Raw genomic sequence first — 288,358 nt, forward strand, 5'->3', positions numbered from 1 at the left:
TTCGATAAGATCATGGCTGATCCGTCTGTAAACTCAGCTTCATCTACCTGCCTTTTCCCCATAACCATTACCGTAATTCCCTTACTATGTAAAAGCCTATCTAACTTGTTGTGTATGTGGCATGGTTACACAACTACATTACTAATAAAAACGCTGGAGACGGGAATGAAGTTTCATGGTTCTTTGCTGGTAGAGTCTTAACTTGACACACCCATACAGATCAATGCGTGCCTAATAGTGCATGCAACGACGTGTTATTAAAACATAAAGTAGTCCCTTATTATAATGAAGGCTAATGGTGCATAACTGTTTCTTAGATATATTTAGTGAAGAAGCCTCAACTGCTTCCCTGGGCAGAGAATTCCACAGAATCACCACTCTCTGGGAAAAATAGTTTCTCCTCATCTCTGTCCTAAATCTTCTCCCCTGAATCTTGAGGCAATGTCCCCTAGTTCTAGTCTCACCTACCAATGGAAACAACTTTCCTACTTCTATCTTATCTATTCCTTTCAAATTTTTGTATGTTTCTATAAGATCCCCTCTCATTCTTCCGAACTCGAGAGAGTATAGTCCCAGGCGACTCAATCGCTCCTCATAGGTTAACCCCTTCATCCCTGGAATCAACCTGGTGAACCTTCTCTGCTCTGCCTCCAAAGCCAGTATATCCTTCCTCAAGTATGGAGACCAGAACTGCACACAGTACTCCAGGTGCGGCCTTTCTAAATGTTTCACTATTTCTTCCTTAATGACAGCTTCAAGCATTTTCCTGACTACAGATGTTAAGCTAACTGGCCTATAGTTGCCCATTTTTTGTCTACATCCTTTTTTAAAATGTGGCATGACATTTGCTGTCTTCAAATCTGCTGGGACCTGCTTAGAGTCTAGAGAGTTTTGATAAATGATTACCAACACATCTACTATAACCACTGCCAATTCCTTCAGCACCCTGGAATGCATCCCATCAGGACCAGGGGACTTATCTACCTTCAGGTCCTCTAGTTTGCTCATCACTATCTCTTTAGTAACAATGATTTTATCGAGGTCCTCACCTCCCATTTTGTCCATAACATCCTTCTTTAGCATATTAGATGTGTCCTGCACCGTCTGACCTGGGTGATGGGGACCGTAAAGATGGACATCGCCTTTCTGAGGCACCGGTCCTTGAAAATGTCCTGGATACTATGGAGGCCAGTGCCCATGATGGAGCTGACTAAGCTTACAACTCTCTGCATCTTACTTTGATCCTGTGCAGTAGTCCCCCATCCCACACACTGGACGATGATACAGCCAGTTAGAATGCTCACCATGGTTCATCTGTAGAATTCCAAGAAATTCAATAGAATCAATAAAGTCTGCATTCAAAAGATGGACACACTGCCAATATGCAAAAAAACAAACTGTGCAGATACGAAAGAAAATAATAATAAACAAACGATCAAATAGAGAGGACAAGAGATGAAGAGACTTTGGAATGTACAGGTTGTGGGAACAGTTCAGAGATGGGGTGAGGGACGTTATCCCCTCTGGTCCAAGAACTGGATGGTTGGGCGGTAATAATTGCTCCTGAGCCTGGTGGAATCCTGTCCCTTTTTTCCTAATGGCAGCAGTGAAAAGAGAGCATGGCCTTTGTGGTGGGGCCTCGATGATGGATGCTGCTTTTCTGTGAGAGTGCTCTGTGTAGATGTGCTTCGTGGCGGGGAGGGCCTTACCCATGATGGACTGGGCTGCATCCATTACAACTTTGCTTTATCTGCCAAAAGCGGAACTTCTCAGTGGCCAAACATTTTAATTCCAATTCACATTTCCACTCTGACATTTTGGACCATAGCCTCCTCTTGTGCCAAGATGCAGGGGCAACACCTTATATTCTGTCTCCAACCTGATAGTATGAATATCGATTTCTCCTTCTGATAAAATAAAATTTCCCCTACCCTCCCTCTATTCCCTACTCTGGCCCTCTACCTCTTCTCACCTGCATATTATTTACCCCAGGTCCCCTTGTACTTCCTTTTCTCCTATGATCCACTCTCTTCTCCTATCAGATTCCTTCCTCTCCAGCCCTTTACCTTTTCTCCTCATTTGGCTTCAGCTATCAGCTTCCAGCTAGTCTTCCCCCTTCCTTTTCAGAACTTAAGGATGGTCTCAGCCCGAAACGTAGATGCTGCCTGACATGAATTCCTCTAGCATTTTATGTGTGTTGCTTTGGACTTTCAGCATCTGCAGACTTTCTCGATCCCGTACATTTTGTAATTTTTTTATAGTTGGATACAAAAACCTGAAAGTATGTGTGACCAGGATCAAGGACTGCTCCCACCCTGCTGTCATAAGATTATTGGATGCCTCAATGGGTCGATAAGATGGACTCCTGACCTTACAATCTCTGTCATTATGATGTTGCACCTTACCGTTTACCTGAAATGCACTTTCTCCGTAGCTTTTACACTTTATTGACAGACATACTTTATTGATCCTGAGGGAAATTGATTGATTGATTGATTCTGCATTCTGTTATTGTTTTACCTTGACTACTTCAATGCATGATGTAATGGATTGATCAGTATGAACGGTTTGCAAACCTCGGTACATGTGACAACAAAAAAATCAATACCCATGTTCTTGCTTTTCAATGGCGGTTGGCAGACCAACAATAAGTGAACGACCACCGCCAAGTGAGTGTGGAGGAAAAAGACAGGAGGTCTACCTTATAAATTACTCCCCTCCCAAAAAAAATCAAAAAACCTAATGCTTTTCAGAAGGTCGAATACATATTCAAGCATATTACGATGGCAGTGATATCCTAATAAACTTTTCATGTTAAATCCTGTCTGCCCCAAGCTGGACTTTTCAAATTTGCTGGTGCAGTACCATTGACTGGCACTTGGCAGAGCCGCTGAGCCAATGATCGCAGCGTGTTTGAGGAGGCGGGGCGCAACAGACGGGGTGAAAGGTCAGCCCAGGTCAACATGACGTCAGTAGATCATGGCTGATGTGGGCAGTAAGTCTTTGAGCGGCCTGCTGTTTGGCCTGTCTCAGATCACCTTTTACCGTAACCCTGCCGTTACCGAGCAGATGCTCAAGGATGAACTCTACCCCGAGCTTTCAGAGCAAGATTTCCAAGTTCTGGTGGAGAAAATGAACGGTATCCTACGGGTAGGTGAAGAAGGGACCGCGACCCCATCAACCACCAACTGCTCTCCAGCGAACAGCAGTCTCCTTTACATCAGCTTTCTCTAATCCGAGAAATGTGATTGCTGACATGTCGTTTGATGTAGTAATGCATTGTGTAATGCATTTGCTGTACAGCTTTACTGATGTAGTTTGATTGGTGTACATTAATTGAATCCTCCAAGACCAGTCGTTACCACCGAGACAGTAACGTCTTTCAGGAGATGTGTTCCAATACCAGTGTCCCAATCTTTCAGCGCCCTCTGCAGTCAGTTCATTCAAGAATACCTCTATGTATCTACTAATAATTAAAGCAAGAGACTTCATATGCCGGAAATCTAAAAGAAGGAAATTACTGGAAGCAGTCGGCAGGTTAGGTCGTGTGTGACAAGAAAGAAATAGATCTAGTATTGCAGGTCAATGACCTTTGACTAGAGTGGGAAAATAGTAAAACACATGCATTTATGTGTTGGAGTGGACAGAGTGAACAAAATGACTTTGGTGTGGTGTGGAGGGGTGGAATTAAGGTGTTCTATGCTGTCTGTTTAATAAATGTGTGCAGTTAGGTATTGAAATACAACAAAATATACTTAATGGAAGTGTTGAAAGTGTTATACATTCAGTAGTTTAATATTTTGTTCTGATCAGGCAGTTTCTGTTGGGTTGGGTGGGGGGGGGAAGTAATCAATACCTCATGTTGATGACTGGAACAATGCTACTTAAAATTGCTACTGAGCTGCTGTATGCCCAGTAGGAAGATGAGTGCCTTGTTTTAAATATATATTGGACTTTGTTTTGACAATATGGGGGCAGAGATAGAGGTTAGAGTTGGATGCAGAATTATATTGACAGGAGAGTGGATTTGCAGAGTCACCTTTGCAGACTGAACAGAGGTGTTTCGCAAGGTGGTCATCCAACCTGCGTTGGTTTCCTCGGTGTTACGGAGAGCACATCCTGAATACAGGATGTGATGCATTAAATCTGTGGAGTGCAGGTGGAAGAACTATTCAAGTCTCGGGAGACTGGGAAGAGTACTAGAAAAGGTTGTGCTTGCTGCTCTGTCATTGTGTTAGCAACTACCTCCAGGAAGGGATGGTTGGTAGAGGTGGAAGTATAAGCCAGGAAATTGCTAAAATAGTCCACTCTCTTCAGAGTGTTAAATGTAAAAAGGTGATGATTCTGGCTGTGGAATCCCATTGAAGATTACAGCAATAACTGAGAATGATCCTTGGAATGTGAAAGCTAGCAGGATGGAAGATGAGAGCAACAAGAACCCTATTCTGGTTCTCGCTGGGCAGAAAGGACGTGGAGATAGATGGTTTGTATACTCTAGTAGATGGGGAAGCCATAGTTGAGATATTTTGGAGAGACTGCTGTGGTAATCAGAACAAATAACAGATGGAGAAGCTATTCTCAAGATTTTCTCATCGACATCATTGTCTGAGGTGTCTTCTCAATGTCTAACTGTGACTTCTCATTGATCAGAAGGCGCCTATTTCCCATGTTTCCTCCCTTACCACCTCTAATCCAAATCAGAACAACTGTTTATTTCTTCTCCTCACCTTCCATCCCATCAGTGTTCATTCAATGCATTATTCGACATAATTATTGCACCCACAACATGATATATCCACAAGATACATCTTCTCCCTTCTCTTTCAAAACTCCGAGAAACTATTACGCACAGTTTCTTCGTTTGCACTGCTAAATGCATCAATCACTCCCTTCTTGTCAATTGCTATGCAGCTGCAAGTGATGTTATCAATTGCCCATTTATTTATGTCCTGGGGGCAAAACAGTGTTTCTGTGGTGAAGCAGTTTCACTGCAGTGCAATCACATCTGAATGTTAGAGTAGTGAAAAATAATTGATACTGCAGCTCTGATCCAATTAATACAGTTGCAAGAAAAAGTTCGCAAGCCCTTTGCAATTACTTGGTTTTCTTCCTTGATTACTCATAAAATGTGATCCGATCTTCATCTAAGCCACAATAATAGACAAACACTATGCTTAAACTAATAACACTCTGACAATTGCACTTTTCCTTTCTTTATTGAACACATTATTTAATCATTCACAGTCCAAGCTGGAAAACACATGTCAACCCTTGTATTTAATAACTGCTAGAACCTCCTTTAGCAGCAGTAACCTCCACCAAACATCTCCTGTAGCTGCTGATGATACTTGCACAATGGTGAGGAGGAATTTTAGACCATTCCTCCATACAAAACTGTTTCAGTTCATCAATATTATTGAGGGACCTTGCATGGACAGCCCTCTTCAGGTAATGCCACAGCATCTCAATCGGGTTAAGGTTTGGACTCTGACTTGGCCATTCCAAAACACAAATTTTTGTAATTTTAAACCATTATGTTGTTGATTTACCCTTGTGTTTCAGATCATTGTCTTCTTGTTTCATCCAACTTCTATTAAGCTTCAGGTGACGGACCGCTACCCTGACATTCCCCTGTAAAATGTCTTGATACAATTTGGAATTCATTGTTTCCCTCCACGGTTGCAAGCTGTCCAGGCCCTGAGGCAGCAAAGCAGCCCCAAGCCATGATGCTCCTTCCACCATGCTTCATAGTTGGGATGGGGTTTTGGTGTTGGTGTGCAGTTCCTTTTTCCTTCCAAATATAGCAGTGTGCATTTCTGCCAATAAGTTCAACTTTTGTCTCCTCTGTCCTCAGAACATTTTCCCAGAGGTGTTGTGGAACATCCAGGTGGTCTTTTACAAACTTGAAAGGTGCAGATTTTTTTTTTGGTTATCAGTTGTTTCCTCAGTGGAGTCCTTCCATGAACTCTGTTGCTATTCAGTGTTTTTTTTTGTAGTGAACACATGAACAGAGACTTTAGCAAGTTTGAGAGATTTCTGCAGTTCTTTTGCTGTTACCCTTGGGTTCTTTTTCATCTCTTTTCAGCATTGAACATTTTGCTCTTTGTGTGATCTTCGCAGGATGCCCACTTTTCAGGAGAGTAGCAATTATTGTATTTCCTCCATTTGTAGATAGTTTCTCATGAACTGATGATCACTCAGATCTTTAGAAATGCTTTTGTAGCCTTTCCCAGCTTCATGCATCTTTACAATTCTTCTAAGGTCACCTGAAGGTTGTTTTGATCACATTGTGCACATAAACAGATCTTTCTTGAGAAGAGCAGACTGTCAGTTACCTGATTTTGTGTGTCTTTTTATAGGGTAGGGCATGTCTACAACCCACCCCTCCAATCTCATCTCATTGATTAGAACACCTGACTCCAGATAGCTTTTGTAGAAGGCATTACCCCAGAGGTTCACATACTTTTTTGAACCTAGACTGTGAATGTTTAAATAGTTTACTCAGTATTGATGAGAAGAAGTACAATTGTTTGTATGTTATTAGTTTTGTCAGATTGTGCTTGCCTATTATTGTGACTTAGATGAAGATCAGACTACATTTTATGAGTAATTAATGCAGAAAACCAGGTTATTTAAAAGGGTTCACAAACTGTTTCTTGCAACTATATTTGATATAATTGGTATAACTCCATAACATACAGGTGGAAGAAAAAGTTTGTGTACCCTTTGCAGAATTTTCTACTCCCTACGGAATTTTCTATTTCCTTCTTTGACTGTACACCAAGGTTCCTGTGTTCCTCAATATTTCTTTGGTCCTGAACATTCATTTTGTATTAGTTCTTCTAAAGTGCAATATTCAGGGAGTTTTGTATTTGGATAAACATCAAAAAAGAACTATTGAGGATAATTTGCATGTCAGGATGGTGAATTGTCTGCAGGGGAGTACTGCCATTGCCAGCTGCTCTTATCATTGATTCTAGAGGTTGCAGTTTTAGAATGAATGAATGCACTGTTTGTATAGACAAGGTACACCAGCAGAGATAAATCTGTATGTGTAAATGATTAGATTGGATACATGACAACAAGACTACTTTATCTTGTAGGGATTGAGCCCCTTAAGAACCTATGGGGCTGCACTCAATCAGGTAAGTGGGCAGTATATTGGCTGGAAAATCAGCTCATCCTTTGTTTGAAAGATTGGATTTGTGGAAACGTGCCCCAGATTTTTCATTGCAAATTTCCAGCCTCTGGCTTGACCTCGTCTTGCTATAGTATTCATGTGCCTGTACTGATTGAGTAGGTCAGTGATGTTCCAAGTATGCTCATGGTGGGGCTGTGGGCAGCAGTTCAGATGATAATAGTGATGAATGTCAAATTTGAATGGCTAGATTACACCTGTTGGCACTTTTTTTTTTGCAAATGTTATTTGCTAGTTATCACTTTGTGCCTGTTACATGCAATAATACTGTATGTGTTTTGGCTGAGAGGTTTGAACTTAGTGTGGTCATCAGCTGGCAATTGACTTATGACACAATGGAAGGGGGCTCACTGAAGAAACTGACGTGAATGGGCCTTGGGTACAGGTGAACGAATTGTTCAGCACATTGTCTTGGGGCTGAGGTGGCTGATTTCCAAAGAGCACAACCATTTTATTTTGTGTAGGGCAGAGGTTCCCCACCTGGTGTCCACCAATCCCTTGACTTTTAGTATTGGTCCATGGCAAAATAAAAGTTTGGGAACCCCTGGTGAAGGGAATGGTTCACCCTTCATTCTTACTGAGCAGTTTTACCAGACTTGTTGATGCCAAGGGGAAAAATTCATACCTCCTTTGGAATTGAGCTATTTTATTCATATTTTAACCAAGTTTGGAATGTGTGGCTGCCAGAACCACAAATGCCTTTTCATAAATATCACTTATGACATTATTGCTGATACTTTTATGTCATTGAGCTAAAGACTCCAACTTGTGGTCCCCACTTGGTTCACTGCTTTGATTTTTTTTTCTTGGACACCTTGGTTATCATGCCTGGTCAAATGCTTATTTGATATAGGGCAGACATTCCCTCCTTTCCTATGGATTTCAGCTCTTCTCCTTCTCCAGTTTGAGCAAGTCTGTAATGAGAGTGAGTGTGAGTCATTGAGTAATACAGCAGCAAGACAGGCCCTTTGGCCTAATCGGTCCATGCCAATTCTGCTTGTCCCAGTTGTCCACGTTTATCCCAAAACCTCTCAGCCCCTCCCCTCCAGGTACTTATTCAAATGCCTTTTAGATGTTGCAGTTGTCCGTCTTAACCATTTTCTTGGGCAGTTCATTCCAAGAACTCGCTGTTCCCTGTGCAAACAATTTACTTGTCAGGTAACACCCACACATTGCAGGAGGAACTCGGCAGGTCAGGCAGTATTCATGGAAAAGAGTAAACAGTTGACATTTTAGGATACTGTCAGGGGTTTATTTAAAGTAATTCTTATATATGGCAAATACTTTAACATGATCATTGCAATTTACTTAAAAATAACATTCATGAACACATTTTCAAGCATTCAAATTCTGTACGTCTGTGCATTTTCCATCTTGAATGTGGAAATTTTCATTTTATTTCCAATATTAAATATTACCCTCCTTCCCTTTCTTCTATGAAGAAACTGAGAGGGTTCATTGACTTGTCATTTCTATCTGTAGATCTCAGATGATTCAGACTTGATTTTGGCACATAGCCTCACTTTGCCAATATTATAAGGACATTATAATGACCTCTAGTTAGCTATTTAATTGTCCAACACAACTGTCATTGTTAGATCTCAATGCACAGAGTATAAAAAATAAGGTGGACGATCTTGTTGCACTATTACAGATTGTCAGGTATGGTGTTGTGGCCATTGCTGAATCATGGCTGAAGGATAGTAGTAGTTGGGAGCTGAATGTCCAAGGTTACACATTGTGACAGAGGAATAGGAAGGTAGGCAGAGTGAGTGGTGTGGCTTTGCTGGTAAGGAATGGCATCAAATTAGCAGAAAGATGTGATGCAGGATTAGAAGATGTTGAATCCTTGTGGGTTGAGTTAAGGAACTGTGAGGGTAAAGTAGCAGTTACATACAGGCCTCCCAAAAGTAGCTGGAATGTGGACCACAGATTACAATGGGAAGTAGAAAAGGAATTCAAAAGGGAATGTTATGATAGTCATGGGAGATTTCAAAATGCAGGTCGGTGGGGGAAAATCACCGGATCTTGAAAGTGAGTTGTTGAATACCTACAACATGGCTTTTTAGAGCAGTTTGTTGTGAGCTTCTAGGGGATCAGCTACACTGGATTGGGTGTTGTGAAATGAACTGGAGGTGATTAGGGAGCTTAAGGCAAAAGAACATTTAGGAGACAGTGATTACAATATGACTGAGTTCAACTTGAAATTTGATACAGAGAAGGTAAAGTCTGACATAGCAGTATTTCAGTGGAGAGAAGAGAAAGTTGTGGTATGAAAGAGGAGTTGGCCAAAGTAATTGAAAAGAGATGCTGCCAAGGATGAGGGCAGAGCAGCAATAGTGTGAGTTTTGAGGAAAAATGAGGAAGGTACAGGATAAGTGTATTCCAAAATGAAGAAATACTCAAATGGCAAAATATTACAACCATGGGAAGTCAAAGCTAATGTAAAAGCCAAAGAGAGGGCATACAAAAACGCAAAAATTAGCGGGAAGATAGAGGATTGGGAAGCTTTTAAACACCGACAGAGAGCAACTAGAAGAACCATTGGGAGGGAAAAGATGAAATGTGAAAGCAAGCTGACAAATAATATCAAAGTGGATAGTGAAAGCTTTTTTTAAGTACGTTTAAAAAAAAAAGAGAGAGATGAGAGTGGATATAGGACCACTAGAAAACGAGGCCAGAGAAATAATAACGGGGAGCAAGGAGACGTCAGATGAGCATTTTGGATCAGTCTTCTCTGTGGAAAACGCTAGAAGTGTGCCAGATGTTGAAGGGCGCGAGGGAAGAGAAGTGAGTGCAGTTACTATTACAAGAGAGAAGGTGCTCAAAAAGCTGAAAGACCTCAGGGTACATAAGTCACCTGGACCTGATGAGCTGCAACTTAGGCTTTTGAAAGAGGTAGCAGTTGAGATTGTGGAGGCATGAGTAATGATCTTTCAAAAATCATTGGACTCTGGCATAGTGCCAGAGGACTGGAATATTTCAAATGTCATTCCACACTTTAAGAAAGGAGGGAGGCAGCAGAAAGGAAATTATAGACCAGTTAGTCTGACCTCAGTGGTTGGGAAAATGATGGAGTTAATTGTTAAGGATGAGGTGATGGAGTACTTGTTGACACAGGACAAGATAGGATAAAGTCAGCATGGTTTCCTTAAAGGGAAAATCTTGCCTGATGAACCTGTTGGAATTCTTTGAGGAGATTACAAGTAGGATAGATAAAGGGGATGCAGTGGATGTTGTATATTTGGACTTTCAGAAGGTGTCTGAAAAGGTACATGAGGCTGCATACCAAATTAAGAGGCAATGGTATAATAGGAAAGTTACTGACATGTTTAGAGCATTGGCTGATTGGTAGGAGGCAGCGAGTGGGAATAAAAGGATTGTTTTCTGATTGGCTGCCAGTGACTAGTGGTGTTCAGTAGGAGTTGGTATTGGGACTACTTATTTTTATGCTGTATATCAGTGATTTAGATGATGGAAGTAGATGGCTTTGTTGCCAATTGTGCAGATAATACAAAGATTGGGTGGAGGGGCAGGTAATGTTGAGGAAGCAGGCTACAGAAGGACTTGGACAATTTAGGAGAATGGGCAAGAAAGTGGCAATTGAAATACAATGTTGGAAAATGCATGGTCATGCACTTTGGTAGTAGAAATAAATGTGCAGACTATTTTCTAAGTGGAGAAAATCCAAAAATCTGAGATGCAAACAGAGCACCCTAAAAGTTAACTTGTAGGTAGAGTCAGTGGTGAGGAAGGCAAATGCAATGTTAACATGCATTTCAAGAGGTCTAGAATACAGGAGCAAGGATGTGATGCTGAGGCTTAATAAAGCACTAGTGAGGCCTCACCTTGAGTATTGTGAACATTTTTGGGCTCATCATCTGAGAAAAGATGTGCTAACACTGGAGAAGTTTCAGAGAAGGTTCACAAGGATGATTCCAGGAATGAAAGGGTTATCATACGAGGGACGTTTGTTAGCTCTGGGTTTGTACTTGTTAAAATTTAGAATGATGAGTGGGGATGTCAATGAAAGCTAACAAATGACTTAGAGTAGAAGTGGAAAGGATGTTTCCCATGGTGGGAGAGTCTAGGACAAAAGGGCACAATGTTAGGATAGAGGGGTGTCCATTTAAAACAGATGCAGATAAATTTCTTTAGCCTGGAGGTGGTGAATTTGTGGAATTCATTACCACAGGCAGCTGTGGAGGCCAGATTGTTGGGTGTATTTAAGACAGAGCTTGATAGGTTCTTGATTGGACACAACATCAAAGGTTATGGAGAGAAGGCCGGGGAGTGAGGCTGAGGAGGGGAAAAGGGATCAGCCTTGACTGAATGGTGGAGCAGACTTGATGGGCCAAATGGCCTAATTCTGCTTCTATGTTTTACGGTCTTATGATCTTGATAGTTGGGCAGGACAGGTGTTTTGCAGAGTATCTAATCTTACTTTCAGGAAAATTAATTGCTACAAAACTTAATTGTAAGAATTCTTTTGTTTATATTTCAGACTTTTATTTTGCATATTCTTCTAAATAGGAACTACTATCAGGAGAAATAAAACAAGCAGCTGATTGTTATGACTTGCCATAATGATCAGCACCTTGTGGTCAGCTGACTTTCACTGATTCCTCGTTGTTCCAGTCAAGAAATCAGTTCTGGAGTAAAGTATTTAATTGGTCATACTGGGAAGTGTCAGTTTGGGTTGAGTTTTGAGACTGGTGTAGTTTTACAAAATTAGGGGTTATTTCAATCTCCAGCTTGTTCTATTGCCTGGCTTCAGGTCTCATCAGTAGGTATAGGCGAGTGAACACACCAAATTGGCAATGAGGTGCTGTATTATATCAACATGGCAATTCCAGCAAAAGACTTGTGCACAATCCTGCAAGCTCACCTGAGGCTGCTAAGCTGAGGTTAATCAAAATATTAACCAGCGGGTTGTCAGTGAGTTCAACTACATCAATGTCAATCACTGAACAGGACTCACGAGTCGATTGTGTACATTTCCAATTTACAGTTCGATGCTGTTTCGGAAGTTGTGTTTGAGTTATAGTTTTAGCACTACGAAGATGTATTCTGGGTCATGTTTGCCAGTAAAGTGGACTCCTGGAAAACATGCCCTTTGCTCTGAAGTATTGGGTACTGCTGAACATGAATGCCATTTCAACTTCATTCTGTTTAAGAACCTGTGCGACTTATCATTTGATGAAACTGACCAACAGTTAACAAACGTTTTTGGAGAGCAGTCATCTCTCTTCAGTATAGGCTACCATTATCTAAAACTTGTTAAACAAGATGCCATTGACTTTATCAGATGCACCAGTATTGTCAATCATGAATGTGAAAAGTTCAAGCTGGGTAACATGACTGAATTACTGTTCAAGTGTCTGATTTTTAAAAAAAAAAATTATTTGTGCACTTCAAACACCTGCTGAGGCAGATATACATAAACTGCTCCTGGCCACACTAGAGCACAGCACTGATAATATTCTATGAGCTGTTACTCAAGAATGTCAGCATTTGATCAACCTGAAACTATATTCCAACCCAGTTGAACAGACCAAGGTCAATGCAGTGTCTAGTTGCCCAGACATCATCACTCACTAGATCTGCACGTGGCCAAACACAGCCGTTAGAACTGTGGTGCTTGGTATTTTGCAAGAAAATGCAAATACAAGAAACACATTTGCAGTAAATGCCATTGCCATGGTCACAAAAAAGGCTTTTGCCATCCTTTATTGTGTTCAAGGCCAGTGCAGCAGAGAAGTCTATGGATAAATCGAGATGGAAACCTTGGAAGTCATCTTTGATGTGAAGAAGTTCCACAAGATGCTTAATGACAGACACTTCACCCTCACTGATGTTCATCTTCAGGTCTAAGAAAGCCACACCAGTGAATACACCCAACTGTCTGCAAAGGTGAACAATGATATTATTTGCCTATGATTTTTAAATCAAATACACAGCAACCCAGAAACTTGGTCAGGCAGATGACCTCTCCAGACTTGGGAACCAACAGGTCAGTGAAATTGAAGATGTAGTTGTTGCTGTGATTTCATTTGATTGTGAGGTCCTCCAGGTTGTATTAAATGCTGCTGAAGGTCTTCCAGTCCCAGGCAGCAAAATCAGAGCAGAAACAACTGCACACCCTCTTCTTCAAAGTATCTCTGGATGCCTCACTAATGGATGGGCAGGCAAGGTTGAGGAAGATGTTGTACCCTTCTATCGTCATCATGCATTGCTCTCTACTGTGGACTCTTGCTTAATATTCCACCATGGTCAGCCAGGCATCAAGAAGCTTTGTGTATAAGCCGGGTATAGAGGAAGATATCACACCCATATGCAAATAGTGTACTCAGTGCTCTGTGGCAGCAAAGAATCCAAGTACTGTAGATCCAATCCACAACCATGGCCTAAGGGTACCAGACCTTGGAGTTGAGTACATAATGACCTTGCTGGCCCAATCAACAGGTGTACCTACCCTGTCCTGTTTGAAACCTATTCCAAATAGCCAGAAGTACTATCTTATCAAGTCAACAAGTGACGGGCTACCATTCAACACCTGCTGCAGATCTTCAGCCACTTTGGGGTGCTAGAAACACTTGTTTCTAGCACTGGCACTCAATTTAGTTCACAGCAGTTTGCTGCAATCTACCAGAACACTGAAATTATCCACATCTGCCCCCCCCCCCCGCCCCATATCATCCACAGTCTAACGGAGAGGTTTTGTGGTTACCTTCAATCTATTGCTTTTAAGTTGAAGGGAAGGAGCATTGTCCGAGGCTCTCAACACATTCCTATTGACAAATCGAAGGACACCGCATCTAGGCCTTGAGGGGAAGTCTCCAGCTGAAGTGCTTTTGGGAAGAAGACTGCACAGTGTTGATGTGATACTGTTCTTTGAAGTTACCATAGACGAATGTCACTGGTGACACCACATCAACCTGTTGTGGCCATGTGCTCCCAAAAGCACAAGAAGTTTGTTGGGCAGATCTTCAAACACAGAGCTGGACCTTCAACTCCTCCTGGAGGGGGTCAAATAACCTATCACCAGCAGCAAGCAGTATCACAAGAAAGTGAGAACCTGTAACTGCTAAGAAGGACTAATTTTCAGCATAAACCGGTCATTCCATTCCAAGTCAACCCTTGGCTCAAATCCTACAACTAATCATCTTCAAGAGGGAGGTGTTATGATGAGCCAAAACAATCATACCTAGCAGTCAGTGGAAACCAATTCCAGGCTGACTTTCATTGATGGTCGTTCCAATCAAGGACTCAATTGTTCTAGGATAAACCATCTAAGTAGTCATTCTGCTGAATGTGATATTGGGTTGAGTTTTGAGACTAGTGTAGTTTTACCGAGCGAAGGGTCATTACGAATTCTATCCATTTCTATTGTCTGTCTTTGGGTCTCATGAGTTGTTTAAGGCAAACACATCAACGATGTAACAGTTTGGTGTTTTAATAGATGTATCATGTCCTGTTGAATTGGTTCTGCTCAAATATGGCGTTTTATTTCATTGTGTCTAGTTTACAACATGCATTTGACTGTTTCAGTTGCACTTGAAGGGATATGAAATCAGAGCTAGTTCTTGTGTTAATGACAACTATTTGCAGAAACAAGTACCAGTTCTTTCAGTAATTTCAGTACTTATTTGCTGTAACACTAAATTGCCACCAGAGGTTCCCCATGTGCTTTGTAACAATGGCTGGAGTATTAAGGCATTATCTCTCATTGTAATTTACAACCACCCAAATACAGGCATTTTAGCATTAGAATACTTCTTATAACCATATAATAATTACAGCACGGAAACAGGCCATCTCGGCCTTTCTAGTCCATGCCGAACGTTTACTCTCACCTAGTCCCACCGACCTGCACTCAGCCCATAACCCTCCATTCCTTTCCTGTCCATATACCTATCCAATTTTTTTTTAAATGACAAATCGAACCTGCCTCTACCACTTCTACTGGAAGTTTGTTCCACACAACTACCACTCTCTGAGTAATGAAATTCCCCCTCGTGTTACCCTTACACTTTTGCCCCTTAACTCTCAACTTATGTCCTCTTGTTGAATCTCCCCTACTCTCAATGGAAAAAGCCTATCCACGTCAACTCTATCTATCCCCCTCATAATTTTAAGTACTTCTATCAAGTCCCCCCTCAACCTTCTACGCTAAAGAATAAAGACCTAATTTCTGATTCATATCCTTTCATGTGCAACTGAATCAGTCAAGTGCATGTTGTAAACTAGATACAATGAAATAAAATGCCATATTTGAGCAGAACCAATTCAACAGGACATGATACATTCATTAAAACACCAAACTGTTACATCGTTGATATGTTTGTTTGCCTTAAACAACTCATGAGACCCAAAGACAGACAACAGAAATGGATAGAATTCATGTGAATTCGTGTGTGAAAAATTCTTGTGATTACTTTCCACTTAATTTCAATTTGTACTACTTTGTATCAGTGACAACTTGTAAACCAAAATTTTTGAAACATCTGTTACTCTGCGTCATGGTAGTTGCCAACTTCCATGGTAGTTTAAAACTTTTAAAATGGTGCACAGGATTGGGTTAGGTGTGTGCTCATCCTCAAGTCAAGTCCCTTTTTATTGTCATTTCAACCATAAACTGCTGGTACAGTACACAGTAAAAACGAAACAACGTTCCACCAGGACCATGGTGCTACATGAAACAACACAAAACTACACCAGACTACAGACCTACACAGGACTACATAAAGTGCACAAAACAGTGCAGGGCAGCACAATAATTAATTAATTAATAATCAACAAGACAATAGGCACAGTAAAGGACAAATTTCAATATACAGGTAGTCCCCGAGTTATGAACGTCCGACTTATGGACAACTCGTACTTATGAACCGAGGAAGGAGAACGCCGTCTGCCATTTTAAGTCATTGCCGTTGACACTGTATTGAGTGTTTAACTGTGTATTTGGCTTAAATTTTTCTTAGTAAGATTCATCCTGCCCCCCCCCCCCCCCCCGTTCTGGTCAGCTGGTGGTGCAGTGAAACGGAGGTTCCTGAGTTCGATCCAGTGACAGACCACTCCCGTGCCGGGTTGATAGCGATCCAGTGACTCCTGTACCGTCTCTGCCGGGTTGATGTCGAGCTCCCAACTCGACCTCGTTTTAAAAAAACACTGCCACCTGCAGTTTAAATTCCCACGTGGAATATTGTGGAGGATCAAATAGCCAAACCCAGCACAGCCCCCACTTGTCCCATTTAACCTGTCTTAGTGTAGTGGAGTTTAAGACCTGGGGAATTCAGTGTGGTGGTCCTTAGGACCCAGCGGACCTCGGGAGGTGGTGGAGCTCGCGACCCACCGCCTGCAGTGTTTCTGTTCCGTTGACGGGAAGCGATTGTGATCGAAAATAAAGTGGAAATAATAAAGCATTTGGAAAGAGGGGAAACGCCATCGGTCATTACTTTAAATTTACTTTACATTGGAAAAGTGTTAGGCTGCAGTCAGTCAACGATCGAAACAATTTTAAAGGATAACTGATAAAGTGAGAATAATGGAAGTGATTAAATAATTAATCACAATTAATAAGTAAATAATTAAAGTGAAAGGCCCTGCTCCGATGAAAGCTACAATTATTACTAAGCAACGCAGTGGTTTAATTATTGGAATGCATACGTTTCTTAAGTGTTTTATATGCATAGAAAGGTAAAATATATACTATATACTAAGACAAACGTTTGACTAACTGACGCTAAATAATACCGGATGTACTTGTTCCGACTTACGTACAAATCCGACTTAAATACGGACTCAGGAATGGAACTTGTACGTAACCCGGGGACTGCCTGTAATAATAAATGATGTAGATGTCAGACTAGACTCTGGGTGTTGAGGAGTCTGATGGCTTGGGGGAACAAACTGTTTCACAGTCTGGTCGTTAGAGCCTGAATGCTTCGGTGCCTTTTGCCAGATGGCAGGAGGGAGAAGAGTTTGTATGAGGGGTGTGTGGGGTCCTTCACAATGCTGTTAACTTTGCGGATGCAGCGTGTGGTGTAAATGTCTGTAATGGCAGAAAGAGAGATCCTGATGATCTTCTCAGCTGACCTCACTGTCCGCTGCTGAGTCTTATGATCTGAGACGGTGCAATTCCCGAACCAGGCAGTGATGCAGTTGCTCAGGATGCTCTCAATACATCCCCTGTAGAATGTGATGAGGATGGGGGGGGGGGGGGGGGTGGGAGATGGACTTTCCTCCGCCTTCGCAGAAAGTAGAGACGCTGCTGGGCTTTCTTTGCAATGGAGCTGGTGTTGAGGGAACAGGTGAGATTCTCTGCCAGGTGAACAGTAAGAAACATGAAAACAGTTGTTGGGTAGTGCACAATTTGTTTTGGGCCTTTTAAAAAAATTGTGATTTGTACTTTTTGAGTTTGATATCACAAGCTCAAGTGAGTTTGCTCTTTGAGCCACATTTATTTGCTTATTGATGTTCCTTCTGATATTCCTTTGACCTTCAGTTTTCAAATTTGTATGTTTCATAACCTAGCATTTACTTTGGTGAAGCATAGAAGAGTTTATTAATTACAGAATTGAGAGAACTGAGAGTGGTTTCCTGAGGGAAATATTTTCCCTCAGCCCTTAACACGTAAACAAAAGAAAATGCTCAAAGCTCAGAGGGTCAGGCAGCACAAGTGTGGGAGCAGAGTTAGTCTTTCCAGCCAATAATCCTTTGTCAGAACAAAGGAAGTGAACATTTCTGAATTGGAGAAACCTTTTGTGTAATATTTGAATGTTATGCTGGAAACCTCTGTTTGGTCTGCAAGGGTAGGTTCAATTTGCAGTTGCCAGTCTCTGCCCCACTCTCACTCTGACCTCTGTTTTTACCCTCTCATGATGCCCAGTGTAAGCTTCCAGAACAGCATCTCATCATCTATAGATATTTTAAACCTTCAAGACTTCATAGTGCATTTATCGATTTCTGATATGTGCAATAGGATGCATTTGAGTTTTTAATGGGAGTGACTTCTCACTCGTCTCATGTTTTAGTCGTGGAATTGGCAATTAATTGCTCATTTCGGTGACAAAATGTTATTTTTTTGAAATCTAATAGCATTCTATTTGAAATCCTTTGCACTTGACTTTCAGATTTAAATTATAAGGTGATTTATTTCAAAAGTGCTTGCAAAGTTAAATTATACTTGATGGCAGCAATAGCATTACAATTGGAATCAAATGATAGTACATTCCTAATAGTTTTGCTGAATTAAAAATAGAAAATGCAATATCTATTCAGTAGGTCACTTAGCATTTAGTAAAATAACCAGGCACATCACCGATACAATTTGAAGCAGGAGTAGAACGAAAAGAGGCAACACAAGATTAAAATTTAAGATCAAGATTCAAAACTTATTTATCACATGTACATCAAAATATACAGTGAAAATATAATGCATGGTTTGCATTAACAGCAAGAAAATATCAATTTGAGGTAGAATAAATGTTAGAGAAATGTTTTGGATTGATGATAAAATGACACAAAATTCTTACTTAGCCCTGCTTCTCTGTCCAATGTGCTGAGTATGTCAAGAAATTTCTACATTGATTAATTTCAAATTGAAAACATTATCAATATTTAACTTGGGATTTATTCGTGTAGCAAAAAATAGCCACAGTACTTTCTCTTGTCATTATTATGAAATGTCTTTAAGGATAAGAGCAGTTAATTTCATGATGGTACAAATCCTTAAAATGGCTGTGTTGTATTTGAGCCAACAAAATGGCTCATAATCTGCCTTTCTTGTATTTACTAACTGATAAAATAAAATGCTGACTAACTCCTTCCTTTTCTGGCCTAAAATATGCTGAAAACTAATGTTAATTATGTATCACATGAATATGGTCTGAATAATTGTCACACCCAAGTTGTTCAGTCATCTTGGGGCAGGAAAAATTAAGGGCCAGTGACTTTTTTTTTCAAGCAGGGGACTCTACTGGTCATGTTCCACTGCACTAGCTGCCCTTTTCCTCCTCGGTCAGTGTTAACAACTGGCATTAGGCATGGAATATTAATGAACATTAATTTTTATGTCAACATTTATCATTAAGACTGCCAAGTTAAATATGGGACAAATGTGTTTATAGACAACACACCTTGTAATCTGCAACAAATGATATGAATTGAAATCCTATTTGTGTGCTGTAAACTTGTTAACCTCCTCACTGTCTTCATGTCCTCAACCCATGATACAGTATTTAATATTTGGGCCGGGGTGGGGGGGGGGGGGTTCAAGACCATGATATTGGGCTCGCTTATGCTCTCCAAATATATTCATCTGTTGTTTTATGGATTAATTCCTGCATTTCTGGTCCTCAGTTAATTTATTATTAGTTTTCTGAATTGTTAATTTTCTGTTGGTCTCCTCTGTTTAATACATACTTAGTTATGAAAGATACTCTGTGTATGTTTCATTAATTCACTGCTGACTAAACTGGATTATTCTGTTGATCTCTATTGTTTTGCACTTTGAATTATGTAGACTTGATTGTCTGTGGCTTCTTACCTTAAAAAAAGTTCTGTTTTGATGTTTAATTTCTATCTTGATACTATTGCAAATGATTGTACTGTTATTACTTCATTCATAGGGAATTTTGCTTTTGGTTTATCAGTTCTGAACTCTGCAATGCCATGGGATGATGATGAGTACTCTTAAAAGGTACAGGCAACAGAAAAGTTTCTTACAGGAATGGCATTTGGAGTCATACAGCATGGAAATAGACCTTTGACCCAACTACTGCATAACAATCAAGGTTCCCATCAAAACTAGTCACATTTGCATGTGCTTGGCCCATGTACCCCATCCAAGTATCTTTTTAAATGTTATTAATGCACCTGCTTCAACAGTTTCCTTTGGCAGCTCATATTCTGTGCATGGACTTCCTTCGGGGTGAAGAAGTTGCCTCTTGGGTTCTGTAAAATGTTTTCCCCTGATATTAAATCTGTGCTCACTACCTCTTGGTTCTTCAACCCAGGGGAAAAAAGTGTGCATATCTATGTCCTTCATGATTTTATCCACCTTGATAAGACTCCTACACTGCAATGAAGTCCCATCCTGTTTCCATAACTCAGTCCCTTGAATCCTCTGAACTCACTAAAGCAAAATAGATTCTCTGCATTCTTTTCAGCTTAATAGATACTCTACCAGGCTGACTAAAACTGAACACTATATTCCAGATGAGGCCTCACCAATATCTTATGCAAATGCAGTGTAACATCACATGTACTCTGAGCCCAGATTGATAAAGACCAACACATCAAAGGCCTCCATGTTTATCTAATACTCCACTTTCAGGTAACCACGGACTTGTATTCTTAGGTTGCTCTGTTCAGCAACACTCCCTGGAGCCTGACCACTTGTTGTGAAAGTGTACCCTCATTTTGTCTTTCCAAAATGCAGAATCTCACACTATCTAAATTGAACTGGTTTTGTTATTCCTCAGCCTGTTTATCCAGCTGATAACAATCTTCTCTGTCAGTGACACCACCCATTTTAATATCATCTGCAAGCTTACTAACCAACATTAGTGAGTATGTTTTCGATCTCACTTAATAGTTACATTGTTCAAACTAAATATATAATTTTGTGTATTTTTTTTCCCCACTTGCTTACTTGGCTCCTGCCCCAAAACATCCAAAAACTAATTTATTACAAAGGATGGGAAACTAAAATTTTGGTACAATTTCACTTTTTTGAGCTAAGTATGTGGAAATGACACTTTAAAACAGTGCTTTGAGTCAAAGCTGTGTTAGAATACCTATTTTGATTTAGTATGTTAATGACTTTTCTGTTTGTCTTCATGATCACTTCCATTTCACATTGGGTGGATTTGCATTTCACTGGGCTGTCAGTTTTAAAGATTGCTGCTTCTGTTGATAATAAAAATGAGTGATCAAGTACATAGAAACAGAAAACCTACAGCGCAATACAGGCCCTTTGGCCCATAAAGTTGTGCCGAACATGTCCCTACCTTAGAAATTACTAGGCTTACCCATAGCCCTCTATTTTTCTAAGCTCCATGTACCTATCCACGAGTTTCTTAAAAAACCCTATCGTATCCACCTCCATCACCATTGCCGGCAGCCCATTCCATGCACTCACCACTCTCTGAGTAAAAAAACTTGTCTCTGACATCTCCTCTGTACCTACTCTCCAGCACCTTAAACCTGTGTCCTCTTGTGGCAACCAAATGCCTCTCATCATTTTATACACCTCTATCAGGTCACCTCTCATCCTCCGTCGCTCCAAGGAGTAAAGGACGAGTTCACTCAACCTGTTTTCATAAGGCATGCTGCCCAATTCAGGCAACATCCTTGTAAGTCTCCTCTGCACCCTTTCTATGGCTTCCACATCCTTCCTGTAGTGAGGCGACCAGAATTGAGCACAGTACTCCAAGTGGGGTCTGACTAGGATCCTATATAGTTGCAACTTTACCTCTCGGCTCCTAAATACAATTCCACAATTGATGAAAGCCAATACACCATACGCTGCCTTAACCACAGAGTCAACCTGCACAGCTGCTTTGAGTGTCCTTTGGACTCGGACCCCAAGATCCCTCTGATCCTCCACACTGCCAAGAGTCTTATCACTAATACTATATTCTGCCATCATATTTAACCTACCAAAATGAACCACTTCACACTTATCTGGGTTGAACTCCATCTGCCACTCTCAGCCCAGTTTTGCATCCTATCAATGTCCCGCTGTAACCCCTGACAGCCCTCCACACTATCCACAACACCTCCAACCTTAGTGTCATCAGCAAACTTACTAACCCAACCCTCCACTTCCTCATCCAGGTCATTTATAAAAATCACGAAGAGTAAGGATCCCAGAACAGATCTCTGAGGCACACCACTGGTCACTGACCTCCATGCAGAATATGACCTGTCTACAATCACTCTTTGCCTTCTGTGGGCAAGCCAGCTCTGGATCCACAAAGCAATGTCCCCTTGGATCCCGTGCTTCCTTACTTTCTCAATAAGACTTGCATGGGGTACCTTATCAAATGCCTTACTGAAATCCATACACACAACATCTACTGCTCTTCCTTCATCAATGTGTTTAGTCACAGAAAGTTCATTTTTATGCAATATATTTGCTTATGAATTAATGACATCGAGTTTTGCTGAGTTGCATTACCTTTTAATTTTCCCATTTGTGATTAGCCATTTGTTGAACCACTTCAGCATGTGTGGTCAAGGTTGTAGCATTTTGGTATAATTTGTTTGTTAATCAAATCAAGTTTGCATTTAGTTGTCATTAAACCATACATATATACCCATGAATACAGTCAAATGAACCAACAGCCATATAGCACATATTTTGAGGCTCTCTGTTGGATGAGGTTGACTATGGATGTTGTAAGCCAGCTGTCTACTGATACACATGCTAGGGCAGAACGATACAGAGAGCAAGCTGTTGCGCATGTAGCAGGCTTCCCCTTTCCACCTAGCTGATGATCCAAAGGAACGGCCAAGACCAATACAGTTTGACACTGGCATTGCAGGAATTGCCAATCAGTGTTGAACTCAATGAAGGACTGCCTAAGGAATTCCAGCTCTGGATTTTTCCTTGGGGTTTACTCCTAAAGCCTTCCCCATGAGTGTTGTAGATGCAAGGCAGTGGAGGCTTGAGATCAGAGATTTCCTTCTGGATAAGCTCCATCTGCCCAAAGAAGCTGGTTTTTCAGGTGCTTGTCCCCCACCTTTGCCTGTTCTCCTGTCTGTAGAAACAGCCCTGCTGGGCTTAGTAGCCAAACCACATGTGAAGACCAGGAGCCGAACTTGGTTGTCAGAGGTTATTTGAGATGCATGCCATTGGGAGCTTTTAATTGATAGTAGGAGCTTATCCTGACTACCACCCCTGTCTATAACAACTTTAAGGAACCATAGTACATATAAGGTATCAATAAACGTATACACTCAGACCCCGCTTAACACTGGGAATGCACTCCTTGAAGGTGGAGCGTATGTAAATCAGTGTTATGCATCATTATAACATTTATGTGAATAGACATGTGCCTGATTTTTAAAACCAAATCAAACCTGAGATAGTTTTTACACACACACACCCCTAACCTGTACATCGGTGCAGCAGCAACAGATCACAGCAGCAGCGGAGGGAAGTGGATAGTGGTTACATCCTAGAGGAGGGAGCAGGCTGTGGGTCCTCTAAATTTGACTGCTTCTTCGAGTAGGCGTCGATATTTGACTGCCTTTTCTTAAATTTCCTCTCATGAAGCAGTTCTTGGCAGCAGGAAATCATGTCAAGAACACCTCTCTTTGCCTTATTGCTTTGCTCCCAGTCAGGGTCATTCTGATCATCAATGTAGCCAATTTCAAAGAGGTGCTAACATCAACCTGATGCTCACCAGCTTCCAAATGCTGTATCACTTGCAGTTTCACATCCATTCTAATGCTTTTTCTACACATCTCAGATGTACTACACTCACTGGAAGTTGCAGGCAATTTTCTAGACTTCATGGGTGGAAAAAAAATGGAATAAATTGGCAAGAGAGCAAGAACATTTACACAAGTGGGGAGGCAGTGTGTGAACTAATATGTGAATGGCTGTGAGTAGCTCAGAGCATGTGTAAAACATTCTCATTGGCTGATTGAATGTTAACTGTAGTGGCGACTGCTTTTGAGAAGTTTTTAAGTGTTTGCAATGAATTTCTGTCATTTAAAAAAATGTCAGTAAAGAATTGAATAACTGCGTCGTAACGAATCAGTACAATGCGGGGTAGCATTATGCAGGGTCTGTGTGTCGTCAGACAAAATATATAATTTAACCCAAGTCTCTGAGTGTTATGTCCTGTAGATTGATGGTGCTTTAATATTGTCGGTAAGAACAAACCCACAGCACTCCGCAGAATGCAATGCAGCTTGTCTTCCACTGAGTGAACACTGGGGGCAGCACTGATGGGCAGGGCTAGTGCCTAACCCAACATTGTTGTGGGCAGGCTGTAAGCTAATCTTACGGGGATGGGAACCGGTATGATAGAGCTGAGTCTGAGCCAGCAGGTTTACAAGTAGATGATGGGTGTAACATGAATGTAAGGAAGGACAAGCCAATGACTGGGTACAAATGCAGACAAAGCAAACAGTTAAAATCTACCACAGAGGCACAATTCAAAAGTGCAAAGAATGCAGGACTAAGGGTGCTGTATTTAAATGCATGTCATAATCAGAATAAGGTGGATGAACTTGTGGTGCAATTAGAGATTGGTTGGTATGACGCTGTAGGCATCACTGAGTTATGGCTGAAAGAAGGTCACAGTTGGGAGCTCAATATCAATGGATCTGCTTTGTGTCGAGGAATGGGAGGTGGGGTGGCTGTGTTGGTAAGAGATGGAATTAAATCTTTAGGAAGAGGTGACATGGGGGTCAGAGAATGTCAAGTCTTTGTAGGTGGAGTTAAGAAACTACAAGGGTTAAAAAAACATTATGGAAGTTGTACATATACATCTCCAAGTAGTAGCCAAGTTATAGGGTAGAGGTTGCAAAGGGAGCTGGAAAGGGCATGTAATAGGGATTGGGAAAATCAGGTTGGTGTTGGATTGCGAGAGTGGGAATTTGTTGAATGCCTATGAGGTGGCTTTTTAGAGCAGCTTGTGCGTGAGCCTACTCAGGGAAAAGCTATCTTAGATCGGGTGTTCTGTAATAACCCAGATCTTATTAGGGAGCTTAATGTAAAGGAACCCTTAGGAGGCAGTGATCATAATATGATTGAATTCATACTGCAATTTGAGAGAGTGGGAGAAAGAAAGTACAGGTCACATGTATCAGTATCACAATGGAATAAGGAAATACAGAGGCAGGAGAGAGGAGCTTGCCCAGGTGGATTAGAGGAGGATACTGGTGAGGATGATAGCAGAGTAAAGGTGGCTGAAGTTTCTGGGAATAGTTCACAAGGCACAGGATGGATATGTCCAACAGAAGTAGTAGTTCTCAAATGGCAGGGGTAGGCAACCGTGGATGACAAAAGGAAATTAAGGACTGCATAAAAGCCAAAGAAAGGGCATATAACGTAACAAGAGTGAGTGGGAATTTGGATAATTAGGAAGGTTTTAAAATCCAACAAAAGGCAACTAAAAAAGCCGTAAGAAGGCAAAAGATGGAATATAAGGGCAAACTAGTCAATAATATGAAGTGAGATACTAAAAGTTTTTTCAGTTATATAAAGAGTAAAAGGGAGGTGAGAGTAGATATTGGACCACTGGGAAATGTTGCTGCTGAGGTAATAATGGGTGACAAAGAAATGGCAGATGAATTAAATGGGTACTTCACATCAGTCTTCACAGTGGAAAACACTAGCAGTGCCAGAGATCCATGAGTGTCAGGGAGCAGGAGTGGGTGCCATTGTTGTTACAAAGCAGAAAAAATGCTAAGTCTTAAGGTGAGTAAATCACCTCGACCAGATGGACTACATCCCAAAGTTCTGAAAGGTTGCCAAAGAGACAGCAGATGCAATAGTTATGATCTTTCAAAACTCACTTGATTTTGGCATCGTACCTGAGGACCTGAAAATTGCAAATGTCACTCCACTCTTTTTAAAATGGGAGGAAGGCAAAAGTAAAGGAAAATCTTGGCCAGTTAGCCAAACCTTAGTGGTTGGAAAAGTGGAGTCTATTATTAAGGACAAGATTTCGGAGTACTTGGAGACTAATGATAACATAAGTCAAAGTCAGCATGGTTTCTTTAAAGGGATTCTGTTGGAGTTCTGCAAGGAAGTAACAAGCAGGATGGACAAAGGAGAGACAGTAGATGTCAGCTTTTCAGAAGGCACTTGATGAGGTGCCACACATGAGGCTGCTTAAAAGGATAAAAATCCCATGGCATAATAGAAAAGATACTGGAATGGATAGAGGAATAGTTGACAGGCAGGAGGTGGTGAGGGGGAACAAAAAGAGCCTTTTCTGGCTACTGGTTTCTTTTCATCTACTGGCTGCTGGTGACTAGTGGTATTCCTCGGGTCAGTATTGGGACCGTTACTTTTCACATTGTTTGTCAATGATTTAGTTAACAGAATTGATGGCTTTGTGGTAAAGTTTGTAGATGGTGCAAAAATAGGTGGAGGGGTAGGTAGTGCTGAGGAAGCAATGCAATTGCAGCAGGATTTAGACAAATTGGAAGAATGAGCAAAAAAGTGGTAGTTGGAATACAGTCACAAACGACAGAAAATCCGCAAATGCCGAAAATCTGAGCAATAGGGTTTTGGCCTGAAATGTTGACTGTACTTTTTCCATAGATGCTGCCTGGCCTGCTGAGTTCCTCCAGTATTTTGTGTGTGTTGTTAGATGAAATACAGTGTTGGGAAATGTATGATAATGCATTTTGGTAAAAGGAACAATAGTGCAGACTGTTATCTAAATGGGGAGAAAATTCAAACATCAGAGGTGCAGAGGGACTTGGGAGTCCTCATGCAAGATTCCCAGAAGGTTAATATACAGGTTGAGTGTCCAGTAAAGAAGGCAACTGCAATGTTGGCACTCATTTCAAGGGGAATTGAATATAAAAACGAGGATAAAATGCTGAGGCTTTGTAAGACGTGAGTCAGGCCGCACGTGGAGTATTGTCAACAGTTTTGGGCCCCATATCTTAGAAAGAATGCGTTGTTATTGGAGAGAGTCTAGAGGTGGTTCACGAGAATGGTTCTGGGAATGAAGGGGTTAACACATGAGGAGCATTTGGCAGCTTTAGGCCTGTACTCACTCGAATATAGAAGAATACAGGGGGGGATCTCATTGAAACCTACCAAATGTTGAAAGGACTAGATGGGGTGTATGTGGAGAGGATCTCTCCTAAGGTGGGGTATTCAGAACTAGAGGGCACAGCCTCAAAATTGAGGGGTGACTCTTTAGAACAGAGATAAGGAGTAATTTTATTAGCCAGAGAGTTGTGAATCTGTGGAATGCTCTCCCACAGACAGCTGAAGGGGCCATGACTGTGGGTATATTTAAAGTGAAAATTGATAGTTTCCTGATTGATTAGGGCATCAAAGGTTATTCCAAGAAGCCAGGTGTATGGGGTTAAGTGGGATCTGAGATCAGCCATGATGAAATGGTGGAGCACACTTGATGGGCTGAATGGCCTAATTCTGCTCCTATGTCTGAAGGTCAACTTCTTGATAATTGACCTAACTGCACTCCAAGGAATATTCAGTGACTTGTATCAATTTCCTGACTCATGCTTTTCAACAACCCTTTCATGGAGTTGCTTGGAATGTTCTTCTGTCTTCATGGTGTAGTTTTTGCCAGGATACTGACTCTCCAGCAGGTGGACCTTCCAGATACAGGTGTATTTTTACTACAATCAATCAAAACACCTTGACTGCGCACAGGTGATCTCTATTTTTTTTACTAGTTATGTGACTTCTAAAATCAATTGGCTGCACCAGTGATGATTTGGTATGCAATTTAAAGGGCAGGGGCAATACTTGTGGAATTAATTATTTTGTTCTTTTTATATGTAATTAATATGGGTCACTTTGTAGAGATCGGTTTTGACTTTGACACAAAAGAATCATCTTCTGTTGATTGGTGTCAAAAAAAAGCGCCAAACTAGTGTTGTAAAATAATAAAACATGAAAACTTCCAAGGGGAGTAAATATTTTTTATAGGCACTGTAAATCACCGTGCTAATGCAAGTTTTTAAAAAAATACACTTTAGTTAACGAACTGAATTTACCATCTTCAGCTAGGTTTGCTGTTTGCCTTTGAATCTTAAATCCACTTCTCTGGATTATGTGTCTGATAACCTTGACAATTTCCCATCAAAGTATATGACATAAAAATACAAGGCATATTTTGAAGTATTGAAAATGCAGGTTGAGTTTCAGATCAACATTGAGTTATTTTTCCAAAATAACCATTCTTTCCTAAATATGAGAACTTAATTTTTGCAAAATTGGTTACAGTCTAGAATGTATGACCTGGCAAAGCCTCAATATATGAAGGAAAGTGTACCAAATACCTTGGTTAGGACCCGATGCAGCTGCATTGTTACATTCAGGAAGCTATGGATATGCACTTCTATGTGTGTCTCTATCAATATAGAGAGGTAATTATTTTATATGTCCAACCAGAATTCGATCTCCAAAAGTGACTTACCTTTAAGTAGTCTGGATTAAACTCAATCTGTCACTGTTGTACCCAACTTTTCAGCTGATCTTATTATGTACTGCCTGTTACACCAATGCCGTTTAGGGCAGCAGTGGTTCTCCATCTCTGTTTATGCTTGGCTATCTTCTCTATTGTACTCCGGGTGTGGTTCAGGGTCATCATTTCTGCCTCTAAGGTGTGGCACCAAGTTGCCTTTGGTCTCCCATGTTTCCTTTGCTTCAGGGGGTCCAGTGAAGTCCTGTCCTGATAGTGGAGTTGACTTTATTCTTGGTCTTCGCAGTGTTCAGGGCTTCTTTTCTCGTGCCAGTGATTTCCTCGTTTTCACTACTGTTAGCCATGGAAGTCCCAGGTAGAGACTCATGAATACTGTTGCACACAGATATAGAAGGATTCTTCATTGCTTATTCCTTAACAATTTTGTTTGACCAGTCACGGTTGTTAGCCTTGAGCTGAACTCTGAAACTGGAGGACTGGTAGACCACTCTTAGTTTGGCCTCTACCCTTTGAATTGTTTGGCATGGGTGACCCTACCAAGAGCCAAAGCACAAGACCCTAACTGCAGCCGACATACCTCTCTGGGTCACTGAGCAACGTTAGCCTCCAAGCCCTATGACAAGATTGTGGTCCTCTTAGAGGTGTCACTTGATCTGTGTCATGCTTTATTCACAAACAGTTATATCACTTTGTTTTCATCTGCAAGCTTACTACTCAGACAGCTTTCATTCTGTCAGTTACATACGTTACAAACAACAAACATTCCAACACTGATGCCTGTGGTACTTCAGATTTACAGTCAGAAAACATTTATCCAGCATGCCCGTAGCTGTGCATTGTTTTCAGGCATGTGTCTCCAAGGTGTGGGATAGCCCAGTGGTCTTGGATATTGTCTGAGGTTTCCCTCTTGTCTCCCCGAGCTGATGTGCGATCAGTACTGCAGAGCTCTCAGTCTCCTGTAGTTGGGTATGATAGGGTGACTGCACCCCCTCTCAATTATATGATGCTTCCCTTGCTTGCGTCATCAACTAGCTATTTGGGCTTCATTCTTGGATGAAGAGAGATTGTAGATATGAGGTCAGTCTTTTCATATCAGTCTCCTCGTTATTGGAGGCCCATTGCCTCAAGTCTGGTGTTATTGGTGTCCTTTCTTCTTTACCATCTGTCATTTTTCTTTTTCCTTCCCTGCTTGCCTTCCATTGACACAGCCACTTGGAGCAGAAACCATGGTTGATAGTTGGGAGTTAGATGAGGTGGGGCTTCTCCTTGCTTTCATTCTCCACATGAGTCATGGTAGGAGGCCGTTATTTGCATTCCTTGAATGAGGGTGGAATTGGTTGCCAAATCCCCATTTTGTTCTCTGTGCATGAGTACACGTACTGTTGAGTCAGATTCTGCAGAATTAGCCTGCTTCCCAGTTTGCAGCACTGGTCTCTTTCCCCTTGGTTTGGAGGCCTTCCAGCTTATGCAGTCGTTCTTAAAGGTGACTGCATTGCTCTGGGCTGGCACATGCCCGGGATTTTCTAGTTACAGCATACCTTGGTTATCCTTCCTGTACCACGGACCCACTATTTCCTTCAAATGCAAACACCAGGGGAGTCTGGATGCTGGCTCCCCTTTTGTCAACCCTCAAAATGGCTTATTCAGATCTCAAAGGAATCTTTCTGGTTAATTTAGTTCCCTGCTCCCTTGACCAATCAGAACAGGGTAGTTAGCACATGTACAGCAGGAGCCTGCAAGTTGACCGTATGATGTTCCTTCTGCGTAGCCGTATGAAGGGTGTTAAGAGCTGAATTCCATTCCCCTAGAAGACTTACAGCTTCTGTCATCCTACAGCATAATTGAAGATAACATTAAAATATCTGTTACTGAGGAAATCCTGGCAATAGTAGATGTTTTTGGTCTCAAGTTTGTAGCATTCTATTTATACCTTTCTTGCAAAGAACTTCCCATCACTGAGGCCCTTAATGGGTTATAGCAGGCTGTTGTTGGGAAAGAGGTGTTAGATTGGTCTTCAATTAGCATATATATATCCATTTGTGTCAGCAGGTTAAGCTCATATTCCACAGTCACTCAATGGAAAGAAGGTCTCAAAGAATCTTTGTCTTCCTTGCCTTCATTGTTTTCCTTTAGCCTGTACTGGGAGTACACACACGCATCAGGTTCCATCTCTTCTCACTCTTGGTCCATGGCCTTGTAAATTATCGCACAGGGAGCACTTGTTGAAATATGTTTTAAATGTGATTGAGTGTTTTTGTTTTCAAAAAACGATTAGCTTTATTTGTCACTTGTACTTGGAAACATACAGTGAAATGCGTTGTTTGCATTAAATCAAGAGTATTTTATTAAGCAGCCTGCAAGTGTCACCAGGCTTCTGGCACTAACATATCATGCCCACACCTTATTAATCCTAACTCGTGATGTGGGAGGAAACCTATGTGGTCATGGGGAGAAAACACCAACTCCTTACAGACAGCAGCAGGAATCGAACTCCCATCTGTAAAGTGATTGCACCAATCGCTACACCACCCTGTTGCCCAAAATTCTCATGCACTCAATATTGAAAACATTGAGAAATCTTTCCCTACTCATACCATTTACATTTAAATCTATGCCCACTTATCACTGATCTCTATCGAGAGTCTTCTCTTCAGCTTTCTTGTTCCAAAGAAAACACTCTCAGCCTAGCCAATCATATCTTGTAACATAAATTCTCTGTTGGCATTTGCCTAGATCAACATTCTAGACAAACTTGTACCTTCACATTCTTTTTATGCATTAGAAATCTGAACTGTATGAGGTATTCTAGCTGCTGAACTTTATTTTGTTCTTGCTGTTTTTATATACTGTGGCTTGATCTTTTGATAAATGATTTATTTTATTTTAATGCCTTTGAACCCATATTATCTCCCTATCCAAAGACATTTACAGATGTGGATGCATACTTAAAGGTATTTGTTTGCTCTCCCAAAATGCACTTGAATTAAGTTCCATTTGCTACTTTACTAACTCAATCCATTAATGTATACTTTTTCTACTAAATATTTTTGTAGAGTTAACTGATTGTTTTAATGTACAATTTGCAAATGCCTTTTAGATCGGACATCAGTAGTTGTAATTTATCAGTCACTAATGTATTTATTTTAAAATTTAATTAGTGTTAGGAATATAGTGACTTTATGTTGCTACTTATCATTTATATCTGCAAAAGATTCTAGTTCTTTTTGCTTGGAGTTTTATATGACCTGAAACAGGCCTACCAAATTATAACTCCACAGTAATTGTTCATTCTTTCAACTTAGGTCTGGATCTTGAATATTATTTCAGTTCTAATTTCTGTTTTGTTTATATTCCTCCTTTAAAAATAGGGCAGGACTTCATTTTAAATGATGCAATTATTTTTGCCTTGTATTGATGCAGATTAGTTTTCTAATTAATTCTGCTTGTCTTCCTACTAAAGACTCAGCAATGAGTGGAAATAACATTTATTCTGAAGTGGTTTTTGGGACTGATGATTGCACACTGAGCCAAGCGATATCTGATTGAATGGGTGGGTAGTTAGATAATTTGTGAGACTGTGCACCCAATGCATTGACTCTGGATTCTCACAATGAGTCCATGCATTGTGTACACGATACCAAAAATTAAATGGGTCATGGTTGGTGGGGATGTTGCTTTTTTTGGAAGAGATCTTTGAATTATTACCTCTCTCTTAATCTGGTAACTCTTACTCCTGAAATGTTCAGGATTGAGTTTGTCTTAAGAAACTGGTGTCAGATATATAAATAATGTGGCCTGGCAAACAGTCAATTGCCTGACCTGGGGGAGGGCACTGATCTTGCATTATTCTTTAAGTGTTAGGAGATAATCTTTGTGGGATCTCTGCCCTTGAGTTATATAATTCAGTCTTCAAAAGTATTGCGGTAGACTGGAATCAGTGCTGTTAAGTTCGACATGCTGATTTTCAAACACTATCTCCTTTAGTCAGCTTAAGGCCTTGCTGGCACAGTGAAGGTTATGGCAAATTTCATTCCACTGTTTCCAGTAAGTGATCTGATCTTTTGTGATCTAAAGTTTGGAAAAGTGTAAACTACACCCATGGGTCACTGAGCAAAACATTATGTTATTTGGTTTAAAAAAATTATATTAATAAGCAATATTGCAGTCAGTTGAATCAAAAGAGACTATGACTGCAATGAATGGTGGAGAAGACTCACAAAGCTAAATTGCCAACTATTTTTCTTTGTTTCTGTAGATTAGTTTATCTGACTACTTGACCATCGTCCAGTTCTTGCATTTAGAAGAGATTGTGTGTAATCAGCTAAACTGTATGATAGTGAAATTCATTTTTCAGTTAAACTGAAGACAATGTTTTGCAACTGTTGTAGTAACGAAAACAGTACTACTTCTGGAAACTGGCACATGAAGAACATTTCAAATGACTTTGAGTACTGTGAGTACATTCTCAGGAACACTCAGAAGTGGAGCAGAATTGGTAGAAGTAGTGTTCCATTTCTCAAACTACCTAACTGCCTGCTTGTCAGAGACTTTCTGCACCTATGGCAACCTGTATAGATTCTAAAATCATCTTGGGACCCACAAAACTCGAGAAGAAGCAAGCCAACTGTGATGCTAAGTAGAGGTGTAAAACAATTGAGAAAGATAGCATGTGTAATTTTGTTGTCTTGGTGTTCTGCATGCAAATTGGTATTGGGCCGTTAATCGGTAAACCAACTATGTAATAAATATCCTTTTTTTAAATGAAGAAAAAGACCAATGGAGACAAGGTACCAATCCATATGTTCAAACCTTTTCGTTCAAAGATCATTCAAGGAATCAAGATAGCAATGAATCTAATAGACATTTTCCCCACTCTGCAATGAAAGATGCTCAAGTGTTTGTAGTTCTGCAGTCAAGATCAAGCATTTCATTCAGTGGGAAGAATTAAATTGGAGTTCTTTATTGTGTCCTATTGTTCCTTCCAGAAACCATTGTGAAACAATTTAGATTAGTAAAAGTTGATCACTTATCCAGCTGTTATGCCATTAAGCGTAAAGTCCCATTAATTACAATGAGGGGTGACCTAAATGAAACTGATCGAATTTTCAAAGGCCTCAAGAGAGTAGATGTGGAGAAGATGTTTCCTATGGTGCAGGAGTCTAAGACCAGGGGACTTGACTTCAGAATAGAGGGGCAACACACAAAATGCTGGAGGAACTCAGCAAGCCAAGCAGCATCTATGGAAAAGAGTACAGTTGATATTTTGGGCTGAGACCCTTCAGCAGGTCTGGAGAAAAAAAGATGAGGGGTAGAGTTAAAAGATGGTGGTAGGAGAGGGAGAAACACAAGGTGATAGGTGAAACCAGGATGGGTGAAGTAAAGAGCTGGGAAGTTGATTGGTGAAAGAGATACAGGGCTGGAGGAGGGGAGTCTGATAAGAGAGGACAAAAGGCCATGGAAGAAAGAAAATAAAGGAAAATGGGAAGGGAGCACCAAAGTGAAGCGATGGGCAGGCAAGGAGATAAGGTTAGAGAGGGAAAAGAAGATGGGGAATGGCGAAAGAGGGAGCTGCCATTAATGGAAGTTCAAGAAATCGATGTTCATGCCATCAGGTTGGAGGCTATCGAGACAGAATATAAGGTGCTGTTCCTCCATCCTGAGTTTGGACTCATCACGACAGCGGAGGAGGTCATGGATAGACACATGGGAATGGGAAATGGAATTAAAATGGGTGGCCACTGGGAAATCCCACTTATTTGGCAGACAGAACATAAGTGCTTGGCAAAACAGTCTCCCAATCTACGAAACTCACCGATATACAGAAGGCCACATTGAGAGCACCAGGCACAGGATATGACCCCACCAACTCACAGGTGAAGTGTTGCCTCACCTAGGAGGACTGTTTGGGGCACTGAATGGTAGTGAGGAAGGAGGTGCATGGGCAGGTGTAGCACTTGTTCTGCTTGCAAGGATAAGTAAGAGCAATGGGGAGGGACGAATGGACAATGGAGTTGTGTAGGGAGCAATCCCTGCGGAAAGCAGAAAGTGGGGGGAGGGAAAGATATGTTTATTGGTGGGATTCCATTGGAGATGGCGGAAGTTGCGGAGAATTATGTGCTGGACACGGAGGCGGTGGGGGACACACAGAAGTGCAGCAAAAGTGAACCGCAGACTTCGGTTCTTTGCAGGAATGGGACCAGTTCTCGGGCTTTCAGACCGGCCGTTGCTGTTTGTCACACCAAGGGTTCAGCATGAGAATCTGACTCAAATTCAAAATCTAAGATCTTGGGGCTCTGGAGACTGGCAGATCGAGGGTTGGTGTGATGGCAAGAGATTTTTGTGTCATCGGGGAGGCTGGAAAATCTTTTGCTGTGGGCCTGAAGACACAAGATCTTTGCAATCTTCAGGCACAGAGCTAGAAAAAAGCGATGAAATGGACTTTTTAACATTGTAAACCAGCGGGTTGTTTTCATGTCTCCCGCTCGCTGTGAAAATGGGGGACACCTACCTCTCCCTTATTAGGTAGAGAGAGAACCTGTGGTTTGTCGAATGCCGGATGAAATGCAATAGTCTTTGGGATAACTGCAAGGTCTGTGTCTTTGGTATTGCCTAGCTCACGCTTGTGCCCGGCAATGGGTGCGTTTTTTTTTTGCTGGGGGGGAGGGGGGATCGTTGCTTGCTGCCACTTATGCGCGGGAGGGGGGGAGCTTGGGGGACTTTGGGGCTCTCATTCTATCTGGGCAGCTTCCAATCTGATGGCATAAACATCGATTTCTTGAACTTCTGATAATGGAGGCCCCCCCCCCCCCGACCAAAATCCATTCCTTTTTCCCACTCTCACCTTATCTCCTTGCCTCCCCAACACCTCCCTCTGGTGTTCCTCTCCCCTTTTCTTTCTTCCATTGACTTCTGTCCTCTCCAATTAGATTCCCTCTTCTCCAGCCCTATATCTCTCTCACCAATCAATTTTCCAGCTCTTTACTTCACCCATCCCCCCTCCAGGTTTCACCTATCACAAACAAGAGAAAGTCTATAGGTGCTGCAAAATGCTGGAGGAACTCAGCAGGCCAGGCAGCATCTATGGAAAAAAAGTACAGTCGATGTTTTGGGCCGAAACCCTTTGGCAGGACTGAAGGAAAAAAGTTAAGGAATAGATTTGAAAGGTGGGGGGAGGAGAGAGAGAAACACCAGGTGCCTCCTCTCCCTTCACCATTTCCCATCCCCTTGTCCTTCGCTCATGTTATCTCCTGCCCATTCCCTTCCACCCCGCCCCGCTTTCTTCTTTCTTCCTTCTTCCATGGCCTTCTGTCTTTTTCACCAATCAACTTCCTAGCTCTTTGCTTCATCCCTGCCCTTTCAAGTTTCACCTATCATCTTGTGTTTCTCCCTCCCCCCCCCCCCCCCATCTTTTAAATCCACTCATTATCTTTTTTTTTCAGTCTTGCTGAACAGTCTTGGCTCGAAGCATTGACGGTACTCTTTTTTCCATAGATGCTGCCTGGCCTGCTGAGATCCCCCAGCATTTTGTGTGTGTTGCTTGGATTTCCAGCATCTGCAGATTTTCTCTTGTTCGTGCTCAAAATAGAAGGACACTCTTTTAGAATGGTGATGAGTAGGAATTGCTTTAGCCAGAGAGTGGTGAATCTGTGAAATTTGTTGTCACTGGTGGCTGTGGAGGCCAAGTCATTGAGTATATTTAAGGCAGAGGTTTATAGATTCTTGATTATTCAGGGTGTGAAGGGATACGGGGAGAAGGCAATTGATTGGAGCTGAGAGGGAAAATGGATCGGCCATGATAAAATGGCAGAGCAGACTCGATGGGCCATATGGACGAATTCTGCTCCTGTATCTTATGGTCTTATTACATTATTGTGAAAATTGAAACATTAAAAACTTATGTAAATATACTGGAAATGTTCCAACGTATATAGTTGTGTTTACATTGGTGGTTTGCTGAAAATTTTCAAGTAACACTTGCAGTCGTTTTGTTTTTCTACTTTCACAGCTATTTAAAACTTGCTTTTCCTTTGTAGGAACTCCCCTCACAGCTCTGCTAGCTCATTGAGCCAAATTTTGAGCTGGAGGCTAATTAAATGTCTGAATTCCAAGTTAGTGCAACATTTACATGTAAGCCTGCCATAATCAAGCCTTGGACATAAGAAAATTGTCACCATTTTAACTATTGATTCTAATTCTAACCAGCTAATGCTTTTTGCCACCATTTAAACCCTCTCCCAACAATACTGGGTGGTATTGTAACATAGCCAGGTTCAATAACTGCTGCTGTCTGTAAGGATTTTGTACATTCTCTTCAAGGCCATGTGGGTTCCCTCTGGATGCTCAAGTTTCGTCCCGTGTTCCAGAGATGTGCAGTTAGTTTGTTCATTGGTCACTTCGCTGTCATTGAGTGGCATGGGCTTGTTACAATCCTGTATCTATGAATAAATGCTCATTCATTGCGTGTTCAGTCATCACTAAATCATAAATACTTGGAAAAGTACATTAACTCTTTTATATAAAGTATATGAATTGAAGGAATTGTTAAATGCTACATCAAAGGTAATTTTTACTGAGAATCTCAATATTAATTTTAATATTGATTTGTAGAAGCTTTGGCAGTTTGCAGAGTTACTTGCTCTTTTCATGGGAAGGAAATGCTGATGAAACACTGTGAAAGATGACTTGTTGATGCCCAATTTATTTGTTTGCTACCTCATCAATTGATTTCCTGCTATTCAATAGTCTAACATGCTTCTTAGTAAATGCTTTAGTATGCCTCCCAGAAACCACATCTGAGAACCATCTTAAAATGGAAACAAAGTGTTTTTATACCTTGAAGTGCTGTGCTACAGGCTGCAGTTAAGATTATGATCTTCTGATGAATGGTAGGCTTGGCTTTCTTGTTTAATCAAATTTGCATTTCTTCCTGTATTTGTCGTGGTTCAACTCTATTGACGTATAGAAAATAGATGTGGAAAGTTATCTGCTGATTTATACCCTACAAAATGTATTTTGGTATATTTATTAGCTGCAATGGTGAAATAGTTTATGCTCTGAGAGCAGTACAAAAACAAGACCTTAATTTTGTGTATTCTGGCTTCAATGCAAGGTTGGAAAGGGAAGGGTGAGAGAAGGTTATTTCAGTACACTTCTGATGATGCTTGGAGCATGCTCTTGCCATAATCAATATCCTTTTGCATCAGACAATTACAATGATTCATGACAACACAATGGATCCAAGTATTGCCATATATTAGGCCGTGCCGTTATCTAAGTGAGAGACTGCAAGGGTGTCAAATGATGGTGGCTGATAACTGTGGTATTGGCTGGTACATAATCTATTCAGTTATCTCTCAACAACAAAGTGGCAGAAAAAAATAATATGAAGAGACTCTGAGCACTCCTTTGGAAACTCTACTCAGGAATCTAAAATCCAGTGATTTCAGTTAATTGAGCAATTGGTTAATCGGGCCAGTCACCTGCTCATCGAGAAAATAGCTGAGATTCCCTTCATTTATTTGGGACACAATGCCATTTAAATGGGCAGGAGACTGTTGGCAAACATTTTCTCACAAGTGTCACTTGTGTGGTTGCACAACACTGCTTACAGCGAACAGTTTTAAATGGTGTTTGTTTAAAAAGCAGTGTTTTTTGTCGCTGATAGTTGGCTAGAAATAAGCAGAAAGAAAATTTAGAACTGTTTTGTTCATTGCATTCAGGCTTAGAGATGCCAGAAACGGCCTAGAGTTGAAAATAAAATGATTTCACTACTTCAAGTTAGGAACTATTGAATTGACTTTATTTCTTACCTCTTTCACATACATGAGGTTGGAGCTTAAAAGAGTTCAGAAGGAACTCAGAGTACAGATAAGGGGGGCAAAGGAGCAGTATAGGAGGAAGCTAGAACAAAAGCTGCAGAAAAAAAGCATGTAGGAGGTGTGGGATGGGATGAAGATCATCACCGGATGCGGTGCAAAGCGGGGGGCGAACATAAGTGGAGATGTGGAGAAAGCGAACCAGCTGAACAACTTCTTCAACAGGTTCGACAGCTCAATCTCATCCTCACCGCAGGAATCCACACCAGGCTTACTTCCCTCACAGGAAAATAGCCACTCACAGGAGACCTTGCCCATGCCCAGGATTACGGCTGCACAGGTGGAAGGTCAACTGAGGAAGATCTGTACCAGCAAGGCGGCTGGACCGGATGGAGTTTCCCCACGATTACTGAGGGCCTGTGCGTCTGAGCTGGGAGAACCACTACAGCGCATCTTCAACATGAGCCTGGAGCAGAGAAGAGTACCGAGACAGTGGAAAACATCCTGCATTGTCCCGGTACCGAAGAAACCACAACCAAAGGAGTTGAATGACTTCAGACCTGTTGCCTTGACGTCGCACGTGATGAAGACCATGGAGCGGCTGATAATACAGAATCTGAGGCCACAAACCAGGCATGCCCAGGATCCTCTTCAGTTTGCATATAAGGAGAAGGTGGGAGTGGAGGATGCTATCACGTATTTGCTGCACAAATCACTCTCTCACCTAGAGGGGGTCAGTTGTGCTGTGAGGATTACATTCCTTGACTTCTCTAGTGCCTTTAACACCATCCAGCCCAAGATCTTAAGGCACAAACTAACGGAGATGGGAGTAGACTCTCACATGGTGGATTGGATAGTGGACTACTTGACAGGTAGACCTCAGTATGTGCGGTTGGGAGACTGTAGGTCTGACACGGTGGTCAGCAGCACAGGGGCGCCGCAGGGAACCGTACTCTCTCTGGTCCTGTTCACCCTGTACACATCAGACTTCCAATATAACTCGGAGTCCTGCCATGTGCAGAAGTTCGCTGATGACACGGCCATAGTGGGGTGTGTCAGGAATGGACAGGAGGAGGAGTATAGGAAACTGATACAGGACTTTGTGATATGGTGCAACTCAAACTACCTGCGTCTCAATATCACCAAGATCAAGGAGATGGTGGTGGACTTTAGGAGATCTAGGCCTCATATGAAGCCAGTGATCATTAATGGAGAATGTGTGGAGCAGGTTAAGACCTACAAGTATCTGGGAGTACAGTTAGACGAGAAGCTAGACTGGACTGCCAACACAGATGCCTTGTGCAGGAAGGCACAGAGGCGACTGTACTTCCTAAGAAGGTTGGCGTCATTCAATGTCTGTGGTGAGATGCTGAAGATGTTCTATAGGTCAGTTGTGGAGAGCGCCCTCTTCTTTGTGGTGGCGTGTTGGGGAGGAAGCATTAAGAAGAGGGACGCCTCACGTCTTAATAAGCTGGTAAGGAAGGCGGGCTCTGTCGTGGGCAAAGTACTGGAGAGTTTAACATCGGTAGCTGAGCGAAGGGCGCTGAGTAGGCTACGGTCAATTATGGATAACCCTGAACATCCTCTACATAGCACCATCCAGAGACAGAGAAGCAGTTTCAGCGACAGGTTACTATCGATGCAATGCTCCTCAGACAGGATGAAGAGGTCAATACTCCCCAATGCCATTAGGCTTTACAATTCTACCGCCAGGACTTAAGAACTTTTTAAAAGCTATTATTAATGCTTTTGAGATAGTGATTTAGATGCATATCATATTTTTTACTGAGTTAAGTATTGTATGTAATTAGTTTTGCTACAACAAGTGTATGGGACATTGGAAAAAAGTTGGAATTTCCCCATGGGGATGAATAAAGTATCTATCTATCTATCTATCTATCTATGAGGAGTAAAAATCTTTACATTATGTCTCTGTCTGAATGTGCAAATTATAGTAATTTGTAATAAATAGTATGTTTAGTAAGATATACAACAGAATAGAAATATGATTATCAGCATGAATTAATCAGTCTGATGGCCTGGTGGAAGAAGCTGTCCCAAAGCCTGTTGATCCTGGTTTCTCTGTAGACTGCCTCATTATTATTTGTGATAAGGCCAATCAATGCAGTATCATCTGCAAATTTAATTAAGAGATTGGAGCTGTGGGTGGTGACACAGTCATGGGTGTACAGTGAGTAAAGGAGGGGGCTGAGGACACAGCCCTGGTGGGCTCCTGTGTTGAGGGTCAGAGGGGAAGAGGTGAGGGAGCCCACTCTTATCACTTGCCAGTGATCTGACAGGAAATCCAAGATCCAGTTGTACAAGGCCGAGTGAAGGCCAAGGTCTCTGAGCTTCCTGTTGAGCCTGGATGGAATTATGGTGTTGAATGCTGAACTGTAGTCCAAGAACAGCAATCTCACATAAGCATCCTTCTCCAGATGTGTAAGGACAGTGTGTAGAGCAGTGGCTATTGCATCATCTGTTGATCAGTTCTATCGGTAGGTGAATTGTAGGGGATCCAGTTTGGGTGGTAGCAAGCTGCAGATGTAATCCTTGACCTCAATCTCAAAGCATTTGCTTATTATTGAGGTGAGTGCGACAGGATGCCAGTCGTTCAGACATGTTCACTTGGTTCTTTTTAGGTACAAGGACAATGGTGGATGTTTTGAAGCAGGAGGACACTCTGCACTGGGAAAGGGAGAGATTAAAAATGTCTGCAAACACACCAGTTAGTTGTGCCGTGCACATCCTGAGTACCCGCCCTGGGATGCCGCTCGGTCCCGCAGCCTTGCAATTGTCCACTCGTTGAAAACACCTGAGTACTTCAGCTCAGATGACCAAGGTGCAGGTCACATCAGTGGCTCTCCTTGGGTGATCAGTGTTGGCAACATCGAACAGTGTAAAAAAGATTTAGCACATCTGGGAGCGAGGCAGTGACGTTGGCAGCTCCAAGTCTGCGAAGTCTGTGATGGTGTGCGGACCTTGCCATAAGCTGCGTGTGTTGTTGGTGGAGAGATGTGTCTGGATCTTGTCATTTCTCTGCCTTGATGACTTCACATAGATCATAGCTGCATTTCTTGAGTTCCTGGTGGTTACCAGTGGCGAGAGCTGTGTCTAGTGCGGTGAATGCAGTGTGTATGGAACGGTTGACCCAGGGTTTCTGGTTTGGATAGACCCTGACTGATTTTTGGGGGACAATGTCCTCCGGATAAAGCTTGTGGCCCCTTCAGCGAACTTGGAGACATCCTCATCACGAAAGACATTCCGGTTGACGTCATCAAAGCAGTCCTGAAGCATGTTGATTGGTTGGGCCAACAGTGGACAGTTTTAACTCTGGCCACCTCTTGTTTCAGCTTTTGCCTGTACGTGGACAGAAGCAGGATGGAGGAGCGATCAGATTTCCCAAGTGGCAGGCGGAGGAGTGCTTTGTAAGCATTGTGGAAGGGAGAGTAGCAGTGGTCAAGTATGCTGTCTCCCTATGTGCTCAGCTGGATGTGTTTGACCAAACTTCAGAGAAACTTCAGTCAGTGATGCTCAATTAAAGTCTCCAGAGACAATAAAAACAGCCTCCAGGTGTGCAGTCTCCAGGGTGCTGATGGTCTCGTACGGTTCCTTGAGAGCCAAGTCAGTATCAGCCTACGGCGAAATATACACAGCTGTGAACTCTCTAGGCAGCCAGAAAGATCTACACAGCAGCACAAGTTACTCCAGATCCAGGAAACTAAAGGATTTGAGGACATGCATATTCCGGGGGTCACACCAAGCATTAGTGACCATGAAGCATACCTCACCTCCTTTACTCTTCCCAGAGAGGTTTTCAGACCTGTCTGCCCAGAACAGGGAGAACCCAGAGGGCTCGATGCCGAGACCTGCTATCTCCTCCATTAACCAGGTGTCCATGAAGCACAAAACGTTACATTGCTTTGTTTCCCACTGATGGGAAATTCTTGCTCTCAGTTTACACAACTTGTCCAGTAACTGAATGTTAGCCAGGAGTATGCTCGGGAGTGGCGGCCAGTTAGCACACTGTTTCAACCTCACTAGGATACTCTTCTCCCTCGCCTCTGACGCTGTCTCTGAGGTAGCGGTGGTGTAATAAATGAGCCTCCCATGGGCCGTGTAAGCAGTGGTCCCCAGAGTAGAAAAGGCAGCACGTTGTGGGTAAATGCCATCTTCCTGATGTTCAGAAGCGTCAGTCGATCAATGAAGAATGTGAAGGTATTGACAATCATCTTGAATGTTACAATAAAAGTGAAGATTTGGAGGATGCAATAACATTGTATGAAGGCAGAATATTGTCTGCACTAGATGCCTATGCTGATTTTATTCATTTACAGTTAATCAAAAGAACACAGTAGTGTACATTGAATGAAATACTCTCCTAATAAGTATTAGTAACAAATTTCACTATATATACACCAGTGATATTAAACCCAATTCTAATACAGTTTTATAATGCTGTAGTACTATTCTGATTGGTTCTGTATTTAATGTACATATATAATTTGTTACTCAATTAAAAGGAAGCTTGTCTTTTTAAAAAATCTTTTTTAACTATTGGCTTATTGGGCCAAAATGTGCTGGTCCCGATGTATCCCAAGTAACTGGAATCTACTGTAATCTGAACCCATGGGAAAGGCAGTGTCTGTAGCTTTTGGCTTGCCCTTAAGACCATCTTAATTAATGCTCTGAAGCACCTCTTTATTCTTTTTATCAGCAGAAAACAGATTGGTTTGAGAGCAGTTCAAAACTCCAGGAGTGAAAAATCATAAATACTTGGTGTACCTGGTCTGGAATCACCAAATGCTTTTTAAAAATTGCAATTCTACAGACATTTGAAGGCTGAAATGCAAAAATGCACTTCAGATGTGAAGAGCAAATCTGGCTTACAGGCATGGCATTAATGGATTAATATAAGACTCAAAATGCATTAACTGCTGTAATTCTGGCACTAACTCAATTTGCAAAATATTTTAAATTAAAAAAACCTTTGGAAAAACAAGATGGTCTCCATTGCAGAGAAAATTTCTGCAGAAGTACTAAATGTCAAGTTGAATTTGCCTTCTGCATAAGTATGTGGTGTACCGATCAATAGGAAATGTGTGGAGCAACATCACAGGTAGGTAGGTACAGACAAAACTATATAAATTAGAATTATATGATGGAAAAGAAAGACTGGCAGAAGTAAGATTTCAGTGCAAAATAGAACAATGACACAATCGAAGACAAGTATGTGGTAGTGCAAGAATATTCCATAGTATTCCATTGCTAAGGTAGGGTTAGTGTTGTGTAAGTAAGTTTAATGATCTGATGGTTGTGGGAAAATCGCTTTTTTTCTGAACCTGGCAGTGTGGAACTTCAGGTGACTTTACTTCTTGCCTGATGGTGGCAGCAAGAAGAGGGCATGTCCAAGGTAGTATGGATCCCTGATGATAGATGTCATTTTCTTGAGGCAGTGCCTCCTGTTGATGCTGTTAGTGGTAGGATGGGACAAGCTGTGTCCACAATTCTGCAGCTGTTGCTTTTCTGTGTGCTAGAATTGCTGCACCAGACCATGATGCAATTGGTCAGAATATGTTCCAATAGTGCATTTGTGGAAGTCTGTTGGGAGTAATTAGTGATATGCCAAATCTCCTTCAGCTTTTAAGAAAGTAGAGGCACTGATGTACTTTCTGAGAGGTTAACAGGCAGTAATTTGTAATCGCTTACTATCTCCATCGCTACCTCACCAATGAGAATTGACATGCAGTTGCCTGAAGTCAGTGATCAGGTTCTTGGTTTTTTTTAATGTTAAGAGTGTTGTTATTGTGACACTGCTAAACTAGAAATTCTCTCACTCCTGTAGACTGACTCGTATCACCTATGATTTGACCAGGAATGGTGGTATCATTGGTGAATTTATAGATGGTATTGGAGTTGAGATTAGCCATGAAGTTGTGACTGTAAGTACGTAACTTGAGGTGCACTTGTATTCATAAGTGAGGAGGAGGTATTACTATTGACCACTCTGATAATGGCTTTCTGATGAAAAGTCAAAGATCCAAGTGCAAAGGGGGGTATGGAGGCCCAGGTCTTGAAGCTTGATGATAAGCTTTGATGGGATATCTTTGTTGAAATCTGAGCTGCAGTCGATGAACAGCTGCTTGCAGTCTGCATTATCTTTGTCCCAGTGATGCAGAACTGAGTGCAGAGCCAGTGAAATAGCATCTGTTGTTGACCTGTTGTAATGCCAGGCAAATAGAGGGGGATCCAGGTCATTTGAGGCCATAGCCAACTTCTCAAAGCACTTTATTATGGTGGCTATTAGTGCAACTAAACACAGGTCATCATGCTTTTCTATAGATGCCATTCTGAAGTGGGTAGAAACCTTGCACCACGGAAGCATGTGAGCATGTGGTTGAAAATGTCTTTGAATACGCCAGCCAGTTGGTCTGCGCAGAACTTCAGAATTTGGACAGTTAAATCGTCTGAGCTGGACACTTTTTGTGGATTCGCCCTCTTGAAGGGTGCCCTGATGTCAGCCTTAAAGACGTAGATTGCAGGTTGTCCGGAACTGTGGGGGCTTATGTTGGAATCTAATTATTCTCCCATTTAAAATGTGCATCAAATGCATTGAGCTCATCCAGAAGTGAGTGCTGTGGCCTCTAATGCTGTGCATTTTCGGTTTGGAGGAAGTGATGGTCTACAAGCGTTGCTGCAACTGTCATGCATCCATTTATGACTCTGGTTTAGTCCAGAATCTCTTTGTGCTCATGATAGCCTTCAGGGATCTTAACTACACTACTTGTGCAACTCGAGATCACTCATCCCAACCATCACACATCTAACCTTCAGCAGATTACAAATCTCTTGGTTCATCCATGGCTTTGGGTTGGGGAAGACACTGAATGTTTTTGTGGGCAGTTATTTGCCCACACAGTTCTCTATGAAGTCAGTGATGAATGTCAGATACTCATTCAGGTACAAAGACAAATTGAATCTGCCACAGCTCATCAACTAAAAGTAGCCCTGCATTTACTTCTCTGCTTCTGTTGGCCAGCTTTTCATAGAGCTCTGTTGTAGTGTTACACTCTTCAATCTCTGCCTGTACACAGAAAGAAGAAATAAAGCTAGGTGGTTGGATTTACCATAGGTGTGGGCAAAGGATGGAGTGATAGGTTTTCCTAATGGTAGTATAGCAGCAATGAAGTGGTTTTCTTAAAATTTAACAGAATGTGCACCTTGAGTTGGAGAGAGAGGAAAATACAGAAAGAATGATATGCTAAGCCCTACTTGATAAGCTGCTTTTGCCTTTGGTCTGGTGTTTCAGAGGAATGCCTCACCAGGCTGCTTTGTTTTCAATTCTTCTAACATTGTCGCTATAATCAAATTCACATAAGTAGAAGATTCACTGAAAGTGTAATGCGGTTCATTAGAGCCAAAAAGTCTAATAACTACAAAAGATATTAGAATCTTCATGATAATTTAATTGAGACTGATTAACAACGTGAAGAAAATCTCAAGAGCATTTGAAGAACTTCTGATCTATATCAAGGCTAATGACAGATCATTTTATAATTGAAGTCCATCATCAAGAGGGGAACCTTACTACATTATTATAGTGTGAGAAATTTCAGAGCTAAAGCTGAAAGTAATTGGTATTTATCCTGTGCTAAATGGGCACTTTCTCACTTCTCAAAGAAAGCCAGTGCTGTAATCAGATATTTTATCTCCTGGAATTACATTTTTAAAAGATAAGTTAGAATTTTATTTCCTTCCAAACCATGCTATCTTCAATTCTGCTATTATGCATGTATTTCACTGTGCAATAATGCTGCAGTCTGAGATTACTTTTAGAAGCAGGTTGGCTCCGTGCAAAATGAGCCTGGCATATTAAAGGACCTGATGGGAAAAGTACTAAGTATTATATCATTGCTCAATTTTAGTTGATGTAAGTATGTCAAAACAAGAATACCCATGATTATCTATTACCCTTTCCCAAATATTCTCAAGTTTCAATTTAAAGGTAGAAGATAAGGATAAAAGGTAGAATTCACTGAATTTCTTCCATGAAGAACACTGAATAACTAAATTCAAATGTTAATACAGGCAGTCCCTGAGTTACAAGCGTCCGACTTACGGACAACTCGTACTTATGAACTGAGGAAGGAGAACGCTGTCCACCATTTTAAGTCATTGCCGTTAACACTGTGTTGAGTGTTTAACTTTGTATTTGGCTTAAATTTTTCTTAGTAAGATTCACCCTGACCCCTCCGCCCCCCCCCCCCCCCCGTACTGGTCGGCTGGTGGCACAGTGAGATCAGCGCCGGGCTGGAGAAAGAAGGTTCGTGAGTTTGCTCCCGTGCTGGGTTGATGTCGATCCAGTGACTCCCGTACCATCCGTGCCAGGTTGCTTTCAAGCTTGCAACTCGACTTCATAAAAAAAATTTAAATTCCAACGAGGAATATTGTGGAGGATCAAATACCCAAACCTAGCACAGTTGCCACTTGTCCCATTTAGCCTGTCTCAGTGAGGTGGTCCTTAGGGCCCAGCGGACCTTGGGACCTGCCGCCCGCATTGTTTCTGTTCCATTGACGGGAAGTGATTGCGATTGGAAAATAAAGTGGAAATAATAAAGCGTTTGGAGAGAGGTGAAACACCATCGGTCATTGGAAAAAAGTGTTACGCTACAGTCGGTCAACGATCAGAACAATTTTAAAGGATAAAGTGAGAATAGTGGAGCATTTGAAAGGCCCTGTCCCGATGAAAGCTACAATTATTACTAAGCAACGTAGTGGTTTAATTATTGGAATACATATGTTTCTTAAGTGTTTTATATGCATAGAAAGGTAAAGTATATATTATATACTAAGACAAATGTTTGACTGACGCTAAATACAGTAATAGCAGATGTACTTGTTCCCACTTACGTACAAATCTGACTTAAAGATGGACTCAGGAATGGAACTCGTACATAACCCAGGGACTGCCTATATGTAACTTTTATTTCTTTACTACTATAGGGATTGTTGTCAACATCAGCATTTCACTTTTTTCCCCTGCTTTGGAGATGGTGTAGATCAGTGGTTCCTAATTTTTTTTGGGTTACCACTCCCTTAGCACCCAGCTGGAACACCACTGCAGCCCCCCCCCCTGACCCCTCCCCACGTTTATTTCCACCCATTGCCTAAAGAAATTTTATTTACGATGCACAATGAAAGAAAATTGGAACTGCATATTTTTAAAGCAGTGACTAATAATTATTAAAATTATTGGTCTATTTAAAAAGGCAAATTAAATTTAAGGTAAAACAATTTTCATCAATAGTTTCAGAGATACATTAATAGTCCAACTATTCACTACTTCATTGCTTTTCACCTTTCAATGAGATGGATGAGCTTGGTGCAGTGATATCAGCTTTTCAACATCAGGCTGAATGTCACTCAGGTATCTTAGATCACATGTTTAGGAATTTACAGTTTGTTTACTTTGAAAGAAGTAGGTGACTGCACTGAAACTTGGCTTCATTAAATAGTATGTTGGAAAGGCAATAAAGAGCATTTTGACCTTTTTCCATCGTGCAGATATTGCTTTCTGCAACCAAAAGCTTTGATGTAATTTTTTTTTAACCTTGGCTTCAGCTCAGTCATTTTATAGCAAGATCAATTCTTCCTCCATCTTTCCTGTTAATTCCTTATTACAGGTGTTCAGGAATGGATTTATTACCCAATATGGAATTGGCATCAAGAAAAGATGATGGAGTCTCTCTGACATACCTTTATGTAGTTCACCCAGATAGGCACACTATACTTGAAGATCATCATCTGGTATTCCTTCTTTCTCTTCCAAATCAGAGAGGTTTTGAAATTGGAAAAGGTCGTGACATCAATGTTGCACTTAAGTAAGATTAACTTGTGGAGATAGCTGATTTGACTTGGATACGATTCACATAATTTCCTTGCAATTGAAGATGGATTTCATGCGACTGTGAATAATTCTGCCAAATAAGCAATGTCATGCCTAGTATTCATGAATTGATTACTGAATGAAGCATTCAAGCCTTTGAAGAATTGTATCACTTTCAAAAAGGCATAAAAGTGTCTCTGGCAGTTTCCCTTTAAGATCCATGCTTGAATAGTTGAGAATTGAGAGCATGGGACTTAATTTTATTTACTACTGTGGTAATAGTATTTAATGATTTGTGTAGCCCTTCACTTAAGATTTGGTGTCAAGATGTAGTCTGTGAATTGCACTGTTAATGGTAAATACGTTAAGTACAGATTTATTTTTCAAGAAAGTAATGACCCCATGATAGATGGTGCACCATCTATCGCATAAGCAAAAATATTGGTGAGCGGAATGTCCTTCTCTTTGAAAAATTGCTCAACAACTAGAAATGTTGATTTCCCCTTTCGTATCTGTTTCCAGTCCCCTTGCAAACAGCAATTATTGAACCATGCTTTTACCTTTTATGAAGTGAACCAAGAAACAAAGATTCATTGTCTGGCAAAGTTAACTCATCCAAATGCAGAGCAAATTCTGTTGTCTTAATTTAAGCATGTTATACCATATATCTTCCACATTGTCAGACTCATCCGTCTTTGAACCAAGCCATCCCTGAGTGGAATCACTTTAATTATTTGGTCTGGTGACTTATCCAAAACCTCCCTTTCTTCTGACAGAATCAGTTCTTCTCCAATTGTATGGGGCTTCCCAGATTTAGCAATGAAATGTGATATGAAGCAGGCTGTCTTTTTGTGAAATGCTGGCAAGCATGTTTTGAAATGTTTTCCATCTCTGAAACTTTTCATGAAAGGACTAAAAATAAGCCAAGTTCTTGTTTGCTTTATCAAGGTGTTTCTCTTCAAATGTTCAAGGAGCCTAGACAGTTTCATTGCCTCATTTGAGGAAAAAAAACTTTTTCACACAACAGATACATGGGCTGCTGTTGGTTACTTGGTCCTGGTGTAAATCCATATTTCAGATACTCACTATACTGTCTATATTTATTTTGTTTATCTATTTCTGCCATTTTTTTTGTGGATTAAATCGCCTGTTGTTGAAGTCCATCCTCGAGTGCTGTGATCAATAAATGGGAAAGTTATGACATTATCATAGCTCAGTTAAAACCTGACTCTGCCTGAAGGTACATAAAGTGGGGCAGCAATATCTCAGTTGGGCCGTGGGCTAGGAAAATGCAGTCAAGACCATTCAAAAGGGTAGACTTTGAAATTTGCCTCATTGAACGCCTTGTGCTCATTGACAGGAAATGTATCACTGCAGTATGGGACTCATACTAGCTAACACTGTACCACAGTAGTGAATGGCAATAATGCATAGAGCAGGTCCAGAAATATCGTGATTTTTTGTTGATATTTCTCATGATATGCCAAATACAGAAGTGCCGCATTGCTTTTCAACAACTCTTAACGCACTTCAAGCAAAGTCTCAGAGAATGGTGGGTTAGGAAAACTTGAGGGGATTACATAATCATTGTGAAGCACTGAGGATCAACTGCTTATAATGAGTAATTAATTTCTTAATTTAAGCCTGTAATCCCTCAACTGCTTGTTAATGAGTGACGGCATATCCCCCTTTATCTTTATCGCCCCTTTAGAAACAGTTTCCACTTGAACTGAAGGGGCACCAATATCCTTGCAGGAAATTTTGATAGTATTGCTCCAGGGTGTTAGATTAGCTGTAGTAGTTGATGAAGGGTTTCAGCCCGAAACATCAACTGTACTCTTTTCCATAGATGCTGCCTGGCCTGCTGAGTTCCTCCAGCATTTTGTGTGTATTACTCTTGTTCAGATTTGATTAGCTTTATTTGTCATATATACTTCAAAACATATAGTGAAGTGCATCATTTGCATTAAATCGATCAGTAAAGATTGTGCCAGGCAGCCTGTAAGTGCTGCTACACTTCCAAAACCAATATAGCATGCTCACAACTCAAGTCTTTTAAATGTGGGCGGAAACTGGAGTAACCAGTCAAAACCCAAGTGGTCATGGAGGAAACACACAAACTCCTTAAAGACAATCAGTGATCATCGTACTGTAAAGCAATGTGCTGGCCGTTATGCCACCATGTTTAAACTGGAGTTGTAGGGGGATGGAACCAGAGCGTTTGTGTGAAAAGTAATAGTTAAGGCAAAGTACAAAGACAGGAACCAAAAGGTTGAACATGGTGCAACTAATGTTCTGAATTATCCTGTTTCAATGCAAGGAGTTTTGTAGGTAAGGCAGATGAGCTTAAAGCATGGATCAACATGTGGAATTATGATTTTGTAGCCCTCAGTGAGTCTTGGTTGCAGGAGGGCAGGATAAGCAGCTCAGGGTTCGGGGGTTCCATTATTTTAGACACAATAAATGGGGAAGGATAGCATTACTCTTAAGAGAAAATGTCACGGCAGTGCTCAGGCAAGACATACCAGAGGACCTGTCCACTGAAGCTATATGGGTGGAACGAAGGAATAAGAAAGGGATGACCACATTAATGAGTTTATAATATAGACCATCCAATAGTCAGCGGGATTTAAAGGAGCAAATTTGTAGAGAAGTAGCAGACAGTTTGAAGAAAAATAAAGTGATAGCAGGTAATTTTAAACTTTCCCCCTATTTACTGGGGCTCCCATAGTGTAAAAGGACTGCATGGGATAGAATTTGTCAAACGTGTTCAGCTAAGTTTCCTTGATCAATACGTAGAGATCCAGAGAGTGCATACTGAATCTCCTATTAGGGAACAAGACAGGGCAGGTCCTTGAGTTGGGATTCTGAGTTGAGTTTCTAAGTTTGAGAAAGGATAATTTGAGGACATAAATAAGGATCTGGTAGGTGTGGATTAGGGTTGGTTGTTTGCAGGCAATGGGATGCTTGGTAACTGGCAGGCAATGGGATGCTTGGTAACTGGCAGGCCTGCAAAAGTAAAATGCTGGGAGTATAGAGTTTGTATGTTCCTGTTGAATAAAAGACAACGGTAGTAGGTTTAGGGAATCCTGATTTTTGAGAGCGATTCAGGTCCTGTTTAAGAAAAAAAGGAGATACATTTAAGGTACAGGCAACAAGGAGCAAATGGGGTGCCTGAGGAGTATAAGAAATGCAAACTTTAGAGGGAAGTCAGGAAGGCTAGAAGAAGGCAAGAGGTTGCTCTGGTGGATAAGGTGAAGGAGAATCCCAAGGGCTTCTGCAGAAAGATTAAGAGCAAAAGGATAGCAAGGGGAAAAATTGGTCCACTTGAAGATCAGCATGGTCATTCATACAGACAGCTTAAAGAGATGGAGGAGATTTAAATAAATATTTTGGCATCTGTATTTAGTCCAAAGACAGACAGTCTGTAGAACTGAGGCAAAGCAGTAGTGAGGTAATGGACTGTATTAGGATTACAGAAGAACTACTTGCTGTCCTGGGGCAAATTAAGGTGGATAAGTTCCCAGGGCCTGATAAGGTGTGTCCTCAGACCTTGTGGGAGACAGTTCAGTCACTTAGCATTCAAAATAAAGTAGCAAAAATGCATTCAATGTTAACTTAGTGGGAGAAGCCGAAGAGTCATGGTAGATTGTTGTTTCTGTGACTGGAGGCCTGTGACTAGTGCTGTGGCTCTGGGGTCTGTTGTTGTTTGTCATCTATATTAATGGTAATGTGGTAAAATGGATCAGCAGATTTGCAAATGACACCAGGATTTGGAAGGAGGGGGGGGGAGTGGTGAAGTGTGTAGTGGACAATGAGTAAGGCTTATCAAAGCTTGCAATGTGATCTTCACCATCTGGAAAAATGGGCCATAACGTTGGAGGATAAATGAGGGGAGGACATGCATTGAGCAGTAGACCACTGAGGAGTGGGGTAGAACAAAGAGATCTGGGGACGCAGATCCAATATTCCTTGAAAGTGGCATCACAGGTAGATAAGGTCATAAAGAGAGTTTTTGGTACATTGACCCTCATAAATCAGAATATCGAGTACACCCTATCCTCGTTATATGCCGGGTATACGTTCCTCATAGTCGGCGCATAATGTGAAAATGCATAATGTGAATAATTATTTAAATGGAGAAAATAGGGATGCATTCCAGAGGGCTTCCTAAATATGTTTTATCTGTAATTTATTCACATTTTCATACCAATACGACACAAAAGAAGTACCACAAGGCAATATTCATATTATATTTCATCAATTTAAGGTAATATTCAATGTAATAAGTCATAGAAAGTTAACATAGTAGGGTGTACAGTACTCAGTAACAGTAGCAGGTGTGTTCGCTCCAGGAGATGAGTGGGTGTTGTGGTGTCGGGATCATACCAAGCACAGCAAGGGGTGAAGGAAGACTCACAGAACTCTTAGAACTGCCGGCAGCAGGAGATGACACCGGTTTGAAGAAAGTGGTGAGGGTTGTTTGCTTGGCAGCGTTTTGTTTTTCAGCATAAATTTGCTTGTAGGGAAGAAGGGTTGACTGCAGGGAACGACTGAAATGCTGACTCCGTTCTAAACTTGGGTCCACATCCATTGCCATTTGTGCCAAGAGTTCCAACTTCCACCATTCCCTCACTGTTGGTAAACTCCTGGGATTTTCAGAATCGTCTGTTGCTTGCAGTATCTGGGAGATAATTTGCCATAAAAGAAAAACACCTTGAATGTGGATCACACCTTGGTCGAGTGGTTGAATCAGCGATGTTGTGTTAGGTGGCAGAAAACATAGGGATGGGGTGTACAGTTGTATAAAATGTTGGTGAGGCCAAATTTGGAGTATTGTGTACAACTCTGGTTGCCTACTGATAGAATAAAAAATAGATATCAATGCAATTGAATGAGTGCAGAGAAAATTTACAACGATATTGCTGTGACTTAAGAACCTGAGTTGGAGGGAAAGGTTTGCAAAATGGTGTCAGCAAACAATGCGACCAATGGCAACATCCTGCTGGCAGTTCATGAAACTAATTTCATTAAAAAAAAATGATTCTACTCATAAACTGCATACGACTGGAACCAGTGATTTACATTTCGATGGTGTGTTTTGGGGCATATTGAGTGATCAGGTGCTTTGCTGTCTCTGAGGGAGTTTGATGAGGTTTGGAACAGAATGTGCAGCTTGGTAGCCTGGAGCCTATGATTGACTGCATTGCTTCTCTCTAATTGAGGTGTTGAACAAGGTTGAAGTCAATGTGTATGGGTGGGTGTTTGGTGCTGTCTGTCAGTGTTTGACCAGTCTTCCTCCCTCTCTCACCATCTGCTGTCAGAAGTTCCAGGTTGCCAGGGTTGATGGGCAAGGGTGTTGATTTGTGTCCGGGGACTTTGAGGTTCATGTTGCACATGTTTATGGATTCTGATTGCTCTTTTTTTTCTGTTTTGAGCGGTTTGACTGGGGCAATTGGTGTAGACTGGAGTGCTTTAGACAAGAATGGTCCTTGGCTAGCAGGGCAGTGCTGAACTGAACAAATTGGTTGGTTTGATGTTTCATATTCTATGTGCTGTTCGCTAGCTTTTTGCAGTTTGCACAATTTGTTCTTTTCCTTGTGCATTGGGTGATTGATGTTTTCTTGAACAGGTTCCATGGTGTTCCTTTGTTACGTGGCTGCCTGTGGGAGGGCGAATCTCAGAGTTGCATTCTGTATGCATGTGTTGATACTGTGACTTTTTTTTCCCCTGGAGACTAGGAAACTGAGGGGAGATTGCATAGATGCATACAAAGTTATGAGGGGTATAGATAAGGTAAATGCAAGAAGGCTTTTACCCCTGAGGTTGGGTGAGACTAGAACTAGAGGTGATGCGTTAAGGCTGAAAGGTGAAATGTTTAAGGGAGAACCCCACTCAGATGGTGGTGTAAGTGTACAACACACTGTTAACTCAATTACTGGATATGGGGTTGATTTCTACATTTAAAAGAAATCTGGATAATCTGGTGGGAGGAGTATGAAGGACTATGGTTCAGTTGTGGGTTGATTAGACTAGGCAGAATAACAGTTTGGCATGGACTAAGTGGGCTGAAGGGCCTTTTTCTGTTGTAGTGCTCGGGCTCCATAACAATGGAACAAAATTGTTATTTTGCTTCAAGGCAGTTCCAAGTTATGAAAGGGTGGTCAGGAGCTATTTAGATGCCATCAAATATATGCTGTAATATTGAGTGTGGTTTAAATCAGTAAGTTAGAGGTGCATGCTGCAGGAATAATAATTATCTAATATTTTATTCATTGATTGCATTCAAGATGCTTCTTGATATTGACTAAGCAATTTTGTATCTCACTTTGCATTATGGAAATGGGTTGATTGTTTATTGTGCCATCAAGGAGGTAGAATTTGAGTTTGAAGTGACATGTTTCTAAACATGAAACTAGGCAAGGGAAGCTGTGGAGGTACAAGAGGAGAATTGCCGTTGGTTAGCTGCAAAACATGTTGGAGCCATAGCTTTGCATTTAAAGAAAACGTGCAAGTTACTACAAAAGGTTTTTTATGGCACAAAAACCCAAAGGAGAAATGAGTCAGCCATAGTCGACCAGAGAAATCAAAAATCATATTACATCAAAAAGCTTTCAAGGAATGAGAACAATTTAGAACTCAGCAAGAAGGTGAAAAAATTGGGAAGGGGAAAAATAAACAAGATAGATCAGTGAAAATGAAAAGACTTGCAAGTTTGAATGTGGCTTCTTACTTATACAGAGAACATTTTATAACAGGATACAAAGAAATGGGACACTTAGAAAAGAATAATAGAATTGTGCAGAATCAGCTTGGATATAGAATGGGCAAATAATTTGTCTAACCTACCGGAGTCCTTATGAAGATGTAAGTGGTGCAACGGATATATATTAATTCCAGAAAGGCTTTTGGAAATCTCTTAAATGTCAGTGACATTAAACCTGATTCTAATTCTGTTCTGAAGAGGTGGATTAACAAGATTGGAGTACACAGAATTAAGGGTAATGTACCAACGGGTATTTAAAATGGTTCATTGGATAGAATCAGGTTTATTATCAGTGACATGTCATGAAATTTGTTGATTTGCAGCTGCAGTACAATCAAGACATAAAAACTACTACTAGTTAAAAGGTAACTCGTGCAAAAGATGAATAAAGTTGGTAGTGTTAATGTGTTTAAGAACCATTCTGAAATCTGATGGCAAGAGGGAGTAAAACTATTGTTAAAACCAAGTGTGGGTCAACCTCGTCCCTGATGGTAATAACACGAAAAGGGTGTGTCCTGGATGGTCAGAGTCCTGAATAATGGATGTTGCCTTCTTAACGTACTGCCTCTTGAAGGTGTTCTTTATGTCATTGTAGAATCCTTGTAGGTAGAGTTGAGAAACTGCAAAGGTTAAAAAGACCCCGATGGGAGTTGCATACAGGCCTCCGAATAGTAGCTAGGATGTAGGATAAAAATTGCAACAAGAGATAGAAAAAGCAATTAAAAAGGGCAATGTTACAATAGTTATGGGCTATTTCAATATGCAGGTAGATTGGGGAAAATCAGGTTGGTACTGGATCTGAAGAGAGGGAATTCGGAGAATGCTTATGAGGTGGCTTTCTAGAGTAGCTCGTGGTTGAGCCCACTAGGGGAAAGGCAATTCTGGAGTCAGAGTTTGTTTAATGAACCAGATTTGATTAGAAACATAAAAACATAGAAAATAGGTGCAGGAGTAGGCCATTTGGCTCTTCGAGCCTGCACCGCCATTCAGTATGATCATGGCTGATCATCCAACTCAGAACCCTGTACCTGCTTTCTCTCCATACCCCCTGATCCCTTTAGCCACAAGGGCCATATCTAACTCCCTCTTAAATATAGCCAATGAACCGGCCTCAACTGTTTCCTGTGGCAGAGAATTCCACAGATTCACCACTCTCTGTGTGAAGAAGTTTTTCCACATCTCGGTCCTAAAAGGCTTCCCCTTTATCCTTAAACTGTGACCCCTCGTTCTGGACTTCCCCAACATCGGAAACAATCTTCCTGCATCTAGCCTGTCCAATCCCTTTAGAATTTTATACGTTTCAATAAGATCCCCCCTCAATCTTCTAAATTCCAGTGAGTATAAGCCTAGTCGATCCAGTCTTTCTTCATATGAAAGTCCTGCCATCCCAGGAATCAATCTGGTGAACCTTCTCTGTACTCCCTCTATGGCAAGAATGTCTTTCCTCAGATTAGGGGACCAAAACTGCACACAATATTCTAGGTGCGGTCTCACCAAGGCCTTGTACAACTGCAGTGGAACCTCCCTGCTGCTGTACTCAAATCCTTTTGCTATGAATGCCATCATACCATTTGCCTTTTTCACCACCTGCTGTACCTGCATGCCCACCTTCAATGACTGGTGTACAATGACACCCAGGTCTCGTTGCATCTCCCCTTTTCCTAATCAGCCACCGTTCAGATAATAATCTGTTTTCCTGTTCTTGCAACCAAAGTGGATAACCTCACAGTTATCCACATTAAATTGCATCTGCCATGAATATGCCCACTCACCAAACCTATCCAAGTCACCCCGCATCCTCTTAGCATCCTCCTCACAGATAACACCGCCGCCCAGCTTCCTGTCATCCGCAAACTTGGAGATGCTGCATTTAATTCCCTCGTCTAAATCATTAATATATATTGTAAACAACTGGGGTCCCAGCACTGAGCCTTGCGGTACCCCACTAGTCACTGCCTGCCATTCTGAAAAGGTCCCATTTACTCCCACTCTTTGCTTCCTGTCTGCCAACCAATTCTCTATCCACATCAATACCATGCCCCCAATACCGTGTGCTTTAAGTTTGCACACTAATCTCCTGTGTGGGACCTTGTCAAAAGCCTTTTGAAAATCCAAATATACCACATCCACTGGTTCTCCCCTATCCACTCCACTAGTTACATCCTCAAAAAATTCTATAAGATTCATCAGACATGATTTTCCTTTCACAAATCCATGCTGACTTTGTCCGATGATTTCACCTCTTTCCAAATGTGCTGTTATCACATCTTTGATAACCGACTCTAGCATTTTCCCTACCACCGATGTCAGACTAACCGGTCTATAATTCCCCGGTTTCTCTCTCCCTCCTTTTTTAAAAAGTGGGGTTACATTAGCCACCCTCCAATCCTCAGGAACTAATTCAGAATCTGAGGAGTTTTAAAAAATTATCACTAATGCATCCACTATTTCTTGGGCTACTTCCTTAAGCACTCTGGGATGCAGACCATCTGGCCCTGGGGATTTATCTGCCTTTAATCCCTTCAATTTACCTAACACCACTTCCCTACTAACATGTATTTCCCTCAGTTCCTCCATCTCACTCCACCCTCGGTCCCTTACTATTTCCGGAAGATTATTTATGTCCTCCTTAGTGAAGACAGAACCAAAGTAGTTATTCAATTGGTCTGCCATGTCTTTGTTCCCTATGATCAATTCACCTGTTTCTGACTGTAAAGGACCTACATTTGTCTTGACCAATCTTTTTCTTTTCACGTATCTATAAAAGCTTTTACAGTCATTTTTTTATGTTCCCTGCCAGCTTTCTCTCATAATCTTTTTTCCCTTTCCTAATTAAGTCCTTTGTCCTCCTCTGCTGGACTCTGAATTTCTCCCAGTCCTCAGGTGTGCCGCTTTTTTTTGCTAATTTATATGTTTCTTCTTTGGACTTGATACTATCCCTAATTTCCCTTGTCAGCCACGGGTGCACTACCTTCCCTGGTTTATTCTTTTGCCAAACTGGGATGAACAATTGTTGTAGTTCATCCATGCGATCTTTAAATGCTTGCCATTGCATATCCACCGTCAGCCCTTTAAGTATCATTTGTCAGTCTATCTTAGCTAATTCACGTCTCACACCTTCAAAGTTACCCTTCTTTAAGTTCAGAACCTTTGTTTCTGAATTAACTATGTCACTCTCCATCTTAATGAAGAATTCCACCATATTATGGTCACTCTTACCCAAGGGACCTCGCACGACAAGACTGCTAACTAACCCTTCCTCATTGCTCAATACCCAATCTAGAATGGCCTGCTCTCTAGTTGGTTCCTCGACATGTTGGTTCAGAAAACCATCCCGCATACATTCCAAGAAATCCTCTTCCTCAGCACCCTTACCAATTTGGTTCGCCCAATCTATATGTAAATTGAAGTCACCCATTATAACTACTGTTTCTTTATTGCACGCATTTCTAATTTCCTGTTTAATTCCATCCCCAACCTCACTACTACTGTTAGGTGGCCTGTACACAACTCCCACCAGTGTTTTCTGCCCCTTAGTGTTATGCAGCTCTACCCATATCGGTTCCACATCCTCCAGGCTAATGTCCTTCCTTTCTATTGCGTTAATCTCCTCTCTAACCAGCAATGCTACCCCACCTCCTTTTCTTTCCTGTCTATCCCTCCTGAATATTGAATATCCCTGGATGTTGAGCTCCCATCCTTGGTCACCCTGGAGCCATGTCTCTGTGATCCCAACTATATCATATTCATTAATAACTATCTGCACATTCATCCACATTCATCCACCTTGTTACTAATGCTCCTCGCATTGACACACAAAGCTTAATGTGGAACCCTTAGGATGCAGTGATTCGACCTGCAGTTTTGAGAGGGAGATGCTAAAGTCAGATGTATCAGTATTGCAGGGGAGTAAAGGGAATTACAGAGGCGTGAGAAAGTTGCTGGCTGGTTGATTGGAAGGGGACATTCACAGGAATGATGGCAGAACAACAATGCTGATGTTTCTGTGGGAAATTCAGAAGGTACAGAATAGATGCATCTCAAAGACACACTATTCAAGTATTCTAAAAAATAGATGAGGCAACTTAGGCTGACAAGAGAAGTCAAAGACAGCATAAAAGGAAAAGAGAGGGCATATAATACAAAAATTAGTGGAAGATTGGGAAGCTTTTTAAAACCAGCAGAAGGCTTTAAAAAAAAAAGCCGTAAGAAGAGAAGAAACGTGAAAAGCTAGCTAATAATACCAAAGAGGATGCCAAAAGTTTTTTTTCCAGATAGATAAAGCGTAAAAGAGAGGTGAGAGTGGATGTCAGACTGCGGGAAAATAATGCTGGAGAGATAGTAATGGGGAAAAAAGAAATGGCAGAGGAACTTGATAAGTATTTTGTGTCAGCCTTCACTGTAGATGTAAAAAAAAGTGTACCAGAAATTCGAGAGTGCCAGGGGGCAGAAGTAGGTGTAGTTGCTATTACTAAAGAGAAGGTGCTTGGGAAGCTGAAAGATCTGAAGTCACCTGGATCAGATGCACCCCAGGGTGCTGAAAAGGGCAGCTGAAGTGATTGCAGAGGTATTAGTAATCTTTTAAGAATCACTAGATTCTGGAGTGGTTCTGGAGGACTGGAAAATTACAAATGTAATCTACTCAAGAAAAGAGGGAGGCAGAAGAAATTATAGACCAGTTAGCCTGACTTCAGTGGTTGGGAAGGTGTTGGAGTTCATTATTAAGGACAATAGTTTGGGATATTTGGAGGCACGTGATGAAGTAGGGCAAAGTCAGCATGATTCTCTTGAGGGTAAATCTTGCCTGACAAATCTGTTGAAATAATAAGCAGGATAGACAATAACTGTGATCTGCTTGTCAGCAATCTTAAAGTTGTCAGAGTTGAATATCTCAAATAAAAGCTTTTGCTCTAGGAAGATTGAGGCAATTGGTCTAACTTGAGTCTTTATTTCAACAGTCAATAACGTCTGCTGACATGGAATTCAATCAACTGGAAGCCTTCTTAACAGCACAGACCAAGAAACAAAAGGGAATTACACTGGACCAGGCAGCAGTTTTAACCAAATTCTGGAAAAGTCATAAAGCTAAAATTCGTGAATGTCTTATTAATCAGAACAAGTGGGAAAACTCTTTGAGAAATTTCAGTTGGAGAGTTGACTTGAAGACTCAGTCTGAACACTTGGATCAGATTAACACACCAGTTGCTCTTGTGGAGTTGGAACTTGGAAAAGATGATCGGGTAAGGATAGAGTTTCTGTTGTAGATGATGCCACAGAGTAAAAAATATCCACACTGCATTGGGAGTATTTGTGGCAGAAATTGCTATCTGGATCTTTGTACTTACATTGCTATTTAGAGACTCAAAGAACTCTTGAGAAATATGACCCCACAATCCTTCTGCAGAATATGTTTGATAATGCTTATCGATTCAAAGTATAAAATTAGTGCTTTTTCCCTTTGCTGTTCCCTCATTCACCCTTGCCTAAAGGGAATTATTCAATACTAACTTTAGTTGTAAGGTTATTGCATTTGTATTTACTTTCTGACTTAAGTGACTATGTATCTCATAAATGTACGATAATGTCTAATTACCAAATTTGAGAGACTTTGGGAAGTAGTGGACACAAGTGGATTTTAGCTAATATGGTTTTGTCTTAACTGGTCATTTTCATACATGGAGATCTACAGAATTTGTCACATGTAAACAAGAGCCATGAGTTAATTCTCCATATTCAGAAAATATTGATGACTCGTGTTTCCATAGCTAATGTTTAGGCTGAACTCGTGATTCGGGTTTCTACCAAAATTGTTCATCTCTACAGAGTCGATGGGGCAGATGTCCTGATCAGTGCTTTGCCATTCTACAATCAAGTAGATAATTCCTAACTCTAGTTCAAAATTAACAAGGAATATTTGATACATTAATTTTATATCAAGTGAATAAATACACTTTCAGAATAATTTTTTTTTACACCTGTTTGAGTGAAAATCCATTTGAGAGAAATTTGAACATGTATGGTAAGTAATTTTCCTCAAACTTGTGTGTTTTCCATGTATTTTTTTAAATCATATTTTTATGTAAGATAGTGACTTAGTTGGGTGGCAGGATGGAGATGTATCTTTACAAGGAGGTGTAAGGTGCTCCTTTCCTCCACTAGCCTTCAGATCACCCTTGGGCAAGGTGTAGCACCTGCTTAGCATATCCCCCCCCCCCCCCCCAAATAAGGGTGACATGAAGCCGTGGGAGCAGGTCGTATGGGAGTTGGTTGTAAGAGCAGCTGATACAGATCACAAGTCAGTGGTTGTACAACCAGAACTCCCGGCAGACAATCTCTGAAGAGCATTAATAATGGTTAGAGTCACCTGTCGTATAAAGACATTGTGCACAAGAAAGCAGTGGTAAACCACTTCTGGAGAAAAAGTTGCTAAAAACAATCATGGTCAAGACCATGGTCACCCACCTCATATAACACAGCGCATAATGATCATGATAACTTATCGACTATTTCCCAGTTTCTTTTTTTATTATCAGTTGCCTCACTGTGTATGAACCTTGATGTTGAGTATAGGTATGTTGTTTATATGTGTGTCTTACCATTATCAAAATTTTGGTCAAGAGGGTCCAAGCTGCAGTCTCCATCAAGATCGTGTCTCAGACTTAGTTCTTTTTTTAGATTCAGAGTGATGGCTTTTGGACAGAGAGAAAGAGAGGAGAGTTACAGTTTAGGGTCAAGGATGTCAGGGAGTTAGAGTTAGGTTAGAGTGTAGGCTTCTGCTTCATATTTGAAGCCCAGCGAGGTGAACATATGACGAACAACATCCGTGGATGGAGCTAGACAAGTGAGGATGAAGGCTGCTGTCCCCCTCCCCCTGGACGAGTACCCCCAGGTTGGTGGATTCAGGGATCAGAGGCATGTGTGCCAGTGACCCCCCCCCCCCCCCCCCAGGTATTCTGCCTGGAGCTTGGGATCCTGTCATCAGTGAGTCTGGAGTACAGGGTCCTGTCATTGGTGAGTCCTGGGGTCAATAACTGCTCAGGAAGTTGGACCCGATGATGAAAAAGTCCTTGGTCTGCCTGACTACAAGTCCATTGGAGGCCAGTGGCCCAGAAGAGGCCTGTCCTTGGGTTGTGTGAGTGGGTGGGTTGGTGGGACAGAGAAAAAGGGCTTCGTTTGCTGATGGTCAGTTGCCGTTGTAACCTGTGTTGTTCTGCTGAATGTTGTGGGCATGTGATATCGGTGTATGAATGTGTGGCAACTCTTGCGAGCAGCCCCAGCACACCCTTAGATTTTGTTGGTTGTTAATGCAGTCACATCTCACTGTATAAATCAATATGCATGTGATAAATCTGAATCAACACTTTCTCAATTTACCCACTCCCACAGTATCTCTGAGTTGCAGTCTCAAATATTTTCTTCCTTAAGCCTTTCTTACTTTTTTTTTTCCGTCCCTTCCAATCACAGCCTTTTTCATGTGTTCTTGGATAGTATACTCCTGGCCAAAATTACTTTTGGTTACCTGACCTTTCTTTTGGACTTGTATCATCCTTTGCATAACCCTAGTGCTGTTTCTCGCCTGACTTGGTGTTCTCCAAAAGACTATCTTATTTACAATAATTTGGTCTCTTTCAATTCAGAAGAACATCCCAAACAGTGGATTTTGTCCAGCTAGTTTATTTGTGCCATGTCAGATAATACAAGTTTGGTCATTTGGATGATGTCTCTATTCATCTAATCAGAGAAAAGAGATGGCAGTAAGGAGATGTTAAAGAAATTAAAGACAATAATGATGGTGTGACAAAATCCTGTGTGCCAGAATTGGAGGAGTACAGAAATTAGTTGGTGAGCTGCAGAGCTGGGAAATATTCTGAAGATAGGAAGAGATCAAGCCTCATTGTTAGTCATTCCTGACTCAACAAGTCATCAATTCGTTTACCCCTTTTCCCCCTTCTCGACCCGCTTAGTTCCTCCAGTAGTTTATTTTTTGTTTAAACCATTGATAAATTTGGAAACAGGTATTTCTTGGAATGTATGCGGGATGGTTTTCTGAACCAACATGTTGAGGAACCAACTAGAGAGCAGGCCATTCTAGATTGGGTATTGAGCAATGAGGAAGGGTTAGTTAGCAGTCTTGTCGTGCGAGGTCCCTTGGGTAAGAGTGACCATAATATGGTGGAATTCTTCATTAAGATGGAGAGTGACATAGTTAATTCAGAAACAAAGGTTCTGAACTTAAAGAAGGGTAACTATGAAGGTATGAGACGTGAATTAGCTAAGATAGACTGACAAATGATACTTAAAGGGTTGACGGTAGATATGCAATGGCAAGCATTTAAAGATCGCATGGATGAACTACAACAATTGTTCATCCCAGTTTGGCAAAAGAATAAACCAGGGAAGGTAGTGCACCCGTGGCTGACAAGGGAAATTAGGGATAGTATCAATTCCAAGGAAGAAACATACAAATTAGCCAGAAAAAGTGGCACACCTGAGGACTGGGAGAAATTCAGAGTCCAGCAGAGGAGGACAAAGGACTTAATTAGGAAAGGGAAAAAAGATTATGAGAGAAAGCTGGCAGGGAACATAAAAAATGACTATAAAAGCTTTTATAGATACGTGAAAAGAAAAAGATTGGTTAAGACAAATATATTCCCTTACAGTCAGAAACAGGTGAATTGATCATGGGGAACAAAGACATGGCAGACCAATTGAATAACTACTTTGGTTCTGTCTTCACTAAGGAGGACATAAATAATCTTCCGGAAATAGTAGGGGACCAAGGGTCTAGTGAGATGGAGGAACTGAGGGAAATACATGTTAGTAAGGAAGTGGTGTTAGGTAAATTGAAGGGATTAAAGGCAGATAAATCCCCAGGGCCAGATGGTCTGCATCCCAGAGTGCTTAAGGAAATAGCCCAAGAAATAGTGGATGCATTAGTGATAATTTTTTAAAACTCCTTAGATTCTGGATTAGTTCCTGAGGATTGGAGGGTGGCTAATATAACCCCAATTTTTTAAAAAAGGAGGGAGAGAGAAACCGGGGAATTATAGACCGGTTAGTCTGACATCGGTGGTGGGGAAAATGCTAGAGTCGGTTATCAAAGATGTGATAACAGCACATTTGGAAAGAGGTGAAATCATCGGACAAAGTCAGCATGGATTTGTGAAAGGAAAATCATGTCTGACGAATCTTATAGAATTTTTTGAGGATGTAACTAGTGGAGTGGATAGGGGAGAACCAGTGGATGTGGTATATTTGGATTTTCAAAAGGCTTTTGACAAGGTCCCACACAGGAGATTAGTGTGCAAACTTAAAGCACACGGTATTGGGGATATGGTACTGATGTGGTTAGAGAATTGGTTGGCAAACAGGAAGCAAAGAGTGGGAATAAACGGGACCTTTTCAGATTGGCAGGCAGTGACTAGTGGGGTACCGCAAGGCTCAGTGCTGGGACCCCAGTTGTTTACAATATATATTAATGATTTAGACAGGGGAATTAAATGCAGCATCTCCAAGTTTGTGGATGACAGGAAGCTGGGCGGCGGTGTTATCTGTGAGGAGGATGCTAAGAGGATGCGGGGTGACTTGGATAGGTTTGGTGAGTGGGCAAATTCATGGCAGATGCAATTTAATGTGGATAACTGTGAGGTTATCCACTTTGGTTGCAAGAACAGGAAAACAGATTATTATCTGAACGGTGGCCGATTAGGAAAAGGGGAGATGCAACGAGACCTGGGTGTCATTGTACACCAGTCATTGAAGGTGGGCATGCAGGTACAGCAGGTGGTGAAAAAGGCAAATGGTATGTTGGCATTCATAGCAAGAGGATTCGAGTACAGGAGCAGGGAGGTTCTACTGCAGTTGTACAAGGCCTTGGTGAGACCACAGCTGGAGTATTGTGTGCGGTTTTGGTCCCCTAATCTGAAGAAAAACATTTTTGGCATAGAGGGAGTACAAAGAAGGTTCACCAGATTGATTCCTGGGATGGCAGGACTTTCATATGAAGAAAGACTGGATCGACTAGGCTTATACTCGCTGGAATTTAGAAGATTGAGGGGGGATCTTATTGAAACGTATAAAATTCTAAAGGGATTGGACAGGCTAGATGCAGGAAGATTGTTTCCAATGTTTGGGGGAGTCCAGAACGAGGGGTCACAGTTTAAGGATAAAGGAGAAGCCTTTTAGCTCTGAGATGAGGAAAAACTTCTTCACACAGAGAGTGGTGAATCTATGGAATTCTCTGCCACAGGAAAGAGTTGAGGCTGGTTCATTGGCTATATTTAAGAGGGAGTTAGATATGGCCCTTGTGGCTAAAGGGATCAGGGGGTATGGAGAGAAAGCAGGTACCGGGTTCTGAGTGATGATCAACCATGATCATACTGAATGGCGGTGCAGGCTCGAAGGGCCGAATGGCCTTCTCCTGCACCTATTTTCTATGTTTCTATGAAAATTTTAAAATTCAGGCTATGGCATAACAGGGAGTCATTAAAGATAAGTAAACATTGATGGTAGGTAGACAGGATTTGGTAAAATTTAATGGGGGATCTGACCTCAGTTGTAAGGAGTTAGAACAAGGAGTTGGAAATTTTGCTGAAGTAGTCAGGTTAAAGGGTAACAAAGGCATGGATAGATTTTCGCAGTAGTTGAGCTGAACCACAGCTCTGTTATAGAATGGAAGTTAATTGACTTCCTTGTAATCCAGCTATGTAGCTGAAGATTTATTTTCATGTCAAATGTGATATCATACCCAGTGCTCTTGAGCAAGATGGCATGTGACCTGGTTTAGATCAAGATGATCACATGGAGGAGAGGAGAATTCTAGAGAATGAGAACATTGGCTTAGTCATCACAGTGTACAATGTCCGGTGTATGTTACTAAAAAGGGCTTCTTTGGTTTGTTACAAGTAGGAATGTTTCTTTGTCTGTTAAATGTTTCTCTCGCCGTTGTTTCGCTTTAGAATGGCTGATATGTTAAGTGTATTCATTTGTTAATCAATGGGGAATGTTATTGTGTTTTGTGAGGCTGGGAACTTGGGGGAGGGGTTGCGCGGGCTTGGGGGTGAAGAGAGTCGGGAGGAGAGACGGACGAGGAAGGTGGACGGGCGCTGGACGGCTCGTAGGACCACCGCGACTGGCGCTAGACGGCTCGTAAGACCACCGGGGTGGTCCCAGGGGTGACGACGTGGCTGTCGGATGATTCGTTGATTGAGCTCCTACGATGTGCACTGCACTGACTGAACTTTGATAAGTTGGCGCCTTTTGTTTTTTTCTTTCCTTGTGTATATATATTGTATTGCCTAATACTTCTTTAGTTATGTTAGTAAATTCTATAAAGTGTATTTCATAACGGTATTTGGTGTGGAGTTGATACGGTGAGCGGCGCGAGGCATAAACTCGATTCTCACAGCACCTACGTGTACGGGAGGTGGGTTGGTGTGTGGCTGGATCTCCATTTCCCCTAGACATATACCAGCCTTTGTGGGTAAGTGTTACAGCAGTTTAAGAGAAATTTCTTTTTATCGAGTGTAATAATTTAAAGAGTGGAGCGATCAGAAAAGGCGGCCCCAATTCACCACATGTGGAGCCAACTGCTTTCGGATGATATTTGCAAGGGTTGCTAGCACACAGATAACAAATAGAAATGCAGTACTTAAGCAAAATCATAATTACGGCAGGGAGCTGGAAGCAAAACCAGTGCATGTGACATTTTGCCTATGACTGGATGGATTGGAATGGAATCAGGCCACTTGAATTCTGCAGAACTTAGCTATTTTGGAGAATTAATATTAGTAGATGGCATTGCCAACTGTGTCATAGGGTACAGATGGGAAGGAAAGGATGGGTGGAAATTATTCATGTCCTTGGATTGAGCCATGTCCTTGACCCATTTTTCATTGTCCTTTATTGACTGTGCTTGTAAATGAAAAGGTAATGTCCCTTTAAGTTCTTCACTGAAGTGGTCAGTGAAGAAACATATTTTTGACACCAATTAATACACTGGAAATGGTAAATACTTTAAACCATGTGGCTTTGGATTTCATTTTGTTGAATCAAATCTAACTTCTTTCTACTGTCTTGCATTCATCCGCTGAATCCTGTTGTGTTCATGAAATATAGAGCGTTTTCTCTTTGAAGCACTGTAGTGCTGGAAACTCCACCCTATGTTCATAACACAAAGCATTTATAAATAGTTGTATCATCTGAGACACTCCTTGTGTTTTTCATGATCTGTCTTGGGCAGCACTTGGTGCTGTAAATAGCAAATTATAGCTTTGTTTCTTTTAGCCAGTTCCTGATGACCCACATTACACAAGAAACATCTTGTACTCTTTTGAAAGTCCTTAAATGAACAAACAATATTTGTTTAACTTTGTATAGTACAAACTGGTTAAGATGTTTTTAAGATCCAAAAAGTATATCTGGGTTCCTTTGCCTTACATACACATGAATCATTTCTGTCTTTTGGGGAAAAATTGGTACTGCAGTCAGTGAAAAGAAAAATTCATCCTATGGTGGACGTTGAAGTAGTACCACTGCCAAAGCATTTTTAGTTGGTTTATTGTGAAAAGGGACTAATTTTTTCTTTGTATTTTGAAGACATTTAGTCTCAAAATGACTGCTGATGCAAGTTAAATTACTCGAGCATTTCTGTATGTTCTCTTACCAGTGCTTGACATTTAACATATGTTCTTTCCTAGAACTTGTCCTGAGCATTTTGTTCATTTATATCATACCTCCTTTTTGATGTTATAAATTTATCATTCTCTAATTACACTTAAAATAATTCTATCAAATCAATTTTTCCTTTACATTGCTGTTAATCATGGCATTCTGAGTATGAAAATAGGTTTGAAGGTTAAATAGTTTTGTTCACACAATGGAAGTAAAATGTCAATAAGAATACCAATACCAATACCAGTACCAATAAATAAGTAAGAGAAGCTGGAATTTTGAAAGTTGTGTGATTCTCAAAACTGACAATATAGAATCAAGGTCTCATGTATTGTGACTGGCAGTATTTCATAGAACATAGAATGGTACAGCACAGTATGAGCCCTCTGGCCCATGCTGTTCTACCAGTTTTTTTTAACTTACTCCATGTTCATCTTTAACCCTTCCCTCCTACATAGCCCATCACCCTCAATTTTTCTTTCATCCACGTGCCTATCTAAGAGACTCTTAAATGCCCCTAATGTATCAGCCTCTACTAGCAGCAATGCATTCTGGGCATTTGTCCTTCTTTGTGTTTCTATATTTTAAAAAATCTCTGAAATCCTCCCTAAGCTTCCCTTTACCCACTTTGAAAGGACAGTCTCTGTCCTAGCTGAACAGATATAAAGAAGGGAAGGGGAATAAACTTTACCTGCAGCTTTTTCCTGTCTCTGACTGAAGCTTCTAACTCCTTCCATTCTAAGCCTCAGGATCAGCACTCTAACCTGTGCACTCTAACAATGGATAATTTTTACAAGGATATTTAGATGATAAAGATGAAATGCAATCTCTAATTCTGGTCTCCATTTGTGATGAAGGATGGAGGGATTAAAAATTAGTTAATGGAGAGCAGGAATTAATGGAATTTTCTCAAGGGTGGGAGGTAGTGACTTGTGGGGAACCAAGTCATCACCATTATATGCTTGGGTGCCAAATATTCAAAATATATTGATAACCTAAATGAAGAAACCAAATACATTTCAGACAGTGAAACGGTTTTGGGTTGTGAGGAGAGCACAACGAGCCTCCGAGGTAATTTTGGGCAGTTGAATGAGTGGATAGTTTTATGGCAGTAGAATTTAAGGTAGACAAATGTGAAGTTATCAAGTTCGGTTGAGGGGATTGTCCAATATACCACACTGCTACCAATACACTTATTTCGATACATTGACATGGCCTGAACAGTATACATTGCCTATTGACCTGCATTATTGGCCAGCTAAACTGAATCTAAAACCACAGAGATCAACCATTGCCAGAATATTGTCTTGGATTGAAGTAGACTTATTATAACTTTAACAACCTTGTGATGAATGCCTTGGTCAAATACCCTCCATTAAAAAGAACAGCTTCTAATTCTGCTAATTAGAATTTAATTTAATTAAAATTAAAGATCTGTTGTGCTGATGTCAATGTAACAAAACATCCCAAGATGTATTGCATGATATAGTCAAATAAAAGCTGATGTTGAGTTGTGTAACAATGTAAGTGGCCAAAGGAGTAGATCATTGAAGACCATATTAATGGAGTTGACAATTTCAAAGGCAGATGTTTCAAAGGGGAATTTCATTGTTTAAACTTGGATATCCAAGGTAACAATTACATTCAGAAATACTTGAGGTCAGAGTTGGGCAAATGCAAATCTTTTGGAAGATTGCTAGAGCAGATTTGATGGGGATTCTGAAGGAGGTATTTGAAAACAGTGAAAGAATTTTAAAATCAAGGCATTGCTTCACCAGAGCAACGCACATAAAATGCTGGAGAAACTCAGAGGTCAGGCAGCATCTATGGAAATGAATAAACTGTTGATGTTTTGGGCCAAGATACTTTATCAGGACGAGAAAGATAGGGGGAATTAGCCATAATAAGAAGGTGGGGGAGAGGGGAAGGAGTACAGGCTAGTGATAGGTGAAGCCAGGAGGGTGGGCGAAAGGGATATGATACAAAAGCTTAGAGGTGCTAGGTGTTAAAGGTAAAGGGCTAGAGAAGAAGGAATCTGATAGAGGAGACTGGTTCATGGGAGAAAGGGCAAGGGGAGGTGATAGGCAGGTGAGGAGAAGAGGTAAGGAGGGGAAATTAAAGAAGGGAGGAGGAAAACTACAGGAAGTTAGACAAATCGATATTCATGCCTTCAGGTTGACAGCTCCCTAGATGGAATGAGGTTTTGTTCCTCCAACCTGAGAATGGCATGATTGCGGTGGTAGATGAGGTCATGAACTGGCATATCAGAATGGGAGTTGGAATTGAAATGGTTGGCCACCAGGAAATCCTGCTTTTTTCAGTGGAAGCGAAGGTCCAGAACAAAGTAGTCCCCCAATCTACATAATGTTTCACCAATATAGAGGAGACCATATCAAGAGCATCACTTAACCAGGTCAGCTGGTAAACTTGGCTAGTGCAAATTACTCAGGGAGTGGGTACGCCAGCTCACCAATATCTTCACAAACATCTTCAACACTTCACTCATCCAGGCTGCCATCCCTATCTTCTTCAAATCAGCCACCATCATCCCTGTACCAAAGAACTCTATATCTTCAGAACTAAATGACTCCCATCCAGTAGCACTGATGCCTAACATCATGAAGTGCTCTGAACAGCTGGTAATGGCACAGATCAAAAACTTAATTCCTGCTACAATGAACACTTACCAATATGCTAACCGACAGAACTACTCTATAACAGATGCTATAGCATCTATCATGCACCTGGCCTTGACACACTGAGAAAGCAAGAACACTTGTGTCAGAATGTTTTCTGGATTTCAGTTCTATATTTAACACTATTGTCTCACAGACTTGGTGAACAAACCCCTGCTTCTTGGTCTAAGTACACCTCTGTGCAACTGAGTATTGGACTTCCTTGTCAACAGATCTTAGATAGTCAGGACACACAGCCACTCCTTCCTCCCCATCATCCTCAGCATAGTTACATTACAGAGCTGTATGCTGAGTTCACTGCTGTACACTCTGCTCACACACGACTGCACAGCCAAACACCCAAGTAATCACATTGTCAAGTCCACTGAAGACAGGACAAGGGTGGGACTCATCACCAACAACAAAGACATAGCCTGTAGAGCTCAAAGAACATTTATTATCAAAGTATGTACACAATACAACCTTGAGAGAGGAGTTGGAAGAGCATGAGGCCCGGTGCCAGAGCAATAACCACAACCTCAATATCAACAAGGCAAAAGAGATAGTTATCAACTTCTGGAGAATTCATAACCTTCTCACCCCTTTTTATATTGGCCACAGAACAGTGGAAACTAGGAACAGTTTTAAGCTCCTTGGAGTGTACATCTCGCACAACCTGTCACGGTCCCAGAACACAATAAAGAAAGCTCACCAACATCTCTACTTTCTACTAAAGAGAGCTGGGCTATGCACCTCAATCTGTCCTTCTACAGATGCACAGTAGAGAGCATCCCAACATGCTGCTTCGCTACGTGATGCAGAAACTGCTTTGTGATAGACAAAGCTCTACAACAGGTTAATACTGCCCAATGTATCACTGGCACCAGCCTACCCAGCATCAAGCACATATATACATTAAGCTATCACCAGAAGGGATGTCCACTTACAATGGAGATGAGGATTTTCTTCAGCCATACAGTGGTGAATCTGAGAAATTCATCATCACAGATTGCTGTGGAGGCTAAGTCATTGGGAATTTTAAATTGGAGTTTGAAAGATTCTTGATGAACAAGTGCATCAAAGATTATGGGTCAATTAGCCTAATTGTATTCTTATGTTAAGACCATAACACATCTCATAGACTCTAGGCCCAAACATACTGATGCAATCACAGCGAAAGCACACCAGCAACTCTATCAGGTGTGTGAGATTTGTTATGTCACCAAAGACTCCAGCAAATTTCTACAAATGCAGAAATCCTGACTGGTGTGTGGGGCCTTGATGTACAGCATTGCAAAATCCTGCAGAGGGATGTTGACTCAGCTATCTCCATCACAGGCACAAACCACCCCCCCCCACCCCACCATTGAAAGTAATCCTTCAAGAGCATAGCATCAACCATTAAGAACCCTCACCACCTACAGTGGTGCTAGAAAGTCTGTGAACCCTGTAGAATTGTCTCTATTTCTGCATAAATATGACTATGAATAAATATGGCATAAATATTTCTGCCATGTGCAGAAGTTCGCTGATGACACGGCCATAGTGGGGTGTGTCAGGAATGGACAGGAGGAGGAGTATAGGAAACTGATACAGGACTTTGTGATATGGTGCAACTCAAACTACCTGCGTCTCAATATCACCAAGACCAAGGAGATGGTGGTGGACTTTAGGAGGTCTAGGCCTCATATGGAGCCAGTGATCATTAATGGAGAACGTGTGGAGCAGGTTAAGACCTACAAGTATCTGGGAGTACAGTTAGACGAGAAGCTTGACTGGACTGCCAACACAGATGCCTTGTGCAGGAAGGCACAGAGTCGAATGTACTTCCTAAGAAGGTTGGCGTCATTCAATGTCTGCAGTGAGATGCTGAAGATGTTCTATAGGTCAGTTGTGGAGAGCGCCCTCTTCTTTGTGGTGGCGTGTTGGGGAGGAAGCATTAAGAAGAGGGACGCCTCACGTCTTAATAAGCTGGTAAGGAAGGCGGGCTCTGTCGTGGGCAAAGGACTGGAGAGTTTAACATCGGTAGCTGAGCGAAGGGCGCTGAGTAGGCTACGGTCAATTATGGATAACTCTGAACATCCTCTACATAGCACCATCCAGAGACAGAGAAGCAGTTTCAGTGACAGGTTACTATCAATGCAATGCTCCTCAGACAGGATGAAGAGGTCAATACTCCCCAATGCCATTAGGCTTTACAATTCTACCTCCAGGACTTAAGAACTTTTTAAAAGCTATTAATGCTTTTTGAGATGGTGATTTAGATGCATATCATATTTTTTTTTTACTGAGTTAAGTATTGTATGTAATTAGTTTTGCTACAGCAAGTGTATGGGACATTGGAAAAAAAGTTGAATTTCCCCATGGGGATGAATAAAGTATCTATCTATCTATCTATCTTAAAATGTGATTACATCTTCATGCAAGGCCTAAAACTAGATAAAGGGCACCCAATTAAATAACACAAAAACACTACACTTGTTCATTTATTTATTGAAAAATTATTCAATATTACATGTTGGAATAAGTATGTGAACCTTTGCTTTCAGTAACTGGTGTGGACCCCCCCCCCACCCCCCGCACAGCAATAAGTTCAATCAAATGTTTTGGTAACTGCTGATCAGTCCTGCACATCGGCTTGGAGGAATGTTAGGCCATTGTTCCTTATAAAGCTGCTGCATCTCAGGGACATTTGTGGGCTTCCTTGCACAAGCTGCTTGGTTCCGGTCCTTCCACAACATTTCTATAGGATTAAGATCAGGACTTCGACTCAGCCATTCCAGAACACCAGTTTTATTCTTTTCAAACCATTCTGTTATTGATTTACTCGTCTTTCATATCCTTGTCTTGTTGCAATATCCAACTTCTATTAAGCTTCAGGTGATGGACTGCTACCCTGACATTCTCCTGTAAAATGTCTTAATTCGATTGTTGAGGGAACAATTAATTCAGAATTGAAAATTTCCAGGCCCTGAGGTAGCAAAGCAAACCTTGATGTTCCTTCCACCATGTGTCACGGTTAGAATGAGGTTTTGGTGTTGGTGTGCAAGTATAAAGAACAAGTATAATGTTTTTCACGTCATTTGTTTAATTGGGTTTTCTTTATTTAGTCTTAGGACTTGCGTGAGGAAGACCTGATCACATTTTAGGTCATATTTATGCAGAAGTAGAGAAAATTCTACAGGGTTCACAAACTTAATAGCACCACTGTTTTATATGCCCTCTTCTCTTCACTGCCACCAGGAAGGCAGTACAGGAGTCTGAAGACCCACACCCAACGTTCTTCCCCTCTGCATTCACATATCTGAATGGTCCATAAACCAATTAATGGTTCCTTGCTTTTCTTTTGCAATATTTTTTTAAACATTTCTAACGTGTAGTAATTTGTCTTACTACTGTCACAAAGCTACAAATTTCACTACTTATGTCTGTGACAATAAATCTCATTTTGTTTTAGAAGGCGACTGCCCCTTTTTCCAGATAAATTAGAAGTAGGCAATTATTTCACAAAAAAGGGAGTTTTGCTTATGGTGCTGATGCTGAAAGGACTAGAGTTTGAGCAATAAATCTTTATCTTGTGTTTATAGACTTCCACCTGTGGTTATTTATATAATCAGAAACTTGGCAAAACAGAAGAAATAAATTTGTGTCTAAAGCACTGGTCAAGAAGTCTTTAATTTTGGTAAAGATGTGGGAATTAGAAAAGTTCCTTCTGCTACAATTGCTTTTATAATACAGTTGCATTCTTGCTAGTGGCTCCGTGCAAGCACTCCTTGCGGTATACCATATGCAGCAGGTAATTTGGGTCATGACATTGCCAGGTGAATGTCAAATTCCATTGTTCATATTCTGGAAACAGCTCTTCCAGATACACCAACTAGAATTAATGCTTGGCTGAAGTGCCGGGAGCTAAATATTATGAATTATATTTGTTCATATTAGAGCCAAGGGCAAAAGAAGGCCATTATTTTCACCTGTGCAGTTAAACCAATTTCAAAATTGAAATTTCAGTTTGCTTGAAGATTAAACGTTTAAATCAAAATGCATTCTTTGGTGCAGCGCATTGAAAGCTATTGACAAATTGGAGGTTAATAGTTGGCTTATGTTGATCTTGTAATCCATGGAATGCATGGCCATGAAAGAGCCTTAATTTAATTTATGTTAAAAGCCAGAGAAAGGATAATTGTCTTTGCCAAATGGATACATTATCATGAGATAATTTTGTTATTGAGAATAAAATCTCACAATTTCGGAATAAAATGCAAATGACAATGTGTTTGAAAATAGATGTCTGCTTTGACTAAATAATTGCTCTCAATGATACTAATTCTGAAATTAAAAACTGCAGGTATGGCAGTTATTCATCAGGCATGATGTTCCGTGGAGACAAACAATTGATGTTTCAGATCAATAACCCTTCGTCAAAACTGGTGAAGAAGAAAGGTTGATCTGTTTTTTCTGATGAGTTCACTCCATTCTTCTTCTTTGGATGAAGCTTGGGCTATTGTATTCAAAGTAGTTTCAGTTTTCATATCTGAACTGTTTAAAGTTATTCCACGGGTTGTTTTACAGCACAATTGCTATTTCATATTTCCTCTGTTGCCTAACACATAAGTGATTAGTCATTGTGGAGGTCATTTTGAAAATACCATGCCAAACGGATCACCTGATACTGGAAAATGTGTTGGTAGGTAATTAAAGTTCAGCATTACTCTATCCAGCTTGCAAAGTTCCTCCTGTTTGGCTTGCTGGTTGTAGAAAGTACAATTGAAATACGTGAATTAATTTTAGGTGGTATTTGGGGCTGTAATTCACTTTTTACTGGAACATTCTCTTTTTTTTTAAAAAGAGAAAATCAAATCTTCCAGTAGCTTATTTAGCAACAAACAAGAAATCAAGCAGTTATTTTAGACTCTTGCGGGGCTTATGATTTGACAACCAGCTTCATATCGTTAGTAAATTTTATTAAATTGTCACACAAAATCTTGCTGAAAGAAATTTTACACCAACTGCAAAAATATATTTCTCCATGAAAATGCTCATCTGCTGGATGTTCAAGTTCTGTTGAGTTAGTTCTGCTTAGCTTCCAATGATTTTTTAAAAGTTGATTTTAAGCTTTGTGAAGGTGGCAGGGTTTTCTTGGTTTGTATTAGAATGACCATGTAAAGTCAGTAATTCCATTGATGAAATCACAACTCTTTTAGTTTCTTAGAGGTGCATAGGGTTGAAAAAAATATTTCATGGTAATGTGAACTATTATTGCGCAGTTTGTGTCATGGGGTCATGCGGTTGGTATAAGGGAAAAGTGGATTAGAGGGGAACAGAATTAGAGTTTATTCACCCTGAGTGTATTGGAATGCAGAATGCACTACCTGAGTGGAAGGTGGAGACAGGTGCATTTGCAAACTATCTAAATAAGCACTTGAATTGTCAAAGCATGGTGAGCTGCAGACTAAATGTAGATTGGTATTTGGTGGTTGACCTTGGAATGCGGTGTCAAAGGGCATATCTGTCCGATAGCTCATTCACATTTTCATGAAACATGCTGGGGTCCTTCAACTGCCTGACTGAAATTTCGTGCTCAGTTTGAGTTGGTCCGTAATTTCAGCTGTTGTAGACTAAGTTTTAAGTTGGTATTTTAATTAGAACTCAGCAGAAGATTGAACATCAAAGCTTTGGATAAGAGTAATTGTTTTTTTGATTGGAGTGGACAATGGAAATTCAAAGGAAAATTCATGCATGAGTATTTTCAGTGATAATACTTCTGTCTCGGGAACTTGGTTAATATTGTGATTCTACAAATGCTAAAACTAGTCTCTGGGCACACATGGGTAAACAAAAACAAAGCCATGGGATGCCTATTTCTTTTAACCTGTTTTTCAAGTGCTGCACATAGAACACATTAAGGAACTCATGGACCTTAGTGAACCCATCCAGTAATTTTTGAAACACTTCAGTAGCTTTTGTAAAATTATTAACCAAATTTACATGCCACAGTTTACATAGTGGGACTTGAACCTGGGGTCTTGGGATTATTAATTCTGCTCTTTGGGTAACCAGTTGCATTACGTACTTGAACTCCTGTGTCTGAATATTGTACAACATTGCCAGTTTAAATTTTGATGTGAAGGGGAGAGAAAATTTTTGAGTCAGTTAGACAAAAAAAATTATAATACCTTGGTTATTGCACCTACAACAGTCCACTTGAATTATTCATTCCTCTAGATTTTTGTATGAGCTGTTCACTTGATTTCACAATAGATAATAGACAATAGACAGTAGTTGCAGGAGTAGGCCATTCAGCCCTTCTAACCAGCACCACCATTCACTGTGATCATGGCTGATCATACACAATCAGTACTCCGTTCCTGCCCTCTCCCCATATCCCTTGACCCCGCTATCTATAAGAACTTTTATCTAACTCTCTCTTGAATGCATCCAGAGACTTGGCCTCCACTACCTTCTGGGGCAGAGCATTCCACATATTCACCACTCTCTGGGTGAAAAAGTTTTTCCGCATCTCTGTTCTAAATGGCCTACCCCTTATTCTTAAACTGTGGCCTCTAGTTCTGGACTCACCCATCAGCGAGAACATGCTTCCTGCCTCCAACGTGTCCAATCCCTTAATAATCTTATATGTTTCATCCTTCTAAATTCCAGTGTATACAAGCCCAGTCGCTCCAATCTTTCAACATATGACAGTCCCGCCATTCCGGGAATTAACCTTGTGAACCTACGCTGCACTCCCTCAATAGCAAGAATGTCCTTCCTCAAATTTGGAGACCAAAACTGCACACAGTACTCCAGGTGGCGTCTCACCAGGGCCCTGTACAGCTGCAGAAGGACTTCTTTACTCCTATACTCAATTCCTCTTGTTATAAAGGCCAGCATGCCATTAGCTTTCTTCACTGCCTGCTGTACCTGCATGCTTGCTTTCATTGACTGATGTACAAGAACACCTAGATCTCGTTGTACTTCCCCTTTTCCTAACTTGACTCCATTTAGATAGTAATCTGCCTTCCTGTTCTTGCCACCAAAGTGGATAACCTCACATTTATCCACATTAAACTGCATCTGCCATACACTTGCCCACTCACCCAACCTGTCCAAGTCACCCTGCATTCTCATACCATCCTCCTGACATTTCACACTGCCACCCAGCTTTGTGTCATTGGCAAATTTGCTGATGTTACTTTTAATCCCTTCATCTAAATCATTAATGTATATTGTAAACAGCTGCGGTCCCAGCACTGAACCTTGCGGTACCCCACTGGTCACAGCCTGCCATTCCAAAAGGGACCCGTTAATCGCTACTCTTTGTTTCCTGTCAGCCAGCCAATTTTCAATCCATGTCAGTACTCTGCCCCCAATACCATGTGCCCTAATTTTGCCCACTAATCTCCTATGTGGGACTTTATCAAAAGCTTTCTGGAAGTCCAGGTACACTACATCCACTGGCTCTCCCTTGTCCATTTTCATAGTTACATCCTCAAAAAACTCCAGAAGATTAGTCAAGCATGATTTTCCCTTCATAAATCCATGCTGACTCGGACTGATCCTTCTACTGCTATCCAAATGTGTCGTAATTTCCTCTTTTATAATTGGCTCCAGCATCTTTCCCACCACTGACGTCAGGCTAACCGGTCTATAATTCCCTGTTTTCTCTCTCCCTCCTTTCTTGAAAAGTGGGACATTAGCCACCCTCCAATCAGCAGGAACTGTTCCTGAATCTATAGAACATAGGAAAATGATTACCAATGCGTCCACAATTTCTAGAGCCACCTCTTTAAGTACCCTGGGATGCAGACCATCAGGTCCCGGGGACTTATCAGCCTTCAGACTTAACAGTCTATCCAACACCGTTTCTTGCCTAATATAAATTTCCTTCAGTTTATTCTTTACCCTAGTTCCTTTGGCCACTATTACATCTGGGAGTTTGTTTGTGTCTTCCCTAGTGAAGACAGATCCAAAGTACCTGTTCAACTTGTCTGCCATTTCCTTGTTCCCCATAATAAATTCACCCGTTTCTGTCTTCAATGGCCCAATTTTGGTCTTAACTATTTTTTTGCTATTCATATACCAAAAGAAGCTTTTACTATCCTCCTTTTATATTCTTGGCTAGTTTATCTTTGTACCTCATTTTTTCTCAGCGTATTGCCTTTTTTGTTATCTTCTGTTGCTCTTTAAAAGCTTCCCAGTCCTCTGGTTTCCTGCTCATCTTTGCTATGTTATACTTCTTCTCTTTTATTTTTTACTGCCCTTTACTTCCCTTGTCAGCCATGGCCGCCCCTTACTCCCCTTAGGATCTTTCTTCCTCTTTGGAATGAACCGATCCTGCAGTTTCTGCATTATTCCCAGAAATACCTGCCATTGTTGTTCCACTGTCTTCCCTGCTAGGGTATTGTTCCATTGAACTTTGGCCAGCTCCTCCCTCATAGCTCCATAGTTCCCTTTGTTCAACTGTAATACTGGCACATCCGATTTTCTCCTTCTCAAATTGTAGGTTAAAACATATCATATTATGGTCACTACCACCTAATGGTTCCTTTACCTCGAGGTCCCTGATCAAATCCGGTTCATTGCACAACACTAAATCTAGAATTGCCTTCTCCCTGGTAGGCTCCAGTACAAGCTGTTCTAAGAATCCATCTCGGAGGCAATCCACAAACTCCTTTTCTTGGAGTCCAGTACCATTCTGATTCTCCCAGTCTACCTGCATGTTGAAATCCCCCATGACAACTGTATCATTACCTTTGCGACATGCCAATTTTAACTCTTCATTCAACTTACACCGTACATCCAGACTGCTGTTACACCCCACATCTCCGAACTCTTCTATTTTTGTCTGGATCTTAATGGTTTTTAATATTGCTGCAACTGGGTGGGTGCCTGAGGAGAATTCAGAGGAAATGCTGAAGCCTGTTTATACAGACATTTTGGCTGTTCACATAACTCCATATAACCTTATGCTGTAATGTTACCTCATGCCCAATAGCTAAATTGCAGCAAGGGTCAGTTGAGATTGATTGATTCTAAGATGCCTATTGTGACAATAAACCGTATTTGGTCAACAATTATCAGGATGAACCTTTATTTGGCATGTGTAAAATTCTATCCATGAATCAAGCTGCTTTTCCACTCCATTGGTCAAGTACTGTCTTTAAAGGAGAAACATTAGATAAACAAAGTGGTAGTGCAAACAGAGTCTCACCATGTACTGTTTAACAAGAAATGGAAATGTAATTGGATAGATGCACTGTTGTATTATTTACTTCACTGCAGCAGATTTCAATGAATGCTGTGTTAGTACTTGGTTTCCATGTTTCCCTTTATTTATTGTATTCAGTAGCATGGGAATAGACAATCTACAATGTATGAAAAATTGTAAGTGGCACAGAGAGAAAATGGTTTTAGAAACAGTAACATGTTTGTTTTGGCACCACCAGCTAAAGGCAAAAAGGTCATTTATGTTATAAATAGAACACTGCACTCATTGAGCAGGGGGTCTCACTTTTCTCCTTACAATTTTTAATTAAACAAATATTTTTTCCATTTCCATTTTTAAATCCCAAAATAAATCTCACTTTTCCAGTTTCCACGAAGGATCCATATAACCAGCTCTAAATGTGAGTTTTTGTGTGCCTTCTGCCTATTGTGGTAACCAGTAGTGATAGTCTTAGCACAATTGCACAGAAAGACCCTTCGTCCATTTAGCCTGTGCTGAGCTGTTACGCTGCCTAGTCCCATTGACCTGCACTTGGAAAATTGCATTCCATATCGCTCCCATCCATGTACTTATGCCCTCCTGATTTCTCTCAAGTGTTCTCTTGCATTTCCTAAACTCTTTAAGTGCCTCACTTGTTCCTTGCTGATTAATCCTGCTCTGCACCTCCTCCTCCTCACTAACCAGGGCTTCAAAATCCCTTCAAAACCAGAGTTCCCTAAACCTGTTGGCTTTGCCTTTGTTTCTAACAGAAGCGTACAAACTCTCTACTCTCAACATTTCAACCCGAGGACCAATCCTGTCTTTCTCCATAATTATCTTGAAACATTGGGCTTTTGCTCAACAGGCTTATGCAGTAACGGGACGAGGCAAAGTAGGTTTATCCATATTAATTGCGGAAAGGACGTAAATGTGTGAGGCTGGTGTTCTGTGCTCGGTGTCAGATGTGGGAAGTCCTAGAATCTCGCAGCCTCCTGGACAGCCATATCTGCACCCAGTGTGTCAAGCTGCAGCTCCTAAGGGACCGCATTAGGGAACGAGTTGCAGCCCAATGACATTCGTCTGGTCAGGGAAAGTGAGGAGGTGATAGAAAGGAGTTATAGGCAGGTGGTCACACCAGGGGCCACAGGAGTCAGACAAGTGGGTAATAGTCAGGAGAGGGAAGGGGAAGAGTCGGGTGCTGGAGAGTACCCCTGTGGCTGTCCCCCTGAACAATAAGTACTCCTGTTTGAGTACTGTTGGGGGGGACAGCCTACCTGGGGGAAGCAACAGTGGTCGTGCCTTTGGCACAGAGTCTGGCCCTGTGGCTCAGAAGGGTAGGGAAGGGAAGAGGAAGGCAGTAGTGATAGGGGACTCTATAGCTAGGGGGTCAGACAGGCGATTCTGTGGATGCTGGAAAGAAACTTGGATGTTAGTTTGCCCCCCAGGTGTCAGGGTCTGGGATGTTTCAGATCGCATCCATGATATCCTGCAGTGGTAGGGAAACAGCCAGAAGTCGTGATACATATTGGTACCAATGACATAGGTAGGAAAAGGGGAAGAGGTCCTGAAAACAGACCACAGTGAGTTGGGAAGGAAGTTGAGAAGCAGGACCGCAAAGAGTAATCTCAGATTTACTGTCTGTGCTACGTAACAGTGAGTATAGGAATAGAATGAGGTGGAGGATAAATGCGTGGCTGAGGGATTGGAGCAGGGGGCAGGGATTCAGATTTCTGGATCATTGGGACCTCTTTTGGGGCAGGTGTGACCTGTACGAAAAGGATGGGTTGCACTGGAATCCCAGGGGGACCAATATCCTGGCGGGGAGGTTTGCTGAGGCTACTGGGGAGAGTTTCATGTAGAATTGTTTGGGGGGGTGGGAACCGAAATGAAGAGACTGGGGAAGAGGAGGTTGCTTCACAAATAGAGAAAGCTTGGAGACAGTGTGTGAGGGAGGATAGGCAGGTGACAAAGAAGGGACATGCTCAGACCAGCGGTTTGAGATGTGTCTATTTTAATGCAAGTAGTGTTGTGAACAAAGTGGATGAGCTTAGAGCACTGATCAGTACTTGGAGATATGATGTGGTGGCCATTACAGAGACTTGGATGGCTCAGGGACAGGAATGGTTACTTCAAGTGTCGGGTTTTAGATGTTTCAGAAAGGACAGGGAGGGAGGTAAAAGAGGTGGGGGCATGGCACTGTTGATCAGAGATAGTGTCACAGCTGCAGAAAAGGTGGACGCCATGGAGGGATTGTCTACAGAGTCTCTGTGGGTAGAGGTTAGGAACAGGAAGGGTCAATAACTTTACTGGGTGTTTTTTATAGGCCGCCCAATAGTAACAGGGATATTGAGGAGCAGATAGGGAAACAGATCCTGGAAAGGTGTAATAATAACAGAGCTGTCGTGGTGGGAGATTTTAGTTTCCTAAATATCGATTGGCATCTCCCTAGAGCAAGGGGTTTAGATGGGGTGGAGTTTGTTAGGTGTGTTCAGGAAGGTATCTTGACACAATATGTAGATAAGACTACAAGAGGAGAGACTGTACTTGATTTGGTATTGGGAAATGAACCTGGTCAGGTGTCAGATCTCTCAGTGGGAGAGCATTTTGGAGATAGTGATCACAATTCTATCTGCTTTACCATAGTATTGGAGAGGGATAAAGACAGACAAGTTAGGAAAGCATTTTATTGGAGTAGGGGGAATTATGAGGCTGTCAGGCAGGAACTTGAAAGCTTAAATTGGGAACAGATGTTCTCAGGGAAAGGCACTGAAGAAATGTAGCAAACGTTCAGGGATATTTGTGTGGAGTTCTGCATAGGTATGTTCCAATGAGACAGGGAAGTTATGGTAGGGTGCAGGAACCGTGGTGTATAAAGGCTGTTGTAAATCTAGTCAAGAAGGAAAGAAAAGCTTACAAAAGGTTCAAAAAAACTCAGTAATGATAGAGATCTAGAAGAAAATAAGGCTAACAGAAAGGAGCTTAAGGAGGAAATTAGGAGAGCTAGAAGGGGCCATGAGAAGGCCTTGGCAGGCAGGATTAAGGAAAACCCCAAGACATTCTACAGGCATGTGAAGAGCAAGAGGAATAGGACCTATCAAGTGTGACAGTGAAAAAGTGTATATGGAACCGGAGGAAATAGCAGAGGTACTTAATGAATACTTTACTTTAGTATTCACTATGGAAAAGGATCTTGTTGATTGTAGTGATGACTTGCAGCGGACTGAAAAGCTTGAGCATGTAGATATTAAGAAAGAGGATGTGCTGGAGCTTTTGGAAAGCATCAAGTTGGATAAGTCGCCGAGACCACATGAGATGTACCCCAGGCTACTGTGGGAGGTGAGGGAAGAGATTGATGAGCCTCTGGTGATGATCTTTGCATCATCAATAGGGACGGGAGAGGTTCCGGAGGATTGGAGGATTGTGGATGTTGTTCCTTTATTCAAGAAAGGAAGTAGAGATAGCCCAGGAAATTATAGACCAGTGAGTCTTACTTCAGTTGTTGGTAAGTTGATGGAGAAGATCCTGAGAGGCAGGATTTATGAACATTTGGAGAGGTGTAATATGATTTGGAATAGTCAGTATGGCTTTGTCAAGGGCAGGTCATGCCTTACAAGCCTGATTGAATTTTTTGAAGATGTGACAAAACACATTGATGAAGGAAGAGCAGTAGATGTAGTGTATATGGATTTCAGCAAGGCATTTGATAAGGTACCCCATGCAAGGCTTATTGAGAAAGTAAGGAGGCATGGGATCCAAGGGGACCTTGCTTTGTGGATCCAGAACTGGCTTGCCCACAGAAGGCAAAGAGTGGTTATAGATGGGTCATATTCTGCATGGAGGTTGTTGATCAGTGGGGTGCCTCAGGGATCTGTTCTGGGAGCCTGACTCTTCATGATTTTTATAAATGACCTGGATGAGGAAGTGGAGGGATGAGTTAGTAAGTTTGCTGATGACACAAAGATTGTGGGTGTTATGGATAGTGTAGAGGGCTGTCAAAAGTTACAGCGGGACATTGATAGGATGCAAAACTAGGCTGAGAAGTGGCAGACGGAGTTCAACCCAGATAAGTGTGAAGTAGTTCATTTTGGTAGGTCAAATGTGATGGCAGAATATAGTATTAATGCTAAGACCCTTTGGCAGTGTGGAGGATCAGAGGGATCCTGGGGTCGGAGTCCATAAACTCAGATAAACACATGCTGTTAAAGCAAGAGAAAGAGACAAAACAAATAGCTCACTGTGATACTAGGATTTTTCAGGTTGGTTTGAGAACCTGGCGGCAGTGGGGAAGAAGCTGTTGTTGAGCGCCAAGGTGTGGGTCTTCAGGCTCCTGTATTTCCAGCTTGATGCTATCATCGAGAAGAGAACGTGGCTTCAGTGGTGGCGGTTCTGAGCAAAGGATCCCAGTTTCCTGAGACAATTGCCTTTTGTAGATTCCCTCAATGGTAAGGAGAACTGTACCCATGATGATGCTGAGTAAGTTGAGCTCTCTCTGCACCTCTGTAACCTGAAAGGATAAAATGACAGTTGAGTTCTTACTGTGCACCCCTTCTTTGCTCAGAAATACATGAGGTGAGCATTTGGGCTCAGTGCCTATTCATAATGAAAGATTGAAGCAGTGTAGATCGTGAAAATCTGAAATAAATACAGGAAATGATAGAAATGCTTGCTCTGTAAGATAGCATTTGTAATAAGAGAAACGGTTGGTATAGGGCAGACAGAGAATGAATGGATCAGGCAAGGGTGCATCTCTAAGATGAAGTTAGTTACTCACATGCATCCTGTGTTTATGGAACCTTCTATTTAATAGATTAATGAAGAGAATTATAGAGAACTTCTCAGTGAGTCCGCCTTGGATACTTGTCCTGGTGCACTGAGTGAATTGACTGCAGGACTGGCAGCACACAATATAGCGGTATTACCTCTATTAGAAAGGCCTAACAGACAGATTGAATGAAAAAGCAGAACAAGAAAAGTCAGCAAAGACTATTTTTCTTTGTGCCTGCACTGACTCAACATTGAGAGCAGGGTTAATTGCAGTGGTTAATTCTCCATACTGAACAATCATTACAGTATTTGTTATATCTTTGGTTGAATGCAAGCTAAATGTGGCTCTGTCAAAATGTTATGGGATTTGAGCTTTCTGAGCTGGCTGCTGTTGAATAATCAAGATTCTATTTAGCGCTAGCATAACATGGAGCCACAGTTAACTCCTTGCCTTCTCTTTTTTTCCATTTGAGTCAGCTGAATCTCATGGGAAAATGGAGACCACTCCAAGTAAAAGTTGTTTTCACACAATCATGAAAAAGTTTTTCACTCCCTGTGACAATAAACAAAAGTACGTCTTTGAATACTGTAATCAAGGGTTCTGATTAGTAATTGGGTTCAGAGTCAGCAAGATGGTATTTTAAAGGGAGTCGATAACTCTTACAGAGGTATAATTGTTTATTTACACAGCTCTGACTTTGTGGTTGTAGTGGAAGTAAGGAACTGTGTGGCATTATGCCATCCTGAGAAGTGGGTCAGAACTTGCAGTTGCAACTACGCCTTTACATTCTGGGCTTGTCTGTTCATTTGAAACACTTAAGTATGAGTTTGTTTTCTGTTCCTTGCATGTAAGACCATAAAAATATTTTGTTTTCTTAACTGTCTTTAAAGTTTTAATTGTGGTTGTGAAGTTGCTTTTTCCAGAAGAGGTGAATTAACTAGGTGACATTTGGTCATTTTCTATCTCATTTTTTTTAGAATTACCATTTTTATTTAACCAGTTTTTTCAACTTGCCCTACTGGGATTTGAATTTGTAATCTCTGCTGACGTGTACCATAAACTTAAGTCAGCTGTATCCATTTCCCACTCTCAGTAATTAGAAGCTTAATTTGTGAAAATATAGCATGCTTGAGAAGAATCCAAAGATTTGGCTCTATTTTTGACGGTTTGATAGAGATTGATTGTTGAAACTAAATCAATAACTCCTTTATCCTTGTATGAAGTGAATCCCAGCATGGTGGAAGACAAATTGGGTAGATAATAGTTTCTTCCTCATCCATGAATTATGTTTCCAAGTTTCCTTTGAGTGCTGTTTCGATTAGTACAGTATATTGCATATACCACTTGTCCTTTACTTGGTGACTTAGAACTATCTAGAATGACTACACTTTATCCTTTAGCATCCAATTTTGTTTCCCTTTTATTTAACAATTTTGATTTGCATGACTATTGATCATCAGTAACCTTTTGGAATGTCTCACCAACACAGTCTGACCATGTAGCATTTAGAAAATGATGAAAGAGGCTCTTGCTTCAAAAGTGATTCAGTGCTGAATGAATTACTACCTCACGGGCATCATGTTCCAGCGGTCTGATGTCCACTCTCACATTTCTATTATTCTTTATATATTTATAAAAATTTGGTATCCTCTTGGTATTGACCAGCTTATCTTTTATTTCATCTTGTCTCTTCTTGCTATTTTTAAGTTAGACGTACACAACACTGGAAGAACTCAGCAGGTCAGGCAGCATCTGTGAGAAAAGAGTAGCCAACGTTTTGGGCCGAGACCCTTCATCAGGAATGGGTATCAGGAATCAGGAATTTTTAAGTTGCCTTCTGTTGGTTTTTAAAAGCTTCCCAATCCTCTAGCTTCCTATGCTACATCAATGACTGCACTGGTGTTGCTTCCTGCATCCATGTGGAACTTGTCAACTTCATCCACTTTGCCTCCAACTTCCACTCTGCCCTCAAATTTACTTGATCCATTTCCGACTTCTCCCTCCCCTTTCTTGATCTCTATGTCTCTGGAGATAACTTATCTACAGATGTCTGTTATAAACCCACAGACTATCACAGCTACCTGCACTATACTTCTTCCCACCCTGTTACTTGTAAAAATGCCATCCCCTTCTCTCAATTCCTCCAGCTCTGCCACATCTTCTCTCAGGATGAGGCTTTTCATTCCAGAATGAAAGAGATGTCCTCCTCCTTAAAAGAAAGGGGCTTCCCTTCCTCCACAATCAAAGATGCCGTCAACCACATCACTTGCTTTTTATGCTCATCTGCTCTCACCCCATCCACCCACCACCCTACCTAGGATAGGGTTCCTCTTGTCCACACCTGCCACCCCACCTGCCTCCACGTTCAGCACATAATTCTGCGGAACTTCTGCCATCTCCAACGGGATCCCACCGCCAAGTACATCTTTCCCTCCACACCCCACTTTCTTCTTTCTGCAGGGATCACTCCCTATGCGACTCCCTTGTCCATTCATCCCTCCCCACTGATCTCCCTTCTGGCACTTATTCTTGCAAGCGGAGCAAGTGCGACACCTGCCCCTACATCTCCTCCCTCACTACTATTCAGGGTCCCAAACAGTCCTTCCAGGTGAGGCAATGCTTCATCTTTGAGTCTGTTGGGGTCATATCCTGTGCCTGCTGCTCCCAGTGTGGCCTCTTGTGAGACCCGTTGTAGATTGGGAGACTGCTTCGCTGAGCACCAATGTTCCGCCTGCCAGAAAAAATGGGATCTCCCAGTGGCCACCCATTTTAATTTCACTTCCAATTCCTATTCTGATAAGTCTATCCAAGGCTTCCTCTACTGTAGCGATGCGGCCACACTCAGGTTGGAGTAACAAAACCTTATATTCCATCTTGGCGGCCTCCAATCTGATGGCATGAATATCATTTACTTGAACTTCTGATAATGCCCCACCCCCCTCCAGTCCATTCCTTTTTCCCTCTCTCACCTTCTCCCTTGCCTGCCCATCACCTCCCACTGGTGCTCCTCCTCCCTTTCTTTCATGGTCTTCTGTCCTCTCCTATTAGATTCCACCTTCTCCAGCCTTGTATCTCTTTCAACAATCAGCTTCCCAGCTCTTTATTTCACCACTCACCCCTAGTCCTGAAGAAGGGTCTCAGCTCGAAATGTCAACTGTACTCTTTTCCAGAGATGCTGCCTGGCCCGCTGAGTTCCTCCAGCATTTTGTCTGTTTGGATTTCCAGCATCTGCAGATTTTCTCTTGTTTGCCTCTCATTTCCTACAAATCTTTGCTATATTGTATGACTTTTCTTTTGTTTTTATACTGTCTTTGACTTCCCTTGTCATCCACAGTTGGTTCTTCTTCCTTTCGTCCAAAACCTCCAGCCATTGCTGTTCTGGTGACATCCCTGTTAGTGTTACTTATCAACTTTGGCCAAATGGTCTCTCATGCCTCTGTAGTTCCCTTTACTCTACAGTAATACTAATTCATCTGATTTTAGCTTCTTCCTTGCGATCTGCAGGGTATATTCTAACATATTGTGATCACTGCCTCCGAAAGTTTCACTTACCTTAAGCACCCTAATCAAATTTGGTTCATTATACCACACTCAATTCAGAATTGCTTTTCCCCTAGTGGGATCGACTACAAGCTGCTCTAAGTCTCTTGAGATCCAGCACCACCTGATTTTTCCCAATCCACCTGCATATTGAAATCCCCCATGACATTGTAACATTGCTCTTTTTATATACTTTTCTATCTTCTGTTGTAATTTTTACCCCATATCCTGGCGACTGTTTGGAGACTTCTATATAAATCCCATTAGGTTCGTTTTACCCTTGCAGTTTCTTAACTCTACCCACAAGAATTATACATTTTCAGATCCTATGTCATCTCTTTCTAAGGATTTGACTTCATTTTTTTATTACCAACAGAGCCATCTCATCCCCTATGCCTACTTGCTTATCCTTCCAATACAATATGTATCCTTGGGTGTTAAACTCTCAGCTATGATCTTCTTTTAGCCATGACTCAGTGATGCCCACAACCTCATACCTGCTGATCTTTAACTGGATCATCTATCTTATTCCCTATATTACTTGTATTGTAATATAATACAGTCAGTCCTCTGTCACCCTTTTCAGTTTTGACGCATGTTACGATTTGTTTAGATTCCTATCCTGTTCTAAACTTTGTCTTTTTATTTATTCTGGAGACTCTCATAATCTGTCCTGCACTCTCCTCTTTTAATTTATCCGCACTTTTCCAAACTATTGAACTGTTGAACTACTATTTAGTTTAAAGATGCATTTCAACCCATCGCACTGATTTTGCCCTATCTTCTTTTTATCCTTCCATATAGTCTCACTACTCACTGCAACCACTTGTATGCCAGCTGCCCAAACCTATCACTCTGGTTCCCATCCCCCTGCCAAATTTGTTTAAACCCACCCCAGCAGCTTTAGCAAACCTGCCCACAAGGATACTAGTTCAGGTGAAACCAGTCCTTTTTATACAGGTTATACCTTTCCCAAAAGAGATCCCAATGATCCAGAAATATGAATTAGGAGGCTATAACTCGTATCCAAGACATCTTCAAGGAGTGGTGTCTCAGTAAGGTAGCGTCCATCATTAAGGACTCCCACCACCCAGGACATGCCCTCTTAACATTGTTACCATCAGGAAGGAGATACAGAAGTCTGAAGGCACACACTTAGTGATTCAGGACCAGCTTCTTCCCCTCTGCCAGCTGATTCCAAAATGGACATTGAACCCATGAACATCACCTCGCTTTTAATATTTCTGATTTTGCACTATTTTTATTTTAACTATTTTACAGGCATATATATGTATACTTGCTGTAATTGATTTATTTTTTCCCTATATTATCATGTATTTCATTGTACTGCTGCTGCTAAGTTAACAAATTTAAGACATCTGATGGTGATATTAAACCTGATTCTGATTTACAATATCTAATGACACTGGGTCAACTGAAATTTTTAGATTCAGCACATCCTCACATTGGACTTCAAGCGGTAGTTTGTGGGGAAGAAGCAGCTGCAGCTATTATTAAGAAATGGATGTCAGCATTGTAAATGACAGGTACAGCTTCTCATGACAATGCAGGCAGTCCTGGTGTACTTGAGAGCTATTTAACCTAAACTGTTTGTAAGCTGGAAATGAACAGAAATGGTTTGCTGAAGAGGATAATAGAAACAGTAATGACTAGAGGGTGAGTAGGCACGGGAAGAGTGGCCCTCAGCCAGCCTCATTGACTCGGTGAGTAAACCCTTAAGTCTGCTCAGTGCTGTTAGCTTGGGTCTGCCTGACCCAGCCTCGGGTTGTTAAGGGTGGACTGGTAGGGAAAGAAAACACGTAGAAATCGCCATTGCCACCTGGCAGAAGCTGCCAGCAAATCTTTCCCTCCAGTCTCCCAAATACTTGTATGTATACTGTGTTCAAATGTCAGACATTGGTAACCTTTGGAGAGCTGATACCTACAACAAGAAAATAAATAAAAGAAAAATTGTTGGTACATTCTTAAACTTTTAAAACTTATTCCATGGGTCAGAATCAGAATCAAGTTTAATATTACTGGCATATGTTATGAAATTTACTTTAATGTGGGAGCAGTGCATTGGAATACAGAATAAAAAACCTATAAATTACAGTAAGTAGCATATATTTTTTGAAAAGTTAAATAAGTACAGTCGGCCCTCCCTATCCGCGAGGGATTGATCTATCTGCGAGGGACTCCTCGCGGATACCAAATTTGCGGCTGCTCAAGTCCCTTATTCAACCTGTCTCAATCCGGTGGATCTTAGGACCCAGCGGAACCCTAGACCTTATTTAACCTCTCTCAGAGTGGTGGACATTAGGACCCAGCAACAGAGATTTGATTCCGCAGTGTTTCTGTTCACAACTGCGATTGAAAATAAAGTGGAAATAATAAAGTGATCGGAAAGAGGTGAAATGCCATCGGTCATTGGAAAAGCATTAGGCTACAGTCAGTCAACGATCGGAATAATTTTAAAAGGATAAGGTGAGAAAGGCTCTGCCCCAATGAAAGCTACAATTATTACTAAGCAACACAGTGGTTTAATTATTGGGTTTTGGGTTTTTGATCCTCCACATCAACCCAGCACGGTGGAGAGTGCACTCAATAGCGATCCGTCACTGGATCAAACTTGGGAAGAAGTTCCCGAGCCCGGCGCTGAAACATATGTTCTTAAGTGTTTTATATGCAAAGAAAGGTAAAATATATGCTATATACTAAGACAAATGTTTGATTGATGCTAAATAATACCGGATGTACCTGTTCCAACTTACTGAGTAAGAGAACTTCTGATTTTTTTTTTATCTTGATCCACGATAACCCACGCACGTCCTCCCGTATACTTTAAGTCATCTCTAGATTACTTATAATACCTAATACAATGTAAATGCTATGTAAAATAGTTGTTATACTGCATTGTTTAGGGAATAATGACAAGAAAAAAAGTCTGTACGTGCTCGAGCATCAAGTGCTGGAAGAGCACTTCTGGGTTTTCGCAGTTCGCGTTTGGTTGAATTCGCGCATGCGGAATTCGCAGATAAGGAGGGCCGACCGCAGTGCAAAAATAGAAAAAAAGTAGTGAGCTAATGTTCATGGGTTCAATGTCCATGCAGAAATCTGCTGGCGGAGGGGTAAAGATGTTCCCAAATTGTTGAGTTTGTATCTTCAGGCTTTATCCTCCATCCTGATGAATGGATGATCCTTCCTTCCAGAAATAATCTATGTTAGAGAACTGTTTCACAGCATGTCATTTTTCAATGATGGAAAATTAAGCTGTTGTTTCTCAGTTATTAATGAGCAAATATAAAAGACCAGGGGGAATCTTGATCCATGCCTGAATTGAACTACCAAACAAATTGACTGTTCCCTTCATCCAACAGACACAATGACAGGGTAGCTTTTTGTTCTATTTTAAAAAGGCTTTGGCATGTGACATCTTTGTTAATTAGATATGCAGGAAAGCTGAAAGTTAGATGTTGCTCCCATCTGATATGTCTTTGTGTATTTGTCAGGCTGTGAGGAGAAAGATTTATATGCAATGACAGATGAAGATGTGTATAGTTGTCACTTTATATTGTGTATTTTAACTTGGATCCTTTTTTATTATTAATTTTACTGGATGTGGCTATCACTATCAAGCCCTGTATTTGTTACTCACTGACCCCTAATTGTCCTTGGAAAGGTTGCATTGAACAGTTTGGTTAAGTAGAAAACTCCTGTATTTAGACCCAGGGTGATTATAACTTGGATTGGGAACAGGAAATGTTGTCAGTCCCATGCATAGTTTAATTATTTACGATACAGAGTTCTTACTTTCTGTGACATCATTAAAATGTGCACTATTTTGTCCTGGAGAATAAAATAACTATTGGAAGCCATACCCTATCCTTTCAAGTCCTGACAAAGGGTCTCAGCCCAAAACGTCGACAGTGCTTCTTATAGATGCTGCCTGACTGGCTGTGTTCCACCAGCATTTTGTGTGTGTTGTTTCCCTATCCTTTCAAATTTGTTTGAACTTGGAAATTAAAGACTAGTCTTCTTATTGATAAACAAACTTAAATATGAATGTTTAAGTTTTAGTTTCTATTTTCAATAAATATTACAGAACAATCAGACTTGTACCAAAGTAAAACCAAATCCTTATTTGGATTAATCATTTGCAGCCTCTTGAACTAAGCCAACATGGGTGATTTATTTTCAAATTCCAAAATAAAGCACATCATCAGGAATTACACATATCACTTCACAAATCTGCAAACATCTTCAGATAGATCATTCACGGCTACCGTATCTTTTTTTGTAACAACATAGTGCTGTGAGTACAGGCAGTCCCCGGGTTACGAACGAGTTCCGTTCCTGAGACCATCTTTAAGTTGGATTTGTACGCAAGTCAGAACAAGTACATCCGATATTATTTAGCGTCAGTTAGTCAAACGTTTGTCTTAGTATATAGTATATATTTTACCTTTCTCTGCATATAAAACACTTAAGAACCATATGTATTCCAATAATTAAACCACTGCGTTGCTTAGTAATAATTGTAGCTTTCATCAGGGCAGGGCCTTCCAAGTGCTCCATTATTCTCACTTTATCCTTTAAAATTGTTCCGATCGTTGACCGACTGTAGCCTAATGCTTTTCCAATGACCAATGACGTTTCACCTCTTTCCAAACACTTTATTATTTCCACTTTATTTTCAATCGCAATCGCTTCCCGTCAATGGAACAGAAACACTGCAGGCGGCAGGTCCCGAGTTGCGCTGGCTCCCGAGGTCCACTGGGTCCTAAGACCACCGTACTGAGACATGCTAAATGGGACAAGTGGGGGCTGTGCTGGGTTTGGGTATTTGATCCTCCGCAATATTCTGCGTGGGAATTTAAACTGGAGGTGGCAGTGTTTTTTTTATGAGGTCGAGTTGCGAGCTCGACATCAACCCGGCACAGATGGTACGGGAGTCACTGGATCGACATCAACCCAGCACAGGAGCGGTCTATCACTGGATCAAACTCGGAAATTCCGTTCTCGAGCCCGGTGCTGATCTCACTGCGCCACCAGCTGACCGGAACGGGAGGGGATGCGGGGTCAGGGTGAATCTTGCTAAGAAAAATTTAAGCCAAATACAAAGTTACACACTCAACACAGTGTCAACAGCAATGACTTAAAATGGCGGATGGCATTGCGATCTGACTTTAAATGGCGGACGGCGTTCTCCTTCCTCAGTTCATAAGTAGGAGTTGTTCGTAAGTCAGACGTTCGTAACTCAGGGACTACCTGTATTTTAATTAAATTAGGTGTTAAAAGAATACAAGCATGAGAATTTAGAAGAATGGGAAAGCAGTTTGCCTGAAGTTGAAAAATGTCAGTATTCATTCAAGAAGGTTGCACAATGCCCAAACCTAAACTGAGATATTCTAGTTTATATTAGGCCTCACTGTGGCTGTGGAGGAGGTTGCAGTCAGCCAACGGGAATGGGAGAGATTGGAAATTAAAATGGTATGCACTGAGAAGCTCATGATCACTCCTGTGAACTGAACATTCACCCAACATGCATTTCATTTCTTGATTCTGGAGGAAGCTATATTGTGAGTATTGAATGCCAAATATTTGATGGAAGAAGTGTAGATGAATCACTGCTTCACATGAGATGATTACTTTGGGCCCTCGATGGTGGGAAGGGAAGGGGTGAACTGATGGGTATTATATCATAAGTTCCGTGGGAAGGCAAGTGGTGGGTGGGAACATGAGAGTGAATCAGCCCATGACGGAGAGTGCTTCTTGTGGAAATACAGAAGGGGAAAATGTGATAGGATGATGTGGGAGCTTATGGAAATTGCAAAGGAATTGAATGTAAAAGGTGATGGTGAAAAGAGAGTACCCCATTGTTCTGTTCCAGGGGAGAGGTAGAGACAACAGACAGAGGAAACAGGAAATGTGGTTGAGAGCTCTTGATGATGCTGGAAATCTAAAATAGAAAACAAAAGTATTGGCAGTGCTCAGCAGATCATGCATCATCTGCTAAAACAAAACAGTTAATGTTTCAGGCCTAAGCACTTTTTTTTCCAGTAGTCCTTTAAGGTATTAAAGAAATGAGATATGAGAAATAAAGGCAAATGTATTCTGCATAGCAGTCACCCACTCTACATTTGCTATCCGTGTTGAAGATTTTACATTGACGAAACCCCATGCAGATTGAGTGTTCTGTGGGGCATTTTTCCATAGTTGAATTCTCCATCTTATTAGCACACTGACCTGCAATGCCAAAGCTATTTTGTTTGTTGTTTCATTGACAATAACAAAAATCAATAAACCACCAAAAGAATCCTGAATTTCTTTTAAATGAAGATTTTCATCAAATACTCTTTGTACAACTTTCTGATAATGAAACTTATATGAAATACTTAATGAACTGTGTGTTGATGGCACCTCATGTTGGATAGTATTTATTAATCACAAACTTATTATGCTAATTTTGTTATTTTGCAGTAGCAGTACAGAGCAAAGCCATTTTTTAAATAAATTACAAAAAGAATTCACCTATTTTTAAAAAAAGAATAACTAGGGAATGTTCAAAATTCTGGTGAAGAGGAAGAAACTTTTTCTGAATTATAAGTGTGGTTCTTCAGTACCACCTCGTCAGAAGAGGGCATGTCTCAGATGGAATGCTATCTCATCACTTTTCAAATTCCACAATTTTTAACAAGAGGCTTTTTCACACAAGCAGGCAAGTACATAGGATAGATAAAAGGACTTTAAGATACACAAGTCATGCAACTTTTCCCCCTCCATACTATTCTACTAGCAGTGGAGGTTGTAGAGAAGGTTTTATTTTAAGGACCTCATATTAAGTATTTAGAGTGAAGAGGCTATTCATCTTAACAGTTGTGGTTCTGTTATGTAAGAGTTTCTGCCTGACCCACTTAGTGTAGTTTCTCATTTTTATTCATCTATTTCTGTTACTAACTCCACTGATAGTTTCCTGTTCCCAGTTCTTCCAGCCTTCCAGAAATGCATCATTGTAGAAATTGAAGGTCATGTTTTGGTTAAAGTTACCTTTAAGCTTACAAAGCAGGGCACTGTTTTGCTTTCCTTCTGTCACTGGACAGGCTTGCCTGGTATAACCTTTTAATACTTGTGCCACAAAGCAGTATGAGTTGTACTATATATTGATACTATGGGCATGAGTTAACAAAGCTAAACTATTCAAAACCTTTCAACTTACAGGCTGTGGGCAGGCCATCATTTATTGGTCATCATATAACTAATCCCCTAGACTAAACAAGTGACTGGTGAGTGGGTTTCTTGTCATGTACATGTCAAATCTGTTTAAGGTGGCAGATTTCCTTCCCTGAAGGACATCCCTGAACTTTCTAGGTTTTTAACAGCTATAGTTTTGCAGTCATTTTTTTCCTCTAGTTTTTTTTCTTTCAGATTTAATAACTTGAATTTTTATTCCTCAGCTGCCATGGTGAGACTCGTGTCTCTGAATCAGATGACTAGCCCAATGAATGCTAATCCAGTATTTAATTAGAAATGCTCCATAAATTATTGCATGAGTGAGGGTTGTCCAACCAACATTACTGTAATGCTGACTGAAGAAATGACAACATTAAAATTACTTCAGTGGTTCTCTGATTTTTGCTTTAGATTCTGGATAAAAATAAAGTAGTTTTGCCCTTCCCAGTGACTAATCATGTTTTAGCGTCTTTCTTGGAATCAATTGTGCATAACATCACTGTGTGCAGACTAAATTTATGTTCATAGGCCTGATCTCAGTTCAGCCATACGCTCTCTATCAGCCTATTGAGGCCTGGATAAATTTGAGGCAAGCCACTGTACTAAAATGGTTTTTAATGTGAGTGTCATTGGCCACTGCTTTTTGCCCATTCCTTCTTGCCATTACCTTTCATTTTATTTAGGAATGTCATGTAGGCCACCCGGTCCTTTTGAGCCTTCTACACCATACAATAAGATTGTGGCTGATCTGTTAACAACCTAACAACCTCTGCATTTTAAAGACTGTGTTCTATAGCATTTCGAAATTGTCCTGAATTGACCGGGATTTGGAGAGGGGGTGTTGAGCATAAAGTTTCTCTCTATGCTGATGACTTATTACTCTTTCTCTCAAATCCGTCTACATCCTTACCTCTAATGTTTTCACTTCTTGACCAGTTTAGCCAGATCTCTGGCTATAAACTCAACTTACATAAGAGTGAACTTTTCCCAATTAATAAAGAAGCACAAGAACTAATATTTCGTGATCTCCCTTTTAAAGTAGTCCATAATCAATTTACTTATCTTGGAATTACAGTCACAAGGAAGTTTAAAGATCTCGTTCATGAAAACTTTGTCAATCTTTCATATGCTATAAAACAGAGTCTGGTACAATGGTCACCTCTATCTATGTCCTTGGTAGGTCGTATTAATGTTGTTCAAATGTATGTTCTCCCCAAATTTTTATACTTATTTCAATCTATCCCAATTTTTATTCCTAAATCCTTTGATTCCTTAGACTCTATTATTTTGTCATATCTGTGGCAGAATAAGCGCTCTAGAATTAATAAAATCCACCTCCAAAAATCTAAAAAAGAGGGTGGCATGGCTTTACCTAACTTTCGCTTATATTACTGGGCAGCTAATAGACGTTGTGCTGCCTTCTGGTCTTTCTTCCACGGTCAACCCGAGTGCCCTAACTGGGTGGCAATGGAGTTGAGCTCCACTAAAGAATTATCTATATCTGCACTTCTTGGCTCTGCACTCCCTAGCAGTCTGCCCAGATCAATAGCTAATCCTCTGGTTAGACACACTTTGCGTATATGGGCTCAGTTCAGGAAATGCTATGGTTTCCAGGGGTTTTCCGTTTCTAGCCCTGTCGCACATAATCACCTTTTTTTACCTACTACGTACGATTCAGCATTCCATGTTTGGTACAGGAAGGGCATCAGACATTTTGAAGATCTCTTCATTGATAATCACTTCGCTTCTTTTCAGCAGCTCTCTGTTAAGTTCAACCTGCCTAACGCTCACTTTTTCAGATATCTCCAAATCCGACACTTTACTGCTCCTTTGATTCCTAACTTTCCTGAAATGCCTGCGAAAAATGCTATGGACCTATTTCTTTCCATTAATCCACTAGGTAAAGGTTTAATACCAATTATCCGAGATAAACTAGCAGCCTTACGACGGGCTCCTGTGGATAAAATTAAAATGGCCTGGGAGCAGGATTTAAATATCTCCTTATCTGAGGAGAGCTGGGACTCAGTTCTCAAATCGGTTAACTCAACCTCCCTTTGTGCTCGCCATTGCCTTTTACAGTTTAAGATTGTTCATAGAGCCCATATGTTTAAATCTAAACTATCTCAATTCTACCCTGGCATTAGTCCGCTCTGTGATAAATGCAAGAGGGGCGTGGCCTCTCTCATCCATATGTACTGGTTCTGTCCTAGCTTGGAGAAATTCTGGAAAGATGTCTTCACTACATTATCGGGTATTCTGAATCAGCACCTAGAACCTAACCCCTTAATTGCTCTGTTCGGTTTTTGGGGCGAGACAGATTTATGTCTGGGTCCGACCAAATGCCGAATACTATCCTTTGCCTCTCTCCTGGCGAGACGCTTGATCCTCCTTAGATGGAGAGATGTTGCCCCGCCCACTCATGCGCAATGGCTTAACGACATTATGGCCTGCTTGGACCTCGAAAAAATTCATTATTCAGTTCTTAATTCGGATCTAAAGTTCCATAAGGTCTGGGGACCTTTTATCGAGTACTTTCATAACCTTCCTCTTGACTAGGGGTTTTTTTTTTCTTGTTTTTTCTCTTCTTTTCGGTCCCTTGCTTTCAGCTCCCTTTTTTTTTCTGGTAGTAGGCATTATTATCCTCTGTTGCTAAGTGTATTCACAGTCTGGGAGTTTGACTGTCCAGACTTATACTCTTTATATTGTGTGGTGGTTGGTCTGGAGTTGTTGTTGTTTTTTTCTTGTGTTGTGGGGCTTGGGGAGGACACTAAGCTCACTTGTCTTTAATTTAGGTGCTTTTTTGTTAAATTCTCTTCCTTTGTAGCATATTGTTATTGTATGCTTAATCTTGCACTGTATTAATGCTCCTCATTGGGACTTGGGGTTTTTAATTTTGTAAAATGTTTTGAAAAACTAATAAAAAAAATTTAAAAAAAAGACTGTGTTCTCACAGGCTTCTGAGGAAACGAGTTCTTAAGACCAACAAACCTCAAATCACAGCATTGCTGTCTTAGAATCTGTAAACCCTTGTTTTTGACAGTGACCCACCCAGTTCTAAATTCAGCCGCACACAGAAGTAATTAACGCACACAAAATGCCGGTGGAACTCAGTAGGCCAGGCAGCGTCTCTTGGAAGAAGTACAGTTGACGTTTTGGGTGGAGACCCTTCGTCAGGACAAAAGTAAGTATCTTCTCCTCAGTCATCCAGTTACAAAAAAAACTCTCAGGAGCTTTTATGCTTCAATCAAGCTCCTCTCTCTTTTTAAATTCCTGTGAATATAAACCTTGCTTGTCCATCCTCGGAGGAGAACTCACCCATTCTGAGAATCTGTTTAATAAACCTTCTCTGAACTGCTAATATATTAACATCTTCCATTAAATGGCGCAATGGTCCAGATGATGTTCCCTGTAACTAATTAATGTGATGTGCTGCTTATTTTTTTGAAAACCATGCATAGACTCTTGGATCTTTGTTCCTCAGAGCTCTGCAATCTCTCACCATTTTGATGTTAATTTTTCTTTTTCTAGTCAGTTGGAAAAAGTCACATTGCTCTATTACACTTAGTTTGCTTGATTGTGACTATTCACTTAACCTTTCAATTTCTATTTGTGCCCTTCTTGTGTGCTCTTCAAAATGTAGTGTTTCTCTATATTTGCTTCAGCTGCAGACCTAGCGATATTAACTTCTGACTATTTATCTGTCACTTCTGCTAATAATAAGTTGAGGCCTGAACACTTTTTTCTGGCACTCATTTAATCTTGCCAACCAGAAAAAGGTCCATTAATGCCTTCTCTGTTTTCTGTTGGTGAGCCAATCTTGCATCCACACCAGAATGTTATCTCTTACACCATGATTTTATTTTCATTAAAAGCCTCTGATGTCCCTCTTCAAAAACCTTCTGGAAATATTAGTGTCATTCATCCACAGCACAAATTAATGAAATACAAGTTCCCTTTTACAAATCACAAACAAGAGAAGATCTGCAGATGCTGGAGGAACTCAGCGAGCCAGGCAGCATCAATGGGGGAGGGGGGGGGGGAAGTACGGTCGACATTTCGGGCCGAAACCCTTCGACGGGACTGGAGGAATAAAAACTGAGGAGTAGGTTTAAAAGGTGGGGGGAGGGTAGAGAGAAACAAGGTGAGAGGTGAAACCTGGAGGGGGAGGGATGAAGTAGACAGCTGGGATGTTGATTGGTGAAAGAGACAGAAGGTTATGGAAGAAAGAAAAATGGGAGAAGAGCACCAGAGGGAGGTGATGGGTAGGCAAGGAGATGAGCGGAGAGAGGGAAAAGGGGAAGGGACTTTTTTTTCCATCGAAGCTGAGTTCCTCCAGCATCTTGTGTGTTCCCTTTTACAAAACAGTAGTGATTTTTTTCCTAAGAACCCTTGTATTACATTTTTAATAATGGCTTCCAACATTTTCCTTATAGATGTTTAAACTAAAGGCCTGTCATTTCATATTATTTTGTCTCCCTCCTTTTTTGAGTGAAGAAGCTGAAATTGTTTTGTTTGCCGGTATAACGAAACCTTTGCCAATATAACATCCTGAAGTATGCAGGACCTATGCAGGAGCTGACTGTGATACTGATCATCAACTGCTGTTGGCCAAGATGAAGCTCAGGGCTAAGAGCAAAACCACCAGTCAGATAAGATCTCTCAGACTTACCAAACTCTCTCAGCATAGAGGTTTGCAACAGTTTCGAAGCCCTGCTGAACTTACAAGAGGTTGAACCAGAAGAACTTTGGAACACAAGAGATGCATTGACAACAGCAGCAGAAAAACACATTCCAAAGCGACGTAAGTACAAAGGCACAGAATGGATCACAAATGAAACGCTGTATGCAGTAGAAAAGAAGAGATTGGTGAAAGGTCAGAAAGGAACAACGAATAATGAATACAAGGAGCTGAAGCATGAAGTACGATGACGCTGCAGGCTTGACAAAGAGGCATACCTACAACGCATCTGCACCAACATTGAAAACGAGGCCAACAAAGGCAACAGCAAGATAGTTTATGCTGCAGTAAAAGAACTTAACGGCACCTTCACACCAAGAATTGGTGCAATCAAAAATGTCGAAGGAAAAATTCTGACAGAAGATGCAGATGTGAGGGAAAGGTGGCTCGAGTACACCAGGAAACTCTGTGAAGATCACGAGAATGAAAACCGTGACAAAACCATTGTCTGGACAACACTGGAACATGAACCAGAGCCACTACTGTCAGAGGTAGAAAGAGCAATCGAGAAGATTAAAAAGAATAAAGCACCTGGTCCAGACAACATACCAGCAGAACTACTGAAAGCAACATGCACCTCAATGGCCCACATCTTGCACCGCATTGTCTGTGCCATCTGGAAGACTGGCAAATAGCCAACAGACTGGTGCAAATCTGTCTACATTCCAATTCCAAAGAAAGGGGACCTCCTGCAGTGCAGTAATTACAAAACAATTGCATTGATATCACACGCCAGCAAGGTTCCACTCATAATCATCTCTGAGAGACTAAAGAACTACGTAGATAGAGAAATTGCACTCGAACAGGCTGGCTTCAGGACGGCCGAGGCACCAGGGACCAGCTCTTCAACATGCGCCTAATAATGGAGAAAATGAGAGAGGTCAATACCCCCCTGTACATCTGCTTCACAGACTACTCAAACATGTTTGACTGTGTCCAATACACCAAACTGTGAATGACAATGATTCAGCTGGGCGTGGCACCACATCTAGTGACTCTTCTGGAAACACTATATGCTATGCAATCCTCCAGCCTTCGGACCACATCTGGCGAGACTGAATCATTCTGCAATGGGAAAGGAGTCCGCCAAGGCTCATCCTTTCTCCACACCTTTTTAACATCTACACTGAGATGATCATGAGATTGGCAATTCCAGACAACACTGGCATTAAAATAGGAGGAAGAACCATCAGTAACTTGAGATATGCCGATGCCACAGCCCTGCTAGCCACAACAGAAGAAGATATACAAGCACTACTCAATAATGTTGCAGATTTGGATTGCTGATAAATGGCAAAAAGACCAAAGTTATGGTGATGAGCAAAACTGTAATTCAAGCTGACATCTACATCAGAAACGACAAGATTGAGTAAGTGTCCTCCTTTATATACCTTGGTGCAGAATTAAATGACACAAACGAATGCAGCAAGGAAATAAGGTGAAGGCTAGCAATGGCATGCACAAGCACTACCAAACTCTGGAATATCTGGAAAGACAGATCTGTGAGCACTGACATCAAGATACACCTCCTCGAGAGTCTCATCTGGCCAATAACCCTATATGGCTGTGAAACATGGACCCTAAAAGCAGCTGATGAAAAGAAGTTGACAGCATTTGAGATGTGGACATACAGATGGATCCTCAGGGTATCATACATTGAAAGGAGATCCAACAATTTCATCCCAGAAAAGATTGGCATGAAATCAATACTTCTGGAAACCATTATCCAAAGGAAACTTCGTTATTTTGGACACATTTCAAGAACTGATGACACACTGGAACGCACAGTGCTTGAAGGAAGCCGCTCCTGAGGCAGACAGAGGACAACCTGAATTGACATCAAGAAGTGGACCAGCCTCACCACCAGAAATGCAAGAGGTTTTACTGCCGACAGATCCCAGTGGAAGAAAGTGGTCGCCAAGGCTCTGGCAGAGTATGGCACATGATGATGATAATGAAACCTTTCAAGAACCAAGGGAATTCTGCTAAAAAGAAGAAGAAGCAACTTACAATCTATCTCGCTAGCCAATTTAAGATCTCTTGAGTAAATGGTGATGAGCCACTTGTTTGAACGGTTACACGCACAAAGTGCTGGAGGAACTGTATGCTTGGTTGAATAGTTGCAGTCCTGTGTCCTGGATTATAAATCCAGTCTTTTTGGTAATGCCCCGCTCATTTAAGGTACAGAATTTCTATTATACTCTCGACTTCTAATTTTTAGAAAACATGCGCTAATCACTTCTTTCATGATATTCAGCCTCTTATCAACTCTTGAATTCAAAGTAAGGGCTGTTGTAGTGCACTTTGTCATTCCAGCTGACAAATGCATTTTCCTTCTTTTAAGCAATAATGAGTGAAGGTTGGTGATACATAAAATGCTATAATACTGATACAATGAGTGGGTGCTTGTTACAAATGTTAAGGTTCTTTGTATATTCCTTTATTGGAAGAACAGGCTGCTCTATACTGAGTACCCATTCACTGTGCTAGTCAATGTCCAGTGTGTTCTAACTGTGTCAACAAAATGCTGTAATATTTGCCATCTTCTCACATGCCTGGATTTCCAGTGTTGTGAACTGTACAGTGGCTCAGGTATTCAAATACTTTAAGTCAGTGCTTGCTGATCTTAAAAGTTTTATTTGTCCAATTTTGTTTCTTGTAAAAAGCATGTATTCCTTTAGTTCTCCTTATTTAATTGCATGTTCACTTGTAGATCTTTTCAAGATCTTGTCAAACTTGTAATTCTTGTGTAGTCTTGCTCTTTTTCTCAGTTTGTGTTATAAGGACCTATATTTTATCCTTATTTAATGGAAATCTGCCTTTGTACGTACGCTGGGCATGTTTGTATTGTTGAACTCCACATGTTTATAGTCACCTGTAAAAGCTCAGTTGGAATGTAACGTCCACTGCAGCACAATGGCCTTGTGTACTCTCAAGCTTCATACTATCACTTACCGCATTGATTTGTTTATTTTGAAAGTACAGCACATGCATTTTCTGAATCCATTTGTGTAGTATCTGGCAATAATTCCATCAGTGCTATAGGACCAAAAATTGGAGATGAACTTTGTCTCAGGTGTTTATTGGAACAACAGCTGCTTTGCTGCTTGTGTATTATAAAATTATTGAAGTTCAGCTCTTCCAAGTTGTTTAAAGCTGACAAAAACATGGTTAACAATTGCTGGTTTCGCTCATTCGTTCAAGATTTGTTCATATTCCTGAGCCTGTTCTTCCTATGAGCAAAATAAATGTGAAAATTTGATGTTTATTGAAAAATGTAACTAACCAAAAGATTGATCGCCATTACTGTCTGTTTATAATCATTTGTTTACAATCACTTGATGTGTAATCATACCTTTGCAGTACTTATAAGGCCAATCAACATCAACATATATTTATCGTTTTCAGCTGCCTAGTTACAATGGTACAGAATTGGGATGCCTGACACTTGGTGGCTGGTTTTGATCATTTCAAGTGACAGTCTGTTACCTTATTTAATAGAGTATTGTTTCATGAATAACAATAGAAGCATTTGGTTGCCAATTTCAAAAGCAATCCTCTGAAGTAGCTGCTGCAGCTTGTGCTTTGAAAAGACAATGGTATCTGACTGCTGTGGGGAGGTTGGACGTAAATGGGTCTTTTTCAAGATTGGTTCTCATTTGAATATAATAATATTTCTGGGAACTTCCATAAGGCAGATATTTGTAACCTGGGGAGAGCCTGTAGAAGGAAAGAAAGACCGTTCTTTTTCTTTAGGGAAAACGGAGAACTTTTGCAACTTTTCTGGCTGCTGGTAGTCATTGTGACAATGAAATCAGATTGTTACGAAAGCCTATTCAGTTGACTAATGTCCTTCAGGGGAAATAATCTGCCACCTTTGCCCAATCCAGCCTGATGCAATCATAAATACAAGAGTTTCTGCAGATGTTGGAAATCCAGAATAACACACACAAAATGTTGGAGGAACTCAGCAAGCCAGGCAGCATTTATGAAAAGGAATAAAGAGTCAAGATTTCAGACTGAGACTTGCAACTATGTTGTTTACTCTTTGGTGTCATCTGAAAGGCCTAGCAAGCTATTGATTAGTGCATTGACTAGTGTGTCAAGATGCAATCAAATTAAAACTGTAAAAGGCCGCAGAATTTGCAGACAGCAAAGGCGCTAACAGCCCAGTTAACTTTGAAGTCTTGATCATGGGCATTTTGGGATTAGTATTTAAATTGTGAAAGGTGGTCCATAACATAATCAAACAGTAAACTGAGAAAATTGTTGTCACAGTATTATTCCCTTGTTGATAATGTGCCATAAACAATTTCATCAAAATCCTATGGTACAAGCTATTCACAGATAGATAAACCAGAGGTGGCAATCCAATTGTATGCAGATAGGATCGAGGAGGTCTAACAATAAAATACATATCACAAGAAGCCTCATGGAATCAGGTCAAACATGAACCAGGATACCTTTTCCTGATTTTTACCTTTTAGCTTCCATCTGCTGATGAGTAAGTGGTTCATTTTCATCTCAAAGATGCTTGAATGCCTACATTCCCCAAGCAGTGTACCTTCTACATCCATCACTGAATAGCTTGGTATTGCCAACTACTGACAGAATAGCAGTCTTGAAAGATTTGGTCTGCAGAAAATAATAAGCAAACATAAACAAGGGGAAAAGGTCATTGTTATCTGTAACTTAATAGCCAGCACATGACTCGCACTTTTATTAACTCAACCCAGAAGATCAGTATCGACTCAAGGAGGAGTGCCAAAAAGCATGATGAAATCCTTAAAACAAGATGTTACTCAAGTATAATACAGAACTGCATAAAAACAGAATTTTCATGGATAGAGCTTAGCAGTCTCAAAACCAATAGATGTGATAAAGCTTTGCAGGCCTGGCACTCGTGCCATGAAAGATTGTGGACCTAAAAGATGGTGGAGGCTCCAAGTGTATCCGCAAGCTCAATGATAGCAGAGCCCAGCATGTGAGTTTGAAAGACAAGTCTGAGTGATTTTCATGTTAAATCAGAAGTGTCAAGTGATGATCTGCCTTGACTTCACAAAACCTCGCCTTCAGCCAACTGAGTTAATGTCATGTTGCCAAGAAAACATTTGGGTTCTAGTACTAGACGTACAAAAAAGCTGGATGAACTCAGCAGATCGGGCAGCATCCGTTGAAATGAGCAGTCAACGTTTCGGGTTGAGACCCTTCATCAGGACTAAAGAAGGAGGGGGTAGGAGCCCTATAAAGAAGGTGGGGGGAGGGTGGAAAACCAATCAGAGAAAAGATCAAGGGGTGGGGAAGGGGAAGCAGGGAGGGGATAGGCAGGAGAGGTGAAGAAGGAATCTAAGGGGAAAGCACTATGGGTAGTAGAAGAAGGCAGAGTCATGAGAGGTGATAGGCAGCTAGAAGAGGAGACAGAGTAGAGGTGGGATGGGGGAAGGGAGGGAATTACCGGAAGTTGAGAATTCGATGTTCATACCAAGGGGCTGGAGACTACCCAGACGGTATATGAGATGTTGTTCCTCCAACCGAAGTTTGGCCTCATCATGGCAGTAGAGGAGGCCATGTATGGACATATCTGAATGGGAATGTGAAGGAGAGTTGAAGTGAGTGGCAACCGGGAGATCCTGTCTGTTGTGGCAGGTGCTCGACGAAGCGGTCCCCCAATCTGCGTCGGGTCTTGCTGATGTAGAGGAGGCCGCACCAGGAGCACTGGATGCAATAGATTACCCCAACAAACTCACAAGTGAAGTGTTGTCTCACCTGGAAGGACTGTCTGGGGCCCTGAATGGTGGTAAGAGATGAGGTGTAGGGACAGGTGTAGCACTTACGCTTGCAGAGATAAGTACCAGGTGGGAGATCTGTGTGGAGGGACGTGTGGACCAGACAGTCGCGGAGGGAACGATCCCTGCGAAAAGCAGAGAGAGGTATAGAGGGAAAGATGTCCTTAGTGGTGGGGTCCTGTTGAAGGTGGCGGAAGTTGCGGAGAATAATATGCTGGATCTGGAGGCTGGTGGGGTGATAGGTGAGGACAAGGGGGGCACAGTCCCTGTTGTGGTGACGGGAGGATGGGGTGAGGGCCAAAGTGCGGGAAATGGAGGAGATGCGGGTGAGGGCATCATTGATGACGGCTGAAGGGAAACCACGATTCTTAAAGAAAGAGGACATTTGGGATGTCCTGGAATGGAAAGCCTCATCCTTGTGTACAATGTCCTGTGTATGTTACTAAAAAGGGCTTCTTTGGTTTGTTACGAGTAGGAATGCTTCTTTGTCTGTTAAAAGTTTCTCTTGCCGTTGTTTCGCTTTAGAATGGCTGATATGGTAATTGTATTCATTTGTTAATCAATGGGGAATGTTACTGTGTTTTGTGAGGCTGGGAACTTGGGGGAGGGGTTGCGCGGGCTTGGGGAGTCCGGAGGGAGACGCCGAGGAAGGAGGACGTGCGCTCGGGAGACCACCGGGGAGTCCGAAGTGGGAGTTTCGGGAGGACGACCACCGAGGAGTCGAATGGTTCGCTGGATGAGCTCCACCGATGTGCACTAAACTGACTGAACTTTGATAAGTTGGCGCCTTTTGTTTTTTTCTTGTATATATATATATATATTGTACTGCCTAATACTCTTTTAATTTTAGTAAACTCTTTAAAGTGTATTTCATAACGGTATTTGTTGTGAGTTTGATATGCGCGAGGCATAAACTCGATTCTCACAGCACCTGCGTGTACGGGAGGCGGGGTTGGTGTGTGGCTGGATCTCTTTTTCCCCTAGACATATACCAGCCTGTTGGGTAAGTGTTACACTTGGAGCAGATGCGGCAGAGGCGGAGGAACTGGGAATAGGGAATAGAATTTTTGCATTTGGCAGGGTGGTTCTAGTTCTAGTACTGAAGGCTTGAGCTCCAGAACAAGCTTTTAACTCTCCAAGTGTTTTAATACATTGACAATACTGACAATGGCTCTGCAAGATGGAACCTTTGTCCAGATGAGTCCTGTTCACAAAAAAAAAGTCAAATCCAATCCAACTAATAGAACAGTCAACTTATGGTTAATCATTGGAAAAGTAATGGAAGTCTGACTGTGATTTCAAGCTGTAATTGCCCAAATCACTTGGTTTGGACACTTTCTCAGCCTTGGTCTAGACATGAATCAAAGAGATGATTTCTAGATGTTACTGCTGTTGGTATCAAAGCCAGGATTTGACAGAAATGTGGCATCGAGGGACCTTGGTAAAACTCAAGTGTGCACCAATGCTTGTAGTCATAATCTCAAACAGATAATAGAGTTACTGCAGGGCAATCAACCTGCCCTCCAGGCATCAATGCAGTAGATCCTCAGAGACCCATCTTCAGCAGTGGAAAGGGTGAGCAGATTCAAGTTCAGAGATGTCAACATCTGAGAAGCTATCCTGGACCCAACATTGAATCAGTCACAAAGAAGGCACACCAGAGGCTATAGTCCATTAGGAATTTTAGGAGATTTGGTATATCACCACAGACTGTCAGATTTCTACAGATGTACCTTGTAGGGCATTCTGAATGGTTGTGTCACCATTTGGTATGAAGGCTCCAATACACAGAATGAAGAGAAGCTGCAAAGGGTTGTAGTCTCAGTTAGCTCTACCATGGATACTAGCTTCCCCACCATCAAAGGTGTCTTCAGAAGGTGATCGCTCAAAAAAAGGTGGCAGCCATCATGAAGAGCCCTCATTGTCCAGGTCATGCCCTCTTCTCATTACTAGCATCAGGGGAGAGGTACAGGAGCCTGAAGACGCATACTCTTTCCCTCCACCATCTGGTCTATTAACCAATGAATACTACTTCACAATTCGCTTTCTTTTTGCATTTTTTTTTAAATAACTTATAGTAAATTTTATATATTGCACTGTGGTGGTTGTCTGTTGTGTCCGGCGATGACAGGAAACCTGTGCAGGAGAGATTTTAAAATGGAAAAACTGCTGCACTGGGGCATTTCCACTCACTCGACCTCAGAAGGGTTAAATCGTGGAACTTCCTATCCCAAGACTTAGAATATCTTCAAAGGAAGATTACAGTGGTGTCTCATTTTAAATTTAAATACTGAGGTTGCTGGTTCCAAAATGGTTAGTCTTAGGACTCATATTTCCAAGACACTTTTGATTTAAATAGAATACACAGCTGAAAACAGATCATTTGGGGTATGGGCATGTGCTTTCTCTCAGCTGTTTTTATTTACATTCTTATAGATTTTCTACCATTGATTATTATATCCTTGTTATTTGGCTTAATATTTGCTTTTTGTTCATCCCTTTCTGGAGTACATGTTTCAACAAGATGGTTATGAAGACAGTGGAAACTGTAGTCAACATCTTCCAAATTCTAGTTTCTGGAGTGGTTCCTGTAGTTTGAAGAGATTGCAAATATGACTGCAACTTTTTTTTTGGAAAGAGTAACCAACCTATTAGCGTGGCATTGTGATCTAAATGTGATTGAGATTCAAGGTTGTCTTTTGCCATTCTTCAGTACACGAGTGTAAAGGAGAAGGAAATGATTGTTACTCCACATCTGATGCAGCATAAAAAGCACAAATAAGATAAAAATATACAATAAAACAAACAAAAATCAGCAAATATAAAAACAATCCTATAAAACGCAATGTACAAGTAACTGAGTGTGGATGTATGTACATAAGATTAGCTTATGTACATAATGTAACATCAGATGTAGGATTATCTCTATATAAGGTGACTGACAGGAAATGATAAAGTGACAGAGTGACTCTTGGAAGGGGACCACTTCTAAGGAGCAGCATGGAATATGAAAACAGTAGGACAGTGGCTGTGTCCGTATTGGTATAAGGTAAAAGCCTGACGTAGCAGTGCATGGTGGGGGGGTGTGGAATGAAGTGTGCTGAGGGGCTGTGCAATGATGGTGGGGTGGTTTAATAGAGGAAGGTATTAGACTAATGACTCCAGGGAAGTAACTGTTACTGAGTCCAGTGGTCCTGGTGTGGATGCTGCATAAGCTCTTCCCTGATGGGAGTGGGAGAAATTGTGTGGGTGGGAAACCTTCATGATATTGAGAGCCTTTCTTGGCACTCTTCCATATATACTGTATATCTTTGGTAGGTAGGCTCGTGCCAGTGACGCATGGGGCAGTTTTAACTACATGTTGTCATGCCCTCCTGTCTTCTGTAGTGTAGTTTCCATACACAATGCTTGAAAGAGGCAAATTAGGTTTCACTAATTTGTTGGAGTTCTTTAAGGATATATCTGGTGTGGTAGAAAAGGGTAACCAGTGCACTTGGATTTTCAGAATGCTTTTGGTGAATGAGGTTCATAAAAATGTAATTGAAGGTAACGTACTGAGTGTTAGTTAACGAAAAGCAGTAGGAGTACTTGGGTTTCAGTATTTCCTTTCTCTTAAAGGAAAACTGCACTCACAGCTGGAGTCTTCAGACTGGAGCCTGCTGATTTTGAGGATTGATAAATTTTTAAAAAATATCTTAAAGCAATGTTATTTACTGAAGCACCCATGGCTATGACTGTGGATTCCAGCTGTAGTACCCATAAATGGGAATTATTAATGTTTCTCTTCAGGAACTGTACGTGAAGAGTCATAACTTTTTGGCCCCATCTTGAGTTTCCATGAGCACTACCCATATAGCCTTTTGTTTTGTCTCTTTTTGCACTACTTGTATATAAATTTATTTTTAGTGTAATTTATGGTGGTATTTTGTATTACACTGCACTACTGCAGCAAAACAACACATTTCAAGATATATCCCAGTGATAGTAAACCTGATTCTGATTTTGCTTCTAGTTGGTTAACTGATGAATGGGGTAAAACAGTGATTGCTTGGGCCCTGGGCACAGTGATTAGCAACCTGTACCAATGATTTGCTGAGGCATAATGTTTCAAGATTCATTAAAGACCTGGAGCGAAATGTAGAGTTGACGTGTTGTTATCTTTGAATTTGAAGAATTCTGTTTTTTTTCTGTCTTAGGAATCAGAATTTCTCTGCTTGGAGTTAAATGAGAACAAAGTGAATCAACTGCTGAAAAAAATAACTGAAATTGAAGAGAGCATCACTGCCCTGAGCCGCACCAACTGATGCTGCTGGAGATTATGAAACAGAACAGATGGCAGTGTCAATAAACAATTGGAACACTAACTGTCCCATTGATTTGTGTAATATATGCATTCCCTGCTTTGATTGTAGAGTGAAAATTTGAGTTTACTTTACAAGCCTTTGATCTTACAGCCACTTTCAAAACTAACGATGCCTCTAATTAACTCCTCACCATCTGTTTCTTTTTCAATAGCTAAACAGTGTTCAGGAAATGGTTTTCAATTTGATTCTTCTTCACAACACTTCTCAAAGCTCATAGAATTGATTTTTAAAATTTAGAATCCAAATTTGCACTTTCATTTTGAAATTGAATTTTCTTTAGTTCTTGGAAATAATCTAAAATTATCATTAGTTATCCTCAACATTTCTTGTCAACTTATTAATAAGAATTGAATATTCTCGTTCAGAACATTTCCAAGTGTCTGATGACAATTATATGGGCATAGAAGAGACTGAATTAGTGTATCACGGACCATGTAAATATCAGTTGGCTTTGCATCGAGCCCAAGATATGGCCCACCAAAGGATGACTGATGTTGAACCAAGTCCCAAAAATAATCACTCGCTCTTGTATCTCATGTCAAAAATGTGCAAGACTTGTGAAATCATCACTTAGAGATAACAAAGAGCACTTGATACTGTTGAATGAAAAACAATATGTATCATGTATTAGAGACATAATGAAAAAATATTTTGTCATGTAATGTGTAATTCTCATGGTTTTCCTTTAATAGCCTGTATTCATATGATTCAGTTATTCTGCCACTCATGAGTAAATACATAACAAAGTTAATCATTGTATTCCTTATCATAAGTCCACTGAAGTAACTTTCATAACTAAAGTAGTAATCTATAATGCTATGATGTTAAACTTTGTCTTATTATGCTATATTATTAAGTATATTTGGAGATTGCATTTTGAGTCATGAATTGAATGGAAATAAAACTTTACAGTTCCTTTTCTACTTGATTGTATATAACCATCAGTTCTTTGGAATTCTTTGCAATCAAGATCCTTCAGAAAGCAATAAACAATAATTAACACATAAGACTTTTGTCAATATCTGTAAATGCTTGATATAAATAAGTTAATTTCGGAAACCTATTCTGAAATTTGCATTTTTGGCAGTTCACTAAATTGAGTAAGTGTTTTGTAGACGTGTTATGATCTGTTTCTTTTAGAGTCTAGAAGTTGACAATTTGTGTTTTTTAAAAAAAAACAGATTTTGGAGCTTTGCTCAAATACAAGCAAGTCTATTTTTTGTAGATGAAGTTTTAAATGGAATCTGCTGAAAGTTGGCTTTTAAATCCAGATTAACTTGTGGTTAAAATCCATACCTCACCCATCCACTGTTACATTCTAAGCCAGTAATGACTTTGAGATAAATAAGTATAATGCAAATATTTGACAAAGGTTTATAGATTGCCATGCTTTGACAGATTTTATTCTACCACAGCCCATTATTCATCAGCTGAACTAAAAATAGAGAACTGTCAATTGTATAAGGTTCTTACTTAAAAAAAAGCTATTGTGAACCACTATAGTAATGAATCTGTATAAATTCAATAGACAAAGCAGGGAAATAACCTGTATGTTGCCATTGGGTTTTTTTTGGTGGGTAGGTCATTGTTTTTTTTTTGCAGAATTACACTTCTCAGAGGTAGTGGTTGATTTGAAACCTTTAAAATGCTGGGTCATTGTGGCCTGTTGGAATTTGCAAAAATAAATGTATGTTAGATAACATTACAACTTTTACTGAAATTGATATACAGTACTTGCTGTGTCAATGAGGGAGTTTATTTTGTGATGTATTTTATGGCAGTCATCAATGCGGTAAACTTTCTGAAATGTATTAGTTGTGCATTCAGTGAGATCATGAATTGTTGCACTTTTTGCTTCAGGAAGATCTCTGATTTGCTTCCTGTTTCTTGGGTGTCCAGAGAAATGTGGTGTCCCACTTGATTGGTGTTCTCCCACACCTCATTGTTCAATTTTTAAGATAAAGGTATTTCTTTGTCACCTTTGGAAATTAATTTTGGCACAGGAAGATAAAACAAAAGGACTGAAAAATAAAACCCTGCTTCCTGTTGCGCTGTTACTCCTCAATAACCAGTCTCCTTGAAATACAAATCTCCTTTCATTCAGCAGATCCAGAATTCTGCTTTTACTTCAGACTTTTGTTTGACTGCCTTATCGATGTCCCATGAAAGTCGCATGTGAGCCTTCCCTGAATGCCTGTTCTCAAAGCTATTAAATATAAAGTTGCAACCTCTCAATGACAGTTCTTTGTGATGTTGAAATAACCTATCATGCCAACTTGCATTTCAAATTCCCTTCCATTTAAAAATATCCAAACTGTCTTCACAGCATTATTATCAAATAAAATGTAGTGGGAATTTTTTAAGGAGAACTAGGGGCAGGTGCTCAGTTTTCTGTTTTTTAAGGACTAAATCTGTATCTTACTCCAACTATACTCTGTTTGTCACATGACAATAATCTATTTAGGCTTGAATTCCGAACTTTTAATTTCAATTTGCAAATCTATGATCATTGGGTTTAACCAAGCATCCCTTAATTTTTTGTCTGACGATGGTCATTAAAGGACTTTAATACTGTGTTATAATCTAGCATTCTGACTGAGAAATATTTCTTAAATTCCAACATAGAAGCCATTTGACAGTGGTTGAAGTTACCACTAGAGCCTCAGAATGTATATGCATGTTGAAGTACAGCTGAAGAGGGTAATGGATTGACAAGAATTTTAAAGTGATCAGATTGACATAATGAAAATTAGCAAAATACATTTATTGATCATGAAAATAAGGAAAGAACTGAACAAAAATGGTTTATTTATCATTTATATAAGCAAAAAGAAGATTAAGTGCATTCCCGGCATATATGATAAATAAATTCTTCTCTGGCTTCAAGCTAGATACAGGTGTTGATTTATCTGACATTTCAGTGATGAACTCTTGTCATCTTCTTCAGGGATGATGCTTGGGCATGTCTAGTCCGGTGGTATTTATACCCCTGTATTCTGTCCCTCCTGATGGGTTAGTCCTCATCCAGTCAGGTTTCCATTCCCACCTTGATTACAATTGAATTCCAGATCTTTCTTAGAGCAAGACCTTCATCTTTGTTAGAATTATTTTCCTCTTGTTTTATTTCAATGGCTTCCTTCAGTAGGCAGTCCCAAAAGCCATTGGCATGGTACAGTGGTTTTATGCCGCTGGAAGTTAATCCTGTGGCCATTGCAAATGCAGTGTCCTGCTACCACTGATTTCTCCAGGTAACCCAAACCGATACACCTCCTGTGCTCTTTGATGTGGATTTCCACCCACCATGTGTCCCATCTGGCCAATATACACCGCTCCACTCACAAGGAATCCTATAATTGATACCCATACCTGGCTTGAAGCCCAGGAAGAGTCTATTCATCATGTATACAAGAGGTCACACAATATAAGAATAGCTGGACAAATAAAGTTAATCTTTAGCTTTGTTTATCTTAAAGGAATATAGAATTTACAAAATACTACATGAAAACTGACAAGCAACTAATCTGTGCAAATAAAAAGTAATACTGAGAACATGACTTCTAGAGAGACTTGAAAGTGAGCCTGTAGATTGTAGCCAAGGACGCACAAAATGCTGGAGGAACTCAGCAGGCCAGGCAGCATCTGTGGAAAAGTGTACAGTATTGTTGATGTTTTGGGCCAAGACCATTCATCAGGACTTGAAAAAAGCTGAGGAGTCAGAGTAAGAAAGTGAGGGGAGGAGAGGAAGAACCACAAGGTGATAAGTGAAATTGGGAGGGGTGAGGTAAAGAACTGGGAAGTTGATTGGTGAAAGAGAAACGGTGCTAAAGAAGGGGGAAAAAAGCATACACACAGAAGGCTGCTTACCAAGTTAAGAGCCTATGGCATTACAGGAATGTTACTGGCATGGTTAGAGCATTGGTTGATTGGTAGGAGACAGCGAGTGGGAATAAAAGGATCCTTTTCTGGTTGGCTGCCAGTGACTAGTGGTGTCATAAAGCACTAGTAAAGCCTCACCTTGAGTATTATGAGCAGTTTGGTGCTCCTCGTCTGAGAAAAGGTGTGCTGGCATTGGAGAGAGTTCAGAGGAGGTTCACAAGGATGATTCCAGGAATGAAAGGGTTATCATATGAAGAACGTTTGATGGCTCTGGGTCTGTACTTGCTGGAATTTAGAAGGATGAGGTGGGACCTCGAAACTTTTCAAATGTTGAAAAGCCTAGATGTGGAAAGGATGTTTCCCATGGTAGGGGAGTCTTGGACAAGAAGGCACAGCCTCAGTAAAGAGGGGCATCCATTTAAAACAGATGCAGGGAAATTTATTTAGCCAGAAGGTGGTGGATTTGTGGAATTTATTACCACAGGCAGCTGTGGAGGGCAGGTCATTGGGTGTATTTAGGGCAGAGCTTGATCGGTTCTTGATTGGACATGGCATCAAAGGTTACAGGGAGAAGGCTGAGGAGAGGAAATAATGATTGGTAGAGCAGACTCGATGGGCCAAATGGCCTAATTCTGCTCCTATGTCTTATGGAATCTGATAGGAAAGGACAGAAGACCATGGAAGAGAAAGAGAAAGGGAGAGGACCACCAAAGGGAGGGAGGTGATAGACTGGTGAGGGGATATGTGAGAGGAAAATGGAAGTGGGGGGGCATTACTGGAAGTTTGAGAAATCAATGTTTATGCCGTCAGTTGGAGGCTACCCGGACAGAATATAAGATGTTGCTTCTTCTACCTGAGTGTGGCCTTGCGGCGACGGTAGAGGAGGCCATGTACTGACACATCGGAATGGAAAGTGGAATTAAAATGGGTGGCCACTGGGAGATTCTGCTTTTTCCAGCGGATGGAGCGTAGGTGCTCAGCAAAATGGTCTCCCAATCTGTGTTATATCTCAGTGATATATGGGAAAATACACTGGGAGAACCAGACACAGTAGATGACCCCAACAGACTCGTGGGTGAAGTGTCATCTCACCTGGAAGAACTGTTTGGTGCCCTGAATGGTAGTGAGAGAGGAGATGTAGCACTTGTTCTACTTGTAAGGGTAAGTGCTAGGAGGGAGACCAGTGGGAGGAGGGATGAATGGACAAGGGAGTCATTTAGGGTGCAATCCCTGCAGAAAGTGAAGGGGGGGGGGGGAGGAGATGTGCTTGGTGGTGGGATCCTGTTGGAAATGGTGAAGGTTACAGAGAATAATGTGTGAATGTAGAGGCTGGTGGGGTGCTAGGTGAGGATGGAACCCTATCCCTTGTGTGGTGGGAGGATGGAGTGAGGGCTGATGTGCACAAAATGGAAGAGATGTAGTTGATGGTGGAGGAAGGGAAGCCCCTTTCCTTGAAGAAGGAGGACATCTGCTTAGTTCTGGAATGAAAAGCCTCATCCTGAGAACAGATGCCTCAGAGACGGAGGAATTGAGGGAGAAGGGGATGGCATTTTTACAAGTAGCAGGGTGGGACAAGGTATGTTCCAGGAAGCTGTGAGAGTCCATGGGTTTATAGTAGACATCAATGGATAAGCTGTCTCCAGAGATCGAGACAGAGAAAGTGTCAGAAATGGACAGGTAAATTTGAGCGCAAGGTGGAAGTTGGAGGTAAAGTTGATGAGCTCCACAGGGGTGCAGAAAGCAGCACCAATGCAGTCGTTGATGTAGCATAGGAAATGTTGGGGAGTGATACCAGTGTAGGCTTGGAACATAAATGTCCCACATAGCTAACAAGCAGGCACACGTAGCTGGGACCCATGCGAGTGGCCAAAAAACAGGCAACTCAGAAGACTGTAGGATCAGTTCAGAGTAGTGGTAATTAAAGTTACTCACACAGGTTCAAGAGCCAGATGTTTCCTAAAGCCAGTGGTGGGACAGCTGCACGGCCTCTGGTCAGACTAAGAGCCAGCAGAGCACAGTTCCCAGCTGGAGCTGCATTACAGCCTCCTGTTCGGACCGTGGGAGATTAGGACTCTGTTAAATCCTCGCACTTTATATCCAAGCGCCCGCAAGATAACCAGGTAAAAACGTACACACAAATGAATATGTAATATATTATTTAAAAAACCCGGTGGTGTGAAACCTAAGGCTTTTGTCCCTCCTGCCCATAGACAATAAGATATAAGAACAGAAGTAGGCCATTCGGCCCATCAAGTCTGCTCCACCATTCAATCATGGGCTGACCCAATTCTTCCAGTCATCCCCCCTCCTCTGCCTTCTCCCCGTAGCTATTGATGCCTGGCTAATCAAGAAACTATGTGTCTCTGCCTTAAATGCACCCAATGCCTTGGCCTCCACAGCTGCTCGTGGCAACAAATTCCACAGATTTACCACCCTCTGACTAAAGTAATTTCTCCTCATCTCAGTTCTAAATGGAAGTCCTTCAATCCTGAAGTCATGCCCTCTTGTCCTAGACTCTCCTACCATGGGAAATAACTTTGCCATATCTAATCTGTTCAGGCCTTTTAACATTTGGAATGTTTCTATGAGGTCCCCCTCTCATTCTCCTGAACTCCAGGGAATACAGCCCAAGATATGCTAGATATTACTCATACAGTAACCCTTTCACTCCTGGAATCATACTCATGAATCTTCTCTGAACCCTCTCCAATGTCAGTATATCGTTTCTAGAATCAGGAGCACAAAACTGCACACAATGCTCCAAGTGTGGTCTCACGAGTGCCTTATAGAGCTTCAACATCATATCCCTGCTCTTATATTCTATACCTCTAGAAATGAGTGCCAATATTGCATTCGCCTTCTTCACAACCAACTCAATCTGGAGGTTAACCTTTAGGGTATTTGGCACAAGGACTCCCAAGTCCCTTTGCATCTCTGCGTTTTGAATTCTCTCCCCTGATATATTATTACATTATTATATATTAAGTGATCCTCTGATATATTAATGCCAAGGAATATAAAGCTTCTCTGTCCCCCCACTGAGGACTGGCTCATGAACCCACATCTTCTTCCTCCTGTCGTCAATAATCAGTTCTCTGGTTTTGCTGATGTTCAATGAGAGGTTGTCGTTGTGGCACCATTCAACCAGATTTCAGTCTCCCTCCTATATGTCAATTTGTCATCATCCTTGATTCAGGCAAAAGTGGTGTCGTCAGCAAGTTTAACTATAGTGTTGGAGCTGAATGTAGCTGCACAATCACAGGTATAAAGTGAAGCGAGCAAGGGGCTAAGCACATAGCCCTGTGGTGCACCTAAGGTGATGGGAATGTGGAGGGAGATGTTGTTGCCAATCCATATTAGCTGCAGTCTGCCAATAAAGAAATTGAGGATCCAGTTGCACAGGGAAGTACTGAGTCCCAGATGAAGTTTAGCGTTGATAGTGTTGAATGCGAAACTGTCGTAAATGAGGAACATCCTGATCTTCGTTGTTCAGGTGTTCCATGAGCTGAGTGAAGAGCCAAGAGTATGGCATCTCCTGTTAACCTGTTGTGACAAATTGGCAAATTGGAACAGATCCAGGTCACTTCTCAGGCAGACATTTATGACCAACCTCTCAGAGGCCAAGTTGAAGATTTGTCCAAGTTAAAGAAAGTGAGTAAGCATCTTGAATGGATTTAATAGATAAATCACTCTGCCACCTTTGTCCTCTTTGACATATAAACACAACAGAAAGGTACTTAGAATGCCATATCCTTTTCGACACAGAAAAATTTTCTCATATTTCAACAAGGAATAACATGCAAAACATCTGTACTTTGGACACCAGTGGTCCTTTGGATATTTTGGGGACACTTCAGGATGCAGCAGGTACACTATAACTTAGAACCATGTTGGCAATAGTCATCATATCCATGATGACATCAGGCCTTGGGAGGTTGCTGTTTGAACTGCAATTGTTCTCAGATATACAAAGTGAAAAAGGAACAATATCAAGAATGTGTTCATATTGTTTAGTAACCCACTGCCAATGCCAAACTGGTCACCAGATATGGTTCTGAAACAGCATCTAATCATCTAAATTTCTCTGTCCCTTGCAGTTATTGTTTTGAACCAAGAATATTATGTAGAAATATATTTATTTTTGAGTGCCGTATCTGTCCAACTAAATTATTGAACCAATAGTCATGGACCCAAGGAATTGATCTGGAAATCCTAGTCTAAATATTCATCTTTGGCTAGGAATTTAAATCTAAGCATTGAAATAAAACTGGAGTAAAAGCTCTGGTATCACTATTTGTGATCACAAAACTGCCAGGTGCTTTAAAAATCTGCTTCACTCATGTGCTTTATGGAAGGATAACAACCATACTTACCCAGTTGGGTCTTCTGTGAACCAAGGCACACAGCATCATGATTAATTTTCAACTGTCCTCTGAAATGATAAAGAAAGCCAATAAGTATACTCGGGTTGGGCAATAAAAGTGGTTGACCAAATACTACACACATAACACAAATAAATATTTTGAGAACAATTATCTAGTCATTCACTTCCTGGACTTTAGGGTTTCCTAATTCTCTTGTTTTGTTTGTAATAAAAATTAGATCAAGGTTATCCTTTGGAATTAAAATTGATTTCTTATTCCAAATCAAAGTTGAGATGCTGCTCACCTTCTTGCTTTTTAATGTTGACGAAGTTTTATTGAGAAGCATGTCCATCTCTTGGTATTTTGAGTCGGTATTTAAATAATTTTCAACAGATTTACAAGGAGAATGCAATATAGAAACACACCATTTCCTCCAACTAATCCATTTCAGTTTTACTGCTGCACTGAAGTTATTCCCGTCCTTCCTTATCTGAATGCTCCAACAAAGTTCTAGATACACTGTTCAATGTATCCTGACTGGTTGCCTCATGTTCTGGCACAGCAATTCAAAAGTACAGACACATAAGAAGCTGCAGGAAGTACATCTCAAGCACATCCCTCCCCACTACTGGTAGTATCTACGGGAGCCAATGGCTCAAGAAGGGCAACATCATCAAAGACCCCCACCATCTGGGCCATACATTTTCTCACTGCTACCATTAAGCAGGAGCTACAAAAGCCTTAAGTCCCACACCATCACATTCAAGAACAGCTACTTCATTCATTCGATTCTTGAATGAACCAGCACAGCACTTATCACTGCAGTTCACGAACACTATGACAACTTCTAACACTTGGCAGCAAAATGACCATTTTTCGTGCTTATCGTGTTCTAGCTTGTAAACGCTGTGTATAATTTATGTTTATTTGAAGTTTTTTTCTTGTGAATGCTGCTTATATGATGCTCTGTGTCTTTGATGTTGCAGTAAGCAGGTTTTCCATTGCACCTGTATCTGGGGATATGGCAATAAACTGGACTTTAACTTGGACTTCTGTCTCTTATTTTTAAGTTCGCCTTACTTCAATGCAGCTTTTCTGAACCATTCAGAATCACTTCTTCTCATTGAAAGTTTAATATTTAATACATGAGGATTTTTTTCTGAATTTCTTCTTTGAAATTTGAGAATTTCAAATTTGAGAATTTTCTTTTAATATCCTCTGATTTTGTCCTTTCCTATGATTGGAAACACTGTCTCTCTCATAACTTTTCACACATTTTAAAGGTCTCTTCAAGATCACTTTTCAGCTCTCTCATTTCCAAAGAAAAGTAACTCAGCTGTTCATCATACCCAATACTATCCTTATTATCTAATTTTACCAATAACTTCTACAAATGTATCTGACTGGCTGCATCACCATCTGGTATTGGGGGGGGGGGAAAGGGGGGCTACTGCACAAGATTGAAATAAGTTGCAGAAACTTGTAAAGTTAGTCATCTCCATCATGAATACCAGCCTCCATCGTATCCAAGACTTAGGAAGGCAATATCCATCATTGAGGATCCCCAGCACCAAGGGCATGCCCTCTTCACACTGTCACCGTCAGGTAGGAGGTACTGAAGCCTGAAGGCACACACTCAGTGATTCAGGAACAGCTTCTTCCCCTCTGCCATCCAATTTCTAAATGGACATTGATCCCATGAACACTATCTCACTTTTTTATTTCTGTAATTTGGCACTACTTATTTTACCTTAACTATTCAATATATATATATATATATATATATATTTACAGTAATTCAGTTGTTTTTTTCTCTGTATTTATAATGTATTTCATTGTACTTGCGGCCATAAAGTTAACAAATTTCACAGCATATGCCAGTGATATCAGATCTGATTCTGATTTTAATAATAATTTCTTATAAACCGGCACACTTCAGACTTTGAACTGGCAGGTTTGCTGGACAATCTGTGATGTATTAATAGATCAATTTTAAATTAATTTTGAGTTAGAAGTTACACATTATGAAAGTACATTTTTTGAGTGAACCAGGTTAAGTGGAAAAGGAGACAAAAAATGCGATCTCATGGAGTAAAAAACTGAATGTGAAAACTGAGGCCCAGGTGCATAGAAAAGGGATCAGAATCAGGTTTATTATCACTAAGGTATGCCTTGAAACTCTTTGTTTTGCAGCAGCAGTACTGTGCAAGACATAATTAAAAAATTTCTATAAGTTACAAGAAGAAATGGGCCTGTATGCACACCTGTACTGAACTAGTATTGGTGTGTGGATCCAAGCATTCACAGTTTGTTAAATCTAGAGATGAGTGGCAATTTGAAAGCTTGAATGGTGTATGGGCATCAACTGGTTTACCATGAAAACTCCACTCGTCAAACACCCTGACATACTTCATCAGTTCACAAGTCGTTAAAGGCTTCTGAACAGTACTTAAATGGCTTCAAAAGGTATTTGAAAACAGATTTAAATAATTATACAAGGAAAAACTGCTTTGAGAAGTAATAAATATAATGTAAAAACAATAAAATCACAAATAAATTAAAACATTTAAATAAAATAATTCAAATACTTACCTAGAGTCACGGAGCCATAAAACACTAAAGAACAGAAAAAGCACCTTCAGCCAATCTAGTTAGTGTTGACTATGGGCCACATCCCACCAATCTGCACCTGAGCTATAAATCTTCATAACTTTCCCATTTATACACCTATCCAAATTCCTCTTAAATGTCAAAATCAAACCCACATCCACCATTTACTTCCACTGGTAGCTCGTTCCACACTCCCATCACCTTCTGAGTGAAGAAATTCTTCTTAAATATTTCACATTTCAACCTTAACCCCTGCCTCGTGGGGGTTCTAGTCTTACCCAACCTCAATGGAAAAAACCTGCTTGCATTTACCCAATATATACCTCTCATAATCTTGTATACCTCCCAGCATTCTCCGACGCTATAGGGAATAAAGACCTAATCCGTTCAAACTTTCCCTGTAACTCAGGTCCTCAAGTCTTGGCAAAATCCTTGAAAATTTTCTCCGTAATCTTTTAATTTTATTGACATCTTTCCTGCAGGTTGGTGACCAGAAATGCACACAATACTCCAAATTGGGCCTCATCAATGTCTTACCTGTTACGTTTTTCAATAGGATCATCATTCCCATACATTGAAGGTGGTCACAGATACCTCTTTTGTAAAGCTCAGTGCAAGATACAAAAGTTACAGAGCCCCTTCAGCATATTGGTGCTGCACTGCTGAGCACAGATCTCTTCACTAGACAAGTACTACTCACCTGTTAATACTGAAATTAATTTGTACTTCTATGCCTGTTCTATAAGTTTATTGTTGTGTAGAAATTATTTGCAATCTCCTTCAATGTTGACTATCCTATGACCCCACTTCTCTTGAATGCCACACAATTGATGACATTCGTGACCTGGATGAGTATGCTGCAGTTGTTACCGACTTTATTAAAACCTCTGTGGACAAGTGTGTGCCTACAAAGACTTACTGCACATTCCCAAATCAAAAGCTGTGGATGAACCAGGAAGTACGTCGTCTACTGAAGGCTAGATCGATGACATTCAGGTCTGGCAACCCAGGCCGTACTGGAAAATCAGGCTATTTCAAAGGCGAAGAGGCAATTTCAAACCAGGTTGGAGGCAACATCGGATGCACAGCAACACTGGCAGGGTCTGCAAGACATTACTTCCTACAAAGCGAAACCCAATAGCATGAATGGCAGCGATGCTTCACTACCAGATGAACTCAATGCCTTCTATGCACACTTTGAAAGGGAGAACTCAACTACAGTTGTGAAGATCCCTGTTGCACCTGATGACCCTGTGACCTTCATCTCAGAGGCTGATGTTAGGCTGTCTTTAAAGAGAGTGAACCCTCACAAGATGGAAGGTCCCGATGAAGTACCTGGTAAGGCTCTGAAAACCTGTGCCAACCAACTAGTGGGAGTATTCAAGGACATTTTCAACCTCTCACTGCTATGGGTGGAAGTTCCCACTTGCTTCAAAAGGCCAACAATTATACCTGTGCCTAAGAAGAATAATGTGAGCTGCCTCAATGACTATCGTCCGGTAGCACTCACACCTACAGAGATGAAATGCTTTGAGAGGTTGGTCATCACTAGACTGAACTTCTGCCTCAGCAAGGACCTGGACTCATTGCAATTTGCCTATTGCCACAATAGGTCAACAGCAGATGCAATCTCAATGGATTTCCACATGGCTTTAGAACACCTAGACAACACAAATACCTACGTCAGGATGCTGTTCATCCACTATAGCTCAGCATTTAATACCATCATTCCCACAATCCTGATTGAGAAGTTACAGAACCTGGGCCTCTGTACCTCCCTCTGCAATTGGATCCTCGACTTCCTAACTGGAAGTCCACAATCTGTGCAGTTTGGTGATAACATCTCCTCGCTGACAATCAACACTGGTGCACCTCAGGGGTGTATGCTTAGCCCACTGCTCTACTCTCTGTATACACATGACTGTGTGGCTAAGCAGAGCTCAAATACCATCTATAAACTTGCTGACGATGCAACCATTGTTGGTAGAATCTCAGGTGGTGACGAGAGGGCTTACTGGAGCGAGATATGCCAACTAGTGGAGTGGTGTCGCAGCAACAACCTAGTACTCAAAGTCAGTAAGGCAAAAGAGCTGATTGTGGACTTCAGGAAGGGTAAGACGAAGGAACACATACCAATCCTCATAGAGGGATCAGAGGTGGAGAGAGTGAGCAGTTTCAAGTTCCTGGGTGTCAAGATCTCTAAGGATCTAACCTGGTCTCAACATATCGATGTAGTTATAAAGAAGGCAAGACAGCAGCTATACTTCATTAGGATTTGAAGAGATTTGGTACATCAACAAATACACTCAAAAACTTCTATAGATGTACCGTGGAGAGCATTCTGACAGGCTGCATCACTGTCTGGTATGGAGGGGCTACTGCACAGGACTGAAAGAAGCTGCAGAGGGTTGTAAATCTAGTCAGCTCCATCTTGGGTACTAGCCTACAAAGTACCCAGGACATCTTCAGGGAGCAGTGTCTCAGAAAGGCAGCATCCATTATTGAGGACCTCCAGCATCCAGGGCATGCCCTTTTCTCACTATTACCATTAAGTAGGAGGTACAGAAGCCTGAAGGCACACACTCAGCAATTCATGAACAGCTTCTTCCCTTCTGCCATTCAATTCCTAAATGGACATTGACCTTTGGACTCTACCTCACTTTTTAAATATACAGTATTTCTGATTTTTGCACATTTTTAATCTATTCAATATACGTATACTGTAATTGATTTACTTAGTTATTATTTTTTTAAATTTTATTTATTTTTCTCTTCTATATTATGTATTGTATTGAATTGCACTGCTGCTGCTAAGTTAATGAATTTCACATCACATGTCGGTGATGATAAACCTGATTCTGATTTTAATGATGTAGAGTACCTCGTGGGGGTGTTGCAAACAGGATACGACACTGTTGTCAGTCAAAAAGTTATTAGTGCTGGTCAAGGAGGGAGGTTTTATATATACTGGTGGTGAAATAAGAGGTAATTCCAAAGTTCAGGACATCGATAGCAGCATGGGGATCAAAGGTGAAGTGAATAAATCCAAGGGCGATGAAGAAGCCGGCTTGAAGGAGGATGAAAAGGATTAAAGGCTAGAGGAAATTTCAGAGATGGGTAGTGGTGAGTGATGAGAATTTTACATTTTTGATACTTTAATCGGGCTAGTGAGCACACAAGTAACGGATTTGGTTAAACTGCATTAACTTCGGGATTCAATTTTCACTAAAATATGTTTGTTGCCGCACAAACTAAGACTATCAATCCAGCCTTCCTTTGGTGACATGGCATGAACTTTGGCTTGTTCTGCCTTCTACCACTTCTACAAAAACAAACTGCCTGTACTTAAATTCACCGTGGGACTAAATGCTTAGTCCCTGTAAATTAACTCTAGTGTCTATGCTACTAAATAATTCAATTCCAGATTAATCCTACCACAGCAGTTACAAGAGCACTGTTTTATCAACTCATTAAATATCAAGGGCCAAAGAGTAATCAGTTGAAATGGAACTCAGGCCATATGTACTCAATGTTGCCAGTTGTTGATTAAAAAAGCATTAATTTCTCCATATCAGTTAATGAAAGGAGGATGGGCAGAAATGAGATTACCATCAGTCATAATGGATTACTTCTAAATCTTGAAGGTTATTAAAAATATAGCTGTTAAACATAAATACAGAGCTGAATGATATTCCGACAGGTCATTATATTTCAGCGCTAGACATCAGCGCTTGACATGTGTTGTTCTTGGTAGGTTTAACAGCGTGATCCACTGGTTGTGTGGTCCTCAGGCACAGGACAGACACAAATTGCTTTATCCCAGTTGGAAATTAACGGGTTCATCAGTGTGGGTTGGTCTGGAGTGATTCTTCACAGCTTGTTAAATGTACCACTGCTGATAATACTTGGGCATATCCTTCTTCTGAACTCTGCCACATATTGAAGGGCAGTGAAAGAGACGAGGTAAACTGGATATGAGTATCAAATTATTACTTGAAATTAAGATGTGTTTTAGATATTGCAAAATATAAATGAATATGGGGATTATGTAGGAATTGAAGCAGAGAATCCACTATAATATCAAAGGCTGTTCTCCAGCTTCTGTTTCTTATGTATGTTCTTATCACAACATATTTTCTAGCAATAATGGTTGTAATTTCCAGACCATTATCTTATTGTCAGATTGAAATGCATTAAAACATCTGTTGCGGTAAATGTGAAATCAGTGCACAGAATGGTGGAAAGCCTCAGCAGGTCAGGCAGAGTGTGCTCTGATGGAATGCCATCATTTTAACTTTGTTTCTCTCACCACAGATGCTATATGATCTCCTGAGTATTTACACCATTCTTTAATTGGGGAAGTACTTAGATAAATGAAATTACAGAGAAAGGATATTAAAGTTATGTTGAAACTCCCTTGGGAGCATTGCAACATTTAGTTCTTGTAGTTCCAATTTCATAGTACACAATTTACCACAAAAATTCTCATAAGACCTTAAGACATAGGAGCAGAATTAGGCCATTTCTTATGAATTCCAGTGAATACAGACCTAGAGCCATCAAATGCTCTTCATCTTACAGACATTCAATCTTGGAGTCATTTTCGTATACTTCTTTTGAACCCTCTCCAATGTCAGCACATATGTTCGGAGATAAGTGCACAAAACTGCTTACAATACCCAATTGAGGCCTCATGAGTGCTTTATAAAGCCTCAATATTACACCCTTACTTTTATATTCCAGTCCTCTTGAAATTATTGCTATCATTGCATTTCCCTTCCTCACCACAGACTCGACCTGTAAATTAAACTTTAGGGAATCCTGCACAAGGATTTCCAAGTTGCTTTTTGCCTCAGATTTTTAAATTTTCTCTCCACTTAGAAAATAGTCAACCCTTTTATTTCTTCTACCATACACTTCCCGACACTGTATTCCCTCTGCCACTTCTTTGCCCATTCTCTTAATCTGTCTAACTCTTTCTGAAGCCTTACTTCTTCAAAACTACTTGCCCCTCTACCTATCTTCATATCATCTGCAAACTTTGCAACAAAGCCGTCAATTCCATCATCCAGTCATTGACCTGTTGTTAGGAACCCCGTAACTGGGTCACTTACCAGCAAAGATAGAGAGGTCCGTCGAAGTCTGATGGTAATATTTTTAACAGTATTTATTAGTAAAAGTACACAAAAATAATATCAATGCAACCATACAGATAATATACATTGTCAATACTAAATCTAAAAGCGCGGGTATAATAATAATCAATAAGAAATAAGCTCTATCGTTGTCTAGGGGATAATGTATTGTCCGATGGAAATATAAAAGTCACTCAGTTCATTCAGGCTGCAGCCTTTTGGTTGGAGAGAGAGAGATTTTTAGAAACTTGCCGGCGTTCCTTTTTATGATTTAGATCCGTCAGAAGTCCTGTTGGTGTGGCCGTTCACTTGTGGCCTCTCCTTTAGTTAAGCCGTACTTCCGTGATGAGCCTGCTACCCTGGCAAGGGAGGACGCACACGAGCCCTCACCGGCGTTCGCTATAAAACGCTGTCACTGGCTTTCCAGCGTTTCTCCTGGTGCGTCTAAAGGGGTTGTTCCCCAGACCCTCTTTTATCCTTACTCACGGGGTCTCAGATGTCAATCAGGTTGGGATGATGCAATCCCTCAACCAGCCCACTCTGGTCATCCCCTGAGGGGTTTCAATGAATAGTACAGTACTCAATACACAATTCCGTCTCCAAAAGACAATAGCCGTTATCAATGGTTCCGTCTTGCTGAGGCCAGGACACATTCCAAACCCTGTGTATTCTGTTCGTCTCTCTCTCATTTCCTGGGTCCCAGACCCAAATTAATAGCGATCTTGCGATTCTCAAAAAAGGAGGGGGCGACTTTGTACCCTTTGGCCCCTCAGAGTTGTGGCACATTTGTAACACTGTAATGTAAAAAGTGGTCCTGAAACAGACCCCTACCGAAAACCACTAGTCACCAGCAGCCAGCCAGAAAAGGCTCCCTTTATTCCCACTCTTTGCCTCCTGCCAATCAGCCACTATCCGTGCTAGTATCTTTCCTGTAATACCATGGGCTCATAACTTGTTAAGCAGCCTTACATGTTGCACCTTGTCAAAGGCCTTCTAAAAATCCAAGTGCACAACATCCACCAATTCTCTTTTGTCTATTGCGCTTGTTATTTCTTCAAAGAATTCCAACAGCTTGGTCAGGCAAGATTTTCCCTTGAGGAAACCATGCAGACTACAGCCTATTTTATCATGTGCCTCCAAGTACCCCAAAGCCACAATCTTCGACTCCAACATCTTCTGTTGTTCTCAACCATGTTCTTCTCAACCACGAACTGCTCTAAAAAGCCAGCTTGCAGGCATTCTAGAAATTCCCCTCTCAAGATGCAGCACCAACCTGATTTTCCCAATCTACCTGCATATTGAAATCCCCCGTGACTATTGTAACATTGCCCTTTTGATATGCATTTCTATCTCCCATTGTAATTTGTAGGTCACATCCTTACTACTATTCAGTGGCCTGTATATAAATCCCTGCAGGTTCTTTTTAACCATTGCAGTTACTTAACTCTATCCACAAGGAGTCTACATCTTTGGATCTATGTCACCTCCTTCTAATATTCTCATTTCATTTTTTTACCAACAAAGCAACACCACCCTCTCTCCTTCTTGCCTGTCCTTTCAATACAATCTGTATCCTTGGACATTAAACTCCCAGCTATAATCTTCTTTCAGCCATGATTCAGTGACACCTACAACATTATACATGCCATTCTGCAAATGTGCTGCAAGTTCATCTACCTGATTCTGTATACTGTGTGCATTAAAATATAACACCTTCAGTACTGTTTTCACACTTTTCAATTTTGTCCACCTTTTACAACTCATCCTGTTGACTGCAATTTTGCCCTATCATCAGCCTCTCCTTGCTAGGAGTCTCACTACTCATTGCCTTTGTTTATAAACTGATTATCTCATCATCAGTACTCTCACTCCAGTTACCATCCCCTGCCAAATTAGTTTAAACCCTCCTGAACAACTCTAGCCAACATGCCCCCAAGGATATTGGACCCCCTCAAGTTCAGGTGTAACCTGTCCCTTTCATACCTTCCCCAGAAGAGATCCCAATGATCCATAAATCTGAACCCCAGCCCCCTACACCAGTTCCTCAACCACGCTTTCACCTGCCAAATCATCCTATTCTTACCTTCACTGGCAGCAATCCAGAGATTACAATCCTGGAGATTCTGTTTTTCAGCTTTCCACCTTGCTCTCTAAAATCTCTTTTCATGACCTCCTCACCTTGTCTACCCGTTATTGGTGCCAATATGCACCATGACTTCTGGCTGCTCACCCTTGGCCTTGAGAAAGCCATGACATCCCTGATCCTGGCACCAAGAAGGCAACATACTGTCTATAGTGCCTACTAAATCTTGTCTCTGTCTCTGTTCCTCTAACTATGGAATCTCCTATCAACACTGCAGACCTCTTCACCTCTCTGCTCTTCCGAGCCACGGCACCAGAATCAGTGCCAGAGACCTGCGAGACAGTGCCCCTCTAAAGTTGTATACTTATTATTGAGGGGAACGGCCACAGGTGTACTTTGCAATGACTGTGCATTTCCCCATTTCCACTCCTTCTCCTAACAGTCATCCAGTTACCAGTCTCCTGCGGTCGAGGGGTGACCACTTCTTGTAGCTCCTGATCGTCAAGCTGCAGCTCCTGTTCCTTAGTACGTTCCCTCAGGAGCTGTTGCTCGGTGCATCTGCTGCAGACGTGTTTACTCGGGAGACTAGAGGTCTCCCAGAAGTTCCCATTTCCACACACAGTACAAAGCACTGCCCCTGGAGCCATTCTGATGAGAGGACGAGAAGGACTGGTTTTGCAGGATGTTATATTTTGGAACTGAAAACATAAAACCAGTTGAAAGAATAACAAAGGAATCTGGAATGCATGTACATTCATTTCATTCTTACTTACGGGAGACACATGCTTATGCCATGGTGGCATGACGACATATACCATTCATGTACTCTTACATATCACCCAAAATCAATTATTTACACAAACAAAGAATGCTTTATCAAACAATATATTTACAATATTACTCAAATGTTACTGAAATAATAAATACACAAAACTCCTCCCTGCTTAGCTAAAAACTCCAACTCAATATAGAATATATCCCAACTATATACACAATGTACTATAGAATAGAACTACTAAATAGACAACAACAGCATAGTAAGTTTTAAAATGTCCCATTCAGGCTTGAAGATTTAATCGGTGTGGAGGATTTCTTACCCTTGTGGGATTAAGTCTTTCCTGACAAGGGGGATTACTCTGCTTGGGAGGTCAGACTTGTGGCTGTGAAAAAGTCTCGGGTTTGGAGGCCCACTCCATTTCATGGTGGTTGTAACTCCCAGCTATAATCTTCTTTCAGCCATGATTCAGTGACACCTACAACATTATACATGCCAATCTGCAAATGTGCTGCAAGTTCATCTACCTGATTCTGTATACTGTGTGCATTAAAATATAACACCTTCAGTACTGTTTTCACACTTTTCAATTTTGTCCACCTTTTACAACTCATCCTGTTGACTGCAATTTTGCCCTATCATCAGCCTCTCCTTGCTAGGAGTCTCACTACTCATTGCCTTTGTTTATAAACTGATTATCTCATCATCAGTACTCTCACTCCAGTTACCATCCCCTGCCAAATTAGTTTAAACCCTCCTGAACAACTCTAGCCAACATGCCCCCAAGGATATTGGACCCCCTCAAGTTCAGGTGTAACCTGTCCCTTTCATACCTTCCCCAGAAGAGATCCCAATGATCCATAAATCTGAACCCCAGCCCCCTACACCAGTTCCTCAACCACGCTTTCACCTGCCAAATCATCCTATTCTTACCTTCACTGGCAGCAATCCAGAGATTACAATCCTGGAGATTCTGTTTTTCAGCTTTCCACCTTGCTCTCTAAAATCTCTTTTCATGACCTCCTCACCTTGTCTACCCGTTATTGGTGCCAATATGCACCATGACTTCTGGCTGCTCACCCTTGGCCTTGAGAAAGCCATGACATCCCTGATCCTGGCACCAAGAAGGCAACATACTGTCTATAGTGCCTACTAAATCTTGTCTCTGTCTCTGTTCCTCTAACTATGGAATCTCCTATCAACACTGCAGACCTCTTCACCTCTCTGCTCTTCCGAGCCACGGCACCAGAATCAGTGCCAGAGACCTGCGAGACAGTGCCCCTCTAAAGTTGTATACTTATTATTGAGGGGAACGGCCACAGGTGTACTTTGCAATGACTGTGCATTTCCCCATTTCCACTCCTTCTCCTAACAGTCATCCAGTTACCAGTCTCCTGCGGTCGAGGGGTGACCACTTCTTGTAGCTCCTGATCGTCAAGCTGCAGCTCCTGTTCCTTAGTACGTTCCCTCAGGAGCTGTTGCTCGGTGCATCTGCTGCAGACGTGTTTACTCGGGAGACTAGAGGTCTCCCAGAAGTTCCCATTTCCACACACAGTACAAAGCACTGCCCCTGGAGCCATTCTGATGAGAGGACGAGAAGGACTGGTTTTGCAGGATGTTATATTTTGGAACTGAAAACATAAAACCAGTTGAAAGAATAACAAAGGAATCTGGAATGCATGTACATTCATTTCATTCTTACTTACGGGAGACACATGCTTATGCCATGGTGGCATGACGACATATACCATTCATGTACTCTTACATATCACCCAAAATCAATTATTTACACAAACAAAGAATGCTTTATCAAACAATATATTTACAATATTACTCAAATGTTACTGAAATAATAAATACACAAAACTCCTCCCTGCTTAGCTAAAAACTCCAACTCAATATAGAATATATCCCAACTATATACACAATGTACTATAGAATAGAACTACTAAATAGACAACAACAGCATAGTAAGTTTTAAAATGTCCCATTCAGGCTTGAAGATTTAATCGGTGTGGAGGATTTCTTACCCTTGTGGGATTAAGTCTTTCCTGACAAGGGGGATTACTCTGCTTGGGAGGTCAGACTTGTGGCTGTGAAAAAGTCTCGGGTTTGGAGGCCCACTCCATTTCATGGTGGTTGTAACTCCCAGCTATAATCTTCTTTCAGCCATGATTCAGTGACACCTACAACATTATACATGCCAATCTGCAAATGTGCTGCAAGTTCATCTACCTGATTCTGTATACTGTGTGCATTAAAATATAACACCTTCAGTACTGTTTTCACACTTTTCAATTTTGTCCACCTTTTACAACTCATCCTGTTGACTGCAATTTTGCCCTATCATCAGCCTCTCCTTGCTAGGAGTCTCACTACTCATTGCCTTTGTTTATAAACTGATTATCTCATCATCAGTACTCTCACTCCAGTTACCATCCCCTGCCAAATTAGTTTAAACCCTCCTGAACAACTCTAGCCAACATGCCCCCAAGGATATTGGACCCCCTCAAGTTCAGGTGTAACCTGTCCCTTTCATACCTTCCCCAGAAGAGATCCCAATGATCCATAAATCTGAACCCCAGCCCCCTACACCAGTTCCTCAACCACGCTTTCACCTGCCAAATCATCCTATTCTTACCTTCACTGGCAGCAATCCAGAGATTACAATCCTGGAGATTCTGTTTTTCAGCTTTCCACCTTGCTCTCTAAAATCTCTTTTCATGACCTCCTCACCTTGTCTACCCGTTATTGGTGCCAATATGCACCATGACTTCTGGCTGCTCACCCTTGGCCTTGAGAAAGCCATGACATCCCTGATCCTGGCACCAAGAAGGCAACATACTGTCTATAGTGCCTACTAAATCTTGTCTCTGTCTCTGTTCCTCTAACTATGGAATCTCCTATCAACACTGCAGACCTCTTCACCTCTCTGCTCTTCCGAGCCACGGCACCAGAATCAGTGCCAGAGACCTGCGAGACAGTGCCCCTCTAAAGTTGTATACTTATTATTGAGGGGAACGGCCACAGGTGTACTTTGCAATGACTGTGCATTTCCCCATTTCCACTCCTTCTCCTAACAGTCATCCAGTTACCAGTCTCCTGCGGTCGAGGGGTGACCACTTCTTGTAGCTCCTGATCGTCAAGCTGCAGCTCCTGTTCCTTAGTACGTTCCCTCAGGAGCTGTTGCTCGGTGCATCTGCTGCAGACGTGTTTACTCGGGAGACTAGAGGTCTCCCAGAAGTTCCCATTTCCACACACAGTACAAAGCACTGCCCCTGGAGCCATTCTGATGAGAGGACGAGAAGGACTGGTTTTGCAGGATGTTATATTTTGGAACTGAAAACATAAAACCAGTTGAAAGAATAACAAAGGAATCTGGAATGCATGTACATTCATTTCATTCTTACTTACGGGAGACACATGCTTATGCCATGGTGGCATGACGACATATACCATTCATGTACTCTTACATATCACCCAAAATCAATTATTTACACAAACAAAGAATGCTTTATCAAACAATATATTTACAATATTACTCAAATGTTACTGAAATAATAAATACACAAAACTCCTCCCTGCTTAGCTAAAAACTCCAACTCAATATAGAATATATCCCAACTATATACACAATGTACTATAGAATAGAACTACTAAATAGACAACAACAGCATAGTAAGTTTTAAAATGTCCCATTCAGGCTTGAAGATTTAATCGGTGTGGAGGATTTCTTACCCTTGTGGGATTAAGTCTTTCCTGACAAGGGGGATTACTCTGCTTGGGAGGTCAGACTTGTGGCTGTGAAAAAGTCTCGGGTTCGGAGGCCCACTCCATTTCATGGTGGTTGTAGGAGTTGACTCTGGAAATGCTGGAAGTGGTTCTGACTGCTCCAGACACGTTGGCATCCCAGACGGTGCATGGCAAGCTGCTCCATCTGCTGATCTAACCCAGGCCACCAGACAAAACTTCGAGCCAACTCTTTCATTTTGACCACACCTAGTTGACTGCCAAATAGCTCCTCTAACACTTTAGCTCTCAGCTTGACTCTTAATCAAGTAACCTCCATCTAGGGCAAGTTCATCCCTGCACTGGTAAAAATGGGGGAACTGTAATTTTCTCTGCACATTCCAGCCATTTTGGGTGCCCTTGTAGACCTGAGACAATGTGGGGTCTTTTCTGGTTTCCCTTTGATTCATCTCTGCCATTTTTGGGAGACCTTCAATTACATTAGAGAAAATACATCAAGTGGAGTGTCCTCATTTGTAAATTTTTCAGTTATTTCCTTTCCCAAGGTAAACGGGACAATCCATCAGCATTTCCATGATTAGTTGTCCTCGTGAATTCAATCTTGTAATTGTGTTCTCCAAGAAACAGAGCCTATTTCTGTATTCATACTGCTGCTGTTAGTGGAACACCTTTCTGTGGATTGAAGATGGGCACCAGTAGTGATTGATGGTCAGTAATGAGGGTAAACTCTCTCCCATAGAAGTACTGGATTAAATGATGTACACCCCAAACCAGACTCAAGGCCTCTCTGTCAATCTGATCATATTTTTTCTCTGCAGTGGTAAGAGGATGTAATGCAAAAGCTATGGGGCATTCACTTCCATCACTCACAATATGTGATGTGACTGCACCTCCACCATCTCTGGCAAGCTTTACTGGCCAATATCGATCATAATGTGTGAGTACAGTGTCTGACGTCACCATTTCCTTTACCTTTACTACCCCACTGCTTAGCCCATTGCCATTTCTAGACAACAGGCACAATCAGTTCTTCCAGCATTTTGTGTGTGTTGTTTTGGATTTCCAGCATCTGCAGATTTTCTCGTTTGTCATTTCTTCATAATCTACAGTAATGAGTGCAAGAGGTGGAGCACAGTAGCCAGGTTTGGCAGGGACCTGTTATAGTAATTGAGAAATCCTAAAAAGGACCACAGCTGTGACATATCTTTTCGGCCTTGTGGCATCCAGTCTTGCTTGAGTTTTCTCAGCGCACATGTATAAATATCGTGTATCAGTGGTGTGACCACAGAAAGTGATGTTTGGTTTAAAAATATCACACTACTTGCGTTGTGCTCTGAGCCCATAATCTTCTAATCTTTTTAATGCTGTCTTGAGATTTTGGAGATGTCCCTTGTCATTCTTACCGGTAACGATGATGTCATCCAGGTAACACTGAGTCCCTGGGCAGCCTTGTGGCACCTGGTCCACAGCTTTCTGCCAGAGTGCAGGGGCAGATGCCACTCCAAAATTAAGCTGATCATAAAGAGAAATCCCTTTGTGAGTGTTTATGGTGAGATAATCTTTGAACTCTTCTTCCATCTCCATCTGTAGTGGGCCTCAGCTAAGTCCAATTTGCAGGCTACTTTATCATGGATGGTAAAAGGAACTGATTGGGCTTTGTAAAACTTGGGTGTGGCATTTTCATTTAACACAGTTTTTCCCTTGGTATATTGGAATTTTCCAATGCCCTCCCTGAATACTGCTGTGGCATCATCCAATACCTTTCTTAATTTGTTTTCAGTTGCACTTTTGCAGGGGATATGATATGCAAATTGTGAACGGAATCAAGTTGTATTTGTCTCAGCCACTTATGAACCCAAAATGCTGGCCCTCCTGATTTTACCACCTACAAGCCAATGTGTTGTTGTGTTTCACTGTTACAAATGTCAGTTTCACGGGAGTTATCTATTCTCCAGTAAAAGTTCTTAGTTGGATATCTGCAGTCTTCAGTTTAGTATCTTCAGTAATGTCGTTCAAACTCATTTTGTGGAATCAGCTATAGGAAATTTAAATACTTGGGGATCTGGATAACACATAATTACAAGGACCTTTATAAAGCCAACTATCAACATCTCCTTTCCAATCTTAAAAGGAATTTGAACGTTGGAATTCTTTATCTCATTCCCTTAGCAGGACGATTAATACAATTAAAATGACATTCCTGACTAGATTCTTATACATGTTCCAGAGCTTCCCAATTTTTCTAACAAAGACCTTCTTCAATAACCGAAATAGTCAAATTTCAGGTTTTATTTGGAATTAAAAACAGTCCAGAGTAAAGGAAAAAATACTACAGAGGCCTCGTAAGATGGGGGATTTGGCACTTACAAATTTTCTGTATTACTACTGGTCAGCTAATAGAAGAACAATTTTATATTGGACAAGAGATGATATTGTTGCTCCCAGCTGGGTGATTATGGAGAAGTCATCCTTACAATTTACCTCTTCGTCGGTAATATATGCTAAACTACCACTGTCACAACCTGTATCTAGTTTCACACTGAATCCAGTTGCCATGTACTCCATTAAAATTTGGTTCCAATTTAGACGTCATTTTGGACGTAATAACCTCTCACTCACTGCACCAGTAGCAAAAAATTACATGTTCACCCCATCAATAATGGATGTAGTGTTTGATATTTGGTCTAAACATGGTATCACTTCATTGTATAATCTCTACATTGATAGCAATTTTGCCTCTTTTGAACAGCTAGTTAAGAAATTTGAGATTCCTAGGAAACACTTCTATAGATATTTACAACTCAGAAGCTTTATGGCCTCTCATCTTGAGTGCTTTCCCTACTGCCCTTCTTCATCGCTCTTCGATTCAGTCCTTAAGTGCAAAATTGATGTGAAACAATCTGTAAGCTAAATCTATGAGCTACTTAATGTAGTTAATCTTGAGAATTTGGATTTATTAAAAGATAACTGCCAAGAGGATATTGAGGAACAAATTCCAGATGACATATGGCAAAAAACAATTCATAGAATTTATTCAATCCTCTGTGTGTCTTAGACATGTTGTTCAGTTTAAAATTGTGCACCGTTGTCATTAGTCTAAAGTTCGATTGGCTAAGATCTTGACTCAATGTGTGACAGATGTAAACAATTCCCGGCTCCACTCTGCCATATGTAAAAATTAGTAAATTTCTGGGGTTTGATTTTTGAAACTTTTTCAGAAATTTTTGGACCATTAATTACACCATCTTGGTCAATAGCACTATTTGGAGTGCCTTCTCAGAATGTTAACCTCAGCAAATTCCAAACTGATCTCATTGCATTTTGTTCACTTCTTGCCAGCAGGCTCATCTTGTGTAAATGGAAAGATGGACATTGGATCAAAGATATCATGCACTTTATAAAATTTGAGAAGGTCCGCTATTCGATCGGGGGCAGTCTGCAAGATTTAACACCACTTGGCAACCTTTTTTAAGTTTTGTCAAAAATATGGATGCTGAAAAAATTATTTGAATGTGTAAGGTGCTCTATCTTTATATGTACACTAGTCTTTTGTATCTATTTTTGACTGCTCTGTCTGGTTCGATTTGTTCTTGTTTATTGAGGGGTGGGGGGGTTCTTTTTGTAACTGGTATAAAATAGTTGGTTGTTCTGCTATTTTTCTTTGTTAATAAAAATACTTTGATCAAAAAACACTCATTTTGTGGAATGACTGGAACAGCCAAACCTGTGCCCGATTCTATTTTAATTAATTTGCAATTTGCTTCTGGTGTAAGCCATATTGCTTGTCTATTGTTCACTTCACATGGTAAATCTCAAGGCTATCTGTCCGGTGTCACTCTCAACACTATCAGAATTTTCATCAACACCATGCTGGTTAGTGCTCTTTTTGAAACAGCAACTTGATTTTTAAAAAATCTTTATCTCTTCCCTGTGCAGTCCATTTATTTTTCTCTGCCTGATTCTCTTTGTGTTTGTTCTACTTCATTGCATTTTCTGCAAGCTTCTCCTTTAAACCTGCATTGGTCTGGTGTGCGTGAGTTCCTACTACAACGGTGGCACGATTTGTTCGGTCAGTCAGGTTTCTGCTTAGACATTGCAGTTCTGTTCACACCTGACTGCAACTCAATTGTGTCTTTGTCTGCTGTTTGCATTGATACAGCTATTTCAACTGCTTGTTTAAATGTGCTTCAGTTCAGAGCCGTTTTTGAATGTTTTCTTGTAAGATTCCACAAATTAAATGATCTCTCGGTGCATCATTAAGCCCATCACCAATTGACAATGCTCAGACAATTTCTTCAATTCAGCCATATATGCTGAATATAAGCATATATTTGATTCCTTTTGATTCCTCTTATGAAGGCTAAAGTGCTCTGCAATCAACAATGGTTTCAGATCTAAATGTTCCTGTATTACTTTTACAAGATCAGCAAAGCTCAATTTGGCTCAGTTGGTTGGTGCAGTTAAACTTTGAAGCAAACTGTTGCTCAATTTGCTCAGAATACATAATCCAGTTACCTTTAGTGCAAATGAATGTGTCTATCTTTCCAATGCAGCCACCCATTTGTTTTTTTAAATTTATGATTATTATCACAATACTCACTGTTCATGAACCTGTGAACTTGTCTCTTTTCTGCCTTTAAAAAAAAACTTGACTGTGCCTGTCCCTTCCCAAAGCACGTGCTGCACTGCCTTTTTTTCTCGATTATTTCTCGCTGTGCTTTTCTTTAACTCGAACATCTTGCTGCACTTCAACAGGTGGGTAGTCTTCTTGAGTTTGTTTAAAACTTCCTTGATGCAACTGTTATGTTTTGTAACTCCAAAACATAAAACAAATTGAAAGAAAAACAAGGGAGTGCATAAAGCGTGCACGTTCGTGTCATTTTTACTTTGGCGAGATGTATGCATATGATGTGGTGGCATGATGACGTATGCCATTTACAAACTTTTACATTTAACCTGTAATGAATTCTGTAAACAAAGAATGCCTAATCAAGCAATATATTCACAAAATTACTCAAATGTTTTTGAAATATTAAATACACAGCACAGGACTAGTATCACTACAGGATGTTTTAGAGTTACAAAACATAACAAATTTTTCAGAATTCATTGAAGAAGTACTGGTATGCTGTGGATGAAGATGAATCAGTGGATGTATTTCTTCGATTGGCAGAAGACATTTGATAAAGTACTGCATCAAAGAGTTTAGCAGTATATAAAAACCAATGCTGTAGGAAATTACATGTTGGCATGGATAGAGGATTGGCTACAGCTAATGTGGCATAGGAATGAATGCTGCAGTTTCAACTTCTTACAATTTATATTAATGACTCATGATGGAACAGAAAGTCTAAGAAACATAAGAAATAGGAACTGGAATAGGCCATCTGGTTCATCAAGTCTGCTTCGCTATTCAATAAGATCACGGCCAATATGGCTATGGAATCAGTTCCACCTACATGTCTTTTCCCCATACTCCTTAAATGTTTAAGTATATTTAATGAGGTTGCCTCTACTGCTTCCTGGATAGGGAATTCCACCAACCCACTACTCTCTGGGAAAAGCAGCTTCTCCTCATCTCTGTTCTGAATCCCTGAAAAGCCATGTCCCCAAGTTCTAGTCTCACTTACCAGTGGAAATAACTTGCCTGTCTTTATCTTATCTATTCCTTTCATCATTTTATATGTTTCTACAAGATCCTCTTTCACTCTTCTGAATTCCAAAGATTGTAATCCCCAGTGACTCAATCTCTTCTCACAAGCTAATCCTCTCATCTCCAGCATCAACCTGCTGCACTGCCATGTGAATAATAATCTGATCTTCTACTGTTCATTCCAAAGTGGATGACCTCACATTTACCAACATTGAACTCCATCTGCTAGACCCTCGCCCGCTTGCTTAATTTATCTATATCTCTCTAGCAGGGATTCCCAACCTGGGGTCCACAGACCCCTTGGTAAATGGTAGGGGTGCATGGCATAAAAGCAGTTGGGAATCCCCTCTCGACAGACTGTTAGGTGGTTGTTGCACTTGCCAAAGATAACGATAAGGAGAAAAGATTCTTGAACTCTGGTCATTATTTCTTTTGCATATGTAATTATGTATAATTTGTAAATTCAAGTTTGTTCACTTATGTTTCTCTGCCTCTTCTAATATACTGTGCTGCTGTCGCAAAAAGCTAATTTTCCATGGCATTTATATCGTGTATGAATGCCTGTGACAACAATAAACTTGAACTTGAAAGCTGTGAAGAGAATGTCAGTAGGTTACAAAAGGACAGAGGTAATTGAAATAGGGCAAAGATCTTGTGAATGGAGTATATTCAGGTAAAATGCAAAATGATCCAGTTTGGTGGGAATTTTAATCATCAAAAACCAGATGGATTGTTGGGATTTGGTTTTCTCAGAGCCTGATTTGGAAAAGGCTGGTTTACAGGTACAGGGAGTAATTAGCAAAGATAACAGAATGCTGCCAGGGCAATTGGATACAAAAAGGAAGCACTATTGTTTGACTTATACTGGACCTTCAATGGAAATCTGTTTAGTGTTGGTCTCCTTATTTAAGGAAATACATTAATGTGCTTTGCACAAACCAGAACTGCTACCTGGTATGGGCTGAGTGTCTCAAGGGGAGAGGCTACACAGGATGGATTTGGATGTGATGAAATTTAGAATGGCGAGATTGATTGAAATGAGTAAGATCCCATGGAGTCCAAACACAATAGATGTGGAGATTAGAAATCTTGACATTAACATTTCGGGGCTTACTGTTTAAAAAATAGACATTTCCCATTTAAGACACAATTCTTTTGCAGGGGTGCAAATCTTTGAAACTCCCTTTATCAGAGGGTCTTGAAGCAAAATAGATAGAGATTGATTAGGGGGTGAAAGGTTACCAAGGATGGACAGAAATGCATATTTGAAGTTACAATCAAGTCACCCATAATGACATTAAATCGAGGAACATGCTGCTCTTAATGGGTATGCACGCAGTGTGAAACTTGCTACTACATGGAGTGTTTGAAGCCAATATTGCATTTAAGAAGAAACTTGATTAAACAAGGAATGAATAGAGGGAGTTGCTGTGTAAGAATTGGAGGCACTCCAAGAGGATCGCAATTACCAGCATGTAATACTTGCATTTCTTTGTGTGTGATTCTATGCAAAATGTAAATTGAATTGTAGAATGATCATAGAAGTCAACATTGTATTAGGATTTAAGTGGGGAGATTCCCTCTAACTGGAGTATGTTGCACTTCATACAAGAATGAATGTCAATCATTCTCAGTATCACCTGACATGAAGATCTCAACCTGCTTTTCTTGACAAAGTTAGCACAGAGGAGGTATTATCAGAGTCAAACAGAAGCCGGACAAAATTGGACTTGGCATTTAGGAAGTGGGCTTATGGTTTGATGGATAAGTGGCAGCAGAGGAGATGAATATTTTCAGTCTTAATGAATTCCATATACTTTTGAAGTCAATGGAGGAGAGATGGAAAGATGACAAGAAATGTGCTTACAGATCCTTTTGGTTGTAGGGCTAATCATGCGACCAGGTTCCACTCTATTACCTTTGCTGATGAAGTGCATCCTTACTGGCAGGAATCTTGCGAATGAAGCTAGAAAAATGTGAATTGGGATAGCAGTTTCATAAACTAATACAGTAAGACAAGAAACACTGTAAACACTCGGCAAGTCAGGCAGCATCTGTGTAATCAGAAAAAGTTGCCATTTCCCATCAAGGACCCATGTTGGATCTCAGAAGCCGTGCTGCTGGTAATGATCAGATCTCAATTCCTCATACAGGGTTTCAGCCTGAGACATCAGCAACTCCTCTGCCCCTGCAGTTGCTGCCTGATATGCTGAGTTCCTCCAGCAGATTGCTAAATGCCAATTTATTGCATTCAGAAGGCTGAAGATGCAATGGAAAGCATTGTCAAGTTTGGAACTTGAGAACTAGGCTGCAGCAGTCAGTGCCGTTGCCTCACAGTTCCAAAGACTCAGGATTGATCATAACGTTGGGGGCCATTCGTGTGAGGTTTGCACGATCTCCCCGTGACCCTGTTGGGTTTTGCTGGATTGCTTGGTTCTTTTCCATATCCCCGAAAAGTAAATAGGCTGTTGTAAATTAACTCCCACTAGATAACTGGTGGACGAATCAAAATGGGAATTTGATGTGTGTGAGAGAGGCACAGTAAGTTGAAAAGCTACATGGAAATAGAGAATAGGAATAGAGTGTTGTGATAACTTTTCTGGGGTGGCCCCCGTGGGCTGAGTGGGTCAGTAATAGGGATTGCTATTGTTAGCACAGGGATTTTTTTAGTGGAAATTTAATGTGAGTATATTTTAAAAATTGGTAAATTATCAAAGGACATTTGTCGACCCACGTATCAAAAGTGTTATGGACTGAAATATGTTACCTTAAAAAGTCCCAGAGGCCGCTTTAGTAATTAAAAGTGAATTGATAAAAAAGTGGATATTACTTGAATCACAGAATCATATCAGACGAGGAGGCTATCTGGCCCAGTTCAATCCAGGTTATCACATTTCACCCCTCCTTGCTCTCTTTTAAATAGAACAGTTGAATCTGCCTTCACGACTGTCCTGGCTGTGTAATCCAGTCTAAAAATCTTTACTCATGTCTTTAAGGGATAGGTCATTGCTCTATTTTCATTGTTTGGAAGGGACTGATTTCCCCTGATCTGCTATCAAATTGATTTTTTTAAATCCCAGGAGGCAAATGCAAATTTGCATAATTTAAAATTGAGAATGATATTAAAGCTATAAAATCCTAAATACTGCAGCTGCTTAAACATCTGAAATAAACAGAAAAAAATCAGAAAATGCCAAAAAAAAACCCACATTGCAGTTTGTGGAGCATCTGCGGAAAAAGGAATAATCAATGTTTCAAGTTAAAGAATTTTAAGACCCAAGAAGGGTGCAGGTGCAGAGGGGCCTGGCGGAGTAAAAATCAAGTCAAGGACTTAAAGCTCTGGGCTGTCACTCCAGTATAGTCCTGAGGGAATGCTGCATCATCCATTAATGGTCTCGTCTTTCAAAAGCGACATTAAATTCAGGAGCATTATATGTCCTCCGAGATGGGCTTTGAATAAGCACTGATTTAATAAAAACTAATTATAAGTACAAGGAGGCAATTCAGCCTCTCAAATCTGCTTCCTCATTCAATGTTGTCTCATCACATTGCTTATCAAATATTTGTCTGCCTTTGCCGAATAGAAATTATCACTGTTTCCATCACTTTTTGAGTTCCAAAATACTCTCTCTGACATACCGGTAAATAATTCCCCTTTCTGTGTGTAATGGGCGAACCACCTCTTCGCCTGCCAGCTTTTGTCCCACCCTTGCCCTCTCCTCCAGTTTTTATACTGGCTATCTCCCCAGTATCTTTCAGACTGGGTGAATGGTCTCGACCCTAATGATCGACTGTCCATTTTCCTCCATTGATGCTGCCTGTCACGCTGGGTTCCTCCCGCTCTTCGTGAGCTAACACTGACTTCCTCTAGCATCTTGTGTCTGACTTGCTAAGTTCCTCCGGCATTTTGTGGTATATATTACTCACCAACGTCACGAAGATCTCTTCGCAACCTTACGATCCAACAAGTCATTTTCTAGTTCTTTGCGAATGACGTTTTGGAAGTTGGGCGCCCCATTTCGTCAACTCTTATTTCCTACTAAAATAGCACTTAAGTGAAATAAGATTAACTGTGTTTGTGAAAAATGCTACGCATATTTGAGAATTTCTTCATGTTTTTAACGACAATGTTGTCTTCCCATTATGTAATGTGACAGTCAGCTGAGAGAATTGCGAAATATCCAGTCTCCTCTTTCGAAGGCCTACACCAACCCGTCCTTTCAAATACTGTCTGCCCTCCAACACTTCTTTCACTACCGAGGACATCAGCTTTGTCATCGATATTTTTAGTTGGGCTGCCTATCACTTCCAACCTTTAGTTCTACTAGCAAGTTCACGATCACAGCAGTCCTTTCTTATACTGCAAGGAAAACATATATAACCATCGATGCCAGAAAAAAATACAAAAGCGAAATTAATACAAACTTTTAAAGAGTCAATGTCAATATTTAATAAGAGTTTTCCTTATCTTTAAAAGCCAGACACGTGGCAGCTGCTGACTGTTTGCTGTTGAAGTGTTTCGGAGTGTTTCACCAAATATGGAAATACATTTCAGCGGAAGCCGCAGCCACAGATCTTGTAAATCACTATGCAGGGCGTAGCGGCCGGAGAATATTCGGCTTTCCCATCGATGAATCGCAATCGTAAGTGGCGGTTTACCCTTGCTTGTTTCTGTGATGGGTCAGTGGTTGACTTGCCGCTGGGCAGGTTATCTTGGCGCCATCTCCATGTAATGTGGCACCATTCAACACATGACACTGGACATGCGAAATCAACGCCGGCTTGGGGCAGCAGCAATTCTGGGAAACACGGCGGCGTTTCCGGAATGATCGCAGGTGGACAGCAACATCGCTCCGACGTCCCAAGCCTGCAGTCAGATTCAACGCACAAACCAAAGGGGCCCGAGGGAAACATCTCCCACCCTCCCCGTGACCCAAACTTGTCCTCCCGCCCCCAAACTCCACTCGTTACATTTGCACCCTCACAGTTCCCCCAACTCCCGCACACTTGCTGGGGTCGCCCCGCTTTCTCAAAGCCCTGCCCCGCAGCAGCCACCGGCTCCTCCCCCTGCGTGTCTGGAGTCACTGCCCACTCCCTTGTCACGTAATCCTGCCCGGCCCCCGGAGCTCCCGGGGACCAGCCCCTCGGGCCCCGCCCACGCCGGTGTCGCCCTTCGGCCCGGCCCGGCGCGGCCCCGCCCACCGCGGAGTTGCCCCGCCCACCGCCCGGCCGGGACTCGCTCCAGTTCCGTGCCGAGTCGGAGGCTGGTGGCTGGTGGCTGCGGCTGCGGCGTGAGCTGGTGTTGCAGCCGGTAGGTAGGTGGAGCCCGGCTCTCGGCCGGCAGATGGGAGGGCGCCGGCTGTTTCGGGCTGCTCTGGATCGGGCGCTCTGCCAGTTTCCGCGGATGATTATATTCTTGGAAGTGTTTCATTTCCGAGACTCGGCGGCCGGAAACGGCTTTTCGCGTAGACCCAGAACCTCAGCTCGTGAACTCGCGTTCGTCGTCAACAACCTGTGATCTGTGATGGACTTAGCACGAATTTAAACTGGCGATGTGGTTATTAAAGGTTCGTCAAGATATTTGGTGATACGCGGAATTTAATGTTGGGCGTTTTTGCCTTTGGCTTGCTTTGAACCTTACCTACCTCTCCCGCGTTCTCTTCTCTACATCCGAATGGTGAGTCCCTCTACCCGTGTTACATTTGTTCACTCTATTAGCTCATGAAATGTGTGGGACTGGAGAAAGGTCTGTGTTGGAGGCTTTTTCGTGACTAATAGCACACGGTCGAAACCATGGGTTCTTGCGGCGTATCTTTTCCAACAGTGCCTGTTCTTTCTTACCGACTTAATTGGCTGTCAGGTGCCCGGAACGTCACAAATGGTGCGGTAGAAAGCAAGCTTTTCCCCCCTGTTGTAATGGAGTTGTGCGGTGAGGGAATCTCTAGGGTAAAAAGAAAATCAAGTTTCAAGGTTAATTCATGTTGGTTAAAGAACGAAATTATTTGTTCTCTTTTATGAAGGAATGGTTTTCGCAGGGATAGTAGTTTTTCAGATTTGGAAATAAGAGTACTGAAGATAAATGTTATCCTTCTATTTCTGATTTAGTTATAGGTCAGTTCCGTGCAAGTTTCACTTCTTGCAGATGTTGAAGATGTCAGTGATTGATTCTTAGTTTTAAGTATATAAAAAATAATAAAGTTTTGTGGCTTTGTCAGTATATTTAGTATTTATGCAGCAGAATTTGAATGAGGCATGATTGTTTGCATTAGTGATTGAAATTTTAAATAGACCCTGCTTGAGGCATTTTTTAGAATTAATATTACTAGGGAGAAGGTCCTTGGGAAACTGAAAGGTCAGAAGGTAGATAAGTCACCTGGACCAGATGGTGTACACCCCAGGGTTCTGAAAAGGGTGGCTGAAGAGATTATAGAGGCATTACTAATGATCTTTTGAGATGCACTAGATTCTGGAATGGTTCTGGAAAACTGGAAAATTGCAAATGTCACTCCAGTCTTCAAGAACGGAGAAAGGCAGAAGAAGGGAAATTGTAGGCCAGTTAGTCTGACCTCAGTGGTTGAGAAGATGTTGGAAGCGATTGCTAATGATGTGGTTTCAGGGTACCCGTAGGCACACGATAAAATAGGCCACAGTTGGTATGATCTCCTCAAGGGGAAATCTTACCTGATCTGTTTGATTTCTTGCATGTTTGATTTCTTGCATGTTTGATTTCTTTTGTAAGTTAACAAGAAGGATGAACAAAGAATTGGGTGATGTTGTTACTTGGATTTTCAGAAGGCCTTTGACAAGGTGCTACACATGAGGCTGCTTAACAAATTAAGAGCTTATGCTATTACAGGAAGGATACTGGCATGGATAAAGCAGTGACTGATTGGCAGGAAGCAAGAGTGGGAATAAAAGGGAGCCTTTTCTGGCTAGCTGCCGGTGACTAGTGTTCCACAGGTGGGTGTTTTGGGACCATTTTTTAAATTAAATGTCAATGACTTGGATGATGGAATTGATGGCTTTGTTGCAAAGTTTTCAGATGATATGAAGAGATCTGGAGGGTCAGGTAATTTTGAGGAAGTAGAAAGTTGACAGCAGAACTTAAACAGATTAGGAGAACAGGCAAAGAAGTGACAGATGGGGATACAGTGTCAGGAAGCGCACAGTCATGCATTTTGGTTGAAGAAATAAAAGGGTAAACTATTTTCTAAATGGAGAGAATATCCAAAACTTTGTGGTGCAAAGGAACTTGGGAATTCTTGTGCAGGATTCTCTAAAGTTTAATTTACAGGTTGAGTCTGTGGTGAGGAAGGCAAATGCAATGTTAGCATTCATGTCAAGAGGACTAGAATATAAAAGTATGGATATAATGTTGAGACTTTATAAAGCACTGGTGAGGCCTACTTGAGGTATTGTGAGCAGGTTTGGTCCTCTTCTCTTAGAAAGGATGTGCTGAGACTGGGGAGGATTCAAAGGAGATTCATGAAAATGATTCCAGGATTAAATGGCTTGTCATATGAAGAGCGTTTGATGGCTCTGGGCCTGTCTTCACTAGAATTCAGAAGAATGAGGGGTGACCTCAATGAAACCTCTCAAACAGTGAAAGGCCTTGATAAGAGTGGATGTGGAGAGGATGTTTCCTCTGGTAGGAGAGCCTAGGACTAGAGGACATAGCCTCAGAATCGGGGAGTGTCCTCTTAGAATGAAGATGAGGAAGAATTTCTTTAGCCATAGAGTGATCAATCTATGCAATTTGTTGCCACAGGCAGCTGTGGAGGCCAAGACTTTATATTTAAGGCAGAGATTGATAGATTTTTGATTGGTCAGGGCATGAAGGGAATCAGGGAGAAGGCAGGACAGTGAGGCTGAGAGGAAAATTGGATCAGCCATGATGAAATGGCAGAGCAGTCTCAATGGGCCAAATGGCCTAATTCTGCTCCTATATCATATTGTTGTGATGAACTTTTTTGATATTACTATGTTGATATTGAATATGTGCATTTGGAAAAGCATGGACTGGTTATAGGTAGTCAGCACAGGTTTGTGTGATGGAGGTACTGTCTCAAATTTTGTCTTTTGAGTAAGTGTGAGCATAATTGAGAGTGGATATTTTCTCGTTGATGTGGACTTGAGAAAATTTTTTGACAAGCTTCCTCTTGGTCAGCTGCTCCAGGAAAATGAGACACATGGCATCCATGGTGAATTAAAATTGGATACAAAAATGGTTGGATCAGTGAAGACAAAGGCTGATGGTGTGTTTTTTCCACTTGGAAGTCTGTGGCCAGTGATAGTCTGGAAAGCTCAATGCTGACACCTCAGTTCTATATAAATGAAAAAGCACATAGTCTGATTAGTAAATTTGCAGATAAGACAAAATATGAAGTTGTAAATTGTGAGGAAGATTGTCAAAGGATACAACAGGATATCATTTGAGAGGAGGAATGCCCTGTAGAGTGTAATCTTTCAGGTCAAATGTAAGAGGAAAGTATACAAGTAATGGCAGGACACTGATGTATAGAGGAATCTTGCTGTACAAGTCCATAATTCCATAAGGATATGATAGGGTCTTTTAAGAGACTCCTGGATAAGTATACGGTACATAGAGAGCTGTGGGTGACCCTAGGTAATTTCTAAAGTAAGTATATGTTCAGCACAGCATTGTGGGCCAAAGGGCCTGTATTGTGCTGTAGGTTTTCTATGTTTCTAATTCCCTGAAAATAGCAACTCAAGTGAACAGGGTGGTAAAGAAGGTTTGCAGCATACTTGTTGGTTGGGGCATAGAGTATTAAACTTTCTAAATCATATTGCCGCTGTAGAGAGCTTTTTACTTTGGTCATATTAGGGGTGTAGTGAGTGGGTCTGACCACCACATTACAGGAAGAATGTGGAGGCCTTGGTGAGATACAGAAGAAATGCATCAGGAGGTTCTCTTGATTGGAGAGCCTTAACAATAAGATGATTTTGGATAGAGTTAGACGGTTTTTGCTGAAGCTTCAGAGCCTGATAGGAGTATCCTGAGAGGCATGAATAGGATAGATTGAAGGAGTCTTTTTCCTGGTGTGGAAATGTCAAGTGCTCAAGGGATTTAAGATAAGGGAGGGGGGATCTTAAGAGGTACAATATCAGTGTTAAAAGGCAGTTAGATGGACAGATGAACATTGAGGGAACTGAGGGATACTGACTGTGCAAGCAGATGGGATGAGTCAGGTTGCTACAGACATTGTGGGCCAAAGTATCTGGCCCTGTGCTGCTCCATTCTGTCTGGTTGCACACTTTATAGCTTCATGTGGTCCAGAATTATCATCTGGTATACACAATCAATTCATTGCTCAACCTAATATGTACTATATTGCTTTGCTAGAGTTTAATTTAAGAAGAACATCTGCAGTGCACTCTCCAGGGAGTATGTTAGCAAGGTGTTCATATCTAGTACTACTTGTTCCACATACCTTCAAGCCTTTGAACTTGGAACTGCAGCTGTATTCTGATGTTTTTTTTCCCTCGATGTTGGGTCCAAGGATTAAAATGATTTTTTTTCCCTTTTTAGGTGCACCTTGACTCCTTTGTTTGAAATGTGTTATCTGTGTGCATTTATATTGTTGGTCCCTGTGGTTTTTGTTCCATTCCACTGCGTTGCATTAAATATGACCAGAAAATCTTGTCCCTGCAGATAATTCAACTGAGCATACTGTTGCTTACTGTAATGCAACAAAGTAAAAATTTAGGGATTATGCTAAAAATAAGAAAAATCTAGTGATGATATGTCAGGGGATGTTCTAGCTGGTCCTTCTTCCCCTCTCCCCACCTTTTTATTCTGGTGTCTTCCGCATTCCTTTCTGGTCCTGAAGAAGGGCCTCAGCCTGAAGCTTTGACATCCATTTCCATTGATGCTGCCTGACCTGCTGAGTTCCTCCAGCGTTTTGTGTGTGTTGCTTAAAGACTCTGTGGAGTGATAATGCAAGTGAGAAGACTTGTCATCATAAATATCTGTCATGTGGAAAGTCATTATGAATATTGTCACTTCCCAGAGGCAGAAAAATTTGTCAGTCACAATGGGGTTCCCAGCCAATAAGAGGAAAAAGGGAATGTGGTTTTATTTCAAGAGAAATCCAAGGAAGTGTGAAAAGCAGCATTGAACTTCGCTTTTGCGAGTTTGTAATGGCGATCAACCCGAAGGGATTGTGTAGAATCTTCAAATGTATATGCCTGACACGAGCAATGTTTTGTGAAAGTGTTGTTGAATTTTGATACTCATTGGAATTATTCTTATTTCAGTGGGACAATTTACACTGCTCTGTGATTGTAGGACTTAACTAAAGGGGACTGAGAAATCTTCTTCGGATTTGGCTAAGTTCGGAAATTCTTCCATATGCTATTCTTTTTCTATGGTGGCATGCGAGTTCATGACCCTAACCAAAGAGTCCAGTGCAATTCCATGCCAAATGCTGTCAGTGATCAGTCAAGACAATCTCACCACAGCAACCTTCCTTTGTTCTCAGTATTCCTTGCTGTAGTACTGCATTTGATTTCCCAACAAGCTTCTTGCAGGAACAGAATTAATGAACATGACAAATGGGAAAATGTTCGGCCTTTATCATTGAATTCCAAAGCCTCATTCGCTGATTCACAGTTCACAGGTGACTGTTGTGTATGTGCACACACATTGTAGTAGGTTGTAGCTTGAAGGTTCTTCCACTGAAGCATGAATGGACTGTGCACCAAATATCTTGAAGACAAAGCCAATCTACTAATCTACCACTCTGGTGCAATAACCACTCCTCCTTCCACCACACAATCAAGGTGCAGAATAAGCCCCTGGAAAACATGGCTGACCATCCATATCATGGGACCACCTTGTCACTTAAGGCCGACAGGAAGGACAAAACATGCCATCGTATCCAGGGCATCAGCACAGCGGTTAGATCATTGAGGAGAAATATGTGTAAGTTCATGTAATGTATAGATGCAATGAAAAACCTTAGTTGCAGCAGCATCACAGCCAAAAGCATCAGATGATAATAATAATATTTACAAGAAAGACAAATTATACAAGAGTACTATAAGAACAAAAGCAAATTTAATCACAAACAAAGATTCTGAAGTATTAATATACTGAACTAGTGTTTAAGATTGTACATATTAGTTCAAGAAGCAAATGGTTGAAGGGAAGTAGCTTCTCTTGAACCTGGTGGTGTGGGGCTTCAGGCTTCTGTACCTCCTGCGTGATGGTAGATGTGAAAAGATAGCATGGACTGGATAGTGGGGATCTTTGATGACAGATGTTGCCCCCTTGAAGCAGCACCGCATGTAGATAGTTCTGTTGGTGGGGAAGGATGTGCCAGTAATGTACTGGGCTGAGTCAACTCCACCCTTACATTCCTGCACGTTTGAGTTGCTGTACCAGATCACATTGTGATCAGTCAGGACACTTTCAAAGGTACATCTGAAGAATTTGGTGTATGGTTACATTTCAGACCTCCTTAACCTTTTAAGGAAGTGAATACATTGGTGTGCCTTCCTTTTTGTTCTATGTGCTGGACCCAGATAAGTCATCCAATATGTTAATGCCCAGGAATTTAATGTTAGTGACCCAGTCCATGGCTGATCAGCCAATGTCAACAGTCATTTCTTTAGAATCACTGCCAGTGAGTAGAGGAGGCTGTTGTTATGACACCACTCACCAGGTGTTCAACCTTATTCCACTGTGGTGACTTGTGATTTAATCAACAACAATGGTATCTTCAGTAAATGTGTATATCATATTGGAACTGTTCTTTGTCACACAGTTGTGTGTGTATAAAGTGGAACGGGAAGCACTCAGCTGTGAGGTGCACCTGTGTTGATAGTTAGTGAGGAGGAGGAGGAGGTAGTGTTACCAATTCTTACTGTTGAGGTCTGCTGAAGATGAATTTGTGGATCCATTTGCAGAGGAAGCTAAAGACCTAGGTCTTGAAACATGATATGTTTGGATGGGATGATTGTGTTGAAGGCTGAACTATATTCTTAATTTAAAAAAAAGATAAGTACAAAGTAAGAAACAGTGCAAAAACATTTGCGTTCATAGTCGTTACACTCAGGTGTGAACTTTTTTATAATACAAACAAAGAACAAACATAGCACTATTCCATTGTGTGGCTCCCTGGGGTGCTACGCTATTTTTATTGTTCAAGGGGCTTCCCCATCCACCTCTTCCTCTCCGTGTGCAGCAGCAGAAGCAGTCTACACTGGATAGCAAGTCCTGGCTCACTCACTCCCACAAAGCCAAGTACAACTCTGCCAGTAAGCCGTCACTTCTGAAAGTTTATTTGTGCTAAAGGAGCAGATGGAGCCAGTCAGCTTCTCCAGGTACATTGGCTCATCCAAACTTCCCTGCTTGCCATTATCTAACCTCTCCTTGATAAAGGATGGGGAGTTCCGGGAGGCTGCATTGTCTGTTGGCCTATCTGTCATAGAGACCGACAGATAAGGATCTGCAGTATGTCTGTCTGTGAAGATCTTCCTTAAGGCTGTGAGTGACAGAGTTCCCCTGTGAACCCCGCTCACCCCACTCAACAAAGCGGATCCTGGATTGAAAGATGATCTTAGAGGATTCAGAGGAAAAGAGTGCAACTTACTGGTTCTTCACCTCTGAGTTTCACTCTCATGTCCTCGCTGCTCAATTGCAGAAGTTGCTGCAAGTTTCCCTCTTGCTTTCAGCATGAAGAACCTGTTGATGTTCTCCTTGGTCGCTTCCTACTGGTGAAACAGAGTTAATGAAGCGCATCACTGTTCTCCAACCTCTGTAATCTCTCTTTAGTTCCTTGATATTCTGAGGTCAGCACCTTGACATTCAACATCCACGTTCCCCTGCTGCGTCCCAGTCCTCCTGTGGGTGACTGGAGGCATGAAGAAGGCAGTGGTCAGAGAAGAACACTGGTGTGATGTTAGGATCTGACTGTGACTGCTTTTCTGTTCCAGTGTAAATGTTATGTGGTAGCTTCCTGAATTCAGCTTTATTTTGAGTATTCCATGTGACATAAATAAGAAATCCCATTGGTCCAAGTGTGTTTCAGCTCAGCTCCACCTGCAGGGGCACTGAAGGCATTGCAAACTCTGCATCTTTAGCTGTTTCCAGCATCTTGGGCTGCACTTCACTGTTCTGTCTGCACTGCCTGATTGTCCAGCCATCAATGATGCAGCTGAGGTCACTGGCCAGAATGACTGGTTGGGACGTTGTCATCATCGGCGGGTGGGAGCTGGTGGAGGGCAGCTCGACACTCCCTCAGCATGCGTGAGGTGTGGATATTGATTAGGTGGAGTGGAGTGTTACCCTATATCAGTCACAAGAGCTGCTCACTCATCAGCTCATTGACTTTAGTGAATGACAAGTTGCCTCCCAGAATACCCAGGATTTGTGATTATTATTCCTCCCACTGGCCACATAGATTTTCCTTGGGACCACCATTGCGACCACCTCCGATAGCTGCAAAGATGAGGCAGCCCACACTCTTACAGCAAAGTCACAACTGCCTTGACCATGGTAATGCATTGCAAGATGTTAACGCATTGCACAGTGCGAGTGTTTAGAGATGCCAGTTTTTATTCTCCATAGCTTTTGGAATTAAGGGATCACGAATATATAGTCAATTAACCTGAGCTCTCACACTGAATGCCTTGGTGAACTACCTGACTGTTTTTGGACTCGGCTACTCGGAATTGTGATGCTGGGGAGAGATCTGTCTGTGATTCTGTTTGGATTTCTGTTCTTTGAACTGGGTTGTGTCAGAATGGGAAACCAGGGAGGTTGGGGTAGGTGACAAGCTGAATATCCCCTTGCTTGTATTTGTCTGTGAGCTCTCTGACTCTTTGTCCCCCCTCTGCTTTGATGCTTTCTCTGTCTGTTGGTTTTCCATATTTACTTCATCCTCTGGTGAGGAGAGGTTGCTGCTACCGTTCAGTTGTGTGACCTTTTTCTTCTCATTACTTTTATTCTGATAAGCCCGGTATCTCTTGTCTTGTCATTGTCTCGTGAGATCTTCCTTTTCACAGCCTGTCCATCTGCCATTCACTCTTTTGTTGACTCCTCTTGGGGAGGGGCTTGTGGTTGGGGTTTGGGAGTTCTAGGTGGATGGCTTTTTCTCAGTCCTGGGCTTAATCTCCGTCTCTGTCTTTGTTGGGGCCTCTGCATTGGCAGGGGATGTGTCAGCATTTCTTATGGGGTTGTGGTGGCCAGCTTCCCCTCCCATTGCCTGGGCATGGGTACAGGAATGTTGCGAGCAGGCCTGGGCCCGGCCATGGGTAGAGGCGAGTTGCAGGCAAGCCTGGGCCCATGGGTAGAGGCCATGGTGGCAGGACATGTTCTGTGTCTCAAACTGCAAATAGTAGGTGGGCAGAGACCTCTTCAGGCGAGTGTGATTCCTGTCCCCTATAAAGATGTGACAGGTGTTGGGGGTTCGCCATTTCACTTTTAATGATAATGGCACCTTGTGCCTCAAGTGCTGTCTTGACGTCTGACTGAGGGGAGACGTAGACTGCAGTCAGGATGATGATGGAGAGCTGTCTTTGTTGGAGCAATAGCCTTATTTGGTATGAAGCTTGTGGCTTGTTGATCAGCAATGATCCCTGCCTTTCTCTCTGCTTCAGTAACAAGGACAACCTGCGGCAGGCACCTCACAACTGAAGATGCACAGTACTGTGCAAAAGTCTTCGGCACCTGTTTAAAAACATGCTGTAAAGTGAAGATGCCTTCAAAAGTAATGAATTGAAAAGTTTCTAAATATCAAACAATTACTATAAAGTATAGCAAACTATTAAAATATCAAATCAATATTTGGTGTGACTACCCTTTTCCTTTAAAACTGCATCAATTTTCTTGAAGTACATGGTCATGAGTTTTGTAAGAAAATCGGCTGGTAGATTGTTCCAAGAATCTTTGAAAACTTGCTACAGTTCTTCTGCAGACTTTGGTTGTTTCACTTCTGTCTCTTCAGGTAATCTGCCACAGCTTCAGTGATGTTGAGATCAAGTCTTTATGGAGGCCGTATCATCTGAAACCATATAAATAACCTAGTGTACCCAAGATTTTTACACAGTATTGTGCATATTTTTAATGCTAACTAAAGTTATTCATGCTGCATTCAGAGCCAGTTTATAGTCTTTTTTTTACATTAATCTTTTCTATTTCTGTATGTTAAAGGCTGTGAACTAAGTCCACCTTTCCACATTTCTGCCTCGTGCACAATTTTGGGGTACTAGTGTTAATCCTCATTTTACAATATGAAGTTTAGGTGAAGCTGAAATTATTTGTTGAAATGCTGAGAAAATGATTTCTGGATCCCTGTCATTAAGAGCAATTTTTTTGGAGTTAAACATTATTGGTAGATGGTCACATTCTGATACAGACACAGTGGAGACACATCTTCCCATGGGAAGTAAGGTGAAATTCTCCCTGAATGCGTCATTCCTGCAAGCTCTGTGTTGATTTTTATTGGCACCTTGCTTGATATCATTTCCAAAACTTCAGAAGTTTTATAAAGAGGGGAAGAATTTCAAAGAAAGAGTAATGGACTTTACACTAAGACCCAGATGGAATTGTTGACAAAAAGCTTGGTTAAATGGAACCTTTTCTAAGAAAGAGATTGATGGCTTTTGTTAGAAAGCCAAGAAGGTTAATACCAAGGGTGTTTTACAATGAAATAGGGATGTTGAGGTCAGATTTGGAGGACTATCAGCTGAAAATTATTTAGGAGTCAAAACATTTGGAGAAGTTAAGGTATGTTTTGTACATCTTGTTAAATCCAGCTTTCTCACTTTATTGGCCACTGAAATACTGAGTCAGAAATATTACATTGCAGCCTAACATAATTGGGATTAGTTCAGCAGTGTATGGCTTTTAAAACATGAAATAAAATTTTAATTTTCTTCAAACTCTGCTTCATCATTGGGACTAAACATATCTAGGGGTAATCGGAAATAAAGTAAACACATTTGTCAAAGAAGTGCTGTCAGAAAAATATTTCTAAGGAGCCAAAAATAGTTGGTGATGAGCAACTTGTATGACAGTTAAAGTGTACCATCTTAGTCCTATACAGAGTTGTTCTAAGCTGGGCCACATTCAATTTGCCATGTTGTTTTCGATTGCAGATCTTTGCTGCCCTGGTGACAGACAGACCTCTCCATTGCATGGTTGAATCTGGTTTCTGCTGCCAGACTGCCCTTCACAGTATGGCTCCTCCTGTGTTTACCACTGAACTCTCTGCCCTGCTGTCAGATTGATCCCCACATTCCAGTTGTCTCTATCTCCATTCTTTCTCTCCAGTGCTGTGGCCTCCCCTCACTCCCACCGCAGATTTCCACACACCACAGGTATGAGTGCAGGTTTCAAGTTTTGCTTTTAAAACTTCACAACCTGAGCAGTGGGAAAAAAATTGGAGTGTGGGTGGTGAGGGAGTCAATCATTGGATGTTTACAGTTCATTAGTAACTGTGGTTAGATTGAGGGGGATCTCCAGTTACCTTTCAAGCAGCTTCATGTCATATCTTAACGGAGTTTCCAAAAATGGATGGAATCACCGCACTGGAGAAGAGTTTGGAGTTAATGGAAAAGCCTATTTATTAGATGGAGGAAATGTTCAGTTAGATTAGAAACAACAAAGTAATTAGCTTACTTCATTCAAAGTAAGAGGAAAAGCAATGCAGGAAGCCACTGAAGTGAGCCAATAAGGCTGAGGTTGTAGTAGCTGCTGCAACAGATCTGTGAGTTGAGGGGCTTTCCTTCTGAAAAACACATCCACATTAGGATGGTGGTGAGTGTTGGTAGCTCGGGTTGAGGCATTGGATGTTGTGGTGTTTGGCAACTAGCTTGCAGACATTTCACCGCCAATCGATGTGACATCCTCAGTGCACAGTTGTTGATATTTCTCTCTGGGAGTGTTCGTGTTTATGTCGGCCCCTGTTTGCTCGCATCGGTCCTGATTGCCTACCTCTTCGGTTGACCTTTGAACTCTGGCTTGCGTTTCTTTGGCTCGGGGTTTGTAGATGACGTCTATTTCAATATATTTGTTTACAGACTTTTCAAAAGAGAATCAGAGAAATTGAAATTCTTGTGCTGGCTTCGTGTTTGGCTGCGCCAGAGCCTCTGTGGTGAGGTATCTCAGTTAAAGTGGTGTCCTCCCTAGTGTTCCTGTACTGAGATTGGCGACAGTAGATCATGTCTCTGTACTGCCAGTTTGTGTTCCTGTAAACGAGTTGAGAGTTTGTGCCCTGTCCAGCCAATGTAGTTCTTGTCACAGTCTCTACAAGTGATCCTGCCATCACACCAGGGAAAGAGTTCCTCTTGTCCTTACCTACCACCCCACAGCTTCCACATCCAGCACATACTTTCAGTAACTTCCACCACCAATGGGTTCCCACCACCAAGCACATCTTTCCCTCCCCCCTCACCTTCCACTTTCCACAGGGATTGCCCTTGACATGATTCCCTTGTCCACTCACCCACCTGACTGATCTTTCTCCCGGCACTTACTCTTGTAAGCTAGACAATTGCCACATGTGCCCCTACACCTCCTCGCTCACTGCCATTCAGGGCCCTAAACAGTCCTCCTCGGTGAGGTGACTCTTCACCTGTGAGTCTGTTGGGGTCATCTACTGTGTCCGGTGCTCCCAGTGTGGCCTCCTGTATATTGATGAGACTGCTTCGTCGAGCACTTTCACTTTGTCTGCCACAAGAAGTGGCATTTTCCAGTGGCCACCCATTTCAGTTCGGCTTCCCTCTCCCATTCCAACTTGTCAGTCTATGGCTGTGATGAGGCCGCAGTCAGGTTGGAGGAGCAACATCTTGTATTCTATCTGGGTAGCCTCCAACTTAATGGCTTGAACATCAATGTCTTGATTTTGAGTAATTACCACCCCTCTGTCCCCCCACCTTCATCATTCCTACTCTTGTTTGCCTCTCACACCTCTTTATTCGTGCCCACCACCTCCCTCTGGTTCTCCTCCCCCTTCTTTCTCCCATGGTCTTCTACCCTCTCCTATCAGATTCCCCCTTCTCCTGCCCTCTATCTCTTCCAGCTATCAATTTCCAAGCTCTTCACCCTTTCCCGCTCTTCCGGTTTCACCTATCAGCTGCCACCTTGTACTACTTCCCCTCTGCCACCTTCTCCTTTCCTCTCCGGCCACAATGAAGGGTCTCAGCCAGTGACATTGGCTGTTTATTCCTACCCATAGATGCTGCTGAGTTCCAGCACATTGTGTGTATTTCCAGCATCTGCAGAACCTCTTGTGTCTGTGATGTACTGCAACCATTATCATTTAAAGAAAGACTTTGCTACAAGAGACACCAGGCAGTGTTACGTCATGGGTACTTGACAAAGGATAGACTGGAGTGGCGACCTTGGCTTTAAAAAAAGATGTAAGGAACAAACGTCAGGAAATGAAGCTAAAATACTGTACATGGCAATTGGCTTTGGTTCTCTTGAAAATCATACCAATTATGCTGTCTGAAGGTTGCTGCAAGTCAACGGCTCTGAGCTCTGCCAGGGCATTTTGCATCTTTCACATGTAGAAATGAATGGTCTTTTAAGGATTGAACAGAGAAGGAAGAGGCGATGACCATCCAATTAACTGAATGGCACGAAGTTCACACTTATCTCAAATCTGGAAATGATTCACTAGCTGGTGATGATTTGGGGAAAGTATCTGTGAAGATCACGAGGGGTTGCAGTTAGTTGACTGTGACAGATGTAATTTGTCAGCGTCAAAATAAACGTTAAATATAGTATTTGAATCGAAATACAGACTTCGTATTCCACGGAGCACAAAGCTCAGAATGCCACGCCGTATCGTCATTGTAATACATATCTCCATTGTAATTTGTTACAGTTAGCTTGTAAGCTGTGAATTGTGAAAATAGGCTAACTGCTACATGTGACCATTACAATGGTTGTTATATTAACAGGGTCATCATTGTTTACATAATCTATTCAGTTACTTTTGTTATTCATTGTATTTAGTGCTATTCTGGGATTTGCCTGGTGTAACATGTTGATCTTTGTTTCAGGCTGTTTATCAACAATGATGATGCATGCCATGCTATCAGAATTTAATAACTTATGTTTTGAGTGAATTTGAATGCTGATTTGAATGTCCACTTGACACCCTGATTATGTGATCATCAGAATTTTCAGTCAAGAATTCTGAGCTTGATCTCCAAATTCAAACAAGTATGTCAGAGAACAAAACAAAAGTAACCTGGTGACATACTCTGGTAGTCCGCTGTCCCGCTCTTTATAAAATCCTGATGCTTTAGCCTCTGGCACACCACTTTCACTGGCTGCGTGCCAACTTCCTGTGCTACTCTTAAACTTACCAGGTCCACTAGGAAGTGTGTTATAATACTGCGTAACATCTGAATAATGTGAATTTAAAAATGTTGGCTTTTAAAATAAATGGCCTCCAATTGTCAGGCACACCAAAGTTAGCCTTGTGCTGGATCACTGGGGTTTTACTGGAGATGAGGAAGTTTTTCAATTGTATTAAACTGCCAGAAAGAACATAGTAATGATTCACGGTGTGAATGGGTTCTCACCACCAATGCCAGCATACACAAAATCACACACACAGTCATCAACAAGAGAAGATCTGCAGGAGATCCAGGCAACGCGCACCTTGTGTTTCTCCCTCCCCTCCTTCCACTTTTTAACTCTACTCCTCATCTTTATTTCTCCAGTCCTGCCAAAGGGTCTCGGCCCATTGAGTGCACTCTTTCCCATAGATGCTGCCTGGCCTACTGAATTCCTCCAGCATCTTGTGTGTATTACCTAGTCATCAAAATTGCCTTTCCTGCTTGTGTTGTTAATCAGGATACTCTTTTTAGAAGAATGTGTTTCCTTTTAAAAGACTGTGGGCCTCTATACATGGGTGCTTAATACGTACAGGCTCTTAGGACAATATGGTGACTTGAATGTTTTTATATAAACATTTACAGTCCAGTATCATTCTTTATATACATATAATGCCTGAGTCAATTCTAAAATTTAAAGGCATATAGACATAATCTTACCATTAATTAAGTCTTTGTATAAAAATCATTTGTCAGACAGAGGGAAATTGAAACAGACTGCAAAAGCTGAAGAGATTCAGTGGGTCAAATGCCCTCCAAAGTGCAATAATTTACTTTTCAGGAGGGTTTGGTGCTCTTCTATCCTTATTTTGCAAATTCCTCAAGGTCTAGATCACCTTTGCAAATTGCTGCACCACTTTTTATCTTTAAGCCCTTGGTATCAATCCCAAAATGATGGTGATTTTGCGTACAGCTCTGACGGGAATCATTAAATGTTTCTGTTTAGGACCAGTACAGCTGAAAACCACAGTCACAGCCATCTTTACTTCAGTAAGCAACATCATTTTAAGATGTTTTTAAAATCAATCCTTCAAATCATTTGACCCCAGACGACAGACTTGGGTCAGAAATGCAGTTCCCCTTTAAGAAAGCAGAAACTGGAAAGATATGCTGGTCTACAGGTAAGATTGAAACACAGAAGACTCAGACCCTCACTCCCGACTGTCCTGCTGGTGAATGTATGGACTGAAAAGGAAAATTGAAGATCTCGGAGCAAGATTGCAGTACCAGAGGGACGTCAGGGATTGCTGTATATTTGGCTTCTTGCAAATATGGCTCATCGCTACCATTTCAGATGCAGCGCCACAGCCTGATGGCTTCACCATTCTCTGCAAAGTGAGGTCATTTGAGTCTTTTCAAGGTAGAGGAGGGGGAGTACACTTCATGATTAACCCATCGTGCTGCACAGACATGATGGTTCTGTCTCAATTCTGCTCACCTGACCTGGAACATCTGGAGTTCAAGAGTCATCAATTTTATCAGCTGAGGAAGTTTTGTGCTATCATCCTGGTAGTGGTGTACATTCCACCTCAGGCCAATGTCTGGCAGGCACTGGAGGAGTTGAGCACTGTGATTAGCAGTCACGAAACAGCCCACCCCAGTATCTTCCCTATCATTGCAGGGGATTTCAACCAGGCCAGCTTGAAGAAGTCTCTGAACAACTAGCACCAACATTTCACCTGTGGAACTAGAGGAGCTACCACATTTGACCACTGTTATACCACTATCAAGAATGCATACTGTGCCATACCATGTCTGCACTTTGCGAAGTCTGATCACCTGGCTGTACTTCTACTCCCGGTATGTTGGCCGAGACTGAAGACTGCAGCACCACTGGTGAGGACCAAAAAGGTATCATCAAGCAGATGGGTGATCATAGGACTGCTTTGAGTGAGAGGACTGGACAATATTAAGGGACTTATCTTTGAATCTGAATGAATATGCCATAGTTGTCACTGACTTCATCAAGACCTGTGGCCGAGTGTGTGCCTTTGAGAACATACCGGACATACCCAGACAAAAATCCATGGATGAATCAGGAGATTTGTAGACTGCTGAAGGCTAGGTCTGTGGCATTCAAGTCCAATGATCCAGATCAGAACAAGTAATCCAGGTACAACCTACAGAAGTCTGTTTTAAGAGCTTAAAAACAATTCCAATTGAACAACACATGCAAAATGCTGGAGGAGCTTAGCAGATCAGGTGGCATCTATGGAAATGAATAAACAATTGATGTTTTGGGCCAAGACCCTTCATCAGGATTGGAAAGGAAGGAGGAAGATGCCAGAATAAAGTGGTGGGAGGAGTGGAAGAACGACAATCTGGCTTGTGATAGGCAAAGCCAGGTGGGTGGGAATGAAGGAAGAAGCCGGGAGGTGATAGGTGGAAAAGATAAAGGGCTGGAGAAGAAGAAATTTGATGGGAGAGCAGAGTGGACCATAGCAGAAGGGGAAGGGGGAAGTGAAAGGTAGGTGAGGAGGAGGAGGAGCTAAGAGGCCAGAATGAGGAATAGAAGGGGAAAGGGAAGGATGAAAAATTACAGGAGGCTACCGAGACAAAATATGAAGTGTTGCTCCTCCAACCTGAGCGGCCTCATTGTGGCAGAAGAGGAGGCCATGGACCAACATACTGGAACAGGAATGGGGATAGGAATTAAAATAGTTGGCCACTGGGGATACTGCACTTCGTGGATGGAGCAGAGGTGCTCAATGTAGTGGTCCCCTGATTGAGGTTGGAGACGGAATTGGATGTACATCAGCTCTGGCAGGTTTGCAGGCTATGAGTACCTATAAGGTGAAACCTAACATCTTGAATGGCTGTGATGCTTCACTCCCAGATGAGCTCAATGCCCTTTATGCACACTTTGAAAGAGAGAATAAAACTATACCTGTGTGAATCCCTGCAGCATCTGGTGACCCTGTAATCTCTGTTTCAGAGGCCAACGTCAGAACATCTTAAATAAGGGTGCACCTTCGCAAGGCGTCAGGCCTTGATGGTGTACATGGTAGGGCAATGAACCAACTAACTGGCGTGACCTTTCAAAGACATCTTCAATCTCTCACTGCTGCTATCAGAGGTTCCCACCTACATTAAAAGGCCAAAAATTATACCAAAAGCCCAAGAAAGCAGGATGGCTGCCTCAATTAACTATCACCCAGTTGCACTCATATGTAATGTGATGAAGTGCTTTGAGAAGTTCGTCACGGCCAGAATCAACTCCTACCTAGCAAGGACATGGACCCGTTGCAATTTACCTATCACCGCAATATGTTTACAGCGGATGCAATCTCACTGGCTCTCCATTCAGCGTTGAATTACCTGGACAACAGCAATGCTTGCATCAGGCTGCTGTTTATTGATTACAGCTCAGCGTTTAACTCAATCATACCATCAGTACTAATGAACAATCTCCAAAACCTGGGCCTCTGTACCTCCCTCTACAACTGGATCCTCGACTTCCTCACTGGGAGAGCTCAGTCAGTGCAGATTGGAAATAACATCTCCTCATTAACAGTCAACACTGGTGCACTTCAAGGATGCATGCTTAGCTCACTGCTCTAGCCTCTCTACACCCAGGACTGTGTGGCTAGGCATAGCTCAAGTGCCATCTAAAAATTTGATGACACCAATACAGTTAGTAGAACTTCAGATGGTGACGCAAAGGCATACATAAGTGAGGTTGATCAGCTGGTTGACTGGTGTCATAACAACCTCACTCTCAACGTCAGTAAAACCATGGAAATTGACTGGGAAGGGGAAGTCAAGGGAACACACCCAGTTCCTCATTGAGGGGTCAGCAGCAGCAAGGGTGAGCAGTTTCAAGTTCCTGGGTATCAAGATCTCTTAAGGATCTATCCTGGGCCCAGCATATTGCTGCACTTACAAAGAGGTTATGGTGATACTTCATTAGGAGTCTGAGGAGACTTGGTAAATCACCAAAGACTCGGCATATTTCTACAGGTGTAGAGAGCCTTCTAACTGATTGCATCACTGTCTGGTGTGGAGGGGCCACGGAACAGGATCATAAAAAGCTGCAGCATGTTGCAAACGGTTGCATCATTGGCACTAGCCTTCCCACCATTGAGGACATCTTTGAAAGGTGATGCTGCAAAAAGGTAGCATTCATCATTAAAGAACCCCATCACCCAGGATGCTCCCCCTTCTCATTGCTATCATCAAGGAGGAGGTACAGGAGACATACACTCAATATTTTAGGAACAACTTCTTCCACATCACCATCAGAGTTCTAAATGACAATGAACCCATGTTCACTATGTCACTGTTTTCTTTTTTTTTTTGCTCTCTGTTTGCATTGCTTCCTGAATTTAATTGTTTATATATTGTAATTTAGTTATTCTACCATTATGTGTTGCAATGTCCTGCTGCCACAAAACAACATATTTCATGACATACGCTAGTGATAGTAAACCTGATTCCGATTGTGATTGAGGCCACTGAAACCAGGGACCTGGTGAGAATGCACTTTGGGATCTTTCGGTGCCCAAAAGGCTGAACATTTTCTGAGAATACGATTAAATGGCCAACAGCATCCTTGACCCCAACGCCTGTCCCAGCCAGTAACCCTTTCCCTACCCCACATGCCCTGCTTGAGAAGCCTGTCACCTGGAGTGAACAGAGTGACAAAGGAAACTGGCCCTCACTTCTCAATTACTTGACACTGTATTGTGTATTCAGCCTTGCCTTACTGTGTTCTCCAATGTAATATAGCCAAGCTTGGCATGCAATAACTCTACATAGTTGCTCTTTGGAGCCTATTAGGGTCTCAACCCAAAATGTAGATGTCCCTTTCAGTCCACAGATGTTGCCTGACCAGCTGAGTTCCACCAGCAGATTGTCTGTTGCTTCTTGAACCCAAACAGTTCCTGTGCAGGTACTCCTGTCATGAGGATAAATCAACTTCAGGATTTTGACCTTTTGGCAATGATGTAGCAATGCTTTACGTGTGAATCACAGTGATGTGTTCCTTTTGAGAACGAAGTCTCCTCTTGAGATGTTGCCGTTTCCCTTCTAGGTGGCAGAGCTCACTGTTCAGGAGTGGCTGTCAGAGGAGGCTTCAGTGCATTTTGAAGTATCCAGTGTAGCCAAGGTGTACCGTCTCGGGAGGGACTGAAAATTCAGGTGGTTAGCCAGGTGTTGGTCAGCTTGCCAAAATAGTTTTAGTGTGAAACAGTGTGGCAACTGTCAGCAGTGACAGGGATAACTTGAGCCTAGATTGGCTTTGTGTGAATGTATGCGGTAGGATTGAGCTCTGACGTTACTCTTAGTCCTAAGAGTAGCTATTTTTTGTTGCACCTTTCATATCCCCAGAACAATTCTGAGTACATTTGAAATGTAAAACGGTACTATGTTTGCTGTAGTTGCACAAAGGCACAGGTTCAGTATTGTTGACTGGGATTAAGATTAATTTATTTCCAGTGAATAGAAGTTCAGTGTTTAGTCTCTGTGTTTATTTTAGTATTTCAAACATTGGTTTGTGTATAGCTTTGTTTCACTTCACACCTAATGTTTAAAAGATGCTACTTCACATGAGGTCACATTGCCCTCAGCAGGTTCTGCTGTAAAATCACTTAGAACGCAATTTTATTTTACTCATTTCTTTTCACAGTGCTTTCCTGAAAATATGAACTAATGATTGTTCATGGAAGCCTTTTGGAGTGAAGAAATTAGAAATTCTAGTGGTTTAATCTTTATCAAGTTACAGTGCCCTGAAAAAGTATTCAGTCCCCACAACTGTTTTCACATTTTACTAAATCATTTTTCTAAATTTAAAATGTATTGAAGTAGGATTTTTTGAGCTAATCCACAAAACATTGTGCATCATGTCAAATTCAAAAGAAACATTTCAAAACTTGTCAACAATTTACTAACAATAAAACCCAAAATTGAGAGGCTGAAAAAGTATTCATCCCCTGTGCTAACTTTCCTCAGGTGTAATACTGTATATTACCATCCCAACTCAGCCAATTTGTTGATGCAGAAAATTGGCGGATACAGGTGGTCCCCGTTTTTCGAACGTTCACTTTACGTCAGCTCGTTGTTACGAAAGACTTACATTAGTACCTGTTTTCACTAACCAAAGAGGATTTTCGCTTTTACGGAAAAAAAAGACGCCCGCTTTATACGTGTGTTTACCCGAGAAAGACTACTGTGACTGTGAAGCCTTGTGCGTGCAGTTGTGTGCGCATGCATGTACGTGCGTAGGTGTGTATGTGCACATGGGTGTAAGTGTAAATTTTTTTTCTCCAATTCGATTTCAGCTCGTTGTCTTCCCAATTTTGATAAGTGAAACTACACCGTACATACAATATTTCTACTTTATTTAGGCTGTATACTGTATTTATCATATCATTCCTGCTTTTACTATATGTTTGTGTTATTTTAGGTTTTATGTGTTATTTGGTATGATTTGGTAGGTTATTTTTTGGGTCTGGGAGCGCTCAAAAATTTTTCCCATATTAATTTATGATAATTGCTTCTTCGCTTTACGACATTTCAGCTTACAGATGGTTCCATAGGAACACTCTACCTTCGGATAGCGGGGAAAACCTGTATTGGAAAATTAGACCTGTTTTCACTGAATTCATGAGGATATATTCTCTTTAATATCCCCTCTCTCTGTGTAAGGTCCAACAGTATGGTAGGTTTTCAACAGACCAAACCAAAATGAAGACAGAAGGGCATTCAAGACAAGTCAGGGAAATGATGATAGAGAAACACAAATCTGGGGAAGTGTATAATTCGATCTCAAAGGCATAGAACATACCTTGGAGCTCAGTGCAGTCCATTGTGAAAAAATATTAAATCACAGCCACACTGCCTAGGTCAGGCTACCCTCTAAACTTAATCACCAACGAAGAATACCACTTGTAAGAGAGGTTACCGTAACTCCAAGTGAAGTGTAGAAGTATTTGGCTGCAATTGGAGATAAAGTTCATGGTTCCACTATCTCTAAGGCTTTGCACAAAAAGCATATTTATGGGAGAGTGGTAAGGAAGAAGTTCTAGTTAAACAAATCAGCACATTCTTGCCCATAAGACTTTGCAATGTGCCACTTAGAAGGCACTGTAAAGATGTGGAAGATGGACTTGTGGTCAGATGAGACTAAAGTGGAACCTTTTGACCTCAACACTTGGTGTGATGTAAATCTAATACTGCACATCAGCCAGGTAACACCATCCCTACTGTAAAGTATGGTGGAGGTAGTATCATGCTATCAGGATGCTTTCAGCAGCAGGGACTGGAAATCTGGTCAGGATTGATGGGAAGATGAATGCTGCTAAATACAGAGAAATCCTGGATTTTAAAGAAAACCTGCTGGCCTCTGCCAGAAAGCTCATACTGGGGAGCAAATTCATTTCAGCAGGACAACGACCCAAAGCACACTGCCAGAGCAGCCATGGAGTGGCTTCAAATGAAGAAAATTGATCTCCTTGAGTGGCCCAGTCAGAGTCCTGACCTTAACCCGACTGAACATCTCTGGCAAAACCTCAGATTGCTGTCTACTGCCACCCCCAACTAACTTGGCACAGGTTGAGCAATTTTGCAAGGAGAAATGGGAAAATCTTGTTCCATCACATTGTGCAAAGCTAATAATTGAATTGATATGACTTATTTCTTACATCCTTCACATACACGAGGAGTAAAAATCTTTGTTATGTCTCAGTCTGAATGTGCAAATTATAGTAATTTGTAATAAATAGTTCGTACTGTAAGATGTACAACAGAACAGTCAATATAGCTTAGAAATATGATTGTGTCAGTATGAATTAATCAGTCTGATGGCCTGGTGGAAGAAGCTGTCCTGGAGCCTGTTGATCTGGCTTTTATGCTGCGATACCGTTTCCGGGATGGTAACAGCTTGAACAGTTTGTTGTTGGGGTGACTCGGGTCCCCAATGATCCTCAGGGCCTGTTTTAAGCATCCATTGCTGTAAATGTCTTCAGTAGTGAGAAGTTCACGTTCACAGATGTGCTGGGCTGTCTGCACCACTCTCTGCAGAGTCCTGCGATTGAGAGAATTACAGTTCCCATACCAGGCAGTGATGGAGCCAGTCAGGATGCTCTCAATTGTGCCCCTGTAGAAAGTCCTTAGGATTTGGGGACTGTTGCCAAATTTCTCCACCAGTCTGAGGTGGAAGAGGTGCAGCTGTGCTTTTTTAACCAGGCCAAATATAGTCCTAGTTGATGTGTATACCAAGGAACTTGAAGCCGTTCACCCTCTCAACCCCAGATCCTTTGATGGCAGTAGGGGTTAGCCTGACTCCATTCCTCCAGTAGTCCACAACCAGCTCCTTTGTTTTTACGACACTGAGGGAGAGGTTGTTTTCTTGACACCACTGTGTCAAGGTGCTGACTTCTCTGCAGGCTGCCTTGTTATTATTTGAGATAAAGCCAACCAGTGTAGCATCATCTGCAAATTTAATTGGCAGACTTGTCCAGAAAGTCTACTGCTGGTAATAGTTGAGAGAGGTGGCTCAACTAAGCACTGAGCAAAGGAGGATGATTTTTTTTTTGATTTGCTGACATTTGTTTTTGATTTTTTAGTTTTTCATGCTTTACAATTTTCCCTGTTTTGTTTGGCTCCGCTGTGAAAAGAGGAGCTTGTGATTCACAAATAAAAATTCTCAGTTAAATTGATCAAAATCCCTGGTTGTAATACTCTTTATGTGAACAAAGGGTTGGGGAGCAGAATACTTGTACAAGGCACTGTCAGTATAGAGAAATAGAAAGCAAAACTATTGAGGATAGGAAGAAATTTGGGGATAAGTAGGTATTTAAAAAATTGTCATTACACTGCAAAGGAGTGTAACACTTCATTGTTAGTACAGATAATTTTCAGTGTCAGAGAAGGTGCGAATACTATTTATTGAGGGGCTGTAACAGACAAGACGGCTTTCTGCAGTAAGTATTTACCACGTATCATGCTGCTTTCTGCATGTTAATTCTGAGGCGGAGAGTGAAAGGCAGTTTTCAGCAGCCACTCAGAATTCCATTTCCTATGTATTTATGAGGATGGTACAAATACACCTTTTAAGTAATCACAGGTATACAGTGCTCAAATTTTACAGAGTGTAGTACTGTCTTGCTTGGAAACTTGTATTTAATAACAATTGTGCACGCTTAGTTAAATAATCTTCACATTTAAATGTGACAGTTCTCGTTTTTCCTGCTGGGTGAATTTAAGTTATTCTTTTGCTCAGGGTAGATTCTCAAATCCATCACCAGCTTTTCTGACTCAGCACACTGCTTAATGAGTTCCCCTTCAATCCCCCAGCTCTTTCCACACCCACTGCAACCTTCAATAAGCCAAACCTTGGCTGTTCAGTCACTGCATTATTAGCCCTTTCTGGTTCCCATCCCATGATCCGAATTGCATGATTTTTGTTTGTTGTATTGAGATGGTGAATAACCTTTCATACGTTTCAGTCCTTTTCATTCAGCTCAGTTTGTTGGCTATCTCGGGATTCAGCAATGTGACCAGTAATGATATCAGAGGTCAGCCCAGGGATTTATTAAGTACCCGTTACCAAGCACCTGTCATAACATCTGGTGGTGCAGTCATAATGGCAATGACAATCACTGCTGGGGACTTCCCTTAAACTGGTTATGTGTAACAGATTTTTTGGAAATAGAAACTCATCTGCAATGTATTTTTTAAAAGAATTTAGCACATGATTTGGATTTTTATTACCAAATGGGGAAATGCTTCAAAACTCCAGAAAATTTACAACACTGGATCAGGGTTGTGGTTGATAGCAAACTGATGGAGACTGGCTGCACAAGAGACTTGTATTAAAATTGTAATGTTGTCCTGCTTGGGGGAGAATGGGGAACTTATTTTTGTGCCAATGAGAATAACAGTGAAAATTGGTCCAATTAAGTTATTGTCTCTGCTAGAATTGAATGATTGCTCAAAAGTAGGTAGTACGTCTGTTTTGTTTTGAACTGCATTCCATGATTTGTGGGGATATAATGATGACAGATGAGACAAGATCCACTGATTTATCAGTGTTATCCCACAGAGCAGCAATGCCATTTGTGAACATGTACCTGGGGGAATAGTGGTTGAAGCTCTTTGCTGATGAGGGAAAGCTGATGTAAATGGATCAATGACACGTTTAATGTGGATAATAATATTTTTCAGTTTTGAAACATGTTCTAATCTGGAAAATGTGCGTAGTTTGATCTAGAATTTGTGTGACTGACGTTTGTACAGTGCTCACCTCGTGTTGAGTTCTCTGAATTTTTGATGGTCCTCATTTTGTTGGATGCTCTGACAAAGACCACGACCTGCGCCTATGGACTGTCTTGGCATTTCTCAACATTCTTGGTGATTTGTTTTTGAAAATGCTTATACTGAGTAAAATAGGAAGTGATGGTTTTCAAAATGTGCCCAGGGTAGGTTGATGGAGTGTGGTTATTTTGTATAAGGGTCTTCTGTTCAAAAGACTTAACTGTTGGAAATTATTGTTTCAGCACTTAATTTCGTCCTAATGGTTCAGTACTGCAGTATAAATTTGCTGAAAGGATGTGGTTTATTTCTGAAGCAGCATTATGGATTCCACACAACCCTTTTCTGAAAGGATGGAGGATTCTGACTGGTGGATTGTTCCCTGAATATTGGATTGAAGGTTCTTGCAAATGACCTCCAGACAAGAGGGCTGACCTTTACCTCATGCAGGAAAGCGGGAAAGGGAATCCGTCTTGTTCTTTTGCTGCTTTGCCTTGTTGTTTATCTCATTGTTTCTCTCCTCCCCTACCTTGCTTAGGCAAGGCCTGAACCTCTTGTCTGGAGGTCCCTGTAAATGTCAGTTACACAGTGCTCATCTCATTTTTGATTTAATTCTCTTGAAATTTTGGATGCATGTTGCAGTGTTTACCATGTCCAGCAATGCCTTGTGATGTTTTTCAGCTTCTTTGAGCCTCCTGGAAAGCAACATCACAAAGCTTACTTGCTCCTGTTTCAGCTGGTCACCGTTTGGAGAGTTCGATGCTTCAAGTACTGGACATGAAAATGCTGCAAGTTGCTTTAGTGGACACTAGGGGCCAGTTTGCCTTGCAGTCAGCCCTTTAGTTACCGTCCAGATTGCCGTTCTTAGTATGTTCTTCAGCTTGTATACTAAACCACATTTGCTGTTAAATTGGCACTTTAGTTCAAAGTCTGATTGTAGTGACCTTGGCAGATAATTTGCTTTGGAACATGCTGCCAAAAGAGATGCACTCCATCTTGAAGCACCCAGCCAGTGAAGTGATCAACTTTGATCCTGCCTGTGTTTCTTACCCACCACCACTTAGTAATAGTGGACTGATGCCCACTGCATTTACCATGGTGTGTGCATTAAACCTTGCTGCTCTTAGATAGTTCACTATACCATCTTCGTCCAAATTCTTCTTTCCAGTGCTCAGGCTTGAGATACGCTTGTTCCCAAATTTTGACTGTCCATTGTCAGTAACTTTACACATGGTTAGGGAATCAAGGACTAGAGGGCATAGCTTTAAGGTGAGAGGAGAGCAATTGAAGGACAACTTTTTTTTACACAACGGTCTGTATCTATTTTGGATGAGCTGCCAGAGGAAGTGGTTGAGACAAGAACAATAGTGACTTAAAAAAGACAGTTGGATAGTTATATGGTTTGGAAAGTTTTGGTGATGCAAATGTTGGCAAATGGGGCTGCATCTTTGGGGAAAAAAAGTACAGTCGACGTTTTGGGCCAAGACCCTTCAACTGTACTCTTTTAAATAGATGCTGCCTGGCCTGCTGAGCTCCTCCAGCATTTTGTGTGTGTTGCTCAGATTTCCGGCATCTGCAGACTTTCTCCTCCTTGTGCTGATTAAGCATTCTTTGTTTAAACTATTCCCTACAGGTCATGTGTAAAAATGTGTGAATAGCATAGGGCATGGTACCACACTTAAAGTAAAAACACGTCTTACCTCCCGACTCTCTTGTTTTCCTTTCAATAATTGTTTATGCCATACAGTTATAAAACATGACAGCTTCCATGCTGCATAACTCAGTGACTCTATTTGGATTCTGGTCTCTATTTTTAAGACGTTGCTAGTAGGGGTGGATTGGGTTCCATATTCAAAGTGATAATGGTCAAATTTGCCTGGAGATGAGCTCTCTCAGCACTTCTATCACATTCATGTTGCTAAACAAAGTTTCACCATCCTCTCAAGTAAAAGGAAGTAGAGGAATAGGTTAATTGGCCCCATGAGATTGCATCACCATTCAGTGAGAACATGGTTAAGTTTCTGTGTACATTCTGACTTGCCTTCCCAATCCTATTACAGCAAAAGCTCTTAATCTTAGTTTGAATACATTCAACAACTGGATATGCACAGTTTGATACATTCCATCGATGTACAACCTCCAGGGTCAACAAATTTCTCCTCGGCTCAAATCCTTTTTCTGAAACAAACTCTCAGCCTATTAATGGAGCCCCTGTATCCATCAATGCAACCACCTTTCATCTTGTTTCATGTGTAGGCCACCCCTTCTCAGAGGGCAAGTCTTTTACCTTGGTATCAGTGTGATTAATCTATACTGCACAGCCATCACTTCCAAAGCAAGTGAATCTCATCTTGAGCTGTCAAATTTTCAAAGGGGCCTGTATCATTGTGGCAAAACTTTCTCACTGATTTATTTTGGCTGTCTTTGAATAACGGCTAATGTGTTGATTGCTTTCTGCATCTTTGTTAATTTCGTGCACTTCATGGCTTGTTACACCAAGGTATCTCCAACCACCAACCTTCACTGTTTCCTATTATTTTCAAAGGTTCGAAAGTCCAATTTATTGTCAGAGAAATGTATACAATATACATCCTGAAATGCTTTTATTTGCAACCATCCATGAAAACAGAGAAATGCCCCAAAGAATGAATGGCAGTTAAATATTAGAACTCTAAAGTGTTCCCCCCCCCCCCCAGTTCCCCTCCCTCCCGTGTGTAAGTGGCAGCAAGCAACTTCTCCCCCCACTGGCAAAAGAAAGCATCGGCACCCGCCACTGAGCACTCAAGTGTGAGCAAAGCAATAGCAAAGACACAGACTTGCAGTTACCCCAGAGACTTTTGCGTTTCACCAGGTATTCTTGTGCTTAATAAATTCAGATGGTGGTGCGATGTCTATGCCATGCATGAACTTTTACATACAACCCGAAATGAGTTATTTAAACAGCAAAAAAACAATGTTTACAATATTATTGAAATATTAAATACACGACACTCCTCCTTGCTTGGCTGTAGACTCTAACTCAATATAGAATGCATCTGAGGGCAAGTACGCTGTTTGAAATGTAATACAATATAGACATCCCCAGCATAGTAAACTTTAAATTGTCCCATTTAGACCTGAAGATTTAACCACAATGGAGGGTTTCTCACTCTTGTGGGGGATAATATCTTTCCTGATGAGGACGGTCACTGCTTGGTAGGCTGTGAAACAATCTCATGTTCCGGGACTGCCTCTGTGGTGGCTATTGGAGTTGGCTTTGGGACGGCAGGAAGTGATCTGACAGACCACCACCTTTCTTTTCCAAGATGCTCTCGGCATCTTCTGGATGTGTTGGCATCCCAAACAGTGCATTGAAGCTGGTCGATGTGTGCATAACTCTTTCTCTGCAGTGGTATGTGAACGTGATAAAGGCTATGGGGCGTTCATTTCCATCGTTCGTAACACATGACATGGCTGTACCTGTACCATGAGGTGAGGCATCACAGACCGGCTTCACTGGGTGGGGTGGATCTGAATGTTTGGGTATAGTGTCTGAGCTCAACATTTCCTTTACCTTTTTGAAAGCCACCTCGTGCTTCTTTGTTTATTTCTTCCTGGTCTGTAGGAATGAGTTCAAGGGGTGGAGCACAGTAGACAGATTTGGTGGGAACCAATAATAATAACTGACAAATCCTAAAAAAAGTGACACGTTCCTGGGCCTCAGGGCATCCATTACTGCTTGAATTTTCTCAGCACACTTGTGTAAATCTTGTGCGTTAGTGGTGTGATCACTGTAAGAGATACTTGGTTTAAAGAACTCAGACCTGTTACATCATGCTCTGAGCCCATTTTTTTTTAATACTGTCTTGAGATTGTGGAGATGTTCCTTGTCATCCTTGCCTGTAACAATAATCTCATCCTGTCATCCAGGTAACTCAGTGCCTGGGAGGCCTTGCGGGGCCAGGCCCATAGCTTTCTTGCCAGAGTGCAGGTGCAGTTGCTACTCCAAAAATAAGTCTATTATGATGATAGGTCCTTTTCTGAGTGTTTATGGTGAAAAACTCTTTAGATCCTTCTTCCATCTCCATTCGCAGTTATGCTTCAGCCAAGTCCACTTTGCTGACGTGTTTGTTTTCAGAAAGGTTTGTAAAGATGTCCTGTATCCTGGGCAGAGGGTATTAGTCTACTTTCAGTCCTGGGTTGATGGTGACATTAAAGTTGCCACAGATCCTAAAAGACCTATTCTTTTTGGCTACTTGAACCCCTGGTGTTGCCCATGGGCTCCACTTAACCTTGAATCCTTCATGCGAGTTAGCTCACTGTGGCTACTTATCACAGATGGTATAGGAACCGGACAGGCTTTACAAAACTTGGGTGCAGCATTTTCATTTAATACTATTTTACCCTTGATATGTTAGAGTCTTCCAATGCCAGTCTTGAACGCTGGCAGCATCTGGTACCTGGCAATAATTCACTTTCAATCAACTCTATTGCAGGTGGATTTGGCATGCAAATGACGGGTCGATCAACATTCAAGTTGTAGTTGTCTCAGCCAATTATGTACCCACAATGCTGTCCTTCCTGTTTTTACATCATATAAGCCCAAAAGAGGCTTGTTGTTGTATTTCACTGTTATGAATGTCATTCCCACAAGAATTATCTTTTCTCCAGTATAAGTTCTTGGTTGGGTGGTACGGTATCTTTGAAATGCCGTTCAAACTTACTTTGTGGAACGACTGAAACAACCGACCCAGTGTCCAATTCCATTTTAATTAATTTGCAGTCCACTTCTGGTATAAACCATATTGCTTGTCTATTGTTAGTTTTCACACTGTAAATCACAATCCTGTGTCGCTCTCATCATTATCCGATTTCTCATTAACAGCATGCAGATGAGTGCTCCTTTTGAAAATGCAACTTGACTTTTAATCATTTCCTCTTCCCTGAGCAGTCGATTTATTTTGTCTGTCCGATGTGCTGTTTGTATGTGACACACTTTGCTACATTGTCTGCAAACTTCATCTTTGAACCTGCAGTGGTAACCTATGGATTCTTCCCTTTTCTGCCTTTTTCAAAAAACCTTGGATGTCTTCTTTTGCAAAAAACCCATACTGCTTTTTAAAAAATTCAAATGTCTCACTGCGCTTTTTGAAAAAACTCCCAACATCTGGCTGTGTTTCTGCATGTAGGTAGTTGTCTGGGGTTTGCTTTAAAACCTCCTCGTCACTACGGTTATGTTTTTTAACACCAAAACATAAATCTAATTGCAAGAAAAAGATGAGAATTTGGGAGAATGGGTCTTTTGTTTTTACTTTCGGTGAGGTGTGCACATATGATGTAGTGGTGTGCTGACATCTGCCATGGATGTACTTTTACATACAATATTACCAGTAATGAGTTATTTTAGCAACAAAGAATGCTTAATCAAACAGTATATTTACAATATTACTCAGATATTACTGAAATATTAAATGCGCACAATTTTTAGATCTTTATCAATTTCTTCAAATAGTCTGTTTCATCAGTTTTTATTCTTTTGCAGACATTTTTCAATTTCTGTCGAATCATAGGAGACAAGTGGCTGCTTGGTTCATCAGTTTGGAGAGAGCTCCTTTGCCCTGTTCCATTAGCCCTTCACTGCAGATCTTGGCCCTTTGCATTCACTTCGAGTCGTTGTAATGTGGTAATAGTTTCTGCCTTCAACCCTTCCTGGCAATGAGTTTCAAACCTCAACCACAGTCTAGGGAGAGAAGACACTTCCTCATTTGAATAACTGAGGAATGAATTTGAACAGCCCACAGGAAATATCTTCTGTTCTTCTTTGCAATAATGCTGCAGTATTTTGAAGTCATCTGAGAGAGCAGATATTGCCTTTGTTATAGTTTTGTCCAGAAGACAGCACCTCTGATGTGCAGGTCTCCTCTGCTGGGTTGGAGAGGTGGACTGCAATTTTCACACTGGCTGAGTGACTTTAAGCTGAGTGAGAAGGATACTAGTTAAACTTAAAGCTGACAATATAAAGCTTTCCTGTACTCCCAATTTACTGTATTCTCCTTCTGCCTTGGAATCAACTTTTGTCTGGTTATAATTCAACAAATTTCTTTGTGTTTCCACGTTTTATGTGCTAAACCAAATCAGGGCCTCTGGAATTTGTTCCTTATTCATTTATTAAATGTAAACCTTGTATGGCATCTGTTGGTCTCGCAAGACCATGGATCTGTGCCTGGAAAGTCTCCAGGGTGCAGGCCTGGGCAGGATTGTATGGAAGACTGGCAGTTGCCCATGCAGCAAGTCTCCCTCTCCATGACACCGATGTTGTCCAAGGGAAGGGCAAGGGCTGATACAGCTTGGCACCAGTGTTGTCACAGGAGTTGGCAGAACAAGGTTGAAGACAATGTCAGACTGCCTTAGGGCCTCCAGCTCCGGATTTGTCCTCAGGATTTACTCCTGAAGCATTTCCCATGAGTGGGTATGGCCGTAAGGCAGCGGAGGTTTGAAATCAGAGTTTTCCCTCTCTTAGATGGACTGCCTTCCCAGGCTGACAAGCTCCATCTACCTGATGTAAACCTTGGGTGTTGTTATATTTATTGCACATATTGTTTCTGAATGGAGGAAATAAACAAGTAAGTTTATTTTTATAGCACTTTTCAAACTCAAGGCAGTTCAAAGTTCTTTACATAGAACAAGATATAAAAATCAAACATAAAATTTCAGTCAATATATGAGAGAATAAAATCACATAAAAAATGATAAATGTAAGTTATAGTGCAGGAGATTCTAAGTAAAAGTTACAGCAAAAAGAAATGTTTTATGTCTTGATTTAAAAGAGCTTAAAGTTGGGGCAGACTTAAAATCCTCTGGCAGGTTATTCCAGATATGTGGAGCATAGTAACTAAAAGTTGCTTCACCATGTTTAGTTTTGACCTTGGCACGGTAAGCAGGCCCACCTCAGGTGACCTAATACCTCGGGAAGGTTCAGTAAGAGATCAGAGATGTATCTTGGCCCTAGACCATTCAGTGCTTTATAAAGCAGTGGGAATATTTTAAATCAATCCTCTGGACAGGAAGCCAGTGTAACGATCTGAGAGCTGGAGTGATATGTTCTACTTTCTTTGTCTTACTGAGGACTAGCAGCAGTGTTCTGAATGAGCTGCAGCTGTCTGAGGGCTTTTTTTTAAACAAAGACTGTGGAAAAAGTCAAGCCTACCAAAAATAAATGCATGGACGAGTTTTTCCAGATCTTGCTGAGACATAAGCCCTTTAACCCTTGCTATGTTTTAAAAATTGGAGTAGGCTGACTTTGTAATTGTCTTAATGTGGAAATTAAAATTTAAGTCAGAGTCCATCACAACACCAAGGTTTCAGGCTTGGTTAGTGGTCTGTAACAACAGGGATTCTAAGTGAGCACAAGATTCCCCTCCCCCTTTCTTTCTCCCTTGGCCTTCCGTCCTATGATACTCCCCCTTCTCTAGCCTTGCATCCCTTTTGCCAATCAACTTCCCAGCAATTAGCTTCATCCCTACCCCTCCTGTATTCTCCTATCATTTTGGGTCTCCCCCTCACCCTTCCACTTTCAAATCTCTTATACTATCTCTTTTTTTCTGTTAGTTCTGATGAAGGGTCTCGACTCAAAACATTGACAGTGCTTCTCCCTATAGGTGCTGCCTGGCCTGCTGCATTCCACCAGCATTTTGTGTGCGTTGACTGACTTTTAATTATTCCTTTTTGGCACCAGAAACAGTTATTTCTGATATGTTTTTAACTGAAAGAAATTTTGGCTCATCCAATCAGTGATTTGTTCAATCCAGTTTTTTAGTGATTGTATGGGACCATAGTCACTTGATAACGCTGTTAAAAAAATCTGAGTGCTTCTGCATAATTACGGTAAGATATTTTGTTGCTTACCATAATTTGAGCTAGACTAAGTCTGTATATGTTCAACAGAGGAGGCCCTAGTATGAAGCCTTGAGGCACTCCACATGTAATTTTTGTTTGAAAATGAGTCACAGTGGAAGTTCTCTTGATGCCATAATGCAGCAAGTAGGTGGGATAGAGGGAGGGGTAGATGAATGTTTGGATTTGGAAGATCAGTGCATGTAAATATCCAACTATAATTTCCTGGTATATGTGTACCATCCATTAGGTTGCTTCATGTTGTCCTCAGTAGCCTTGGCATATAACACACACACAATGCTGGAGGAACTCTGAGTCAGGTAGCATCTATGGAGTCAGGACATTTGTCAAGTGTTTGTTTGCTTATTGGGGGTGTGGCTGGTGTCCAAAACCTTTTATCCTTGTGGTTAAACTGGATTTACTGTGCATAAACCTCCTTTATTTCAGTTTACTGTGAAGTCTGGAACATCTGCCTGTGAGAATGATCTGGAGTGACATTGCATCTTTTGGAAAGTTGGGCACACTATTCAGGGAACTGTAGTGCAAGAGACATAAAGATTAGCTTTTTATGTACAAAGCCTGCGAGATGTGACTTCTGGAAATAATTGCATTATCAAGCATAGCATTTAGAGGGCTTGTCTCTGAAAAGCCAGACTCTGAAAGGGTTCTGCAGATCCTTAATGTTTTTCATTCCTGAGTCCTCTGGTGATGGGCAGTTTCATTAGATAATTTAAAAGTTGATCTGCATTAGATCTTTTAAAAGTTGGAATGCTGGGGTCAAATATTATTCCTGAAACAGTAAAGGGCATGCAAATGCAACCTGTAGAGACTGTTGCCAGGATTGTTCTGGTTCTGTCTTATCCAGATCAATCATAGTATTGGTCGGAAAGTGATGGATTCATGAAAAGATCAGGAGCTGCTCCTGATGCTGTCTGTTGTTGGCACCTGGAGCTGCCATTTGGAAGCAGATCTTGATGAAAAGTAATCAGAACCTGAAATCCTTGACTCTGTTAATTCTGTGTTTCATCATCCCTGTGCAAACAGTCCGGCAGTGGTTGTCAGTTGTCATGAACTGGGTCAATGATGGCTGTAGATCTGAGTTTAATTCTCTGTACTGAAGAGCTCCAGTTGATGGTAGTGAACTCAGCATGTCCACCTCCATTTATTTTACAGATTTTTAACAGTTTTTCAAAAAAAGTATCCAGAAATCTAATGATATGAACAACCAATTTAAGTTTCATTTGGTCTAAACTGCCTCTAAATATCACAAGGGGAGTTCCCCTGAGAGATTGTGCTAGCATTGGAAGTTCAGATTTATTCTGGATGATGCACTGCACAGTGTTTGTTGACTGTGGCATTTTTTTAGATGGTATCTCAGTACAAAAGTTGGTGCAAGTTCAGTAAAGTGGTTGAGAGAAGCTCGAAACAAAAATGGTAAAAGGTGAGGAAAAAGAAAAATGATATAGTTGGAAAATACTTATGTGGAAGTAAAATTAAAAACTGCACTTTCTTTTACTTCCATCTCCCAGATTACTTTTAACGTGCGAGGTATGTTGGAACAGGATCAATTATGTTAGCATGTTCCTAACAACTTACTTATCAGAAGGATTCCAGTGCCCACTTGTATTTAGTCAGAATTCCATTCCCAAGGTGAGGCTCCAAACATGCTGAAAGCCTTGGCAAGTTAATCATCAACGGAAAACTGCTGAAATGGTTGTTGACATCATTCACCAGTTATTCTATTCGGGTTCTACCAAGAACCACTCACCCTCAGACTTAATTGTAGGTTTGGTCCAAACAGGAACGAGAAAGCCTGATTCCATGTGACTATGACTGTCCTTGATGCCCAACCATTTCCAACCATTTTCTGCTGTCAGAGTCGTGACCTCCCCCGTGACATCTCGGCAAACTTAAACAGTAGAATTTCTATCGCCAAGGCCAAATCTTACTCCAAACACAATCGTAATTTGATATCAGAAATGTATCTGAACTGGTGACATGAGTACTGCAGATACAAGAGTATGCCTGTGATTAGATATCATACATAGAGAAGTTTATGGTTACCCAAAGCAGGTCTACCATTACAAAACATGCAGGGAGTGTGAAGAAATAACTCTGAGCTTGCCTTGCGAGAGCATCTTCAACATACTTCAGAAACTTGATATCAAGGTGGTAAAGCAGATTACTTGACTTTACTTTCATAATTTTAAATACTCCCTCCCTCGAATTGCACACTGCAACCACAATCCCTTTGCTAATTATTGCAGAACTCTCCAAGGCTTTGTTAAAATAATCTCCAAAGCTGAAGACATCTGCCACCTTGAAGCACGCGTCCAACAGATGTGTTCATTGTAAAACCTGATCATTCCTCAGTCACGCTCAGCAGTCTGCCTTGGAAGTATTTTGCTGTTCCTTCATTCTGACTGGGTTAAAATCCTAACAGCATAAACTGTGACCACATTACTGAAGTAGTTTCACAGTGCTTACCTCCACCCTCTTGAAGGCACATTGGGATAGGCAGTGAATGCTGATCTTGCCCATTGATGTGCAGTCCTGGCAAGTAAAACAAATGCACATCCCTTGGCGTCTGCTATATCGGAAAGTAGTCATCTTGTTTCACTTGGTGCAAGTTATTCCTCACATTCCGTTCTCTGTTTACCATTGGCATCTCATCGTTTGGTGACTGTTCTATGAAGTAGTATTTTCCTGCTACCAACCACTTACTTTGAACCAGCTGTTGTTGGGTGATAAACATCTTTGAAACATAGCAAACCTACAGCACAATACTGGCCCTTCGGCCCACAATGCTGTGCTGAACAGGTACTAACTTCAGAAATTACCTAGGGTTACCCATAGCCCTCTATATTTCTAAGCTCCATGTGCCTATCCAAGAGTCTCTTAAAAGTCACTATTGTATCTGCTTCCACCACCGTCACTGGCAGCCCATTCCATGCACTCACCACTCTCTGCATGTAAAACCAAATAAATTAATAAATAATAATAATTAAAAATCTGTACCTACTTCCAAGGACCTTAAAATGGTGCCCTCTCATATAAACCATTTCAGCCTTGGGAATAAGCCTCTGACCATGCCCATGATTGAATGGCAGAACAGACTCAATGGGCTGAATGGCCTACTTTTGTTCCTATATCTTATGGTCTAATGATCAATGCCTCTTATCATCTTGACTGTTTTATCTGTGGATCTGAGATGGACAAGTTTAGAAGGGACTATGTCTGACCTGTCATGACTTGTGCCAGTGAGTGAGACACGTAAGTATGTTCCTTCTTTCAAAAATAGTTTTTTAATGCTCTCCGTTGACTAAGCCACAGAATCCCAATAGGTCTTGTGGAAAGTATAGGCAAGGTTTGTTTCTCACTACTCCACCATCTCCTTAAATTAGCTCTCCTTTTTCATTTGTTCAACTATTGCTCTGACAGGTTGTGAGTTCAGACTCCATTGTCTCTAAGGTAAACACCATTATTTCTTACTTTTGGAAGGTATCAAATCATATCACCTGGGGTTACGGTTGAAATGTTCTGAATATTTTCTTTGGTAACTGTTTAGTTTTCTCTGGCTAAGTGATGGAACTCAATGGAATTGATAGTTGTAAGATCTTTTAACCTGCTCCACCAGCCATCATATCACGTATAATTTCCTCTATTGTCAATGAGGTGTTGCTAACAGATAACCCTTCCGCTTCTCCCTCCTCCTCATTTCCTGTGGGACTCTGGTTTACTCTTCCATTTCCATCTCCAACACCACCTCCATCTCACAGCATTTCCCTATACAATTGCAGGAGATGCAACACCTGCCAATTTTCCTTTTCCCTTCCCATTGTCAAAATATATTAATACTCTGAGCAAGTCAAGCAGTCATTCGCTTAGAATTTTTAAATTTCTCTGTAATGCCTGTAGTGCTGACTCAACACTGACACTTTGAAAAGCATCCCCTAGAGTTCATTTAAGGGCAGAATCAAACATTTTAGTTGTCTGTCAATTTATTTTTTTTATTGTGCAATCACTCAAACTTTTGGCCTGTTTGTGTTCTATATCAGGTCAAATGTTGAGATCTGTCTTGTATCTGGTTGTGCTACATACTTAGGGCTAAATATTGAAGTCAGCAGCTTCAAATAATCAGCCTTTCAAGTTTGTGTCAGAACTGGCCAGTCTGACAACTGAGCAAGAAATGCTGGAGCTACTCAGGAGTTCAGATAGTCATAGAAAAGTACAACACAAAAACAGGCCCTTTGCCCATCTAGTCCATGCAGAAACCATTTAAATTGCCTATTCCCATTGACCTGCACCGGGGACCAAAGCCCCCCATACCCCTACTACCTTTGTACCTATCCAACCTTTGCTGAAATGTTGATATCAAGCTTGCGTGCACCGCTTGTGCTGGCACCTCAGTCCACACTCTCATGACTCTGAGTGAAAATGCTTCCCCTCGTGTTCCCTTTAAACCATTCATCTTCTCCCCATTAATCCATGACGTGTGCAGTCCCATCCAACCTCAGTGGAAAAAGCCTGCTTGCATATATCCTATCTGTACCCCTCATAATTTTGTATACCTCTATCGAATCTCCTCTCAATCTTCTACATTCTAAAGAATACAGTCCTAACCGATTCAATCTTTCCTTATAACTCAGATCCTCCAGACCCAGCAACATCCTTGTAAATTTTCTCTGTACACTTTCAACCTTGTTTACATCTTTCCTGTCGGTTGGTAACCAAAACTACACACGATACTCCAATTTGCGCCTGACCAACATCTTGTACAATTTCAACGTAACATCTCACACATTGGTTTATGAAGGTTAATGTGCCAAAAGTTTTATTTGTGACCCAATCTACCTGTGATGCCACTTTCAATGAATTATGGACTTGTATTTCCAGATCCCTTTTTTTCTACCACACTCCTCAGTGCCCGACCTTCAAAGTGTAAGACCTGTCCTGGTTTGACCGAAGTGCAACACCTCACACTTGTCTGCATTAAATTCCATCCACCATTTTTCAGCCCATTTTTCCAGCTGATGCAGATCCCTCTGCAAGCCATGATGGCTTTCTTTGCTGTCCACTGCACCCCAATCTTGGTGTCATCATATGTAGCCTTCTCACTGGGGCTCATATACAATCTTGGCCTCACTAGTTAACTCTACCGACAGCCAGGTGACTCAGTGGTGAGGTCCACCTTTCATAAACAATATATGGCTAGAGTCGGTATTATTTGGGGTTCAACCAAACGAATGTTCCAATTAAGGAACAGCGATTGTAGTGAAAGCTGTGTAAATACTACCCAGACATGGTTATCAGTTGCCCAGATCGTACACCAGCATAAAACTATAAAGAAAGTATATTTCCTAAACTTCAGCTTTATCAAACAGTTAACAAGAAAAGAAGCAGCATGAAAGGGCACATTACAATTAATCCTGTCTAAATACACTTAAATATTGGAGCTCATGTCTATAATGGCTGGGTAAACTGCTTTACTCACGGCATTGAATTCACATTGCCAATCATAGATAGGACTTCTCTGCTTGGACTCTATGCATTAAGGTTTTCCCTTCAGATAGGATCCTCTCCTCTCCACATCCCCCGCCAAAAGACCCCAAGCCCAACTACTGTCCATCAGATATCTCCCTCTACCCAGTTCTCTGTAGAACCTTCGCTCCATCCCACCATCTGATTGGCTGACCCAGCATTCCTAAGTTGAGTAACGTGTCTCCTTATCTTTAGCTGAAACCAAAACACTGCTCCTTAGCACACTGCTTTTACTGAAAACTACTAAAGTACAATATCTCACAGCATAGCAGTAGAAGTCTTAATCAGGGCATTACATGTAAATTTGCTGATCAAGTTAACCACATTATCATCTTGATCATTGATATAGATGAGAAACAACAACAGACCAAGTACTGATCCCTGTGGCACTCCACTAGTCACAAGCCTCCAGTCTGAGAAGCAACCATCTATTACCACTCTCTGGCTTCTCTCACAAAGCTAATGTCCGATCCAATTTACCACCTCCTATTGAATGGCAAGTAACTGATCCTTCTTGACCAACCTCCCATGTGGGATCTTGTCAGGTGTCTTATTAAAGTCCATCTAGACAACATCTACTGCCTTGCCTTCATCTACTTTCCTGGTAACTTCTTCAAAATACTCTTTAAGATTGGTTAGACATGACCTACCAAGCACGAAACAAGCTATGTCCATGTCTGTCCAAATACTTGTATATCTAGTCCCTTAGAATACCTTCCATAACTTTCCCATTACCAATGTCAGACTCACTGGCCTATAATTTCCTGGATTATGTTTAGAGCCTTCTGAAACAGCAGAACAACATTGCTATCCTCCAATCCTCTGGTACCTCCCCTGTCGTTAAGGTTGATACTTTGGTAGTAGAAATAAATGTGGGGACTATTTTCTAAATGGGGAGAAAATTCAAAAATCTGAGATGCAAAGGGACTTGGGAGCCTTTGTGCAGAACATTCTAAAAGTTAACTTGCAGGTTGAGTCAGTGGTGAGGAAGGCAAATGCAACGTTGAATGAAATGCATTCATTTCAAGAGGTCTAGAATACAAGAGCAAGGATGTGATGCTGAGACTTTATAAGGCACTGGTGAGGCCTCACCTTTGAGTATGAACAGTTTTGGAGCCCTCATCTTAGAAAAGATGTGCTGGTATTGGCAAGGGTCCAGAGGAGGTTCACAAGGATGACTCCAGGAATGAAAGGGTTATCGTGCAAGGAACATTTGATGGCTCTGGGTCTGTACTCGCTGGAATTCAGAAGGATGAGGGGGCCTTTTGAATGTTGAAAGGCTTAGACAGAGTAGATGTGGAAAGGATGTTTCCCATGGTGGGAGAGTCTAGGACAAGAGGGCACAGCCTCAGGATAGAGGGACGCCCTTTCAAACCAGATGCAGAGAAATTTCTTTAGCCAAAGGCTGGTGAATTTGTGGAATTTGTTGCCACGTGCAGCTGTGGAGGCCAGATCATTGGGTGTATTGAAGGCAGAGATTGATAGGTTCTTGATTGGACGTGGCATCAAAGGTTACGGGGAAAATGCCGGGAACTGGGGTTGAGGAGAAGGAAAATGGATCAGTCATGATTGAATGGTGGAGCAGATACGATGGGCCAGATGGCCTAATTCTGCTCCTGTATCTTATGGTCTTATGATATAATTATCTTTACTAGAGCCCCGGCAATTTCTGCAGTTGCCTCCTGTAGAGTCCAAGGGAACACCTTGCCACGCCCTGGGAATTTATCGACCCTGATTTGCCTAAAGACAGCAACCACCTCCTCCTCTGTAAACTGTAAAGGATTCTTGAAGTTGATGCTGCCTTGCCTCACTTCTATGGAATCTGTGTCCATCTCCCGAGTAAATACGGATGCAAAAAATTTAAATTAAGAGCTCCCCCATCACTTTTGGCTCCACACAGGATTACCATTCTGATCTTCCCGACCAGTTTTGTCCCTTGCAATCCTTTGTTCTGAACATAGCTGTGGAATCCCTTTAGGATTCTCCTTTACCTTGTCTCCAAGGGCAACCTCATGCCTTCTTTTAGCCTTCCTGATTTCTTAAGTGTTCTCTGCATTTCTTGCACTCCATAAGCACCCTATGTGTGCTGACCTGCCTGTACCTGCTATACAACTTTTTTTTTCTTAACAAGGGCCTCCATATCTGCTGAAAACCAAGGTTCCCTACGGTTGTTATCTTTACATTTTATTCTGACATGCACATATAAGCTTTGTACTCTCAAAGTTTCACTTCTGAAGGCCTCCCACTTAGCATAAGACACAGGAGAATTGGGCCATTTGGCCCATTGAGTCTGCTCTGCTATTCAATCATGGCTGATCCCTTTCAACCTGCCTCCACAGCCCTACTCCCTGGCCTTCTCCCCATAACCTTTGATGGCAGGACCAATCAATAACTTAGCAATCTTCACCTTAAATACACCCAACAACATGGCCTCCACAGCTGCCTGTGGTAACAAATTCACCACCTTCTGGCTAAAGAAATTTCTCCGCATCTGTTTTATATGGACGTCCATCTATACTGAGCCTGTGCCTTCTTGTCCTAGATTCCCCATCATGGGAAATATCCTTTCCTTATCTATTCTCTCGGCCTTTCAGTATTCAAAATGCTTCAATGAGATTCCCTCCCATTCTTCTGTTCCAGCAAGTTCAGGCCCAGAGCCATCAAACGTTCCTCATATGACAACCCTTTCATTCCCAGAATCACCCTTTGAACTGCCCTTGAATCCTCTCCAATTCCAGCGCATCTTTTCTCAGATAAGGAGCTCAAAACTGTTCACAGTTCTCAAGATGAGGCCTTACCAGTGCCTTAACAAGTACACCTTTGCCAAAAAATAACATGCCTCACTTGCTAGATCATTTTGACACCATAAAGATTGGTCTTTCTCCAATTTAGAATCTCAATCCGCAGATCAGACCTGTCTTTTTGCATATATACTTTGAAACTAATGTGATTGTGATCATTAGATGCAAAGTGTTCTCCTACACTAACTTCTGCCATCTGCCCTGCCTCATTCCCTAGCAGCAGATCAAGTATCACATACTTTCTCATTGAGACTTCTACGTACAGATTAAGGAAACTTTCCCGAGCGCTTCTGACAAACTATCCTATCTCGTGCTTTTACAGTATGGGAGTCCCAGTTAATATGTGGAAAGTTAAAAGCACCAACTATAATATGTTTCTTGCAACAGTCTGCAATCTCTGCAAATTCGTTCCTCTAAATCTCTCAGACCATTGGGTGCCCTGAAATATAGCCCCATTAATGTGGTCATACCTTTCTTATTCCTTAACTCCCCCATAATACTTCACTTTGCATATACCCTAGTCTGTCCTGAATGAGCACTGCAATGACATAATCCCTGACACCCCTCCTCCTTTAATCTCTCTTGCTTTGTCGTATCTAAAACAAAGGAATCCCAGAACATTGAGCTGCCAATCCTGCCCCTCCTGCAACTATCTCACTAGTGGCTACAATATCATAATTCCATGTGTTGACCCATGCCCTGAGCTCATCTGCCTTTACTACGATACTTCTTGCATTGAACACACAGATCAGAACTCTAGTTGCACCACAGTTAACCTTTTGATTCCTGACTTTGTCCGAGATCTTACTAACATTGGCTTCCACAACCTCTCCACTAACTGTTCTGGCACTGTGGTTCCCATCCCCTGCTACTCCACTTTAAACCCCACTGTGCAGAGTTAGCAAACCTTCCTGCTAGGATAATGGTGTGTCTCCCCCCCCCGTTCAGATGCAAATTGTCTCTTCTGTACAGGTCCGACCTTCCCTGGAAGAGAGCCCAATGATCCAAATATCTAATGCCCTCCCTCCTACACCAACTCCTTAGTCACATATTAAACTGTATACTATTTCTATTTTACAATTTCTGTCTTCACTAGCATATGGCATGGTTAGCAATCCTAAGATTACAGCCCTGGAGATCACAACACTTGAACTCTCTGAGCTCCCTTTGCAGCATCTCGCCACTTGTCCTTCCCATGTCATTGATACCTGCACAGATCACAACCTCTGGCTGTTCACCCTGCCACTTAAGAATGCTGAGGACTCGATCTGAGATATCCCAGACCCTGGCACCCGGGAGGAATATCGCATCCGGGAATCTTGTTCTTGTTCACAGAACCTCCTTGCTGTTCCCCTAACTAAAGAACCTTCTATCACCACAGCTCGCCTCTTCTCCCTCCTTCCCTTCTGAATCATAGAGTCAGACTTGGTGGCAGTGATCTGATCACTGTGACTTTCCTCTGCTCCGACATCCACCCCAACAGTGTCCAAAGTGATACCTGTTGTAGAAGGGGACGGCCACAAGGGTGCACTGTCCTGGCTGTTTAACCCCTTCCCCTTCCTGACTGTCTTTCAGGTTCCTGTGTCCTGCTCCTCAGGTGTAACTACCTCTCTATATGTTGTACCTATCACACTGTCAGCCTCCTGAATGATCCAGAGTACAAAATCTCCACTCTTTGTCCTCTGCACTCTACTTGACCCTACCTTGCTTTAATTTGTTCTTGTCAATCGATCCAGAACACTGATCGGCCGCTGCTCAAAGCTCCAAAACTGCCGCAAGTTGCTGCCTTTTCGACTCGATCAGGCTTCCGATCTCTTTGATTGGCCGCTATCTGTGAGCAGGGAGGCAAGGTTAGCATTTCAGTTCTGCGTTACTGTGATGTAGTGGTTCCTTACATAATTTTTAGACTGTATCCACCAAAATATCTGAGCATCATAAGACAGAGGAGCAGAATAGGTTCCTAAATATCAGCTCTGTCACTGTGCTTCCATACTGCTTGTACTTTGATTTTGCTACATGTTCTGTGAATACTGAACAACGATGAGTGCTGTGGTTAATTGTTTGATTGAATTGATATGCACTAAGTGCATGGCACAAAGCCTCTTTTTTTAAATTGCAATATTTGCAAGCTAAATGTCTTGCCGCTTCAGTTCTGGCAAATATTCATCAAAAAACACTGACGGTTTGCTGAATGAGGTACCTCTGCACTGGGTAAAGTAATTTGTTCCCATGCCTTTTCAGCTTCAGTTATTTTTGTCCGATGAACTCACAAGTGCTTTTCCAGCAAACTCTTAAGGGAATTTTTTTTTAAAAAATCTTGAACTTGCCTATTAATCTAGTTGGAATTAATTCCTTCATTTCTGCGGTTGTTTTTTCAAGAGTCCAGATATATTTCATATCCTGGTGTCCAGGCGAATAGATTGCTCTCGAACGCAGCACACTTGTGCCCTGAAATTGTGCACAATTTGCAGGCAGTTTCCCTCTCTCGACCCCCATAAAATCAAATCTTGCTGGCACTTATTCACTGGTGCCTTTCATTGTTTTGAACTTGGGAGCATTTCTGCAATGTATCTACGCTGCTCTGCTTAACCCAGTGTTAATTTCTCTTTCTTTGTCCTAATTATTCCCTTCCTGTCATTTCCCATTCTGAAATTATACCTTTTGCAGTGTCAAAACAATGTGGAAATATCATGAATAATTTCTTTCATATTTCTGAGTTGCCTCAATATGTACAACATCCTACACAATGATTTTTAAATGCAGTTACTGTCGCAGCAAAGTCCAGCAGGAAACTTGATGTAACTCCTGCAAAAATCAATTTTACTTTTGTTGTACAGAATTAGGTCATGGTAAATGGGTGAGTTAACAAAATATTCAGTATCGGGTAACATTTAATATGTGTGATGGAAGACAACGTCCCCTTCTATGATGTCCCTTGTATTCAGATTTCTGTATACACTTACACACTTAGCATTGCTACACATACTTGATAATGCCCCTCCATGTCACTTATCCCCAAATCGACTTTGTTCCCTCAAAACCGCTCTCTTCCTTCATTTCTCCCAAAGCTTTATTTTGCTTTACTACAATACACGAAATTTCATGAGATATTTTTGCAGAATCACTGTCTGTGTCTCCATGAGTTATATGATACAAATGCATAAAACTGGATATTGATATTTTTATTCCTGGCTGAGATCATTGCACTTCGGCGCAACTCCTACCTGAATTTGAATTTGTCACAGAATAAGTGTTCAAAATGGTGGAGTGTAGCAAATGACAGTAACTAATTTGTACAAAATTGCTACTTCATCCCCCTTTGGGTGGAGGATTGCTTCAGAAATCGCTGAATTCTGTACGCCTGGCTGCTGTGCTTCAAATCTAAGAACTCTGTGACGACTTACCCCACTAATATGATGAACTGAATACCAAGACTTTGGGCCTACGCCGGGGATTTATGTCCAAGGACTCGATTTGGTTCGGATTGTTGTTGTTCCTTGCTTCTGATGTTTGCATGATTTTTTTTCTTTCTCTGTGTGTGTTGGGGGTTGGTCATTTTTTTAGGTTCCTTGCCTTGTGGCTGTCTGTAAGCAAACAAATCTCAAGGTTTTTGAATCTTTGGAATCTGATGTGGATGATAAGGCCTATGTGAAATCCATAGGTTTGCTATGGGCCAAGCACCAAGTAATGAGTGCGCAGTTTGAGAGGTGATGCGCTCTCTGTTATTTATTGAGCTTTTTGCCCACTGTGCTTTTTGGCATTATTGGTCTTTTCCTTTGATATAATACAATGTTAATGTCTTTTGTTGGCTGGAGTGGGACAACTCTTCCAATCAGGCTTCTCTTACCTTAAAGAATTTTTTTTGTAGATTTTGCATTAAGTATTTGCAAACAGATGAATAAACTCCTTTTGGGCTTCCAGCCAGGCGCAGGTATTAATTATAACTGACGTTTCCATGACAAGCTCTGCTATTGAGGCCTGGTATCTGATTGCAGAATTTATCATCGAAACATCGGCTATAATTGATACTTGTATTTGGCCGAAAGACTGAGAAGAGTTTATGCACCACATTCGCTGGGAAAGCACTAGATCCTTTTACTTTTATTTGCAAGCAGATTTACTGTCATGTTGTAGAATTCTCATGAGATGGGGTTTCGAGCCCAGTAGGGTAAAGCTAATTCTGGATTGGTGTTGGGTAATTAATCCGATTTTATTTGGGAGCTTAAGGTAAAGGAACTCTTTGGAGGCATTGGCTGTAATATGGTAGAATTGGCCCTGCAGTTTGAGAGGGAGCAGGTAAAACTGGATGTACTGGTGTTACAATAGAGTGAAGGGAAAAACAGATGCCTGAAAGAGGAGCTGCCCAAAGTTGATAGGAGGTGAATAACAGGGTTGAGAGTGGAGCAGAAATAGCTGGAGTTTCTGGTAATTCAGAAAGCACAGGATTGGCTATTCCCAAGAAAATGAAGAACTCTAAGGGGAAGATGAGGCAACTGTGGCTGACAAGGGAAGTTAAAGACAGCATAAGACAAGAGAGGGCTTACAAAATATCAAAAATTAGTGGGAAGCTTGAGGATTGGGAAATTAAAAAAAAACAACTATAAAAGTATTAAGGGAGAGAAAGATGAAATATGAAGGTAAGCTAGCCAATAATATAAAAGAAAATATCAAAAGTTAAGAGAGGCAGATGTTAACATTAGGCTGCTGGAAAATAATGCTGGAGAGATAGTAGTGGACAATAAAGACATAGTGGATATTTGCTGTAGAAGTATTTTGCATCAGTCTTCACTGTGAAGACTCCACCAGGATGCCCAAAACTCTGGAGCAGTGGCCACCAACCACCGGGCCATGGCTCTAGTGAGTTCCCCTGAAATGAGTGCAGTCACTATTACTCAGGAAAAGATGCTTGCTAAGCAGAAAGGTCTTAAGGTAGATAAGTCACTTGGACCAGATGGACTACACCCCAGTAGTAATAGTGGAGATTTTCAAGAACTTTGATCTTCTGGAATGGTTCAGGAGGGCTGTACTACTCAACTCTTCTATCTCCTGGGATACTTAGTGGCCAGGGGGAAATCTTGTCTGAAAAACTTAGTGGAATTTTGAGGCTAGATGGATAGCCAATTGATGTTTATTGGAATTTCCAGAAGGCCTTTGACAAGGTGCTGCACATGAGGGTGCTTAATAAAATGAGAGCCATGTTATTACAGGAAGGATACTAGCATGGATTGAGCATTGTCTGACTTTCAGGAGGCAGAGTGGAAATAAAAGGGGCCTTTTCTGGTTGGCTGCTTGTGACTAGTGGTGTTCCACATAGGTTAATGTTGGATCTGTTACTTTTCATAGTATATGTTAATAATGTGGATGACAGAATTGATGGCTTTGTGGTCGAGTTTGCAGATGATGTGAAGGTAGGTGGAGGGGCAGGTAGTAAGTGTTGAGGAAGCGGTGAGTCGACAGAAGGACTTGGACAGATTGGGAGAATGGGCAGATAGAATATGGTGTTGGGAAGTCTATTGTCATGCACTTTAATAGAAGGAATAAAGGCATGTATTATTTTCTCCACAGGAAGCAAGTTCAGAAATCGGAGGTGCAGAAGGACTTGGAAGTCCTAGTGCAGGATTCCTTAAATGTTAAGTTGTAGTTGAGTGGACAGTAAGGAAGGCAAATATAATGTTGGCATTCATTTCGAGAGGACTAGAATATAAAAACAAGTATGCCACGCTGAGGCTTTATTAGGTATTGGTCAGACCATATATGAAGCATTGTGAGCAGTTTTGTTCCTAATCTCTGAGAAAATATGTGCTGACATTGGAGAGGGCTCAGAGGAGGTTTATGAGAATAATTTGGAGATGAAAGGATTAACATGAGGAGTGCTTGATGGCTTTGAGTAATCAAGAGTGAGGGGGGATCTCATTGAAACCTACTGAATATTGAAACACTGAGATAGAGTGGATATGGAAAAGATATTTCAAATAGTGTGAGAATCTTGGACCAGAGGGCATAGTGTTGGAATCGAAGGATGTCCCTTTAGAACAGAGATGAGGGGAATTTCTTTCGCCAGAGGGTGGAGGCCAAGTCACTGGGTGTCTTTAAAGGAGGTGATAGGCTCTTGATTAGTAAGAGCATCAAAGGTTATGGGAAAAGGAACAGAGAATGACGTTGAGGAAATAATTCAGCCATGAATGAATGGCAGAGCAGATTCAATGGGCCGGATACCCTAATTTTGATCCTATGTCCAATGGTTTCCAAGCACATTGTGTAACTGACAGTCTTGGTAACCTAACTGATACCATTGTAGATTCCTTTAAGATTTAAAACCAATGTTTTTAATTGAACTCATCACTTAAGATCATTATGTAACATAAAGTACCATTATATTGTGATTACTATTTTCAAAAGACATGTTAACTAAAATATAAATAATGAAACCTTTCTGAATACTAGAACTATAATTAGCTATTCCCTTTTTGGTTCCTCAAGACACTGTTGTAGAAAACATTTTTTATACTCCATGAATTCATCCTCCGTGCAATTACTGCTAGTAGAATTTATATTGAGATTTAAACCTGACCCCTCCTCCATGGTTTTTGTACTATCTCTGTTATATGTGTCTCTAATTCCCTGATTTTTACAATGATTTACATAACCTTTATTGTTGATTGCCTGCAGACAATCTTGATCATCTTTTACTGCCCCATGCTGTTTCTTGGCTCCACCCATAATTACTTTATTTGTGGATTTTCTGATGCTTTTACTTGATTACTTTAATCCCCATTTTTTTTTCACCAGAGCTTCTCTTTCTCCTTTACAATTTTGTCCATCTCTTCGCAAGTTTTATATCTTGAAGTTTGGACAAGTTTTCCAAGCAGAACTTGAGATGAGTGGTTGACGTGGTCTTTCTCCAATTTGGAAATTGAGTACTCTTCCCACAGAGGAGTTCTAATAACAAAGAGCTAAGAGCAGAATTTAAGGCTAGGAGTGATGCTTGATGCTGACTTCCACAGAAGCTTATTATTAACTATTTGGCAAGCCTGCAGTTATGTTAAAAGGTTCTTGATAAACAGATACAGAACAAAACAGCCCAGGAACCCTTTGATCCACAATGTCTGTGCTTAACATGATACCAAATTAAACTCATTCTCTTCTGCCTGTATATTATCCATACCCCTCCATTCCTTGCACATAATGTGTCTAAGAACTACTTAGACACCACCATTGAATCTGCTTCCACCAGTACTGTTCCTGGCACCTTCCACTCTAAACAATGAAATATGTCTCATCACATACTGTATCTCTTTAAAATCTATCCCTCTCTCACTTTGGATGCGTATTCTTTTCTACTTGACAATTCTGCCCTGCGTGACCATCAACCCTATCTAAGGCTCTAGCCTTGGCTCCAAAGCTCCAGAAAAAGCAGCCCACGCTTGTCCAATCTCTCCTTACAGCTCAGAGCTTCTAATCCTGGTAAACATCTTCGGCACCTTTTACAAAGTCTTCACATCCTTCCTGCAATGTACCCTTCGCAGTACGTTACCATGGTGCAAAAGACCAATTCCTTTGGCACTGAACATGATTGATATTTATTCCAATGCACCATTTTAATGGCTTCTTTTCAAAAAGTACTTTGTAATTGGTTGATCAGAAATTAAAATGTTGTACGATGGAGAGCATGGAACAAATGCCAAGAGCTGAGAGCTCATTATCTTTATTATTTTTATCACCACCTTTAAAATCTTTTGAGTTCTATTTTTACCTCTGAAATACTTAACACTGCTTAAAGCAAACTGTCCTTTGCCAAGGAAATGTGGAGTGAGTGCCTGATCCCATGATTTTTCCTTTTACTGTTCTAGCTTCAGCTGTTTTTTTTGTTGTTTTGTAAAGATTTGGCACTTCTGCTACACTTGGGCTGCAGTTTTTTGCACATAGAGCTTTTGATTCGGAGAAATAAGAGGTTTTACTCAGTGTAACAAATATTTTAATAATTTTACTTGGAATCCTAGATGTTGATGTTACCGGACTGCTCTGTCAGAATAAGATGAACACAGAGTGGAGGATTTTCTTGTTTCTGTCTGCTGGCAGCTGGACATTGACCAAGTGAAATGCTATAAATGTAAGTTCAATACTAATTTGAAAGAATTTCTAAAATCCTATTGAACTATGCTAAGTATATTTTATATTTAATGTTGATGGGAATTGCGGAGAACATTTCCTGAGGTTCAGGGTTATTGCCATTTCCAGTGGAACCATAAATATTATGACATGACAGAAAAGACATGCCAATTGTGAATGCAATTCTCACAACTCTCTGAAAGGAGTTTGTACATTCTCCCCATGACGGTATGGGGCTCCTCCGGCTGCTCTGCTTTTCTCCGACATTCCAAAGACACAAGGGTTAATAAGTTGTGGACATGCTGTGTTGCTGCCAGAAGCATGGCGATGTATTTCACCCTGTGTTTTGATGTACATGTGACAAATAAAGCCCATCCTTACCTTTATAGATTTTTAAAGTTTTCTTTTAATTTGCTTTTTTCCTCAGTTTCCATTTTTCATTTTTATTTTCAGGGTATTTTCAGAGAAAAATGCAGAGGAATATAATCCACAGCACTGGAAAGAAAATCACATTTTTCCCCTGCAGGCAGCTGGAGGAAATAACTCGATTGTTTCAGTGCATTACGTCCCCTCCCATTGATTAGGAAGGCATCCCTGCTTCTGGTTCCATGAGCTGTTATGTTCCACTTTAGTTTTTAGGCAGGTTGTTTGTAATGTGCTGAATACACTCTCCCTGGTTTAATTTGAGTGCTTTATGATACGTTACAATTCTCTACCTACTGGAAAGAATGGCTTGTTTACCTTCATCTGTTGTATTTTATGCAGTGTCAGCTCCTTTTCTAGTGTAACGTTTTTGCTCACTGTTTCGATTTGTAAAATGGGTTATTTGCATAGAAGATTCATGGCTCGTACACGTGTTTGTTCAGTGGTGTACTATCTCATGTTGTTTCTTGGTTCAAATACATGTATTTTAATTTTCAGGTGTGATGTTTAAATTTCTGAGTTTCATTGACCAGTACTTCTAATACCTTCCATCTGTCTGTAAGATCTTGGATGATAGCCAGTAAGCTAAAGTAACTTTCAGCAAATACAAGAACTTGCAGGCAGAGGGGAAAAAGAGAGAATTTGGTTTTTTGGATGTGTCAACAGATAGGTAACTGAATTGAACCCATTTGGCCTTTCTTTCTGAGGATTGAGGAGGACTTGTTTTCACTCCTGAGAGTATAGGAACTATCAATAAAGGCAATGTGGGACCTGGATATTTTTGCCACAGCTGCAGTGGGTGATTAAGAGGATTTGAAGTGGTTAATTTAAACTCTTTCAACCCTCTTAATATTGGGCTGTTCTGTACTCCTGATCTGTGACCTCAAAATCTTCAACACTGCACCAGGAATGCTGCCTTCACTTTGAACAGTCATTGGGAATGGTCAGGCAGGTGTCATTGGGAATGTGGTACTTTGTCCAAAAAGATTTTGAAAACCACCTTGAATCCTTCCCTCTCTCCACTTGGTAATCTCATTCCCACAATGGAGCTCCAAACAGTGTCTGAGGATTCTGGTATGGAACATGCCACTACATGGCCATTCGAAAACAACTGGCTGAGTGTAATTAGCTCTTTGATGCTTGGGATGTTGCCCTTGAAACTGTAACATGAATTGGCTTATCCTTACTGCAGGTTGGAGGAACAGCATTGAAAGTATCTTTCAAATGCTTTTACGGTACCTACTGCAAACAGTCAGGAGGAGGAGGAGGAGGAGGGAAGTGGTCACTGTTGTTGGGATTTGTGCTTGGTTTGAAGTCTTGATCTATACAAATCCTTTTTTCTCTAGACAATCTGAGACACTGGAGGAACACAAGTAATTGTAAATGCTGGAATACGAAGCAACAAACTCTCCAGTTCCTAACTGGAGGAACCCCCTCAGAAGGTCAAGCAGCACCTGTGGAGGGCAAAGTAATTTCTGGCGTTCCTGATCAGTGTTTTGACCCAAAACATTGACTTTTTTCCACCCCCCCTTTCCAGCAGGAGCTGCTCAAGTCACCAGATTCCTCCAGCAGATTGTTTGTTGCTACCTAGGATTGCACAGGCAATGAAGATGTTGAGGAATTTCATTATCGGTGTCCACCCGCACTGAGAGGTGACGCCCGAACTGTGGGAAACAGTCCATGGTTTGCGGTGTTTTCCTGTGGAATCTTACATTTAGAAGTTGATTTGTATAGCAGGGGCAAATTGGTAGAGAATCTTTTGTGGACAATAATTGCAAGATATGTCCATTGATATGCTTCAGTGAATAAGATGACGATGGACCAACTCAACTCTTGAGGATAGGATGACTTTGATTCTGTAGTAGAGGCTGTGTTGTTTAAATGGATCACTGTCTGTCTTGTCGATTAAATTTCACTATGCCAATAAGTTTCTTTAGAACTGAGGTGAAGCTTGTCAGTGATGAAATCTGGAATAATGTCACTGGATGTCAAGTGTGGATGGTAGAGGTATTGATCATCTTTTTGTTGACATAGTTGCACTGACATTGTATGTCTTTTGGGCCAGCTGGTTGGTATAAACAGCATTAATGCCATCATAAAGCAAACACAAGGTGGAAAAAATATTTGTCAAATTTAAAGAGGATGTTTGTGTCTGATGGAGTCACAGTCTGCGGTGAGGTTGAGGAAGATCATGTGTGGGAGTTGTTTCTGCTTCTCACAACCACTTTGAGTTATTACGTGGTACAGACAGATCTTACCCTTTGGTGAGTTTTGGGGAGCAGCTTTCCCATCACCTGTGAGAAAGCAGTTGAGAGGGATGACTCGATGATTTTATTAAATTGTAGAGATGCCAGAGTTTAATTCATCTTTCTTGAAGATGGTCATGATGACAGCGTTTCATGAAAGAAAATGGTACAAATCTTACAAGGGTATTCCTTCCTATGTTACTGTATTCTGCTAAATATATTTCTGCTAATCTGTGGTGTTAAAAAAAATAAAAAGGATCTGCCTAAAATTTTGTAATATTCAAAATAATAGCAGGTGCACTAATCCCTTTGACTGTTGTACCAGAGCTTGAGATGTTGGAGATGATTTTCTCTATTTGTGCAGTGACCCACATCCTGTGCAGCAAACGTAGTGTATTTGTCAGATCAAGTGAATCTGTGGTGAATAGAATTAGTTTTCCCATTTAGAATCATGTAAATTTGTTCTGTGGGTTGTGAAACTTTGCAGAGGCCTCTATTAACACTTGGAAATATTTCTTGGGAAGTACAGAAGGGGTGGAGGTGAGAGAGCATTATCTTCCTGTGGATGTCCATCCTTTCATGTGGTGGTTGCCGGCTGTGCTTTTACTACTTTCAAGTTTACACTTTCTTTGCTACCGGAACCCCTGCTTCAGTTTGTGAGGAGTTCGTTGGAGCCATATTTGTCTCCCTTCTCTGACTTTTGATACCAAGCTCTGGTAACCTGATTTCAGAGTGTAAGAATTGAAGTTTTATTCTGAATGTTAAAATGGATTGTGACTCTGGATAGAAATACAAATAATGAATTGAAATTATCCACTTAAGAGTTCGTCAAGGGTGTAGACCTACTTACTAGTTACAGTAGTGCAGTGGTTATTTCTGGAGACTGTTGGCACAACTTCTGGATTATTGTTTCCAGTACACCAACATGAAACTCACTGTGGCAGCTAGGAAATTGAAGCTCAAGTTATTATATTGTAGAAATATTTTTTTTAATTAGTTTTTTTTAATACATTTTCTACATAGCTACAGATAAAAAACCCCGGATCAAAATGAAGAACATTGATACAGTGCAAAAATAAACATACAATAATAATATGATACAAAGAAAGATAATTGAGAAAGCACCCAAATTGAAGACATGTAAAATTAGTATCCTCCCCAAGCCCCGCAACAAAAAAAAACTCCAGACCAACCACAACACAATATAGAGAATATAAATCAGGACAATCAAACCCCCAAAACTGTAAATACACTTAGCAACAGAAGATATTAATGCCTACTACAAAAAAAAAGGAGCTGAAAGCAAGGGACCGAAAAAAAAACCTTAGTTAAGAGGAAGGTTATGAAAGTACTCAATAAAAGGTCCCCAGACCTTATGGAACTTTGTATCCGAATTAAGAACTGAATAATGAATTTTTTCAAGGTCTAAGCACGCCATAATGTCGTTAAGCCATTGAGCATGTGTGGGCAGGGCAACATCTCTCCATCTAAGGAGGATTAAACGTCTAGCCAGGAGAGAGGCAAAAGATAATATTCGACACTTAGTCGAACTCAGACGTAAATCTGTCTCACCCCAGAAACCGAACAAAGCAATTAAAGGGTTAGGTTCTAGGTGGTGATTCAGAATATACGATAACGTTATGAAGACATCTTTCCAAAATTTCTCCAAGCTAGGACAAAGCCAGTACATATGAATGAGAGAGACCTCGCCCCTTTTGCATTTATCACAAAGCAGACTGATGTTAGGGTAAAACCGAGATAATTTGGATTTAGACATATGGGCTCTCTGAACAATCTTAAACTGTAAAAGGCAATGGCGAGCACAAAGAGAGGTTGAGTTAACCGATTTGAGAATCGAGTCCCAAGTCTCATCGGATAAGGAGGTATTTAAATCATGCTCCCATGCCATTTTAATTTTATCCACAGGGGCACGTCGTAGGGCTGCTAATTTATCACGAATAAATGATATTAAACCCTTACCTAGTGGATTAATAGAAAGAAATAAGTCCATAACATTTTTTTCAGGCATTTCAGGGAAGTTAGGGATTAAAGGAGTAATAAAGTGTCTAATTTGGAGATATCTAAAAAAATGAGCATTAGGCAGATTGAATTTAGCAGAGAGCTGTTGAAAAGAGGCGAAGGGATTATCAATAAAAAGATCTTCAAAATGTCTAATGCCCTTCCTATACCAATCATGGAAGGCTGAGTCATACGTAGTAGGTAAAAAAAGGTGATTATGTAAAATAGGGCTAGAAAAGGAAAAACCATGGAACCCATAAAATTTCCTAAACTGAGCCCATATATGCAAAGTGTGTCTGACAAGAGGATTAACTATTAATCTGGACAAACTACTAGGGAGTACAGAGCTGAGAAGTGCAGAGATAGATAATTCTTTAGTGGAGCTCAACTCCATTGCCACCCAATTAGGGCACTCAGGTTGGCCATGGAAAAAAGACCAAAAGGTAGCACAACGTATATTGGCTGCCCAATAATATAAACGAAAGTTAGGTAAAGCCATGCCACCCTCTTTTTTAGATTTTTGGAGATAAACTTTGTTAATTCTAGAGCGCTTATTCTTCCACAGATATGACAAAATAATAGAGTCTAAGGAATCAAAAAAAGATTTAGGAATAAAAATTGGGATTGATTGAAATAGATATAAAAGTTTAGGGAGAACATACATTTTAACAACATTAATACGACCTACCAAAGACATAGACAGAGGTGACCATTGTAACAGACTCTGTTTAATAGTATATGAAAGATTGGCAAAATTTTCACGAAAAAGATCTTTAAACTTCCTTGTGACTATAATCCCAAGATAAGTAAATTGATTGTGGACTACTTTAAAAGGGAGATCACGAAATGTTAATTCTTGTGCTTCTTTATTAATTGGGAAAAGTTCGCTCTTATGTAAATTAAGTTTATATCCAGAGAGCTGGCTAAACTGGTCAAGAAGTGAAAACATTGGAGGTAAGGATGTAGACGGATTTGAAAGAAAAAGTAATAAGTCATCAGCATAAAGAGAATCTTTATGCTCAACACCCCCTCTCCAAATCCCGGTCAGTTCAGGACAATATTGTAGAAATGTTTTTAAATGGATTTAGTAGTAGTAACCACGATATTACTAGACTGTTATAAAATCCTACCTGGCTCACCAATTCATCAAGTCTGTCCTACATAAGATACTTGTCTTATCAAAGATTCTTAACCTGCCCCTTCAGTTGAGTAATTAAGGTGAACATTTGTCCATGAACTCTAGAATGACTAATACTTAGTCACCAGCATTTTAGCAGCGATTCTGTCTAATAAGTATTAAAATAACTTCATGCTATTTCTATTTGGTAATTATTTATTTTTTATTTTGCAGTTATGAAAAAATGAGTGTGGGACGCAAACGAACAAAGCTGGTTGTGATTATGATGATGGTAAATTTCTTCATTTATATCATGGTAGAAATTTCATGGAATGATCATGAAGACAAAAACTCAACCAAAAAGATGATAATTGCAGATAGTGTCTTTTGGAAGCCAGTGACGCATATTAAACCATACTGGAATCGAGAACAGCACAAGTTAGATGAATTGTACAACCCTGTCATTGCTGCTCTACACAACAGAACTGTGATGGGGAACAGAAACATTACGAATATGTATACTTGTGAACCTAATACAAATTTAAAGAAGGAGATTAGTAACTTTGATAGTTTGCCGGACCGTTTCAAAGATTTTCTAACATACTTGCGATGTCGGAGCTATCCCTTAATAATCGACCAACCGACGAAATGCCAGAACAAGCCTGTGCTTCTATTGGCTATAAAATCACTGGAATCGCACTTTGACAGAAGGCAGGCCATACGTCAGTCCTGGGGAAGTGAAGTTACAATAAAAAATAAGACCATTGCACGAATCTTTTTACTGGGCAAGTCTTCTGAAATAGATGACTTTCCCAACTTATCGGATATGCTTCAGTTTGAGAGTAACCAACACAAAGATATTCTTCTGTGGGATTACAGAGACACGTTCTTTAATCTGACACTAAAAGAAGTATTGTTTTTAGAATGGATAAGCAAATCCTGCTCCAATATTCAATACATTTTTAAAGGAGATGATGATGTCTTTGTAAACACATTACAGATTATAGAATATATAGATGCATTGGATAAGGATAAAGCAAAAGATCTGTTTATTGGTGATGTTATTACAAATGCAGGACCTCATCGAGAGAAGAAACTGAAATACTATGTTCCCGAAAGTGTATTTGAAGGTGTGTATCCTCCTTATGCAGGTGGAGGTGGGTTTCTCTACTCTGGACCCTTGGCAAAGAGACTTCATAATATTTCATATCAAGTCGCACTATATCCAATTGATGATGTGTATACTGGAATGTGCCTTAGAAAACTTGGCCTTGCTCCAGAGAAACACAAGGGATTCAGGACTTTTGATATTATGCAAAAAGACAGACAAGTCACCTGTGCATACAAAAATTTAATATTAGTTCACAGCAGAAATCCTCAAGAAATGATAAGAATCTGGAGCAGGCTTCAGGATCCCCATTTGAAATGTTAGTCTGAAATACTATATGGGGGGGGGGAAATGGTTGAGGGCATTGGGGCATTGATACCAGCTTCCATTGGACACAGAGGGTCACCGGATTTTACAGAGTTATAATCACTTAATGATATCGTGTTGCAATTGGGCTGTGCAAAATCTGTGCATGAAGGTTTTTCTCCAAGGATACCAGTTGTGAACCTCAGAAGTATTGTGGGTCCAAAGTCATCTGTATTGCTTAATCAGGATTTGAATTGGTTGTGCTGATCAACCTGAATGCTACACTTCACTGAACGCACAGAATGATTTTATGAATTTCACAATTTCCACCATTTTGCTCTGTCTGATCTCCTATAGAGGATTATTTCTGTTCTCTGTCAAAAGGAATCCCCAGGAGGTGATTCTGGAGCCAATCAAAATAAGGTCTGGTGGGAATTGGAGTAATGTGCTTCACTCCATACATAGTAGCCAAATAAAAGGTGGGGCACAAAACGATGACAGAATATTATCCTGGACAGGGTCAGCCATGAGTGTAATTATGTCTCTTTCAATCTCGTGCGAGCAGATTATTTTAGAGATTCACTATCAATTGTGTGTGATTATCTGTGCTGTACATCATGAAGGGGGATGTTTCATGTCTTCAAAGAAGAATGTAAATGAATTTTGTTTAATAAATCTAATTTCTGAATAGAAAGTCAATGCTATTTAAATTTTAGTGTGAGTGGCAAAAAAATCCAGAAGTTTTGTAATAATTCTGGATTTGTACCAGATTATTTCCAATCTATCAAAGGTTGCTGGACTTACTCCATAATATGTAAGCATGTGTGCTTCCTTGTGTTTTATGTGGAAAAGTGCCTGCCATTTTATTTATTCAGATCTAAGACCAAATTGTTTTTAAAATGGAACTATATACAATGTATTATTTTGTCTGTAAAACCTGTTAAATGTGACTTGTCTCTAAATAAACAGTTAATATAATCCTTGGCATCTTTCAAGAGATACTCCCGAAACATTTCTTTAAACCTGAGAGGGAAATGGCTGTAACCGCACATTACACAGGATATCTAACTCCCTTGATGGTGGCTGCACGTAGATCAACAAGATAAACCAAGAGATACCCTGCTCTCTCCAACAGCTAATAAATGATGTTAAAATCATCCTAATCCACAAACCTTAAAACATCTCATCCTATTTCATCCTCAAAAAAAAAAGTAATTAATTTCAACTTTGTGATTGCTGGTTTTAAATGGGGCCCTCAGTATGTGTGAAAGTGATGGGAGAAAAATGCTCCCTTTTCTGACTATTTATGACATCAGATTTTCACCGTGTTGCTAATTTCTTGGCAAGGTGGTTGGCGATGTAGATAGATCCCATTGATTTTAATGTGCAAGCTATTAAGGATATTCAATTTTTAAGAGTTGTTGAATTTTCTCTTGGGATTGATAAATACTTACTATGATTTGGTATATTGAAATTTTAAATTAGAACTTTGTTTCTTGTTTAAATCATTTAACGTGCCTGTCAAGAGAAATAACTGCTGAGTTCATTGCATAACATGGATGTATCTCACTCAGGATGAATGTATTTAAAATGAATGAATTGTGGTTCATGGGTGTACATTTCTTTTTCCATTGTGAATTAGGTTGCAGTATTATCATTGAATTAACTTTTGTTTCTCTGCTAGTTAAATTAAGAAACAACATAGTTCATGATTTTGTCATATTAGGGGAAGAAACATCAGCACCAATGAATGTGTGACTTATTTACTGAAGATGTGCTTGTGTTCACTGCTTTACTTGGTGCTATACAGGAACTAAAAATGGGAAATTATGAACTGTTTAGAATTTAAAGGGACTGGGATAGTGTGGTTCTGCACCTTAACAGTAAGGGTCCTGGGGTTTAATAAACCTGGTGTGTAGATGGGGTTCTTAAATTTGGCTTAAAGTATTAAAGTGATAAGTCCTTGTGTAGGTTGGACCCATATTAAATTAACATTCACCATGAATGTTCTCAAATAGTTTTTTTTCTTCTTAATGGTTTATTTTGTGTCCTTCTTTCTCGATTGCTTGGTGTACAAGGTTATGGTTTAGTTCATAACAGGTATTGAGTTGAAACACGATTAGAAGTAATTGCATAGTACAAAAGAAAGCTTCAAGAATTTCGCCATCTAATCCAAACTTTAAAAAAAAAGTGACAACAGATCTTTCATTTGAAAGTCAGTGCTAATAATTGTCTTTAAGTAAATAAGCCATTTAAATCTCTAAATAAATGACCCCAGATGGTACAGTATAATATGATAAATGGGTGTTTCCTTGAGACTCTGAACAAGTAAATGTTGATCGACCATTTTCTTATTGGTAATTTTGTTATTATAGTGTGGCTTTTAAATCAAACAGGCTACCCTTACTTGAACTGTAGGAGAATTACATTTGTATATGACCAACCAAGTAGTTGCTTGCCCATGATCCAAGAAGCGGCATTAGGAATTGCCATTGTGACAGAGGCTAGATTTTCCCATCACCCTTGAATGGAATAATGCTTCATTTTAATTCGAGCTTTGTCTGTGCAACATACTGTCATAATTTAACCAGTTCAGCCAATTTTAAAAAACATGTCAAACTTGATCTCAACCCAGATCTGCTTGTTGGAGTCCTGGATGATTATGATAATTATGCATACAGTAACATTACAAGGTCAATGTTCTGAAGACATGAGTATATATCTAATTTAAAGCAGAGTATATGCTCAAATTCCTCAGAAAATAAGGGGTAAGATCTGGTGTGGATGTAATTAACCATTGCTGATTATTACTGAAAGAGTACATGAATTTTTTCTCAGAAATTGCCCTTACTATGTAGTTAAATGCTTGCTCCTTTTCAAATTGGAAAAAGATTAGTATAATTTTAAACATGAACAGAAAATTTAACAATGCAGGACAACTGGAATACAAGACAGGACAGCTGGAAATTATCTTCTGTCCTGTGCAAATGAGGTATATTTATTTTGTATTATGTGTTTATCTTGCTGAGATAAAAGTTATAATTTAGTATCTAATAATGCTGCAACTATTTGCTTAGTTTCCAAATATAATCCAAGAAAAATCTGAGCCAAAGACACAAATATTCAGCTCCCAAAAATGCTGAGTTAGAAGCTGGGTTCTTCAATATTAACAAAGACTATTATTTCAAAGTGGAAGTTTAGGGAAATGTTTGTACCCCATCAGTTGCACCAGGTTCTTTGTTGCAGTGGTAAGATAAAATTTGTAAATTCAAGCGTTTGCACTCCAAGGGCAAATTGGCCAAGAGATTGGAAGATTGTGTCCTTGTGAAGTTTCATAACATTTAAATCTGACTTCAGGCTAATCATCCCAGGTTTTATTTTAGTTTTATAGTTTTTGCTCTTTTGTATACACCTACATAACTGTGCTGAGTGATTGATTGTGCTGTCTTAGCCACCTTCAAGATGTTGTATAAGTCTGGAATCTAAAATGATAAAGTGAGGCAGATTATCAGAAGGAATGTGGGAATGAAAAATGTGAAACTGAGCCCTTACAGTTAGCTTATTGTTTTGCCAAATTTATGTTGTGACTTCACCATTTTGCAAACCCAATTAATTTCCCACTTTTTAATTCCATTTCAGAAATATATTTTTTATTTTTCTCAGTAAATCCCCTCAAATGTACATTTTAAATGTGTAGGATTCAACAGTGATTGAGTAAGAGTTGCAAATGGTATTGCAATTAATACCATTTGCAATGAGACCAGACCTGAAAAGGGAGAAAAGTTTGTCCTTTGCTGGAGAAGTATTTCCTTTTGCCTTTATACTTTGGCATTGGCCAAGTTTAATTGCTTTTGAAGACATGCAAATTTTTGTATTAAGCTTCCACTTTATAGTCAGGTTGTGGGCAGGTGGCAACAGCCCTTTGCATCTTTCATGTCATCACTAGCACACAAATGATGCAGTACTCCTGATGGCTGACTCCAAACATTTCCTGTAACAGTTCCAATTAACATGCATGCTTTCTTTTGAAGGATCATTGAGATGAAATGTTAACCATGTTTCTCTCTCCACACTTGCTGCTTCAGCTTCTGAGCCTTTTCAGTGTTGGCCACTTTTCAGATTTACTTATTTTGCTTTTAGCTTGCCCCAGGTCAATTTCCAGCCCTCTGCAGACCACATCAAAATGCACACAATCCTTTAGTGCAGGATTCTCAGATATTAACATCAAAAGTTCCCACCACCTTTTTGTTACATTTCATGAATCACCCAAGCAATCCCATTAGCTCTTGTGACAAAAACTTGTGTATGCCTGCATGATGGATCCTGCTGACCCAATGGAGGATTAGGTGAGGTTGTGGCTATTTAGTGTGTTCAAATTAATGAGGAATGTGAATGTTCTTAAATGTCCCTGGGATTGTGGGGCACAAGCCCAAGTCCTGTGTAGGGAATCTGGACACTGAATGGGGAGAGGGTACATGTACATTATTAAAATTTTGACCTGTTTCATGGAAGCCAACTAATGTATCTTCAGCAGATTGAAATAGTAACCAGCCTTTTATTAAAATAGACATTGCATAAGTATTTTAATTATTGAAATAAAATTACTTAAATATGATAGATGTCAGGGCTCCTTTCCGTTCTTGATGTTCAAAGAAATGAAGTAAAACCTGCTTTTTAAAAAAATTGCTTTTGCTTTATGCACTGAAGTGTATACAGTTCATTCTTTTAGCAAAATCTCTTTCTGCGCCTGAATAATGAAAATTATTAAGTATCATGTACCTGAGGTTATAAATGTCATCGATTCTCGTGGATACTCTTGACCTAATTCTTGGTAATCTTGTTTTACCAAATATAGCAAATTTAATCCAATCAAAAAAATTAGAGCAATTCAGAGGGAGTAACATATCACTTGCTGATCTGTGACATTAAATTTATTACCCTGAAGTGATGTATAGTAAGTATGTAATATTTCATGAATATCTGAAATAAACCTTAATCTATATAATAGACTAACATGGTATAACTCTCCAATTAACTTGCATATCGGGTAAAGGTCATGATGTTTGATGTGTGAATGATAATTATAAACATTCACATATCTATCAAGCAATATTAAAAATACCGCAAATGGTCCATTAAACTTGTGTATCATTTTTTTTTTAAAAAAAGCTTATAAATTAAGTTTCTCATTACAAAACCATTTCAAGCCTCACCTCCAATTCATGAGGGACAAAGAATTGGGTTAAATTAACCAGATTTGTTTTAAACTACGTTGTGTTGTCTGCTACGTAGCATGTTGAGTCAGTACATGTTGAGTGTAATTTTAGGTGCATCACCATGTGACTAATAAGGTTGGAACTTACTGAATCATACTGACTCAATAAACCAAGTTGTACTTTCACTCAGTAATCTTTTTTGTGCTTTCATGTTTAAAAAAAACCTGTGTGCAGCTTATGCATGTTACATCTGAAAAGATGAACATCGTGTAAAATCCCCATGCTCATGAAGGGGGGCAAATATCCCCTCTCATTAATACCAATTGTGATGCATTAAGTACAGAACTGTCCTTACACATGAGGGTGAACAGACTGAAGTGCAAGTTCTGATGTGAAGTTTCTTGGCCCAAAATATTGACTGTTCATTTCCCTCCATAGATACACCCTAACTTGAGTTCTTTCTGTGTTTTCTGTCTGTTGCTTAAGAACATCTTCAGAATCTCATGATTTTCCAGCAAATGCCTTGTAACTGCAGAATCTGCAACCCTTCCGATACCTGCAAGTAGAATTTGTGATGCCCTGCCACTCAATCTTGTTTTACATTTTTATCCACAAGGTGGGTGCTCCCTTATGGAAACAAAGTGTTGGAACTTCCAGTCTGGATGTCGTGTGTCTTGGAATATAACACATGCTGGTGATGCCTTTTCCCTGAACAACCTTCAACCCCTTGGTGGAAGAGTTTGTAGGTTTCGAAGGTGCTATCAGAGTAGCCTTCTGAATAACTTAAGTGCATTTTGTCAATGGTTTATGTTACAGCTATGAACCATCAGTGATCAGTAGAGCACCAATAAAACACCTTGTCCTCAATGGTGTTAAACTTCCAAGTGATGTTGGAGCTGCATCCATTGAGGCATGGTCAGAACTCCATCATATTGTGAAACGTAGACATGAAAGGTGTGAGGCAATAAGGGAGGCAAGATTAGAACTAATCTAACGTTATTCAACATCATGACTGTTTTCACATTCTTCAGTGACTAGAAATATAACACTCACAAGGTCAGAATCTGGGCAGCATAATAACAGGACAAAGGGGGTCCAATAATTTCTAAGTATCTTGGAAAAGGTTTCAGTTTGTGGGCAGCAAGATCTTCACACTTGATGCTTCTGAAAACCGTTTTCTGCATCTGATCAAATGGTAATGTGATTAAAAATCAGGGGGCATATAGAAACAAACTGATACATTATTTGAAAAGATAATATTTAGAAACCAGTGGACTTTATTATTTCTATCATTGTCTTACCTAGATTCAGACCAGCTCTTGTTGCCACAGCATTTGTGTGACTTGGACAGTTATGTTTTTGGTCACAGATGTTGGATAACAATGTTGGACAGTTTAATTCTCCTCTTGCTCACGTTGTCATTGCTTGGAACCCAAATTCCACAAATGCTATCTATTACAAACAGCCCCTGCTTCAAAACTACTCTTGGTCTTGACAGATGCAGGGAAATAACTGCTTCATTTCCTGAGGAGAACTGAACTTTCTGCAACCTTAGAAACGTGGAATAGTTATAGCATGTGAAAAGGCCACTTGGCTTGTGAGTACTGGTTCCATGCAGGAAAGTCCCTTTTACTTTGCATTACTCCCACATCTCCCATTCCACAGTTCAGTTACTTCCTTTCAGACAATACAATCCACTCCGAGCCTTGGCAGTTCATTCCACAGACTAATAACTAACTGAAAATTGTACCAGCGCCTTTTACTTCATCTCATTTGGTTCTCGAATGTGCCAAGGGAACAGTTTACATCTACCCAATCGATCTGTCTACTTCGTGATTTCAAGCTAATTGCCAAGCTCGGCGAACACCGCAACATCAAGTACCTTGGCCTCCAGAGAACAACTCTAGCTCTCATAATTGAAATGCCACGGAGAGTGCCAGCGACGCAGGTTCAATGCTGCCGCCGTCTGTAGTTCACGTTCCTGAGGTAGGTTTTTGGCTCACATGGGTGTGACTGGGCCGCGCAGCCTCGTTGGGCCCGAAGAGCCTTCTGCCATGCTGCATCTCTGAATAAAATAGAACATTTATGTCTGGGACTTTTTTGCATTGTTCCAAAAGCGTGCTTCTCAAAACTTGGCACAATAATCTATTATCTTGTCCCAAATCGTTGACTGTTTCACTTCGTAGACACCCCCTGCCTTGCTAATTTCCTGCTGCATTTTGTGTATGTTTCACAATACTCCAGTGGTGGCTAAACCACTGCTTTACAACGGTTTATTTATGATTTCCTTTCTGTGAAGTAAGTGGCCCTGTTTATAAAATCCAGGGCCGGGGTTGTTTTTGCAATCTTTTTATGAGCCGGTACCGCCATCTCCAATTATCCGAGGAGACGAATCTCTTATCAATTTGGATTTTTACAATTTTTCTTTTGGTTTATATTGCCATTTCCCAACCTTGAGTAAAAAAAAACTCATTATTTTATATGCCACAATTTTCCCACCTTTTGTCTATCTCTTTGAATACGATCCTCCTCTCAGTTCACTTAGCCTCCACGTTTTGCGTAATTTGGACTTGAAAAGTCGTCTCCAATGTAAATAAAACAGAATATTAATGCCAGTGCAACGACACAGGTCATTTAAGAAGTAATTGTGGATGGTTGTACATAAATTGCAGCCCGGCTGAAAAGCCACTCATCCTAACAATTGGGGAGTGAAGTGGAGTTTTACTGCCAACTTGTTATATCATTCATTTGACACTATCTCACGAAATGAAAATTGCATGTTTCTCTGAGAGGGAAAAAAAGAAAGTGGGTGGGGGGGGGGGGGCTAAAATCGAGAGAAGCTTTAAGAGTCCGGTATTCCATATAAAGAAAGCCAAGGGAACTGTTCAGGGTTAACAATACTTTCAATAAATAAACTAGTACACGGTTATTTGCACAATGGCACGTACATACACCAATATGAGTGTCAAATGGCAGAAGAGAGATAAAAATACAATCTGTCAAGGTACTGCACCAGCACCCATAAAACATATATTGTTCACGGATCATATTATTAAAAAGTTGGGAAGTATTTTCTTATTACATAAGTGATGGTAAGAATTAAGGTCATACCTTCAGAATTTCCACGTGTATAAAAACTGAATTGCAAATATGTCATTAAATCGCAACAATGCCAGTGTGTGGAATTTGCACTGAGAACTAATCCCTGACATACAAAAAGCAACTCTGCCGGATGACGTTACTAAACAATTGCTGCATTAGACCGCCACCTAATGGAATATATGAGAAATTTCTGATAGGTACACTATGTAAAATTATTTAGTATGAATTATTGTCTTTTTATTTAGACATTGTACACAACATGGTCTCAAAAATAGAAGCAAGATGAATAATTCGTCAATATGCATTTAGAAGTGCTCCTTGAGGGAGAAACATCAGATGGGAAAGTGAAAACGTGAAACATTTCTCTTATTGGTTGGGATTCTACGTAAGTCGTTAGTTTATTGATGAAAAGTTAATCATAATTTTGAATTCTTCTCATAATGCAAGAAGTGAACTTCTGCAACTTTATAGGCTTTAAATGGTACAGTATTCAGTCTTTTTCACCAGCTTCACACTGATGGAGCTCAGATTTGAAGCCTGATTTCAGCTTTTTCCATTACTATTTCTGCTTTGACTATCATTTCTTAAACGCTTTGCCCTGGAGGTAAAGGACATTGATACTGAAACCACAATACATATTGGGAACTTGATAAAAAAATTTGGAGGAAATCAATGTAAATTGGCTGATAAGAGCATGGGAATCACAGAACTGAGCTGAGGACTTGTTTGAAAGGTTAGATTAAAGCATTGATCAAAAGCAAAAAATGCTGAAAACATTCAGCAGGCCAAACAGTGCCTTTAACCTAAAATGCTCTCTCTATTTCTGCTTCAATGGATGTTCTTATTTCTGTTCTTATTTCAGATTTCTAGCATCAGCAATTAAAAAAAAATTAAAGCATGGATATTTTGAACTGATTTTTTTGTGTGTAGATTGGGCCAAGAAAAAGAAAATACAGACTTCAGAAAAATGAATAGCTAAAGAAACTTCATGAAATATATGTCGGGGAAGATTAAAAAGGATAATGAGGTGGAGCCAACTGAGGTCAATGCTATGTGACTGATTAGCGTGCGTCTTCACGATCTCTCAAAGTGAGTTGTTAATTAAGAAGCAACTTGGATCTGCTCCAACTTGATTACTGGAGCAACAAGCCAACAGCAGATGCCATCTCATTGGCTCTTCACTCAACCCTGAAACATCTGGACGGCAGAAGTGCAGACATCAGCATGCTCTTTATCGACCACAGCTCAGCATTCAATACCATCATCCCCGCCCCCCAAATTAGTTAATAAGTTTCAAGACCTTGTCCTCAATACATCCTTGTGCAATTAGACCTTTGATTTCCTCAGTCAATTCAGATCGTCAACAACATCTCCTCCACATCTCCATCAGCACAGGTACACCACAAGGCTGTGTGCTTCGCCCCCTAGCTCGGCTTACTTTACACTAACAACTATGTGGCTAAGAACAGCTCCAATGCCATGTTCAAATATGCTGATGACACCACTGTTGTAGGCCGAATCAGAGGTGGTGACGAATCAGCATACAGAAGGGAGGTGAAAATCTGGCTGAGCGGTGCCATGACAACAAGCTCTCACTCAATGTCAGCAAGACCAAAGAGCTGATTTTTGTCTTCAGCAGGAGGAAACCTTCTGAAGCCATGAGCCAGTCCTCATCAGAGGATCGGAGGTGGAAAGAGGCAGCAACTTTCAATTCCTTAGTGTTATTACTTCAGAGGACCTGTCCTGGGCCCAGCATGTAAGTACAATTATGAAGAAAGCATAGCAGCATTTCTATTTCCTTTGTGAAGAGTTTGTGAAGATTTGGCACGACATCTAAAGCTTTGACAAATGTCTATAGATGTGAATTGGAGAGTATATTGACTGGCTGCATCACAGCCTGGTATGGGAACACAAATGCCCTTGAACAGAAGTTCATACAAAACTGTAGTGGATATGACCCAGTCCATCACAAGTAAAGCCCTCCCCACCAGTGAGCACATTCTATGACAGAGCACTGTCGCAAAAAAGTAGCATCCATCATCATGGACCCCCACCCCCTCTCTTCTCACTGCTGCCATCAGGAAGGTGGTACAGGAGCTTTGGGACTCACACCACTAGGTTCAGGAACAATTATTACCCCTCAAACATATGGCTCTTGGGTAACTTCACTGAACTTCACTGATCTGGTATTGGGAAATGAATCTGGTCAGGTGTCAGATCTCTCAGTGGGAGAGCATTTTGGAGATAGTGATCACAACTATATCTCCTTTACCATAGCATTGGAGCGGGATAGGAATAGACAAGTTAGGAAAGTGTTCCATTGGAGTAAGGGGAAATATGAGGCTATCAGGTAGGAACTTGGAAGCATAAATTGGGAACAGATGTTCTCGGAAATGTTCATAAGAAATGTGGCAAATGTTCAGGGGATATTTGCATGGAATTCTGCATAGGTACGTTCCAATAAGACAGGGAAACGATGGTCGGGTGCAGGAACCGTAGTGTACAAACGCTGTTGTAAATCTAGTCAAGAAGAAAAGAAAAGCTTACAAAAGGTTCAAAAAACTAGGTAATGAAAGAGATCTAGAAGAATACAAAGCTAGCAGGAAGGAGCTTAAGAACAAAATTAGAAGAGCCAGAAGGGGCCATGAGAAGGCCTTGGTGAGCAGGATTCAGGAAACCCCCAAGGCATTCTATAAGTATGTGAAGAACAACAGGGTAAGATGTGATAGAATAGGACCAATCAAGTGTGACAGTGGAAAAGTGTGTATAGAACCAGAGGAGATAGCAGAACTACTTAATGAATACTTTGCTTCAGCATTCACTATAGAAAAGGATCTTGGCGATTGTAGGGATGACTTACAGTGGATGAAAAAACTTGAGCATTTAGGTATTAAGAAAGAGGATATACTGGAGCTCTTGGAAAGCACCAAGTTGGATGTCACTGGGACCAGACGAGATGTATCCCAGGCTACTGTGGGAGGTGAGAGAGGAGACTGCTGAGCTTCTAGCGATGATCTTTGCATCATCAGTGGGGATGGGAGAGATTCCGGAGGATTGGAGGGTTGCAGATGTTCTTCCCTTATTCAAGAAAGGGAGTAGAGACAGCCCAGGAAATTATAGACCAGTGAGTCTTACTTCAGTGGTTGGTGAGTTGATGGAGAAGAAGAAGCAGGATTTATGAACATTTGGAGAGGCATAATATGATTAGGAATAGTCAGCGTGGCTTTGTCAAAGGCAGTTGTGCCTTATGAGCCTGATTGAATTGAATTTTTTGAGGTTGTGACTAAACACATTGATGGAAGTAGAGCAGTAGATGTAGTGTACATGGATTTCAGCAAGGCGTTTGTTAAGGTATTCCATGCAAGGCTTATTGAGAAAGTAAGGAGGCATGGGATCCAAGGGGACCTTACTTTGTGGATCCAGAAGTGGCTTGCCCACAGAAGGCAAAGAGTGATTGTAGGCGGGTCATACTCTGCATGAAGTTTGGTCACCAGTGGAGTGCCTCAGCTCTGTTCTGGAACCCCTACTCTGTGATTTTTACAAATGAACTGGATGAGGAAGTGGAGAGATGGGTTAGTAAATTTGCTGATGACACGAAGGTTGGGGGTGTTGTGGATAGTGTGGAGGCTGTCAGAGGTTACAGTGAGACGTCAATAGGATGCAAAACTGAGCTGAGAAGTGGCAGATGGAGTTCAACCCAGATAAGTGTGAAGTGGTTCATTTTGGTAGGTCAATTATGATGGCAGAATATAGCATTAATGGTAAGACTCTTAGCAGCGTGGAGGATCAGAGGGATCTTGGGGTCCGAGTCCATAGGACACTCAAAGCTGCTGCACAGATTGACTCTGTGGTTAAGAAGGCATAAGGAGCATTGGCCTTCATCAATAATGGGATTGAGTTTAAGAGCCGAGAGGTAATGTTGCAGCTGTATAGGACCTTGGTCAGACCCCACTTGGAGAACTGTGCTCAATTCTGGTCACCTCACTACAGGAAGGATGTGGAAACCATAGAAAGGGTGCAAAGGAAATTTACAAGGACGTTGCCTGAATTGGGGAGCATGCCTTATGAGAATAGGTTGAGTGAATCGCCTTTTCTCCTTGAAATGACGGAGGATGAGAGGTGATCTGATAGAGGTGTATAAGATGATGAAAGGCTATCGATCGTGTGGATAGTCAGAGGCTTTTCCCAGGGCTGAAATGGCTAGCACAAGAGGGCACAGCTTTAAGGTGCTTCGAAGCAAGTACAGAGGAGATGTCAGGGGTAAGTCTTTTACTCAGAGTGGTGAGTGCGTGCAATGGGCTGCCAGCAATGGTGATGGAGGTGGATACAATAGGGTCTTTTAAAAGACTCGTGGATAGGTACATGGAGCTTAGAAAAATAGAGGGCTATGGGTAAGCCTAGTAATTTCTAAGGTAAGTACATGCTCAGCACAGATTTGTGGGTCGAAGGGCCTGTATTGTGCTGTAGGTGTTCTATGTTTCTACGTTCCTAACTTTGCTTCATGTTATATCGGAGGGATAGGAAGGTAGGCAGAGGGGGTGGTGTGGCTCTGCTGGTAAAGAAAGGCATTAAATCAGTAGAAAGATGTGACATAGGATTGGAAAATGTTGAATCCTTCTGGGTTGAGTTAACTGCAGGGGTAAAAGGATGTTGATGGCAGTTATATACGGGCCTCCCAACAGTGGCTGGGAGATGGACCACAGGTTACAACACTAAGTAGAAAAGGTGAGTCAAAAGGGCAATGGTATGGTAGTCATAGGAGATTTTAACATGTAGATCGATTGGGAAAATCAGGTTGGTAATGGATCTCAAGAGAATGAGTTTGTTGAATGCTTAAGAGATAGCTTTTAAGAGCAGTTTGTCGTTGAGCCTTCTAGGGAATAAGCTATACTGGATTGGGTGTTATGTAATGAACCGGAGGCAATTAGGGATCTTAAGGTAAAAGAACCCTTAGGAACCAGTGATCACAATATGATTGTGTTCAACTTGGAAAATTGATAGGGAGAAAGTAAAATCTGATGTAGCAGTATTTCAGGGAAGTAAGGGAAATTACAATAGACAATAGGTGCAGGAGTAGGCCATTCGGCCTTTCGAGCCAGCACCGCCATTCACTGTGATCATGGCTGATCATCCACTATCAGTACCCCATTCCTGCCTTCTCCCCATATCCCTTGACTCCGCTATCTTTAAGAACTCTATCTAACTCTTTGTTGAAAGCATCCAGAGAATTGGCCTCCACTGCCTTCTGAGGTATGAGAGAGAGGAGTTGGCCAAAGTCAATTGGAAGGAGCTTCTGGCAGGGATGTCAGCAAAGCAGCAATGGTGTGCATTTCTGGGGGAAATGAAGAAGCTGCAGAGCATGTGTATTCTAAAAATGAAGAAATACTCAAATAGTAAAATAGTACAACCGTGGCTGTCAAGGGAAGTCAAAGCTATTGTAAAAGCAACAGAAAGGGCATACAACAAAACAAAAATTAGTGGGAAGATAGAGGATTGAGAAGTTTTTAAAAACCTGCAGAGAGTATCTAAAAAAATTGATATAGGACTGCTAGAAAATGAGGCAGGATAAATAATAACAGGGGACAAGGAGATGGCTGATGAACTAAATGAGTATTTTGCGTCAGTCTTCACTGTGGCAGACACTAGCAGTATGCCTGATGTTGTAGTGTGTGAAGAAAGAGAAGTGGGTACAGAGGAACTTCACCCTAGGATTCTGAAAGAGGTAGCGTTAGAGATTGTGGTGGCATTAGAAATGATCTTTCAAAAGTCATTGGACTCTGGCATAGTGCCAAAGGACTGTAAAATTGCAAATGCCACACCACTCTTTAAGAAAGGAGGAAGGCAGCAGAAAGAAAATTATAGACCAGTTAGCCTGACCTCAGTGGTTGGGAAGATGTTAGTATCAATTGTTAAGAATGAGGTGATGGAGTACTTGGTGACACAGGACAAGATAGTACAAAGTCAGCATGGTTTCCTTCAGGAAAAATCCTGCCTGATGAACCTGTTGGAATTCTTTGAGAGATTACAAGTAGAATAGATAAAGGGGATGCAGTGGATGTTGTATATTTGGATTTTCAGAAGGCCTTTGACAAGGTGCCACACATGAGGCTGCTTACCTAGTTAAGAGCCCATGGTATTATGGGAAAGTTACTAACATGGTTAGAGCATTGGCTGATTGGTAGGAGGCAGCAAATGGGAATAAAAGAATCATTGCCTGGTTGGCTGTCAGTGACCAGTGGTGTTCCACAAGGGTTGGTGTTGGGACCGCTTCTTTTTATGGTATATATAAATGATTTAGATGATGGAGTAAGTGGCTCTGTTGCCAAGTTTGCAGATGATAGGTGGAGGTGCAGGTAGTGTTGAGGAAACAGGAAGGCTGCAGAAGGACTTGGACAGATTAGAAGAATGGGCAAGAAAGTGGCAAATGAAATACAATGTTGGAAAATGCATGGTCATGCACTTTGGTAGTAGAAACAAAGGTGTGGACTATTTTCTAAACGGGGAGAAAATCTAGGAATCTGAGATGCAGAGGGACTTGGGAGTCCTTGTGTAGAACACTCTGAAGGTAACACCAATAATGACAGAAGTGCCAGCTTCAAAGTTCATTATAATATTTATTTAGGGACACTTTATACCTACTTAATAGATGCTCGTAGTCATTGAAAAACATGTAGTCTTTTACATGGGAGGCCTCTATAGTAAGAAGCAATAGCACATTTTTGTCATTTCTCAATCTCTTTGAATTAGCCTTTGATACTTGTAAGGTGAACAAAGTCACTGGAAAGACCCTGAAGCGAATGGATATAGAAGTGTTTTATTCAACAAAAACGAGCAGCAGGCATCATATTAAGACCCTCTTGGAGGAAGAGGCCTCCTGACCCTATATTACATGACATTTTTATGTGCTAAAAATCAAAGGTAACAGCAGGACAATTCTATAGTTACAATGTATCTACAATACTTCCTTTGAATTATATATAGTTTTCACACACCTCCTTCTTCACATCCACACTCCTGACTCCAAAAATGAATGTTAATCAGTGTTGTTTGGTTTGCAAACAACTCCAATCTACAGCTCCAGGAAAGGAATTGTTCAGTACTGCATTTTAGACTCAATGTACATGTCTGAAGATTTGTTGCTGGTGAAATTAGTATTTACTATATACCCCAAATGCCCTAACAATACTAACCTCAGCATTCTTCCCCACTTCCATTTTTATTTCATTCATTCATTCATTCATTTCTGTTTCATTTCTCTGGAAGTAGTTGACAATTCCTTAGTCTTCAGAGAAGACGAAGATGGAATGTTTTCTTAAGCAATTGATGGATGACCCTAGAATACAATAGGGTCTTTTAAGAGACTCCTGGATAGGTACATGGAGCTTAGACAAATAGAGGGCTATGGGTAAGCCTAGTAATTTCTAAAGTAAGTACATATTCGGCACAGCATTGTGGGCCAAAAGGCCTGTATTTTGCTGTAGGTTTTCTACGTTTCTGTATGTTAACTTGCAGGTTGGGTCTGTGGTGAGGAAGGCAAATGCCATGATGCATTAATTTCAAGAGGTCTAGACTACAAGAGCAAGGATGTGATGCTGTGGCTTTATAAGGCACTGGTGAGGCCTCACCTTGAGTATTGTGAACAGTTTTTGTCCCCTCATCTTAGAAAAGATGTGCTGGTGTTGGAGAGAGTCCAGAGGAGGTTCGCAAGGATGACTCCAGAAATGAAAGTGTTATCGTACGAGGAATGTTTGATGGCTCTGGGTCTGTACTCGCTGGAATTCATAAGGAGGAGGGGGGCATCTCATTGAAACCTTTCAAATGTAGAAAGGCCTACACAGAGTAGATGTAGAAAGAATTTTTCCCATGGTGCGAGAGTCTAGGACAAGAGGGCACAGCCTCAGGATAGAGGGGCATCCTTTCAAAACAGAGATGCAGAGAAACTTCTTTAGCCAAAGGGTGGTTAATTTGTGGAATTTGTTGCCACATGCAGCTGTGGAGGCCAGGTCTTTAGGTGTATTTAAGGCAGAGATTGATAGGCTCTTGATTGGACATGGCATCAAAGGTTACGGGGAGAAGGCTGGCAACTGGGTTTGAGGAGGAGATAGAAAAAAAGGATCAGCCATGATTGAATGCTAGAGCAGACTCAATGGGCCAGATGGCCTAATTCTGTTCCTATGTCTTATGGTCTTACCCCTTCATTGAAATGTTCCCACAACCTATGGACTCACTTTCAAGGACTCTTCATCTCATATTATCAATATTTATTGCTTATTTATTTTTGACTATTATTTCTTTATTTTTGTACTAGCAATTTGTTGTCTTTTGCACACTGGTTGAAAGCGGTCTTCCATTGATTCTCTTCTGGTTATTATTCTATTATGGATTTATTGAGTATGCTCACAAGAAAATGAATCCCAGGGTTGTATATGGTGACATAGAACATAGAATAGTACAGCACATTACAGGCCCTTCGGCCCACAATGTTGTGCCGACCCTCAAACCCTGCCTCCCATATAACCCCCCCACCTTAAATTCCTCCATATACCTGTCTAGTAATCTCTTAAACTTCACTAGTGTTTCTGCCTCCACCATTGACTCAGGCAGTGAATTCCACGCACCAACCACTCTCTGAGTGAAAAACCTTCCTCTAATATCCCCCTTGAACTTCCCTCCCCTTACCTTAAAGCCATGTCCTCTTGTACTGAGCAGTGGTGCCCTAGGGAAGAGGCACTGGCTGTCCACTCTGTCTATTCCTCTTAATATCTTGTACACCTTTATCATGTTTCCTCTCATCCTCCTTCTCTCCAAAGAGTAAAGCCCTAGCTCCCTTAATCTCTGATCATAATCCATACTCTCTAAACCAGGCAGCATCCTGACACACATGTACTTTGATAATAAATTTAGTTTGAACTTTGAACTTAATTCTCATTCTTGCTTAAAGTACAAAATAGTAAGTTTTCCATCATTTCAGTTGGGAAACGAAGATTTTTCATGAGGGTTTTCCTTGAATATACTGTATTTCCTTCTTTCCATTCTCTGGTTTGCACTGTATAACAGTTTCACAGATTTCCATGGCTAATGTGCCACTGCTTGGGCCTGTTTCCACAGCCTCTTATGCTCTACTTTGTAGTTAAGGACTACTACTGGTTTTACTAACCTGTGTCGAGACCCTTGAATCCATGCCAGTGCTGGATGCAACCTTCTGAAGATGCATAATCCCTTGCTCCCCCTGTCCCAGGCAGTGGTACAAAATTGGCCACAACTGATTGGAGCACAGATGTAGAGGAATCTGCACAGACTGATTATCAATTACATACAACTTTCTGCTGAAGGAAAGACTTTGAGGGCCCAACCCTCCAAGGAAACTATCTATATTGGGAATCTGGTAGGGAATTTGACATACATCAAAGAGGGTTCACAATCAATTGTTGCATGGTTCTGGCATATGATAGCAGTGGTTCTGCAGTGTCTGGGACCTCTGTGGTACTTCATCCAAGACTCTGGTCCATTTCTCCCTGAGAGATTGCTCACACACTCACATCCACGCACACTGACCTGTATAACGAAAAGTCAGTGTGCTTCAATGCTCTTGTTCAGTTGAATGTTTTAAAGATGTTCTTCATGGTTCTTTCAAATACCCTATCATGTACTCTCACAGTGACAAGCACCATGACAGAGCAAGGACACTGATTAAGAACATAAGAAATAGGAGCAGGAGTAGGCCATCTGGCCAGTTGAGCCTGCTCTGCCATTCAATAAAATCATGGCTGATCTGGCCATGGACTCATCTCCACCTATCTGCTTTTTCCCCGTAATCTTTAATTCCCCAACTATACAAACATCTATCCAACCTTGTCTTAAATATATTTGCTGAGGTAGCCTCCACTGCTTCCCTGGGCAGAGAATTCCACAGATTCACCACTCTCTGGGAAAAGCAGTTCCTCCTCATCTCTGTCCTAAATCTACTCCCCTGAATCTTGAGGCCATGTCCCCTGCAAGGCTATGTTTGTGAGGAACATTGGTGAAATGCTGAGTATGATGGGGAGAGGGATAAGAAATTGGTTGTGGAGTGATAAAAGATGCAGAGGTGCCAAAGCCAGGATTTCAGAGCTCAGGTATAGTTACTGGTAGCAAAACATCAGCACTTCATGTAGTTATTGAAGGTAATTTGTTTGCAGGATTTTCTGGAAATGATCATCAAACACATCTACAGTATGCACTGCACACCTCCATAGAATATAAAAAGCGTCTGCATTCATCTTACATTCAGCTTGTAAGCCCATCAGCTTACAAAAACTTTACTGTTAATAATTATCACAGCAGATTTCAATTCAATTTTTGATTTTTTTGTGAATTCCTTTACTATAATCAGGTCCTCTGTTCTTTAACACAGTAGAGTGGATGTTAAAGATCTCTTTAAAGAGAAATCACTATACAGTTTGCTAGCTTTTGGAATGGATCAACAGATTTCAGTCTTTTTGCTGGAGGTATTCTGCTGGTCAGATGCTTTGATGATTCATCATACTGATGGAAACCTGTCAGAATCAGGTCAATGTCACCTGCATATGTCCTGAAATTTGTTGTTACGTGGCAGCAGTGCAATGCAATACATAATAATAATAACTGGAAATTACAGTCAGTACGTATACACTTTAAGGTAAGTAGTGTAAAAAGAGAAATAAAAATAGTGTTCATGAGCTCCTTGCCCATTCAGAAATCTGATGGCGGAGGGGAAGAAGCTATAACTAAATTGTTGTGTGTGTGCCTTCAGACTGCTGATGGTAGCAATGAGAAGAGCACACATCCTGGATGCCCATGATGGACTGACTGAGTTTACAACTTCCTGCAGCCTATATTGATCCCATGCAATGCACCCCCCCCACCCCCAGCCAGAGGGTGATGCAGACAGTTAGAAAGCTCTCCACAGTACATTTGCAGAAATTTGAGTGTCTTTGCTGACAGAGCAAATCTCTTCAAACTCCCTATGAAATATATCTGCTGTCTCTAGTGCCTTCTTTATAACTGCACCAATAATTGGGCCCAGGATAGATCCTCAGGAATGTTGACACTCAGGAACTTGAAATTGCTCACACTTTCCACTTCTGATTCCTTGGTGAGGACCATTGTGTGTTCCCTCGTCTTACCCTTTCTGAAGTGCACTATCAATTCTTCAGTCTCACTGATGTTGAGTGCAAGGTTGTTGCTGCAAAACCACTCGACTAGCTAATCAATCCTGCTCCTGTACGCCTTCTCGTCAGCATCTGAAATTCTGCCAACAATAGTTGTGTTGCTAGCAAGTTTATAGATACCATTTGAGCTGTACCTAGCCACAGAGTCATTGGTGTACAGAGAGAGGAACAGTGAGCTAAGCACACATCCTTGAGGTGCGTCAGTGTTGATTGTCAGCAAGGTGGAGATGTTATTTCTGATCTGCACAGACTGTGGTCTTCTGAGGTTCCAGTTGCAGAGAGAGGTACAGAGGCTCAAGTTTTGGAACTTCTCAATCAGAACTACAGGAGTTAAATGCTGAGCTATAGTCAATAAACAGCAGTCAGACATAACTATTAATATTATCCAGGTAATCCAAGGCCACATGAAGAGCCAATGAGATTGCTTCTGCTCTAGACCTATTGTGGCAATAGGCAAATTGCAGTGGGTCCTGGTCCTTGTTTAGGCAGGAGTTGATCCTCGCCATAACCGACCTCTCAAAGGACTTCACCACTATAGATGTGAGCACTACTGGACATTAGTTGTTAAAGCAGTTTACCTGCTCTTTTCGGCACTAGTATGATTGTTGCCCTTTTGAAGCAGGTGGGAACTTCCAATGTGGCCATTGAACGATGGACTGAAAATGTCTTTGAACATCAGCTGGTTAGCACAGTTTTTCAGAGCCCTACCAGGTACACCATCTGTTCCCTAGCAAAGGTTTACCCTCTTGAAAGATGTTCTGACATTGGCCTCTGAGACAGAGATCACTGGGTCACTGGATGCTGCAGGGATCCTCATAGCTGTAGTTCTGTTCTCCCTTTGAAAGTGTGCATAAATGGCTTTGAGCTCATTTGTGAGTGAAGCAACAATGCCATTCATCATGTTAGGTTCATTTTATACGAAGGCTTGAAACCCTGTCAGAGTTGATGTGCATCTGATTCTACCACTAACCTCAATCAAAATTGTTCTTTTGCTCTTGAGATAGCCCTCCATATGTTCTACCTGACCACCTTGTGTATTCCTGGATCACCAGACTTGAATGCCTCAGAACACTGCTTTTGATTCAGGGTCTACAGTCCGCTCCCCTGGGCACACACTCATCTGCATAGGTTTTAATGAAGTTAGTTACAGCTGTGGCGTATTTATCCAGCCTTGAAGATGAATCCCTGAATACTGTCCAGTCCACCGACTGAAAGCAGTCCTGTATCAAACATCAAGGTAAATTTTAAGTATGACAAACAGCATGTTTCCAGCTTTTACACCCCAAACAAGTGCAGGTATATTCTCTCCATGCAAACAGAACTGCTGTTGTGTTTCTTTCTCTTCCAGTTTAACGTGACCCCCATGCCTTTTCTTTATCCACATGTTCTCCCTGGAGAGGGAGCATGTGGATTTGCTGCAATAATGGAGGCCTTCCACAGTCAGTGGGCAGGTTGGGATCTCGTGTGTGTGCATTGTCCTCAGAATGAGAATATGTAATTTGCACATCTGCTTTCTTGGGTTGCTGATACCGAAGAAGCAGACAAGGCTTCAATGACATCTGGCTCGGTCCATTCTTGCAGCTGCCGAGGAAGGAGATGTCGGAGCCAGCTGTATGCTGCTGGATTGGAGGTCAGCCCCTCCCATCAACGCTGCTTCCCAGTGTTCGCTCCCATGATTGCCTTTGTCTGTAGCTGCACTACGTGATAATAGGAACCGCTCTGGGCTGTTCTTGCAGAGCTGTGGCTCCAGGACAACATCCACTCACCATCAATCTACAGACCACAACACTCAGGGACTTGGCTACATTATTCTCAATTTTTAAAGTATGTTTTTCTTGCTATCCCAATTGACGTGTTATATTTGCTGTGTGCTTTGTGTAGCTGTTGGTTCTGTGCTTTGCACCTTGGCCCCAGAGGAACGGTGTTTTGTTGACTGTATTCATTTGCATGGTTGAATGACAATTAAACCTGAACTTTGACTTAAGCCTCTCTTCAGGCAATGAGGAGTTAAACATTGAATTGTTTTTAATTGGCATTCCTCTAAATTAGTTCCTGCTGACTGATCTCATTTATCAATTAGTCAAATCATAATTGGGAAAACAATTATATAAACCAGTTCAGTGGTGTGAAATGTCACCTTGAGCCTTGTAGTTTTCAACTGCTGGGATGGGCAGTTTGGCTTGTTCTATTTTCAGTTTGTTTGTGTTTTGTGTAGTTGTTTCCAAGTCTGTGGCTGATCCTGGTCCTAAGTGGCAAAATGAAAATACTGCAACAGAAAGCAGAATGTCTCCTGTGGAAGTGAGTTGGTCTCTTTTAAACCCTTCTAATGATATAAAGATCAGTTATTAATGAAAAGGAATTGTGTCAATACTTGAATCTAATGGTAGAAAGTATTAACAAAGCATGAACTAATTTTATAAGTGTATTTTATTGAACAAATATGTGTTCATTTTACTTTGTTGAAAGAATAGAAAAGCAGAATAAGTGTTTAAATGCAGACTGTTTAAGGGGATGTCTATGTATTTATACACAAAATGAAAGTATGTAGATACCACAATCAATAGGAAGGGACTCGGAATGTTGGCCTTGATACTTCACAGGTGATGAAGCAGTAAACTCAAATATTTGAGGCAAACTTACAAGGAACTTGTGAGATAACATATTGGGATTGTTAGTGTTTTGGTTGCTTAGTTGAATAAGGATGTGTTTGTTTTCTGAGGTGGAATAAAGTTTAATATATTGGTTCCTGCAACGTAGTTGGTGCTTGGAGATGAACATTGAACATGTTAGGAATATTTAAATTGAAGATCTTAAATTAAAAATCTTCTATGAGTTTCTATTGTCTTCAAATTTCATTGTATTTGTTCTAGAGATGTTAGTTTTGCATTGATTTATATGCAGTTGTGGACCTGATGTCCACAACTGAAGAAAAAAATTCAGAAGGAATCCATCTTGGAATAAACTGATTTAATTTTTGTACAAGATGCCATTCTTGATACAATTAGTGCAAAAATATTCTGCTAATATTTCTGAACGCTTTTTCTCACTTTCTGCAGTTTTTAAAAAGAGCCTATGCAGATGAAAGTGGGCTAATTGTGACACCTTTTTGTCTCTTTAACATTGCATGGAATATGAATGTCAGTGATTGGAGTTTTTGGGTTTGTACGGAAGGGTGCAGGGGTCAGCAATGATATAAAGTTTATATGAAGTCCTGCCTACGTTTCCATCTATTGAGTAATTGCAATGAAGAGGATGGAATTTCTTTGAGCTTTGCTGTTTAGAATTTGTGTTAATGGTATTTAAGAAATCTTAAAGAAAATTAAGCTTTTGGTTTGTAACTTTGAAAGTCGGGGTAAGCTGTGGTTGTGTAGAATCTTGTTTAGATCATATTGGAATATTGTGCAGGCTCTGGTATTGATCTATTAAAGTCGGGGGGGAATTAGAGAAATGAATATTTGCATGGATAGCAATACTCATGCATGTGTTAGGAAAATTTGTAATTGGTTAAGTCTTCCATTTAGAAGGTAGGCCAAGAGGACCTGAAAGTAGATGAAGGGTTTCAGATATCGTATTCTTGGTGTGCATGGGCAAAGGGCCATTACTAACTCCACCAAACAATTGTATGAAACGCTTGACTCAAATGGCAAGTATGTGGATCTCTTATCTGAAGGTTGTGGGACAGAGTGAAGGAAATGAGCACAGGAAGAGATGTGTGGATACTAATACTAGTATTGACCAACTGAAGTGACATGACTCGTTTGTTATGTTGGCTTTGATTAAGTAGTCCCACATTGTTGAAGCATGATTAATATCCCAATATCAGATTTTTAATTTTTTTGACCAGCTATTGAATTTAAAGGTACTAATTGGGTTAAATAGTATCTGGAGATGGAAATAGAGCTGATGATTTTTCATTAGAACTGAAGAAAACTTCAATCAAACTTTGTGGGTTACAGAGCAGCGGAGGGCAGAACATAGCAATGTTCTGTAAATGGTTGAAGACCCAAAAACTGAGTGACAGAAATGAAAGTGGTGTAGACTTGTTAAAACATAACTTTTGTGTTTCAGTATGTCCCATTTGAACAGCTATTGACATTTTAAAAAAAAGTACACATTCCCTGCATCAAAACACAAGTATTGCGTAATAAAAAGATGGACTGAAATTTGGTTTCATTGTTTTCAATTTGCAATGGTTTTGGATAACATTGATAGAATGGAAGCCTGAGGGGTAAATGTAACTGTTTCAGTAGAGTTTTGGACTGTGGACTGCAACAAATTAGTTTACAACTGTCATTGGGGCATTTAGGTGCCAACATTGCTTCTTGTGAGTTTTTGACAATAATGAAGTGGTTTAGACATAAGACCTTTAGTGCTATTGGTGTTGGACAGTGATTGCGGTCCACGTGGTGTGGTATGTATGCTTTTGAAGTAGTTTCAGATATGCGCTTTCTTGTACTGTCAATTAAATTAGAAATGATTACCTTTAATCTGCTGCAAGTTAAAATGTTGTTTTCAAATCTATCTGGTGAATTTAACTGTAAATTAAATGCTAGAAATGCTCATGAATACCTATGGAGAAAAATTGGTCCTGAAAAGTCAACCGTAACACTTCATAAGAATTTATGTCTCCATGGAGGTGTTAACATTGTGAAATTAAGATAATCTAATTTAATGTTGTATTGATGCAATTTTAAGTTTATAGAATTGATTTTTAACTTTTTTTATTCAGGGATTTTTGAACAATTGGACTGCAAAACCAAGCCATGGTAAGAGTTTAATGGGATTTCTAATCTTTAATGTGATTTTCCCAGTTTAGTTGTTTCCTGAGTGGAAAATCTCAATTTGTTCCCCTTGGACTGTTCAGTTTGGTTGATCCTAGGCTTGCGCCTCCATTGCTGTTGCTGGGCACTCTGTGGGGCTCCGACTCCTATCAGAAATAGGAGTTTTGCTTCTAATCTTTGCTCTGAGATGAACCTTTGTTTTTGTTTGGGAGAAAGAGTTCAACTGTCAAAGCATACGTAGTGACGCCGGTATTTCCGGAGCATAGATTCATGGTAATGATGGTCTTGCACTCGATGTTGGTGACTGCACCCGCGATCACTTCATCTAGTGAAACTCTCAGCACCCTGTGTAACTCCTCATACATTAGACCCAAAAATCCATTTGATGCCACCACAGGGAGTGGATGGTCTTTGGTTACGCCTTGATGTTTGTCTCTAACTTTGTGCAGCATTTTGTCGTCTTTCCCTCTGCCAGACATGTTGCCTCACTCAAGTCATTGCTGAATCCTATAGACTGGTGAGACTATAATCTGATGGGTCTTGGGTAAATGTAGGAAAGCTATTGGAGATGATTCTGGAAGATGTGAATTGGTATTTGGGAAAACTATGATCTAATTGGGGACAGTCAGCATGGCTTTGGAGGGGAGGTAAGTGCCTTGCATCTTCATTTGAGCTTTTTGAGGAGGTGGCAAATGTGATTGAAGATAAAAAGTTTGCAGATGTTACCAAGCTTCATTTTGTGAAAACCATGGAAGATTACCAAAGTAAACATCAGGATATAAACCAGCTGCAGATATGGGTGGAGAAATGGCAGATGGTGTTTAAACTGGCCAAGTGTGGTGCTACACTTTGGTACATCAAATGTAAATCACTGCTAATGCCAAAAAAGTGTTGATGAGCAGGTGGGTCTTGGGGTTGGAGTCCACAGCTCCCTAAAAGCACAGGTTAACGGTGTGGTCCATAGGCAATGACACGCTTGCCTTTTAGTCGATGCATTGGGAAGTAATGTAATTTTGTATACTGTACTTGTGTTAAACTGCGTTGGAGTTTTTGCATTGAGCTCTGGCTCTCCCATGAGAGGAAGGATGGGGAGGATTTAGAGGTTGTAGGGTGAAGTGATCACTTTAGCTGGAATTTAAGTACTGGTTTAATGACTTGGCATAATATTGTAGGCTGAACAGTATTCCTGTGCTTTGCTATTCCATGTATTTTGGAGAGCAAAGCAGAAGGTGTTCTGAATGAGGCAAATTAACCATTGTCTGTCCCATGAAATTGAATACACTGGTCCAAACACTTGTAGTACTGCAAGCTCGGTTTTTGATGTGTGACTAGCCATGATTATATTTTGAACATAACTAGCCTGCACAAGCTGATATTTTTTTATTGGTAATGGTAGCTTGATTAAAATATAAATAATAAATTGCTGGAAATGGCCAGCAGCAGCATTTGTGGTGATAAAGACCCAATCTATGCAATACCATCTAATTTTTGTCTTTGTATTGATTTGCACCAATTAACTTCAAGCCAGATGCTGAATATGAGGATCAGATTGTGCCTGAAGGTAACTTGTATTGAAAAATGTTGTTCCTGTGGTTAGCTAGAAAGATTTGTTGGCAAATGCGTAATTGCTCTGGCTACTTGAGGTCCAAAGCTAAGGTACTTTGGACTGTTGAATAAAACGTGATTCCTAACGGACAGCACTAGTGCATTAATGTTGACACATAACAAACATTGAGGTGAATGGATTATCGTTTGTTAGCCTGATTGGTTAATTTATGACCTGCAGATGAATGGGAACCATGAAATGACAATGAAGACATAGGAAAAACAAATTGGCTAGTCCTAGTTGACTAGTATTTTTTTTAACTAGTTAAGGCATTTAGTGTTCAGAATTTGAACTGTTGCAGATTGGATTGTCTCCCAGATGCTTGCAGAGCAGCTGAAAATGTAGATGGGATTTGTTCTTCAGAATAAACTTTATTTGCCATTTACATGCATCAGGAATTTGCTGTGGTGTTGGCACAGCATGCAGCAAAAAATGACATTCAAACTTTGAATCTCCAGCTTCAATTCTTTACAATCATGGATATGGAATAAGTATAATTACCAGCATGTATTTACAATCTAAGCAACACTATAATGTGGTTTAGTGTTTACAGTGCAATGCATAACTGGGGTAATATGGGTGGATGGTGGGAGTTAGCTAGAATGGTTGATCAGATTAACTACGGGGGAGAGAAGGAATTTGTAAGATGGTGTAATTAGAAGCTAATAGCTGCTGTTCAAATAGTGTTGGATAACTTTTTACACCTGCCATATTTGTCTCTCCCTTGATTGTTTATCAAGAGGATGTTGCATATTGGTGGAAAGGGTATAAAAGAGGAATGGGGGTGATGCACCATCAATAACTCACTCTGAGACGTAAGAAGCGAGATATCGGCTTTTATTGACTGGAAGAATGAACAACACTACATCCTGGAGAATGAGGCCGGGCTCAGGCCTCAATCGCCTTTATACAGGGGTCTGTGGGAGGAGCCACAGGAGCAGTCAGCAGGGGGTCTGTGGGAGGAGCCACAGGAGCAGTCCAGACAGGTATATGTAGTTCACCACAGGGGGGTGCTTGGGGGTAGTTTTTGGGCCTTGCCAATGGGCTGGTTTCAAACACCACAGATCAGTGGGAGGGGCTGTATACCTAACTAGTATTGTAATGGTTCTGTCTTAATAAATGATGTTTTGTCATTTGAAGTAGGTAATTGGTATTCGTCTTTCCGCCTGAGTCAGAATGGAAGACCTTTTGTAACAAAACATTTGAAGATGTTGTTGCTTTGCTCTTGAAGTCCAGCACAACCTGTTTGAGTGCAACCATGGAACTTCCTACATCATGAATTGTGTGTGTTTTAATGCTGCCAAAGCTTTCTATTTTGTACTTCATATTTAACATCCTTGCTTGGATATAGGAGGAGAGAAGGGGTTGTCAAGTGATCATGAAAGGAATTCCCTTTCTCTCTGACTGGAAACTTGCCCTGAGTATACTTCTACAAGAGTACAAGATATAAATATGTATTTTTATCAGAAACTATGAGAATCAGAATAAAATGACAATGCATAGGAAATCTGCAGTATTGAGAATCAGTTATTGACATTGGCTTGTAAACAACCTCACACTCATTCACCCCCCCCCCCCCCCCCCAAGGCACTAATGTTGCTAACTTTTCTCTAGGCCAAACTTTCACTTATTAATGGAGGTCGGATTTGTCGAGCACGACAAAGTACAATATCTTTGGTTCCCTCACTGAACTCCGAGCTGTCATGTGTATTGAAATGAATGTATCAAAATGGTTCTGGCTTGTTTTGAATTTGTTACGTACCCTGTAACTGGGTTAACAGACCAGCAGAAATGGAATGATACATTGGTACATTGGAGTCTGGTGGTACTGTAACTAAAGGTGTTTATTAGTAAACTAAGCAATACAGTATCAAAAATGCAAATATACATATGAAACAGGTTAGCAATGACAAACACAAGTGTAGGAATAAGAATCAAAACCAAGCTCTATCAAAGTCTAGGGGTAAATGAATTGTCATAAGAGAATATAGAGTTCAGTTCGTGTTGAGGGTAGTTGTGTTGTATGTTGGAGAGAGAGCGAGCAAGAGATGAGCAGCTGCAGCAGGCAAACCTTCTGTCATCTTGCTGTTCCGTTGTACTGTTGGGGTCACTGATGATGACCCTTCTGTTCCAGGCTAGACCGTTCTTCAGTGATGGACTCGTCACCCAGGCAAGGGCGGACACACACACAAGTCCCCACCGGTCTGTCTTCATCCACCGGTGCTCCGGACCGTTTCTCCAGGCCCCCACCTTCCTGTGGGTGCACAACACTTTCAGTGTCCACTGGTGTGTCTGAGGGTGTCTCCCCAGACCCGTCTTTTATCCCCACTGACGGGGGGTATCAGCCATCCATCAACCCAACATGACCATGTCCATCAAACTAGTCCACTCCCTGCTGTCTCAGCAAGAACATTAACGAGCAAAGAAGTGTCCTTGTAGCAAAAGATTTACCTTTCCATCAGTGAAGAAGCCATAATACTAAATCATCTGTCTCTCTCTTTTCTTCCCCCCCCCCCCCCCCCCCCCCGTGGCAGATGCCTTTACCTCTGTTCTTCATCTCTCATCTCTCTCGCTCTCATCAGCAGCATAGTTTCCCAAGGTGTGGGGGGGGGGGGGTCAGCTCTGGACCCCATTTCCATCTGGCTTGTTCATCACACATAACAAATTGCAAATATTAACACTTTCAAAATGCCGAAATAAATGGATTACTGGGTCCAGCATTTGGTGATTATTGTTGGTTAAAGTTGAGAAATGGCACAGAACAAAAATGGAGTCAATAAAATAAATCCTTTTTCTGCACAAGTATATTTCACTGCAAAACGCAAGGCAGTTTTATCTTGGGGGCAGTTCTCAAGCCATTCCTTACTGATGTGAGTGAAACTAACCTCCTAGAAAGGCATCTTTTGTCGTTAATACAGTCAGAGGGTAGGTCTGAATCCAATAGACTTCCACAATTATTCCTGTCATCATTTCTGGCTGCCCAAATTTAAAAACTAAAGGCAAATGTTAAGTTGTGAAAGTAATTACTTGCTCAGACACAGAATTCTTGCCCTTTATGAATCTTTCCGACTAGTATTTGGTAAAGTACCTGCAGAATGACTAATGTCATTTTCATTTCTTCACAGTAAGGCTAAATTCAGTTTTCAATCAAGTGCTTGTGGAGGTAAACTTGTGTTTTTAGATTTGGACATGTCTAAAGTGTAACTTTTGATACCTTGTTCACACTACCAGTAAGTGTGAAACATGACAAATGGTCATTTTACAACACTAAATTGTGCCTTTCTATATTCCTGTAATGTGTTGAGTTAGCTCTAATTGTGATGTTAACAATGTGAGCTTTTAACTGCCTTCTGAAATGGCTCGGTAAGTATCTAGTCCTCTGAGAGGAGAAATAAACTGAGCTATGTCATTTTGATCTTTGAGTCTGACTGCTCTTAATGCACTTTATTTGCTTTGTCATTGTGCAGTAATTTATTTTTGATTCAATGTAACAATCTGGAAAACTTAATTTTGCTTTTTAAATGGCAGTGCCACATCTTGGCAGAATAATGTTTTGTCATGGTAACGGTCTAAACTCTGCATTAAGTATTGTCTGAAATGGTTCTTTTACAGATGGAGAGATTGCTCATGAATTATCAGATCCACCGAAAGTGTACCCTAGAGGTAAATGGATGGAATATCAGATAGTCTGCAATATTGTAGCGGTCTCTAAGATTTTTACAGGATACATGGTTGTCAAAATATTGGTCCAAATCTTAAATTGGGAGTGATGATATTGATGGCAAATTGTGAAACTGAATTCAATGAATCAACTTGTTTGTAGATAAATAACAAAATAATTGTTCCTATTTACAAGCAAGGGAAGTGCTGGTGGAACACAGATCATGCAGAATTTGTGGAGGGAAATGGACAGTTGACATTTGAGGTCATGGCCCTCCCTCTGCACTGAAAGAGGTGAGACGAAGGGCAAGTGTGGGACAAGAGCTGATAACTGAAAGGTGATTCCAGGTGAGCTGGGAGGTGATGGGCAGATGGAGGAGGGAGGAGTGGAAATAGAAACAAGCTGTAAGGTAATTGGAGAGAAAGTACAGGGGGAAGTGGGTAACCTGAAACTGGAGAACTGATGTTTTTGTCATAGCTTTTTAGATATGAACTCGAGCTGTCTGCCTAATCCAAAAATACTGGAATTGTGGAGTGTGGTCAGTTCTTAAAAACATCTGAATGACTTTGTCCATCTTGTCTGATTCAATAATAGACCATGTAGGAGCAGAATTGGGCCATTTGGCCCAATGTGTCTGCTCCACCATTTCATCATGGCTGATCAAATTTCCCCTCGGCCCCAATCTCCTGCCTTTTCCCAATATCCCTTCATGCCTTCATTCATTCCCAAGATCACTTCAGAATCTATCAACCTCTGCCTTAAATATTCATAGACTTGGCCTCCACAGCTGCCTGTAGCAAAAAATTCCACAGATTCACCATTCTCTGGCTAAAAGAAGTTCTTCATCTGTTCTAGACTCGTCTGTTTTGAGGCTGTGTCCAGAGGTGTTACTCTTCCACCATAGGGAAATCCTCTCTCTATCCACTCTATCAAGGCCTTGTACCATTTGATAAGTTTCAGTGAGATCACATCTTGGTCTTCTGAATTCTAGTGAATATAGGCCCAGAGCCATCAAATACTCTTCATATTTCAAGCCATTCAATCCTGGAATCATTTTTGTGAACCTCTGAGTTGTAGCTCTCGGGTTTCGCCGGCAGCATTAGTCTAGGGAAGACTGTCTCCGGCTCTGCCAAACATGTGAAATCTGAGGTGCAAAACCTCTTGTGTGGATGCTGCGTTATGTGTTACCCTGTTAAAAATGAGTACCATGAATTAATAAGACAGTACACCATGTGCAATTAATGATTTAGCTTTATAATTAATTTGACTAGAGGGTTAGTATAAAAAAAGAGCCCATTTTAATGGAACAGTCTAATGTGCACGTTGGAGCTCAGTCTCCCATCCATTAGTCCTCCACCGTCATTCCCCCCGGGGACTTCATTCACTCTCGGCCCCACTCCAAGTCCACTCTGTCCTGTGGTCTATGACCTCCCCTTTCTCACATCTTCTCCATCTCTCGCTGAACAAAAGACCTAGAACACCTTGCTCTTAGGCAGATAAGGAAAAAAGCACTCCCTTCATTGGAAAGCACACATTCCAAAGCCTCTGTTATTTCTCGTCATAACTCGGACACTGCTGCTTCAGAAAAACCATTGCAGTAGCAGTGAAACCTTTCCCAGGTTGTTACAGAACCATCTCCGGTTTTAGCACATCCTAAGATTAAGGGGCACAAACCTGCTCACAATACTCCAATTGAGACTGCAGTGCTTTAAGTTTTAACATTATTGTTTTATATTCTAGTCCTCTGAAATGAATGCTAAGAATGCATTTGCTTTTGTCACCAGACTTAACTGCAACTTAACCTTTAGGGAGTCCTACACATGAACTCCCAAGTCCCTTTGTGCCTCAGATTTTTGTATTTTCTTTCCATTTAGAAAATTGTCAACCCTTTCATTTCTTTTACAAAAGTGCATGGCCATACACATCCCGACACTGTAATCCATCTGATAGTTTTTTGCCCATTCTCCTAAGAAGTCCTTCTGTAGCCCCTTTATTTCCTCAAAACTACCTGCCCCTCCAGCTATATTTGTATTGTCTGAAAAGTTTGCAACAAAGCTATCAATTCCATCATTCAAATCATTGACATGTAATGTAAAAAGAATCTATCCCAACAGAGACCCCTGTGGAACACAACTAGTTTCTGGCAGTTAGCCAGCGAAGGCTATTTATTGCCACTATGTGCCTCCTGAAAATCAGCCACTGCTTTCTTTATCCATACTAGTATCTTTCCTGTACAACCATGGGCTCAAGCTTGTTCAGCAGCCTTGTGTGGCACCTTGTCAAAGACCACCTGAAAATCAAAGTAAAATAGATGAGTATTGCAGAAACCCAAGTGTGAAGACTAGTTTTTAAAGAGTAAAATAAAACTGCAATCCATTTACTACAGAACATAAACATCAATACATAATTCTAATGGTCCAGTTTTATTCTCTACCTGTCCTGTGATCATGAATTGGCCCAATTAATCTTGCTCAATATGGCTATATGAGGAATATTGCCAATAGATCAGGTCCAAAAACTAGCTCTGCCAACACTTCTGGGAAGAATGAAGGGTAAAACACTTGTCTGAGATGCCATTAGGGATCTGACCCAATTGTGAGAATAAATTTGGTTTGGGGTTGCCTTTCATTAGAGGAAAAAATTGTAATCTAAAGCCCAACAATATGAGCAATATGGTTACATTTGTCTACTTGTAACAATTTGATTGAGTAAATAGTTGTTTGAAGAATTTGTATTCCAATGTAAGCAAGAGGCAAATTTGGATTCAAGATGTTGGAAGTCTTTAATAAACCTTCAAGCCGTGGGACATTAGCCTTCACTGAAGTTGAAAGTTAATGTTAGCTGTTGCCTATACAGTCAACAGTGTAATCAGAGCTTTTAATCAAACAACACAAGCAAATTGATAAAAGGAATTTGATATGAAGGCAAAAGAATGAGCTAAGAAAAGATGCCAGCTCTTTGAAAAATTTGGCACTGGCTGAGGACGTTCTGAATGTTTGTTTCTCTTGCAGTATTCATATGGAATATATCTGAATGTATTTCTATCTACAGACAATTTGTTTCAAGTGTCTATTGAAGTAAAGTTTGTTGGTGCAAATTTCAAAGAATTTGAAGGGATGGACAGAAGAATTTCAAGATCGCTCAAAAGGCTGGTGAGTTGTTTACTTGCTGCTGTGCCAAAATCCTTTCTCCTTATTAATTGAATCATTTACTATTTTTCAGCTAATGGAAAAACTTTCAACATTTTCAACATTTAAAGAGTTGTTCCCGCTAACTGTTAAGAGGTAAAATTCAAATGATTTCTATGCATTTTGTAATTTTCACACACTGAGATACTGTGTGGAATAGGCCCTCCTGGTTCTTCATGCTACCCAGCAACCCTTGGCCTAATCGCGGGACAATTTACAGTGACCAATTAATCCACCAACTAGTATGTCTTTGTGCTGTAGGAGGAAGCCCATGCGGTCACAGGGAGAACACAGAAACTTCTTGCAGACAGCAGTGTGGATTGCAAATTGTATTGATCAGTTTATGATTTTAAGAGATTTTGAAATGATTTAAGAATTTCTATACACAGTACTACACAAAGCTGAGTGAAGTTTCATCATGTGCTTGTTTAGCAGAGCAATTTGAAGTCCACAATGCTTAATTGGAGTTGCTTAGTATTTGCCTGATCAGTTTTCATCCTGTATAGGTTCCTTTTTAATTGGATTGATGCTGGGCAGAATTTCACTTGGAGACTGCTGTTTCTCATGGAGCATCAGAAGTTCTGAAACTTGCATAGGGAATTAATTATTGATATCTGTTGTACAAGATGTAAAGTTCACTCTCCAAGAGTTTCCTGATTTTTTTTTTTTCCCCCAATGTGTATTTACTATAATTGTCCTTCAACTTCAGGATTAATGCTCCAGGCTTGCTCTTTGCCTATTGGTTATATTTCAGTCCGGGGCAAGAAAATATCTACATTCCCCTTGAGAATAGGGTGAAGCAACTATTGTCTGAATCTGTGTCTAATTTGCGCTATGGAAAGGCTGTAGTAGTTTTGACATCTGTTGAAGGTAAAAGAAACCTTTCTTAAAATCAATCTTTTAATAAATCTTAATGCAAAAGATTTATTATTTTTGGTGTATGAACTGGTTGAACATTCAAAACAATTGATGGTTGACTTGCAAGTAACTTGAATTTTACCATTTTGAGAATCATTAACTGCTTGATACATCCTACAGATGTGGATGAATGTGTCTCTGGGCTTTCCATGTGTGATCCTGAAGCCAACTGTTTGAATACTTTTGGTTTTTACTCTTGTCAATGTGCCAAGGGATTCAACGACCCATCTTCAATTGCTTCTGGTATCAGCTGTGTCAGGAATGTGAAATCAGGTAGTTATGAATTGGATCTGTGCAAGTTATTATTGCTCTTGGGTTCCTAATGGACATCCTAGCAAGTGAATTCCATTGCTGTGAATTTCTTTTTTGGGGAAATTGATATTAAAATATCATGGCTTCCTACATGGGTTAGGCTTCTGAAGAGCTGGAGTAAGTGTCATAGAATTGTAACTTAAGACAATTTTTAATGCACTTTGAAGATTTTGTATTAACAATAGTTGCCACTTGAAACATCTGTGCCTATTGGAGGCTGTACATGTTAATGTTGAGTAAATATAGACTTTCTCTTTACAGAAGTTGGCGTTATGTCCTCACTTGGTTTACACAAAATCCTAGCTGGTGTTATCACGTGTATAATTTTGATCCTGGCAATAACTTTAACTTTCCTTTTTGTGATGAGTAAAGGGCAAAGTAAAAGAATCTTGTGACTGGAGTTCAGATGACTTGCTCCCAATGGTTGAACCATTTTTCCCTCAAGAAATGAGAAGTGAAGAATTAGTAGTGTTTAAATCTGAAACAAAAAATAGCAGAGTTGTCTTTAAGAAAGTTGAACAAGTTGACGTTGTGGTTGGACATCAACTTGATGGCCCTGAATGTAAATCAGTGCAAAACAATTGATTGTGGAAATTCCATGCTTAAAAAAAGAAAATACACCCCAAACAATGGGGCGGGCTGGTGGGAAAAGCTTGCTATATGCTAATTGGTTTTCCTAACTCATAAATGCATTATATCTTGATGCCTTACAGTAGTGCTTTTGACATTTACTGTTCATGTTCATTTGTGTGTTAACTGTAAAAAAAAAAAAAATCTATAGATGCAAAATTTTGAAGTTGCTACCAATACTGTAAATTGTGTTCTAACTTCCCTCAGATGGTCTTTGATCATAAAACTTTTTAAACATGTTTTCAAACATTATGAAAACTTCATGTGTCAAAAGTCAGAATGTTCTTGACCTGGGTAATGTTGGTATGCTGCAACTGCTAACCTGAGTTGGTGAACATTGGGGAAGAATGGTATCAATGAAGGTTGGTTAATTGCTGATGGTATGGAATAATTTCACTGGTTTTGATCCTGTAACAATCAAGAGGTAGTGTTGAACTTTGGATATATGTGCTTTTGAGTTGGTTTTCAACATAACAAAGCTCAATAATGCATCCAGGAGGCTGAGAGCCAGAAAATCTTCTGTGGGCATGTCTTGAACCAATTCATTGTGATTTTTTTTTTTTTTTTTTTAAAACAATTGAATATAATGTTGAATACATTCCTGTTCAGATTGGGAATTCTTGTATTAACAATTCCAAATGTTAATTTTCAAAATGTATTTCTGGAAATGAAAATAAATTGCATTCATCAAAAGACTTGTTTGTTTTTGCTTCTGAGTCATCCAATTCTGTCCTGGAGTATGGGTTTTGTTAATCCAAGTATTTATCATTATTGCCTGCAGTGAGAGTACTTGCATTTCTAAGTCAGTTCTTTATATGGGTCTCATGTGAGGTAAATTCAATATTTGAGTTGATTTACTGAGTCGCAACTCTTCTGCTAATTTGTTTTTCATAATTTAATATTCTACTTGTGATATTATCCAATAAGGAATTTGCTATCCTGGCAGTCGCTAGTTTTAAAAGCTCATCTGTACGCACTATAATAACTTTTCAAGGCATGGAAAAGTAACTATTTTGTAGATAATTTGGTTCAAGTCCAGTTTTCACTGCAACCTACAGCAAATACATGAATATTAACTGGCCAGTTTAGAATTTGTCAAAGCCTGTACTATGAAAGAACTAGGACTGTCTTTAAGAAGAGCAAGTTCTCATGACCAACATGAAAAACAATTCCATTCTCCTTCTCTGCTGTTATCGGTATTATCAGATGTCTATTCTCAATTTTTTAAAATTATTGCTGCACTTAAAATCTATAAAGAAATTTTAAGATGAATTGTACTCCTCACAGGCTCATGAGAATTTATAAACTTGTAAATTTTTTCATTCTATTCAGTTTTAATGGATGTCATTTGGTGAGTGAAAACAGGCCTGGAGAAATAAGTGGTCTATTTAACTTGTCTGTGGTAAAACTGACTACGCTAAAGGTTCTCGGGTGACTGATTCTTACAACTTGCTGTAGATCTATAACGAGAGGAGGAGATACTTCCATACTTTTGATATCCTTGATAACAAGTTACAGATGCATTATCTTGCTCAGTAAAGTCTTGCGGTTTTGCAGCGAATCTTGTAAATGGCAGGCACTATAATTACCTATGGTATAGTATTTAGCTTGAAAATACATCAGCCCCATCTGTCTCAATCCAAAGTTCTATTTTTGTAGATGTTGGCTAGTGTGCTGTTAATAGCCTCGAACTTGGTTGTACTTTCTGGGTTTTTGGAGATTAGCTGCATCATGCTAGCCTTCTCCATACAATCACAATGTTGATCTTGAGCTGTTGTTGGGAAAAGTCCAGAAATATTTACATTTAGCCCAGATTGAACATTTGTGGAGCTGTTAGTGACAAGTTTAGTGGGGGTGGGGACCTGCTAATTAACTAGAATCTCCACAATTATCGCTCAAGTTGAAATTTTTAGAAAAAGTATAATGTACATCTTGATTTTTTTTTTCATTTCAGAAATAGAAAGGCTTTCTCAATTCATCTCTGCATTGAAGAACTGTTACATGACCATTGAGGGAGACTCTGGTAAATGTCTCTCTCCAGTCTACCCTTGTATATTTGAATACAAATGGTGCAACTGGACTGTTGTAGCAAGTCACTGGAAAGGTGTTGTAGTGCAAATACATGGATTCTTGTCACCAGAAGATTGCAACCAGAATAGGGATGAAATTTTCATTTGCATTTCACAACAAATTGTTCAGCAAGTGGCACAAGCCTGTCTCAACAAAACTGAAAACTTTGCCACTAGTGTGTTAGCAGTGTATGCCACCTTTGAGCAGGGAAGCTCAAACCAAGCTGAAAAGTGTTTCCAAGTTGAGCATCACATGTTGAATGAGATTAAGACTTCTAGCCCTTCACTTTATGCTGTACTGATGCTATCTAATTTTGGATTATCCCAGGAAATTAATGTTGCTCCTGACAGTGAAGATGATGAAAAGTCTCACGTGATCCAGCCCAGCAATTTGCTCAGCAGTGAAGCTGCAGAACTGGTATTTCGGAACTGTGAGGGAAGATGGAGTGATGCTCATTTTCAGGTGTTTGCCCAACTAATGGCTAAAAAACACGGAGTTTGGAAATCCACTGAGCAAAGTGATTACTTCCTGGTTTCCAGCCATGGAGTGCAGTTATCTGCTCAACAGCATGCATCAAATTTAGAGCATGTCCATTTGTGGTATTCTCTTTGTGCACAGCTACTCAGTAGGACCTCCAAAAGGCTTCCTTCTGCTCATTCTGAATTCTCCAGTCTACTGAGCCCATCACTTTCCCATGTAGGTTTTCCTGGAAGCACCCCTTCAGAGGAAATGCAATACAGAGGGAATTCTGTGCAGTTAGATGTATTGGGAGGGATCTCAATGGGTCTTGTGAAATCATTTGACCCTGCTGACAGGTGGACGGCACTGGAAAGTAATCTTGTATCTGATGACTGGGTTTCACCTAGCTGGGATGTGTTTGAAAATCTTGAAAGTGGACATTCGGGCTATAAAAGGACATTGCCAGTGGAAACATTACAGACATATAAATACATGCAAACCAAAACTGATCATCAGGAGCCATGGGAGCCTCAGAGTTCAGTGGAAATCATCAATGCTGGAATGAGAGAATCTGAAATGGTCTACTCTGTTAGTCTGGGTCAAATGGTACTCTCTTCATTAACTACCTCATTTCATGACCGTGCGTGGATGAAAACTAAATCCCAAAGTTTATTTGCAGTTGAGGGTGGTTTGCAGACTTTGTATCAAACTGATGAAACAGTGCCATTGATTGCACCAAGCCACGTGTACACATCATTGGAAACAAACCCCAGCGTGGTGACTGAAAATGAACCCAGGAATTCTGAAGTGAAGTGGCTAAAAACACAAATGTTCAGTACCAGGACTTTCATTGAGCCAGTACAGCAGGATACTGAAGCTACTGAGAAAGAGATTGAGAGGACCAGTTTACTTGGTGCTTCACATACAATTAATCCATCTATTTCACATCCACTTGTGTGGATGACATTAGTACCAAAACTTCAGGATGAAGATGTAGGTAAGTGGTGTTGGCAGAATTAAATGTTGGGGGAGTTTATCCAAAGAGGTTTAATCCTTTTGCTGTTCCTAATAGATATTCAGATTTGGTATGATTTTTCCACAATTTTTTTTCCAGCCACAACTTCATTTTCTGTTCTGTAGTGTCCAGCAAAAATGTGGGTAGACCTAGCAAGTCCGACTGGTGGCGCAATCCTAAATTGCTGCAAAATTATTGAACACAGGATAACGACATAACAGATGAGAGTATTAATGGCGGAAATGAATGCAAGTTACCACTGATGCAAACTATTGCCCTCTAACTGTTTATTTTTAAACTTCAACTTTTTTAGAAAATATTGGTCACTTATTGGAAGTTTCTGCCAGAGTGAACTTGGCAAATGTTGTTTACAAGAATCTTCGTCATTTGGAAAAACGGCTCCTGCAATCTGTTCAGAATCTGGTAGGAATAATTGGGACTTGTTGTTTTGACCCTGCTAATGCTCCCAATTGTGAGACAAGGGAAGTTTGTTAAATGGTCTTTATTTTTCTCTGTGCAGATTATGAACAATCTGATGTCATTTTACCCACCTTTGCAGAAAATTCTCCCCAAAGGAACCAAAAGGTAAAGATCAATATAACCTGAAATGTTGCCTTCAATGGATAACGATGAAACGAAAGACAGTGGAACATCAATAGACAATAGGTGCAGAAGTAGACCATTCGGCCCTTTGAGCCTGCACCGCCATTTTGAGATAATGGCTGATCAATTCCTATCAATACCTGGTTCCTGCCTTGTCCCCATATCCCTTGATTCCCCTATCCATAAGATACCTATCTAGCTCCTTCTTGAAAGCATCCAGAGAATTGGCCTCCACTACCTTCCAAGGCAGTGCATTCCAGACCCCCACAACTCTCTGGGAGAAGAAGTTTTCCCTTAACCTAAATGACCTACCCCTTATTCTCAAACCATGCCCTCTGGTACTGGACTCTCCCAGCATCTGGAACATATTTCCTGCCTCTATCTTGTCCAATCCCTTAATAATCTTATGTTTCAATCAGATCCCCTCTCAATCTCCTTAATTCCAGCGTGTACGAGCCCAGTCTCTCTAACCTCTCTGCGTAAGACAGTCCGGACATCCCAGGAATTAACCTCGTGAATCTACGCTGCACTTCCTCTACAGCCAGGATGTCCTTCCTTAACCCTGGAGACCAAAACTGTACACAATACTCCAGGTGTGGTCTCACCAGGGCTCTGTACAAATGCAAGAGGATTTCCTTGCTCTTGTACTCAATTCCCTTTGTAATAAAGACCAACATTCCATTAGCCTTCTTCACTGCCTGCTGCACTTGCTCATTCACCTTCAGTGACTGATGAACAAGGACTCCTAGATCTCTTTGTATTTCTCCCTTACCTAACTCTACACCGTTCAGATAATAATCTGCCTTCCTGTTCTTACTCCCAAAGTGGATAACCTCACACTTATTCACATTAAACACCATCTGCCAAGTATCTGCCCACTCACCCAGCCTATCCAAGTCACCCTAAATTCTCCTAACATCCTCATCACATGTCACACTGCCACCCAGCTCAGTATCATCAGCAAATTTGCTGATGTTATTTTCTATGCCTTCATCCAAATCGTTAATGTAAATGGTAAACAGCTGTGGTCCCAATACCAAGCCCTGTGATACCCCACTGGTCACCACCTGCCATTCCGAGAAACACCCATTCACCGCTACCCTTTGCTTTCTATCTGCCAACCAGTTTTCTATCCATGTCAATGCCTTCCCCCCCGATGCCCTGAGCTTTGATTTTACCCACCAATCTTCTATGTGGGACCTTATCAAATGCCTTCTGAAAATCGAGGTACACTACATCCACTGGATCTCCCCCGTCTAACTTCCTGGTTACATCCTCGAAAAACTCCAACAGATTAGTCAAGCATGATTTACCCTTGGTAAATCAATTAAGGTGCTACACACGTGCCTGTGAGGTGCAAGACACTTCAGGATTCTTGGACACCAGCAGAGGTTTAGGAAGAACACAAATTCTACACCCCCCCCCCCCCCCCCACCTCAACCATTCCTGTAGATCCCAGTATTTTGGATTTCTAGATACTAGAGTTTGGTTCAGATCAACATGGAAGTATGGGTGGAGGAAAAAGAGACAGAAGGGTTGGCAGAAATGAGCAGCTTGAGGCTCAGCGGATGGACTTGGAAGTATCATTTGTAACACATTGCCAAAAAAAAGTACAACTGCCTTTGTTGCGTATTTAAACTCCCATGAAATGTACAAAATGGGAGCCAGGAGTTGGCCATCAAGCACCTCATGGCTGATCTATGCTGGTGTCAACTTCTCTGGTATTTCTCCACATTCCCCTCTCACTTGATCCACCAAATATTGAACAACCTCCCCTTTAAAGACTTTGAATGCTCCAGCTCCCACCAACTGCTCACAGTAAATTCTAGCTTGGGTATGAATTTCTACATTGTGGTTTTAAATGACTGGCTCTTTATTGTTATGTCGTCCAGTTTGAGATTTTCCTATTAATGAAAACATCCCAACATTTAACCAGTCAAGACTCCTGAGGATCTTGTATGTTTTAATAATGTCACCCTTTTGAACTTCAAGGACAGGGCAAAACAATTTTCTCTTCAGAGGACGATGCTCATTTCCAGGAATTCACCTGATGGACCTCTTGTACTGTCTCCAACATTACCATTTTTTTTTACATAAGCTGACAACTGTAGGCAGTATTGCAATGGAGGCTTGCCCAATTGCAAAAATAAAACCCACCTGCATCCTTTGCAACAACTGCTAAAAATGGTGTTTGCTGTCTTACTACTTTTTGGACTTGCCCTTTAGCTTTTTGTGATCCGTACATTAGAACAAAAAGCTCTCTGTACTTTGTCTTTCTCCATTGAGATAAATGTGGTTTGAGCAGCAATGCAGGAGAGGGTTTTGGATTCCTGGGGCATTGGAAACGGTTGAGAGAGATGTGAGACCAGTGGAAAAACCAAATAGTCTGCACCTGGGCAGGACTAGGACAATTTCCTGGGGAGGGGGGGGGGAGTATTTGCTAGTGCTGTTGAGATGGGTTTAAACTACTATGGCAAAGGGATGGGAATCCATGCACTAAAAAGCAATGCAAAAGTTAAATGAGAAAAAGGAGTACAGAAAAGTCAAAGGCAAAAAGATTACAAAGATGCTTGCAGACAATGAGTGTAAAAACTCTCTGTAACTCCTCTGACTTCCATTTCTGAAGTCCATCAGAATCAAGTTTGTTTATCACCAGCATGTGACATGAAATTTAACATGGCAGCAGTTCAATGCAATACATAATCTAGCAGAGAAAAAAATAAAAATTAAAATAATAAACAAGTAAATCAATTGCATATATTGAATAGATTTTAAAAATGTGCAAAAACATAAAAACTTTTTTTAAGAAGGTGAGGTAGTGTCCAACGAGTCAATGTCCATTTAGGAATCGGATGGCAGAGGGGAAGAAGCTGTTCCTGAATTGCTGAGTGTGTGCCTTCAGGCCTCTGTACCTCCTACCTGATGGTAACACTGAGAAAAGGGCATGCCCTGAGTGCTGGAGGTCCTTTTATAATGGACGCTGGCTTTCTGAAACACCGCTCCCTGAATATCAAATAGCCAAGCAGGCTCTATGAGAAACTGCTCTAAAAAAATAATTCAGTCAAGATTGTTGTACCATATTCTAGCCAATTTAGTGTCCAGTTGGTGTGTAGATTAAAATCTTCCATGATAATTGCTGTTTCCTTCAATTATGCCCTTGATATTTTGCCATTCGTGCTTTGACCTACTGAGAGTCACATTTAAGGGCTCTATAGGTCACTCTGACTTGTGTCTTAAGACAAAGAATCAGAATTGGGCCATTTGACCCGTTGAGTCTGTTCTGCAACTTCATGGCTAATTTATTATCCCCCTCTAAACCCTCCACCCCATTCTCCTGCCTTCTCCCCATAACCCATATTTATTGTAGGTTTATTTTCTGTTCTTTAAGCTTAGTGTATTTTTATGCTGTTTTGGATGTGGAGTAACAATCATTTTGCTGTCCGTTTACACTAGTGTACTGAATGACAAGAAACAATCCTGAATCTTAATTCAAATATTTGAAACCAACCATTGGGCTAAACTCGTATGCAATGCACAAATGCATTAAGGGATAATTGCCATCCTAAAGAGAGAACTCCACTCTTTGGAAAGAATAGTTTAATGATAACTATTTTCCTGCGAGTCTGACCTACACCAACATAATGACAATCTTCATTCAATTTCAACCCAAATGTGACTTGGCACAGCTCTGGTCTCTTGATTAAGTATGCTATCCCCTTGCTCTTTAAGTTCTCTTCCCTTGTTTGCCACTACTAAGTGGACATTAAAATCATAAAATTTGGAATCAGAATCTGTTTATTTAGCAATACAGTGCAAAGTATGCTCTTCTGGCCCTAGGAGCCACGCTACCCCTGCAGTCCCTGACCGACAATTTTACAATGGCCAGTTAACCTACCCAGTATGTCTTTAGCTGAGAGGAAACCAGAGGACCTGCAAAAAATCCACCCTTTAACACCATCCAGCCCAAGATCTTAAGGCACAAACTAACGGAGATGGGAGTAGACTCTCACATGGTGGATTGGATAGTGGACTACTTGACAGATAGACCTCAGTATGTGCGGTTGGGAGACTGTAGGTCTGACACGGTGGTCAGCAGCACAGGGGCGCCGCAGGGAACCGTACTCTCTCCGGTCCTGTTCACCCTGTACACATCAGACTTCCAATATAACTCGGAGTCCTGCCATGTGCAGAAGTTCGCTGATGACACGGCCATAGTGGGGTGTGTCAGGAATGGACAGGAGGAGGAGTATAGGAAACTGATACAGGACTTTGTGATATGGTGCAACTCAAACTACCTGCGTCTCAATATCACCAAGACCAAGGAGATGGTGGTGGACTTTAGGAGATCTAGGCCTCATATGAAGCCAGTGATCATTAATGGAGAATGTGTGGAGCAGGTTAAGACCTACAAGTATCTGGGAGTACAGTTAGACGAGAAGCTTGACTGGACTGCCAACACAGATGCCTTGTGCAGGAAGGCACAGAGTCGAATGTACTTCCTAAGAAGGTTGGCGTCATTCAATGTCTGTAGTGAGATGCTGAAGATGTTCTATAGGTCAGTTGTGGAGAGCGCCCTTTTCTTTGTGGTGGCGTGTTGGGGAGGAAGCATTAAGAAGAGGGACGCCTCACGTCTTAATAAGCTGGTAAGGAAGGCGGGCTCTGTCGTGGGCAAAGTACTGGAGAGTTTAACATCGGTAGCTGAGCGAAGGGCGCTGAGTAGGCTACGGTCAATTATGGATAACTCTGAACATCCTCTACATAGCACCATCCAGAGACAGAGAAGCAGTTTCAGCGACAGGTTACTATCGATGCAATGCTCCTCAGACAGGATGAAGAGGTCAATACTCCCCAATGCCATTAGGCTTTACAATTCTACCGCCAGGACTTAAGAACTTTTTAAAAGCTATTATTAATGCTTTTTGAGACGGTGATTTAGATGCATATCATATTTTTTTACTGAGTTAAGTATTGTATGTAATTAGTTTTGCTACAACAAGTGTATGGGACATTGGAAAAAAAAGTTGAATTTCCCCATGGGGATGAATAAAGTATCTATCTATCTATCTATCCGTCCCACGGGGAGGATGTGTAAAGGCTCCTTACAGAACGACGCTGAAATTGAACTGTGAGATACCATTGTGCTAACTGCTACATACCATAGTGCCCTATCATCACTGATGTGTTGTTTTGTGGCAGTACTGTGCAGGAGATGAAAGTTGCGAGAAGTTTCAAAAATGGTGGAAAAGACAAATAACAAGGTGGTGGTCATGGGCTGTTCAGGAATCCTTTAGTGCCAGGGAAGAAACTGCTCCTAAAATTGTATTGGGCTTCTGTGCCACCCCATGCACAATTTTCCTTAGTCATTTTCTGTAAATCAGTCAATGTGTAGACTGATTAGTATAATTGTCAAACAACAACATGCCTGACATTCCAATGAACTCAAATATTTGTTGTGCCAATCTTGTTAACTGCTATGGGAAACAGTACTTCAAAGTAAAACTAATCTCGATTAAACTCGACTGGTGAATGGTGTCTGGCTCCATTGCCTTTGCTTGTTATAGGCATATGCAACATGTATGAACATTCTATGATGCAAGAATAATTGACCAAAAGCTTAAAGTTCTTGCTTCAGTCCATTCTCTCAATCTGAAAATTTACCTGCTCTATGGAAAATAGTGAAAACTGCAACTGTTCTTTATTTTTAGCTCACTTAGTCAAATTTTGTTAGTTTGACTATTCACTGTTTGACTAACTTGGACCAATTAAATAATTTTATTTTTGAAGTCGAGTAGATCAGCAGTGAGCTAGTGAAAGAATTCAGTAAGGTGCTGTGCAATGATTATAAATTAAGATGTGAAATTTTTTATGAAGCATAAACTAGTATTGATCACATATTAAGCAATGTGCACAACGTCACATGTAGGAAAAAATAACTAGGTTTGGAATTTAGTGAGGAAGTAAATGGACAAAAAACTGTTGTGTTGTTGGCCAATCCAGTTTTACAGTGACTGTTAGCAATGCAATGCTGGAGGAACTCAGCAGGCCAGGCAGCATCAATTTGTGTTGCTTTGGATTTCCAGAATTTGTAGACTTATTTATGATATTAGTGATGGTTCATTGCAGGATCAGTCCTTCAGGATTCCAATTTGTCTATGAACTGCACTTTGGTCCAGATGGAGAGAATGTCAAACACAATCTACAGACGCATCTGAACAGCTTGTCAAATAAGTTGGTAGCTAACATGCATAACGGACAAGTCTACTTGGTGTCGATAACAGTGAAAGGTAATTAAAATATGCTGCTTGAAAGCTAGGAAATGAGTTTAAAATTCTTTTTGATGCCAAAGTAGCCATAGCTGCTGACTGTACTAAAGACACTCATCTATTAGATGTAACCTTGCTCCCTTGTATTGACAGGCTATACTATTCCACAAAACTGAAGTCCTGAAATTCTCCCTTTGTTTTGTTCTATGGGGGCACAGAAATGAAGGAACTAAATCAGATCTTTGTGTCTGAAGTGAATGGGAGGTGATATTGGTTTCATTCTGTAGTTTTCACTATTACAGAGGCTGCGTATGGAGGAACTAATTGGAATTCAATAGGTTGAGCAGTATCTATGGGGGAAGGGTGGGGGACGTGAAGGAATTGTTGATGTTTTGGGTCAAAAACCTGTATCAGGACCTCCCAACAGATTCACTCCAGATTCCAGTATCAACAGCTTTTGGATTGCTGAAGTATGAATTGTTCATATTGCAGGGTCATACAGAAAAATTAATCTTTTTGGGGCTACATAAAGAATCCAATAATGATACAGTCTTGTAATTTGGGAAGGAGCTTCATTAGAGTTTGAATGCCAACAGGAAATGGAAACTTTTATTTTTTAGTTATCAAATGTGGAATTGAAAGCTAGTCTACACACCAAAGATCAGTGTAGAGGGATGTGGAAAGACTACTTTCTCATGGGTCTGTCTCATTACATTTGTTTTTCCTGTTCATGGTGATGAATAAAGCACATTAATTGTAACAATATTTCAACTTGTATGTTGGTGTGAAGCTGTAGGTTTTTAAACTCCACTTTTGTTCAGATGATGCATGTTTTTCCAGTTCTTTAATTAACCAACAACCTCCGTTCTCTAAGTGCATATGTAAAGTTGAATAGATGTGATCTTTCACTTTAGGGTTATCAACATCTTTACAGAGCTAACTTGAATCAAGAAAACAATCAGTTTCCCTCTAATGGTGGGGGAAAATGTAGCAAGGTTTACTGCTACAATATCAAAATATTAAAATATCCATGGTGCAATATCAAAACAGCATTTCTGCCATTTGCTTGTTTTACACCAAGGGCACTTGTAAACTACCTAGGTCAGAATAAGTTGCAGGAAACAACTGAGGAGCTGGAAAGCAATTCCTGTTCTGGGAATATGGTGGGGTATTGTGTACAATACAATGAAGTACTCCGCCATTCACAGTAGTATGGAACTAGGTATGAAACATGAGTATAAACTTAGACCACATCATATGGCCATGAAACTAATTGTCAAAAATCCTTTGCACTACAAGAACAAATGTGTTATTGTTTGCACAAATTCATGTGAAAGTGGTATAAATGTTTAGGATCACTTTTTAAAAACTAATTTTATACAGTGTTTGACACTACCATTTGGATTTGTTCAGCTTTTCTTGCCTGCCAGTTCTGCTCTTCACCTGCCTGACCAAAAAAAAATCCCCATGCTTCCATGTGTGCACAAATATCAAATTCTACCAAATGTTACAAATACCCTGTTCTTCACTGGGTCTTTATTCAAAAGTAACTGGTTTAAATGTTTTGCAAAATACTGCTGAGGTGGCTTGGTTGGCAGATGGTAGTACTGGGGGAAATTTTCTCCTTTTTGGAGAAAACTACTTTCCAAGAAACTTGAGTGGAACTGTTAGCTTATTTAAAAACTTGGTCTGTTGTCTGCTTGAATCTTACTGTGCTGTTTGCTAATTCAATAACTTTGTTTTCAGAAATGTTAGTAATGTACTGTGCTGCTGCTAATTTTCATGGTATTTATACACGAGTATACAAAATTGAGGGTATAGGTGGGGTAAATAGATAGAGCAAGCAGGCTTTTTCCACTGAGGTTTGGAGGGATGACAACCAGAGATGGTTTTAAGGGTGAAAAGTTTAAGGAGAACTTGAGAGGCGACTTCCGAGTCATGAGTGTGGTACAAGCTGCCAATGCCCAGTGGTGCATGTCAATCATTTCAACATTAAGAGAAGTTTGGATAGATACATGGTGGAAGGGATATGGAGGGCTATGGTCCAGGAGCAGATTGATGAGACTAGACATTTTAACAGTCTCAGTACCGACTAGATGGACTGAAGAGCCTGTTTCTGTGTTGTACTTTTCTATGACTCTAGGTATGCATACCCATCGCAAAAATTTGAACTTGATTAATGCCTTACAATTTTTCATCATAGTTTTCCTTGAGGATGCAATCAAATGAAGTGGTAAGAGACCATAAAGGAAAGTTTATTGAAAAGGGCATTAACTTTTTTCAGGGTTTTATGTTCTTGGACTGAAATAACAAATTTGAATTAATCCTTGAATCAAATTATTCAAAAGTGAGTAACTGAAATCTATAGAGATTTATTATACTCATTATGCAATTGGGTGGCAAACCAAAGGCACACATGCCCAAGTTGACAGTGCTGCCCTTGCATTTTTAAAGCCCCACCCATAATGAAAAGATGCATGGCTATCCCTCTGCCAAATTAACCATTTTGGAGATAGCAACTCTGTGCATGTCGTACAACACTACACCACAATACAGAAGCTGACCCTTCAGCTTGTCTAGTCTGCGCTGCACTGGCCCGCTGTCTCATCCAATCAACAAGATGCAGACCGAAGACATCCATACCCCTTGTGAATATACTTATCCAAACGTGACTGTTGAAGTACAACCTGGTTCTACTACTCCTTGGCAGCCTACTCCACACTTTTACCACCCTTTGAGTAGAGAGATTCCTCCTTGTGTTCCCCTTAAATGTTTCACTTTTTCAGCCTTAATAGATAATCTTTAGTTCACATTTTACTTAACCTCAGTGGGGAAAAGCCTGCTTGCATTAATTCTGTCTTTCTCCTCTCAATTTTGTACACCTTTTATCAATTCTCCTGTGCTTCAGGGAATAAAGTCCTAACCTACTCATCCTTTCCCTGTAACATGTGTCCTGGCAACAGCCTTGTAAATTTTCTCTTGTCTCTTTCAATCTTATTGATGCCCTTCCTATTGGCATACAGGTGATCAGAACTGCAAACAGTATTCCAAATTTGGTCTTGACAACGTCTTGCACAATTTCACATAACATCTCAATACTTCATTTAATGTAGGCCAGTGTGCCAAAAGCTCTTTACAACCCTATCTGTGATGCCACTTTCAAGGAATGATGGATCTGTACTCCCAGGTGTGATCATCAAGCAAAATGTGGGAGATGGTTTCATCTGTGAGCAGTGTATCAAAGTGTAGCTTCTTACAGACAGTGTTGGAGAACTGGAGCTGAATGGCCTTCAGCTTGGGAGAATAAGGAGGTGACGGACAAGAACTTACAGGGATGTAGTCATACCCAAGTTGCAAGAGGCAGACAGCTGGGTGACCATCAGGAGAGGGGAAGGGAATAGGAAGATTGTGCAGAGGACCACTTCAGATAGTGTGGGTGGGGTGGTGGGAATTGCATACCAGAGGAAAGCTACAATGACCAGTTGTCTGAAATGGAGTCTGGCTCAGAAGGGAAGGGAGGAGAGTGGTGACAGGGGAACAATGGGACATCCTGTGGAAGTGCAAGACTACTGGATGCCATGTTGCCTCCCAGATTCTATTTGGGGGATGTCTTGGGTTAGGGCCACAAAATTCCTAAGGGGGAGGGGGAGCAACCAGATGTTGCATGTATTAGCCCCAATCCTTTGGAAAGGGAAAGGGATGAGGTCCTAAAAAGGAATAAGGAGTTGGGCAGAAAAGCAGTACCTCAAGCGTAGTAGTCTCTGCATTCTTGCCCATGCCACACACTGCTGAAGGTAAGAATAGGCAAATGTATGACTGCAGGGAAGGATTTCAGATTTGTGGATCATTGGGATCTCTAAATGGCCTGTGAGGAAGTGGAAGGGTGGGTTAGTAAGTTTGCAGATGACATGCGTCGGTGTTGTGCATAGTGTAGATTAGAAGGTTGTTGTATGGTAGGTCACAACAGAACATTAACAGAATACAGAATTGGGCTGAGAAGCAGCAGATGGAGTTCAATCGGGTGAAGTGATGTGATACACTTTGAGGTTGAATTTGCAGGAACAGTACAAGGTTATTGGCAGGATTCTAAACAATGTGGAGAAACTGGGATCTTGAGGTTCATATTAATGGCAAAGTTGCAGCACAAGTTCAGGATCAGAATCGGGTTTAATATCACTGGCAAATTAGTTCACTTAGTAATAGCAGTACAATGCAATACATGATAATATAGGATTTACTGTAAGTATATGTATATTAAGCAGCTAAATTTAAAATATTATTGCAAAACTAGGTAGTGGTCACTGGTTCAATGTCCATTTTGGAATTGGATGGCAGAGAAGCTGTTCCTGATGGTAACGATGAGAAGAGGGTGATGAGAAGTTGATCAGGTGGTTGAGGACTGCATAAAAGCCAAGCCAAGGGCAAAAGTTAGCCAAAATGAATGGGACATTGGATGGTTTGGAAGCTTTTAAAATCTAACTAAAAAGCTGTAAGTGAAAAGATGAAATGAGGGAAAACTAGCCAAAATAAAGCAGGATTCTAATTTTTTCCAGTTATGTAAAAGGGAGGTGAGAGCTGACTGGAAAATGATGTTGGTGAGGTAGTAATGGGGGACAAAAGGCAGATGAACTTAAGTACTTTGCATCAGTCTTCATTGTGTAAGACAAGCTGTATGCCAGAGGACTGAGTGTCAGGGAGCAGGAATGAGTGCCCTTGTTATTATGAAGGGGGGAAAGTGCTCAGTGGATAGACACCTGGACAAGATGGACTACATCCCAGAATCCTGAGAAGCTGCTGAAGAGATGACAGATGCATTAATCATGATAATTCAAGAATCACTTGATTCTGGCATGGTCCTGGAGAACTGTAAGATTGCAAATGTCACTCCATACTTTAAGGAGCGCAAAGAGGAAATTGTAAGTCAGTTAGCCTAACCTCAGTGGTTGGGGAAAGTGTTGGAGTATTAAGGATACATTTTGGGGTACTTGGAGGCTAAAGATAAATCAGTCGGCATGGTTTCTGTAAAGGGAAATCTTGTCTGACAAATCTATTAGATTTCTTTGAGGAAGTAACAAGCAGGTTGGACAAAAAGGCAATAGATGTCATTTATTTGAATTTTCAGAGTCCTCATTCAAGACTCCCAGAAGGTTTACAGGTTGAGTCTGTGGTAAAGGCAAATGCAATGTTAGCATGTATTTCAAAGGGAATAGAATATAAAAGCAAGGAGATAATACTGAGCTTTTATAAGACACTAGTCAGGCTGCACTTGGAGCATTGTCGACATTCTTGGGCCCCATAATCTGAGGATGTGTTGTCATTGGAGATAGTCCAGAGGAGGTTTACGAGGATGATTGTGAGAATGAAGGGGTTAACATGAAGAGCATTTGGCAGCTTTGGGCCTGTATTAACTGGAATTTAGAAGAATGCGGGATATCTCATTGAAACCTACTGAATGTGGAAAGGTCTAAATGGGGTGGATGTGGAGAGGATGTTTCCTATGGTGGGGGGTATCCAGAGCTGGAAGGTACATCCTCAAAATTGAGGGGCAACCTTTTAGAATGTGTAAGGAGGATTTTATTTTCCTTTTAGCCAGAGTAGTGAATTTGTGGAATGCTCTGCCACAGACTCTGGTGGAGGCAAGGGCTGTGTGTATATTTGAAATGGAAGTTGATAGATTCTTGATTACAGGGGCCTCAAAGGACATGGAGAGAGAGCAGGTGTATGGGGTTGAGTGGGATCCAGGATCAGCCATGATGAAATGGTGGAGCAGACTTGATGGGCTGAATGGCCTAATTCTGCTCTGATGTCTTGTGGTCAAAGTGTGTATGTTGTTTTGGTCTTTATTAGTTAGAGGATTGAATTCGAGAGCTGAAGTAATATTGCAAATATAAAATTGGTTGGACAACTCTTGTAGAATGTATTGAGTTCTGGTCACCAGCTAGGGGGAGGTGGAGCCTTAAGAGGGTGCAGAGCAGATATACTAACATGCTGCCTGGATTAGATGGCACGTCCAATGAGGGCAGGTTGAGTGAGCAAGAGTTTTTTTCTCTTTGGAGTGAAGGAGAATGAGAGGTGACTTGATGGAGGTGCATAAAGTCAGAGGCACAGATTGAGTGGACAGCCAGACTTTTCCTCGGGGTGGAAATAGTTAATAGGGGCACAACTTTCAGCTGTTTAGAGGAAAACATAGGGTAGATGTATTATTGTGGTGGGTGATGGTAGAGGCAGACACGTCAGGAATGTTGTAGAGACTTGGATAGACACGTGGATAAAAGAAAAATGGAGGGCTATGTGGGAAGGGAAGGTTAAGGGTCAGCTCAACATTGTGGGCCAAAGGGCCTGTGTTGTATTTATTTGTTCTAAATAATTTGAACACTTAATTAAAATTGTTTTTGAGTGAGAAATTTTCTTCTCAAGAATTGAGGTTGCTTGGATTTGCAGACAGTTTTGCAGATTGTTCCTCATTCAAATAACTTGCACCAAATTACAGGGATCTGGCAAAACGCTGTTTAGTTATGTATGATGTAAAAACTCTTTGGAAATCAAATGAAGTATTTAATTGTGCTGAAAATGGCACTTTAAAATATTTCTCAAACCTTTTTAAATAAATAGATTTTTTTAAAAAAACCCATGAAAGATATTGAAATTCCTGGAACAACTCATTCTGGGCTTCCCAATACAAGTTTCGAGCATCATTGGCTAGCTACTGAACAAGTTTCTTTAAGATTCACTAAGTTCAGGCCATTTAAAGAAACAGCAAAATTCATAATATAAAACTTGAAAATGTTGCAGTGGATTGATCTGGATTATTTTGAAATGCGATTGTTTTACAAAGCAGCTCAATTTGGAGGCAGAAATTTGACTTAAAAGCTGAGCTAGAAAATACTGGCAAGAGATCAATTAGTGACTGGAACAAAGTGTTATGAATGTGGAGCAACTCTGATGGGCCGAAGGGTGCAAAGTCGCCCCCTCCTTTTTGAGAATTGCAAGATTGCTATTATTTCGGGTTTGATACCCAGGGAATGAGAGAGATACACATCTCAGTAATGAGAGAGAGAGAGAGAGAGATGCAGGATACAGAAAAGGCAGTTGTTATAGACAACGCAGAATACACAAGGTAGTGGAATGTCTCCTAACAAAAGCGGAACGGAACCACTAATTACTGCTATTGTCTCTTGGAGAAGGAATTGTGTATTGAGTACTGTACTATTCATTGAAACCCCTCGTGACAGCCAGAGTGATCTGGTTGAGGGATTGTATCATCCCAACCTGACTGACATCTGAGACCCTGTGAGTGAGGATAAAAGTCGGGTCTGGGGAACACCCCTCAGACACACCAGGAGAAACGCTAGATATCCAGTGACAGCGTTTTATAGCGAAAGCCGGTGAGAGCTCGTGTGTGTCCTCCCTCGCCTGGGTGGCGGGCTCATCACGGAAGAACGGTTTAGCTAAAGGAGAGGTCATACTTGAACGGCCACAACAACGAGACACCAACGGATCGAAATCATAAAGGAAGGTTGGCAAAAACAATAGTGGTTAACTGTTCCCATTCTTCTATCTCTCTCTAACAATTGCAACACAGTGACAAACAAACACCGCAGCCTGTGTGAACTGAAACGAACTTTATATTTCCATCGGACAATTCATTATCCCCTAGACAACGATAGAGCTTATTTCTTATTGATTACTATTATACCCGCACTTTTAGGTTTAGTATTGACGACGTATATTTGTATATTTGCATTGATATTTTTGTGTATTTTTACCAATAAATACGGTTTAAAAATAGTATCACCAGACTCCAACGGACGTCTTTATCTTTGCTGGTAAGTAACCCAGTTACGGGGTTCGTAACAAAAGCAAAAAAAAAAAAGTTAAGATGGAGGTTCTGAAACTCTGGAATTTGATCTCTGAAACTTTTAACTGTTTAGAAAATCTTGCAAGGCATTATGAGCACCATATTGATGAGTCGTTTTTAATGAACTTGGTAAAGTCTAACTGCAGCAGTAGCCTTGCTGATGAAACTGATGCTACATACATGACTCTCAAACAACAATACAAGCCAGATACAAAATATTGTCATTATTTTTGCAGTCACAAAAGTCTCTATGTAAATTGTTTACTTTTATGCATATAACCAAACTATATCATCTTCACATTTGTGTGGTACAATTAGAAAGGTTTTTAATGGATCTTAAAGATTAATAATAATTTCTGAAGATTTCTAACATGATTTCAATCTATTTGTTATACTAATATAATGGTACTATAATAAAACAAAATAAGCAACTAGACTTGGACTTTTTCCATTTAGTCCATAATTATTTTTAATGCATTAATAATCTCTGCTCAAAATTACCATGGCATGTGTTACTTGGTGTGTGCCCAAATGGCAATGATCTTGGGTTCACCATTACTATTCTATGTAGTTATGAGAAAAGTGAAATATTCTGTTCGGTTCTCTCAGGGAAAAATTAAATGTTTCCATGTTCTACCTTTCAACAACATTCAACCAAATTTAATGTTATAGAAGTAGATTCACCTTTTTGGGTAAGAAAGTAAATTAGAGTTCATGTTTGATTTCTTTCAGATTCTGGTTTTCGGTCCTCGTTTGGCATTAAAGAAATCTTAACTGCATCTGCTGTCGGTGCATTCTTGCTTGTGTCACTAGCACTAGCCCTCTGCTTTGTGATATTTAAAAGATCACACAAAAAGAATTTCCAACCTCAAAACCCATATGCAGCCAGTATATCAGGAAGAAATTCATCTTCAGAGGAATTGGAAAGCGAAGAACTTATTGTGCGACGTGGAAGTGTAAATTATATATCATTTAGAAAATTTCAACCAATACCTGAAGAAGTGAGTGATCAAGAAACTGATTCTGATATGACCAGTTCACCTTCAAGAAAAACTTGGCCTGTTGTTAAGATGTTTCCTTGATGAAAGGAATGACAGAAATGGGAAAGATGCAGAGATTCAGTTTTGAAACTACATGGGAAGAGTTGTGTGCAACACCTGGCATTCCTTGAATAAGATGGCAATATTCTATATAGTTTTTGAGGCTGGTTCTGGGATTAAGTGCTCAGAATACATCTTCACTGCACTCTATACACTGTTTCATACAGCAATGCTATTAAAAACCTAAATGATAGAAAGGAGCTGGGTTCCATATTTTTGTTCTTGTGCCAGTTCTTTGCATTAGAGTGAAAATATTTGAACGTGTTTGAGCAATGACTGAAATCTGATATTCCATCAGTAACAGACAATTGAAGTCGCTCTACTTTTAGTTGCTTTAGTTGTGTTGGTAACTAAATAATATTTTATTTTTCTTCAACCATTGGGTTTAAAGACAGAAGTTTTTATGGTGGATCATGGTGAATGAAAGGCAAAAATAAACCCGGTTACTTATCACATCTTGTTGGGCTTTATTGAAAACTTGATTTGCATTATCTTGAGTGAATGGATCACCTGATGGAATTTGTATTGTCAGAGGTCCAGGTTGTACTAGCATTTTATCAAAGACTTTTATTCCCTACTTTGTTCTTTCCCTAATGAATGAAGTGCCCTGCTCCTTTAAGGATTGCTTAACGAGGTTTGTAAACAATTTTGGCATATCTTTGCTCCAAACATCAGTTAAAGTACAGCATCCAGTAAATCATAAACTCCTTGCCAATTAAGAGGTAACGGGATGAGGCGAGGTAGGTTTACCTGTGTTAAGTGTGGAAAGGAGGTGGTATGTGTGTGAGGCTGGTGTTCTGTGCTCGGTGTCAGATGTGGGGGAGGTCCTGGAGTCTCCCAGCCTCCCGGATGGCCATACCTGCACCCAGTGTGTCAAGCAGCAGCTCCTGAGGGACCGAGTTGGGGAACTGGAAATACAGCTTGATGACCTTTGCCTGGTCAGGGAGAGTAAGTAGGTGATAGAAAGGAGTTATAAGCAGGTGGGTACACCAGGGCCACGGGAGACGGACAGGTGGATCAGTCAGGAGAGGGAAGGGGAAGAGTGAAGTACTAGAGAGTACCCTTGTGGCTGTACTCCTGTTTGAGTACTTGGGGGGGGGGGGGGAAGACAGCCTACCTGGGGGAAGTGGCAGTGGCCGTGCCTCTGGCACAGAGTCTGGCCCTGTGGCTCAGAAGGGAAGGGAAGAGGATGGCAGTAGTGATAGGGGATTCTATAGTTAGGGGGTCAGACAGGCGATTCTGTGGATGAAGGGAAGAAGCTCAGATGGTAGTTTGCCTCCTAGGTGCTGGGTCTGTGATGTTTCAGATTGCTTCCAAGACATCCTGCGGTTGGAGGGATAACAGCCAGGGGTCGTGGTACATATTGGTACCAATGACACGGGTAGGAAAAGGAAAGAGGTCTTGAAAGAAGACTACAGGGAGTTAGGAAGGAAGTTGAGAAGCAGGACCGCAAAGGTAGTAATCTCGGGATTACTGCCTGTGCCCACGTGACAGTGAGAATAGGAATAGAATGAGGTGGAGGATAAATGCATGGCTGAGGGATTGGAGCAGGGGGCAGAGATTCAGATTTCTGGATCATTGGGACCTCTTTTGGGGCAGGTGTGACCTGTACCTGAAGGCTTGAGATATGTCTATTTTAACGCAAGGAGTGTTGTGAACAAAGCGGATGAGCTTCGAGCATGGATTAGTACTTGGGGATATGGTGTGGTGGCCATTACAGAGACTTGGATGGCTCAGGGACAGGAATGGTTACTTCCAGTGCTGGGTTTTAGATGTTTCAGAAAGGGCAGGGAGGGAGGCAAAAGAGTTGGGGGCGTGGCTCTGATCAGCGATAGTGTCACGGCTGCAGAAAAGGTGGACGCCATAGAGGGATTGTTTCTGTGGGTGGAAGTTAGGAACCCAGGGGAGGGGTCAATAACTTTACTGGGTGTTTTTTGTAGGCCGCCCAATAGTAACAGGGATATCGAGGACAGATAGGGGAAACGGATTAGAAAGGTGTAATAATAACAGTTGTCATGATGGGAGATTTTAATTTCCCAAATATCAATTGGCATCTCCCTAGAGCAAGGGGTTTAGATAGTTTAGATGGGGTGGAGTTTGTTGGGTGTGTTCAGGAAGGTATCTTGACACAATAAGCCAACAAGAGGAGAGGCTGTACTTGATTTGGTATTGGGAAATGAACCTGGTCAGGTGTCAGATCTCTCAGTGGAAGAGCATTTTGGAGATAGTGATCACAACTCTATCTTCTTTACCATCGCATTGGAGAGAGATGGGAACAGACAAGTTAGAAAAGCATTTGATTGGAGTAAAGGGAATTATGAGACTATCAGGCAGGAAATTGGAAGCTTAAATTGGAAACAGATGTTCTCAGGGAAAAGTACGGAAGAAATCTAGCAAATGTTCAGGGGATATTTGTGTGGTGCTCTGTAGATGTACATTCCAATGCGACAGGGAAGTTATGGTAAGGTACAGGAACTGTGGTGCACAAAGGCTGTAATAAATCTAGTCAAGGAGAAAAGAAAAACTTACAAAAGGTTCAGAGAGCTAGGTAATGATAGAGATCTAGAAGATTCTAAGGCTAACAGGAAGGAGCTTAAGAAGAAAATTAGGAGAGCCAAAAGGGGCCATGAGAAGGCCTTGGTGGGCAGGATTAAGGAAAACCCCAAGGCATTCTACAAGTATGTGAAGAGCAGGAGGATAAGACATGAAAGAATAGGACCTATCAAGTGTGACAGTGGGAAAGTGTGTATGGAACTGGAGGAAATAGCAGAGGTACTTAATGAATACTTTGCTTCAGTATTCACTATGGAAAAGGATCTTGTTGATTGTAGTCATGACTTGCAGTGGACTGAAAAGCTTGAGCATGTAGATAGTAAGAAAGAGGATGTGCTGGAGCTTTTGGAAAGCATCAAGTTGGATGAGTTGCTGGGACCGGGCGAAATGTACCCCAGGCTACTGTGGGAGGCGAAGGAGGAGATTGCTGAGTCTCTGGTGATGATCTTTACATCATCAATGGGGATGGGAGAGGTTCCTGAGGATTGTGGATGTTGTTCCTTTTATTCAAGAAGGAGTAGAGATAGTCGAGGAAATTATAGACCAGTGAGTCTTGCCTCAGTGGTTGGTAAGTTGATGGAGAAAATCCTGAGAGACAGAAGTTATGAACATATGTAGAGGTATAATATGATTAGGAATAGTCAGCATAGCTTTGTCAAAGGCAGGTCGTGCCTTACGAGCCTGATTGAATTTTTTGAGGATGTGAATAAACACATTGATGAAGGAAGAGCAGTAGATGTAGTGTATATGAATTTCAGTAAGGCATTTGATAAGGTGCTGCATGCAAGGCTTATTGAGAAAGTTAGGAGGCCTAGGACCCATGGGGACATTGCTTTGTGGATCCAGAACTGGCTTGCCCACAGAAGGCAAATAGTGGTTGTAAAGTGTTTTTATTCTGCATGGAGGTCGTTCACCAGTGGGGTGCCTCAGGGATCTGTTCTGGGACCCTTACTCTTTGTGATTTTTATAAATGACCTGGATGAGGAAGTGGAGGGATGGGTTAATAAGTTTGCTGATGACACAAAGGTTGGAAGTGTTGTGGATAGTGTGGAGGGCTGTCAGAGGTTACAGTGGGACATTGATAGGATGCAAAACTGGGCTGAGAAGTGGCAGATGGAGTTCAACCCAGATGAGTGTGAAGTGGTTCATTTTGGTAGGTCAAATATGACAGAATATGGTATTAATGGTAAGACTCTTGACAGAGTGGAGGATCAAAGGGATCTTGGGGTCCAAGTCCATAGGACACTCAAAGCAGCTGCACAGGTTTACTCTGTGGTAAAGAAGGCATAGGGTGTATTGGCCTTCTTAGGACCCGAGAGGTAATGCTCTGTCTACTTGTGGTGTGGTGCTAGTCCTGCTGATTTTACTGAAGTAACATAGCTTAGCCACCAGAGGGCACCATTCCCCATACAAAAAGACCCGCTGAAGTAATCAGTGAAATTTTCAGCTCTGTATTGGAAGTCAAAACTTGAATAAATTCCAAAACTGCCTTTTTAAAATCTTTCAGTTTAAAAACTATTTGCTTTACTTTCTTTCCATTCTGAGGGAAATCTGATTGGAAACTTGATTTTGGTTACTTATTCCTTTTGTGATTTTTGTGTTTAATATTTGCAAATGAAACAAAGAACAATAACATCTTTTGTTTTTAAGCTGAAATCTTTTAAAGTTTGCCTACAGCATATTTCTGCTGCTGTTTAAGGGAAGTGGGATGAGATGCAGCATGTTATTTTAAAAAAGTATATATTGCTAGCATCTACTCTTGTCTCAGCTCTATGCTGTACACTAGTGAAATGAACTCATTGTGCCTTGGGTCACAATCTTTGCCATTCCATCATGCAGGGTTAATGCTCCATGCAATTCCAATTCCAAATGATTTTATCTAACCCAATATATCATCCTCCTGCTCTTGACCTCTTTCCCCCCTCTCATCCTAGTCTGTTAGTTCATCCCTTTCCTCCCACCTAGCTGAAGTTTTTCAAGATAAAATTGAAAAAGGGTCTAGTGCCAATTTTGCCAATGCTTTTTTAAGATGCAGAAAGGGGAAGTTCTGAGGAAGTGTCCTTAATCCAAAATGACAAAGACCAAGACCTGTTGCAATTTGCCTTCCACTGCAACAGGTCTACAGCAGATGCAATCTCTATTTCACCTTGGAGCACCGGGTAGACAATAACTAAACATGTCAGGCTGCTGTTTAACAATTCTAGCTCTTTGTTCAATGCTGCCATCCCCTCGGTACTAACCAACAAGCTACAAAACTTCATTCTCAAGTACCTCCCTCTGCAATTGAATCTTAAATTTCCTCTCTGGAGATTGAGAGTCAGTGCAGACTGGAAATGACACCTCCTTGTTGATGAGCAACACAGGTGTTTTGAGGATGTGTGCTCTGTTCTGTAGACCCATGATTATTTGACTAGGTACAGCTCAAACACTATAAATATGCCAGTAGCACCACAGTAGTTAGTACAAGCTCAGATGGCATTGAGGTGGCATACAGAAGTGAGAAATTTGTGTGTTGCAATGATCTTGATCTTGGACTCAACATCAGCAAGACCAAGGAATTGATTTTGGACTTGAGTGAGAAGTCAAAGAACACACCCAGTCCTCATGGGTCAGTGGTAGAAGGGGTATGTAGCTTGAAGTTTCTGGTGTCAATATCTCAGAGGATCTATCCTGGTCCCAACACATTGATGCAATCACAAATAAGACATGCCAGCAGCTTTACTTCATTGGGAGTTTGAGAAGATTTCAGTATGTCACCAAAGACACTTACAAATTTCTGTGAACGTACAATAGAGAGTATCCTGCCTGGTTGAATCACAGCTTGGTAGGGAGCTTCCAATGCACAGGACTGCAATGCAGGAGAATTCAGAGGGTAGTAAATTCAGCCTGCTCTATCATGGGCACAACCCTTCCTGCCACTGATGACATCAAGAAGGTGACGTTCATCAGTGAAGACCATCACGCTCAATTAGGTTCATTGAGCAGGTCGTATTATTTGTATCACCGATAAGTCAAAAATCAGGTGTACTATTTCCCATTGCAATAGAATACCAGGCTGACAAATCAAAATAAGGATGTTCTCAAAGTCTTCAGAAAGTATTGCATTCCTTTCAGAGGTCAGAATGGAGAAGAACCATTCTGTAAAAGCAATAAGAATCTCGAGACCTTTTGTAGAATCCACACAGAAGCCCAGCCGAGGCAGTGGAAGAATGCACCACCTGCCAAAATAACCACCCAATCCATTGAGCACTAGATCTAGTAAAGTCTTTAGGTCTCATATTGGTTACATTAGCCACTGCAAAGACAATGCTGGCCTGAAGTAATTTGGTGAATGTGGATCAAAGGACTGAAGAATGAAAAGATGTACTTCAGATGACATCGCTCCAGATATTTAATACTGTGCACAGTTTTAAAAAGTGTGGTTTTGGAAAGGTTTTTAACCATGGATGAGACAGGAACCAGAGTCCATGAATATAAGGTTTTTGCTGAGAAATCTTATGCCTAATTCAGCAGAAATACCTAAACATGCCATCTGGCCTTGTATGATTTTGCCAAAGGTATGTTGCTCTGATCATCTAATTTTACATATGCCTTTATATTTTACCCAGGATGTACTTTCAGGTATATGTTGGCTAGACATATCTTACAGCAGGATTTGCCACACATAAAGCCTTTCCCACATGCATCTGTGCATAAGGAAATGGCTACATCTGATGGATACTCAGCCCTGCTGGAACTGGTACTGGCCTTGAATCAAGTGCTGATACTGTATGTACTGGTCATTGTTGCACCGTGCACTGTATGATAGCTTTACAGTCCTTTGCTCTGAAGCATAACATTTGAAATATATTGAGTGCTCTTTTAGAAAGTGCCTCCAGTCTGAATTTTGAGTCCTCTGCATTTCCTTAAGGGGTGAGAAATTTTAAGGATAGGGCATTGTCTATTGGAGTTCATGATGGAGTTTTCTACTTCAGTTTTGTTCCCTATGAGCTGGTTTCTGGTGCCTTTTGCTAAAGACCTTTCTTTGAATGACATATTACCAGAAGTTGGATTGTATATTCCACAAAGAATGAAAATGGTGGACAGTGGGCACATTGCTTTGTTTTGTATTTGAACCCTCCAGTTATCCACTGTTCTTGCATATTATTTATTCACTATAGGGTTTATTCCTCTTACTGTATCCAAGAAACTTGGTCCTAGTAGATAACCCTCATATTTTGTGCCTCGCAGTTCTGACAACAGATCTGTAAGTTCCAGTAGCTTCTTCAGCTCTTTGTGTGAGAGCTTTGGAAAATTAGTGAGTCTGCTGAAGAGAGATCCTTCGATTCTCTAAGGAGTCATAGCATTGTCCAGCCTCTGCTACAGCATTTGCAAACCTGTAGCTGGATTATTAATGTGCACCCCATTAACTTTTGTTGCATCTTGCAATGACTCCCCTATCAAGCCACTTACAGAGAAGATCTAACTCTTGACGTGGTTTGAGACCTGGTCCTTTCATGGCATTGCAAAATCTTGATTCCAGGACAAATAACTAGCAGACTGATTGCTGAACACTTTCAGTCCTGCTGTTGCTTGGTTTAGTTGAGCCAGATACTGAGCTAAATCTAATGCACCTCAAGCTCCTTGGAGAGGGCATTGTAGAGACTAGTTTGCCAAATGTGTGTCCTGGGGATGGATGGAAGCTCAGTCTGTCTATGTCTGTGCAGATGTGATTGGCATCCATAACAAGTCTTGACTGAAGTCTTTCCAGTGATGAAACTGCAGAAGGGGTGTTATGGGTCTTTGCGGTTATGGACCTTGACTGTCAATACCTGGACTATGTGAATTCATGTTGGCTATGTCGTGTGGACAGCCTCTCCTTGTAGAGCTGGAGTACTGTCTTTCTCATAGCCAAAGTGTGCTTGGAGACATGTTCTTTAGTGAGCTGCATCGGCTGTTGTGTCAGCAAAGCATGAGTGATTCTGGTTGTAGACTGGCCACTATTTCAGCCATCTGCTGCTTCATACACCTTTGCCTCTTCTGAGACAGCCTTACCTCCATTCTCTTCCCTGAGTGCACTTAACGTGTTTATACATGCTTTCTCCATAATGATATGAGCAGTCTCTGTTTGTACCTCAACTTTGCATTTAGCATAAGCCCTCACTCTTGCCACTTTGGCCTTCTGTGAATTTATGCTGTGGCTACTAAATCATCGATTTGTTCAAGCACTGTGAAGACGTGATCGATGCACCATATTCTGACCTCACCCCCAGGTCTTGGCAATCAACATCGCTCAGGTCAATCGTATAACCAGGACTTGTGTATGCACCAGTTGCTCATACAACCATCCACCACCTGCTTTCCTGGCATCATGTGACCCTGATCAGGTACCCGAAGCAGGTACTACACCTTGCCCAATGGTGACCTACAGGCAAGCAGAGGGAAGGAGTGCCTTACATCTCCTTCGGTAGAGATCCTGCTGCCCAATATCTACATGTTTACCAATATTAACAAAACAAGACTTACAGATATTGCTGTTTTAAAGGCAAATGAAGAGGAATGGAGATGGATGTCTTTTCAAGTCGTCACTTTTATTGTCATTTCGACCATAACTGCTGGTACAGTGCATAGTAAAAATGAGACAACATTCTTCAGGACCATGGTGTTACATGACACAGTACAAAAACTAGACTGAACTACGTTTTAATATTAAAAAAAAAACAACACAGAGAAAGCTACACTAGACTACAGACCTACACAGGACTGCATAAAGTGCACAAAAACAGTGCAGGCATTACAATAAATAATAAACAGGACAGTAAGGCAAGGTGTCAGTCCAGGCTCTGGATATTGAGGAGTCTGATTGCTTGGGGGAAGAAACTGTTACATAGTCTGGTTGTGAGAGCCCAAATGCTTCAAAGCCTTTTCCCAGATGGCAGGAGGGAGAAGAGATTGTATGAGGGGTGTGTGGGGTCTTTTATAATGCTGTTTCCTTTGCGGATGCAGCGTGTAGTGTATATGTCCATGATGGCGGGAAGAGAGACCCAGATGATCTTCTCAGCTGACCTCACTATCCGCTGCAGGGTCTTGCGATCTGAGATGGTGCAATTTCCAAACCAGGCAGTGATGCAGCTGCTCAGGATGCTCTCAATACAACTCCTGTAGAACGTGATGAGGATGGGTGGTGGGAGATGGACTTTCCTCAGCCTTCACAGAAAGTAGAGACACTGCTGGGCTTTCTTTGCTATGAAGCTGGTGTTGAGGGACCAGGTGAGATTCTCCGCCAGGTGAACACCAAGAAATTTGGTGCTCTTAACGATCTCTACCGAGGAGCCATCAATGTTCAGCGGGGAGTGGTCGCTCCGTGACCACCTGAAGTCAACAACCATCTCTTTTGTTCACATTAGGAGACAGGTTGTTGGCTCTGCACCAGTCCATTAGCCGCTGCACCTCCTCTTCACCATGTGCTTCAAATTGAAATCCAAGTTAATCCACACAGGAAATGATGTAAAACACATAGGAAGTTGTGTTTATACAAATGACCTGCACACAAAACAAATTGTGGCAGGAGTTCCTCTAATGCCCATTGACTATTAGGAGACCGATAGCACAATTCCCGACAAGATAACCATCCCCTTATTTCTCAGCTGCACCCACATAGCCTCACTGGATGATCCTTCAGTAATTACATCTTGGACTACTGACATTCATCTTTGTCAAAAATGCAACTCCTCCCTCCTCTTTCCTCCACTCCTATCCTGCCTATTAGCAGCTGTGCCAGCCCTGTCCCTCCTCCCAGTCTCATGTAGCTATCCATGCCCCAGATTCATTGTCCTTAACTGTTTGAATATAATTAGACCGTCTTGTCCCTTGGGGCCCTGTTGCTGTTTCAAAGTCATGGCTTATCTTAGATCAAATTCTAAATGCCTGCCTTTTCCACAAATCTACTAAGAGCCATGTTTTTAAAAAAAATCTTTTTGCTTCATTTAAAAGTAACACAGCATCTGCTGTGGCTTGTTAGAAAGAATTTCAAACTTTGACCATTCTTTGCCTGCAGTACTTTTCTGAGGGTTGTCTCAAATCTTTAACCTTTTCCCCATGATTTGGGTATCCAAGGAAACAGTTTCTACTTTTCCATCTGTAAGTTCTCACTTGTATCTTGAAACCTTCAATAAAATTGACTTTGTCCTTCCAGTTTTCTTGAATGCAATCTTAGCTTGCCTAAACTCAACCAGTATTTTAATGCTTGGTGTTAAAGTATCATTTTGTTAAATCAATGAGGCATATTCTTGAAGATGAATGTACCCTTTATCAGTTCTCTGTACTCCAAGTCTGGACAAATGGACTCCACCAAGCAGTGGTGCTCCTGATGACTGCATAATGTTCAATTCTATTTTTGTTCCTCAGCAATTGAGCAGTCTATGCCTGGGTTCAGCAAGACCTGGATAAAAATCCAGGTCACAAGTAATATTCAAATGATGACCACTTCTCCGCAAGGGGAGAATTTAATCATCCGTGTTAAACAGCATTACTATAGCGAAGTTCCCAATGATCAATGTCCTCCTAATAAAGATTAGCTTGATTTGTCACATGTATGTTGAAACATATTGCAGCATTTGCATCAATGACCAACATAGTCTGAGGATGTGCTGGAGACAGCCTCACTTATTGTCATGTTTCTGGCATTAACATAGCATGACTATGTTATGCTATGGACAACTTACTTGTCCTAACCTGTAAGTCTTTGGAATAAGGGAGGAAATGTACACTGGTGGGAACTGGACTCTGATCGCTGGCCCTGGAAATTATAAATCTAGCCACTATGCTACCATGCTGTCATGGGGTTACTATTGATAAGAAATCCACATTACACTGTGGATGTAAGAGCGGGTCAGAGACTGGGTATCCTGCGCAAGTGACTTGCCTCCTGACATTGCAAAGACAGTTATAATGCACAAGTCAGGACTGCAACTCCAACTACAATTGAGTTGAGTGCTAATCAAGACAGCAACCTTTTTTTCGCATTCCAACAACATGGCTTTTTTCTTTCCTGCTATTTTGTAACAATTAGTAAAGGAAGCACAGATTTTGACTCTAAACTCTGACTTAAATCTTTTACCTCCACACATGTTGCTTAACCTACTGCAGAGGTGTCGAACTCAATTGCACATGGGGCCAAAACTCAAAGCACACTTTAGGTCGCGGGCCGAACAGGATAAACATTTATTGAACACACTAAAACTAAACATTTTTTGAACATAAATATGAATAAAAACAGACAGGAATATTATTCCAGAAAAAATAAACTAAAACTTTAAATAACTTAAATATTTTGCTCTCCATAAAAATATCTCCTGTCAATATTATACAAGTTAGAGATATGAGCATGCTGCAAAAAAACCCTGAAAATATAAATAAAATTTGTGCTTTTCAGCAAAAGTTAAAACAACAACAAATCAAAACACTGTTTTCTTTGCTCTTATGCCGTTTTGTCAGAGCTGGATGCTTGGCATCTTTTCTTGGCAATAAGTTCGTTTAGGTTTGGTGTAAGGTTCTGTGTTGTGGAGATTCTCAGGATGGACTGCAGGTGTTCATCAGTGAGACGACTCCTGTGTGATGTTTTGTTAATCTTCATCACTGAGAAAAGCTTCTCACACAGATGTGTGCTACCAAACATGCACAAGGTTCGAGCCGCATGTAGACAGAGCTGAGGCATTGCTTCAGGAATGGAGCGAATAAACTGTACAGGCCCTGCAGTGTCGTACTTTGCCTTTAGTGTCCCATTACACTGCAGCTCTATCAGCTGCATCTGAATCTGTACAGGTGCAGTTTCCACGTCGACGGCAAATGGGTTGCGAAGCAGCTCGAAATTAATTTTTTGTGCTTCAAAGTCACCAAAGCGCCGTGCGAACTCAGTGCGCTCAGTTTATCAGCAAAGTGCGCATTTGGGAACATCATTGCGCCGACCTGGTTCAACATTACTTGGCAACAGGGAAAATGAGGCAAGTTGCACTGGTTCATTTGTGTCTCCCATAAGAGCAGCTTCACTTGAAATGCCTTCACTGCATCATACATGTCAGTGATCATGCGGTCACGTCCCTGGAGCTGAAGGTTTAAGACGCTGAGATGTGTTGTTATGTCAGCCAGAAACGCCAACTCACATTTCCACTTTTCATCCCGCAAAACTGTGGAGTCTTTTCCTTTACTGTCCATGAACTGACAGATTTCCTTGTTGAGCTGAAAAACTCTATTGAGAATAAGTTTGTCCCAGGGCAATTTCATGTCGGTTACACTTTGACATACATTTTCAAAAATGTCTTTTCCTGTCATTGTCCCGTGCATCAATTTAATGTTCAATATTTCCTCTGTAACGCACAAATTGGAGTCCACTCCTCGGATGAAGATAGCCAGCTGTGCAGTGTCTGTCATATCAGCACTTTCATCCACAGCAAGTGAGTATGCAATAAATGGGTTGCTTCTTTCAATCAACTGTGTTCTTAAATCAGTGGCTATCTCACAAACTATACTCAGCAACTCATCGGTTTTGAAAGACTTTTTTCAGAATCAACTTTTCTCTTCGCCATTGTTAGGGGTTAGCTTTGACTTCAGAATAGCGTTGTATACAGCAACAAACGCTTGACGCGGGAATGTTCCCGGGTAGCCTATTGGCAGCTGTTGCGCTGCATTATGGGATCTGTAGTTTGTGTGTTATCAGTGCTTCATATCGCCGGGCCATTAATAATTAAAATAATAGATCTATCTAAAATGATCTCGCGGGCCGGATATAATTGTATGCAGGGCCGGATATGGCCCGTGGGCCTTGTGTTTGACACCTATGACCTACTGGGTTCTTTTAGCACGCTGATTTTCATTCCAGATTCTAGCATCTGCAATCTATTTTGCACTCGCCTTATTCTTGTTTCTCTATTCCTGGACTGGCAAAAGCACTGATCATTTCTTGAATATTTCAGATATCGTGTGCTGCTTTCACTTGCTAAACCTATTTATCTGTTTTTAAGTTCTGCAGCAAATTTGCTCCTGTTTTCTTTTTTCTTCCCATATGAATATGTCAAGAACCAGAATGGTTAGAAAGATTTGCACATGAGATTATTCTTCAAAGGACCCAAAGGAGGGGAAATATGGAGAAGTTTAGGCAGGGAATCCTAGAGCTTTGGCCCAAACTGTTGAGGGTCTGACCAGTAATGGTGGAGTGATTAAAATCAGATGTACAGAAGAAGGTGGAATCGCAGATATGCAGGGAACTGTGAGGGTTGAAAAAGGTAACAGACATGGATGAGGAAATTTTAAGAAGAGACAGACATGAGGGAGAAGTGAACAGGAGAACTACAGACCAATTATAGTTGACATAAAATTACTAAGCCATAAATACCACGAGTGGACTCCTTAAAAAATTTCAGTTGATAGGACCTGCCAGTGTCCCTGACAAAACTGATCGAACTTTTTAGAGCAGCAGGAGGGAAATAGTCATTCTGAAACCCGCTGGACTGAGAGCCACTGCATACAGAATAATCCTCATTTCAACAAGGATAGTCAGACATCAAGCCTGGTAATTGAATTGCATCTGCCCTTTTCTTACACAGTATGCACAAAGCTCCACTTCAACTCTGTCACTGCTTCTTGGTGACTTCTCACCACCACAGATTTGTACAATGTACTGTGTATGTTAATCAAAATGGCTTCTTTGGTTTGCTAGAGTAGGAATGCTTTTATGTTTGATAAGTGTTTTCTCTCGCAGTTGTTTAGCTTTGGACTTGCTGATATGGGGATTGTATTCATTTGTTAACCAATGGGGAATGTTATTTTGTCTTGTGGGGCTGGGAGCTTGGGAGGTTTCGCGGTCTTTTGAGGGGAGGTGGGAAGGAGACGCCAAGGAAGGTGGACGTGCGCTGCACTGCTCGGTCGACCACCGGGGGGGTCCCAGGTGCGAGGACATGGAGGTCGGAGGAAAGTGACGAGGGGTTGAATGGTTCGGTGGTTGAGCTCCAACGATGTGTACTAAACTGACTGAACTTTGATAAGTTGGCGCCTTTTACTTTATTTTATTTTCCTTCATATATACTGTATTGCATAGTACTCTTTTAGTTTTAGTAAAATCTTTAAAGTGTATTCCATAATGGTATCTGGTGTGAGTTTGATATTGTGTGTGTGTACGCGCAGCATAAACTTGATTCTCACAGCACCTGCGTGTATGGGAGGTGGGGTTGGTGAGTGGCTGGATCTCCTTTTCCCCTAGACATATACCAGCCTGTTGGGTAAGTGTTACAGATTTTTGGATTTATAACAACCACACGTAGACAGTTGCAATATGCCTTCTCCATTAAGTAATTTCCAAAGCCTCTGAGGAATCTGCATTCACAGCTATCGTGGTGGAGGGGGCTGTGGATAGTGGGAAGGGAGTGTTAAGTGACAAGCAGTTCCAATGAAACGTCAACTTGAATGCTTATGCTTGTACTTTCTCCTCCCTCCCTCAAACTCTTCATAGCACTTGCAGTTTTTTCCTGATTTCCAACATTTGCAGTTATTTTTGGAAATAATTTCATGTCTATTTGTTTTTTCCCCCAGAGTAGCTTGACATTACAGTGCTGGTTGCAATTTTTCTCTCTCTGTTTTTCTGTCTGTCTCTTACTCTTCATGTGGACCATTCAGACATCTCATCTTCAACATCACTTCACCTTTATTTGGCATTTTAGGTCATTGTACATTCATAACAAAAATACATGGATTAGGCTTTTGAGTTGTCAGCCTAAAATCTAAATATAACTGGGATAATACTATTTAATTCTACTCACACAGATTGGAGTACTGAACCCCGATATTAACATGTCTGAGAAAAATTAAAGACACCCGCAGTCACGGTTAGAAGCCAAGATTTATATAGAATAATAACTACCTTTGGAACAAGAGGCATATAATTTGCAGCTGTTTGCAAAAACCAACTGAATGCCAACACTCAACTGCAAACTTGACTCACGCCCAGGTATGTATCCTCACAAGGACAGTCTTTTAGAAAAACAAGATAATTTCCTTCAGTCTTTTGACTATGTGATTAAAACAGCACAACTTGTTGACAGGCGAATGTGATATTGAAGGTGTATGGCATCACGAAATAGCTACCGTGATATCAACCAGTTTGTCCCTTGCAACTGATCATGCTGTTTGATCAATTAATACATGCATTCCAAAGATGACTCACAAGGAGAGCTTTGTACTTTGTGATTGCAGCTTCATGAAATGCAGTACTGGAAAGATGCCTGGTACGAACAGCGAGGGGTTATTTCTAATCGGAAAATCAGCACATTAAATCCAATGGAGATATTGTTCAAACAATTAAGAATTCACGACTCAGACTGAAGTGGAGGTTGAGTAGGATTTCCAGTCCACTGAAGATAATTTGCATCTGCATCTTTCCAGCAAAATTTACCCACTCTGATAATTAATGCTGCTTCATTCCTATTTCAATGCAGAATGCTCTCTCTGCTCCCTCACATACCAAGGGCAGTGTAGGCAACACTTTCGAAGCAGCCTTTCTATCCCTTGTGGGTATCACCATCCCCATTTCTAGGTAACATTACAAGCTGCAAGAAGAGGGGAAAAGTATAAAGGCCTGAAAATAAATGTCAGGAATGGCCACAATTCTTAACATGAAATTCAGAAAACAAATTTGCTGCTTCCTACAAATATGCCAGCATTAAATGAATGGATGTTGTAGAACATGGCAATTCTCTTGTACAGGGGCTAGTTATCACTATGTATAGTTGAATCCCTTTTACTGACCATTATGATGCTGCAGTAAGTCAAAGGCAGGGCCACTGGAAATGATAATGGGAAATATAAAGGTAGTGTTGCATATGTACGTTATGACCAAAGGAAAAAATGGCTGGAGTCGCTGAACAAAAATTAGCAAAAGAAAACTGCCACAATGTAGTTACAATCATATCACAAAATCAACAGAAGTATCTACCTTAAATACAGTATACAAACAGCATCCCCATTACTGAAGAAGTGGAATATTATACTGAGTATGGGAAGAAAGGCACCATAAAGCCAACTTGAGCACATCAGTTCAGTTTAGGACTCGTTCTCAGGATAGATCAGGGAAGACATCGAAGTGTGAACACAACGCAATGACAGCAGGGTGACAAGGCAATGTTGGTGTGTATGTGTTTACTAAGTGTTCTCACTCACAGGTGGCAGCCACGTCTTCTCATACAATGAAAGAAGATGTATAGCATGTTCATTGGTGATAATCTGATGTTAATTATATTCATACTAACTATATTTTTAAACATTTAATGCCCTGACAAAGTACTATGTTGTGAAGACAGGTGTCAAACATGGCTGCATTGTTGAGAAAAGTGTTGTACTTATGCTACTCAAAGGCCAATCCACAAGCATTATTTAGCAGAGCATGTATAGGAATGGCCTTACAGTCAACATCCTAAAGACCAAGCTCCTTCACCAATTTGCCCACACTTCCCTCCAACAATGAACATTTACAACAAGACCCTGGAAAACATGGAGCAACAACCACAAGAGATTCTGCAGATGTTGGAAATCAGAGTAATGTATACAAAATGTTGGAAGAACTTGACGTATCTGCGGGAGGAAAGAAATTGCTGATGTTACAAATTGAAGCCATGAATCAGGTCAACATGGACCATTTTCCATATCAATAATAAAATTCAAAGTTCACTGTTGCAAGTAAATGTATTATCTAAATACTTCTATGTTACCATATTCTATCTTGAGATTCAGTTTCTTGCAGGTATTTACAGGAAAAGAGAAATAACATTTTATGAAAAACTTTGCATGAACTGTGTCTGGTATGGGAGTGAGGGGACTGCTGCACGGGACCAAAAGAAGCTGCAGAGTGTTGTAAATCTAGACAGCTCCACCTTGGGTACTAGCCTACAAAGTACTCAGGACATCTTCAAGGATTGGTGTCTCAGGAAGGCAGCATTCATTATTAGGGACCTCCAACACCCAGGGCATGCCCTTTTCTCACTGTTACCATCAGGTAGGAGGTACAGAAGCCTGAAGGCACACACTCAGCGATTCAGGAACAGCTTCTTCCCTCTGCCATCTGATTCCTAAATGGACATTGAACTCTTGAACACTGCCTCACTTTTTTTAATATATATTTGTTTTGCATGAATTTTAATCTCTTCAATGCACATATACTGTAATTGATTTATTTATTTTTTTCTTCTATATTATGAATTGCATTGAATTGCTGCTGTTAAGTTAACAAATTTCATGACACATGCCAGTGATAATAAACATGATTCTAATTCTGATCAACAAAGGCTGACAAATCATCTCCCTCAATGCATTTGTACAGCTTTGATTGACTGAGGAAAAAGGTGTTTGGAGATCAAGGTTTCAGATCAGGTGAAAATCACAAAGTCTCCCAAGAGGCAGTGAACCCTGTCCTTCCATTTACTTCTGAGAATTGGATAAAAACAACTGGTGCTACTGGAAAAGTACCAGCAATGCTGTCTCTGTGAGATCCTCCAAGTTCATTGAAGAACAACTGAATGCATCAGCATGCATTGCTGGGCGAACATCCCCAGCACTGAGGCCCCTGTTACTTTCAGTTGGTTTCTTTGGCTGACTAGATCATTCACACGCCTGACACGAGACTCCTGAGATGATGGAGATTATCAACCAGTGACAGGAAAAGATGTAAGGATGTGCTCAAAGCTTGTGTGAAGAGATGTGGAAACTCGAGCCCACAAGTGCTCAAAGGGAAGAGGAGCATTCAGGATGGCATTGAGGAATGCTGCTGAAGTGGCAAAAGGTGTACATCACCTCACTGCTACCCAGAACCTGCATCACTGGCCACTCCCTGCCCCATTTGTGTAAGTCTGCGGTTTCCACATTGGCCTCGTTAGCCATCTTACAACATACAAAAATGGTGGAAGCAATTCATTCTCAATCACAAAGCAAAGTCTGAGAAGAAGTCTATTGTGTGTACTGTCTCTTTCCAAAGTATACATTATCTCATCTGCTTTTCAATGAAACATTTACTAAATGTTGCTTGCTGCCCGAATACATTGATATATTTTACTGTGCGAAAACATTAAGCATGGATGATTCAATATAGCTCTTTGGTCCAGTGTTTATTGACTTGAACATCTAGTATGCCTGCTAACTCAACAGCTCCAGTGACCTGAGCTCAGTCCTGATCACCAGTACTATCTGTATGGAACTTAACGTCCTCTCTTTGAGCATGTGGGTTTGTTCTGGCCATTCCCGTTTTCCCGCGCATGACAAAAATGTGCATTGGTGGCTGTAAATTGCACTTGTGTGAAGGTGAGTAGCAGAACCTGTGGGGGGACTAATAGGATAGTAAGGAGAATAAACTGGGATTGGTATAGTATTGGTGTAAAATGAGCTCTTAATGGACTCAATGGACTCCTGTTTCTATGCTATATAACTCTGTCTCTATTGCTTCAATGATGCAATACGTTCATGGAAACTTACAATAAGTTCATCAACATTGGCCCTAAACTGTCCAAACACAGCAACTAACCCCCTATCCTTGGTTTATGAACTCCAGGATGGACTCCCTGTTTTATATCCTGCATTTATGTCTATAAATCCAAATAACCTGTATATCTTTCTCAAACACCTCTTTAACCATTCTTGCAACCTTTAAGAATCACTCTGTGGGGAAAAAGGTTCATTTGCTCTCATGTTTTTGTTTAAATTTTGCCACGATGCCATGCTGCCTCTTACATTATTTCTCACAAAGTATTCACAATTTCCTCTGCAATTGTGAAGGAAAGATATGCAGGTTTTAAGAATTCAAAATGAGGGAGAAGGAACACTCCAAGGTTATAGACACAAGAAAGTCTGCAGATGCTGGAAATCCAAATCAACACTGATGCACCATCAATAACTGTCGGAGGCAGGAAGTGAACGATAGGCTTTTATTAGCAGCAAAAAAGGGAGCCCACTACATCTCGGAGACTGAGGGAGGAGCAGTGCCCCAATCGCCTTTATACAGGGGTCTGTGGGAGGAGCCAAAGGAGCAGTAGCAGAGGGGCGTGTCCAGACAGGTATACACATAGTTTACCACATTCACCCCCCCCCCCCCCCCTTTGTTTTAAAACAGAGTCCCCACGGGCGAAGTTTCTTACAAGTCAAGTCTATCAGGTGGTCGAGTCTGTCGCTGCGATCTACATAGCACCGGTGGTGATTGCACCGGTGACGGTGGTTGTGCAGGCTCTGGCCTAACTTGAGGTGCCAGCCCATTAGGCGTCAGTAATCCCTCATGCGTGTGCGTGGCGCCCGGTATGGGAGTGTCATGAGGAGTCTGTGTAGGGCTTGGTGTGCGCGGTGTCTCGTGGGCATATACATCGGTGGATACGGGGTTCATAGTCACCGTGGAGCGTTCGGGGTACGGGACTGGTGCTCCTGCGGGCGCCAGGTCGTGGACGGAGACCGTGTCCTCCCTCCCGCCCATCAGGTAAGACCACATAGGCATACTGGGGTTCACATGAAGTAGGTCAACCCTCTCGACCATCGTAGAGTATTTATTGCTCCTCGCATGTTTCCGGAGCAGCACTGGCCCTGGGGACGTCAGCCAAGCTGGTAGGGTGGTCCCTGTGGCAGACTTCTTGGGAAAAGAAAAGAGTCGCTCATGAGGGGTGGCATTGGTGGACGTGCATAACAGGGAGCGGATGGAGTGGTGTGCCTCTGGGAGGACGTCCTGCCAGTGAGAGACTGGCAATCCCTTTGACCTAAGGGCTAAGAATGTGGCCTTCCACACCGTGGCATTCTCCTTCTCCACCTGTCCATTCCCCTGGGGATTATAGCTCGTGGTCCTACTAGTAGCAATACCCCTAGCCAACAGATATTGGCACAACTCATCACTCATAAATGAGGACCCTTTATCACTGTGGATACAGCAGGGATATCCGAACAGAGTGAAGAGCTGGCGCCGGGCTTTTATGATGGACGTGGCAGTGGTATTGGGGCAGGGAATGGCAAAGGGGAACCGCGAGTACTCGTCGATTATGTTAAGAAAGTACACATTGCGGTCGGTGGAGGGAAGGGGGCCCTTAAAATCGACACTCAGTCGCTCAAAGGGGCGGGTGGCCTTGATAAATTGTGCCTTTTCCGGAGGGTAGAAGTGCGGTTTGCACTCAGCGCAGACTTGGCAGTCCCTGGTCATCGACCTGATTTCCTCAAGGGAGTAAGGCATGCTCTGGGCTTTCACAAAATGGTAAAGCTGGGTGACCCCCGGGTGGCAAAGATCTGCATGGAGGGCGTAAAGCCGGTCGAGCTGCGTGCTGGCACATGTTCCCCAGGATAGGGCATCAGGGGGCTCATTGAGCCTTCTGGGCTGGTACAGGATATCATAGTTGTAGGTGGAGATTTCTATTCTCCACCTCAAAATTTTATCATTTTTGATTTTGCCCTGCTGTTGGTTGCTAAACATGAACACAACTGAGCGCTGGTTGGTCAGCAAGGTGAACCTTTTGCCGGCGAGATAGTGCCTCCAGTGCCTAATAGCTTCCACTATGGCCTGGGCTTCTTTGTCCGCCGCGGAGTGCCGAATTTCAGGGCCTTGAAGAGTATGAGAGAAGAATGCTACTGGCCGTCCTGCCTGATTGAGGGTAGCAGCCAGCGCAAAGTCGGAGGCGTCACTCTCTACTTGGAAGGGAATGGTCTCGTCTACCGCATGCATCGTTGCTTTGGCAATGTCCCCTTTAATGCGGCTGAAGGCCTCACGGGCCTCGGCTGAGAGGGAAAATGTGGTGGACTTGACCAGGAGGCGGGCCTTGTCTGCATAGTGAGGGACCCATTGGGCGTAATAGGAAAAGAAGCCCAGGCACCGTTTGAGGGCTCTGAGGGTGGTGGGAAGAGAGAGTTCCAATAGGGGGCGCATACGGTCGGGGTCAGGGCCAATGACTCCGTTCTCCACGACATACCCAAGTCGGGTGGTACCGAACACTCACTTGTCCCTGTTATAGGTAAGGTTAAGAGCTTTGGCCGCTTGGAAAAATCGTCGGAGGTTGGTGTCGTGATCCTGCCAGTCGTGACCGCAGATGGTGATGTTATCCAGATATGGGAACGTGGCCTTCAGTTGGCAGTGGTCCACCATCTGGTCCATTTCCCTCTGGAAGACAGAGACACCATTCGTGACACCGAAGGGGACGCGCAGGAAGTGATAGAGCCTGCCACCTGCCTCGAAGGCGGTGTAGGGGCAGTCCTCTGGGCAGATGGGGAGCTGATGGTAAGCGCATTTTATGTCTATGGTCGAGTACGCCTTGTACTGAGCTATCTGATTGACCATATCCGCGATGCGGGGTAGGGGGTACGCGTCAAGCTGCATGAACCTATTGATGGTCTGGCTATAGTCCACGACCATCCTATTTTTCTGCCCGGTCCGAACAACGACCACCTGGGCCCTCCAAGGACTTGTGCTTGGCTCAATGATCCCCTCCCTGAGCAGCCGCTGCACCTCTGACTGAATGAAGGCCCTGTCCCCCGTGCTGTACCTCCTGCTTTTAGTTGCCACAGGTTTACAGTCGGAGGTCAGGTTAGCGAACAGCGGTGGGGGAGGGAGCTTGAGGGTGGAGAGGCTGCAAGTGGTGTCTGTAGCGCGGCTGTAGGCATGGTGTTGGGTGGGACGTGTGGGTCGGTGTGTGTGTGTGTGGTCAGTAGGGGGGATGTGACGAAGTCCCACAGAACTGAGGATTCCTGACAGTGATTGGTGGGAGGGGCCCGTCATACTCCATTGTCACACTTTTCAGGTGGCTCTGGAAGTCGAGCCCCAATAGTACAGGGGCACACAGTTGAGGCTTAACCAGTAACGCAAAGTCCCGATATTCCGTGCCCTGCACCACCAATGCTGCTACACAACCCCCCCGGATGTCTGTGGAATGCGATCCAGAAGCCATGGTGACCTTCTGGCTTACCGGCTGTGTCACGAGTCCGCAGCATTGCACCGTGTCCGGGTGAATAAAACTCTCAGTGCTGCCCGTGTCAAACAGGCAGCTAGTCCTGTGCCCCTCCACCAGGATGTCCATCATTGACCTTGTGAGCTGGGGTGGAGCGCTTTGTTTGAGGGTCACGGACGCCAGAGTTGCATCGTCGTCTTGGTGCCTGGTAAGCACCCGTGGGTCGGAGGCGGGGCGAGGTGGCACCGACAAAGATGGCCGCCCCCATGCCTCGCACGCAGCGGGGAGGCAAGATGGCGGCGACCAAGATGGCGACCCCCATGCCTCGCATGCGGCGCTGCTCGACCCCACTCGTGGTTTGGACTTACAGGCCTTGGCGAAGTGGCCTTTCTTTCCGCAGCTGGAGCAGATAGCTTCTCGGGCCAGGCAGCATTTTTGGGGGTGCTTTTCGAGTCTGCAGAAGTAACACTGCGCAGACTTGCAACTGGCAGCAGCCATGGTCGACTCGCCGGCGGGTTGTGAGGTCTGCAGCGTCCAGGAGGCCGTCAGGAGATCGTGTGCCTGGACAGCGTCAGCATCATGCAGAGCGGCCTCTAGCGTGTCCGCCAACTCGATCACCGAATGCAAGGTAAGATCAGCGTGTTCCAGCAGCCGCTGGCGCACGTTCACTGACCTGATCCCCTTAACGAAGGCGTCTCTTACTAGCAGCTCTGCATGCTGTTCCGCCATCAGTCCCCTGCAGTCACAGACCCACACGAGTGTCTGTAGGGCCCGGACAAACTCAGCGCTTGACTCTCTGGCCCGCTGCCGCCGTGTCGCTAATTGATGTCTTGCATAGACGGTGTTCACCGGCCGCCAGTATTGCCTTTTGAGGGCATCCATTGCACCCCGGTAGTCCGTTTGGTCTCTGATCATGGAGTAGACCCTCAGACCGATTCTGGAGAGTAGAACCCTGCGCATCGTGGCAGGATCGCTCACATGAATCTCCTCCAGGTACAATTCAAAGCATGCTAGCCAGAATTCGAAAGCGTCGCCGGCTCCCTGGGATTGAGGGTGGAGATCCAATCTGTCGGGTCATTAAATGCTCTCCATGTTTTAAAATTGCTGCTAATAAAATTGATGCACCATCAATAACTCTCGGAGGCAGGAAGTGAACGATAGGCTTTTATTAGCAGCAAAAAAAAGGGAGCCCACTACATCTCGGAGACTGAGGGAGGAGCAGTGCCCCAATTGCCTTTATACAGGGGTCTGTGGGAGGAGCCACAGGAGCAGTCAGCAGAGGGGCGTGTCCAGACAGATATACATAGTTTACCACAAACACACAAAATGCTGGAGAAACTCAGCAGGTCAGGTAGCATTTACGGAAATGAATGTTTCGGGCTGAGACCCTTCTTCAGGACTGGAAAGGAAAGGGGAAGATGCCGGAATGAAAATGTAGGGAGAGGGGTTAGGGGAATAGCGAGATGGTGGAAGGTGAAGCCAGGTGGGTAGGAAGGTAAAGGGCTGGAGAGGAAGGGATCTGTTAAGAGAGGAGAGTGGACCATCAGAGAAAAGGAAGGAGGAGGGGACCCGGTGGGAAGAGGTAAGAGACCTGAGTGGGGAACAGAAAAAGAGGGAGGGGGAGGGAATTTTTTTACCATAAATTTATATTCATGCTATCAGGTTGGGGGTTACTCTAAGTTCAATAACTTGAAGTACATTTATTATCAAAGTCTATATTAAACAACTTTGAGATTCGTCCCTCAACAGGCAGCCACAAAACAAAGAAACCCAAAAGAACCCATGAGAAAAAGACTTTCAAACACACTACGTGCAGAAAGCAAAAAACACACATCATGCATACAGTAACCACAAGCAAAGAGCGTTCTGAACTGAAGTTCACAAAGTGAATCCATAGTTCAGCACAGAGCTGAGTCATGGAGCAGTGATGTGAACCAGCCCGTCCCTCACCTCTAGCCCCGACACGCTGACCTTTTCAACCAGACCCGCACCTAAACTGGCATCCAAATATCAGCTTCAATCCCCTTGACATGCTCTGGGGCCAGGACTCCACCGCCCTGATTCAGCCTGTGGCCAACCTTTTCAATTGGGCCCTGTGCTTAAGTCCCTGTCCCAACATTGATTTCTGTCAAATCAGTACACTCTGGTGTCCAGATCTCACCGCCTTGATTTGGCTTTTGGCATGCCACTTGATGCACCATCGATAACTCTTGGAGACTGGAAGTGAACGATAGGCTTTTATTAGCAGCAAAAAGGGAGCACGACATCTCAGAGACTGAGGGAGGAGCAGTGCCCCAATCGCCTTTATACAGGGGTCTGTGGGAGGAGCCACAGGAGCAGTCAGCAGAGGAGCGTGTCCAGACAGATATACATAGTTTACCACACCACTTAAATTGATCGAACCGCAGGTCTTCCTCGCTCTTGGCGATGGACCCACCACGTCACCTTGCCTTGGTTCTGCCACATCGGATTGCCTTCAGCTCCAAAGGGAAGCTACAGATTATTAGTTGTGATGATCGTTTGCCAGAAAAAGTGTGATTAACAAAGTATTTAGTTGTTCTCCTTGTTTCGTTAGCCACCAGCCAGAATTCACAGAGGTTCACCAGTGCCATCTTAAACTGGAAATTGGGGGAACCTGGATGGAATATCAGGTGTTCCTCCTCCATCCTGAGGGTGGTCTCATCTTGGCACAAGAGGAGGCCGTGGATCGACATGTTAGAACGGGAATAAGAATTGGATTAAAATACTTGCACCAGGAAGTCCCACTTTTTGGATAATGGAGCAAAGGTACTCAATGAAGCAGTTCCCCCAATTTGCAACACTCCAAAGTTGGTGCAGGGTATTTTATCAGAACATGACAAGTGATGAGAAAAACATACAGATATACAAAAAACTAAGTTCAAAACAATGTAAAATAATTGACAAAACAGCAAGTACTATGCCATGCAAAGGATTAACAGAACAACAAGTCTATAGCAGAGTACAGAATATTTGATTCAGTAGCAAGACTCAGGCCCTTTTGCTCATCGAAGATTCTGATTAGCGACGACTGGCCTGTAGAATCATAGAGGTCCTTGGCACCAATCATGATTCTGATCCCAGGACAGAAGTCTGGTGAGCTTGCTCATTGTTCACACTTACAGAATCAAGAAAACCCACACTTCTTTTCTAACTATGCATGCCATACAGTTACAGTTCTAAAATGATTTCTTAATGATAGGTGTGTCGGGAGGATTTTACATTTTCCACTGAACTAGATTTTCTTGTTTCTGAAAATCTTATCAGTCAAAATTTTGCCAACCAAAATGCTTTAGCTCATCTCTAAAACTCTGGTTATCACATTCCTTAGTGGTTTACATCTGAGTGCTTCAAGGCATCATGGACCTCATGAATCACAGCCTGGTGTTTCACCTATTTTCTGAATGACAGGCTTGCTAATTGTGAGTACTGTGAATAGAAAACTCCATGACAAAGAAAAAGATCTGTTTTTAACCTTCTCACTATAGCCATGCTTCCACTGCCTTCATCATTCTGTCAGGGTTATCTTGAAAGCTACTATTCCTAAATTATTACTTATCACTTCACACATTTTCATACCATCTGCAAATTCAGTCAAGTTGTTCCTTGCACTAATTCTGGGTTATTTATAAAGGTTCAAAAGAGAATCGACCCAAAACTTTTCATAAAGCCCATTCTATTCATGTACTTTCTCTTAATTCCCTGGGGTCTGTCTTCTCCTTAATCCTTCTTGGTATGATTTGGTCATATCAGACTTTTTTAGTCAATATCTATTGGTTTCTTACTTTAACCAAATGAAAGTTGATTCCTTCCCACTAGCCATCCCTTCCCCTACTATACCCCATTTCTTCAGTCATTTTCCTCTTAATGGATTGTAGCAAAGCCATCAAATACTGACAAACAAGTCTAACTGACTGCAAAGATATATTGAACACAGTAAATGTGAAGTATGTTTTGTCCAAAGGTCTCTCCATTCTCACTGTAGACACCACTGCAGATGGTGTGCAAAGCTCTAACGTGATCAACAGAGATATCCCCTCATGAAATATGTGCAAAGAAATGAAGCGTCTCAATCCCAACTATTTCAGTCACCACTACACGTGTTGCTTGATAGCAAACCTTGGTGCTGGTGACATGATGGCTAAAATGGATGCAAAGTATCTATTTCACATACTATCGCTGTATATACTATACACAGACACTGTCAATAACCACACCTCTGAGCTCATTGTCAGTATGGGAAAGATGCACTTGTCGCAAAGACAGAACTTTGTTATTGCTTCAATGCTGGAGCGTCAGATCTGCCTACCCAGCTGTTCCATTCAATTGTGAATACTGGGAATCTTTTCCTGTAACTTACCCAGCACCAACGTTAGGCAGGTTGGCTTGATTTTTTCTGGTTTATTCCACACCTCCCACCCTTGTGCTAATTTTACATTTCAGTTTTCAGATATTGTAGAATAAATACTAGAAAATTACTTAATAATGCGATCCATTAAAAATTAATCATGTAATGGAAAAGGAAGCGCAGAATCATTGCAAAACCTAACAAAAAAGCTAAAGCTTTGTGTCAACTATTCCAGACATCAAGCATTTTTCATTACTTGCCTTTATATTGTTCACATATAATGATCAATCTGTTCTAAGTTATTTTGGGTGAGAAGCATGACCATTATGTAACTGTTTTCTTTAGCCATATTTTTGCTGATTAACTACTTTTTCCAGCCCTTCAGCTGGAAGATATTGTGTGGTGATTGAAGGCATTCACTTGTGGGAGTTTAACATATTTACAATTGGAGTGTATTTTATTGGAATGCTGGTTCTGGTTTCAGTATGATCAAGCACAAGGTGTCCTCTCTGCATTTTACAAATCTTGGTGCACTTTTGCTCTCCACGGGCTGCTGGCTAATTTATAATTGAGACCAAATCGAACTGGGTCTAGATAGCTTCCTGGACTCTCTGCATTGCATCCCTGCCTACCCATATTTACTTGGGTTGGATGTACAGGGTCAAATGAACTAACTTACTGAATCCCAGAGGTGTTCTGGGAGGCATCGTGAGACTTCAAAGGGCCTGCCCCCAAACACCCTGCCAGCCTTTGATAAGAGGCAAAGCTTGGAGCCTCATTTTCCTCCAGAACTCTTAACATCTTTTAAATGTTTCTGACAACCAGAGTCATTTAAAAACTATTTGTATTATTTTAAATAATCAGAAACATAAAACATCAAAAATAACATTAACAGTAATAAATAAATACATTAAATATTGTCAACTAAGCTTTTAAAAATGAGTAACAAGTTTCTGTACATAAGTTTCCCAGTTGAAAGTACAGGACTGGAAATCCAAAGGAAGGAGAATCAGAATCAGGTTTATTATCACTGGCATGTGTTAACTTAGCAGCAGCAGTTCAATGCAATACATAACCTAGCAGAGAGAGAAAACAATAATAAATAAAATAAAACATAATAAGTAAACAAGTAAATCAATTACGTATATTGAATAGATTATTTTAAAATGTGCAAAAACAGAAATACTATATATTAAAAAGTGAGGTAGTGTCCAAAGATTCAAAGTCCATCAGATGGCAGAGGGGAAGAAGCTGTTCCTGAATCACTGAGTGTGTACCTTTAGGCTTCTGTACCCTCCTACCTGATGGTAACAGTAAGAAAAGGGCATGCCCTGGGTGCTGGAGGTCTTTAATAATGGATGCTGCCTTTCTGAGACACCGCTTCCTAAAGATGTCCTGGGTACTTTGTAGGCTAGTACCCAAGATGAAGCTGACTAGATTTACAACCTTCTGCAGCTTCTTTCAGGCCCGTGCACTAGCCCTTCCGTGAGGTGGATCTCCCAGTTTGATGCAAAGAAATCACAGCATGATTGGCTCTGCTGTGGAACACCACAGCTTGCACAACTTGACCCATTAATAGCAATATACACTATTACCCTTCCAGCAAATACTGATCATGTCTTAGCAACACATGTCAATAGATCCAATTGCAGAAGCCCCTTTAAAATTGTTTGATTCTGATCTCAGATGAAAAATAAAAATGAGAATCTAAATGTTATGGATTTCAATGTTTCAATATTTTTAGGAGTCAGAATAAAATATTTTGAGACAAATGTTTAAAGTTCAAAGTTCAATGTATTATAAGGACATATATGTTTCCATATAGAATGCAGAGATTCATTTTCTTGCAGGCATTCACAGCAGGTCCAAAAACCACAATAGAATCAATGAAAGAAGGCAGAAACATGCATGGACAAACAACTAATGTGCAAAAGACAACAAACTATACAAATACAAAAGGTAAATAAATAAATAAACAAACAAACTATAAATATCACAAACATGAGATGAAGAGTCCTTGAAAGTGAGTCCATAGGTTGAGGGAACAGTTCAGTGATGGGGTGAGTTGAGTAAAGTTAGAACCATAGAACATTACAGCACAGAAACAGGCCTTTTGGCCCTTCTTGGCTGTGCCGAACCATTTTTCTGCCTAGTCCCACTGGCCTGCACCTGGGCCATATCCCTCCAAACCCCTCTCATCCATATACCTGTCCAAGTTTTTCTTAAATGTCAAAAGTGAGCCTGCATTCACCACTTCACCTGGCAGCTCATTCCACACTCCCACCACTCTCTGCGTGAAGAAGCCCCCCCCCCAATGTTCCCTTTAAACTTTCCCCCTTCACCCTTAACCCATGACCTCTGGTTTTTTCTCCCCTAGTCTCAGTGGAAAAAGCCTGCTTGCATTCACTCTATCTATACCCATCATAATTTTATACACCTCTATCAAATCACCCCTCATTCTCCTATGCTCCAGGGAATAAAGTCCTAACCTATTCAACCTTTCTCTGTAACACAGTTTCTCAAGTCCCGGCAACATCCTTGTAAACCTTCTCTGCACTCTTTCAACCTTATTAATATCCTTCCTGTAATTAGGTGTCCAAAACTGCACACAATACTCCAAATTCGGTCTCACCAATGTCTTATACAACTCCACCATTACATTCCAACTCTTATACTCAATACTTTGATTTATAAAGGCCAATGTACCGAAAGCTCTCTTTACGACCCTATCCACCTGTGACGCCACTTTTAGGGAATTATGTATCTGTACTCCCAGATCCCTCTGCTCTACTGCACTCCTCAGTGTCCTACCATTTACCTGGTATGTTCTACCTTGGTTTGACCTTCCGAAGTACAATACCTCACACTTCTCCGCATTAAACTCCATCTGCCATTTTTCAGCCCATTCCTCCAACTGGTCCAAATCCCTCTGTAAGCTTTGAAAACCTTCCTCACTGTCCACTGCACCTCCAATCTTTGTATCATCAGCAAATTTGCTGATCCAATTTGCCACATTATCATTCAGATCATTGATATAGATGACAAATAACAATGGACCCAGCACTGATCCCTGTGGCACACCACTAGTCACAGGCCTCCACTCAGAGAAGCAATCCTCCACTACCACTCTCTGGCTTCTTCCATTGAGCCAATGTCTAATCCAATTTACTACCTCTCCATGTATACCTAGTGACTGAATCTTCCTAACTAACCTCCCATGTGGGACCTTGTCAAAGGCCTTACTGAAGTCCATGTATACAACACCCACTGCCTTCCTTTCATCCACTTTCCTGGTAACTTCCTTGAAAAACTCTAATAGATTGGTTAAGTATGACCTACCACGCACAAAGCCATGCTGACTTTTTCTAATAAGTCCCTGTCTATCCAAATACTTGTAGATCCTATCTCTTAATATTCCTTCCAATAATTTACCTACTACCGATGTCAAACTTACTGCCCTATAATTTTCTGGCTTACTTTTTGAGCCTTTTTTAAACAACGGAACTACTTGAGCTATCCTCCAATCCTCCGGCACCTGACCCGTGGATATCGACATTTTAAATATTTCTGCCAGGGCCCCTGCAATTTCAACACTAGTCTCCTTCAAGGTCTGAGGGAATACCTTGTCGGGTCCTGGGAATCTATCTACTCTGATTGGCCTCGAGACAGAAAGCACCTCCTCCTCTTTAATCTGTATAAGTTCCATGACCTCCCTACTTGTTTGCCTTATTTCCATAGACTCCATTCCAGTTTCCTTAGTAAATACAGATGCAAAAAACCCATTTAATATCTCTCCCATTTCTTTTGGTTCCATACATAGCCGACCACTCCAATCATCAAGAGGACCAATTTTATCCCTTACTATCCTTTTGCTCTTAACATTCCTGTAGAAGCTCTTAGGATTATCCTTCACCCTGACTGCCAAAGCAATCATGTCTTCTTTTAGCCCTCCTGATTTCTTTCTTAAGTATTTTCTTACTCTTTTTATACTACTTAAGCATCTTATTTCCTCCCTGTTGCCTATACATGTTATACATCTCTCTCTTCTTCTTTATCAGAGTTCCAATATCCCTCGAGAACCAAGGGTCCTTATTCTTATTCATTTTGCCTTTAATCCTGACAGGAACATACAAACTCTGCACTCTCAAAATTTCTCCTTTGAAGGCCTCCCACTTACCAATCACATCCTTGCCAGAGAACAACCTGTCCCAATCTACACTTTTTAGATCCTTTCTCATTTCTTCAAATTTGGCCTTTTTCCAGTTTAGAACTTCAACCTAAGGACCAGATCTATCTTTATCCATGATCAAGTTGAAACTAATGGCATTATGATCACTGGAACCAAAGTGTTCCCCTAGTCACACTTCTGTCACCTGCCCTAACTCATTTCCTAATAGGAGACCTAATATTGCATCCTCCCTAGTTGGTACATCTATATATTGATTTAGAAAACTTTCCTGAACACATTTTACAAACTTTAACCCATCTAGACCTTTAACAGTATGGGAGCTCCAATCAATGTGTGGAAAATTAAAATCCCCTACAATCACAACTTTCTGTCTCCTGCAGTTGTCTGTTATCTCTCTGCAGATTTGCTCCTCCAATTCTCACTGACTATTGGGTGGTCTATAATACAACTCTATTAATGTGGTCATACCTTTCCTGTTTCTCAGCTCCACCCATATGGCCTCAGTAGACAAGCCCTCTAACCTGTCCTGCTGAAGCACTACTGTAATATTTACCCTGACTAGCAAAGCCAACCCCCCCAAACTTCATCCCTCTGCCTGTATCATGTCTGAAACATCGGAACCCTGGAACATTGAGCTGCCAGTCCTGCCCCTCCTGTAGCCAAGTTTCAGTGATGGCTATGATGTCATAATTCCATGTGTCAATCCAGGCCCTCAGCTTGTCTGTCTTTCCCTCAATACTGCTCACACTGAAATATACACACCTCAGAAGATTATTACCACCACACACAACCTTACTATTCATGACTTTGCATGAACTACTAACATCATTTATTTTTACCCCCGTTTCACTATCTATTCTGGCACTCTGGTTCCCATCCCCTTGCAAATCTAGTTTAAACCCTCTCCAATAACACTAGCAAACCTCCCTGCAAGTATATTGGTCCCCTTGTAGTTCAGGTGTAACCCGTCTCTCTTGTACAGGTCCCACCTGCCCCAGAAGAGGTCCTAATGATCTAGAAATCTGAAACCCTGCCCCCTACACCAGTTTCTCAGTCACGTGTTCATCTGCCAGAGCATCCTACTGCTACCCTTACTGGCACGTGGCACAGGCAGCAATCCGGAGATTACTAACCTTTAGGTCCTGTTTTTCAACTTCCTACCAAGCTCTCTGTAGTCACTCTTCAGGACCTCCTGACTCTTTCTACCGATGTGTACCACAACATCTGGCTGATCACCCTCCTGAATGCTGTGCACGTGATCAGAGACATCCCTGATCCTGGCACCTGGGAGGCAACAAACCATCCAGGAATCTCCTGTCTGTACCCCTGACTATGGAGTTCCCTATCACTACCACTCTCCTCTTCTTCCTCCCTTCCTTCTACACTGCAGAACCAGACTCAGTGCCAGAGATCCGGCTGCCGCAGCTTGTCGCAAGTAAGCCATCCTCCCCAATAGTATCCAAATCAGTGTACCTGTTTTGGAGGGGAATGGCCACAGGGGAACCCTGCACTACCTGCCCTTTTCCCTTCCCTCACCTGATGGTAACCCAATTACCTGTGCCCTGTTCCTTAGGTGTAACTACCTCCCGGAAGCTACTATCTATAAACTGCTCAGTCTCCCGAATGATCCGGAGGTCATCCAGCTCCTGCTCCAGTTCCCTAACGTGGTCTGTTAGGAGCTGCAGCTGGATGCACTTCTTGCAGGTATCGTTGTCAGGGAGACTGGAGGTCCCCCTGACTTCCCACATCCTGCAAGAGGAGCATTCCAACATCCTGCCTGGCATATTCTCTAGTCTGAACAAAAAAAAGAAAACAGAAACTTACCAGAACCTACCCTCACCTCTGCCTGTTTCTCGCCGAAGCCTGATTGAGCCAAAGCCGTCCCACTCCAACTCAGTCCACTCCAATGATGGCCGCTGTATATGGTGGTCTTTCTTTTAAACCTTTGGCACGCTACGTCACGTGTCTGCGCAGTCTAGCCTCTTTTCCCCGAGCTGTTAAAGAAAAACAACCTTCACTCTGCGATGCCTTCAGTCTTCCACCCTCAGCCTCTTGCTTCGATTGAAAAGCAAGTTATGCGCTCTGATTCAAAAATTTGATGATTGAGCAGTAATAACTATTCCTGAACCTGATGGTGTGGGTCCTGTTATGTTTTGTAACTCTAAAACATAAAACTAATAGAAAAGAAAAACACAGGAGCCAGGGGTAACTTGTGTATGTTTAATTTTGTTTTTACTTTAGCATGTAGTGCACATGATGTGGCGGAGTAATGACAAGTGCCACTCACATACTTTTACATATAACCTTTAATGAATCATGTAAAAACAAAGAATGCTTAATCATACAATACATTTACAATATTACTCAAACACTACTGAAATATTAAACACACTACAGTCCTCCCTGCTTAGCTATAAACTCCAACCCAATATAGAGAGTGCGCGCGTATACACACACACACACACACTCTCTCTCTCTCTCTCTCTCTCTCTCTCTCTCTCTCTCTTTCTTTCATAATACAACCACAAATTGAAATCCACAGGATGTTGAATTTTAAATTGTCCTGCAATTCAGGCCTAAAGATGTAATTGCTGTGGAGGATTTCTTACTCTTGTGGAATAACATGTTTCCTGACCAGGGTGTGGGGTCGGGGTCACTTTGCCTGGCAGGTGTTACATGGCTGTAAAACACTCTCAGGTTCTGGGACCACCTCTGTGGTGATTTTTGGAGCTGACTCTGGGACTGCAGGTCATGGTTCTGACAGTTCTGGACACCTTTCTTTTCTAACAATTGACTCTGCTCTCCTCAGCTAATCGATGTGTCATCTCCAGATGACATTGGACACTGTGTAGGAGAGTGGTTCAGTTCTGTCCTTAATCTTGAAAAGTAAGACGATAAGACCATAAGATATAGGAGCAGAGGTAGGCCTTTTGGCTCATTGAGTCTACTCTACCATTAATCATGCGCTGATCCAATTCTTCCAGTCATCCCCACTCCCCTGCCTTCTCCCCATACCCTTTGATGCCCTGGCTAATCAAGAACCTATCTATCTCTGCCTTAAAAGCACCCAGTGACTTGGTCTCCACAGGCGCCTGAGGCAACAAATTCCACAGATTTATCACCCTCTGACAAAAGTAATTTCTCCTCATTGTCAGTTTTGTTAGGTACCCACTTTTGATCACTTTTGTAGTCCCCCACCAGGACTGCTTGTGTGGGAGTGAAACATCTAATCTCCTTGATTGAGGACCCCTCAATTTGTCACAGCTATTTGCCCTACCTACTCCTCCTGAGATTGAGTTTGAGAAGATCCAAGCGTAAGTGCAAGGGACGACCCAGGAACAGCTGAGCTGGTGAGTTGTTGGTTGTTGAGTGTGTTGCATTATGATACACAGGCAGGAAGTTGGCAAGCTTCTGATTCATTGTTAGTTTAGTGTGTTCTGCTGACATTGCTTGCTTTAACTCTGGACAAACCTTTCCTCCCAGCTATTTGTAGCTGGGTGGTATGGTACCAATGTACTATGTCTTATTTTATTCATTTTCAGGAATGACTGAAACTGTTCCACAACAAACTGTGGTCCATTGTCACTAATGAAGTGTTCTGAAACACCAGTCCTTGAGAAGAGGTTTCTCTGCACATCAACAGGGTGCGATGCTGCAGTGGAGGCCTTTGGAACACTTCTGGCCACTTTGTAGTTGCATCCGCTTCTACCAAGAAATCTGTGCCTATGAATGGTCTGGCAAAATCTAGATGAATCCTCTGCCAGGGTAGTGAAGGCCACTGCCGTGGATGGAGAGGCATTGCTCTTGGCATCTTCTGTATGTGTTGGCATCCTGACCAGTGCATGGCAAGCAACTCAATCTGCTGATCTATCCCAGGCCATCAGATAAAGCTTCAAGCCAATGCTGTCATCTCACCATGCCTAGATGACTGACATGTACTGTAGCTCCTCCAGTACTTTAGCTCTCAACTTGGATGGTAAAATAGCTCTCAATCCCCACATAATGCAAGTTCATCTTAGAGATGGTAACAATAGGAGAACTGGAGTTTATGTTAAACATTCCAGCTATTTTGGGTAGCCATGTAGTCCTGAGACAGTGTGGAGTCTTTTATTGGTTTTCCTTTGAATTATTTCTGCCATAATAGGGACACTTTTGTTTGCATTGAGGAGAATACATCACAAGGAGTGTCTTCTTTTGTAAATTTTTCAGGTATTTGCTTTTCCAAGGGTAAACAAGACAATCTATCAGCATTTCCATGATTAGTTGTCCTCTTGAATTGGATCTTATAATTGTGTCCTCCAAGAAACAGAGCCCATCTCTGCATTTGTGTTGCTGCTATTGGCGGAACACTCTTCTATAGGTTGAAAAACATGGGTGATTGATAGTCAGTAATGAGGGTAGACTCTCTCCCATACAAGTACTGGTTGAAATATTCTACAGTATCTTTGAAATGCTGTTTAAACGTTTTTTAGAATGACTGAAACAGCCAAGAATTGAAACCATTTATTCCTTTTTAATTAATTTTCCATTCTCTTCTAGTGTAAGCCATATTGCATGTCTCCTGTTGGTTTTCACATTGTACATCTCAAGGCTATCCATTCCTGTGTCACTGATCATTATCAAATTTTTCATCAACAGCATGCAGATTAAGGCCTCTTTTGAAGCTGCAACTTGACTTTTTATCTTTTCTCTTCTCTGTGCAGTCTACTTATTTTTGTCTGCCTGATATGCTCTTTTTATGTGTCCTACTTCGTTGCATTTTCTGCAAGTTTTACCTTTAAACCTGCTTTGCTCTGGTGTATGTGAGCCCCTGCCACAATTTGTGGGGTCAAGCAGGCCTCCATCTTGATGCTGCAGTTTTGATCATGCTCATTTTCATTCCTGATTGCAACTCAGTTGATTCCCTGTTGGTTGTACCTATTCATATTTCAACTGCTCTTTTAAATGTGAGCTGTGCTTCAGTTAGGAATCATTAATAAATGCTTTCTTGTAAGATTCCACAAACTGAACAGTCTCTCAGTGCATCATTAAGCCATCACTGAGCTGACAATGCTCAATCTCTTCAATTCAGTCACATAAGCTGAAATCGATTCCTCTTCCTTTTGATTCTGCTTATGAAATCTAAAGCATTTCGCAATC

At 41.2% G+C, this 288,358-nt stretch overlaps 3 protein-coding genes and 2 long non-coding RNA genes across 19 annotated transcripts in view; 3 read left to right on the plus strand and 2 right to left on the minus strand.

The window, feature by feature from the left end:
- The first annotated feature begins 2,945 nt into the window (after positions 1-2,945).
- On the plus strand, positions 2,946-110,814 carry commd1 (copper metabolism (Murr1) domain containing 1). 2 transcript variants are annotated; one of them, XM_073051177.1, is made up of 3 exons: positions 2,946-3,150; positions 59,788-60,069; positions 109,640-110,814. In XM_073051177.1, the coding sequence occupies exons 1-3, from the start codon at positions 2,980-2,982 to the stop codon at positions 109,745-109,747; spliced, it is 561 nt and encodes a 186-aa protein (XP_072907278.1). In that variant the 5' UTR covers positions 2,946-2,979; the 3' UTR covers positions 109,748-110,814. The 2 variants fall into 2 exon arrangements, with proteins under 2 accessions (XP_072907278.1, XP_072907279.1); XM_073051178.1 differs by lacking the exon at positions 2,946-3,150 and adding an exon at positions 37,140-37,247.
- Positions 52,332-119,829, minus strand: LOC140730555 (uncharacterized). 2 transcript variants are annotated; one of them, XR_012099629.1, is made up of 3 exons: positions 118,057-119,829; positions 83,617-83,885; positions 52,332-52,922 (listed from the first exon to the last, which is right to left on the minus strand). It is a non-coding gene; the product is annotated as an uncharacterized lncRNA (long non-coding RNA). The 2 variants fall into 2 exon arrangements; XR_012099630.1 differs by lacking the exon at positions 118,057-119,829 and adding an exon at positions 104,138-104,362.
- A 23,445-nt stretch (positions 119,830-143,274) lies between these two features.
- On the plus strand, positions 143,275-200,204 carry LOC140730552 (N-acetyllactosaminide beta-1,3-N-acetylglucosaminyltransferase 2-like). Of its 8 annotated transcripts, XM_073051169.1 has the most exons (4): positions 143,319-143,730; positions 144,910-145,013; positions 191,899-192,008; positions 198,047-200,204. In XM_073051169.1, exon 4 carries the CDS (start codon positions 198,057-198,059, stop codon positions 199,242-199,244), a length of 1,188 nt encoding a protein of 395 aa, XP_072907270.1. In that variant the 5' UTR covers positions 143,319-143,730; positions 144,910-145,013; positions 191,899-192,008; positions 198,047-198,056; the 3' UTR covers positions 199,245-200,204. The 8 variants fall into 8 exon arrangements, with proteins under 8 accessions (XP_072907271.1, XP_072907272.1, XP_072907270.1 ...); XM_073051170.1 differs by lacking the exon at positions 144,910-145,013 and having other exon boundaries at positions 143,275-143,364; XM_073051171.1 differs by lacking the exon at positions 144,910-145,013 and having other exon boundaries at positions 143,288-143,368.
- Positions 200,205-207,834: 7,630 nt separating this feature from the next.
- Positions 207,835-253,650, plus strand: LOC140730557 (uncharacterized). 6 transcript variants are annotated; one of them, XM_073051185.1, is made up of 13 exons: positions 207,835-207,929; positions 220,949-221,031; positions 223,463-223,499; positions 228,733-228,783; positions 231,833-231,933; positions 232,004-232,065; positions 232,679-232,839; positions 233,008-233,160; positions 235,784-237,355; positions 237,687-237,796; positions 237,894-237,958; positions 244,100-244,260; positions 252,830-253,650. In XM_073051185.1, exons 2-13 carry the CDS (start codon positions 221,017-221,019, stop codon positions 253,177-253,179), a joined length of 2,838 nt encoding a protein of 945 aa, XP_072907286.1. In that variant the 5' UTR covers positions 207,835-207,929; positions 220,949-221,016; the 3' UTR covers positions 253,180-253,650. The 6 variants fall into 6 exon arrangements, with proteins under 6 accessions (XP_072907286.1, XP_072907285.1, XP_072907287.1 ...); XM_073051184.1 differs by lacking the exon at positions 207,835-207,929 and having other exon boundaries at positions 220,884-221,031; XM_073051186.1 differs by lacking the exons at positions 207,835-207,929; positions 233,008-233,160 and having other exon boundaries at positions 220,884-221,031.
- A 31,451-nt stretch (positions 253,651-285,101) lies between these two features.
- Positions 285,102-288,358, minus strand: part of LOC140730559 (uncharacterized) — a 30,941-nt gene continuing 27,684 nt past the window's right edge. The window contains exon 3 of the long non-coding RNA XR_012099631.1: positions 285,102-285,213. This is a non-coding gene — a long non-coding RNA (uncharacterized lncRNA). The remainder of the gene's footprint in view (positions 285,214-288,358) is intronic.

The sequence above is a fragment of the Hemitrygon akajei genome, chromosome 7 (assembly GCF_048418815.1).
Source record: "Hemitrygon akajei chromosome 7, sHemAka1.3, whole genome shotgun sequence".
Taxonomy (NCBI): Eukaryota; Metazoa; Chordata; class Chondrichthyes; order Myliobatiformes; family Dasyatidae; genus Hemitrygon; species Hemitrygon akajei.

Coding starts and splice junctions, on each gene's coding strand:
- LOC140730552 (XM_073051170.1), top strand. CDS start 198,057: ATGAGTGTGGGACGCAAACGAACAAAGCTGGTTGTGATTATGATGATG.
- LOC140730557 (XM_073051184.1), top strand. CDS start 220,900: ATGGGCAGTTTGGCTTGTTCTATTTTCAGTTTGTTTGTGTTTTGTGTA. Junction 223,500..228,732: donor GACTGCAAAACCAAGCCATG/GTAAGAGTTTAA, acceptor GTTCTTTTACAG/ATGGAGAGATTGCTCATGAA. Junction 231,934..232,003: donor CAAGATCGCTCAAAAGGCTG/GTGAGTTGTTTA, acceptor ACTATTTTTCAG/CTAATGGAAAAACTTTCAAC.
- commd1 (XM_073051177.1), top strand. CDS start 2,980: ATGGCTGATGTGGGCAGTAAGTCTTTGAGCGGCCTGCTGTTTGGCCTG. Junction 3,151..59,787: donor AAATGAACGGTATCCTACGG/GTAGGTGAAGAA, acceptor TTATTTCAACAG/TCAATAACGTCTGCTGACAT. Junction 60,070..109,639: donor AACTTGGAAAAGATGATCGG/GTAAGGATAGAG, acceptor TTTCTGTCTTAG/GAATCAGAATTTCTCTGCTT.